At 30.1% G+C, this 288,358-nt stretch overlaps 8 protein-coding genes across 11 annotated transcripts; 5 read left to right on the forward strand and 3 right to left on the reverse strand.

Annotated features, from left to right (window-relative positions):
* Nucleotides 1–8,925: 8,925 nt before the first annotated feature.
* Nucleotides 8,926–88,184, reverse strand: LOC145843135 (MAM and LDL-receptor class A domain-containing protein 1-like). Its single transcript, XM_082950597.1, has 159 exons — nt 87,900–88,184; nt 87,466–87,668; nt 86,979–87,129; nt 86,544–86,730; nt 86,036–86,269; nt 85,499–85,572; nt 84,732–84,872; nt 84,278–84,397; nt 83,777–84,031; nt 83,221–83,443; nt 82,681–82,873; nt 82,186–82,311; nt 81,815–81,938; nt 81,131–81,297; nt 80,695–80,938; nt 80,258–80,396; nt 79,875–79,991; nt 79,468–79,631; nt 79,148–79,286; nt 78,606–78,847; nt 78,187–78,336; nt 77,915–77,998; nt 77,403–77,616; nt 76,815–76,962; nt 76,378–76,534; nt 76,008–76,098; nt 75,288–75,419; nt 74,973–75,090; nt 74,437–74,666; nt 73,909–74,001; nt 73,589–73,759; nt 73,140–73,240; nt 71,947–72,112; nt 71,473–71,617; nt 71,158–71,288; nt 70,762–70,867; nt 70,425–70,584; nt 70,077–70,178; nt 69,682–69,873; nt 69,118–69,316; nt 68,742–68,861; nt 68,423–68,571; nt 67,907–68,132; nt 67,446–67,573; nt 66,803–66,930; nt 66,418–66,601; nt 65,950–66,158; nt 65,293–65,455; nt 64,752–64,842; nt 64,336–64,479; nt 63,829–63,983; nt 63,409–63,530; nt 62,757–62,898; nt 62,393–62,598; nt 61,880–62,038; nt 61,423–61,537; nt 60,951–61,137; nt 60,392–60,573; nt 59,876–60,064; nt 59,464–59,594; nt 59,053–59,213; nt 58,725–58,851; nt 58,112–58,311; nt 57,596–57,752; nt 56,382–56,546; nt 55,887–56,126; nt 55,312–55,450; nt 54,529–54,649; nt 54,109–54,252; nt 53,545–53,731; nt 53,039–53,275; nt 51,895–52,083; nt 51,424–51,525; nt 51,104–51,243; nt 50,440–50,576; nt 49,855–49,993; nt 49,521–49,647; nt 49,234–49,356; nt 48,810–48,928; nt 48,237–48,437; nt 47,731–47,903; nt 47,240–47,447; nt 46,666–46,825; nt 46,309–46,421; nt 45,948–46,112; nt 45,441–45,644; nt 44,901–45,076; nt 44,421–44,580; nt 44,072–44,200; nt 43,553–43,734; nt 42,854–43,112; nt 42,370–42,542; nt 41,823–42,084; nt 41,332–41,538; nt 40,760–40,948; nt 39,983–40,097; nt 39,489–39,673; nt 39,052–39,217; nt 38,457–38,650; nt 37,855–38,003; nt 37,534–37,626; nt 37,143–37,278; nt 36,546–36,707; nt 36,059–36,183; nt 35,529–35,754; nt 35,109–35,227; nt 34,164–34,359; nt 33,570–33,759; nt 33,107–33,213; nt 32,672–32,844; nt 32,277–32,427; nt 31,780–31,941; nt 31,137–31,331; nt 30,563–30,792; nt 30,181–30,391; nt 29,693–29,869; nt 29,010–29,197; nt 28,463–28,580; nt 27,868–28,057; nt 27,412–27,577; nt 26,967–27,083; nt 26,568–26,660; nt 26,127–26,306; nt 25,663–25,855; nt 25,045–25,301; nt 24,648–24,778; nt 24,077–24,231; nt 23,505–23,670; nt 22,971–23,212; nt 22,539–22,715; nt 22,039–22,168; nt 21,579–21,717; nt 21,068–21,229; nt 20,604–20,820; nt 20,120–20,236; nt 19,789–19,928; nt 19,273–19,440; nt 18,879–18,969; nt 18,401–18,577; nt 18,154–18,211; nt 17,776–17,899; nt 17,308–17,523; nt 16,874–17,005; nt 16,517–16,611; nt 15,958–16,160; nt 15,355–15,564; nt 14,792–15,055; nt 14,367–14,496; nt 13,875–14,025; nt 13,507–13,634; nt 13,104–13,263; nt 12,664–12,817; nt 12,258–12,452; nt 11,719–11,964; nt 11,274–11,485; nt 10,572–10,766; nt 9,927–10,104; nt 9,421–9,508; nt 8,926–9,133 (listed from the first exon to the last, which is right to left on the reverse strand). The coding sequence occupies exons 2-159, from the start codon at nt 87,510–87,512 to the stop codon at nt 8,926–8,928; spliced, it is 25,545 nt and encodes an 8,514-aa protein (XP_082806723.1). The 5' UTR covers nt 87,513–87,668; nt 87,900–88,184.
* Nucleotides 88,185–88,461: 277 nt separating this feature from the next.
* On the reverse strand, nt 88,462–124,579 carry LOC145843136 (MAM and LDL-receptor class A domain-containing protein 2-like). Its single transcript, XM_082950598.1, has 57 exons — nt 124,564–124,579; nt 123,711–123,854; nt 123,254–123,382; nt 122,926–123,144; nt 122,508–122,648; nt 122,098–122,212; nt 121,485–121,653; nt 120,914–120,998; nt 120,518–120,644; nt 119,943–120,123; nt 119,498–119,642; nt 118,912–119,058; nt 118,528–118,624; nt 116,824–116,946; nt 116,293–116,468; nt 115,498–115,640; nt 114,994–115,110; nt 114,501–114,686; nt 113,984–114,128; nt 113,002–113,174; nt 112,537–112,675; nt 111,894–112,062; nt 111,404–111,525; nt 110,805–111,009; nt 110,234–110,325; nt 108,980–109,212; nt 108,521–108,608; nt 107,801–107,953; nt 107,269–107,426; nt 106,550–106,736; nt 106,149–106,277; nt 105,718–105,881; nt 105,177–105,272; nt 104,843–104,966; nt 103,990–104,208; nt 103,589–103,764; nt 103,090–103,333; nt 102,466–102,675; nt 101,913–102,139; nt 101,557–101,707; nt 101,105–101,271; nt 100,592–100,898; nt 99,914–100,146; nt 99,495–99,633; nt 99,035–99,184; nt 98,455–98,735; nt 97,871–98,108; nt 97,397–97,539; nt 97,017–97,130; nt 95,745–95,904; nt 91,817–91,960; nt 91,222–91,352; nt 90,662–90,842; nt 90,003–90,261; nt 89,551–89,758; nt 88,930–89,191; nt 88,462–88,613 (listed from the first exon to the last, which is right to left on the reverse strand). The coding sequence occupies exons 1-57, from the start codon at nt 124,577–124,579 to the stop codon at nt 88,462–88,464; spliced, it is 9,333 nt and encodes a 3,110-aa protein (XP_082806724.1).
* Nucleotides 124,580–136,393: 11,814 nt separating this feature from the next.
* On the forward strand, nt 136,394–151,285 carry LOC145842439 (uncharacterized). Of its 2 annotated transcripts, none has more exons than XM_082949887.1 (14): nt 136,394–136,555; nt 141,084–141,234; nt 141,564–141,711; nt 142,330–142,540; nt 144,252–144,382; nt 146,752–146,844; nt 147,231–147,422; nt 147,617–147,750; nt 148,031–148,276; nt 148,480–148,562; nt 148,819–148,958; nt 149,257–149,341; nt 150,146–150,532; nt 150,992–151,285. In XM_082949887.1, exons 1-14 carry the CDS (start codon nt 136,395–136,397, stop codon nt 151,203–151,205), a joined length of 2,376 nt encoding a protein of 791 aa, XP_082806013.1. In that variant the 5' UTR covers nt 136,394; the 3' UTR covers nt 151,206–151,285. The 2 variants fall into 2 exon arrangements, with proteins under 2 accessions (XP_082806013.1, XP_082806014.1); XM_082949888.1 differs by having other exon boundaries at nt 146,755–146,844.
* A 6,383-nt stretch (nt 151,286–157,668) lies between these two features.
* LOC145842213 (DNA polymerase alpha catalytic subunit-like) lies at nt 157,669–199,791 on the forward strand. Of its 2 annotated transcripts, none has more exons than XM_082949625.1 (32): nt 157,669–157,695; nt 158,028–158,081; nt 159,755–159,867; nt 160,568–160,873; nt 161,077–161,373; nt 161,524–161,751; nt 161,974–162,096; nt 162,293–162,571; nt 162,651–162,876; nt 162,990–163,147; nt 163,256–163,340; nt 165,543–165,673; nt 166,344–166,481; nt 168,994–169,169; nt 175,730–175,848; nt 176,444–176,545; nt 176,960–177,001; nt 179,097–179,281; nt 179,722–179,862; nt 180,396–180,518; nt 183,996–184,121; nt 186,813–186,925; nt 188,060–188,152; nt 188,516–188,648; nt 189,223–189,357; nt 189,761–189,832; nt 191,213–191,315; nt 191,710–191,912; nt 193,135–193,257; nt 198,504–198,620; nt 198,889–198,982; nt 199,545–199,791. In XM_082949625.1, exons 2-32 carry the CDS (start codon nt 158,033–158,035, stop codon nt 199,718–199,720), a joined length of 4,509 nt encoding a protein of 1,502 aa, XP_082805751.1. In that variant the 5' UTR covers nt 157,669–157,695; nt 158,028–158,032; the 3' UTR covers nt 199,721–199,791. The 2 variants fall into 2 exon arrangements, with proteins under 2 accessions (XP_082805751.1, XP_082805753.1); XM_082949627.1 differs by having other exon boundaries at nt 193,138–193,257.
* Nucleotides 199,792–208,867: 9,076 nt separating this feature from the next.
* On the forward strand, nt 208,868–211,317 carry LOC145842347 (uncharacterized). Its single transcript, XM_082949773.1, has 3 exons — nt 208,868–209,009; nt 209,401–210,130; nt 210,515–211,317. Exons 1-3 carry the CDS (start codon nt 208,883–208,885, stop codon nt 210,924–210,926), a joined length of 1,269 nt encoding a protein of 422 aa, XP_082805899.1. The 5' UTR covers nt 208,868–208,882; the 3' UTR covers nt 210,927–211,317.
* Nucleotides 211,318–224,384: 13,067 nt separating this feature from the next.
* Nucleotides 224,385–245,235, reverse strand: LOC145841886 (uncharacterized). Of its 2 annotated transcripts, XM_082949178.1 has the most exons (10): nt 245,131–245,235; nt 242,673–242,829; nt 242,276–242,421; nt 239,616–239,814; nt 239,071–239,252; nt 238,533–238,768; nt 234,911–235,082; nt 231,743–231,958; nt 225,608–225,686; nt 224,388–225,050 (listed from the first exon to the last, which is right to left on the reverse strand). In XM_082949178.1, the coding sequence occupies exons 1-10, from the start codon at nt 245,150–245,152 to the stop codon at nt 224,906–224,908; spliced, it is 1,554 nt and encodes a 517-aa protein (XP_082805304.1). In that variant the 5' UTR covers nt 245,153–245,235; the 3' UTR covers nt 224,388–224,905. The 2 variants fall into 2 exon arrangements, with proteins under 2 accessions (XP_082805305.1, XP_082805304.1); XM_082949179.1 differs by lacking the exons at nt 242,276–242,421; nt 242,673–242,829; nt 245,131–245,235 and adding an exon at nt 242,206–242,222 and having other exon boundaries at nt 224,385–225,050; nt 239,616–239,815.
* A 14,980-nt stretch (nt 245,236–260,215) lies between these two features.
* LOC145842199 (gephyrin-like) lies at nt 260,216–262,225 on the forward strand. Its single transcript, XM_082949603.1, has one exon. It carries the CDS (start codon nt 260,228–260,230, stop codon nt 262,103–262,105), a length of 1,878 nt encoding a protein of 625 aa, XP_082805729.1. The 5' UTR covers nt 260,216–260,227; the 3' UTR covers nt 262,106–262,225.
* Nucleotides 262,226–263,218: 993 nt separating this feature from the next.
* LOC145842568 (cytochrome c oxidase subunit 5B, mitochondrial-like) lies at nt 263,219–264,839 on the forward strand. Its single transcript, XM_082950030.1, has 3 exons — nt 263,219–263,363; nt 264,012–264,206; nt 264,638–264,839. Exons 1-3 carry the CDS (start codon nt 263,237–263,239, stop codon nt 264,763–264,765), a joined length of 450 nt encoding a protein of 149 aa, XP_082806156.1. The 5' UTR covers nt 263,219–263,236; the 3' UTR covers nt 264,766–264,839.
* The last annotated feature ends 23,519 nt before the right edge of the window (nt 264,840–288,358 follow it).

The raw sequence follows: 288,358 nt of genomic DNA on the forward strand, positions 1-288,358 counted from the left end.
AATTTTTAATAATTAAAAACTTGTTTACGGAAAATTTAAATAAAATAAGTATAAAGTTTATGTTTTTTTTAGCTAAATATATTTTCTACAGTTTTGTTGTTGTCATAAAACGTAAATCTAGAGTCTGTATAAATATTTAACCTTATTTATAGATCAAACTAAACATATGCGAAATTCAACAAAGTCAAAGCCTGGAGCTGGACTTGACTTTCTTACAAGCTCTAATACAAGCTCAAGTTTACACAAATTTTTGCTAATACCACTTTGATCATCAGACCACAAGCTCTCGGTAAACTAAAACCCGGGTTTCGTTTTTATTTAAACTCGTCGACAAAACTAAAAAGGAAACTTGTTCTCAATTCCCAGTCTACCGAGAGTTTGTGCTCTTATGATCCAAGTAAATCAATAACTTTAACTTGTATCACAGCATAAGATATTTTTTACAAATAATAACACATATATTTTAAATATAATTTTTTTACAGCTTTTACTTTACTGGAAACCAAACTATATAGTTTCTTATTTAAGTTTTTTTATAACATAAAAAACTTAAAACAAAAGTCTATAAAGAATTATATTTGTCACCGGTTCATACTATAAATTATATTTTTATAGTAATAAGTCTACTAACATGAGTTGAATACGAATTCAAAAACTATTTATATTAAAGCTTTTGACATTTTGTAATGTTGGAACTTTATTTATTGAAACTAAAATCTTTTGACTTCCAAATACCTTTGCTTGTCTAACCTTAAACTCAAGTAAGATAAACTAACTGCTCTACGTTGTACTTAAGAAAAAAAGTAATGGTGTTCGTTTTGAAAAAGTGTTTCGTATTTAAGTTAACTTATTTAATCGTATAAATATTCGTATTTAAGTATTTTAAGTCTAGTTTAGAATTAGAAAAAAAAGCTTTTAGCTATAGATTTTAGAAAAATGTAACGTTATATAGTAGTAGCTTACCTTTTAATATTAAAATTAATTAATCTTTCTACTATTAATGGTTTAGCATAATCTAAAAGTGCATTGGTATTCATATTTGATTATCAATATATTTTTCATCTATACAGTTTAGTCATATGATAGTTTTTTATAGAATCAAGCTTTTGTTAATCTTATAGATGATATAAGTGTATACTTTGTTAGTAATTATAATATAATTAGAAACATTTTGATTGTTATATCAATTTAAGTAGTAGTTAAATTCATCAATTTGTATTTATAAGACTTCAGTACAATCCAGTTCTTAGAAATTTTATCGTATAGTAAATTTAAAATACAAAATTTAGTATAAGTAATCGATTAACAATAAACTTATAAAACTTTATTTCTAAGTATCATTCTACTTTTATTACTATATAATAAAACTATAAAAAGAAAAAAAAGTTTTAAGTTCTCAAATTAATATGTTAAATTCGAAATTAAAACCAATTTTTAAAAACCTGGTTAATTTATTAATTAAAAAATTTAAGATCAACCTATTGAAACTTATTTTGCATGACTAAATGATTAAAAACTTTGTAACTAAAAAATTTTTTCAAGAAGACTAAATTAATATTATTGTATCTTTCTGTTATATGTGATACTTTCAACACGTCAAGACTTAACTTTTTAACTTTTAACATATAAAAAGAAAATAACATAAACCATTATAATAAGAGAACAATTTCGAAAAAATTTGAAAAGTAAATTTGCTATATGGAAGGGCATAGTTATGCACAAGCTGTTTGATAATTCAACCTCTTAATGATAAATCAGTTAAACTTAAACTTTTATATGTAGTGACTTATCTCGAACTTTCCAGCCATAATTTAAATTCTTATAAAGTCAAAAAACTACAAACAGATGTCATATTGTCTTTTTTAAATCAATTATTAAGTGATTAATTCTAAATTGAAAACTATTTAAATTATTTTCTAGCTTTATAAACTCACTTATCACAAGGTTATAAATTATATAAATCACAACTTAAAGATTTTAAATTTGAACTGGCTGAAGATTAGAGACAATCTTTTTTGTCTTTATGAAACATATGTTCCAGCATTTTTAAAATCGTCATTTCAATAAATTATTTAAAAGCCCTTCAAGTGGGCTCAGTAGAAGGTGTTCAAGTTTGAATATTAACCTTATTTCTTTTATATATATATATATATATATATAAGTTTTTATTTGTATTTCGTCTAATTGATAATTTACTAAAAGACAATTGAAGATTTTCTGCAAACTTTAAAAATATATTATGCTTGGTAAAAGCAATTTTTTAAACAGCCTGCTAGAATTATTTTATTAAAATTTAAACAGCTTTATAGAAAAAGCTTTGCAATTCTACATGTATAAAAAAAGAGTAATAAGAATAATAAAAACTTAATCACCTTTTAAAACTAACTGTGTGAAACATATTAAAAGTATACTAAGTCATACAAGGTAGTTTTTTTAAACGTATACCACCTTTAACGTATACTAAAAATGAACTTAAAGTTTTTTATCACCTCAAATATAACTTAGTTACTTTTATTATGATCGACTTTAAAAAATTTACTTTTTTCTCTCATTAACTTTATTATAAAATGTAGTACTGTGCAAGTTGTTCTACTTTTATATAGTACAACAGTTGTCGCAAACTAAGGATTTTTTGAAACTTATAAAAAGAACTATTATTAGTTTTAAGGTTTTGTATAAGTGGTTGTTGAAATTACTTTTATTGTCAATTGCGTACAAAAGTTTGCTTTTTTACGTAAATGTTTTTGGGTTCTTTTAGTTCGTTTAGAAATATCAGAAACTAACTACACAAAACACTTTAAATAGCAGTTATAATAAAAAGTAATTATTTTATTTAACCTAAACATGGAGGTTATTACATTTTTTTATGTTGTATACACGTTTTGTAAACTAACGTTATAATTAAAAGTTACACGGATTTAAAAATCTCATAATTTTAATGTGCTTATTCTATCAAAAAAAATTTTTTTTTGCTTAAGTCTTTAAACTTTTGTTTGTAAAGAAAGACTAAGAAAATTTTTATATTTGTAAATTGTTGAAAAAACGTAAATTACAGTAACCTCTCATATCTTTACGCACTCGTGACGTTACGCCATCTCGTTTAGTTAAGCATTTTAGAATTCTAAAAAAATTTAAAAACAGAAACTTTAAATCTTTTTAAATTGCACAAATTAGGCTTATTGTATATATTCAATTTAAAATGTGTTTTTAAATGCTAACTCACCTCTCTATATCTTTAGACTTTGTAAACCTATGTTCCTTGACTAATTGATAAACATTTAGTTATACCTCAGTATATCAGAAATTTTGTAAACAATAAGAGATTAAATTAAAATTCTGAAAGAAATATGACTGTGTTAAACAATGAAAGTATAATGAAAGAATGAGAGTTTATAACATAAACAAATAATACAGCACTATTGCCCTATATTTGAAAAAAACATCTAAAAAAGAAATCTAATGAAACACAAACAATTTTTATTAAACATTTATCCTATAATTTATATTTTTGTTCAAAAGAAGAACTCCATTACAGCACCAAATGCATATTTTTGTAAAATTCTATAGAAAATTTTTTATTATAGACACCACACCATTTCTTAATTGTAAACAAGTGCTTACTTATAAATTGAATTTGCTAAATAGAAAAGAATATAAATGTTGAGTATCAAATAAGTAACATATAAATAAAGATAAAATCTACTTATCATTGAAATTACTAAAACTTTTCTACAAGTATTATTATGTTATATATATTTAATTCTTTTTTTTTTTAATTTATGTATGGTTTTATGTTTAGTTTTTATATTTATGAATAAAGTAAACAAATTATTAAAAGTGGAAAGTCTCCAGTCTGCTTTTAACTAGAAGCAATATAAAAAAACAGCCATTATAGTAATTATATTTAATACCTCTCGTATCTTTACAATCTCTCGTATCTTTACGCATTTTTTCTGTGGACACAATGTGCGTAAATAAGCGAGAGGTTACTGTACTTAATTAACAGTTGGTTTGCTTTGCACAAACAGTTTTCCGCAAGTGTTAGCTTTTGGTTGAAATCTAAAAATAAATGCACTGAAGTAACTTATTTATTTTCTATTAAAAGTTTAAATTACTGTTTCAATAACAGCAAAACTAAGTTTTTAAAATACGAGAGACAATCCTACCAAATAAATTAGCTAAATATACTACAAAAAATCTAATTAAAATTTGCTATTTAGTTTGCAGCAATCATAGTTTGAATCTTTGTTAAAACCAGGGCGTGCTTTGCTGATTTCCTAAATCTAGGGCGACCTCTAAAAAAAATGAAATTCTTAATATTGCTTACTCGATCATAACATTGCATAATAAGATACTTTACATATTTTTTTTTAATTTTTGCTTAGTATTTTAATAATTAATATTAATAACACAATAAGTAGATATAAGCAGTCATTAGCTTAATATTCTGCTAGTGCTATACTAATAATCAGTTGTTTTTAATTTTAAATTAATTTGATAGTGAATTTATAGTTTTTGAGAGCCTCATACCATCAGGAAACTTTTACTATTATTCATAAAATTTTCTATTGAAAGTGCCTAGCCTAAGTAAATAAAGGAAGTTTATGTACTGTTTCTGAACTAGAAACTACTTTCTACTTTAAATAAGTTTAAATACATTTAATAACTTATATATGGAAAATTTGAATAAAGCATACTTTTATTATTTAACAATTAAAAGTTGGTTTATTTTAAAGAAAATTTCTTCTTAATATGAGATTTTGATATAAGTATGATGTTTTATACTTTCAGAGTTTTGATTCTTACAGTTCACAAAAAAATAGTTTCACTGATTAAGTCATTTGAATTACTAAACCACGAAATTAATATAGTAAAATTTCACTATTTTTTACAAAAATGATATTAAAATAGAAACATTTTATGTTACTTAATCTTTAAAAGATTAATTGAAATAAAGAAACTTTAATTATTAAGTGCCAAAATTATTGTTTTTTTATAGTGACATTTCAATCTTAATAAATGAAGTTAGTTAAAGTTTAATTTTTTCATTAAAAATAGGTATAAAATTATAAAGAATTTTAAACTCAAGTTTTTCAAACAAAAATTTTTAGTGGAATGTAACACAACTTTGTTTATGTACTGAAAAACGAAAATTAATTACAAATTATGAATCAGATCAATAGTTCAACTAAAAGGCTATAGAGTTAAATAAAACGAGTTTAATAACTTGTCTTTTAACAAAACCTATAGCTCTAGCAGAGGTATACCCATTTGTTAACAATAGTTTATTTAACAAACAAAAAGATGCTCAAAAAAAGTTTGGTCAGAAGACCTTGGTGCAGTGAAAAGCTTAAATGTTTAAATAAAAAAACTACTGTTATTGTAACTTATGTTAACTATGATGATAAATGCTAAAATTTCTAAACAGGTGTCAATTTATCACATCCAAAAGTTTATAAAGTAGTTTAAAGACTGTAAATAATTATTTTATTAAAATTTACTACTTATAATAAAGTAAGTATATCTAGTTTGCACTGTTAGTTGGTTTCTACTTCTTACACAGGTATTATTTTTATAATGGAAATTTTGTTTGTATAAAAGACTATAAAAGAACAAATTTTGTTTAAAACTATATAAGTAAGTTAACATAGAAAGTTAACATACTTTAAAATATATAATGCGTATGATGTATAAAAAAAAAACAGAGATCTCTACTTCAAAAGGAGGACCAATACAATTTATTCTTTCAAAATCTTAACCAGTAAACAAAGTTTCGCTCAATGAGCTTATAAGTACTTTCATTAAAATATTATTTAAACAGGTTTTTATTTATTCTATTCTATATAAGCTCATTGAGCGAAACTTTGTCTACTGGTTTAATTTTTGAAAGAATAAATTGCAAATTTAAAAAAATGGTTGACAATTAAAAAAAGTATTTTTTAAGTGTATATGAATTGTATAGTATTAAGTTAGAAAATAAATACTTTCATTCAGATTATAACAAACAAACGCTATAACACAACAAAGTACACATATATTAATTTTATATAGTAATTTATTAAAAGCTACTATAGAAAATACTTTATTATTGAAAAACTAAAACATATGTTACCCCACTTAAAAATTCCACTATTTAGTAGTAACATTTTAATAAAAACATTATATGTATAATAATTTAGGTTTTTAGATTAACATAAACACCTAAAAAAGCGCACACAAAGTTGAAGTAAATAGCTTTATCTTTAACTTGTATTATATTCTAGAAGTTGAGTTGTTTTAAAAATGTAAGTTGTTTTTACTTTTAGTACGATACAAAAGTGAAACTTCTTAACAATAACTAAATTTAATGTCTAATTTTACTACAACACTTTTTGAATAATTTGCAAGTTGTATAAGCATATAAAATTTTTGTGTAATGCTTAATTTGCTTTAAGTTCAAGCTTAAACATCATACTCAAGTTTTAATAATCATACTTCGACATTGTAATTTGTTGAAGCTGAATTTTAAAATTAATTTTTCTTGTCTGCTTAACAACATTTTTGCTAACATAACAAAACATTTTATTAGTAAAAACACTTTGCTAGAATTTATTAGTATACGAAAGAAGTAGTTGGTAAGGAACTTTACTTTAGGTAAAATCACAATACGGTCGAAAAAAGTCAAAGGCAAGTTTGGTACCATCTTTTAGTTTTTTGTATAACTCTTTGATCAAGATTTAAGTAACTTTTCACTATTTCGTTTTAATTGGTTGTTTTTTCAAAGCTTTGAAAAAAAAAATAAATAAATGAAAAGTTAAAAAAAGAGAGCATAGCTAAAATATTTTGAAGCGCTTTTTAAGTTTTCAGACATTTTAGTTATCGTTTATGGGTTTTTTAAGCTCTAGTTGTGAAATTTTCTTTGGTATACTGTAAAACAAAATAGAAGTTTTTGAGTGTGATAAAAAAATTAAAAGCTCTGAAGGAATCAGTGAAGTTGCATTTTAGAAAATACATTTATTTTTTGAATTCAGTGAAACTGGTTCAATGATTAATTATAAATAGTTACTTTTTCAATCTGAAATTAATTAAGTAAAAATAATGAAGGAATTACTTTTTATAATTCAAGAATACTTAGTCAAAAACAAAGTGTGTTAAAAAGTTGAAAAATAGCAAATCAAAAAGTTTAGTTATAATTCAATTAATTTAGGTTAAAATCTTAAATATAATGGGATCAAGTTGCAATAATTCTCAACGATTAATACTCTTACAGTTAGAAATGATACGTCTGATCCAATAAAAATATGATGTTTTTTTGCACTGTTTAGGTTTTAGAAAGTATTACAATAAACTAAACAGGTTTACTATCTACCAACAAACATGTATTAGTTTGGAGATAAAAAATAAAACACTGTAAATGCATGTAAAATAAGAGATTACTTCGTGGTCTGTTCTAATCTTAGATGACTTTAAAGTTAAACTATATAAGTTAGTTTAAGTTTGAAACAAAAAAAAGCTTAAACTTTAGATAAAGTTTAAGACTTATGTATTTATGATATACCATATAATTTATCAACCTAAAACCTAAATCATAAAAATAAACCTAAAACAAGAAAACTCACTTATGAAAGATAGAACAGTTTATGGTAAGTAAAATTTATCTTATAAAATTCTGATAACTAAACTTTCAGCAAAAATATTCTAGATTTTGCATTTTTTTTATTAGCATACTTAAAAGCTTTACAACGCTAAGCTGATAATTTTAGTTTATGAAAATGATTAAAAAAATAGGTCACGGGAACTCAAATTTAAAATAGTTCACGCTGGTGATTTCGACATAGATCTTCAAATTAAGTTTGAAGGTTAGCTACTTTTGGCTAATATACTTTAAGGTCAATCTGATTTGAATATTTGCTGAGTCATCGAAAAAAAACTGTTTTCATGTTGTTTTTAAACTTAATTATTGTTACTTTAATATTTAACTATTTAAATTCAGCAAATATAAAAATCAGACTGACCTTCTTGTATACTTTCCGCTATTTTTCACTTTCAATAATAAAGCATGTTTCCTGCACTAAAAATAAAAAGGTTTACGTAAATCATAAATAACATAAAAAGTTAACAGTATGTAAAAGGTCACAGAAATATTATAAGTTAAGTCATTTATTTAGACACGAATGAGACATTTACTTATGTAAGTTTGTCTCTTAAAACCGCACCGGTAAATAATACTGACTTACTTCTAATCGTTACCTTTATTACAACTAAAAAAAAGTTTATAAAACAAAAATAAATATACGAGTTGTTTTGATATAGATTAGATTGTTTACACGTTGAAATTTGTGATGATATTATTTTCTAAATTTATCTTGTTTAAAAATAAAATCTGAATTTCTAGAGGCTAATTGTTTGTTTCATCATTTATACAGTTCAATGGTTTGATATGTTATATCTTGAGCCCTTCCTAAAACTTCAATACATCGTTTATAAAAGTATACTTTATTTAAACTCTTTCTAATATTTTTATGAAAATTATCGAGGTTACTTTAGTAAGGGTTAAAAACATATTTTAGTGAATAATGTATTTGACATAATTAAAAATGTATATTTTTTGTTTTAATGTTGTTTTGTAATGCAACTAAGTTTAACGTTTACTTTACAACAGAAAAACTATTTTTTATTAAAATTTATTACACATTTTGATTGGCACATGAGGCGAAATAATTACAAATTACATAAAAAAAAAGTACAAATGACGTTAAAATGTAAAAAAGGAAAGGCCGGCGTGGCAATAAATAAAAAAGTTAAAACAAAGACTTTTAAATAAACAAAAACATTACAAATACAACTCAAAACTAAATAAAAACTGGTTTAATTTTTTTTTTGGAATTGTTAAAAAATTGAAATTTGTCTTATTTAAGATCAAACAAGATTAAAAATTAAAAGAAATTAAAAATTCTGAAAGTGTGATGATTGGCGGTTTTCGAAGTTGGGGTTGTCATGACCACCGTCTTCGAGGGGAAGTCCCTGGTCCTTTTTGGCGCGAACGGAAACAGACGTGGAAGCCATTTCCGTCGCTTCGTATTGTCCATCCCTGGTGCCTCCGACAGAGTTGTCAAATAGGGGGTTTCCGAAATTTCCCCGCGACTTTTTCGTGCTGCAGGAAGTAAGATTTTTTTTTTGTGTTTGTAAATAAATATATACTGCAGTAAGTAAAACAAATGAAAATTATTTCTTGTAAACTTTCATCAAGTGATAAAATTAGTATAACTTCATTTTAAAATCCTCAAACTCTTTATAAGTCTTTTTTTACAAAACAACTTTAATCTGGACTAAAAACTATATCAGTTGCATCGAACAACAGAATGCTAGTTTAATAAAAATGTTTTAAACAAATATAAAAGAATTAATAAACAAATATATATATATATATATATAACTCACTATACGGATCTGTCGTACAAGTACCAGAACAACAAAACGACGATGGCAAGACCGAGAATTGAACCAATTATTATCCCCGCCACTTGACCTTTAAATTATTATTTAAAAGTTTACATTTTATTTACTTAGTACGAAGTATTTTTTGCACGGTTTAAAAAAGATTTTCACTAAATAACGCTAAAAAAAGTTTTTAATATAAAATACTTATACGTAACAAAATACGTTTAAACATATAAACGTGTTAAGCCTGCTGGTATCAGATATTAACATTACTTTATAACAAACCATAACTTTTCATTTGTTTATTTTAAACAACTCCGATAAACTTATTAGTATCCTTAAATAAAGTACGCTTTAAAACCTGCTGAAGTTTGATTGTTTATCCTGATGTTTAATTTTACTTTAGAGTCAACAAAACGTTCTAAGAAATTTCAAGCACTTTCCATACAAAAATACAACTCAACAAAAACACGTATATTTTTGTTTGTGCATTTATCAAACCATACCTCCGTTGATTCCGTCGGTGTCCTTCTGTTCCACGGGATCCCTCTTCTTCTCGCACCTCACTCCCACGTACCCGTCATCACAGTTACAAGCGGGCCCCCCGTTGTTCACCAGGGAGCACTTCCCGTGGGACGAGCAGTAGTTGGGCGGGCACGCGGGTTGGCACAGGCTCTCGTCCGTCTGTTGGTATGTATGTGTATTATGTTCATGTATTTGATGCGAGTGTAAAACGGTTGAAAAGTTCCTTAAGATTTGTTAAACGCTGTTATTATGGTGTGTACTAGTATAGTTTAAAGCATAAAAAAATTGTTTAATTTCTTTTGGATTGATTTAAATTATGCATAGTTATTACTTGAATGCGGGTTGACACAGGCTCTCGTCTGTCTGTTTTGATAAGTGTGATTCTAACTAACAGCTCATATAATAAGTTTAGCAAAAAATATTAAAACATTTAAAGCCATAGTCTTTTGTTGGTTATATAGTAAGTACATGTGTGAGATGGTTGAAAAATTCTTTAAGGTTTTATTAAACAATTTACTTTATATACACTAACTTTAAGCTTGTTTTAGAATACAATGTTCTTAAGGTTTTGAATAACTTTTGTTACAAAACAACAGTTATATACTAAACACACGTGCAACACTTACCATGAAGTTCATGCAGTCGACTTTTCCGTTGCACAGCAGCGAAGCGTCCAGGCACTGCCCGCCGCCGTTGTAGCAGTAGAACTGGCCGGCCTTGCACTGGTTGCTGCATTGCGCCTCGTCCGCTGCATTGCTGCAATCTGCAACGCCGTCGCAAACGTACAATCCCGCCACGCACTCGTCGTCCTTGCATCGGAACTGTGAGTTGATTAAAAAAGTTGTTCAGAACCGCTTTGATTGTGAGTTTAATTTGAACAACTGCTCGTTTGAGGTGAGTTTTCTAAAATGTAATTTAATACACGGTTTCGACGCTCTTTTTAAATTTCCATAGACTAGCTGCGCCGGAAAAAAGTAATGATTTTTTTTATGTTCAATACTTCAAAAACACTACAAAGATTGTGCAACTCTTGAAAAAAAGCTTCATTCAAGTTAATAAGCGTAGAAAAGTGTAAACATATAACTCATTATGTTTTTGACTTCAACTATTTATCTGATTTTCTGAGCTAGTTTCTACTGCTACTCAATTTTACTTTACTCAATTTCTTCAGACTAAACATGTCTCGCTAATAGAAGAACAAAATATTTTTTGTTTAAAGCTTAAATTATAAAGAAACAAAAGTGGCATCAGAACAAAGCCCTTAGTAAAATTACAATGCTCAAGATGTACAAACCTTTTAATTTTTTTATTTAGTTTGAAAAACAAACCTGGTCGGGTCGACACTGCCCGGTGTTCTGGCTGGGCGTGGTCTGCTGCGGATGCGTCGACACTGGAGGGCAGCCGACCTCGTCGTAACCGTCGTCGCAGTCCGTCACCCCGTCGCATTTCCACCTAGTGGTCAAGCATTCGACGACTCCGTTTCTCGCGCACGAAAACTCGTCGGAGGAGCAGACTAAAGGCGGAGGGGTGGGAGAAGATCCTGTTGATTTTTATGACGTCATAATAACAAGTCTTAGTGATTTTAAACCGAATAATACTAAAATAAAGGTAAATATGCTTAATATTCATTTCAATGTTTGGTGATATTAGAAAAGTTTTTGCAAACTTTATGACTATTTTAGCATTTCGTAAAAACTTTGTAAATCACTTCAATGAACAATACTTTATGGATCTGTTTAAAAATAAGAATTTATTATCTATGACGTCACATACCTGTGGTGCACTCCTTGTTGAAGGTGACGTCGTCGATGGCAATAACTCCCCCGTACTGGGTATTCCCCGCGCCCGCCGCCCCTTCGAACTGCACGCGGAAGTCGTGGGTGGTTGCCAGGGGAACGTAGGCGTACTGCCACTGGGCGTCGTACAGCACCGAGTAGCCGACGAAAGTGGCCGCAAGCTGGCGCGATTTACCGTCCGCTGATTGGACGAACACCTTGAGGATGGTGGAAGTGTCCGAGCCTGTCATTGGTTGAAAGTTTGATTGTTGACAATTTAAGTGTAAAACAGTTATCCATCCTAGATTAAATACCAAACACCTTTATGTTTGAATCTGGTAGAATTTGGCGTCGAAGTTTCAAGACTCAAAGATAAACTCAACTAACTTTAAAGTACTACTTACAAATATAAATTTATCATTAAAAAAAATGGAGTCACCTAGTGCAATGCAAGACTCAATTAAAAAACAATCCTGCAAAAAAAACCTAGCCAAGTTACTTGTGGAAACTTTTCAAATGACTAAAACCTAAACAAACCGGTCATGTAGTAGAAGAACCTGACGGCGCAGAGGTCGTGGCTGGCCTTGAAAGCGTCCCCGGTGGTCAGCACCGCCGTGGCGCCCACGTCCCACGATTTCACGTCCACGTACACGAACTTGCCGTTCTGCGAGTCGGGAGTGTGGTCGGTGGGCGGCCCCGATGAGGTCGGGGTGGCTCTGGCGTTGGTGACCCCTTTGGAAAAACTTTGAATTGAACTTTTTGATACTTTTAGTGCTAAATACACACGAGCTAAAGTGGCCTCGGTGGCAAAAACTTTAAGAAAAAAAACCAAAAGTAAAATACTTATTAAAAAAACATTTAAGAACATAGTTGAAAGCGAACATTTACGAAAAATCAAAATAAGCAAAATAAGATAATTTTTAAAATCAGTTGAAACAAGTACCGGTGGAAATGATCCAGTCGTAGTTGTCGTCTTTGTTCTGGGTGTACCTGCAACCGTTTTCGAATATTTGCCCGTCGAATGTGCAGTCTCCGTTGGTGAACTTGCAGCCCACTTCGTCACTGCTGTCAGGACAGTCGTCGTGCAAATCACACACCTTAAAAGAAGTGTTGCGATTGTAAAGATGGTTTTAAAAAGTTTTTAGAAAAACGGTTTTACACTGTGCATAATAATTTTTTTTTGTCAATAAAGTTCTAAGAAAGTTTATTATCAAACAGTTTCGTACTGTTGTATAATTTTTTTTAAATGTGTATTTTTATTTTGTTCATGTTTTGTTCTTCAAGTTTTCACTGTTATACACACCTACCTTTACTAATAAAACCCTATACTTCTGGTTATCCCGTTTTATTTAAACCTTTTAAAAATTTGCATAGCAACCGTACCTGGTGACCAGGGACGCAGATGCCCATGTCGCACTGGAACAATCCGACTTGACAGTTGTGACCAGCCGATTGGTCGCCGCAACCCGCGAATATGACGTCATCAATCGCCACGTGACCCGCGTCCTTTCCGTTCTCAACTTCGAACATAATCTCGAAATCGCTGCGATTAAAAAATAGTTTATTTATTTTTTTTTAAACTTATTTTGTTTGTAAAGAGATCAAATAGTTTTGTATTAGGTGTCAAGTTTCGCTGCAATTTTTCTTAAAGTACAAACTTATTACAAAACAACAACATTAAATAAAATATAGTTAATGCTTTTATCCGCATAAAAGGAAAAACTTTATAATTTTTAATAGACTTTCACATGATTAAATATTTAACAAGTAGTTTCTAATGCCAAACCTTTTACTTCCGATCATAACTGTAGCTTGGGTCCACGCCGATCCCTGGCTTCCCTGAACATTGAGTAGGGTGAGGGGGGCCGCAGTTGAAAGTTTTATTATGACCTTCAATGATCCTATGTCCGTTTTCTGTAAGATTGAACTTGTTTTTAAGGTGTGTTTCTAACGGTAGAAATAAATATTTTCGTTGTTTTACAACGCCTTGCTTGTAGAGTTTAGAAAAGTGATATTAAAAGTAGAATTCGAACAACAAACAAATACCAAAGTACGAATTAAAAAATCACCAAAATTTGACCAAACTACTATATATTTATTAGAAATTAAAAAAATAAACAACAAAACATTAAGAACTACGCATACAAAACTCACACTGTCATCAAGGGACTTCATGGTGTAGTAGAAACTCATCTGGCAGGAGTCCTTGGACATTTTGTAAACGTCGCTGATCAGGTGGGATTTCGTGCCGACCGGGGCCACACTGGACCCGGTTGCTACGTACATGAAGCTACCCACCGACGATCTGATTGTTAGGGAGTTATTGTTGTGGTGTATGGTTGGAGACTTATGTTTTGTAATGAAACTTGTAAAAAATAAAGTGGTTAAAAACAAGTTTCGTAATAAGTTGATCTACGAAACAATTTAGCAATTTTCGAGCAAAAAAAGTAAGCATAAAGTGATAGTTGTGTCATGTTCTAAATAAAGTTCTACATAGTGTTGAAATGAGCAGTTTGTAAAACCTAATTGAGAATTTTTTTTGGTCATGTTTGAAAGTATGTTTCCTTGTGTGCATATCTCATACACTTAGTTTGTTGCAATAAAATAAATTTAAAATTCATTACACTGAACAAAATGTATACTTACCCAGTTGTGTGGTCGTTGCTGGGCACATTGGGGTCTGTGCTTCCTTTGGTGAACACCCAATCTGTTTCTGAACCCGCAGAAGGAGAATTTTTCCATCCACAGGTGTCGTATTCAAATGTACATTGTGCTCCTATTCAGTTTTGTATCGATTAAATAAAAAAATTAGAAATTTAACCTTAAATATGAAAAAGATGTAAAAGCTGATAGAATTTTTTGAGGAGTAAGAATTAAAATTGAATTTTAGTCAGTATATAGAAGATAAAAATTTTAGAAAGTGAACAAATTCCAATTAAAACTTAAATGTGTTACAGCATTAAGTTTTTCGGTTACTAAAATACTTTAAATCAAACGAAATATACTTCCACTTAACTTAGTTTGACTTGTTTTTTTTTAATTGAGAATTTTATCTTTAGACTCCAACCAACCGCAAGTGGCCTCGTCGCCAGGCAGTCCGTTGCCAAGGAAGTTCTTGCAGTAGTCAAGGAAGTCGCACCGCTGCTCGTCTCCGTAGCAACCTGTGCTGCCCTCACCGCACGAGTACAATCCCTCCCCGCACTCGGCACTAGGTGGCGGTTTCGTGGGGGAATTCCCGTGACTTCCCTCCGCATCGTATGTGCAGCCGTCCGTGAAACTGACGTCGTCCAATGAGATCGATTTCGTTCCGCCCCGGTGGTCAGACTCGAACACGACTGTTGATTGGATTGAATCATAAGAGTTTTATAACCAAGTTTTAGCTTCGTCGTAAAAGTATTTAAAGAACTATGTTAGTAATAACTTAACTAAGTTTGCTTATTTAAAGTTGAGCTAGGAAAACTATTTTTAAATTATATTATTAATATTAAATATTTCTCTGATTAAATCAGTTAAAGAATTTTTTAACTTAAATTCACCATAATACCATTATAAATACTAAGTTGTCTAAAAAATAAATTTTCTAATGCTTTTTTAGATATTTATTTAAATATGATGTTATCAAAATATTACTAACTTTGGAAGTTATCGTTCATCTTGGGCACTTTAACTTCCCTCCTCTGCCAGAAATCTCCGTAAGGACCGTCTGAAGTGTCCGTTAGGAGCTGGAAGTCCTTCTGGGTGGTTCCGATCCACGTCCTGGCGTAAACGTTCAATACGTCATCAGATGAAAGCTGGTGCACGTAGAACCTGACGTAACAGTTCGCAGATGTTGACAGGAACAATCCTGTGAAGATATCGTAAAAACTTTAGTTATAGTAGCCTGTGGTAATAAAGAATTAAGGATTAAATTATGATGTTTTATTGTCAAGAAAGTTACACTTGTAATAGAAAATAATATTAATTGAAGTTTTATAAGAAACTAGCTTAAACTTAAGTTTACATACATGTATATGTATAAGCTCAAAATAAAATTATTGTAATTCATGAGGTTAAATAAGTCGTTGTAACATTAAGTTAAACAATTAAAACAACCTAACTCAGTCCTAAAGTCTATAAAAGTTCTTTTAAGGTAAACAAGTTCTTACGAAATATTTTAAACCAATATTACACGTTTCTTAAGTTTTAAAACTTTATCCATTTTCAATTTTAAACACTACTAATTGTTTCATACTATTACCTGGAGTTGCGAATCTGGCCTTGCCGCTGTCGGCGCCCGAAAGCGAGTTGATATTAGCGTACATGAAATGTCCTTCAGGTAGTCCCAGGGTGTGGTCGCTAGTTGGCGCAACCCCGTTCTTCCCGTTCGCCCCATTTACCAGTTGCCACAAGTATTCTTGAGGTTCAACCTGGTAGTTACAAGTGTCCAACTCGAAGTCGCATCTGAAAGATTAAAAAAAGCTTCATAAAAAAGTAATTGAGATTTTGTTCTTAGATTATTTTTATGTTCAGATAATTAGATGATAGAATAGTACCTTTAACGTTTTAATAAACAATATTTTGTGGTTTAAATTTTAAAAGTTTAAAACTAACTCATGTTTGCGCAGTAAACTCAATAAAAATTAGTCAAACTTAACTTTAATAAAAGTTAAAGTGCTGCTACAAAAAATCATAAAACTTGTTTTATAATTTAACTTATAAGAAACACTTTGTTATGGCTAATCTTAGCTAACACTCTAAACGACTTATTATTCCAATACTTAGATAAAGCAAGTTTATTTTGAAATTTTATTATATACCTAGGTTTCTTGAGGTAGCAAATAGTTTCAAGCTCGTCTGTGTTATCTCCACAATCGTTTGCAAAATCACAAACTTGATCGGTCGGCACACAAACCTGCAGTACGTTAGTTTTTAAGGCTTAGAAAAACCTGTATTGCTTCAAAAAATAAATTTAATGCTAACGCCTTAGTGTAAAGATATTAAGTTTGAAGAAAAGAACAATTCAATTAAGCTAATTTCAACTAACAAATTCATTAGTTTAGTCATACAGTTCATTAGTTTATTTGTTGGTCAACAAAACTGCATCTTGAAAATATTACACCAGTAAACCTGAGACGTTTACGCATAAAAAAAGTAAATCAAGCAAAAAAACAAACGTCGTTGGCGCACTGAATCTCGTTGCTTTGACACGTGGCTTGAGGCATTGGGGGTTCACAGTTGACGAAAGTGACGTCATCAATGGCGATGCTGGTTGTCGCTGACGTCATTCCTAACGCTTGGATCAACACCTGAATATTTAATTCCAAGTTAGGGACTTTTTTAAAAGTTAAGTCAAAACGACTGGTAAAGTATTATAAAAACTTAAATTAACTTCCAATAAAGGAGATGATTTTTTTTTTATTTGGCGCAACTGAATTACGAGTAAATTTAAATAACTTAAATTATATTAAACTTATTTATACTGAAAGAGTTCAAAGTAAAAAAAAAACATATTTCAAAAAATTTATAAAAAAATAAAGAACTAAGATAAAAGGCTTTGGAATTTTAAGCATATATTTTTGACATTTTGACGCATCACTGTCTCATAAACCTCGAAATTTTTGCGCTGTCCAATCAGAGCTCTCGCCTTGATCCACCCGGTCTGCTCCAACCCGCTCCTCACCCACGCTGTCTGCTGGCTGTAATCCTCGCTCGACCCGATGTTCACCGACAAGCTGGAGGCCACGTCCGATTGGCTGTCTCCCATCCAATAGGAGAACTCCATGTAGCACTCGGGACCCGTCCTCGAAATTGTTCCGGAGGAAACCTGAGAAAAGTATTTTTTTGACAATACTCTAATAAAGTTTTGATTGGCGTGTTTTCGTAAGCAATGAAATGCTGCCTTAAATAGGGATCTGGTTTAAGTTGCAGGAAAGTTTGTGTATTGGATTTAGTTTTGCAACCTTATAATCTTCAGAATTCCTTTTTATCGTTTTCAATTAACTTAAAAGAGTTTGCAAACCAACAGTCGTTTCAAACAATAAAGAAAAGATTTTAAACAAAATCGAAAAACTCTCACCACAGCATTGGCACCGGTATTGATTCCTTTCGCGTACAAGTATTTTCCGCTACCAGAGGTGCTATCACTAGATGGCGTGCTTCCATCCCCACTCGGCCCTTGACCTACCGTCCAGCTCGCTTGACTGTAACAAATTTTAATTAAAATAAATGTTAGTAAAAAAAATGTATGTCATAGTTGTTAAGTTCGTAGTAGTCAACACTTTAGTTAGACCAAATATTTTATTTGTACACAGCTAATAAGTTTACATAGTTGAATATTTAAATTTATAAAATTATTAATATTTAAATTTGTAATAATCTGCAGAAATTTTATGATTTTATATGCTATCAGTTTTGCACGTTTTACAGAATTTTAAAAATCAATGTTCTAATTTACCTGCCAGCCATTGGTAACCAATTGCAAATTCCATTTTCGAAATTGCAAGTAATTCCAACTGTACAAAAAAATGTTTTTTTTCATTTTAATGAACTATTTTTTTTAATTTGCTGTTTCAAGTTTAAAATAAGCTTTTTTTTATTTGTTTTGTGACAAACACGTACTATAAATGAGATTTAGTTTATTTCAATTAAAAATGTATACATATTTAAAAATTCTCTCCCACATTTATTTTTTACCAACTCACCGCAGTTCTGTTCGTCCAGTCCCCCGGCACAGTCCTCCCTGAAGTCGCACTTCCTGCTGTTGGGAATGCAGTAAATTCCGCCGTTAGGGGCGCAATTGAGCTCCTTCTGGGAGTCGCACGTCGTTGGTATGGCAACCGACGGGGGTGGCTCGCTCGGCGACAATGTTGGAAGAACAGCTGTGTTTAAAATTATTATTATTTTTTTTTTTTTTATTATTATGTTAAATAAACATATTAAGCTGTTGTTTATTCACTTCGAAGGCAAATTTTACTCTTATATAAAAATATGGACAAATGTTACAACTTGTCACAACATTAGTTTGTTTTTGATTTGTACTATTTTGCAAAGTGATTCGTAATTTTGATAAAAAAGCTTTTTAACGTTGCTACAAGTTTTTATTTTATTTTCCTCGAATACAATTAATACTATATTTACATTCAGAACAAACATAACTCTTATTTTTCCAAAACAACTAACCACTGGAATAGGCGCATGATTGTGAGAACGAGATGTCGTCAATTGCAACGATTCCCGACTCGCCTCTGCCTACTGTAGCTATTATCACCACCTAGAAATAAAAAATAATGGTTGTTATTTCTTCCACTGATTTCCATCACAAAGTACTTCTAGATTACTTTCAATAGTACTTCCATTAAACATAATGAAAGACTGCATGTAAATTTGTTTACTTTGGAACTCGTTGTTCCACGGAGAAACGCTTAAAATTTTAAATTTTGTTATCTAATAAAAAATTTAGGAAAGTTTAATTGCACCGTTCTTCAAACAGCCCAACATACAGCGGAGAAAAATACATGCACTGCAGTAACTTACAGCGAAACTTTGAGTTTCGACCAATTAGAAAGCGACTTACGGCGAAGTTTTGGGTTTCGACCAATGGGACGACGGCTTGGTTCCACGTGCTCGACGTTTCCGGTTTGTCGATGCTCCTCTTCAGCTGCCATCCTCCGTTGGAGGCGGTCTTGGTGAAGATCTGCAGAGGAATGAGGTCCGCTCCCTCCATAAAGTACCACAACCTCAGCTGTTGGGTGAAAAATAAAAGTTGCTTTGCTATCACTTGAGGTAAGCCAGTGTTGTTGTTAATTAGTTTAAACGAACTGAACAAAACTGTTATAGATATGGAATTGTAACAAATCTTGATTCTCATAAAGTTTCAAAGCTTCAGTGTGGCTTTGGCTGCTCGGCATATAGTTTTTTATAACTTTGTTTTAAGAATTTGATTTAAAAAAATTGAAAAAATCCTTTAAAAGGTATATTTTAAAGATTTTATGAACAACTAGAAATACCATTAACACTGTGCATGAAACTTAAAAATTAATAAATTCAATTATACAGTTACTAAATAATTCTATTTAATAAAACCACCAACCATGCATCCTTGAGCGGATGGAGAGGCTTGTATGACCGGGGAGTTGTAGTAGGCCGTGTCCTCAGACTTCCTGGGTTGCCGGTAGTCCACGTACAGGTAGTGGCCCGAAGAAGTCTGCAGCGTATGGTCCCTGTACGGTCCTGTTTGGAGAAGAAAGCGTTTGTACAAGTAAAAGTGGTGAAAAAAAATGCAATCAAGCTGTTTAGTATGTTGGGTTCGGGTAAATTGTAACCATTGCAATGACGTACCAGCTAACAGACATTCAATCGAATAAAACAATACTTTCTTATCGTATTTAAGTAATACTTTTTCTACCAATGTTCACACAAACCTGGTAACTGAACAGGGGCTTTACCCTGCCAAACGGTCCAATCAAAATCGTCCATTCCAGTTTCCTGACTCCACAGTGTAATTTCGCGGTCTTCGAACGAGGTTATTTTTGCAGCATCTAGAAAAAAAAAACTTTTAGTCTTTACCGTTCGGCATTAAGTACTTAAACGAATTTATTTAAGGTTTTAAAACTCATTGATTTTAAACTTTACAATTGTATTCAAAGATTTTTTTAAAACTTATATAATGAACAAAGAACTCTTAAGTTTTGTTTAAAGTGTTGAACCAAGTAAAAGTTAATGAATATAATAGGAAAAATCAATTTTAATAAAAAGTAGCTAAGTTCTTTATTTCATAAAACATTTTTACCTGTTTGTTAACACTTATTACTTAAATCAGTACCCAATTTTTCAATTCAAACCCTTATTAAAAACCAAATAAAAAATTAAGTATTTATTAAAATATATTATTCAAAAACAACATACCACAGGCTTGCTCGTCGGTCAGGTCACCGCAGTCGTTCACGCCGTCGCAAACCCCGTACCCCGCGTTCACGCACGCCCCGCTGTTCTCACAAGTCACGCTCAACCCGGGCTCGCAACCAGTGTCGGGTGCGGTCGGCAGCTGGCACCCCACGAACGAGATGTCGTCGACGGCGGTGCGACCCGAGTAGTAGCCGCTGTCCTCCTTGTTGAACGTTATCTGCAAAAAAATCATTTTTATGCGGTTCGTGCACAAATTCGAAAGAGCTTTGTTATCTTAATAGTTTGAATTTTCTTTTTAAATAGACTTTAAAATTTATTGTTTTCGCTGCACATTTAGCATTTGGTTTTACAAATCAAAGAAAATTTAAAATGTAGATGTTGAAAATTTTACTTCCTCAATTTTTGATAAACACCCGTGCCCGTGGGCGTTTTAACAACTTGAAAAAATGAAATTTAAAACTGACTTGGAAACCGTTGGGCCTGTGCCCGATCTCCAGCACGATCTCTTTCCAAGTGGACCCGAAGTCTCCCTGGATCTCGGCCATCAGGGAGGACACTCCTTCTTCGAACATCACGACCTCCAGCGTGCCCGGCGAGGATCCGGTCTGGTAAATCCAGAAGTGAAGCTGTAAGTAAAAGTGTGTGAAAATGTTTTAATTGGGATTAGTTTTAAGCTTTCAAACGGGTTTAAGTTTATGCAAGACTGTTGAGCGCGTGCCCTCGTTTTATTTAAACTTTTCGTTTGTGGCTAAACCGGTTTAACTAAAGAGCGGAAGCTGTAAGTTTATGGATGTTTTTAACCAAACATAAGTTTTGTTTGCATATACACATAAGCTTAACATTATCGAATGTCAATTCTCATTTTATTCAAAGCTAATCCGTCATGATCAAAGCTAAAGCTTAAAAATGAATGCAACGTTTGTACATTTCAATGAAACAATGAATTTTTTTTTGTGAATTTAAGAAATTTGTTACCTGGCAGGTTGGATGTGCGTAGTTGAACATGGGGCTGTCCAGCCTTGCCGCTTGCTGCGCGTAAGACACGATCCCCTTGTTGATGTAGAAGTAGTGTCCCGAAGATCCGCTCGTCGTGTGGTCGGATGTTGGCGATAACCTGGTGTGTTTGTTTGTTTTAAATAGTGGATGAGTACTTGATAATTTGTATTAAGTTTTAAATTTAATGCAGTCTGAACATGTTGTTTTATTTCTAAAAATGTTCACAAACCGATATTTGCATTCTAAAGCTTATAAGTTTTTTAAAATATTTTTAGTACATTCTTTTAAATTATATTTCAAATCTTTGCATATTTTTTATTATTTTGATTTAAAACGTACCACGTCGTTATTAAGTTTGACTTTTTGTTTTAAACCATAAATTTGTTTATGTACAAAGTCGATTTATTAAAGAAAATATTTAAAACACAATCAAACCAACCCAGGATCGGCGTCTTTTCTGTCGGTGGCGACCCAATTAAAATCGTCGTTAGAGGTCGCTATTGACTCCTCCCATCCGCAGATTCCCCCGAATAAGTTCACAGGTTCGTCTTCCAAAGTGCAAGTTGCAGCTGTACAAAATGTTTGATAGTTTTGAATGTTTTGAAGTTTAAAACAATTATTGGTCGGGACTTTCAAATTTTCAAGTTATTTATTGTTTAGCTGTTAGGTAAAAGACATTAATGAAAAAACTTCTAGTATTCCAAAAAAATGAAGTTAAAATTTAAAATATTTAGCACATAAAACTATTTCCAAAATACTATTTTTTTCTCTTGTAAAAATTATATTAAAAATACTTTTTTGCTACACTTTAATACTAATAAAAGTGTAAATTAACTATACCATTGGAAAACCAGTGGGAAACAAATTCCGACCTTGACAAACATTAACAAATTAGTAAATTTTTACACTTAAAAGACAATTTAACATAGAAGTACTAACGGCATTCTGTTTCATCGGATTTATCCGCGCAATCGAAAGTGAAGTCGCACTTCTTGTTGATGTCTATGCACACACCCGAAGACGGGTCGAACCCACAATAAAAACTCTGGGGCCCGCAAGGGGGTTGCGTGGGGTTTCCTCCCGTTCCCGGGTCGACGTTCGCCGATTTTACGCAACCTGAAAAAAATTAGTAAACTTTCAAAAATTTACCACTTTCAATCAAACAGTGTTTGTAAAAGCTTTTTAAACAGTGTTATTGAGTTGTGTTACTGGTTTGCTTAGTGGTAGTCATTTGTAAACTCTATAACAAGCTGTATCTCAAGTTAATCGTTAAAAATCACTTGAAAAAAGTTTAGTCAGATATACAAAGCTACCCTTATACCCTTAAAACTTTGTAGCATCAACAACAAAACAAAGTTAGCTTTTTCTAACCTTCACTGAAGGAAACGTCGTCAATGGCAATCACCCCGAAATTTTCCCCTTGAACGAGACCCTTCACTGTGACCTGGTAGTCAGTGGTTACGCCAGAGGGATCAATCAGAACACTCTGCCGGGTCCACTTCTGGGTCTGGTCCGCCATGACGGTCGCCTTTACCTGTTTCTGGCCACCGTCGCTAGGCAACACCGAGACCCTGAGGTACTGAACCGAGGAACCTTCAACGTAGGTGTAGAACCTGTAGAGTTTAAAAATAATTTAGTTCAGCTTATTGTGATTACTTTGATCATATGGTTGTATAATGGAATAAAAGAGATTAAAAGTTTATTTTATTCTTAGAGCAAAAGTTTTTAGTAAATTTGTCAAGTTTAGTTATTGCATAAAAATGCAGTGTTTGTTTTTTTGTCAATTTTTTTTTTTTTTGATCTATTTTTATAGTTTGAAATAATAGCCAGTTCACTATACCAAAAACATTTATAGTGTTTATTTCATTGAATTACTTGAACTTTTTAAATCATCAATCTCCAAACCTCAAGTAGCAGTTGCTTGATGTAGAGTCGAACAAGGAGCTGACGAGAGTCGCCTCTCCAACTGAGTTTTTATCGAGGTAGGCGTAATTTCCATTCCTGTTTCCCATCGTATGATCGAAACTTGGCACATTTTCGCTGGCAATTCCCAATTTCCACTCGGATGTTGCTGTTAATGTTCATTATATTATTAAAATTAAGTATTAAAAGTACTCCAAGTTTCATAAAAATAGCAAGTAAGATATTAAATGTTTCTAAAATCATTGAATCAAGCTCAGCTCTGGTACTCAAATACGTTGTAAAATCAGTGTGTTTTTTTGCAAGTTAATAAATTTTATTTTAACTATTTTATAGTCTAGTGGTAGCTTTCTACAATATTCTTTTTTAATTAGGACTGTGTTTAACTGTACAAGTTAATGTCAAAAAAACTTTGAGTTATTATCAAGCGAAATCATGTATTTAATTTATTTTTATTTGATTCAACAAATATGTTTTTGCTATGCCATAAACGCACAACAATCTTTTAAAAATTATTAAAACACAAGATTGCAAGCGTTCTTAACAATTTCACACACCTGTGGTTTGTGGTTTCTTCCAATCGCAGAAGTCCCTCTCGAAGTTGCACCTGCTGTAGCTGGCGCAGGTGAAGGACTCCTCGTCGGTCTGATCGCAGCAGTCGTAGTTGAAGTCGCACCAGTTCTCGCCCGGCACGCAGTTGCCGTTTCCGCATCTGAGTGAAATAAAAAGATTTACGTGATAGTTACATGTATTATTGTGAATATAAAAAACGCCTAAATTAATGAAGTTCTCACTTGACACACAGTTGCCGTTTCCACATTTGAGTAAGAATGTTTTATTTACTGTATATACTGTATTACAATCATCGCAGTTTATTTCTTATTTTACCAAATTAACTGGTTGTTGTATTACTAAAACAAACACTAAAACTAAAAAAAATTGTATGTATTTTTTCATTCATTGAATTTCGTTAAAAAGAAAAAGAAACAGTCTTAATTGGTACTACAACATGGTATACATACAGTAACCCAGTTTGACATAAAAACACTTGTTTCTTAGTGTTTCTGGCAAGAAGGCTTCTCTTGTCTGTTTTTTGCAATTATGTTACATATTTTTTTTTCAACTTACTGTTTCTGGTTGGTAGGGCAGGTTTGAGGCGGGGTGTTCACCTGGGTATCGTCGGCACATGAAAGGAAGGCCACGTCGTCAATAGCAACCATACCAACCGCGTTGTTAGTTACCTCAACTTGGAAACTCAGCTGTAAATTAACAAAGAAATTTTTAGACTTATAAAAAAACAGAACTAGACAATATAAATGTTTGCTTAAAAAAATTAGAATAACTATAGAACAGTACTAGTTTTAAACAAAAATAAAGACATAAGTACTTAAAGTTTTATACTTAAAATTAATATAAACCTAAGCTGGCTGTTAATATTCAATTTTCTAACGCTAAACTGTTTTCAACTGTTTTTTATAAATTTCAATTACAAGATAAAATAATCTTTTATCAAAACGCAACCAACCGTGAAGTCCCTCAAACAGGTCTGCAGGTCAACTCTGGCGTATTTCCAATCCGCGCTCGCGCCCTGCACACTGGCCTGCCAGTACTCCCTTGTCATCGTGCCCGACTTGGTGACCAGGTACACCTGGCCAACTTCACCGTACACGGAGTAGTAGAACTCGAAGCTGCAGGTCAGTCCCGACTGTTTGTAGGTGGGAGATAATAAGCTGGATACTTTGCCGGTGGATCCCGAAGGGACTTGAAGGATCATGAAGGAACCTGAATATATATTTAAAAGTAAGTAAAAAATACTTATAGTTCCTAGTTTAAAATAATTGTTTGTAGTTAAGACAATTGGGATTTTAAGTCAAATGAAAACAAACGTAAGGTCTTTTTCAGTAGCTATGCTAGTGCATAAGCTATTTTCTGATGCCTAACATCTAGTGAAGTGTGTTGGCGTAAAATTTTATAAATCTACTACAAAAGTTTATTTTCAAATTGTTTAACCTTTAAAAGTTGTTGATTGGTATAAAAGTTATTTTCCGACCACTGGTATAACACTTTATGCGTTAAAACATAAATCAACTATGATACATATATTTTTTGTACTTTATAGGAATTTTAATTTTGTTGTTGTTACCTTGAGCACTTTGCAGTGTGTGGTCCGTCGAGGGTCCGCCCTGGCCAACCGGGTTGCTCTGCGCCCCCGTCTGCTGTTTCCACAGCAACATGCCGTTGTCAGGGTCGTTCTGCCACGCCTGAGTGCATCCGGCATCCTCGAAGAAGCATTCGGACGGACAAGAAATTTCGTCAGAACCGTCGCCGCAGTCGTTCTGGTGAAAGGTGAAAAAAAGGTTTAAATTTTGACTGGTGTTCTTTGAACAACTTTAAATGTTTTTGCACGTGAAACACACTTTTGTGGTTTTATATGTTACAAAAATAGTCAAAAAACTAAAAAGTAGTCAGACACAATTACTTTTAGGAGAATTTTTTACTTTATTTTATTTTTTATAAAAACTGAAGATGAAGTTATACAAAAGTTTATGTTTTTTGAAAAAAAAATTTATACTTAATTTATATTTTATATATTTATCAACAACTTACACTGAAATCGCAGAACTTGGAAGTGTCCAAGCAGTACCCGTTTGTGCACGCCTGCGTGTCTATGGGGCAGGGCAGTATCGCGTTGGGGTCCACGTGACAGCTTGGGGAGAGGCTGACGTCATCGATCGTAATAGTTGAGTAACTGTTAGTCATGCTCGATCGCGTGATTGCTATGACAACCTAAAATTATGGGTGGTTGGTCATAGAGTCTTTTAACGGTCAATTTATATTTGTTTCTATCAAAAAAAGTTTTTTTTAGTTTATTTTAAGAACTACTACTAAGACATTGAAAGTATTGTAGGTTAAAATCGGCCCCTGCTATTCTTTAAAATTAAAAAATTCAAGTTTGCTTTGTTTTGCTAATGAAAGTTTTAGAAGTTTTATATTTGATAAGCATATCGGTTAACTTTTCTACTTGACAACATAGTTTGTAAAATAAACTTGGAAGTATTGGCTGGATTGAAGAGGAACAGACTCGAAGTACCAATCGGGGTGATCAGAAGTTAATGTCTTTACAACCTTGTCTCCTCCCGTCTGTTAAACAGAATATATTTAAAGTAAGTAAATATTTTGTTTTGCTGCAAATTCTTTCATTTTTTTTTGATTATAGTAGTAAAAGTTTAACTTGCCCTTACAGTATAATGTGCTTTTTTTTAGTTCACATGTTTATTTTTTTGGCAATTTTTTTTTTTAAACCGGCAATTATTGTCTAATGTAAAATCTAAAAGTACAAACTTTAGTTTATAACCGGCGAGTCTGTTTTAATTTAAAAAGCAAAAAAACAAAATTGTGTTAGTTACTTATTGATCTAATTTTATTTAATCTCTTGTTTTATCTCACCGCAGTCCTGATGATGATCTGAACGGTACCGACGTCTTTAGCATTCATCGTCCTGTAAAACCTGATCTTGCAAGCGTCGTTTTTAACTGGAAGAATCACCGGTCCGTTGATGTAAGCCTAAGTTGCAAAAGTTTTTTAATTTAATGATCGTTAACTTGGGTTTATAATTTAATCTAGTTTACTACTATAGTTGTTTAAGTAAATTAGCTAGTTGCTAAAAATGTCTCGAGCAAGTTATTGCTCAATACTTTTATAGATTTTCTAACTTAATAAAAAGCAAAGTTATTTAACTTTAAAATTCAAAATTTCATAGCTATTTTCAACTTATTAAAACATGCTTGCTTCTAATAGTTCATAGAAAATTATTCTATTGACAAAAAATACAAAAAAAAACTTGTACACATAGCAAAATATATCACCGGAAGTTATAAAAACAAACACTAACCACGGTGTTAACATTGGATGGAGATGATTGCGCGTACAAGTAAGCTCCGTTCACATTATTGTTATGGTCGTTCATTGGTCCGTTCTGAGATATTCCCCTCTGTATTTGAAGTGTGTTGCTATCATCCAACGTCCACGAGCACAAACCCGTATTGAAGTTGCAAGCTCTGTAAGTTGTTTACTTTTTGTTTACAAGTATTTAAAAACATAACTGATTGTAGGTATTAAAACTAGTTTAAATAAGCTTTTTCAATCAGCCAACACTTAGAACAAACTACTATATTTTTGTTTTAAATTGTTTATTTTTTATTTTATGCTTAAACCATACTTTTTACTTCAAAATGTTTATTTTCTTTTAGTCAACACACTTTCAACTGACCTTAATCCTCGCTTTACAAGTAATACTGCAAATGTTTTGACAAGTATCTTATTAGTAAAAATATCAATTCACACTCACTGATAATCGGGACACATTTCGTCGCTGCCATCGCTGCAGTCTTCAACGAAATCGCACTGAGAATCCAGCGACACGCAGCTCCCATCGCTGACGCACTGCCATTGGTCGAAACCGCAGTTTCCGCCGCCGCCGCCCGAGGGCGTGCCGGAGTTGCAGTTAGTGAACGTGATATCGTCCACCGCGATGTTGGCTGCAAAATAGATTTTGCTTTTTTAAAAAAAATTTGCTTTGTATAGATTTATTGGTAGTTTCAAAGTCTAGGTTGTGCTTGACTTATTACAACTATAAAGAAGCTTTTATAATTTCGGCAAAAAATTAATATTTTTGACAGTTATTTAAAAGTTATGACTTTTAAGTTGTTTTGAATTAAACCTACTGCTAACTTTTCAAAAAAAAGACCTCTTTTAATTTTTACAAAGATTTAGCTTTGAAAAGCTTCTATAAGTTTGACAAAAAAAAATGAAAATAATTAAATCTTAAAGAAAAGTTTGAGACATTTTAAAACTTAATATGTCATAACTTCTTAATTTAACGAAAGTAAGTAAACGCTTCTGTTACAGTTCAAAACAGACACATTTTTATCAACAAAAAAAACCTCCAGAGTTTCCGTGGTAGGCTTCGAACACGAGTATCCACCCGAAGTCCTGGGATCCCACCTGAACTCCCGCGTTCGTCCACTGGTTGCCAGTCGGTTGCGTCATCTCCCACACTTTCTGTTGTTTGAAGATGCGTTTGTTTAATTCTCAATGTTAAAATATAAACTTATTGGTGAATTTTACAGTTTCGAAAATTTTTATGGATACATAAACTACGCAAAAATAAAAAAAATTTCTACTGTAATTTTTTTATTTAATACACCGAGTCAAGTTAGAAGATTGGAATCTGTAGAATTTGTTAGTGTTTAAAATACTATTAATTTTCCTTTAACTAGTTTGTGAAGTAAACTTAACAATTTCTTTCAGTAGCTAAATTCATATATAAAGTTTTTGTATTTTGGAACAAGTTTTACTAACTTAAGCAGAGTTGTTGGATTTTTCAAATATTCCATTAAAAAGGACTAATCAACCAAAGTGTTTAAAAACGTGTTTAGTTTTAAAAACATAAACAAAATTTTTATATGTTAAAAAAATATTAACACTAACAGACGAAGTGTCAGTTCCTGACAACAGCAGCGACAGTTTCGCGTCGAAACTTTGAGAACCGGAACTCTGGTACATGTAGTACCAGAACGACACCTGGCAGGACGTGGCAGCCCTGCCCAAAAGCGGGCTGGTCAGGTGGGCGTAGTTCATGAAGTCCCCTTGGCCCGGGTCGACGAACATGTAGTAGCCTGTGGTGTGGACAGTTAGTTTGTTGTTGTGTCAATGCTATGACGTGATACTATAATATATTTTGTTACGGCTTTATATGTTACGGCAATATATAATAATGCCGTAACAGTCGGCTTGTGAATAAATAAATATGGATAAATATACAAATTATGTATACTTCTTATACTCTTTAAAAAAACACGAAACGCTTCTTAATTTTATTGTTGTGTTGTTTTATTTTTTAAATATATATTTTTACAAATATTGAAAAGTTCAACGCTCGTTACAGTTCAAGGTGACAAAAATCATTCAGTTGATAAAAAACAGCATAAAAATGTTTCATTAACGAGTGATGATATAACTAAAGAACTATAAAACAAAAGTTTAACGTTTTAAATGATTATTTAAGTCTATAAATTTCATGTCTTTAGTAGAAAATTTTTTATGCACAGATAAACAGGAAGAATTTCCACAATCAGATTAGTAACTTAATCGTTATTTATTTTTTTACAAACCGCTTCCTGAAGTGTGGTCGCCGTTCGGTCCGCTCGTAGTAGGGGAACTCCCCACACCGGATATCCTGTCCCACATGTACAGCCCCGAGCTGTCGTCATGCCAACTGCAGGTCCCCAGCTCAAAATCGCACGCCCCGCAATCCACCTCGTCCGCGCCGTTCACACAGTCCTGGAATCCTAAAAATTAAAAAAAATCTTCAACATTCAGCTTTGCACTGAGGAGTATGAATGTTTCGTACCAGCAATAAACAATTGAGCGAAACACTACCCGTGTAATATGAACCATGTAGTGAAGTTGATTGGGTGTTAGTAAAACAAAAACTCAAAACTTATTCAGGTATAAACTGTGATAAAAACCTAGTTGTTATAAAGTAATAAACTTTAACTATTGGCACCAATGTATTACCAGATTTTAAAACGAAAACGCTAAAGTTAAATTTATGATCTCGCAAGCAATTGTTCCAAATATATATTTTTTCAAAACGAACCGTCGCATCTTCGGTCGTTGCTGACGCACGCCCCGTCTCCGCAGTGGAACTGGGAATCCCCGCCTGGGCACGGGGACTGCGTCGTCGTGGCAACCGTGGTGCCGGGCGGCAACTGGGTCTGGGTGGACAGCCTGCACCCGTCCGTGAGCGAGATGTCGTCGATGGCCAGGTCGCCCAAGTTCGAGTTGGGGGTTTTCCCTTCGATTCTCAGCTGTAAAGTTGTTTGTTTAGTAAATAAGTTACTAACAATTACTAAAGCACTTTTAAAATTCGTGTTATTTGTTTGAATTAAAACGATCTAAAATTCAAACGTAGTTTTCAGCCATTCTAACAACAGGACACATAAAAACTTTTGACAAAACATTCAAATCGGGGAAATCACCTGCCACGGCCTGCCGACTTCGGCGTTCACTTTGAACCTGGCGGTCCCCCACGCCGATCCCTTGTCGCCCGACTTGGTCCACAGCTTGGTCCACGGGCCGCCGTTCTCGTACCTGAGGTAGACCTTGAGGGACTTGACGTCCTCGCCGTACATGTGGTAGTTCATCAGCAGCTTGCACGTTTCCACGTTGACGGTTTCCAGCAGCGGGCTCAACAGGCTGGCCAGCTCGTCTTTGTAAATAAAAATGCAACAGTTAAAATAAACGTTTGTTGCATAATTTGTTTAGAACATATTTTGTTTTATTGTTTACGGTTTTTATAGAAAAAAATTATTTAATAATACAAATACTGTTGATTTTAAGTCTGCAAAAAGCTTGCTTCAATTGGCGCAAACAAACTACTTAACTTTACAAAGACAAAGGAAAAGTTTCGCATTACTAAAATACACCACATGAGTTACTAAAAGTATTTTATCCCCCGCTTAAAGCTCAAACTTTTAGTTTAATAAAAACAACTTACCCGTACCATACGCAGCTTTTGCGTATTTTAAAGTAAATATAAAAAAAAACACTGACTGCTCTTCTGATTTCCCGAATCGAGGAACATGAAGTGGCCGTCCCTGGTGAAGGTGGTGTGGTCCACGCACGGTCCCGTGTCGGGCCTGCACCTCAGCCCCGACGACCTCGTCCAATCGAACTCGTCCTCGGTCGATTGCGACCAATCGCAGGCTTCTATTTCGAAGTCGCACCTGGCCGGGTACGCGTCGCAAGCTGTTGGGGAATTTATATAATGTTAGTTACGTCATAATGCTGGAATTTTACAACTCATAATGTTCGTTGCAAGTGAGGTTTTGTGCAAAATTTGAAGTATTTTTGATTCTATGTTTAAATTTCAAAATTGCTTACAAACAAAGTAGAAAAACTCATTTAAGCAATGTCCAAATTTGTGGTTGCATTATGCAAAATCATGAAAAATCTTAGGTAGGTAGTTCTAAACAATCATATTAAACTTGATTTTACATACCTTTTTAAATAACAAGCATTAAAAAGTGCGACAAATAAGTAGGGCCAACAAAACTGTAATTAATAAGCTTACTGACTTCGTTTAAAGTTTCAGAACTAGATTTATAACTAAAGCAAGTTGTAAAAAAACTTCAGAGATAAATAAAAAATTACATGTATGTTACATCCTAGTGAATTAAAACTGATGACAAATTACATTTTTCGTCGGAAAAGTCGCCGCAGTCGTCAATAAAGTCGCACTTTCTATTTTTCTCGATACATGCTCCGTTGTCGCAAGTAAATTTGTCGTTAGGGCAGGTCGTTTTTATTAGCGGTTTTCCGCAGTCGTTGAAAGAGATGTCGTCAATTGCAATGTCACCTAAGAAAATAAAAAATTGATGAGTTTTGATAAATTTAATCTTAATCTAAAGATTAAAAAACATTTTTTTTTAAGTCCACTAGGAACAAAAGACTGAGTAGAACATAGCTAAGAGTAACAAAAATTCAAATTTTAATTTTTGAAAACTTAAAAACAATGAGCTACGAAAGTTTGTAGCAAAAATAACAACTCGCTAAGAAAACAATCGAGTTCACGAAGAATCACTTTTTTAGATTTATCAAATAAACTGATACATTTACAATACAAAAGTTAATCATGTGGGTATAAATATTTTTTTGTGATATAAAAATAAATAAAAAATTACAAGTGATTACCTAGCACGTCGTAGCTCCTGATGGCGGAAATGTCGATTTGGAACGGTTTCTCGTTCACGCCGATCGGCACTATCGCCTGCAGCCACTCGTCGGCCTGGTTTCCGACCAATGAGAACACGATGTTGTCGATCCCGCCAATCAGCTTGCTCACCTGTGCGAAGGAAAAATTTAAAACATACCCGTAAACAAATTATAGAAGATTTTTAATTAATGGTGATTTATAACGTATTTAAAGACAAAGAGTTAAATTCAAACCACTTTCACTTAAACATTTAAGTTTTTAAACCAAAACTTTAAATATCAAATATTTATCAATAAGTTCTCTGCCGAGCTTGTTCGGAACAAAACTTCAAACGAAACAAAGTTCCATCAAAAAACTTTGCACGGTGACGAACCTGCAGGGAGCCGATGTGGTCACCCGACATGTGGTAGTAGAAGGTGACCTCGCATTTGCTTCCGCTAGACGGTATCAGAGGGCTGATGTACCTGGCCCTGCTGCCCGACACGCCGTCGTCCGCATCCACGTACAAGTATTTGCCGGTACCAGTGGTGTGGTCCGATGTCGGTCCTGTCGGAAGTGTGATGAAAATTATAATGTTTGTTTCAGACTTGTTGCCACTCGTTCTTTGTGTATTTAATCTTTTCATATGAAAATTGTTGATGTTGGAATTTATCTTGAACTCATACAAAGAACTTGGCTTTTCAATTCTGTTTTTATTTGAAAACAGGCAGAATTTTAGTGTTAATCAAAATGTTTTATTTCTAGTTCTAGTTTGATCGGTGAAAAAAAATTAAGTAATATTAGTTGTAAACAAAACTAAATTAAAAACCAGTGTTTCCAGTGGAAGTCTGTCCTGACCCGATCACCCATCTGAACAAACCGTCAGAAGAATCGTCGCTCCAGCTGCACGGGTACGAATCGAAATCGCACTCGTATCTGTGATAAGTTTGAAAGTTGCACGATATGAAGTTACAAGTTTTATGTTTTCAAATACACAGCTAAAACATGAACAACATTTTTTTTAAATGTATCTCAAGTGTGATTTTATTTCAATTTAACGCGACTTTAAAGAAACTTAATTGTATGAAATTAGAAAAAAGTTGTTTGCTATGTTTTTGTATCTTTAGTAAAGTTAGGACTACAACTAATTTAGTTTTGTTTCAGATTCAACCTAATTACAACGAGTTTGACTCAAATAAACTGCGTAAACTGTTGTTTTGAACAATTTGTATTTTAAAACCAGTAAAATATTTTTTTTAATAAAGTGTCCCAACTATGACGTCACAACGAACCCGCAATCTTGTTCGTCGACGTCACCGTTGTCGGGACAGTCCACGGTGAAGTCGCACACCTGGGACTTGCTGATGCACTTTGAAGTTTCCGGGTTGCTTGGGTCGCAGTAGAAGTTGCATGGGGACGGGGTGGAGGGGACGTAACCACAGTAACCGTCCGTTACCATGATGTCGTCCAATCCTATGTCGGCTGTTTGAATTCATGGTGTGATTAAACAAAGTAAGTTTCTAAAATTGATTGATAATACCAGTCTTTAACAGTAGTAATTTAAAATGTGTTTTTAGTACGTACAACTTCCCACATTACAAAATCAACCGAATATATAATCATAGCAAGCGGTAGTAAAATTTTAAAACAACCTAAATGTTTTTTAATTAAATTTATCTTTTTAACTTTGAACAAAAAGCTAAAATGAAAATAAAACTTGAACCGCAATGTAGAGTTCTGGCGTTCTAAACCAAGTTAATCAGTATTTGTCGATAAGCGTCTTTTAAAATTCATTTTTTTTTACCATAATTTTTTTAACTCAGGTAAACTAATAGAACTAAGCTGTTAAAAATATTTTCAAATCAAAAACAAAAATTCCCCCAAACCGTAATGCGAGGTTCCGACGTATCCCTGGATCCTGATGACGTACTCCTCGTTGTCGGTGACGTTGTTGGGGAGATCAACCAAGGCTTCCACCCAAATGTCCCCGTACGTGTCCCTCTCCTCCCACAATAAATAATTTTGATCTGAAGACCAGTACTGGTACACCTCCAGTCCGCCCACTTCTTCCGGCTTGTTTGTCTGGTTTTTTATATGAAACATGAGTATTTTGTATGAAACATGAGTATTTTGTATGAAACATGAGTATTTTGTATGAAAAATGAGTATTTATATGAAACATGAGTATTTTATATGAAACTTGAGTATTTTATATGAAATATGAACATTCTGCATCACTAAATCGATCTCCTTTACTTTAACTTTTTAACTCCGTACAGAGCACATTAAGGTGCAGTAAACCTGTTTAAAAGAGCAAAACTTGGCCAAGTTAATTTAAATACTTATAGTATTTTTTAACCATTTGTTTCAAACCAAGTTGGCTTAATATTCTTTGAATAAAAACTTTGTCAGTGAGATTTTGTTTTTGTTTACAGGCAAATAGTTCAGTATAAGCAAACTCATTTTTGTATGGAAACTTAGTTTTAAAAATGAGAAATGTTCAAATGCATCACACTCAACATCTGATTGCCTTTTTAACTCAGTTCTGACCATAATAATGTAGGATGATTAAATTTAACTTGTTTGTCTGTTTGTTATGAGAATATGAGTGACTAAAGGTATTGTTTTTCGATCGTCTCCTCTATTTGTTCATCTTAGTATAAAAGGAAGTGCTGCGGAGTGAAGCGATTGCAAAAATTAAATGATAATTTAAAAAGTTTTTATACTGGATTTCATTTCACTTTGATCACTTGACTTTAATTGGCCGTAAGGCGAATTGACTTATGAGTCTTTAGATAAACAAGCTTATTTTAAATTCAAACAAAACTAACATATATGTTGTAGAAGAACTGTAGACATCTTGGCGTGGACCCATCAAATCTTACTGAGAACAATCTCGTCATGTCTCCATAGTTTTGCGGATCGGACGCTTCCAAAAGTAAGTATGTTCCTGTAAGTATTAATAAAAGCTTAAAAACTATTTTTTACACATCAAGTTTTTATTAAGGGACAAAATCAAACTTTACAGCGCTTGTTTTCTTATAAAAATTAAAAACTTTAAAGAATTTTTTTGTTTTTATAAAGCTATCTCAAAATTAGGCTGTTAACAATAGAGTAACTAAAACACTGGTGATAAAACCGGTTGACAAAATGAATAAAAATTTTATTAAAATTTTTATCCACGACTGGTTATAACTAAAGTATAGAAGACAGTTAATATTGTTCGGTAACCCCCCTAAACAACAACTTACCGTAGGGGGTGCCGAAGGTGTGGTCAGTCGAGGGTCCGGTGTTAGAGGACATGGTCTCGCCTTGAGCCAGCAGCCAATCAAAATCGTCCGTTTCCTCCGAGTTCTGCCACGTGCACAGGCCGTTCTCGAAATCGCAGCTTCCCAACGGCGGGCATTTCCCCGGAACGATGGTGACGTCGTCGAGGGCAATGTGGTAGTCCGAACCAATCGCGGCTTCGAACACGACCTGTGAAGGGAGGTTGTTCGATCGTCAAACAAGTTTAGTAAGTTGTTAAAATGATTAGTTTAAATTGAAAGTTGAAAGATGCTTGCAAGCCAATGGGCATCACCCGTGTGATAGATGAATTCCCATCTAGATTTTGCAACGAAGTTTTATGAAAAAAAAACAAGGTTTTTACTTGAGAAACTTAATTTTTGAGGTTACAAAGTATAGTTAGTAAATGCATATAATAAGTACTACGTTTCGTGTACTCTGTGAAATTTAGACAACTTCTTCAAAAATTTAAACAGAGTTTTGTGTTTCAACCAACCTTGAAAGAAGTGAACGTGCTGATTGAAACTTGCATGGGTCTCCAGTGATTCTGCTGGCTCGACGAAGTTGTCCACAGCAGTATTGGGTAAGCGCTGTCTTCCACAACGTACACGTTGAACGCTCCTTCAAGTGTATACAACATATGTTTAATGTTTTAAGTTACAAAAATGTGTGCCATTCGCGCAGTATGTGTAAAAAATATAGAACATTAGATAAAAAAATTTAATATGTGATAAGTTTTCAAATGTTCGTAAAGTCATCTAAGTTTGTTTACCCTAAAAATATCAAAAAAAATATTTTAGTATATCAGCGTAAAAAGCTTCGCACAACCTGCAAACTTTAAATTTAGTAACAAAGTTTGTTGAAACTTGTTTAAAACTACAAGCTAAAGCGTTTTTTATGCAGTAGTTTCTAAAGTAACTTTACCATTTATCTCTTCAACAAACTAAAACTTTTAAAATTTTACACGAATAGTTGTTTCTCACCGATGTCTTTCCCATTTATGTTGGTGTAGAAGCTCATGCAGTGGTCGGCCCCGAACTCGTAGGTCTTGGACTCCAGCCTGGCCTTCTCTCCCACTTTCCTGCCCTCCGGCACATACATGTAGTGACCTTCGGTGGTCCCGTACGTGTGGTCGAAGTCAATAGCTGTTTTGCGAAAACGTTTAATGGTAAGGGTGGTTTTAGCGTGCAATGCAAAAGTCAGTTTTGTGAGTGTTACAGTTTGCAACTGATGTAAAAGGAATGGCACAGTGTGGTAAAAGTTTAAACTAAGCTTCGGTGGTTTATGGATGTACTTTATGTGAGAAAACGATAAATGGACATATTTTTAAAGCTATTTTAGAAATGGCCTTTTTTAGTGTCGATGATAAATATTACAAAAAAAAATAAGATTAAGTCTCAGTAACTTACCGAAGTGCTTTGCATAAAATAACGGTAATGCGAAAAAACCTTCTACAGTTGTTTTGATTTAAATGTATGATAAACTTGCAATTATAAAGCGCAAAACTTCTGATGGTGCCAATTAATTTTTCAACTTTGTTCGCAAGTATGCACGTTACAAATAAACATTTGTCTACAAACTTGGCGCGTTTTCCCCATCAATTCCGCCGCCTCTCCTCCAGAAGAAGTTTGCCGTGTCGTCGTTGGTGTATCCGCACAGGGAATCCCCGTCTTCGAAACCGCAATCCAACGTTGCAGGGCAGTATCCGTACTCGAACTGATACATAAAACGAAAGAATTTAGTAGGTTTTAAAATAAACTTTATTTTATTTTTGATTGAAATTAATATCTTAAAACTAATCAAAAGTCGTTGAAAACAGTTTAAAAAGAATTTTTTGAAGTAGGTTACAAATTTTAATGTATTTCATGTTGAAGTAATTAAGACCTTTGTAAACAGCTTGGAAAATATATAAAATATGTGAAAAGAGTTTTATTTTCACATATTCATTTTAATTGTTTAAACTTCACCAACGTGAACGTCATCAATGGCGATGTCTCCGGCCCAGGACACTCCTTTCGTTGCTTCAATGACTATTTGTATCGGCTGTTGTCTGTCTATGTGGGCCTGAACAAAAGTAAAAGTTATAAAGTGATTAACGACTTCTACAAACTTTGCTCTGGTAGTTTTATTGATTCATAGGCGTTTTTTAACCTTTTAAAATTATTTCTAATGTTTTTGATAACAAGAACATCAAGATGATTTCAGATCTACTTTTTTTTATAACTGAAAGAAACGTGTAATATTATATACCTTTATTTATAAATAAATATATAAACATATATCATTTAGTACCTGTCCGTAGATCCATCTGGGTCCTTTGGTCCCCTTCCTCGTCCAGACGAGGTCCTGTTCTCCTCCGTTCGTCTTCCAGTAGACGTTCAACCGATCTATGTCCCTGCCGTACATAAAGTAGTAGAACTCAATGCAAACTCCGGTGTCGTCTGTTTGAAAGTTGTTTTTGTTTTTCATACATTTATGTTTTTGTTATGAACAGTTATAAAAAATTTTAAACGTTGAAAAGTTTAACTCTTTAGATGAAACAGTTGGAAGATAAAATCTTACAAAACTGCTGTCTTGTTTAACCTACTTAGATATTAAGTTTAAAATGAAAACTAAACAGCAATACGTAACAAAGTTTGGAATTCTAAGCACAGTTAATAAAACATTTGGCTTGTGCTTTGCAAAATAAACAAAAAACAAAAGTTGTTACGCTAAAAAATTAACGCTTTAAGTAACGCTAAAAAAGTACTTTCATTTTACAATATAACAACACAAACTGGGTTGTGTTACGTTGCTACCTACTTTTCACATGCACAGCTTTTAAGGTTTTTGAGAACTACTTATATTAACGATATGTTTACAAAAATAAAAACAGTAACAATAATATTACAAACTGGGTTGCAGGACATTGCTGATCAGCCTCGCGGCGTCTCCCTGGTCACCATCGCTGGCCTCTATGTACGCGTAACTGCCCAGGGACGTCCCCAGGGTGTGGTCGTACTGGGGCCCGGTGGACGTGGACACGGTGCCGCCCGTCCCGCGCTTCCACTGCATCTCGTCCGTGTCGTCCTGGATCCAGTAGCAGTAGCTGTTGAGGTTGAAATTTTATTTAATCGGTTTTTAGTCATTACGAATTGTAAAAGTAGCCAGGTTTGAAAACGCGTTGAATAAAATTTTTCTTAAAATTTTTGTTTCAATCTCTTTTTTTTGATGAAGTTTTTGCAAAAAAACATCAAAAGTTAATAAAATGCTATTAGTTAGTTAGTTTTAGCTTATGTTGAAATTTTAAAAATACTCGAAACCACAGAGTCAGATAATATATATCGTTGATACTTTGCAATGGTCATCTTTTGAAATACAAGCAAAGTAATTCAGAAAATAGTTTTTTTTTTGAATTTTTAGAAACATAGTTTTGAAAGCTTAAACTAACCGACGACTGTTTTACCTCCCAACTAATCAATATACATAAAAATATAACAACAAAAATACCCGTTTTCAAAATCGCAGTCGCTCTTGGTGGGCTTCTGGTCCTTGTGCGTCTGCCAGGGTACAGTCGTGGTGGGTGGGCCGGATGTTGGGCAAGCGGTTGGAACGACCACGATGTCGTCCAAGGCTATGTGGCCGGTGCCCTGCTGTCCACTGGATGCTGTTTGCGCTGTACAAACAATTGATGAGCTTAATGATAATTCATTTTTCATAGAAGTTTTTGTGTAAAATTGTTTTTTATAATTTTTTTGTTTATCTTTTGTTGAAAAAATTTGTTTATAAAGCAAATAGCGCTCAAATCAATAAAAAAACGTTGTAAGACTACTTAGAACTTTGCAAAAACTTTGTGTGACCGTAAACTTTTATAAACTTTCAACTGGTTGGCAATCTACAGCTTCTCAGTTAAAGAATAAACAAAACAAACAGTTCCACCAACAAACCTTCAAAAATGATCCAGAAACTTTCCGCTTGGCTGAACTGCAGCTGCTGCATCTTCCACACGTTGCCCTGACTACCGATCTTCTGCCACTGGGAGGCTGAGGGGTTGGGGCTGGACTGCGTTGCCACTGACAACTTGAGAGTGCCTACCCCTTCGCCGTACATGTGGTAGTAGAATGTTATGCACCTGAAACGAGGGTTAAGTTTAAAAACTAGAAAAATATCTTGCAAGCTTGATGCGTCGCAGCAAACATTTTGCGGGATTAAAACAAAGTTTATAGTATGGCAACGTTGAGTGAAAACAAAATAAAAGTTTTATTTTTTAAAGTTGGGATGAAACTATTTTAAGGTAATAATCTTATATATGAGTTCAACAACGTAATTTTATTAGTTAAATGTAAGAAGCTTTCAACTCAAAGACAGTTGCATTTAAAACTAGGTTTAAAAAATTAAATTAAAACCTTCTGCTAGAATTACTAATTATATGGTATAATACCTGTCAGTGATACCGGTGGTTGTGTCAACGGTGAAAACTTCAGACAACAACTTGGATTTACTTCCGCTCGGTCCTGAGCTCATGTCCGCAAAAACCGAGTGACCCTGGCTCGTGTCTGGGTGTTATTTTATTTTACCTTTTAAATGCTTTTGATTCGTGTGAAAAAGTATCAAAGTTTAAGTAAAAAAACTGACATTAGTTTCCATTAAAATTTTAAGCTAAGTTTTTGGTTTTCTGTTCGATCGCAAAATAATGGAAACCAAAAATGATAAACCTCTATAGGTTTGGAGCATGCAGCTTTAGCATGCAAAAGTCAAGTTAGTCAACATTCTGTTTAGAAGTAACTCAACATGGCTGAAGTTTAATGTAAAACATAAAAAAGACTATGTTTGTGTTTGATATAAAAATAAACTAACTTAAAATATTTTAAGTGAGTTTTATTGAAATCTCATATTATTACAAAATGTTATAATATTATTTTAATTTATATTCGATATTAGATATATTAGATAAAAGCACTTAGAAGATAAAAATTCACTAAATTGCTGTCTTGTTTAGCCCACCTAAATGTTAAGTTATCTAAAATGGTTATTAAAAACCTTATATTATACTATATTAAGTAATTAAGTAATTATATTATAAGTTATACATGTTTTTTTTATTAAATTGTCACAAGCTCACCATTGATGTGGTCGAATTTTAATTAATAGCAAAAATATATTATTATATGTAACTTCATTTGAAGAAACTCAAGTTAATCTTGTTCAAAAAGCTCACCGGTGGTGTGGTCAAACTGGGGGGCGACCTGCGAGTTGGCCCTGCTGTCCCACAGCCAGTCGAAATCGTCCCCTTTCGCGTTGAAGTAGGTGCAGAGGCCGGCCTCGAAGTCGCAGGTTCCCGGTTTGGGGCAGCTGCTGTCCAGCATCAGCACGTCGTCTATCGCCACCGAGCCCTGCGTGCTGTCACCTGCCGGAAGAAAAAAAATTGGTAACATGCGGCACTGAAAAAATAAAGTTGATGGTTTTAGTTGCGCATTGGCATTGTAGTTGTGAGATGTCAGTCACGCTAGATTTTGTTTTATGTGCATGATTAAAAATTTTATCTGTAACAAGTAAGCTTTTCTTATCTTCGTAGGTTACAGTTGGAAAATATGGTCGAGTATTCAAGTAAAGACTTTATAAGTTATCATACACCTTGTACTAAATGAAATTGCATCAATTACAAACTACGCTATTTAGACTTGAAAAAAGCTATTAAGAAGCCACATGGTCACCTTTGTGAGCTTCGAAGGCCACTTACGACGTTGGGTACATTTCGGCTAACAAAACAAATTTAAATTGTTTACAAACCTCTGTAAGCTTCGAACACAGCGTTGTATTTGTACGCTGAAGGGTACATCTCGGCGTACCCCAGCACCCAGGTGTCATCCGAGTTGCTCCCCTGCCTCACGAACGTCACCTGGTTGTGGTCGGTTCCCTGGTCCCTGACCTGCTGCTGAACCTTCAGCGTTCCCGCGTCGCCGCTCATAGAGTACCAGAACGTCAGGCAGTTGCCGCCTGATAATTTGTAAATAAAGTTAAATAAGTCAATATATTTTAACATTGATGGTGATAACGTAATAAAGAAGATAATTTAATTTATTTTGAATAATTTATTAAACCTTTAGTAGGAATGATTTTGAGCATTTAATTGGCTAGTTTTTTTGTACATGCTAGTTGACTTTTTCAAAAAACCTAATTAATCAACTATTAATCAACCATTATAGACATACTTTGATAGATGAGTAACTTAAAAAAGACATAAAGTGTAAAAAAATAAATACAAAACAATGAAATCTCACCGAGACAGTTGCCCCAGTATCCGACGTACTCCGACGTCGTGGAGCACCAGGGCCTGTCATGGTCCTCGTATATGCACGTCCAGTGCTGTACCCCGTTGTAAGTGAAGGGGAAGGCGCATGGTAGGGAATTTCCCGTGCCCCCGGTGGTGTACACAATACCGCGCGCACCGCACTGGAGCCAATCACCGTCGTATATCGGGTCCACGGAGCACCACGGCTCGCCGTTGTTGTTCACCGTCGTGCACTCGTAGTACGTCACGTTCTGTGTGAAAAAGGAGATTTTTTTTTGTTGAACTCGTTTTTAGTCGATTGTTGTTTTGAAACAAATGTTGAAAGGATTTATACTAACTTGATTGTAGGATGGCTATTTATTACACTTTAACAATTTTAAAATCAATTTCTTGAGATTTTGTTAGTTCTTTTACCTAATCTTCGAAACACACACAAAGGTTTAAAGCTGATTTGTAGACAAACCGCATGAATTATTTATTTTTATGACCACCAAATCGAGGAAATTTAAATATATAGAAAAATTAAAGTTCCATACCTGGTAAACAAACGGGAATGAGCAGGAAGCTTCCTGGGCGGTAATGTACTCACGTGACTTCAAAGCGGCTTTTCCGCCAGATGGCGCCTCGTTGGGGTCGGCGAATGCGAACTGGCCTAAAGAGGCTCCTGTCGTGTGGTCGGTGGTCGGACCCGTTCCGTAGTTGGGGCTTCCTGTGATACAGTGTTTGCTTAAAAATAATTTAACAGCAAAAAAAACAAGAAAAAACAAAAATTTTTCAAAGATATATTGCAGATATTATTTAGTAAAAATGCACATAAATATGATTACAAATCTATTTTGCCATTTTATTTGAAGCAACGACGTAACATTCAAGTTACCAGTTTAAACTAGTTTAAACCACATTAACAACAATAATTTTCTAAAAGTAACACGCGTCTGAAAATTAAACCACTTGCTAAGGCACACACAAGTATGCATTTATGTAAAGCATCTAAAACAAATCTGAATAAATTTTCCCAACCTTGACTGCCGACCTTCCACTGGTAGTCGCCGACGTTGGCGAAGTTGCACAGCCCCTGCTCGAAATCGCACGCGTCCTTGTCTCCGGGATCCCCCTCGCAGTAGCCGTCGGAGAACGTGACGTCATCGACGCTCACGTCACCGTTCCAGCTTCCGGTCTTGGTGACGCGGAAGGCGAGTTTGTAGGCGGAAGTGGGGTTGGAGTAGTGGACGATGCCTGGCAGCCACAAGTCCTTCGAGCCGCTCGACGTTTTCGCGATCTGTGCGACGATTGATTTTTAAACTTGACGGGGTCGAGACTGCACTTGTATGAACTTTTCTTTTTAGTTTTGTTGAAAATTAAAAGTTGTGACGAAAATATAATTGTTTGTAATACAACAGTAGTACTTTTTAATATAAAGTAGTAGTAAAAACCGTGGTAAAAATAGGTAAAATAACAAATGTTAAAAGTAAGAAATGAAAATAAAGCAACAGAAAAGCTTCGTTAATATATAATAGATTATTCTAATACTTCTAGCTACCAACTCGCTTTTGTATTGTTTAAACCCTAGGCTACTTATCATATATTGATAAATACATTGTTATCCGTTTTTACAGCATCAATTTCTTTTAAGCTTTTAACATTTTTTTGAGTTAAGAAGTGATTCTAGTATACTAGAAAAAATATTTAATGTTCATATATCAAGCTTGAATAACTAACAACTAGCTCCTGCATTGAGTTCTCGTCAATCGCCACAACTTCGAACGTTCCGATGTTGGAGCCGTACAGGTGGTAGAAGAACCTCATGCAGAACCCCTGGGTTGTGGTTTGGGGAAAGTACCTGGAAGTGATCAAGCGTGACGTCGTTCCCGCGCTCAATCCGTCGAAGTGCATGTAGTATCCTGGAGGTTAAACGTAAAATGTTTTAAAGTATGTTGATAAATTAATTAACAATCGGACCTATATCTAGCAAGTTTTATTTTCTTTTAATTTTCGACTTTGTTATTTTTTCGCTTGACTAAATAAATTTTGAAAGTTGATAACGGTAAATTACAAAAAGGTTGATGTTTAGTAACGTTCAGTGTAAATAACTACTGATATTTCCATAAACATTAGCTAAAAAACTATTCTATTTAAAGTTTTGCGTATAGTAACATAAAAATGTCTTTAAACATTTACAATTATTTTAAATTGCTTTACCTTTCAAAATAATTCAACATTATTTTAAGACAAATTAACCTGTATCAATGGTGGCGACCAGTGACACTGGACCATTGTGCAGCGGCTTGTACTTGCAGTCGAACCACGTTGGAATTTCTGTCTGGTCCCTGACCTTCATCGTGACCATCGTCCAAGCGTCGCGCGCATCTGTGTTGTTTGATTGTTATTTGTTTTGTGGATTTTTTCAAACGTTTCAAAATTGGAAGAAAAAAAGTAAAAGTTGTTAGATAAAATTAGTTTAATGACTTTATACGTAGAATTTAAGTTTTTGTCTGGATTATTTTGAAACTATCTCCTTACAAACAGCCTTTTCTTTCAATAAATTTAAACAAGTTAACATAAAATTTAAAAAAATAAGAAAACAAACTGATCCTGATGGGGCAGTCGTCACCGCCTGCTCCCAGGCTCTCCATGAAAGCCACGTCCGAATCAGTGAAGTACAACCCCTCGGCAGCGTCCTGGACGGCCATTATTATGATTGACTCATACTCCACCTCTTCGTCCAAAAACTTGATCATTGCTTCCACCTAACGAATAAAAATATTTGAAATTATCCATATCAGCAAAGATAAATTTTCATTTTTTCAAACAAAAAAAGCTGTATTTTTTGTATGATATGGTGTGTGTTTAAAATTTGATTCAACAAGTACATGTTGTCAAAAAATAAATATTACACGGTTAATTTCTGGTACCTTGGTCAACCGAACAATACTAAACTAACTAGCTCTTTTTTTGAGGATTTTGTATGTTATTGCGTGCTTTCGAAATTAAATGAAAATAAAATTTAAAGCTAAACATCAACAACCAAAACAAAAAAAATCTTATTTCAAACCCCAGCAGAAGTGACGTAATCATCTGTCTGCCAGGTATCGAAAGCCTTCGAGACGATGGTGTCTTTTACGGGATTGATCACCACAATATTATGCCCCCTAGTGTTCTTGCACAGGTCGTTTCCGTTCACCTCGATTATACAGTAGTTTCCGTCCTCGTATCCGGCCGATTCCGATTTTACGTGCCACGTGTCTGGATAATATATTGGAGTTAGTTTAAATTCAACTGTCTCAAAATCTTGTGTTGGTAGTGTTACTTGTTTCTTAAACATTGTAATATCTGTGTCTTATTCTACTTACTTAAGTTGTTGATTTTTAAGTATTTTAGAAATTTTATTAAATTTGAAAATAATATTTATAATTGATGAGTTTTATCTACTGTTGATGCTTCTTGTATATGCTTGCTTTTGTTTTTGACATACAAAACAACACTTTTCAGCTATTAAAACATGCTCTGTTATAAGTTTTCTTTATTTAATTTGATCGTGTTTCTAAGACTTTTTACATTACTTGCAAAAATAAACAACAAATCACAGTCTAAAAAAGCTTTTTCTAACCTGCACCGTTAGTGGTGTGGTCCAGGGAAACCCCCTGATTACTGTCCACGCCGTCGGCGGAAGTTCCAGTCTGCCTCACCCAATCACCGTCGTTCTCGCTCGTCCAATCGCAAGTGCCGGTTTCGAATGTGCAGTTGCCAGGCAGCACGTTGTATGTGGGAGTGGGTTGCGTGGTTGCTGGGGACTCCGTTGTCAGGACGTTACCTGTTTAAAGGTTTTTGTTGAAGGTATTTTTATGTAAGTTTTGAAAGTCTAAAGCTGGCATTCAGAAATTTAATAGTCACGGTTCATGTTGTTGGCAATGAGCTTTCAAAGAAACTAAGACTAAGATTTTTAATTCAAACAATTCAATAATACTTGATTTAAATCAACCAAAAAAAACTTTTGTATAAGAAAAAAAATTAAACATATGCGTAAACATGATTTAAAAAGAATCTTATTACATTTTTTAAAGTTTATTCGATTCTGAGCAACAACATTTAATGTTTATTAAATTACAGAACTGACCGTCGCAATCGGATCCGAGCGCTATTGTGACGTCGTCAATGGCGATGTCCGACGCGTTCAGCAGCTCGTCGCCCTTGACAACCTCGAATATGACGTAATAGGGGATGTTTACTTTCACGTTCATCTTCCTCTGCACCCAGTTGTTACCCTGGTCTCCCGTTTTGCCTTGGAAAGTAAAAATATTATGTTGCACTTATGATTAAAAAAAGAGTTTTTTTGCTCTAATTTAAGATTATTGATGTTCAAAGTTAAAGAAACTTGTTTTAATGTTATTATTGAAACAATAAATTCATAGGCATTTCTACAGTTGATATTTTTACTTAACAAAGTTTTTTATACAATTTATGTTTTTCTAACTAACTAAACAAAAGGTTCTGTCCGTATTCGGTGTCAGTGTAGACGTTGAGCGTTCCAGTTGCAGGTCCTTTCATGTGGTAGAAGAACTTGAGGCAGTCTCCAGGGGAACCTGGTATCCTGAATAAAAAAATTAAGTTAAAGTTTTTTTTTAAGTTTTAGCTTAAAGTGCCAAAGCATTCGATTTCGATGTGAACAAGGAGGGTTATAACTTTCATGAACAAGAGTTCTAAGTTGATTTTTTGTTGACTTTGTTCATAATTAATCGAAACGAAACAGCAGACTTTTAAGACTTATTGGCCAACTTAACATTTTATGCTAAACAGATAAAAAAATTCGTTGAAAACCTCAAAATGCAACTTACTGTTCTGAGACGAGCCATGCCTTCTTGCCCAGCAAGTTGAGCTTGGTGGACTCGACGTAGGCGAAATGACCCGACTTGTTCTTGAACGTGTGGTCGTAGTTCGGCCCCGTGTAGTAGCTGGGAGTGCCCCCGCTGCCTATTATCCAATCGAAATCGTCTCCTGCGTTAAAAGGTTGTTAAACATTAGTTTTTGTTCATACGGAGTTGTTTTTGGTTATTAAGTTTTTATTTACGCTCGAATTAAATGTTGTAAAAAATATTACGTAAAACATTTTTTAATTCGGAAAATAAAAACACTTTTTTAAAGTATGAATAGAATTTTTTACAAAAAACAGCCAGCCAATACAAAATCGCACAAAAACTGCTAAAAAAATAATAAGTGATTATGAAATGAATATTTTGACGAAACAGTCAAACTAAAGATCTCATTGTTTGAAAATATATAAACACAATGTACAAAAAGTTATAAAAGGAAGAGTTTACATTTTTTAATTTAATCAACCTCTATTATGATATAAACGCACTACAAAAACTTATCCATTAACATTATTCAAATTTTTTAAATTCCACCAACCTTCGTCTTTGCTGTTTCTGTATCCGCACAAACCACCGTCTTCGAAGTCGCAGCTTCCGGGGGAGTAGCAGGCGCCCGGGCGTATTATGACGTCATCGAGGCATATGGACTTGGACTTGGTTTCTCCGTTTGTAATCGTTTCGAATATTATTTGGAAGGGACGGTCCGTGGCCTGGATGGTGGCGGTACCCCTCAACCATTCGTTTCCCTGAAAAAAAATTAATTTTTTTTTTTCTTAGTTTGCATTTAACTTTTTTTATTTTGTTTTAAGCAAGTTGCTTAAGTATAGAAACAAACACTTTGTATGCGTCTGAAAATTGTAAATCTAGAAAACTTTTTTAGAAATAAAAAGATATACCGTATTTTTTAAATACAACCAAATAAACATTTCCGTTTTCGTCTGCAGCACTGAACAAAACATATTACCGTAGAGTGTTAAATTCAACTTAAATTCGATAATCAATTTTAAATTTTATCAAACTCATACGTACTTGATTTCCTGTTTTGCTCCACAGAAGATCGGGCGCGAACTTGTCTTCGAATTGGCGGTAAATGTTCAGCGTGCCCGGTGATGCGTAACCTTTTCCGAACATCCAGTAGTAGAACTCCAGGCAGTCGGTGTTGGAAGTTGCGAAAGAGGGAGTTTTCAGCCTCGCGGTTAATCCTGGGTGCAATTGTTATGTTTGAAAAACAATTTTTTTGGTAAATTGAAATTAAAATGAAACAAATTTAAAACTCTTTGATTTTGTTTTTACTATTTTCACAACGCTTAAGTGTGCTTTTACAAATATAAACAGGGAATAAAAGCAGAGGGTAAGCAAAAAAACTTATTTAAAGTTACATTTTCTCAATAATCATTACTTAAAAAAGAGGTAAAAGTATTATCCGTGAGGTAACGATAAGTAAAAAACATTGAAGAGTATATCATGTAAAAATAAAACGTAAAAAATCATTAAAACAGAAACATTATGTACTCATAACAACCAATCGAACAAACCGGCGTTGCCAAGGTGATCGTACGCATTGTTATGCACGTAAAACCCGTCCCCTGACATGGTGGTGTGGTCGGTGTCCACCCTGTAGTCTCCAGCGTTGCCGGCGGGTGACCTGGACATCTTGTAATCAGCCGTGTCGTCGTCTATCCATCCGCAACGGTCTCCTTCGAAGTTGCACTCTGTTGCTGGTTCGGGACATTCCCCTTTAAAGAACGAAATATTTAGTTTAAGAAGTTTTTTTTGTTTAAATTATCATAAAGGTTTTTTTTCTAACAGCGTTGTTCGTTAAAGAAATTGTCTGTCTGAAAGTAAATTTTTTCTGTGCAAACTTTTATATACAAACTTAAAAGTTCAGTCCAATTTCACTTTTTTTATTAGAAAATAAGTTAAAATGTTAGTTTAGACATCAAAAAATAAATACTAGAAAAAATATAAAAAACCATCAGACAACACAATAAATAAACATAATTAAAAAAAATTATCAAAAACCTAGAGGGTAAATATTTTCATATAACAACTGAAGCAAAATGGGTAGCTTTTATATTTTTTTATAAAAGGTGAAAAAGAAATCTAACCAGGAGTTATAACAACATCATCGATGGCGATGTCCCCATCGAAACCTCCTCTGATAGCTTCGAATCTCAACCTCCAGTTGTAGTAGGACGACCATTGGTGCACTGATGCTTTCAGCCATCTGTTGAAATTTTAACTTTTAAAATGTAGCACCTTGTAAATTTGTTTGTTTTGCCACAAAAGTATAATCAGATAGCAAAGAAAACTGAAATAAAATTTTCTTTGAGCAGTAATGGTTTTAAGAATCAAAACTTTTGCCTCCAATAATCTAATAGTTGAAACAAAAGTTATATTTTAGTTTCACTTGCAACCTTAATAGCTTCGATCATAAAAGTATAGACAAAGTCAATCATGTTTTTTCAGGACTATAAAATACATTAAAATCTTCAATCTAATATCAAAATAGCATGTTGTTTAATTTCAAACTTGTTCTGCTGGGTTCCGGTTCTGGACCAGATCCTGAGCCAATCATCGACTCCTGAATCTGATTTTCCGTATTTGATAATGTACAAGTTCAATGTACCTATGCTAGGTCCAAACATGTGATACCTAAAACAAAATAAGATATTTTTCGAAATGTCATATAAATAGCTTATTAAGAGTTATTATAACACTGATCTTTAACGTTAAAAGATTAACCGCTAAAATTCTCAAACTCACTACTATAATTCTAAGAAGCATGCAAAATCTAACAAAACAACAAAAATTTTTACCAGAAAGTGATGCAAGACCCTTGCGGTACCATGGCAGTTTGGTTGTAGGTGGTCAGGTACGCCTTGCTTTGCGGGTTGAACTTGTCGCCTGCGTCCACCAACAGGTAGTGGCCCTTTCCGCCTTGACCTGTGGTTATTCGGTTGAGTGAGGATGGTAGTAGTGACAATTTTTTAAACAAAATAAAAATTAACAGCAAAAGTTTTTCCAAAAAAAGTATTGAGTCGCAAAGTTCACGGTTTTTCTTTAAACAGTAAAAAAATCAATATTGAATTATATTGTTTACATTTAAATTTTTGCTAACACTGCAGTTTGCATTTAATTTTTGCAACTAACCTTTGGTGTGGTCGAAAGTCGGCCCCGAGTTGGTCAGGTTGAATCGGTCTTGGGACTTACCCACCTTCCTCACCCAGTTGAAATTGTCGCCTGCCTCGTTGAACCAACCGCACATGTCCGCCTCGAAGTCGCAAGTGAGCTGTAAACAATATTAATTAAAGCAAAATTAATAATTGAAATTATGAAAAAATTACAACTATATTTGTATATAATACTAAAACTGTAAACAACACTAAATGTAATGTCTGTAAGCAACTTTAACAATGATATTAGTAAGCAATATATATATAAGTATCATCTTGAACAATATTAATAACTATATTTGTAACTAATTTTAATAATACTAATACTTTAGAGCAATACTATATTGAAATTTAATTTTTTATCATTGAAACAAGCAGGCAAAATATTTAATTGTTTCAAAAATAGACAAGCTTAGAAGTTCTATATTTACTTTTTTCTTAAAACTGCAATTAGACTTAAGTGTTTTTAACGACTTTAGTTTATTGCATTTAAAAAATCGAATGATTTGCACAACTTGTTATCTACAAGCTTCTTAATCTTGTTATTTTTCAAACAACCCACTTGACTCGAACTATCAGGCAACTGTCCAGGCACGCAGTTTTGGAACTTGACTGAGTCGATGGCGTGGTCGTTGCAGTCGTATCCCTTCAAACAAGGAAGCGATATTATCTTGATCCTCCAGCCTGGCTCCCTTGCTCCTGTTTGTTACAAAGTGTTTACAGTTAAGCGTTGTATAGCTATTAAACTACTTTTAGTTTAAAAATTTTTTATTTAATTAATTTTTTATCTAAAATTTCATTAAACATTACGCCAAGTTCATATTCAAGACAAAAAATAGCATACATAGCTATAGTAATTATAAACTGAAATTTTCAAGTCATAAAGTGGTTTTTGTTATCCTTGTTATTTAAAATAAGGCGGAATGCTGTTTCGTTTTTACTTGGAGCATTTACTAAAATTTTTATAAAACTCAAAGGCTTTAAATCGAATACAATATAATATTATTAACTTCTGTTAGTTGGTGTATCGATAAAAAATCATAAAAAATACTTTGAAAAGCACATCAGGACTGAAGTACAACTTGTATAAGAAAACACAACACGTTTTTTATCCAAAAACTAGTACAGTAGAAACTCAATTTTTAAAATCAAATTGACCTATGACCAAAAAAACTAACTGGTCATACCAATCATCACGTATTAAAAGAATAATTTATTTTACCGACCAATAGCGACGTTAGCGGTGACCCAGTCGTTCTTCTGGTCCGATATCCTTCTCCACCCCACTTCGTAATCCCTCTTTCCTCTGAAGTTGCCGACCAGGACCATGGTGATGCCGGACTGCTTGCTCCCTCCCATGTAGTACCTTTGATTTTGTGATGAAAGTTTTGTTTTAGTTTTGTTGGTGATCAACGGACAAACTTTATTTTAAGTTTTGTGACTAAAGGTAAAAACACATCGTTTGGCTGGTGTAAAAGTAAAAGTAATTATTGTTTTGGTAAAGTCATACCACTTCAAACATATAACTGTTACTTAAAACAAATACCTGAAACTCATCGTGCATCCGATGTCTGTCTTGCCCAGTTTGGGGCTGAAAAGGTCTGCGATTCCGAGGTACTGACTTCTGGTTGCGTCAACGTGCATGAAGCTGTTGTGAGTTAACACGAGTTACCAAACTTATGACGTCACAAAGCTTTAGCTAAATTTGTTTTTTTAATCTATTATTTTACTCTATGTTGCTGCGTAGTTTTAAAAGCAAACTTAAGCATTTAATTTTAACCTTCCTTTTTAAACGGAAAGCTTTTCGATTTTTTTAAACAAGTAAACAAAAAACATTGCTGAAAACTCTAAGTAAGTCTTTTTTCGAGAAACATCAAGTCTTCTTTGTAAACTAACTATCCATATGGGCATACATCATTTGTCAAAAAATAAATCCAGCACTCGATTTTTAGTTCGCCGTAAAACTTGTTAAACCGACATTGATAGAAAATAAAACTCTAGATAAATAAAAACTCACTATCCGTCGGGGTTGTTGCTGCCGTCCACTTGGGGCGCAATGGGGTCGGTGAAGATGGTGACGTTCTCCCTCGCCCACCGCCACTTGTCGTCGCTGACGTCCACCCAGCCGCACTGGTCGTTGTCGAAGTAGCACTTGGCGCAGTACCGCTCGTCCCTGCCGTCGGCGCAGTCCTCCTTGAAGTCGCAGCTGTGCGAAAGTGTTGTTTGCAATTGACAAATACTTGAAACTTTTGTTAAGCACCTGTCCGGTTGCCTAATCAAAATTATATATTTTAGCTCCATGGTTTTTTTTGGCATATAAAAGTTTAATAGCATCTAGAAAAGTCGCCTCAAGCAACTTTTATTTTTATTCATACGTGGCATAAAGGACGGCTTTCGTTATTTGTGCAAAAGTCCGAGAGCAAGAATTCCTCCGATAGGAGGAATTCGCAGCGGAAGGACTTAAAAACAAATAACGAAAGCTGTCCGCCACCACTTTAACTCAAAACCGAACTACACTTGAAGCTCAGTACCACACTTTTATGCGGTTTGGCGGTCAGGCTTACTACCTGAACTTCAAGCGTAATTAGGTTTTTAAGAAAAAATGGTTGGGAGTAAAAGTGAAAATTTTTAGTAAAAAGATACTACGTCCATTGGCCAACTTTTCTAGTCGATAGATTACAAGATTAATTCTTTCACGAGCCACATGATTTTGAAAAATTTTACTTTCAAAACTTTATAAATTGCATAATATTTCAATCAATTAAATATCTCTACTAAAATTTAAATTAATGTCACATTTAAAATTATTTCTTATTAAAATAGTTCTTTTTTGCTTTGAACAAAATATTTTTAGTTAAAAGAAAAGTCGGCGCAGTCCTCCTTGAAGTCGCAGCTGCGAAAGTGTTGTTTGCAATTGACAAATACTTGAAACGTTTGTTAAGCACCTGTCCGGTTGCCTGATCAAAATTATAGATTGTAGCTCCATGGTTTTTTTTTTGTATATAAAAGTTTAATAGCATCTAGAAAAGTCGTCTCAAGCAGCTTTTCGAAGTATTTTTATTCTTTTTAATCACAAGTTACGCGTTTGCACTTGTTCGTTAAACACTTTATCTTAAGCACCCCAACTACAAATTTATACTTGTCTTTATTATCAAACTAACACAAGCGCCTGGTCGACGCAAGTTTTGTCGCCGCACACGAACTGGCCGTCGGGGCAGGGACTGGGTGTGGGGGCGGGAGTGGTTCCCGGCGGCAACGCTTGGTCGCTGCTCACGTGGCAACCGTCCCTGAACACCAGGTCGTCGAGGGTGATGTCCCCGCGCTCCTGTCCGCCAACCACCGCTTCGACGATGATACGCCACCTCGTGGTCACCACGTTCGTCATGGAAACGTCGAACCTGAGCGTTAAACAAGATTAGTTTGGACAAAAAGTCAGAAAAAATGTTTTGTTAAAAAAATTTTTAAACCTAACTAAAAAACTATTTCTAAAGCAAAATAACATTTTTACACTAAAATAAAAAGTGGTCAGCATGGTAAAACTGTTCTAGTAATTTTTTTTTTGTTGTTAAGAAAACGTTGTTATACAATTTGATAGTATGTTGGTAATTAAACTACACATAAAATTACAAAGCATTCAACCGTAACTTCATCAAGCGAACAAACGTACCTGCTGAAGAAGTCGTGGGTGTTGGCGGTCCTCGTCCACAGCAAGCTCAGCGGTCCGCCGTCCTCGGTCTGGTAGTAAACGTTCACCCCCCCGCCCTGCGTCTGCTCCGTCATGTGCAGGTAGAAGATGAAGTTGCAGTTGGACGTGGCAGGGTCGAACACCGGGCTGAACAGCTGCGCTCTGTCGCCTGTTAGCGGATGAAAATATTGTGTTCAAAAATTTTCAGAAAAATCGCTGCATCGTCCTTTGTAAGCGGGTTAAAATCATAAGCTCTTTGTGAAACTTTGAATAATTTTTTACTAGTAAAAGTTTTATCGTTTTTTTTTTGATGTTTTTTTTAATTGAAACAGCTCGTTCATTGGTTATAGATATAACTAGAAATTTAATTACAATCGTTGTAATTTTCTTTAATAGAACTTATAATTTTCCTGTGTATAATATGGTTTTTACGTCGAACTTGCAACTACAATAATATACATATATACATTTTTTAACGCTAATATCTAATACAAATGATCTAAAGACGCTTTCACAAAAATTTGCATCTTTCACAAATCATTTAACCTCTGAAGTTGGGCAGCTTGGTGGATATTGTGATGTAGCTTCCGGAGTTGGTGTTGGTGGTATGATCCCTGTTGGGCGTGGTCTCGCCGGGTACCAGGTTGTTGTTGGCCAGAGCCGGCTGGATCTTCCAGTCCACGTCGTTGTCTGGTGCCTGAAAATATTAAACGTTTGAGGCTGAAAGAAATTAAAATTTTAAAACTTTGGTTTTAAGGTTGACGCCAATACTGGTGGTAGGAATACATACCGGCGGTTTTTCGAGTTTTAGCTTTTTATAAACTGTACTGCTTTTGAAACACGTTTGCGTATCAAACAAGTCTTTCAACATGCTAACTTTAGTCACTTTGTATCTTTGAAGGTGTAAACACTTTTACAACCACAAACACACTAAACTGTACTTGTATTATTTATCGAGAAAAACACTAATTGTTTCAAATACCTGCGTAAAGTCGCACAGGTCACCGCGTTCGAAGTCGCATCTGACATACTCGCTGCAGCTCGTTTCATCAGTAAGATCCCCGCAATCATCCGTGAAATCACATTTCTGTTGGGTAATTACATTTAATTTTTAAATTTAATTCATATATTTGAAACACATATTTTAAGTTTTTCGAATCTCAAAAAAAGGCGTACAAAAATCCTAAAAACAATCAAACTGCAATCAGTTGAAAGTAAGAATTAAGTTTTCATTTTACCAAGTAGAGCTTGATAAAATACCAGTTGTTTCTTAGTCAGACGAAATTTAAAACACTGAGATTTAAAAAGCGTATCAAAAGTTTTGAAATTCTTTTAAATCCTAATAGTTACTAACAGGTTATTAATTTACTTCTTTTTCTATAGTTTATCATATTTAAATCAATATGTTTGATAAATATATAAATCAACATGTTAAATCAATAATACAACAGTATGAACAAACATGTAAAAGTGATGGCTTATACGAGGACAGATACAAAATGTACATAAAAAATTATCATTTTGTTACACTTATTCAATTTTTTATTTATTCACTAGCCACCGACCCTGTACGGGTTGACGCAGATCAAACGTTTTTTAATAAGTAGATGTAAAAGTTCACAGGCTTAATAAAAACATAAAGTGACTGTTTTCGTAAAGGTTGACGCAAAGTACACACTTGAAAAAATAGTTAACATTTCTGTGCAGCTATATTGTATTGTTCACTATGATATATATAAGTATACCGACCCTGTACGGGTTTATGCAGAGCCCATTGTCGCACCTGAGGTGGTACAGGTCGCATTCCTCGGGTTTGTCTAGCTTGGGTATCCCGCAGTTGTTGAACCTGATATCGTCCACAGCTATCGAGCCCGGTATGTCGAACGACCTGTTTGAAATTTTCACAGCTTTGTTCGACTGCATGATAAATCTCAATAAGGATGATTTGTGTTTAAAAAATTTCTTACATGTAGAGTTCGTTTTTAAATTAGCGTTAATATCAAAAACAAAATACGCGTTTTTTAAAAAAGTTAGGAGCATTTTTCGTGACGTAAAACAAAACTTAGTTGTGTAATAAGCAAAGTTGAAATCAATTCATAAATCAAACTTTGGTTCTTAAATACTGTAATTTTCCTTCAGTGAAGAACGCCTAAAAAGTTTCGTTTAAGTCAAAAAGTTTTTCCAAACAACAGTTTTTTACTGCGTCAACGACGTTTATGAACGTGTTGAATCACTGAACTTGACTATTTCGCAAAATAAGCTTTTCAACTCGAGTTTTGTCGTTACGATCACTTTTTTGACTACCAACAAAATTTAAGTAAAACCTGGTGGCGGACACGATAACTTCGAACGCCCCGTTTATCCTTCCCAGGTGCAGGTTCTGGTAGTTCCACCTGTTGGGGATGTCCCTCTCGGCGATCGCCCACACCACGGTCTCCTGCAGCCCCTGTCGCACGCTCACCACCAGTTCGCCCACCTCGTGGTTTTCCGCGAAAAGGGAACTCCCCTTTGTCGAGTTGTCGATTCTCACTCGGTTGCCGCTCCTTGCCACATCCAAGTGTTCGCTTCCTGGAAAAGTTTTTTCTTTGCAAGTTTTGTTTTATGTATGTGTCAGGTTTTTTATTTACTAAAATATTTGCATTATTAGAAATTTTCTTGCATAAAATTTAATTTTTAACGAAATTTTTCTTCTTAAGCTTCTTTTATTTTTTGAACGAGCGTTAACAAACAAAAGTCGTTAAACTTATTACAATTACTAATCTCAGTAAACGATAGCTTTCGACAAAAAGTTTTTCGACTCACTGGCGCCATCCAGGTACGTGTCAGGTTTGCAGGGACCGCTGCACGGGAAGCAGGCCAGCTGGTAGTTGTCGAAGCAGCAGCCCACCTTCTGGCCGTTGCAGACGCCGTCGGCGCAGTTGAGGTTAGCGGCGAGGCCCGGGCAGTTGTAGCTGACGGTCTGCTCGTCCATGTGGAAGTAGAAACTGTTTGAAAGTTGTTTTATTTTTATTTCTTTTTTTATTAACTAAAAAGTTTAAATATAAGTCACTCATTTAAAAAAGGTTTATTAGTTAATTTCGTTTAGCTCATCATCAGAATAAACTTGCTAAAAACTGATGATATTATAGTGTAAATTTAGTTATAAACAGTAATTTTGAAATACGTAGCTAAAAATTGTTACGTCATAAAGCATAAAAGTCTGTTTAAAATGTTATTTTATTACATTCTAATTCAAACATTGCAGTTACAATAAAGTAAACAAGTGTACTTTTTTTGTTTGATTTTTTAACTAATGAAAATTGTATCTTTACATACGTGAGTACTTGTACCCAAATCATTTTAAAACTTTAAATTAGTTCAACATGTGGAAGTAGAAACTGCTTGAAGGTGATTTTATAATTATCTTTTATAAATTTTGTTTTGTGATGAAGTTAATGTTTTAAAAGTTAAAAAATGTTCTCAGCTCGTTTAATTTTATTTGTGTAAAAGTTCTTTTTACTACGAGTACACTCGTAGTGGAGCAAAAATTAATTTATTTGACAGTTTTAAGGTTTGTAGAAGTTTAAGGTTTTAAAGATTGTTTTCAAGTTAGTTGTATTTTTATGTTTAAAAGTTAAAAAAGAAAATGTCATAAATAATCGTTTTCCATAATTTACTTAAATTAAACATGAAACAAACTTTATTTTTAACAGTTTGAGACATGAAATTTATAAATTAAACAATTAAGCAAAAACCAAAACACTGAATACACAATATGTATAAACAATGAAACATTAATTAAACAATTTCAAGTTGAGAGTTTTAATTCTACACAGTGTTTCATGCAAACGCGATGATCACGATTTAAAAATTCATTTTTTAAGAGTTTTTCAACCGTGATCATCGCGTTTGCATAAAACGCTGTGTAGAATAAAAACTCTCAATTTGAAATTGTCTGGCTAATGTTCATTTGCTCTTTTTCAGTTGAGCTCTTTATTGCGGAATGACAACTCACCATATTGTTAATACGTACAAACAATGAAACCGAGCTCACCTCAGTTCGCAAGACTTTGAAGCTTCTCTCAGTACGCTGGTGACCAGCCTGGCGGGCGAGTTGATGGTCCCGTAGAACGGTTCCACCGCGAAGTAGCTTCCCAGTCCGCTCTGGGTCGAGTGGTCGGTGTCCGGTCCGTTCGACCCCGCTTGGTCAGCTGTGGTGGAAAGCATGCTTGTAAAACGTTTCGAGTTTTTTTAAATATTGCTGCAATAACGCGACAGCATAGCCTTGTTAGAGAGCTATACAAAAGCTTTCATTAAAAAAAGAGATTATTGCTGTTGTATAAATTGCGGTCATTAATAGCTGTTAGTAAAACATGCCACCGAATGTTACTGAAATTAAGATCTGTATATAGATCGCTCGACATAATAGTTAATAAATTTATAAACTTGTTAAAAAAATAAACTTAATCCCTGACTTATAAATTTTATTTTAATCTCATTTTAGAGTTATACTTAAGCCTCCATTACTTTTATTTAGTAAATATATTAAACAAACGAAACTTCAACCGACCTCTGGTCTGCACCCACTCGTACTGCCCGCTGCTCTGGTCCTGCCACCCGCAGCTGCCAGACTCGAAGTCGCAGGTGCCGCACCTTCCCTCGTCGCTGCCGTCCCCGCAGTCCTCCACGAAGTCGCACTCGAACTTGCCGTCGATTTGTGAGAAGTCGTCCAAGCAGTCGAAAGGCGGGAGCGGGGAGGGATCTTGGCAGCTGGAGATAATTAATTAAAATATTTGCTTTTAAATTTTAAGGTTTTTGGAAACTGGATTAATTTTGTTTAATACTATCATAATTACTTTTTTGACGTTGACAACTTTTAATTTTAAGTTTATAAATTGATAATTAGAAATATACGACTTAGACTTTGTTTATACTTTTCCTTTTGACAAGCAGCTTTAGAAGCTAACTTAGATTTTCTATAAACTAATTAAACGGGAGGAAGTATCAATTTTTTATTTTAAGACTCTTTAGCCTAAGACAAACAATTTTTTTAATTAAAAAAGGTATCAGTAACATTGTTGCTCAACTGTAGATAGTTTTATACGGGTAACAACAGTTGTCTTTTTGTCCTATACAACAAACAGATTTATGAGATAACTATTTAAAATGAGCTAGTAACTTACGGTCCTTCAAGTGCGACGAGGTCGTCAATAGCGACAAAACCAGGATTTCCACCGGAAGTCGCTTCTATTACGATGGCAAATGACGCTGATGACGTCACATCAACTTGCACGAACGTCCATTCCGTTGCTAAGCAATAATTAGAAATTAATTTTTGCAATAACTCGAATCAATAATTTTTGTTTAGGCCGAATACGAGATATTTCATAAACAAGTTTATAAACTTTTTTTTTAAGCTTCCGACAAAGCAGTTTTATAACGAACGTAGTTATTGAATGTTATGTGCTGACAAAGTTACAAATTCAGTAAAATGTTCTGTTGCGAACTAACTGTCTTGGCTGGGTGATGTCCACACGAGTTGTTCACCGAAATCCGAGTTTTCATCGTACATTTTGAGCTGGTTGCCCTGCCCTTTCAGCTGGTAGAACAGCACCATGCAGTACTTGTACGGAGCGTCCAAAAAGCTCTCCGCCACTTGCTCGGACAGAAGCCTGTCAGAATAAAACTGTTGAACATTTTGGACTTTTTTAACTTGCGGTGTAATAAAAGTTTTAAATAATTGCTTGTAAGGTTAAATAGCTTGAATAAATGAATACGTAAAAACAATATTTGTTTAGTGTTGTGAGTTTATTTTTTTATATTTCAGATCTAACAAGCTTATACTAAATAATATTTTCATCATTTTCTTAAGGCAGTATTTTAATTAATTATTACATTTAAATAAAGAGCACTCATTATCACCTCGCTTTGCTACCAGCAGGCTGATTGTCAGTGACAAACTCCATGAAGTGTCCCTTTCCGTTGGTGTGATCCGGCATAATTTCAGAAGATCTTCTTATCCAATCAGCATCGTCCGCGTCCTGATAGTCGATCTGGGTAAATTTAAATAGTAGATTTTTTGTTGTATATCATAGAGATCTTACATTATTACACCCTCTCTTTTGGTTTTTGATTTAGTTTTTACTAGAGTTAATGCCCGAAAAACCCAGTTGAACACTTTTTATAGACCTCCAATGTACACTTAGTACAAATTTATTATCTTTTATAATATTTTAACATTATTGTGTAAATTAATTTTTTTTATTTCTATAACATCCATAAACACACTATTTTATTATTTGATAGTTATTTTCTGATATTTCAATCAATAAACCTGACTCCAACCGCAAATTCCAACTTCGAAGTCGCAGTCGCCGATCGGCAAGCAGCCACCAAGTGACTCTGTGATGTCGTCAACAGCTTTATCGCCGTTGTTGTAAGCTCCTTCCTCAGCCTCGAACACGAGCCGGTACGGGAGTGGAGAGTTCACTCCGAACTGCGACCTCCTCCAGTTGAACCCAATCTGTGAAAGTTTTTTTGTAAAAAGAGTTAAAAAATATTAAAAAGAGATTAAAAAGAACTGAAATACTTCGTACAAACTGTCTTAAATGAGGCTTTTTTTTTATTGATTCTAATAATTCCTTAAAACTTAATTTTCATTGTAATATGTAAAAATAAAACCCTAACAAAGCTTGTTATTTTTTTGACTAAAGTTGTGATCCAATAAATTTTTCAGAAAATTTCAATAAAAATTCAAACTATAAAACAGCTTGGTACATAACATTTTGTTTGCTCTAAAAATGCCATGTAAACATGCTGTTCAAAACCTCACTCGTTTTCTCAAACTCACAGATTTGGATATGCTCCACACTTTCTTCTCCTCCACCTCGGTCTTGTAGTACACGTTCAGCTTGCCGAACTTGCTGCTCGACCCGTACAACACGAACCAGAACTTGAAGCACATGAGCGACGTCTCCGGGTAGACGGGACTTATCAGCCTCGCTACGCTGCCTTCCACCACGTTAGGACTCTCTGAGTTGGTAAATTTTTTTTTTAGATTTAATGTGTTTTCACATGTTATATTATTTGATAAATTCAACCACAGTTTCACTTTTTTAGCTGGCAACCAATCAAGGTCTTTTTACTAATTTTGTTTTGGTTTCTAAAATCTAACGTTTGAAAAAATTAACTAAACGTAAGTAAAGCATTTATGTTTAATACAAAGTTTTTCTACCACCAATCGAGGTATACTTTTACGTTTTTAGAGAGTATTTTTTTAACGACTCTTTTTTTGAATATATTAAATTCAGCTAGTTTACTAAGTTTTTCTTAAGCTTTTTATGTAACTCTTTTATTTACTTTTTTTTTCAATATAATATAAAGTAATTACTTTATATTTTTTTACCAACTTGCGAGCATGTAATGTCCAGTTTCAGTATTGGTCGTGTGGTCACCTGTCTGGGGTCCCTTGTTGCTGCTTGGGGAACTTCCCTGGGTCCACACCCACTGGTAATCCCCGTTGTCGTCCAAAGTGTACCCGCATAAATTCTTGTCTTCGAACTGGCACGTGTTCGCGTTCACCACGCACTCTCCCATCTGTATGAGTATTTGAATTTGATCGCAAAATATTTGTTTTACTTTGTACGTTTTCCTCCAACTTTAATACGTATTTACAAAAGTATCAACCGTCAATAAAAAATGTTACATTAATCATTTTTATACATTGGTCAGTTGTTAATTAAAAGTTTAGGATAAAATTGTTTTTTTTTTTGAGCTCAAGTTATTGTGATAAGATGATGCATACACTTTTCGGTAATGACAAAAAATATATGTATAATGTTATCTATGTGTCCTAACACAAGATCACTTTATCAAACTAACAGTGAATTTGATATCGTCGATAGCAATGTCACCATAAACACCTTCCCCTCTTATTGCTTCAAATACAACATTGTATGTTCCTTGATCCTTTATAGTGTATTTTGCGCTCCTCCATCTTTTATTCAAATTTATTTGTTGTAAGTTGTATTTATAAAGTAGAATTACAGCAAAAACACAAACTTTAAGCAATAAATGAAGATATGAACCAAAAGATATGAACGCACACGTGCAAGTTATTAAGTAGTTGAATATTGATTAGGTAGCAATTAAAAACTTCTTAATTGATATTTTTTACTAAAAAAATTCAACCAGTTTTGAGTATAAGGCAAATGCTAATTAATTCTAAGTTGTTATTTTATTAAAGGTAAATCTCTTAAAAAAAATGACTACTTTTTTCAAACAACCCTAAATTAAAACATCTGCTAAATTTTATTTCAAAACCAATCAAACTACTCACAGATCGCCTCTATCTCCTGCCTTCTGCCACACAACGGTCTCGCTGCTTCCCTGCTTCGTGACGTACAACTTCAGCTGCTGCACGTTCTCACCGAACATGAAGTAGTAGAAGTTCAAGCACCTGCCCGTCACCCCCACGCTGATCGAACTTACGCTGAACCTGTGTGAAAAATTTTGATGTTGAGTAAGTGTGTAAGTTTCAGCGTTTGGATAGCAATTTTTGTTATGCAAAATTAAAACATGTGAATTCTGTAGGTTGTCTTTATCTTTTTAAGCTTATAAATTACTTATAAAGTTTCAGTAAGAAATATGGTTTGATTGGTTAGTTCGAAGCAGTAGTATATATCAATTTAGGACTTAATAATCGTTAAGTTAGTATAAACTTTTGTTTGAGATAAGTAAACATTTAGCAAGATAGTTAGAGAATATCAACTTTAATGGAATAGATCTCTACAAACTTAGCATTGCCTATTATATTTTAAAAAAATTCTAAACAATTTAATTTTTTTTAAACCTGGCAGTACCGAGGTTTTCAACGCCGTCAGCTTCAAAGTACAGGTAAGTACCCAGATGGGATTTCAGGCTGTGGTCGCTAGGAGGCCCAGTGTTGTCTGTTGGGGTCGATCCCTGGTTGGTTGCCCACTTACCTTTGAGGTTTGGTACTACTTGCCATCCGCACAAATCACCAGACTCGAAGTCGCAGTCCCATGGGCTCGGTGGCTGAAATTATTGGAATTGATATAAGTTTTAACGAGTAAAACTTTATTTTTTGAACTTAATCTTGTCATTTACATTTGCAGGTAGAATATTAAATAAATGCATATTAATAACACTTCTAATGGAAAGCAACATGTGTTTAGTATCTAAGCAACACCAACTTGTGCTGGGGTGGTTGTTTTTATGGGGGCTGGGGTGGTGACGTCAACACCCGCACAAGTTTGGTGAAGTACCAGGTTGAGGTCGTCAATAGCAACCGCCCCATCGTCGAACGTTGTGGGTTTGATCGCTTCTATCACTATTCTGTTGGTAATTCAATAATTAATAAGTATCTGTTTTTGCACTTGGTTTTTTATTAATTTGTTTTCACTTTAGCTAACTTCTTAATTTTATAATAGCAATATTACTAATTAGTTTTGTCTGAAAGTTTTATAGCTTTTGTAAAACTAATATTACACAGACAACATAAAATACAAATTGTATAGTAATCACACAAACAATGAAACAAATTAAAAAATATTTACATAAAAACCATTGTTGTAGTAAAACTTTACAATAAACCAATATGAGCTGGACATAGAAAACATTTAAGTTAAAGTAAATTAAAAACTGTTACACAACTAAACTAAAAATTAAAAACTGTAGTTAAAAAACAGTGGAGATGTAGTGATTTAAAACTAGTGAAAATTAATTTTGAGATTATTTAGAACTTAAATACGTTTATAAAGTTTATTTTTTACTTCTAGATAGCACAAACTTTTATAATTTTCGAGCTCTAAACAGTGTTTAATCAATCAAGTTAATATTTCAAACCTCCATTCAGTGTTGGATTGTATGTTCACTTCACCAAACTGCCAACTGTCCTTGATATTATTAGACTGCTGCCATACTTTACCGATTCCCGTCAGCACGTCTGTTACCGATGTGTTGGCATCCTGGAAACAAAAAATTGATGTTGTAGTATGATCATTTTAACTTGGTTCGTTTAATTAGTCACGGTAGTCATAGTTATACGGTAAAGAAGACCTACATTGTTATAACTGAAATGTTGGACTCTTGGCTTTATGAGTGTAGTCTAAACATATTCAAATTAAGTTTTATTGTCAGGAAAAATAAAGTTTACCAAATGTGGTAAACCTTAAAATCTATAAATGAAAAAAAAAACAGAGTCTCGTTGCAAAATATGATGCTATTGTCTTCGTTAGGTATGTCTATACAGCACCAAACACTCACCTGCGCGTATATGGAAAGCGTACTGATGCTCTCTCCCATGAGGAAGTAGTTCCACTGGAAGCAGGCGGCACCAGTGGCAGGGTACGTCTCGCTGACGTACCAAGCCCTCAGCGGGTCGTCGGTGCTCCCACTCGCCTCCATGTACACGAAGTGACCTGTGAGAATGTAATAACTAAGTACACGAAGTGACCTGTGAAAATATGTGTATTTGGTTAAATATAAGATAAACCTTAGAAAACCAAGATGGTTTATCTTCATGCGCCCGGATTAATTAAGTTGGTAGCTAGCATTTATACAGATAATTTGTTATAAAAAGTTACATTAGTTTACTAACATTTATATGGCAATTATTTACAAAACAAGTTTTGCTTTACATAACATTTTTGAAGTCAAATTGAAAACTTATGGTTAGAATTGAAGCTAAGAAGTAATTAAGTTATTGCGCTCAACAGGAAAAATTTTTTTAAATGTATTTTGCCTTCAACATTTTATTCCTCTCCAGCTCACCTTCGGAAGTGCCAGTGGTGTGGTCCACCACCGGTCCGTGGTACCTCGTGGGGACGTCCCCCGTTGACCACATCCAATCGAGACCGTCGTCCTGTTTCTTGTAGTTGTTCCAACCGCAGTTGTCCACTTCAAAGTCGCACGTACCTGTTGTTTTGTCATTAGTTGTAAAAATTTGTTGAAATTACAACACGAGATTTAAAATAAGTTAAAATTAAGGCAAGACTACGGGTGCTTGAATCTTTGCAAAACTTTAACGTAACATCATCTGAAGCAAAAAAATTTTATCTCATTTTCTCGAATAATTTCATTGGTAACTTTAAATTTTTTAAAGACTTGGAAAAAACACAAACACTGCCATTTGGTGGATAAAAAATACTACATCTATATAAATGTATATAAAGTTGTGTTAACATCACCTGGTGGCGGACACTCCCCTTCTTTTATCTTGAAATCGTCGATTGCGATGTCGCTTGCCGGCGCGTTTCCTCTCACTGCCTCGAATGATATCTGAAGAGTAAGTTAAATTAAATGTATATGCTATAAAGTACATAGTTGGATGTGTGGAAAGCATTTGGTTCAAACAAAACTCAAGTAAAATTTTACATACAATGAAACAATTGATGTCATACAAACTTAGTAAAGTATTTTTGTGTAAGCCGTTTAAAATAGTTTGTTATGCAGCTTTTTAACGAGTGATCGAGTGATAAAAAGTTTACGGTTTGTTAAACCAGCTCTCTCAATCTAAAAAAACTAAAACAAGACTTAATATTTTACTTCGTCGTTAGTTAAACTATGAAGGTAAGTTTCCCATAAACCAAAATTACACAACTTTTTACACTTATTGTATTTTAAACTTTTTAAGTCTTTATTTCAACAGCTAAGATAAAGCTAGCACGGTAAAATAAACTGAGAAACTAAAAATTTAAAACCGAGCATTTATTAAAAAAAATCTCAAACCTGGAAGTTGTAAGAAGTGGGCTGCAGGGTGGCGCGCGCGAGTCGCCACTGGGGGCCGCTGTTTCCGAACCTCGACCACAAGAGGTCCTTGTTCTGGTCGAACTCTCCGTACGGGTGGGTGTACACGTTCAGCGTGCCCTGCCCGCTCCCGTACATGTGGTACCTTTTGTTTACCAAATTATAAAAATTCAGTTTTGGTGGTCAGATACTCGATGTTTTGTTGGTTTTTTATTAAAATTAATGAGGGGTTTTAGAAATGTATAGAGATGTTATCTTTAGGGAGTTTAAGCAGTTTTGTTAAAATTAAAAGCTTTCGTTTCAAAGTAAGCAATAACGAGTAAAACTTGAAAAATAAATTAAACAAAATTGATAAGACTTTTATAACCACTTAAGCAAAGCTTGTTTAGTTGAAAAAACAAATTAATCAAAAAAAAATAACACCATTTGAATAAAACTTGTTTAGTTGAAAAAACAAATTAATCAAAAAAAATAACACCACTTGAGTAAAACTTGTTTAGTTGAAAAAACAAATTAATCAAAAAAAATAACACCACTTGAGTAAAACTTGTTTAGTTGAAAAAACAAATTAATCAAAAAAAATAACACCACTTGAGTAAAACTTGTTTAGTGAAAAAAACAAATTAATCAAAAACTCACCAGAAGTAAATGCACTGCGGGTAGGTGGTCTTGGGGTGATTCTGGCTTGCCACCCGCGCCCTCGCCCCGATCGGCTGGTCGTACAGCGAGGCCAGGTAATAGAACCCGTTCTCCGTCTGCAGCGTGTGATCTTCGGTGGGCCCTGTGACGTCATAATGAGGGGACTTGCCTTTCGCGCGCGCCCAACCCGCGTCGTCTCCGGTGTTGACCTTTGGTTTGTTTAAATATTAAGCATTTATCTTTATAATGTCATAAGTGCAGTATACACCATTTAACTTGTATTAGTTTCAAAAAATCTGTCCAGGCTTGAATATGCTGTGTAATTTATTAACTATTTTTTAAGTTTAAATGTTTAGATTAAAGTCAGAAGTTATTAATTAACTAATACTTTTATAATATTATTTTTACCATTCAAAAAAAAAATTTTTGGATGTTTTTACTTAGACTTAAATAAAGTTCTCAACAAACCCCGTTCAGATTACAGTTGGTCGACTCGAAGTCGCATTCCCTCTGCTTCTGCGGGCACTTCGTATACGTCACGTTGACGTCATCGATGGCGATGTCACCGTCGTAACTGTTCAGTCGTTCCGCTTGGAAGAACAGCGAGTAGTGCAAGTTCTCCGCGTTGAACTCGAAGTACGCGTAGTTCCATCTGAGGGGGTTTTATTGTTTTGCATTGCTTGATGACGTGAGCGTGCATGTTATAGTTAAAGTGAAAGCTTGTGTTGTTTAGCTTTTCTTGTGGTTAACTTTGAAATAAAACAGTGTAAACTAAAAATAGTGATAACTTTCACCTAAACCCTATAATTTAGCATTAAGCAAAAAAAAAACGTGCAACAAAGAGGAAACTGACTGGTTTCCTTGTGAACCCTCCCTGGACCATATGTTCCAGTAAGTGTCGTCTTTGTCGTGATTTATCCTGGTCAGCTTCAACTTGCCGACACTCGGTCCGAACATGTAGTAGTTGAACTGCACGCATACCTGAGGTATTAAGTTTGTTTTTAATTGTTACTTCTACTACTAGTTGTATTAAGTTTAATGGGTCAATTTTTCCATATAGAAACTCAAGTTTAAGCTGTACACACACCAAGTATAGCTCAAGTTTTAAATTAAATGCTTTATTCTAGCTATTGACCACAATTGGAAATACTATTTATTAGTTTAAAGTATAACTTTAACGGTTTCAAGCTGTATAAATGTCAAGAGAGGAAATAGCTCACTTAAAAACCTACAGTTTTAATTGTGGTAATTTTAAAAACTCTGATGTACATTTACTTAACTAAACTTAGGCTTTTGGTAAATTTAACTTTGGCTTGTGAAAAATTTAACAGAGTTAAAACTTTTAACTAGCGTGCCCGAAAAATCTAACTGTGGCTCACACATAAAACTTTTTATTTAAAGTATAATTGCTTAAGTTTGTTTTACCACCTTGTCTAAATCTTTTTCAACTGATATCTTATAAAAAACAAAAGTAAAAACTGTTTTGTGTGACAAACCTTGGGATCGGCAGAAGTGGCGGGAGGTTGGGGATACGTCACAATCCTCGCTTTCGTGTTAAGTTGATCCCTATTGGTCGAGCTCACGTACATCATGTGACCTCCTTCTCCGATGGTGTTGTCGTAGTCTGAAAGTTTTATGCAGAGTTTAGTAGGAAAAAATGTTATCTGAAAACATCATGCTGCAACAATTGTTGCCATTGTATCCGGTATAACCTGAACACTGCAGCCTTCTCTAAAAACTAGAGTAAAACTTAATGCACTGTTGCACTTTTTATAAGATATAACTTTAAAAGCATTTTATTAATTTTTCAGTTCCTCAAGTTAGTAAGTTAGGAAAGGCCTATTTTGTAAAGTTGAAATGTTTTTTCGCTTTTGAAATTATTTCTAAAAGTTTTTGAAATCATACTTAAAGCCTAAATTTTATTAGATTTAGAAAAATATTCAAATCAAATAAATACCAGGTCCGGTAATGTTGAGGGCGTCCACATCACTAGCCACTCCTAGCGTCCAATCAAAATCGTCCTTGGTCTTTTCCTGGTACCACCCGCACGTCCCGCTCTCGAAGTTGCACGTGGGGTCGACGTTGGGTGGCGTGTACGTTGCCTGGCAATTGACGAAAGTGACGTCATCCACCCAGAACTCCGTGACACCGTTCGCTTGTGTTGGCATGGCGATCAGCATCAGCTGGTGTTTGTTTTTTTTTTCATTCTTACAGTTAGTATTTTTATATAAAACTAATATCAACCTTGATCAAACTGATCGTTTGTATAAGGTTTTGACAAATACATTTATTATATGATTAAACTTATTATATTTTTTTGATATCCTTTTAAACTTTACTTTGATTATTTATTATGATACAGAACTAGAATACTTAAAATATAACATTTAAACAAATTTTATACTCAGTAGCTGTTTTTTTTTATTTCAATAAAGCATTTTCTACCTTAAAATAAACATTCAAAACGAAATACCTTGAAACCTCCTTTTTGTTGACCGATATCGACTGTTTTCTTGGTCCATTTATAAAGATCAGTGGGTCCGTCCAAAGCCCAAATGTCAACGTGTTTGTTGTTATTTGTTGCTTTCGGGTACAACCTCACAAAAAGTGAACCTGGGTCGCCTACAACAAGTTTAAGTTTCTTAATTGTAAATCAATTAAAACTGTTGTGAAAATTTTTAGGTGTTTTTATCAAGACCAGTTTTAACTTTTAGAAAAGTAGCAATAACATTTTTACTTGATAATTGTCTAGTATCCATAGTTTATAAATACACTTTAAAACAAGTTTATACCTCCGATAAACATGTTAAATTGCATCTGGCAAGCGAGACTGGTGTTGCCAAGGGTAACCGTTTCTATGGTGGCGTTTGCAGAAACTTGAGAAGGTCTCGTGTCAACGTACAAGATGTTTCCTATATATTTGTATGCAAGTATTTTTTAAAAGTTTCTAACTTTCTGATTTATTTGTAATTCATTAATTTGAAACATACTATTTGTTGCTTTTAATGTTATAACAGTTAATAGTTTATTACCATTTTTAATTACAAATTTGTAGTAATGATTTTAAAGGTTTTTTAGATTTACGAAGTTACGTTATATGAAGAAGTTTTTCTGTCTCCAACGAACTAGTTTTTTTCCAAACCAACAAAATTTGTCATGGCAACGAACCTCTCGAACCCGCTGTAGTGACGTCACCGGTGGGCAACCCGGTCACGGTTGACTGAACATCCTGGACCTGATCCCTGTACCACACAAGTCCTCCCACCGAAGTGTCCGTCCAACCGCATTTGCCGGTTTCGAAGTCGCACGAGGCGCAAGAGAGCTCGTCATATCCGGTACCAGGGCAGTCAGACACGAAGTCGCAGATCTGAAGAAAAAAGATGTTTGTGAAAACTTTTCACTGCAGTGAGGTTGAGTTTTATTTTGAAGCAAAAGCATTGTAATTTTTTTTTCTAAACTTGTTAAACAATGAGTAATGATTAATATTTTTAAAATCTTTAGTTTGAAACCTCTACAAGTTTAAAAGTTATCAAGAAAGACTATTAATAAATAGCTCTTTGTAAAATTTAACTTAGCTAAAAAAGCATTCTTTTAAATACTATCAGGAGATTTTATGATGTAAAAAAACAGTAGTACTGTAAAGAACTAGTACTCTTAACTTAAACATCAGTTAGTTTAAATTATTTTCTTTTTTCTTTTAATAAACTTTTAGAATTATAAACTAATTCTTACCTTTTCGTTCTTGATGCAAGTGTACCCGTCCGAGCAAACAGACTCGCCTGGTTGGCATGGAGACGGGGGCGGAGGGGTGGTGGTGCCTGGAGGGAGGTTCCCTGACGTAAAAGTGCACCCAGGCGTGAAAGTGACGTCATCGACAGCCGTGTCCCCCAAGTGGCCGCTACCCACGACCGCTTCTATCAAAATCTGTAAGGATTGTTTTTTTCATTAAAAACTTTACAGTTGACTAGTTTTTTTTTGTATACTGTGGCAACTTGAGTAATAGTTATAACAGTTAGTAAACTTTTTCTTTAAAATCTTCAGACAGTTTTCTATAAATATGTATGCGTTGATTTTTCTAAATACTTTTGTCTACTGCAACATAAAATGAACACATTGAAAAATCTAACTTGATAGTTTCTTGTTTCAGAGAGCTTTATGTCCTGCCTCACGAACAAATCCTGCTGGAGAGAGTCCTGCCTGCTCCAGAGCAAAGTCCAGTCTCCGCCGTACTGAAAATTCAAAACTAGTTTTAAACAAAAACAGAAAGTTTTAAATCGTTTGTCACCAAATAAACGTAAAGTTTGACTTTTCTGCCACAAAGACCTTAATTATCAAACGATTGGAAGTGTTATTTAAATTTATAGAATCACTATTATGGTTACCTAAAAAAACATTCATACAAAGTTTTTAACACAAATTACCATAAATATTACTGTTTAATTCAATAGCTAGTATTTATTATCCTAAATTTTTACCTCATATCTTTTGTAGACGTTCAGCGACCCGACGTGGATGCCGACCATGTGGTAGTAAAACCTCATGGTGCAGTCGCTAGAGGGCGCAATAACGGGGAACGCGAACACCGCGTTGTCACCTTCAATACGGGGGTAAGCCGAACTCGCGTATATGAAGTGTCTGTAAATAAATTACACACATATAATAGAGCTTTTGTTGCGGTTCTGAAATTGACACTACAACACTTTTTGTTCAAATGTTTTTGTTTTCCGTACAATTAACTAATTCGTTTTAAAAAACTATAACAATGATAAATTTTTTCACTGAGTTTATAACTTGTTCAGCAATTTTTCTTACCCGGATGGTAAATTGACTGTGTGATCCCTCGTAGGAGTAGGTTGTCCGACAAGGTCCAACGGGGATTGAAGCTGCCAGTCGAAAGTTCCAAGTCCCGCGTTGAATCCTAAATATGGAAACAAATTTAGTTAAAATTGCTTTTAATACCTTTCTGCTTTTTAAGTAATTTTGACTCGAAATTTACTGACTAAGCCAAGTGTCTTTTTAAGTCAGGATAATAAGTTTGTATAGCATAGATAATAGTGCACAACTTTAAATCTCTTTTTGGTTTGCTTTACTAAAAATTTTAGCGTAACCAAGTTTAGTTTTAAAACTGCATTAAAACATCAAATGTACAACCAAACAAGTTGGTCGCATACAAACAAAAAAAAATTACAGGAAAACAATCCGGCTTACCATTGCAAAAGTTTCCGTTCTCGTAGTCGCAGGTGGTGTACGACTGACAGTTCGCTTCGTCACTGCCGTCCCCACAATCGTCCGAAAGATCGCATTGGAACTCTTTGCTGATGCAAGCCCCGTTCGTACATCTGGAGTATATTTTTGGTTTATCTTGATCATTTTATATAAATACAATCAAAAATGAATTTTAATAAGTTTGAAAGTTTAAGTCAACCTCTTGATTAGAAAACAAAAAAAAAGCTATGGGTAAAAGCTCATTAAACAATGATAGAAAAGTTTTTGTTTTAACATCTGCACAAAACCATCACCAACGTGAACTGGTCGGACGTGCAAGGGGCGGTTTGGGGTTGGGGAAGTCCGCAATTGACGAATGTGACGTCATCAATAGCAAGGTCGCCCACTCCGCTGTAACTCTGCGTCGCCTGGAAGGTGATCGTGAACCTCTCGCGCACTCGACCTTAAACGGTTGAATAGTTTTGAAAAATCATGTTTTTAACGTAATACTTAACAGTTTTGTGTATTTTTTTTTACAATTTTTACTAATATTTCTGATGCTATAAACTTATTTCTAAGAGTAAACTGAAACGTTGTTCTCAGCTAACCGCATATAACGTTAATAATCTCAAAAATCTACTAATAAATTAAACCTTTTAAACTTTTTAGTTCTTGATAAACCAAAAACAAACACTGCTGTCAAAACAAGTTTTATATTTTCTCACCGACACTCAAACTGGTGAATACAGACATTACTCGGGTTAAAAAACCAACTACAAAACAAAAACTCACCGATGTAAACGGTGACGGGTACCCACTGGTCGCCGTTGTCGGTGTTGTGGAACCACACCTGCGTCTTCACGTTGGCCTGCCTCACGACCACCCTCAGTTCTCCGCTCGAGGGATTCCCCGAAGACGGCTTGAACCCGTCGCCGTACATGTGGTACCAGAACTGCATCTGATTGGGTGGAAAAATATTTTGTAAATTTTCCTTAAAACCATTTTCTTTAATATTTTTTTCTAATAATAAATAATAATAAACTAAATATTTTCTTTAATTAAAAATTAATTAGTTTTCATTTACTTCTAAGGTTTTTCAAGAAAAACTGAATCCTTCTTAGACTTAGACTTCTCTGCAGATTAAACAAAAAAAATGCGATGTTTTTTAACACTTTTAACTTAAAGTTCGTATGTTGATTGGAAAAAAAGCTTTATGTTTTTTTTAAGGATTGTTTTTTTTTTCATAGCAGTTTCACTACGGACTTACGTTAACTTTTTATCAAAACAACCAACGTTAAGAAAATAATTTACTGCATGGCTGGGACAAAATAGGTTACAGGAATTGATAACTATTTATAAAAAAAATTACTGTTTCAAAGAATTTATTTACAAAACAATGTTTTGCCCTGTGGGGATCTCAAGTTATAAGTAGATTTCAAAAACTAAAACACACATGTATGAAGACATTGCTACTCCTAAAACAAACCGACATTATTTATTGACTTGTATCTTAAATACTTTTCAAAAATCTTTAAAAGTTGTTTAACTATTACAGAAGTGAAACTTTTTTTATTTTTGCTTGAAATTTCAGTTATGTTTATAATTAATTAAGACTAGTTAAGTTTTTAACTTTTGATTGAATTATAATAAACTGAGTCTGCACCACTTTAAAACAAAATCAATTTTATGTATCTTCAAACTTCCAGTTGGATTGAAACTGCATTAGATATAAAATTTTAAAGTGCTTGTTTTTAATTTCTCAGTCGTTTATCTATGATGTCATATAAGCAAAAATCAACTGACACTTTTCACAGTATTTTTGCAGAAAAATGTTGTTGTTATCAAGTATGAGATTCCTATAACTTGTTCACTTTTGTAGCACACTTAGTTTTATATTAGGTTAATTGATGTAGTTTTAATGATTAAAATTGCTACTAAACATCTTAGCCTCTATCTTTAGTATTTGCCACAACAATTTAACAAACTTCACAAGTGGAGCTGGTTTCTCCTATCAGCGGTGATATCAACACGGCCTCAGTGGCAAACGGATCTGCACTCGGCTGCGCTTCCACAAGCATGTAGTAACCTGAATACATTTCAAACTAATTGAAATATTGTAAAGTGATTTTGAAATACATTAGAATTGTTTTCTACAAAGAAGAGTGTAATATATTAAAGTTTTTTTGATTAATGTTGTACACAATAACTTTTCGTAAAAAAAAATACAAAACTAATTGTCTGTTTTTTCTAACAAACTTTTTAATTTCATTTTAAACTCTAGCGTTGATTAAAATTTAAATATAAACATATTTCTTTTATGATTAAAAATTATCTTTTAAAATAACAATGCAATTACAAAACAACAAACACAGCAACTTTTTTGTTTCAATTCAAACCTAGTTTTCAAAACAAAAACTATCAACTAATTTCAAACCCTGTCCGGTGCCAAGCGTGTGGTCGGTGGACGGGCCGGTGTTTATGGTCGACGTTCCGTCCCTGTCCCGTTGCCACGTGAACGTGGAGGCTGACACGTCCGTCCAGCCGCACTGTCCGCTCTCGAAGGTGCACTGACCGCAGTTCTGTTCGTCCCACCCGTTCGGACAATCTGGTTTGGTTGTTATTAATACAAAGTTTAAAAAAAATAAAAGTATAAATAAGCCAAGATATATAGGGTTTTGTTAGAACGTTGTTTGTAAGACTGCACGAAAAAAAATCACAACGCAATCTGTTTGAGAATCTATTTAAACTGATTACCTTGTACAAAGTCGCAAATATTGTTTGTGTTCACAAGTTCGTCGCTCGATCCGCAGTTTACAGACGTAGAAGGGGGCGGTGTGACGCATTGTCCTGCAAAAGTAATAAAGTTTATATAAATATAGATTTTGTTAGTGTTTACTACTTCCGATGTTAAACTTCTAAATTTTAGTTGTATAAAAATATTTGACTGCCTTTCAAAGTCGCTGCTGTTCATTGAAGCGTTTATATAAAAAATCGTTTAAAAACTTTATTTATTTATTAAAAAGTTGTTTATAAAATCTTTAACTGAGGGAAGTCTCATACAAAGTTACGCAGTAATTTAAATGACAGTAACATGTAACTGTATTGGCTTAACACTTTACAACTCACCAAGGTAAGTGACCACGTCAAAAAGTTTTAGTCACGTCTTAAGAGACAATTCAAGAATAATAAACTTATATACTGTTTACGTAATTATTAACAAGTTATATTTTACGTGACACTACAATTTATTTGTTTTAGCTTAATACTTTATTTACAACTCACCCAGGTAAGTGACCACGTCGTCCACCGCGATGTCCCCGTTGAAGCTGGACCCGATGGTGCCCTGGAAAATCAGGTGGAACTGGTCGTTCGTGACCACGTTCACGGCCACGTAGATCCACTTGTCGCCGCGGTCCTGGTCGTCGCTCCATATCACTTGATCCACGTAGGGGAATTCACCGGATTGGAGAATCACTTCCAGGCTGCCCATCGACGACCCTTTCATGTGGTACCTGGGATGAAAAAAATTATGAATTACTTAATGTTTGATTTTATACATGCAAAGTTGTTTTGTGAAACAAGGTATGGTCACTTCAAGTTGATGCGGTTAAAATTTAAAGTCAACTTAAAAGTTGCGCTTTTGATTGTAAATTTACCAAACATTTTGATTAGTATATGTACATAGCAAAAAAGCTGCAATCAAAAACGAAAAGTAATCACTGTTCTGAACCTTTTACAAAATCAAATAACATTAAAGCGCTATAAAAATAAATCGAAAATACAAGAAAAACTATTATACTATGTTATGTAATAATTACCAGAAAGTGAGACAATGGTTGTTGTCGTTCAACCCGATTTTCGTGAAGACTTCAGATAAAATTCTGGCTTGATCGCCCTGCACTCTGGGAGAAGAAGCCTCGATGTAGATGTAAAAACCTGAAAAAAAATTGAGGCTCGTTTGAAAACTGTACTTGTAACAGTATTTATATACTTGAGGCTGTTAGCAAGTAAGCATAAAGAAAATCAAGCATTTCATTTTTTTTTATCTTTTTTTACTGGTTATACACATACATGCACTTTGGAAAAAAAATATATTTAAAAAACTCATTTTCGAAACCGATTTATTTTCTCACCGTTTCCTGAGGTGTGATCCCCGGAGGGACCGGTATCCACGGAGGACGTGGACCCCTTCTTTCTCACCCAATCAAAATCGTCCCCTCCCATGTTTATCCAACCACAATCGCTGTTGTCGAAGTTGCAGTTTGCTGCGATTGTAAACAAAGTTATTGATTTTTTTTTAGTAAAATTTCAAATATTTACCACAACGTGTATGTAACCAGAGTTATCATGTCTATTGTATATTAGCTAGTTGATTGTTAAGAAATGCTACTTTTTAGTTTTGTTAGAAAAATTATTTTTTTCAAAAACATACTTAATTTAAAATATTGTTTTATGGACTTTTTTAATCTTATTTTTTATCTAAAAGCTTATTTTTTGTTTATTTTTTTTATACTTAATTTTTTAATGCGCTTATTTAAAATTCAAAGTTGCTCAAAACCTAAAAACGGTTTTGTTTTAGTCATTTGTAAAAATTGTTCATGTTGTTCTGGAGAAAACAATAACTTTTCCCAACATTACTTACGCATCTTATTAAAAACTAATTCTAACTTACAGGTTTTAAGTAAGAGTGCAACAAACTAACATATATAATATATTACAATACTACCAAGGTTGTGATATGCTAACTGAATTTTCTTAAACGCAACTTTACACAAAAGTTACCTGATTAGTTCTAAATGTACAAGCAACGTTTTAAAAGTTTACAGGTTTCAACAACTTTATTGTAAGCTAACCTGGGGAGTAGCAGGACTCAGTTAGAATTTCGATGTCGTCGATCGCAATATTTCTCGTCCAATCCAATCCTTTCACTGCTTCGAACACAACCTAAAAAGTGCAATTTTTTACTTAAGTTTGAAGTTTTTATATAGACAAAGTTTTAGATACCTATAGAGTTTTATGATACCTATGTTTGCCTTTATAAAAAACACTGTAAAAATAAGACTAAGCATTAAATGTATCTTAAGTCTTTTTAAGTCTAAGCAATTCTATATATATGCAACAAAAACTAATCATAATTCAAAATTCTTAGACCATTTTGCTATTTTACCAAACTATTTAAATGTTTTTAATAACAAAGTTTTAAAGTCTTTTGTTAAGACTAACTTTAAAAGGCAAGGGAGCTTGTATGTTGAGCGATGCCCGTTTCCAGTAGTTTCCCTGGTTACCGTACAACACCCACACGGGGGCGTCGAAGCCCGCCCCGACGTCCTCCAAAACGTGCAACCTCAGTTCGCCCTGGTCCGTACCGTTCATGTTGTACCTGTCAGTTAAAAGAGTGGTTATTGTTTTTTGAATGTATTTTTTTCGGTTTACAATGTTTAATACGGTCGGCAAGTTTGTTTATAAATGTAGCGTTTATGACATAAAACAATATAAAAAATATGCTTGTTTATTAAATTATATTTTTTTTGTAGATTTATACTTTTAATTCTATATCGATACTATTCATTATACTACAACACTGTAAGAAACGATCAAAATCCATCATACTTGCAATAAAAGTCAAACGGTTTGTGTACAACTTGTTACTTTTTACCAACCAGAAAACGAGACATTGCGAGAGGGTGCCGGTCGGGTTGGTCAGAGTTATCAGTCTCGCCTTGCTGGACGGCGGGGTCCTGGTCGGGTCGCTGTCCGTCACCATGAAGTGACCGTTTCCCGACAAGTACGTGTGGTCCACGTTCGGGTCTGGAAAAAATTAGTTCACATTAGTAGTTTTTAAGTAACTACTTTCAAACCTATTAAAAAGTAGCTTTTAGTTTTGTAATTAGAAAGTATTTTTTATTCGGCGTAATGTTACAGGTTTGTAGTTGCTTTTTTTTTATTCAAAACAGATTTCAAACTTTAGAAGCGTACACCAGTTGTTAACCTTTCTTTTGTGTTTTTATCTCTACGACTTTAAGACATGTTGCTTAATTTACAGAAAACCACGGTTAAAACATTGTTACTAGTAAAGTAATTTTCAGAGATCATTCAACGGTAAAGTCTGTTTTACTTCACATAAAACAAAAATAGTTTAACTATCTGATATGTATTTGTAAATTTTAAAACAAACTGTAACTTTACTAGCCACATGAAATATGTATATAAAACAATTAATGTATATACATAAATATAATAAAACAAACCATCGACGTTGCTTGCTTGCTCGTACAGCCACATGAAATCGGCAGTCAGGTCGTTCTCCAGCCCGCAGTAATTTTCCTCAAACTCGCAGTAGGTGGGCGGAGGGCAACCACCCAAGTATACCCTGATGTCGTCAATGGCGATGTCGCCGTTGTAACTAGCGCCCCTGGCGGCTTCGAACACCACTGTCAGGTCGCCCGCTCTTTTTATTTGCACCTGTTTTTTGTAAGTTATTACAGTATTTTTAAGTTGCATTATAAAAAATTGTTTTACTTCAAGAAAATTACTAAGTATAAGAATATACAGTGTGTACTACACTTTAAAAAAAGTTGTTCAGCTAGTCAAAAGTACAACTATAGTTAAAGCCCTCTCGTCTTTATTCCCTGATCTAAACTCTATCAACCTTTTGAAATAAACAGTAAAAAATTGAAGATATTTTGTTTTGTACTTTTAGTATATGTAGCTTAGGATATCAAAATAGTGTAAAATAGTTATAACAAAAAGAAAATCTCACTTCTCCTTGGACCCAGAAAGGTCCCTGAGAGCTCTTCCTCTCCCACAAGTAGTCCGAGTACAAATCTCTTTGAACGTAGAAGACCTAAGAAACATTTTCACGTTAAAAGTTTAAACTTTTACAAAAGCTGCTTTGAAACTAGAAACTAGTTGTTTATTTCCTTTATACTTGTCAATATTAAACCAAAGTTAGACGTTAGTATAAAAGATTTTTTGAGACACTCAACCGCTTCGGTACAAACAAATATCAGAAATTTAATTTTGCAAACAAACCTTCAGAGTGTTGACGTCGCTGCCGTACATGTTGTACCAGAATCTGACGCAGATGCCGCTGGAGTCCTGAGAAGTTATCAACGGGGACTTGTACCTGGCCACCTCGCCCTGAGTCGTTCCAAGGTCCATCTCCACGTACATATAGTGGCCCTGTTTGTTATTTAGTTTAATAACTACTGTCTAATTTTTTTAAAACATATTTCTTTGATAGTTTTAATAACAAAATAACACTTTCTGTAAGCCAAGATTAAGAAGTATGTTTGTGGTAGTTATACAAAAAAAAAGTTCCTAGCTATTTTTTATAAAACTACTCAAGAAAGTAAATCTAACCATTCGTTAAACTTTAATCTTAAACAGTTACAAACAATCATATAAGTTGTTGTAAAATTTATTTTTTTTAATCAAAACATATTTTCCACCTTGTCGTTCAAAGTGGTGTGGTCCGTGGTGGGGCCGGTCTGTGTGGACGGCGTGTCGCCTTGATTAATTTGCCATGACAACGATTGCACGGGGTCGGTGGACCACCCGCACTCCCCACTTTCGAAGTCGCAGTCCCAGGGGCTGGGCAGGGGCGTGGGGCCGGGGGTGGGCTGGACGTTGGGTCCGTCCTGCTCCCCACACAAGTTCTCGAATATGCCGATGTCGTCCAGTGATATGTCGCCTTTGAAAAACAAGAGTGTTTATAATTAAGTTAAAGTGTTTATAAGTATACAATTAGTACAAGTGTCTGTTAGTAGTTCACGATATTAACCAATATTTGATAGATCATTTCTTAATTACTATTATTTTGTGTTTTAGTTTAGCATATAGTTATAGAAAAATACTTTTATTTGTTTGATAAGCGTTAGTGTTTTCTTTTTTTTTTTTTTTTGAGTATCATATGACGTTTTATGCTTTAAACAACTTCATACGAGTAAGTCATATTTGAAAAGTTTTCGCTATGCATTAAAGTTTTACTAACCAAGGTAGCTGTCACCTCTGACACCCTCAATAACGATGAAGAACCTGGTTGGGGAGGTGATGTTTACCGCCCCTAGCAACCAAACGTCTCCTTGGTCCCCTGACAACGACCAAACTGGACTGCCCGTTGTTATAGTTTTCTATAAGACAATTTAAATTTGTTTAAAGCAAGAATTTTATCATTAAAAAAAAACCTCGCTTAAGCATTTTTGTAATTTTTAGTAAATTAGCCAAATGTATTGTTAGTCTCAGATTGAAATTAAATTAGTAAACATATTAAAAAACTACTACATTTTTCTTTAATATTATACTCTCTCTCACCCCGTTATCTTCAACGACGTAGATGTTCAATGTTCCGATGTTGGGTCCGAACATGTGGTACCAGAACGTCATGCAGTACCCGTCGACCGTTTGTGACGTAGTCGTCGCGTCATAAGAAGCGGAAACCAGCCACGCGGTAGATCCCTGTGATATCGAGCTCGCCTCTGTGTGAAGATAATAGTTTGTGAATTTAAAAACACACTTATTCTTTGAAAATTTCCATACTTGGTTTGTTTGATTGTACTCAGTAAGAAAATGTTTTTTAGTACCTTATTTACACTAATAACCTTGCTTTGATACTTAAAAAGATTAAAGCAAAAAAAAAAGCTATTTAAAACAGATCATACAAAGTTGTATTACATCTCTTATAACAACTTGAGTTTAATTGACCACACAAAATTTCTCACCGAAATAAACGTAGAATCCCCTGTCGGTTCCTGTAGTGTGGTCAGTAAGAGGTCCTGTACTCGTTGATGGGGAACTACCAAAATTTCTCGCCCAATCATAATTGTCCGTCGAACTCGCTTTTAAGGGGAATATTATTTTTAGATATTTTTTTAAAGTATTTGTTGTTTTTTTTTCAATAGGCTAAACTAGTATGTAAATTTATACTTTATATAAGATGAATAATTTTAGAAAAAGAAAATTAAAATATTTTATTTATTTATTTATTTTATAATAGTTACATCTTATCGAGGTATAAATGGAATTAACAAATATTCTAGTTGTTTTAACAAGTTTGTTAACGAATATTCTAGTTGTTTTAACAAGTTTATAAAAGAACATTTACCTCCAACATTGACCCATTCACAAAAGTCTGTTTCAAAGTTGCAAACTTGGGTGGAAAAGCAGTCCCCTGTTGTCATAGTGACGTCGTCAATAGCAATGTCACCCGCGAAACTGCTTCCCACCGTAGCTTCAATAATCACCTGGTGATATAATATGGTTTTGGTTAGTGAATACAAAAACCAACAACTCATTTACGTCCTACCCTTATTATTTTTATAACAAAACGATTACAAACAAGTAATTATTTATGTTATAAGGTTTAATTTATTGTCATGCTGAAATTACACAATTATATGTAAACAAATTTTAAATTATATATTTTCAATACTGTTTTTTTTTTACATTTTAATAACAAAAGAGAGCTTTTTTGACTTTCTGAGAACAGACACTAAAGCTAAACTGTTCTACAATAATTTGATTTTCCACAAATTTTTTTACCTGGAAATCGTCCTGCACGGACGTCACTGACGTCTGCGCCTTCCGCCAAATTTCGCCCTGGTTTCCCGTTTCCTGCCACACCACTTGCGAGCTGCTCAACGGGGTATTCACCGGTTTCACGTACACCTTCAAGTTTCCGATGTTGTTGCCGTACATGTGGTAGAACATGCTGAAGCAGTACCTGCCACCTAGCGGAAGCGTTTGCTTGTAGAACAACCTCGCGCTGTCAGAAGGCACTCGCGGGCTGTGGGGAGTGATAAATTACCGTTAATGGGCAGTACTGAATGAAAGATAAGTATTAAATTAGATTTTTTTTGTTAGACCATCAATGCTTAGTACTTGTTTTGTAAACAAGCTTGATCATTCAATAACTTTTTTTTTGAAAACAAAATACAGATAAAGTGTAAACTTTGTACTTAATTTATACTTTAAATACCTTGACGATTCAATGAAGGCGTATATTCCGAGGTCGGTACCGATAGAGTGGTCGTTTGACGGACCGGTTCCCTGGGAAGAAGTGCCGTTGTTGCCTCGCGACCAATCAAAATCGTCGTCCGTAGCTTGCTCCCAGTTGCAGAAACCCGCCTCAAAGTTACAAACACCCTGTTAAAAAAATTGTTAAAGTTTTTGTTAATCCAGCTAACTACAATCGAGCTTTAAAAAACTCATTAGTTATTTTTTGAGATTTAAATTCGGCTGCAAAATTCAAGTTTTCTTTGTTTTGAAGCTTGATACTTTTTAACTTTTATTCCACTGCCTTCGAAGCTGAGCTTCAAATTAAATTAGCAGGTAGAGATAAAACTACTTTTAAGTACAAACAAAGCTCATGTTTTCCATTGAGAAAAAATCAATCAATTTTTTTTACTTTCTAAAAGTTTAAAAAGCTATATTGTATACAAATGTGGAAAACGTGATCATCGCAAGGAGCACCAGGTCTTATGTAGCAATCTTGTTTTACTACGCATGAAAATAAGTGAGTTTACAGAAACAAAGTTACTATACTAAAGAAAAATGTTCTAGTATAGTTTCGAGAAAATATCAATATAAAACATTAGCAAAGTACTACCAATCAGACTTTTACGTAGCTAAAATTGAAATACTCATTTTTAATAAAACTGACGTGGTCATCGCAGGGGGCACCAGGCCTTATGTACACGTCATCGATCGCGATGTCGCCCGTGTACCCGGTTCCGACGACGCCCTCTATCCACAACCTCACCGGTGTCAGCGTGTACAGGGAGTATCTGGATGAAAAAGCTGATTGAGTTTCAGTTTGTCTTAAGTAACTTGTGTGTTATTTACGGATCTTATCAACGAGATACATTTTTTACACTATGTTGCCATCCAACTTAATTTAATCAATTAATACAATTTAAAACTATAATTTTAAATTTTTCAAGCTAATAAACTTAATAGTCCTTTAATAAAGCTTTAACGTGAAACTATTAATTTACATCAAACAATTAAAACAAGTATTCTAATATTTTTCACCTTCCGTGAAGCCACTGATCTGACTGCTCGTCGTTTGGTTTTATTATTAATATTTTTTCTCCGCTTGGTGTCTCAATGTAAACGTTCAATTCACCGACTCCCGCTCCCAACATGTGGTACCAGAAACTATAATAATATTTTTACAAATTTTCAAAACTAAGCAAATTTTTCTGGCCTAAGCTTCAATGAAAAATGTCTGAAGTTAAAGTAAATCATATCTTTACAAATTTATAAAACCAAACAGTTATGCTTTGGTTCAATCTAGAATATAAAAAAAGTTTAAATAAATTTATTAAAACTCGGAAATTTCAAAAAGGTAAAAAGAACTCACTGTAAAACAAAACAGTGTAGAAGTTTTATTTACTTTCTATAATACCTCTTTTTAAAGTTGTTGGTTAAAATTGTTTTTCTACATTTATATAAACTTTTACAGTTATAAATGATTTCAGGTTTACTGTTTATTTTATCCCTGGTCAATCGATTAATTCAGTTTACCCGAAGCACGCGCCCCCAGCGGACGGAGGCACCCAGTCGGTCCTTATCAACGCGTTGTCGCCCTGCACCCGGGGAGAGCTGGTTTCTATGTAGACGTAGTAGCCCTTGCCCGTGGTGTGGTCGGTCACCGGTCCGGTGTTCACGGAAGAAGTGCCGCCTGCGTCCCTCGTCCAATCAAAAACGTCCTTGAAACCTGGTGCGAAAAAACGTCCAATCAAAAAACTGTTTTTGGCTTGCACTTCGCAAATGCCTTTTGTATTTATTTAAATACTTTTTTAAAGTGGTTTACCACGTAAAACCTTGAAATTTAAAAAAAAACAAACAAAAATAACAACATGTTTAAGTCAAAATGAGCTTTTTCATCAATAGCTATTTAAAAATAGATTAAAGCCACTATAAAAAATTAGGTTTTCCTACTACAACCGAATGCATTTTTAAACTAATCCTCACAGAACAAAATAAATGTTTCCCGATAAACTTTAAATACACCCAAACAAGTTTTCAACCAATCAAAACATTTCTTTTTTTTCAAAAACTAACTCCCGCAGTCGCCGTCTACGCACTGGTGCCAGTTGCAAATATCATTTTCAAAATTGCAATCGACCATTTTCGTGTAATTTTTGTTTTCTGCAATTGGCGGGGTTATCTCGCACAAGCTGCCGTCCACCAGTATGAGGTCGTCTATAGCGATCTGGCTCTGGATGGTCTTGCCCACCACAGCTTCGATTATGACGTGATAGTCGAGTTCCATCGTTACTGGTATCTGTTTTTGTTGTTGTGTTTAGTTTTGTTTGCGTCGTTAGTATCGTAATGATGATTTTATTTATATTATCAAAACCGTTTGTTTTTCTTTAGCATAAAATACAAATGTTAGTTATAAGCTGTTTTGTTGTTACGTACAGCTGAGATCATTTTACCACCATACAATTAGTACTAGTTTATATGGCACGAATATGGTCACCACTTAACATGGCTGTTGGTCGCGTAGACAAATACTTAATCAAATAATCAGGTAAAGATTTAAAAACTTCTGATTTGTCTAACAATCAGAGCTTAAATAAATGTACCAATTATTATTTTTTGCTTTTTCACCGACCTGAGCATACTTCCATCCCTGGCCCTGGTCTCCTTTCAGCGACCAGACCAAAAACTCTGCCGCGTCCGAATCCACCTGAGCGTCTCCTCCCTCGTAGTACCTCAACCTGACGTTCAGTTCGTCCACGTCCGTACCGTACATTGTGTACCAGAACTGGAAGCAGGACTTGCCGCTGTCTGACAACCTCTCGGATTTCAGCAAAGCTCTCTGGCCTTGGACGGGGTTGTCCGATGTGTCTATGTACAAGTAACTTCCCTGGAAATCGTTTAAATTGTATTAATTCTAAAATGCACAAGTTTTGATGTAGGAAGTGAACTTTTTTTTTTCTGGTATTTAAGATTTAATTTACGTTTTATTTATTCTATACATTTTATCTAATAGTATTAACCGTCAACTAAAACATTGAATAAAAAGCACATTAACAAACTAAGATATTCAATTGTTCAGCATTTTAAACAACAAGTAAACATAGATAGGTAACTTTTAACACTTGTATCATACCTGTGACTTTCCTGTAGTGTGGTCATTATCGGGACCGGTACCTCCCACTGAAGTAGGCCCCTGGTTGACTATCCAATCAAAATCGTCTCTTTGCTCGTTCACGTAGTTACAAGTGTCTTTCTGTATAAGATAAATCGATTTTAGTTATTTTTTGATACAGCTTTTTTAATGGTTTATTGCAGTTTTAGTAATTCAACATAAGAACAACTTAGAAAGTTTGGTTTAAAATTAAAAACCATATACAACAGAAATATTTTTTTTGAATAATGTTAATTCAATGTACTTACTACAAAGAAATTATATACTATTAATTACTAAAAGCTTTATAAGTACCTTTTAATTACTAGTTTGCTTCGAAAGTAATTTTGTAAATACAATTATTTCTTCAATTTTATTTTAGTAGGTTGCTTCAACAAGTATTTGAGTTGAAGCATCTATTTTAGTTAAAACAAACATTATCAAAGTTGCACCCTCCGTAAGGCTGGCACTTTCCGGGCTCTATTATGACGTCATCAATGGCCATGTCACCGGTGAACCCGGGCCCTACTGTTCCCTCGAATATCAGCTGGTACGTCTTGTCGTTGTACAAGCTCACCTGTGGAAAATTTTAGTCAGTCTCGTATGGTTGCAATGCTTAAAAAGTTTGTAGTTGTGCTGTAGTTGTTTCTTCTGGTTATCAGAGATAAATAGATGTACCACGTGTCATGAACTTCAAGTAAAATAGTAATATATATCTGCTTTTAATGTTGTTATTGTACAAACTCATCTGATGAATATATGTTTATTTAAATTAATATTTACGTAATTCAATATAAAGTTAAAAATTATGTAATTCAATATGAAAATAAAAAATGTGTCTTAAAAAACTTTTTTAGCTCTAAAAAATTGTTCACGAACGTTTTGTTCTTCATTTTGTTGATGTTTCGTTACTTACGCAAGAGTATTTCTGTAGCAAGTTTTGAATTACACAAAAGAAAGGGACAAAATGTTTTTAAAACAGCTCGTACATTTTTTCATAAACTATGATGCATCAAAAAAGGCTTATGGTATTTTGCTAAGAGTTTTTAAAACTGTAGGAACCTGAGTAGCACGCTAAAGAAAAAACAGATAGCTAAAATTTACTAATGAGTTTTTAATTAAAATAAAGACACTACGTACATTGTACAGTAGATTTTGGAGTAATCTACAAATATGTCACAAACTTAAAATGTAAAAACAAACCGTGGCTCTTCGCCATCTGTTTCCTTGATTTCCAGATTTCGTGAAAACTTTCATTTGATCAGTGAGCATTGCACCTGGAATAAAACAAAATGAATAAAAATAACAAATTACTTTAAATAAGTTAGTTGAAGTGTTACAAAAAAAAGTTTTGTATAAGTACACCATATGCAAGACATGAGTATATTAATCTTAAAAACTAAAAAGCTTTTGAATATTTATAAAATTATTTACAACTTATCAATGCTGTTTTAACAACAAAAATAAAATCTCTGATAAAAAAAAAACAACAAGTAGTTTTAATTATATTAGGACTAATCAAAATTTCAAAATAACACAGAACCTGAAAAAGTTTGATTAGAGTGCTAACAAACCAACCTAATGTGTACTCAAATGTAGTACATTAAATACCATTGCTTATAATTATAGACAATTCATTTTGTTTTAACAAAACAGTGTTTTACCTTGCTGGTATGTGTACTTATATAACTTTATACAAAACATCAGTACTTATGTTTTCAATTTATTCAAAGCAATCACCTTGCGTATACTTTCCGTTGAACTGGTAAACGTTCAACGTGCCGGTGTCTTGCCCGTACATGTGGTAGTAGAACGTCACGCACTCGTCCCCTGCCATCTGCTGGTATTCCCCCGATACGAAACGGGCCACGTCCCCTGGTACCCGGGGCGAGCTGGTCTCGATGTACATGTACCTTCCGTACGACGTGCCGTAGGTGTGGTCGTACGTCGGTCCCGTGTCCACCGAAGCCGTTCCTGGGTTTATATATACAAGTGTTGAACAAAGCAACTACGAAGCACTTTATAAGTTAATACACATGGACTTACTGAAAACATCAAGTATAAATTGCAAATAAAATTTTTCAAGACACCTAAAGCCTTTATGAGTTGTACCCTCAAAATGCAACAAAACAGTATAAAAGTAAAACAAAAAGAACACTTGTAACGTGTCAATTGAAAAATTAATTTTTACAGGTTTTTTCAGTTAATGTTTTTCAACTGATGAACAGCATGTTACAACTGTTCAAACCTCCGGACGTCTGTATCCAGTTGAAGTCGTCGGACCCGTCCTGCGTGTACCCGCACGCCAGGTCGTCCTCGAACGTGCACAGGGTGTCCTGGGCCGGCGGCGGGGGACACAGGCCCGGGTCGAGCCTGACGTCGTCGATCGAGATGTCGTCGGTGTACGACGACACGACGGTTGCGTTGAACTTGATCTGTTGTTTGGACGTGATAGTTTTGAATTAATGTAAACTACTTGAGAAATATTAAAGAAGTCGTAAACATTTGGTATGAAGGCGAAGTATTTTTGCAGAAATATTGCTCAAAGAGTAAACTTGATTAAATCGATCATTAAAAAAATAATTCCGTTTACACGTAGTAAAAAATTACATTAAATAAACCTTACAACTTTTAAGAACTATTACAAATACTATTTTTGTTAGTTTTCCATATTACAACCGACCTGGAAAGTTTCGTCTACGATGATATCTAACGACGCGGGATACCAAACATCCCCTAAACCGTAAGTTTGCGACCAAATGACCACGTCTCCCATCGATCCTGTCTTTAGCACCACCGACAAAGTTCCGATGGCAGAACCATACATGTGGTACCTGGAAGATTGTGACGTCATATAAAACTTGTATAAGTATTGCGTTTAGTATTATTTATCGTGTTTTATCGTTTTTCTTTTAACACATGTTTTTTATAATATACAACCACACATTTTCAAACAGTTTAACACTTGTTAGTGAGACATGTGGTATCACATCGTCATTTAAAAAACAGACTTGAAAGTTAGTCTAACTCTTTTTTTCAACAAACATCCTTACAAACTGAACTAGAGCGAAATATTAATTATGGTGTTGAGTTATTTATTGCATAAGACTTAAAACATAAATCAAAATATATTCTAAAAACATAACACAAATCTCTCAATAAAAACTCACCAGAACTTCAAGCAAGATCCTCTCGTCGACGGTGATTTCCCTGACATGAGAACGGCGTAATCGCCCCCAATGTGTCCCGACGACTCGATGTAAGCGAAGTATCCCTTGCCTTGCACCCCCGTCGTGTGGTCGCTGTCCGGCCCCGTGCTGCTGGAGGGCGTGTTCGTGTTGAGGCGCGTCCAATCGAAAGTGTCCGTCGTGTCCTGAATATTTAAAAAAAATTAAAATACTGAACAATACTGATTTTTTTAGTGTTACTGAGAGCGTAAGTTTTTCAAATACTGCAAACATTTTTACTAAATGTTACAAAGAAGCTGTCAGGTTTTCTTTTACTGTTTTGTTTTTCAGAAGTTTGTTGGTTACTTTCAAAAAATGACTTGTTAATTTACTAATCGTGCCACATTATTTTCTTCAAGTGCAGTCAAGTAAGTTACCTGAGTAAAATCGCAAAACCCGGAATCGAAGTCGCAGTTGATGGGACCCGCGGGTATGGGGCCCTGGGTCGGGGCCTGAGTGGGGTTTGACGCTCCGGGGTCTGCCGCTAATGGCGCTAATGAGCAGTCAAGACCGTAAAACTCGATGTCGTCCACGGCGATGTTGCCTTGGTCCCCGTCCTCGGGCACGGCTTCGTACACGACGGTGTAGGGGGCGGTGTACCCCTTGAGAGGAATGGTCGCCTCGCCCCAGATACCCTGCTGTTGCCCTGACAACGACCACTTGAGGTCGCTCTGGTACACTCCGTTTGTGGTCTGCCCGAAGAATATGTTGAGCGTGCCTGATGGGTGGAAAAATTGTTGTAAATACTAATTGTAGTATGAAAACCTTGTTAAATAAACTTTTTCATAACAAATGTTATAAAACAAGCTTTTTCAAAAATTTTGGTTGTACATATTATATTGGTAATTTTTTTCTTTAGGTTATCAATATACTGTATAAAGTCTCAAAATGCAACAAGTCATACAGATTGAACTTTAATATTCACGAATTTAATGACGCTCAACAGTTTTTTAACCAACCAGCGCTCTTGCCACTCATGGTGTAGTAGAACCTCAAGCAGCTGGCCTGGTTCGTGTAAATCGTTTCTGAAAAAATCCTGGCGTTTTGCGTTCCGTCGTGGTTGTAAACGTTGTCCACAAACATGAAGCGTCCTTCGTAAAAATAATATGTAAGTACTTATTTGTGAACAGAATCTATAGTACTTGATTAGATTTAAAAAAACAGTTTTTAACAACTTCATTTTTTAATCTGCAATGTATGCAATAAATACAAAGATATTTTTTTTTAATGATGAATTTTTTTTTTTACTCCTCTGGAGCTTTAAATTAGTCAGTTATATTGACAACTCAATTAACCTTCACATACATTTCTCAAAAACAATGTAGTTGTAAGAAGTAGCTTGTTCTACTTTATTTCATCTACACAACTTTTTATTTACTTATAATTAAAAAAACATTTTTTTCTCACCTGTGGGAGTGCCGTAAGTGTGGTCGACGGCGGGCGAGTTCTGGGGCACACTGTCCAGCCCGTTACCCACCAACCACTGCAGTTCGGAGGGTGTTCCCCCCACCTGTCCCAGGTCGTTGTTCAGCCACGTGCAGGCGCCGTTCTCGAAATCGCAACTCCCCGCCGAGGGACACCCCCCGTTTCGAACGACGATGTCGTCCAATGAGAAGGCGAACTCGTAGTTGGAGCCGGAAGTGAACGAAGACGTCGCCTCTATCACGATCTGGCGGGTGAGAAATTTTAAAATAAATTCTCTTATTAAGTTTTAGTTAGTACCTAGTTTATTTTTTTTTGTATATATACAGTCGGTAAAATACTGATTAAGTACTGTTATACTGAAAAGACAAAACAGTTAACAGTTTAGATTAAAACGCTGAAGTGCTTCTTTTTGACTTTTTGTAATCATTTAATTTTTCTTTTAAAACAAGCCAAGCAAATATATAAAAAGTCTGTATTTAAAAGTCATTTATGTTAACTAGCTATGAAAAAAGTCAATTTCGTGGAGTTCGGCATACTCTTAAATAGTGTACCGAAAAAAAACATTTAAAAACATTAGTTCTACTTTACATCTAACTTCCAAACCTCGTAGTAATCGTTGGGCGATGCAACGTAAACGTGAGCCATCTTCCAACCGCTAGACGGCCCTGTCGTAGACCAAAGAGGAAATCCCGTGTTCGAGTTCTGCCTGATGTATGCGGACAAGGAGGAGTCGCCGCTGCCCACCCCTCCCATATTGAACCAGAACTCCGCGCACGACGCCGCGGTCGGAGGGAAGGTTGCCGTGGTCAGCCTGGAAAAATTGTTCGTTTTGTGATTTGTTTTAAAAATGTAACAATACGGTAAAAGTCTGTTCTTGCTACTACTATCATCTATTACGTTTTATAAGCTTATAAAAAGCTTGTACAAGTTATACTAGGCATTACCTTTAAAAAGGGCATAAAAGTATCAAATTTTTATGTATTAAATATTTTTTTCAATAACCTACATTTTAGTACCACATGTAAAAAACAATAGTATTTGAAAAATAAACAAACTGGGTGGAAGTGCCGTCGGGTTTCTTGGAAACTGCCGCCACGAACTTGCCCTGGCTCGTTCCGGTCGAGTGATCGCTGGCGGGTCCTTGTGACGTCACAGTTGCCAACTTCGTCGCGTCGGTCTGCTCGAACCTGAACTCTGACGATTGCGAAGTTATTATGACGTCACAGTTGTCGGGATCTTCAAAGTCGCACACGCCGATTTCGGAGTATCTGCACGGTTGCTGCGACAACCTGACGTCATCAATGGCTATGTCACCTGAAAAGCGTGTTCGTTGTTTAGTATTTGTTTTTAAATAATTTCTTTTCTTATGTAGCTTTACTAAAATAAATCTTTTCACTGACTCTTAGTTGTTTCAAGTGCTAAGTAGAAACTTGTATACTTTTTTAGGACATCAGTTGAGGTTTTTTATTTGAGTTCAAAGAGATAAATGCAAATTTTTTTTTTTGTTTAATTTATGTTTTTCTATTTAGGACTCTTCAGTTATAACGTAAAATTTCAATTAAAAGTCTTTTTTAAGCACAAAAGTTATTTAAAAACTATAAAGAACGTTTAACTTAAAGCGTCGATTGTAATTTATCTCAAACTGTTTCAAGATATTTTCGAGAACAAATGCTTAGTTTCTTGCTAAACAATACAAAACAAAAAGAAAAGTTACCTGCACTCGCGGACATCACAGTAGCTTGCACAACGATCCTCTGCTGTGCTGAGCTCTGCTTAATAGTTGCTTCGGCCTTGTACCACGTTTCGTACACGCTGATGGACTTGCTGATCAGTAGAGTGGACTGGCTGGTCACAGTAGTGCCGTCTCCCACGAACACCTTCAACTCGCCGATGCTCTGAAAATGAATTGTCAATGTTTTGGTGGGAAGTTTGAACAGTTTGTTTGTTCAATTTGCTTTAGATATGTAATTTGATCTTTTTGATCTGAAATCGTACATTTTGTACAGTTTGTTTGCTATGTTTACATACACTTTTAATTTATGTGTTTAATGAATTTAAATACACTAAGTAGTTATTGTAAAAATTTCTTAAGTTATTAGCTTTAAAACAAATACAGGAAAAATACTTGTTATAAACAAATCAAGTTTGCAAACGGTGTTTTACATTCTTATATCAAAAGCCTAACAGTCATATAATAGAAACTAAGTTTTATACTTAATCCATACGTAATAAAATAGTAAATAAGCTATAATTTTTTAATAAATCACTACCAACCGGTCCATACATGTGGTACCACATTTGAAAGCACCTGTCCCCTGAACTCGTAGAAATTAAATCGCTGTACAGCTCCGCAGCGCTACCGACATTGTGCGCGGCCGTACTAATGTAAGCGTAGTAGCCGGATCCTGACATAAAAATAATTTTAAAATCATGTTGTTGAAGAAAAAAGTATGTTTCTATACTTATGTTGTAAAAAGAAAACAGTTTTATTTTTTCAAAAACAGGTTAAAGTTTTGAAATAATGATATACTTTTAGAAATTAAACATCAAGTAAAGTTTTAAAAATAACAGGCTAAACATTTGATAGTAAACATGTAGTTTAGTGAACTAACAAGTTATTGTACTAAAATGTAAATGTATTTTATGAAGTTAATAAAAAGAAAGTTTCAATAGTTTTAAATTCGTTTTTTTATCTAGACAGTTTAAGAACTATTAATACTGGTTTTAATTTTATAAAATTTTATCTTCCCCTAACAACTCTACTTGGCCAAAATTCTTCAATACTAAATACGTTGCAATGCGACCTCTACCGGATAAATATTTCAGTAGATTTTAATTTCTCTGCCACCAAATCAAACAGTTAACAAACCCGTGTTGAGCGTGTGGTCGGTGGACGGGCCCGAGGTCCCGTACTGTCCGGTTTGGACGACCCAGTTAAACTGGTCCAACGTGCTCTGCGTCCACCCTGGGCACAACTGTCCTTTCTCGAAATCGCAGTCTATTGGTCCGGGAGCTGCAAGAAAAAAAAATGCGTTTAGTGATAACTTGGTCAAAAATGAGAGTCTTTTTTTTAGTGTGAAACTTGTTGAATACTTTTTATTTACAGTTTTTATTAGAAAAAAAAATTATGGCATAAAATATTGATGGCTTAAACTTAAAACCAAACAGCAAAAACAAATATTTTTATTACTTTTCATATTTTAAACTTCTAAGTTTTTAGTAAAGTTTAATTTTTATCGAGTTTAAATGTTTCAGCTACACGTTTTTGAAAATGATGTTTAAATATGATTATCATTAATATTTTTAATGTTGTTCTCGAAAACCTTAATACACTTTTACGACAAACTTTTTAACACCTATCTTAATTATTTCAAACAGTTTTAGCATTTAGTATGGCCTGCTTTGAAACAATTTAAATTACGATAAACAAATAAGTGAAGTTATTTTTTTAAACAAAAGTTAATAATTATGAGAGCCGTCGCTGAATGTTTGATTAAAAATAACATGTGCAAGAAGAACAAATAAATTTTACTGTATTCATAAAACAAACAAAACGAATTACAAAAACCTTAAATTACGAGAACTAAAAAGTGTTAATTTATATAATTTTAATTTACATTTTAATTATTACTTTCATACTTTTAAAACAAGAGATAAAATGTTAACCATTTTGATTTTAATACAGTCAAGTGCATACTTTTTTAAATAATTTACAGTAAACGAAACTGTATTTGTACTTTGAACTTATTTTAAACTAATCAAACACAATTTACTCTAAACAAAAAAATTATTGAATTCAATATACAAAAATATATTTTATCAATAGAAAACTGTTACGTCAGTTATATAGGTGATTAATTTTTATATAATACAATTAAATACTAGTTTAGATGTTAAAAAATGTATTTAACCTGAGTATGGTTCATTAAAAATGTTAACTTTAAATACTTTTTGAGAAGCTTTGCTAAGCTGTGTAAACTTTAATTATAGTTTAAAAAAATAAGATTTTATAAGTCTCATAAAGCTGTTTACTTATTTTAGATCCAAAGTGTATTTTGTTAAACATAGCTTTATTTATAAAAAGTTGTATTAGTTACGTTAAAAATTTACGAACGTCATCTAACCTTGTATTTAATTCAAAAAAACATGTAACATTCTAGTTTAAACAAGAAAGTATTTAAAAACTTTTTGAGACTTTTTCATACTTTTAACTAAATAGTTAAAATCAAATCTTATAACTAAACGCAATTTTTTTTATCAAAATAACTAATTTAAAAACTAGCAATATAATAGATTAAAAATTTATAAGTAGTTTGTTACAATAAAAATATATAAAACCGAAGCTATAGGAAATTAATAAAACTTCAAGTTAAATTTTTTTAATAACAAAACTAACAAACAAAGCACACTTTTATTAACATACTTTGAAAACTTTTATTTTTAATTAATTTTGTGCTTAATTGCAACTAAGTTTCAGATAATCGATATTAGTTTCAGTTAACATTTAAAAAAAAATTTATACTTTATCTAATAAACAAAACAAAACATTTACCTGCTAAAGACAGACTTTTAAATATAAAAATTGCAAATAAAATTGCATACTTTCTTATTATCATCGTGTCATTTAAAAACTGAACAAAATTTACTTTTCTATTAAAATTACTCCTGTCAACATATATTAGTACATTAAAAAACAACATATTTTTACTGCGTTTTGCAGCTAATTTCAACCTATTTATGCTCATAAATTACTAAAATCGATTTTTACCAAATGTTATTCTTTCTACTTCCGTTAAACTAGGTAGTACTTTGAAGTTAATTTTTTTCAGATATATTAGCATGTTCTTTTAGTTTTTAAAGCATAAAAGCTTTATAACTTGTTTGAACATTTTAATACTGGTTAAGTTGTCACTATGGAAATTTTACTACGCTATAACTCATTAGTAAAACAACTAATTCTTTATATGTTTTATTATCGATTTTTTGAAAACGTTACTTATAAAGATGGTAATAGATTTTCTAGCTAACAACTGAATAGTATATATAACAAAATTTTACTCTTTGTTTTTTCTATGAAACCTAAAAATAAGTAAGAACTTTCTATAACTTTAAAAGTTAAATGCTTTTATCGATCTTACGTTTTAATTAAATCACAACAAAATCTAAATATCATTTAGCTAATTTTGAAACTTATTTTTACTGCTGTAAAAATGTTATTGATGCAATTAATTATATTTCTGGTTAGTATAAAATAGTAGATTCTTTTGAACAAAACTAATGCTACTACCACCTTTATATTTTTCATGTGGTAGTATTTTAAATGACTGTGTGCTTTTGTATCAGTTTTGTTTCAATTTTGATTGAAATTGAATACTGACCAGTATATTATGCAGTATCATTCTATTTGATTAAGTAATCAGTAATGTTTATGTTCCAACATTGATCTACAGCAAATATTAGTCTTATCAGCTATCTCTTTTTGTGGTCAATATTGCAACTTTTTAGTTTAAGTGGATAAAAACAATTTTTTCTTTAGTACAATAATTGAAACTACACAATGCCAAGGCCAATTTATATAGAAAATTAAAAAAAAAAAAAGAATTTAATTTAAAAGTAGACAGAGAAATGTTTTGCTCAATAATAAAAAACACTCTTTTATTTTTGTTACCATAACTTATATTTTAATAGAAAAAATATTTTAAAGACTGACTATATAGCATTAAAACTGCATCTTACAATGTATAAAACACCTTTGAAATATAGTAAGTAAAGTTAAACTTTCAAAAAGTATAAAACTTGAAAGAACTTTTAATTTTAGCAAAATACTAAAAATTTTACTTTATCCTATTTTAAACCAAACATAAATTTTATCTAAAAACTTAGACAAAAATATGTTTATAAATTCAATAGAAACCAAAAAAACAGTTATTAACTTTTAAAAACAATAGTTTAATATAGTTTTTATAGTTTGTTTAGGAAAATTCGATTTGAGCTAAGCAATAATGACCAATTGTAAATATACCATAGAATAATCAAAATAAGTTATTAGATAAAAACTTATAAAAATATTTACGTTTTTTGCATATCAACATTAACTAATTTAGAGATTTTTTTCTAAAAATAAGCACATTGACAAAGGTACGAAATTGACGAAATAGTAGTAAACATTGTTACTGATACATTTTATTTTAATAAACTTTATTGATTTTTTAATGAAACACAAAAATAAACAGTAAGTTATTATTTATATACAATTAAACTTTTATATACGTTTTACATGAGGTTTCAAAACCTTAGCTACATATATGTTTATGACCTTTAGAAACTCTTTAAAACAGTATTTGAAATATTCTCTTATATAATTAGTTTTTTTTTTTTCTATTGAAATAAAATCCATCACAAAATTTTAGCGAGCATTTGAGTATTTTTTATTCACACTTTTTTTTTGTGTTTTTGAGGAAATCTGCACAATTTATTGTGTTTCTTCACTTTACAACATTACATAATTTTCAGTTTAGTCCTACCTAATTTTTAATGCAAGCTTGTTCACCTTAAGTTTCAAAAACATTCAATATCTATTTTATATTTTTTATTTCATCCTAATGTTGTTTTTATAAAGCACGAAGTAAAAACGTTAACTTTGATCTAAAATTTCCAAAGCATTTAATAATTATTTTTGGGATTGAGGTAAAATTCAAAAGATAACATTTATTGCGGTAATAACATATTTCATATACTTGAAACTTTTAAATTTTGTTTGTACTTTGATTTTATTCAAATAACAAAACAAAACTTACGTCCACTAGGGGCGGTAGTCGTTGGGGGCAACGTGGGTTGGGTTGGCATGGAAACACCAGCCCCAGGTGGATACGAAGTACATCCGGTTGCTATGAAGTCTATGTCATCAATTGCGAAGTCGCTTTGTGACGTCGCACCCACTTCCGCTTCTATTATTATCTGGAACAAAATTTAAATCATGTATATTTATATATAATATTTAGTTACACAAAAAATATTACGTAAATAAAATTACAAAAAGCTATATATTACGTAATAACAGATTACCATGTAATAATATATATATATGTATTTGTTAGAAAGGGGTCAAATATTCACGAACACATTTTTGCACGAAGGGTCTAATATGCACGAAGGGACGTTTTGCACGAAGGGTCACTTTTGCACAAAGGTATATTTTCACGAGAGTAAAATAAAAAGTTTAAAAAAAAAGTAAAAAGATAAAAAGATAAATTAATGAAAATAAACAACAACAAAAAGTTACCGACCGAGGGTAAGGGTTAGGGATAACAGTGATAGTAAAAACAAAAAAATAATAATAAATAAGAATAAAAAATATTTTAAAAAACTAGCAAAAAATAATAGATAAACTAATAAAAAAACAAAAAGTTACTTACCGAGGGTAAGGGTTAGGGGTAATAGTGATAGAAAAAATAACAAATGTAAATTAAAAATAAAACAAGAAAATAGAAAAATCAATTAAAAAAAGAAGAAAAAATATTACCGACCGATGGAAGGGTTAGGGGTAATAGTGTTAGAAAAAAAAAAATAAATTAATAATTAAAAAAGAAAACTTTAATTTTTCAACTCGTGCAAAAGTGACCACTCGTGCAAAATTTACGCCGTGCAAAAATATCCCTTCGTGCAAAAGCGTCTTCGTGCATATTTGACCCTTTGTGCAAAAGTGTCCCTTCGTGCATTTTCGACTCCTACCAGTATTTGTTAATTTTATTATTATCTTGTGTTTTTCAACTTCAAACGTTTTTCAAATCAAGTGTTTTCATTTACTCAATTTTTAACTACTTTCTCAGAGAAAAGTTTCTTTTTTTTTGTTTTCTTAATTACAATATAAAAAAAAAAAAATTAATGGCTCACTTGGTAAAAGCTTCAAAAAGTTAAGTTGGTAACAAAATAGAGAAAATAAAGCATTTTAAAAAATTCTCGATTTATTATTCTGTATTTCAAATTTATAATGCATATTTTTAGTTATTATAAAAATGCTAAGAACAACTTACAATTTTGTTTTAACAGAACATAGATTTAAAACTCACTCTGTAACTCCCACTAGCGGTTATTTGTGCGACTCCTTCGTTCCACTGGTCGCCTTGATCGCCAGTCAGCGCCCAGATTAAAGTCAGTTCGCCGTTCGGATCCGTCAGTGACTCCTGTTACGTCATAACAATGATGCTTTATAATAGGTGAAAAACTAAACTTATTTGTTAGTGAAAGTCTTTTAAATTTTTTAAATACAGTGACAATACACTTTTTTGAACTTTATGTTTTATGTAATTCCTTTATAGGTTTTAAAAATTTTAGATTCAAACTGTTTTATGACACCACACGCAGCAAGGTTTAAAAAGCTTTTTTCCTTAAATTAATATTGTAGCATATCTAGGAAAAAAAAAAAAAAATTTCAATTAATTAATCCTACCTGTTGCTGGTACACTGCCAGTGCGCCGGGTCCGTGCATGTGGTAGTAGAACCTGACGCAGGATCCGCCCTTCAGGAACCCGGATGCGATGGCTGCGTTGTCACCTGGGCTCGCGTACGAAGATGGCACGTACATGTATGTGCCTGTTGGGTGTTTTAATGGGCGTAAAAAAAAGTTAGTTTAGTTTTACAACTTTTTTTGGAACTTTTAAAATATCTGTTTTTACTCACAAAGTTTGACTGAAAAATCTGTGCTAGCATACGGTCTTAAAAGTGTCCACTTACTTTTAAATTTTAGCCGTGAAAGATTACATTAATGCTATTTTGAGCTAAATTAGCTAAATAAACCGACTCATAAAAACTGTGCCAGTTGTAACAGTTTGAGCCTGAAACAACGAGCTATCGCCAACAGTACCTTGAGTCAGTATGCTTTACTTACAGATCATCAGACCAGTTTTATCAAAATACACTTCACCTGCGCTCGACCCCGTGGTGTGGTCCGCTTTCGGCCCGGTCACGCCATTGTTGTTGGTCGGTCCCCGTCCGCTGACCCAGTGAACGTTCTGCTTGATCGCCGCCGTGTTCTGCCACGAGCAGTCACGTGACTCGAAGTCGCACGAGCCCGCCGTTCCGCACGGCTGGTCACTGTACACGAAATCGTCCATCGATATCTCGCTTGCTGGGTTGCCGCTGCTAACCGCTTGGAACACCACCTGGCGGATTAAAATATTTGATTGACTTAATTTTAATTTTTCTGCTGCGTTGTTTTTTGGTTGAAGATTTTCATTGCGTTTTTGAAACTTTTTTGTTGGGTCAAGCTTTAAATGAAAAAAAGCGTTTACAAATTAACTATTTGAACTTTATGAGTTGTACTCAAACATATCTATTTTATATCCTAAATTTACGAAATCAGTTTCAACTCTAGAGTCTAAAAATAAAGCAGATGAAAGTAATCTTTAAAATTTTAATTCTACCAAAAAACAACTATCCAAACACCACTTTTACATCTTTACACAATTTTTTCCTATCATTTAATTACTCAAAATCACTAAAACTAACCTCAAATGGTTTCTGCATCTGGGAGTTGGGAACCTGGACCCTGGCCCGATGCCACTCGTTGCCTCGGGAACCTGTCATCTCCCACAGCGGGGTCTGAACGCTCTGGCTGCCCGAGGGTCTGACGAACACCTGCAGCGAGCCGGTCTTGACGTCGGGTCCGTACAGCCGGTAGTAAAAGGAGACGCAGGAGTCGAGGGTGGTCGTCTGGGAGGGGAAGGTTGGGGAGAGGAGGCGGGAGATGTCGCCCGCCGTGCTGCTGTAACCCGCGTATGCGTACAACCCTGTCAACAGTCAAATTTTATTAAATAGAATAACTGTTAGATTTTTAGTCCTGTGTAAATTTTTTTTTTTACAAATTAGTTGCTAGATGTACATTAAAAACATGTCTTTCTTACATAATACTACATAACAAATTTTACAGTACAATTGTAATTTTGTTACGAAAAATATTCAGACTTTTAGCATATTTCGCAACACAAACTAGTTTCTACGTTGTTCATATATTTTTGTCTTTTGTAAATGTTAAAAGTGAATAAATTCTTATTCTATTAAAACGCTATTAAAACTTTATGTTTCTCACCGTGTTGCGACTGGTATGTTACGTCATAATCAGGTCCGTATTTCTTATTATTTCCCGCCTGAAACGTCCAATCAAAATCGGCAGAGGTGTCCTGGTGGAATCCGCAGTGTTTGGCTCCCTCCATCGGGCAAACTTCGCCGACTCCTACGACTGAAATTTATTAAAAATTTGATTTTCATTTCATAAAACACTGCTTTTTTAATTGTTTGCAGTTGTAAAAGTAATTAAAACAGCTTAATAAATTTAGTAAGAACTTTACTGAAAAATATTTTTAGTCTTTCTCTTGTTTAATAATATGATAATGGTGATTCAATCTTATTTTTGAACTTTATCATTTTTACTTCTAACAACCACATTTACATATGGTTAGAGGCTTTTAAATAGACACAACATTTTTGTATTAAATAGTTTAGTGGTCACGAAATTTCTCAACAAAACGCAATTAACAAAAAGTTTTTACCTTTAACATCGCACGTTTTATCTGTCATTGTGACGTCATCAATAGCGATTCCAGAAGCGTCATCGCTTCCCCTCACCGCCAAAAATTCCACAAATCTCAAATCGATTGACAACGTTGAAGTTGGTACGTTCAGTACGGCCTGTAAAGTAAATGGTTTAAATATGCAAAACTTTTACGCAGAATACGACTTAAAAGCCGTTTGAAAAAAACGTAAAGACAGATTCAAAATTGACGTTTAAAAAATAAAGTTAAACTTAATGGTGAAAGCTCCATTGCAAAATTGTACATTGTCTAATTTCAATTTTTTTTACTTATTGACTAAATGTTTTAATTAATTAAAATATCATATGTTATAAAAGTTGTTAAACAAATGTTTAATTTTATACAAAGCTTTTCGAATCATTCTAACAAAAACCCACCAGGTTCCAATCGGGTCCCTGGTCCCGGCTCCTGGACCACACGGTCGTCTCTACGTCCGAGTTCTGCCCCACAACGTTCACGTACAGGGACTGGATGTTGGGGCCGTGCATCAGGTAGTAGAAGGACAGGCACCTCTCGCCCTGTCCCTGCGTCGTTATGATGGGGCTGAACACGCGGGTGTACGACTGCGCGTCCTCGCCCGTGCCCACCGACCACAAGTACTGGCCAGTGCCTTTGAAATTATTTTTGTTTTAATGTTTAAGTAGTTGTAAAGCAGACATTGTTCGGTATACTGATTTGAATTAGATTTTTCGAGGAGAAATACAAGATGCAAAGCTCCTTTATTTGAATGCTAAGTGCCAATATTGAGCTTAACATAAGTTTGTTTGTTACTTTAACAAACCATTAACGCTTGTTTATATTTTTTTTCATTGGTCTGTATTTGTTTTTCAGTTTTTATTTTGTTTCAAAAGAGCTGTTTTTCAGCGAAAAGTCGTTATACAATTAAAGTAAAACAAAAAAGCTTGTGTAAAGAAATTTTGACAGATAGTTCTCTTTTTATTTCTTTAGCTTAAATTTAACTGTTAATTAGCAACTTCAGTTGTCAACAAAGCTAATTTAACCATTTTTCACCTCAATCATCTGAAGTTTTTTTTTTCAAGTGTAATTTCACTCACCCGAAGTGTGATCGCCGTCAGGTCCAGCGTTGACTTCCGTCGTTCCGCCCGACTGCACAGCCCAATTGAAATCGTCGCCCGCAACGTCGTTGTACCACGAGCAGATGCCCTTGTCGAAATCGCAGTTGAAACCCGCGGGAACGGGCGTCGACGGGGGCACGGGGGTGGGAGGTTGCGATGGGGGCGGGGGCGTGGCGTCGGTGGGGTACAGGGGCCCCATTGAACATTTGGTTGCCATGGTGAATTTGACGTCGTCAATGCTGACGTCACTCATGTACCCGCTGCCGTGCACCGCCGCGATCCGTATCTTGATTTAATTGGTTTGTTGCATTATCTTAAAATACTTTTATTAAGTGTAGTTTTGATTTGTTTTTGCAAACCTGATTTTTATGACAACATTTACAACTGTTAGTTTTTGTAGTTACTCGACTAAACTTATTTTTAAACTTTTCTTTTAATTAATACTCGTCTTATAAATCTTATAACATATTATATAATCAACTAGTATAAAACCTTGTAGGGCTGTTTGGAGCTGATCTGAACTTGCGCCTGTTTCCAGCTGTTTCCCTTGTCGCCCGAAAGCTTCCACACGGGCGTGTCGACAGTACCAACCCTCGTGTACACTATCAGGTCTCCCATCTGAGAACCGTACATGTGGTAGTAGAAATCCAAGCAGTCCCCTGTGAAGTTAACAAGTTGCTCACTAATGAGGCAAACTGTTTCGTTTAAGTTACCATCCATGTAATAACATAGTTGTGTAAAATTTATGAACCAATATTTTACAAAATTCGTAGAACTACAAACAAACTACATTGAATCTGTTAAGTGCCTTCAAATTCGATAAATAGTTTTAAGACGGTATAGGAATAACTTGAGTTAACACCCGTAAAAAATCTAATAAACAAAAGTGTTTGATTATTTTGTAAAAACTATCTTGAAAATAATTTTGTTTGAAAAAAACCAACCGGTGCCGGTGGAGGTGGGTTTCTGGTCGCTTTCCAAAACGGCAACGTCGCCAGGGTTCCCACCCGAGGTTTCCAGGAACAAAAACGTTCCGCTGTCAGAATTCGGGGTGTGATCGTCGCTCGGCCCCGTGCTTGTAGACGGCGTCGTTTTCTGTTAGTTCACAATTTTTTTCAACTGACTCTACGAAACTTTGTTTCAAGCAGAAAAAAAAAGTTAAAGAGTTATTATCAACGGTGCTTTTGAAAAAAAAACTTTCATTTTGAAGCATTTTTGATCAAAGTTTAATTTTTCAATTCCACGCAAAGTTGGTTCTGTTAAAAAAAAAACACAAAAAAGCATCACCACGGCAACGAACCACGCCGTAGCTCCAGTTGGCGTCGTCGTCGTACACCTGGTGCCACGAGCACAGCCCGTTCTCGAAGTTGCACGCCCCCTGCTGGCACAGCCCGTCGTATACCTGCAGGTCGTCAATGGCGACGTCGGACTGCGCCGACGCGCCCCTGACGGATGTTATGGAGACCTGGAACACCGCCGTGCTCCCCGCCGTCTGCATGTCCGCGCTCATCAGCTTCCACTGGTTTCCTGTAAATTTAATTTTGCGTTTGTTTTCTGTTTCAAAGTAAGTGGGCGCAATGTAAAAAGCTTGCTATATTGGATTACCGTGTTTTATTGATTTCCTAAGTTATTACTTTCCTGTTATAAAACAATGCATCCTTTTATTTTGTAATCTCAACACTTTGAAAAATGTATTGTTGTTGAATTGCTTCTAAACTTAATTTCAAGGATTTTATAAGTTAAAATTAACCGAATAAATTTCCATGATTAGTTTGACATTTTTCAAAGCATTTTTGCGTAACTACTTCAGTTTAAACTTTTATCACTAAAACATTTAAGAAATTAAAACAAACCTTGATCTCCTGATTCCTTCCAAACGTTCTGCACGAAATTTCCGTTGCTGTCCAGCAGACTGACCTGCAAGGAGCCCACGTCGGATCCCCGCATGAAGTAGTAGAACTCCACGCACGTCTTGTCGCTCAATGTCGAGTACAGAATCGTGTTGACCGTCGCTTCGTCGTTTGCCTGGGAAGCGTCAGATCCCTCGGCCAACAAGTAGTTTCCTGTGTGAAATTGAAAAAATTATAATGTAATTTAAAGACTTTCAAATGTTTTTTTTTAGTTTGTTTCAGGTTAATTACAGATTTTACTTTAAAAGTTTAGCGCAACTGTGAATAAAATATATTTTAAAACTTGGTTTTTGAAGGTTTTCAAAAACTGTAAAGTCATACGTTTTTGCAACTGTTCTACTTCGCCTAAAATAAAAATCAAATTGTAGGTCGAAACCACCGAGTAGTAACTCAGAGTAAGTATTTTTTGTAAATAAATAACTTTTTTTTTTAGGTGATCAACTAAAACTAAGTTATACTTTCTTAATTTTTTTAGTTTTTCTAAATTCAAATAAAGATATACAACAAAAAATAGCAATCCGCAGCCAATAAACATGGTCTGAACCACAAACTCAAGTAGAAACTGACCGACAGAAGTGCCGAGGGTGTGGTCTACAGACGGACCGGTCGCCTGGTTGGTCGTGGGACCCCTCTGAACTTTCCAGAAGTAATCAGAAGTCAGGTCGAACTCCAGCTGGCAGTTTGAACTCGCTTCGAAGTCGCACAAGCTCCCGTCCACGTTCGTGGGAGGGCATTCCCCCTGGTACATACTGACCTCGTCGATTGCCATGTCGCTGTAGTAAGAATCGCCGATGACGCCTTCTATCTCGATCTGTGGGAATTTTTGCGTTAAATCTCAAAGGGAGCTAAAGTTTTTTCAAAACGATGAAAAGAAACATTTTTGAAACGAAACTGGAATGGGTTTTGATCGTTTTTTATTTATAATTTTCGTTTGTTTGAGCTCAACCTGATGTTATCATTCGTTTTTGTTTTTTTTTGTTGTACTTGCTGAGCATAATTTTACGAACAAAAATTTTGTTAAAAGTTTAAAACACAAGTTTAATTTTATTTATGTAAACACACTGACCCTGAAATCAGTGGTTTTTTCAATTTCAACGTTCTGCTGCATCCACTTGTCGCCCACATTACCGGTCATGGACCACGCGGGCTTGGGCAGGTAACCGGACTGGTCCACGACGTACACGTTCAGCGTACCCATGGTCTGCCCGAACATGTGGTAGTTGAACACGAAACAGTGCTTTCCTTTAGAAAAAAATCAAATTATTTACTGTACATGAACGCCTACTAAAGTATTTTTTAATAGAGCGTTTTTAACAAAATTTTCTAAACAAAATCTTCTGGTTGGATTTTTTCTTAAGTATGATACAGATATTAAAACCTATGAAATTTAAAAACGTTAATAAATGTATTTTCAGAAGATAACATTTAATAAGTTAGAAAAAGTAATGTGTTCTATGACGTCACAACCTGCGTTCTGGGTGGGGCTGATCAGCCTGGCCGTGGTCCCCTTGGGCTCCCCGGAAGCTTCCGTGTACGCGTAGTAACCGCCCCCGGTGACGTCGTCGCTAGGGCCGGTGTTCACGCTGCTCGTCCCCAAAGAGTCTCTGGTCCAGTCCAAGCCGTCGTCCTGGGCCTGCGTCCACCCGCAGAAGTCCGTGTCGAAGTTGCACTGGATCGCGGACGGTGCTGGGGAACAAGAGTTTTTATTTGTACAGTTTTTTTTTTTTTTATAGTGAGTTTTAGGTAGGACAACAAAAGTTTTGTTGAGTTGGAGTGTCTATTCGTTTGCACTGTTTCTTTTTGGAACGCAAAGTCAGGTTTGTGGGTTGGAACTTTGACTAAGTTTTTCTGCACTTGTTTTCAAATTAATTTCTAAATAATACTTGGTCAGTAAGAAGTTTACCGACGTGGTTTAAAAAATTAGTAATTTTAATATTCAAAAAAATACATCTTTGTTTTTGCTCTTTTTCCAACAAGCTAATTAAACCGCCGATGGTGCTGGAATTAAAAAGTTTTTTTTTTCAATATTTTTTTATTGCTGCTATTAACTATTTTATGAACAGTAAATGTGACGAGATAGTTTCATTAAGTTGCGAATCGAGTTTAAACTGATCGCATTAAGAATAAATAGCATTGTTTGTTTTTGGACTGTAGAGTAAATTAGCTTACGGATTGAAACCTCGACAAAAGTTTCTGGTAATTGTTTCAAAGTTAGTACCAAAGTCGTATTTGGTCACACAAGTTTGAAATCGACATTTTTTCATTATTCAAAAAATTTTAGTTACTTCTGTTGTTTTTTTAATTAGAAATTACAACTCACGCGCAAGCGTGGGCGGTGGCACCGTGGCGTCAGGTGGCAACAGAGTGCATTGCGTCATCGTCATGGAGACGTCGTCGATAGCAACGAACCCGCCTGAGCTCTGCACCACTGCTTGGAAGATTATCTGTTGGAAAATACAATTATTCAACAGTCAATTTTGATTTGATTGTTCTAAAATTGATCAACATTTTTTTATAACTTTTATCTAGGTGTTTTTTTTTATATTGTAATTTGAACAACAAACTCGTACTTTTTTTTTATCTTATCTTAAACTTTATAAAAAATTTTTTTTTTAATCTTAGCAACTGTACTATTATTAAACTGACGAAACTACCTTGAAGCTTTTTTCTCCTTTAAACGAAAACCTTCCGTTCGCCCATGCTGATTGCGTGAGTTTCTCGTTGTACCAAATAGTTTCATTTTTATCAGCCTGAATTATAGAAATGTATTTACTTAAGTTGGTTGTCAATATGTTAAATCTGTATAGTACTCTCAAAGCGCTTTATCAGTGGCTGTTTGTAACGTACAAACTTGTGAACGATAATAATAAAAAATAGAGCAACTTAACAAAATTTTTTTACGACACTTTTTAGAACCTTGCCATAGAATTATGTAAACTAATGTGATGTCTTTATTACAAAACGTTTACTAAAGTGACCTGTAAAAGCTTGTTGTAAAAATCAAAAGTAGTCAACTTTTGATTTATTTAATGTTAGTATTTTTAATTGATTGTTGTGTTTTTTTCAATGCGTAAAACTGTACAGGTTCGAACAGATTTATTTATAATCATTTTCAAAATTATTTTGCCTCAACTAGAGTTATTCAATCCGCTTAACTTTAATAAACAAGTTATTCATGAGTTTTACAAAACTCACCGAGAGAGACTTGAGAACCGCTATGCTGGCAGCTCCGTCCTGCGATATGTAGTACCAGAAGTCCACGCACAAGTCTTGGCTGCTGTCGGACACGATGGTCGGGCTCGTTATGATCGCCGTCTCGCCTCGCTGCATCTGGCTCGTTTCGAACACCATGTAGTACCCTGCGTTCAAGTTGAAAGTTCAAGTTGATAGTGTTTGTATCAAGCAGTGTCGAATTGTATGAGTTATACGCACAAAGACGTAATACGTGTTTTGTTTAATTGAACTAAAAACTTGAGTAGTATTTTACACGGTTGAGCTCAAAGAGTTTTGAAGTTTCTTCAAACGCTAAAAATCAAATGTTTTTAAATTAAATATCAACAATCGTTGACAAAACTGTTAATAATTAAAATAACACAGAGATTTAAAAACTTAAAAACTGTAACTACCTGAGCTTCCAGTTCCGTGGTCAGTACTGGGATCGTTGCTGTTAGCAGCGGAAGCTCTGACCCAATCGTAATCGTCTCTCAACGTTGTGTGCGACCAAAAACACATGTCGTTCTCAAAATCGCAGGAAACTGTTTTTAATGTTAAATGCGTCAGCATCACAAAATCTATCTATAGTATTAATTTGCACTTTATTGTTTTGTTTTATCAAAAACACTTCAACGGTAAGCGCTTTTATAAACTATAAAAGTTTTTTTTTACAACTTTAACTATCAAAGCTGTAGCTGAAAAAAGTTATACCTAGTAAATACTCTTGTGCAGGACACAACTGCCTTGGAGCCAACCGACGTTTTTTTGAGCTTTTTTGAAACAAACTTAAAAAAATTCTCCTCAGCAAACTCACGCAGGTCTTTGCACGTGGCGTTGAGAATCGTCACGTCGTCGATGGCGATGTCCGAGTAGTAGGACGAGCCGACGGTGGCCTCGAACAGGACCGTGTACTTGTCCGCCCCTCCCAAGTTCACCGCCCCGAACTGCCACTCGTTGCCCTGGTCGCCGCTCAGCTCCCACTGATCGTACGTTACACTTCCCTGTTTGTTGAAAATTATTTATTAAAAATTTAATTTGTACTATAAAGTGTTAGTTGGTCACATCTAAAATCCCACTGATTGTATGTTACACTTCCCTGTATGTTAGAAATTTTTATAAAAATTACATTAATGCTATAATTAATGGTCGCCGCTCAACTCCCACTGGTCGTATGTTACACTTCACTATTGTATACTATTTTGTTTATGAAAAGTTGTTGATTGCAAAAAAATTATTTGTAGTATTTTACTTATGTTTTTTACTCAAACATGATTTAGCCCTTTTTTACTTTCAGTCAAAATTCTTTTTCTAGTTTCTACGTATGAGAGACTACATAGAATTAAATATTATATAATCTACTTGGTAAATATTTTTATTTATACACGAAAGTCAAACACTAGCTTCAACAATTTGTTTAGAGTAATTATATGAACCACTTGACTTAACGTTGTTTTGAAAATTATATAGAAATTTTGATAAAAGCTGATAATAACTTTTATTTATGTGTACTCTTCACAAACATAAACTTCTTACATCTTTTTGCTGAACTTTAAGGGACCCGGTAGTACTACCGTACATGTGAAAATGGAATGTGAGGCAACTGTCCTTTTGTATGTCCCCTGTGATGGGAGGGGATTCCAATATTGCTCTCTCCCCGTAGTTGCTAGATGCCTCAACAAACACGTAGTAACCTGTGAAATAAAAGTAACAAAAAATTAAAAGATTATGTTTAGTTATGCCTTAACATGTGTAGTAAGGTTAGAAAATTTCAAAAAACTACTAACTTTGCAAGGTATTAAGTATTTTCGTTTTAAAAGTGAATTTTTTTTTTTTTTTTTTTCATTTCATTGTGAAAGGTTTACAAATTTATCCTTAGAACTTGGTAAATTCAAAAAACCGAAAAAATAAAGTTGTTTAGCTAAAAGATTACTAAAAAATTATATGTAAATAGTATAGTCTAAAATACAGTAGAAAATAAAAAAGTTTTTATTTGTAATTTGAAATAATAATTTTTTTAGTTATACAATACTATTTCAAAGAAAAAACTTTTGTTATAATCAAATACCTCTGGGAGTTTGATATGTGTGATCCGCGTAGGGACCCGTGTTCACTGAAGAGGTAAGTCCCTGCTGTCTCGTCCAATCAGTATCGTCGCTGAACACTTGCTGTTGCCATCCACACATACGGGGTAGTTCGAAATCACAGTTGTGGATGTCCTCTGTTGTTTAAAAGGTATGAAGCTTCAGATAGTTTGTTATATATATATATATATATATATATATATATATATAAATATAACTGGTTTACTAAGTCACGTTATTGTATGTTGTCTACTTGTTTATAAGACTTATAAAATAGTTTTTTTATTACCGTTAAAGGCTGTATTATATAGTTTATTGAACGACAAAAAATATGCTCAAAATATTTGTTTCTAGGACCTGGTGCACAAAAAACCTTTTGGTTATTGAGTCGCACACCACGGATACCTTTTAACGTCTTGTCCAGGACAATATTATATTAAGTCTTTATGTACCATTAAAGTGTAAAGTAAGATTTTCGAAACCTTATAAACTTATGTACATCTTTTTGACGTATCTTAATCTAAAATTAACTGAAATCAAAATTGATCACTTTTTTTAAATATCACAACGTAATACATTTATTTACAACTTGTCTTTTTGAACCGTCAGAAGCGAAAACTTTAAAGTTTTAGATGGGTGTTGTCTTCTTGCACTAAAGACAAACTATAAAACTGTTTTTTTTTGTATTATTTTTAACAACTTACCGGGCGGACAAACTCCATCAGTAAGTGTGATGTCGTCGATAGCAAAATCGCTTTGACCCTTTTTTCCTGGTGATGCGACAAAAGATATCTGTAAAAAAATAATTTGTTTCTATACACATCTTTTTTTTTTTAAACATTTACAGATAATTTTAAACTGAAAAAGCTTGGCAGATACTAAAACGGTAAAGTTTTTTTAAGGCTGAAATTTAGAAGGTATATATAGTTTATTGAATGACAAAAAAGTTCTCAGATTTGTTTGCTCCTAGGATCTGGTGAACAAAGAAGCTTTCGGTTATCGAAATAAGGTAGTGCTTAAAAAGGAAAATTAAAAATAAAATAAAACCACTAGATTTTAACCTAGCTTACTTTCTAACTGTCAGTCAGACCTTATAACCTTATTAAAACTTCGTTACACAAGCGTCTAACAACCGACAGATACCAAAACTGCCCGAAACCCACCTGATAATCCACGCTCGACGAAATGTCCACCACTGCCTTCTGCCACCCGCCCGACTGGCTGCCCCTGCGGTCCCACTGCGGGTCCACAAAGTCCGGCCTGGTCCGCACGTAGACCTCCAGCTTGCCCTGGCTGAAACCGGTCATGTAGTACCAGAAGGTCAGGCACCTGTCTGAAGATTTTCCGTCCAGCGGAGTCGGAACTACCGGACCGAGCAGCACAGCCTGGTCCCCGTCTGTATATTGTGTTTATTTTTCTTTAAATTTCAAATTATAATTTTTTTTTTAATTTTACGAAAGTAGTAGTTTTATGTTCTTGGTATAGATTTTGTTTTATCCACTTGTGTATGTTTTTGTCAATACTTTTATATGCTGTACTTTTATTAAAACATTTTATATTTTTGCATGTTTTCTCCGACTGTATAAAAGATTTAAGTTTTATTTAGAGTTGCAAATGTTGTTTAAACCTCTGTATTTTTAATTTCAATAAGTTTGTTTTTAATTACATAATTTACAGGCATCTTGGAGCGGAGTGTTCATAGATTATATAAGTGTACTCTGTTTCTCGACCACCCATATATTTAAAACTTTCTAAAAACTTTTGTACTAACAAAGCCCTAATTAAGGTAAAGCCTCTTTCAACTGTAATCCTTTTTAGAAATGGTTCATTGACTAGACTTTTATCCTAAAACGTGTAAAATGCTTAAGATTTTTTGTTTTACTAAAAGCACTTAACCAAACTAGTTTGATTTTACCAGCACAGATTGGTTTGCTTAAAAAAATTATCTGCTAGGTGTCAACAAAGAGCCTGTACGTTAAACAACTCTCGATTATTTGTTATTTGTTTGCTTTAGTTATTGTTCCGCTGCATCATTGTGTTTGTGATTACTTTATTTCTATATGCTCTGTCCATAACTGATTTTCAAACACAATACATACACATGTATAAACACAACACGATTCTGGCTGATACTGTTAGGCCTGTTGCTTATATGTTGAATATAAGCAGACAAATACTAAAACTTGTTTCGGTTTTTGCCCCACAAAACAGTATTTTTTATCTTTCTTTATACTTTAACATCATTTATAACAATCAAGTTGAGTTTTAGAGTCTGTGTTATATTCTAATTTTTTTACAAACAACGCAAAACTCACCGTTGCGCTGAAGAAAGTCGAAGTTTTACACTGTTCACAAAGTCGGAAAAAATAATTATAATATTAAGAGTTTTAGTTAAACACAAGCAATACGAAACCAACCGTTGTACTGAAGGGAGTCGACGTAGGCGAAGCTTCCCGATCCAGAAGTGTGATCCCTGTCTGGTCCCGTGTTCACGTTGGAAGTCTGACTCCTGTAAAAAAAAGATCAGTTTTATTCATGTTGATGTGTTGAGAAGACTTTTTATATACTGCTTGTTTGTTTTATGTATGCCTACAGTTCTTCTTAATTCCACTTGACATTTACCAGTTCTTTAATCAATTTTTTTTTTGTTACAACGAAGAATGGTTGTTTCGTTAGTTTGTTATATTTCTACAATTTTGTTTTTTACTTCAAACTTTTATCTTATAATTTTTTATTCATAAACTTCTTACAGCTTTTAACGTCTCACTTTTCTCTTACCGGGTTTTCAAAAAACAAACATACATAATACTTTTTTCAAACAAAGATCTAAATCTACTCTTTAAGTTTTGAAAATTTCAACAAAAAGTTACATATTTGGTAAATATCACTTTTCATTTAGAACTCTATTGAATAAAATTTGTTTTTAATATTTCTAAAACAATGAATCATAGAATTTTCAATAAGCTAATACAAAAATAAAAAACGAACTTGGTCCAGGACATGGGGTAGGATGGGTCGTTGTACCAGTTGCAAAGGTCCCCGTCGAAACTGCAATCGGAAGTCCCGGTTGTTATGGGCGGAATGGGTTTGTCTGGGGCCGCGGTCGTCATAGGCTGGTTGCTAGGTTGCGCGTTTTGCGGGTTCACTTTGCAGTATGACGTCACAAAACCGATGTCGTCGAGTGCCAGCATTGCTGAAAGTTTTGAAAAATTGCACTTTAAAAAACAGAGTGTAAAGCAAGTGAGCTTGCATAACTTCGTGCTAACAAAATTAAATAGGACACTGGAAGCATTAAACAATGAAGTTTAAAGTTCCTAGTTGTAAAAAATAACCTGTTTTTTAAGCTTCAGCATCTGCTGCTTAAATATTTTTACTAAACTAAAGCGCTAAGTACTAAATGGTGCATATTCCAGCTTTATTTGTTTTAAGTGATACATTTAAAACAAACATTGTTTAATTTAATGCTAAACCAAACTGATATCATAAACTGTATATCACTAATTCGGTAACACTAGTACTCGAAAAAAAGGTTTACTAGTATTTACTTTTAGCAGTTATTTTGAATATTTTCACTAATTACAACTCACTACTGCCACTAGTGCCCGCCACAGCCTCGAATATAATGGTCCTGGTGTAAGAGCTCTGAATAGGGGCTGTACCTTCAACCCAGTTCGAACCCTGGTCCCCACTCAACGTCCATATCAAGTACCTGTGCATTGTTTAAATGATAGTTTTCATATGATTTACTTTTACTTTGCACTAAAAGTGGTTTTTAAAAAAAAAAACTTTTTACAGTTTGATAAAAGGCAAAACAACTTGTATTTAAAAGTTTAAAAAAAACTAAAAACTATTTTAGTTTTTAACAAAAAGTTATATACGAGCAAGTGGAAACTATTATTTACAAACAACCCTAAGTTTAGTTGTTTTGTAATTAATTCACTACGGTTTTATCGAGAGTTTGAAAAACAAACATTCTTAAAATCTCAATGCACTGACGCAAGACTAAACAGTCAACCGACAAATTTTAACATTCAAAACGTTTAATTTTTCTTAGTTTTAGTTTCATCAACAACTAACTTGTCCCCGTACAAATTGTCCATCAGCCACACGTTCAAGGTGGCGTCCCCGGTCAAGTAGTACTTGAAAGCCACGCACGAGGGACTGGGGGTGGGCGGAATGGTCTCGCTGGTCCACAGCGCGCTGTCCCCATACAACCTTCCAACCATATTGGCATTCAAGTATGAACCTGGTGTTTATTTCATAGTTCAAATTAGTACAACTTTGAGTTGCTTGGTTTGCATTGACAAAGTTTTCTTGTAAAACTAAAAAGAAACACGGACGTAAAATAAAACTTATCTTGTAAGGTAACTACGTTTAGACACAGCCATTTGCTCAACTTAAAAGTTTTTGTTTCATATTGTTTGATTATAAAATTAGAATAAGTATACAACTTAAAGTTTAAATCAAAAGCTTAAAGAAGTAGAGTATGTGTAACTGTTTTTTTTTACATTCGAAACAAAAAGGTATGCATAGACAGTTATAGAAACTTTTTTTGTGAAGCAACTTAAGAAGTTTAACGTCAGGTATCTTACAAATAAAAGCAAAGCTTCATATAAACAAACTCCTTTATGCTTCATTTAATTTAAAATATTTAAGATTATTTTACATAAAAAAACGTAGAGACTACAAAACATATTGTGACGTCACAATCCGTATTTACCTTGACTGGTTCCCGAAGTACCGTCCACTGGAGGACCGTTGACCTCATTGGCGTACTTGGCTTGCTGTTCCGACCAATCAAAATCGTCGCTGACCAAGTTTCCCCACACACATGGCTCCGCGTGCTCGAAGTCGCAAAGCTGCGATAACAATTGATAACGAATTGATAATTGAAGTGAAAATGCTTTGAATATCATAAAATTCTAGGTTTTGTTACGACTGTAAAGTTGGTGCTTTGTTAGTTTGTTTTTAAAGTCTTACGTTCACTTAATTAGTAACATATCAATAGAGTATGATTTTTTTATAAATGAAAAGCATGTTTTGTTAAACAATGACAGCTTTAAAATTAATATTTATTTTTATTTTGAACTGTCAAAAATTTCGAAAACAAGGTATAATTCTAAAATTTAAAAGTCAAGTTAGCTTTTGATAAATTAAAAAAGTTTTTGGTGCTGGTGTTTTTTACCTCATTGCACGGTCCGTTGAGCAGGGTGAGGTCGTCGATGGCAATGTCTCCATAGTAGCTGGAACCCTTAGTCGCCTCGATGGACAGCTGGTAGTTGGTGTTGGTCGAAATGGTCGCCTGTCCGAGCATCCATTTATTGCCCTGGTTCCCACTTCGCGTCCAAATCGTCTGACCTTTTAAGTGTTATGAATTTTGATTTATACGATCTATCTGTTGCACCTTTTGTTTTATAATATTTAAAGTTTATTGCCTCGCAAACAACCTGGCCTTCAAACTAATTTGTACGTTATTACGAAAATTACAGTTGCTTGAGTGTAGTTGTGGCTACATGCGTTTTCAAATGTAATTATCAAAAGCTTTATATACAAGAATGCTAATTTATAAATTATTTTAAATAGTTTTATATGTCTATTATTGGAATAACTAGCAGAAAGTTTAATAAAAACTGAAAAAAAAAATATTTTTAATCAATAAACAAGGTAAAAGCTATGAAACCTGTTATTCAGTGTCGAGTGTCATTGCTTTTGTACCAATGATAAAGTTTTCGTTAGTAATAAACTGTCAATTAGGGGCTGCACATTTTTTTATCAACTAAAACCCTCAACAGTTTTTAATAAGACTTTGTTGCAGTATGTCCAAAATAAAATCAAAATGAAACAATTAATTCATTTAATCATTAACTTGTGATAACTGGCAGTGGGGTTTTAATAGTTTGAATTATCATTTTAGTTTTAACTAACTTAATACATGCTTAACTTTTCTATTTACGAATTTTGTAATCAACTGCAAACACTTTAATAACAACTTGCATTGAAACAGCGTGAAACATGAGAAAACAGCGCTAACTTACATAAAGTTTACAATGTTTCAACTTTTTTGAAATCATCAAAATACTTAAAAATAAAACTAGATACAGCTTACCATTAAAAGTTGAGAAAAATATAGTCCAAACTTAAAACAAGTACTTCGGATAACGACTTACTGATGGTGGGGCCGCTGTTGAGAACGACCCTCAAAGTTCCAACGGTGCTTCCGTACATGTGGTACCAAAACTGGAAACATTGGGACTTTCCGTTCCCTGTCGCATTGAACTTCGGTGATGTTAACGCTGCAACGTCGTTTACAGCCTGGAAAAAGATATTTTGCTGTGAAATTATTGGACTAATAGACTTGCGTGGTTTTATAAACACTCTTAAGCCAACACGTTTTATAACTGATACCAGCTAAAGCTTTGTTTGTGATGTGCGTTTTTTGGGTAAAGTGAAAAATATCAAAAGATTTTTAACAATTTGTAAGACTGTTTTTGAAGCAAATAAAACAGCTAGGAAATATAAAGCACAAGCTTTCACGGTACAGAACCAAGCATACTATTGTTTTGGATTTTGTGTTTTTCTATCAAATGTCTAAACTTTTGAAGTCAGTGTTCAAAACACGCCAGAATTTAGGTTTTAAAAAGTTATAAAAACCTTGTATTAAATAATAGTATAAGAAATACCAACATTCTGGCTGGTCTCGATGTACAAGTAGTGTCCGAGCTCGGTCTGGTAGGTGTGGTCGTTGGGGGGACCGGTATTCGTTGACGACGAGTCCCCGTAGTTACGCTCCCAGTCGAAGTCGTCGCTAGGGGACGCTACCTGCTCCCATCCGCACAACCCCAAGTCCTCAAAGGTGCAGCGGTGCGGGCCCTGGAAAAATTTGGGTGAAATTTCTCGAGAAACTTCATAAGTTACTAAACTGTGTTTTTGCGAGAACACTACCCCGTTTTGGATGGCAGCAATAAATTTTTACTGCTGTTTTGCACACGCAAACGCCATTAAAGGTTTTCAATCAACTTTGGCACAATCTAAATGTTGTTAATGTATTGAAAGTATACATAAAGTTTAAACTTGCAGCAAAAAAACTTGTATTGATTAATTTTTTAGCGCATGCATAAAGTTTAAAGTACATTTTTCAACCTTTTAGAAATATAGTTACAGTGCACTTTAAACTCACCGACGCGCAAGCTCCTTTCGTCATGGAAACGTCGTCAATGGCGACGTCGCCCTGGTCGCCCACGTTGTATACTGCTTCTATGCCGATCCTGAACGGGGCCACTGCCGCAACGTCAATCTGTGTTCGTGTGGTTCAGTGTTTAAATGTGCAGTTTACTGTTTACTATTGCTTGTTGAACGACAAAAAAGCGAGCAAACTATTTGGTCTGGTCATTTGATAAATTTTATAGATTTTTGCTCAGTTCAACAACGCTTTGGCTTTTATCCAGTGTAAGAAAGTTGTCAAGCAGTTAATTGCAGCTAAACTTAACAAGTTTACAAACTTGGTACTGGAAAATAAACACGGCAGAACTGAAACTTTTCAAGTTATTTTGAAAGCTTCAAAAAACGTACATCTGCCAGTTACAACTTTAAAGTCACTGAGTTAACAATTTGTAAGTAAACTTTTTTTAAAGCTTAATTCAAGTTTCAAAAACTACAATGTTTTTAAGATTTACAACCAAACCTCTGCCAGCTGCCAGAACCGGGACTGGGTGCCGAACCTGGACCACTGGGCCTGGAGCATGGTGTAGGTCGGCGAGCTGTACACGTTCAGGGAATCGATGTTGGAGCCCAGCATGTGGTACCAGAACCTCAGGCACTGAGGCGCTGTTGAGAGGAAAAGTAAATAAGTAGGTGAAGTTGTTAAGAAAACGTGTGAGACTTGTTGATCAAACCCGGACGTGATTTTGGGTTTAAGTCGGTATTTTCATTTTTGTTTGATGCTTTTTAACCTCGCTATACTTAAACACATTTTAAATTTGAAATGTAATAACTAGTCCTAGATTTTAGTTTTTTTTTATGTCAGACTAGAGTTTTTTTTTTTTACAAGACTTTTTTTATGATATATATAGTTCTTTGATTTAGAAATTCCAATGAACTAAGTAAAAGTTTTATAGTTTTCTTACATTCAGTAACGATTTAAAATCATTTCAGTGTTATTTATTTAACCAACAAAGCAAAACAATTCAAAACCTAACAAATAGTCTTACTTAAAATTTTCACTAAATCAACACAATACGTCATAACTTTTTCAAACCAATACTAAATGTCTACATTACAACCATAATATATAAAATCAGAAATTCATAACAATTTTAAAAACTTTTAATTAAAGCGCGTTCAAAATGTTCTTCTAATCTTTTCAGACCCCACCGACAAATCGATTCAGTTCGAAACCAAAAGCGCCTTAAACTTACGTCATCAGACTGAAAATGCGTCATAACTTTTGTGACGCATCAAAACAATCGAAACAACCAACTTGGTATCTCGTTGTCGTCGAGGAAGGGGCTGACGGGCGGGCTCCAAATGACGGAGTTGCTGCCGTCCTCGTACGCCTGCGACCCGCTGACGTAAGCGTAGTTGCCGCCGGTGCAGTTGACGCGGAACCCCGAATTGTGCTCCGCCTCCGGAACCTCCACGTTATAAGCGTCGGTCCTGAATTGTTAGTAAAATATTCAAATAAAGAGCGTTACGTTTGGTGGAACACAAGCTTCTTAGGCTGCACAGTTGTTTTTATTGCTAAATACAGACTGTGTGTTGGCGAAAGGTGCGTGGAGCGTTTTACTTCAGTTTTAGGGGTTTGATTGTACAAATTTTTGAGGACGTTTTAAAAGAAAGGAGGTTCATTGTTTTTTTAATGATAAAGGTTCTTTTTTACAAACTAAAGATCAACTAACAGCTTTTAGAAGCTTTACGTCAAATATTCAATTGCACAGCCTTTTTTTTACTGTTTTCTTTATTTTTACATCGTTCAAACATTAGCATTCAATTTGTTAAAACGTTCAAACACCTTCCGATGCAAGCTCCCGCGTACGGTCCGTTCGAAGGGTCCATCGTGTGGTAGGTGTAAGCGGCGCAGTTCGGTTGTAGGGCGCATTCCAGCTCGCATTTGTACTCCTCCGACTCGTCGAACCTGATCAAGTTTAAAAGTAAGTTGTTTGTATGTTGATACTAATTTGCTAAGTTTTTAAAAGAGTTCTCAACTTATACAAGCAGCAGGATTTTGCTTTCAAGTACTTTTCAACTTTGACAAGGTTTTAAATGAAAAAGTGCTTGTAAACTTATGTTACTTTTTTATCATTGTTAACATGAATGTTTAATTTTGGGTTGAAAATTAATTCAAGTTTGTATGCAACAGAAAACATTTAATTAAGTAGCACAAATTTATGAAAAATAAAATTTCTTCGGGTATTTAGTAAATATTTAAACACAGCTCAAAGAAAAAATGTTCAAGTTTATCCAAATTAATATTGTTTTTTTTTCAATTTTTTTTTTTAATGTAGTTAGCCCGTTAAACGAGGCTTGTTGTAAAATTAAATGATATGAGTTTAAAGTTTAGAAAATAAACAGTTTTGTTTTTGAATCTTATAACTTTTTATCGCGCACTTGTATAATGTTTTCTGTCAGAGCTAAAATTGAGCAGAACTACTTTTGTATACAAAATTAATTTTTAAACTAAATATTATGTCATAATAATGTTTTATGTAACATTTGTAAAGACTTTTTATTTTTTAGAAAATTGTACAGTTTACCGTAAAACAAATACACATTCACATGAGTAAACAGTACTAAAAAAATAAACCAAAGCTTTTTGGTATTTCATTAGTGGTAATTTTATTTTTTTGGTTATTTAAATCAGTACAAAGGTACAAATTTACACAAGTACAATTTACATGGTAGTAATCATGCAGGTTATTAATTAAACAGGGTTTTTGTTTGAACGTCTATTAGCAGTGTAAACAAACAAATTTGATTTCAAATCGTGCGCTGATATTTGCTATGAACTTGAAATATTAATCATTCAGGAATTTTGCTATTTGTTTTCAAATTTAATTCAAAGCAATAATTTTGTACTTTTCTTTTATTTTTAGAACTAATTGTTGGTTATTAAATTAAAACGTTTTCATGAAATTTAATACAAAACAAGGGCTAAGTTGTAAATTATTTGCACTTGATTTTGAAAGTTTCAATATGAAAAAAAACCCTAAATGATTAGCAGCAAATAAGCTTATCCCAAAATTAAAAGCTTACTACATTTAAATCGATTAAACTTAAAAGTAAAATGTAATCACTATCGATCGAAAGAGTCTTAAAATTATAAAACAGTTTTATAAAGTCTAATTTAGTCAAAACACACTTTTAAAAGGCCTGAACAAACATGAGTTTTGAATTTTGATAAAACAACTGTAGCACAAAAACTTACATCACAATTTTTAAACATGAAAAGTTTTAAACTAATGCTGTGGAAATCTACTGTCACAAAACAAACTCACTAGCGACAAACTTACTACTTATAAACAAAAAAAACAAAACCCATTTCAAACCACAAATGACAAACTTGATGTCTTATACTAAACTAGTAAACCTTGCTGCTTACAGCCAAATTAGCGACAAAGATACTGCTCAAAAAAAGACTAACGACAAACTTACTGCTTACAAACCAACCAGCCACAAACCCAACGTCTTGTTTTAAACAAACTAACGACAAACTTACGTTCCGAACAAAAACAGGTCGGGGTCCGTGTCGTCCGTGGGAGAGGTGGGCAACCCCCAAACTGCGTTCATATCTGGCACACGATCGAAGCATGCGTCTGGTTTTAAAATAGTTTGTTTAGCTTTGTTTTTTAAGTTGAAAAAGGCTACTACATATCTGTTGATTCGTATAAAACTTTAGCACTAATCGAAAGCAAGCTTATTTGCATACTCGAGTTAAGTGATAATTTAAAATGATACTTTTTTACAATTTTATTTCAATTTTTCAATTGTTTTTATTCTTGTTTTTTAAGTTTGGAAGGTAAATCGAAATCTTCTGAAGATTTTTAATTTACTTTGCGACATTACATCGCACATAAAGTTATATTGAACAATTTCAACTTACTGCCGTTGGTGTGATCGTTCTCGGGACCGGTATGTTCTGCCTGAGTGCTTCCAGAGTTCAACGACCAATCAAAAACGTCGTTCTTCTCGGTATTCGCCCATCCGCACAACCCGTCCTCAAAGTCACAGTCGAACGGACCAAGGTTATCTGGAGTAGTAAAATAAATTGTTTTACGATACTTTAGTTATTTGTATTTTAACTTGGCTTTATAATTTTTCAAAAAATAACGTCTAAGTACATTTAGTTTAAGCGTTAGCACGTTTTTTCTTACCTTCGAAACATTTTTAAAACAGGTCTGTGTGAATTTACTTGAAGTTTTTTTTTTCTTTTATTTTGTTTTAATTTTAGCCTGGTTTTTTTTATCTATTTATCGCTTTTCATGTTAAAAAGCTAATTCTACAGAACTTGTTTTCACCTGTTTTCTTTTTATTCTTGTGTGTTCCAATTTTAATAAGTAAGTGTTTTATTAATCAAAAACGAGAAATTGCTCAAAATTTTTCGGTTCAAAGACCTAGATACGCAAAAATACCTCTCGGTCTTTGATAAAAGGTTGTACATGCAGCTAAAAAGCCTAAAAGTCAATAACATTCGAAGAACTCACTGCTCTCCTTGAAGAAGCTGGCGTCCTTCTTGAATACGTCAGTGCCGTCGTCCTGGTCAATTCTCAGCCTGTAGTTCATGTGCCTGATGAAGTGTCCCGGATAATTTGAAGACTCGTACGCGGTGTAGTCCTGTTTGATGAACAATAGTGTTTGAAAAAAAAATTGTTTTGTTTAAAAACAATCAAAGTTTTAAAATATTCATAAGATTAATTTGTATCTAGACCTAACTTTGTACCAAAATACTTTTGTAAAATTAAAGTACACATGGTAAATGTGAATTAAACTAAACATTAAACTGCATTTTTGCACAAAAACATGCTAAATTTCAAAAACATGAACGATAAAAAAGTTTGTTTTCTGTTCAAAATCTTGAAACTTAAACGTTTTTTCTCAAGCAGTATCCACTGAAACTTTATCTTATTAACCAACCGGGTAGTACTTGTCCTCTCTTAGGTAGTAGCTGGCATCCTTCTTGTACAAATCACTCTCCTCCAACGGGTCCAAATACAGCAAGTAGTTGTAGTGGCGCGCGAAAAAGCCCGGGAAAGTTTCGGACTCGAACGAGACGGTGCCTTCCTCACCGCTGATACCAGGTGTTAACAGGAGGAATCTTGAGAAATAAAAAAAGGTTAGATATAGTAGTATTAACTTTATTAGTTGTTATAGTATGGTTCTTAGTGCTAAGAAGAATAAAGTTAATGCTTAAATCTTGCGATTCATATAACAATAAAAACAATTATTAACTAGAAGAGTCTAGATAAAGTGTGTTTCGATTTTATAGTTAGTAAAAATAAAACTAGTTGACTATACTTTTATCAGTAAATTGCTTACTTTCGTGTTCTATCTAGTAATACTACCATTTATCTAAGCTAAAACTTTTTGCCAGCTATATTTTTTAACAGTCACAAGTCATACGCTAAAGATATTTTGCTAAAAAAGTACTAAAAACTTTTATTTTTTAGTACAAACAATTTTGCTTGATACACTTGAAACCAAATGAAAACCTGTGGGGGTTCTGGTCGACTAGGACCATGTCCGAGTTGTTGACGATCCCGAAGGAGTAAGTCGGAAGGTTGTACGACTGGAATATGTGGGGTCCGGTTCTCTCTACAATGGCGTAGATGGGCGATCCTGTTTGCAATTAAATATGCTGAAACATGTTCTTAATTTAGAACATAAATGTTAAAGATCTTAGTAGCACTTAAAGGTCTTCGTAATCAGATACAGTAGTTTTACTTAAATTAAGCATTTTTTGTCTACTTTTTATTCTTAAGCGATAAACTTAAAATGTAAATCTTGGATCAAGTGTTTATTAAGTTTTTGTTTTACATAATTTGGTAATTAAACGTATCAATTGTTAAATTACTACATGTCAAGGTACAATATGTTTTTTGGCGCACCTATACAAAACTTCTTTTCAAAAACTATGTCGTCCAAAGCAATCGAACCGAGGATTCCCCTTTCCATGGAAATAGCGATCTCAATCTGTAAAAACATTTAATTTCTACTTTGTTTCTTAGTTAATATGTGTTATTTAGGTCATAAATGTTACGTACTTGAACTCTTTTTTTTTCACTTAAAAGATTTTCTTATATTGCAAAAAAATATATAATTAATGTAAGATAAAAATAAAGTGTAAAGTAGGAAAATTATAGACCTGCTAAGAAAAATACTTGAAGTTGTCTGTAGCAAAATATATTCAAAGCTCAACTTTTTTAAGAAAATTTTAAGTTAGACAAAACAAAATATTTCCTACAAAATATCACTCACCATAAAATATTTTAAGTTTAAAAAATTAAAATGAAAATACTTCCGAATTTGTATACATACCACTTACCCTGAACTTTTCAGCGATAGGATTAAAAAACGAAGTATTTTATTAACTAAGCTTTATCCTAGGTCTACATATACCTCATTTTTAGGTTTGAAAAAACAAACAACATATTCTACAATCAACATTATACGACTCACCCTGAAACTGGAGTTGCTGCTGATGCTGACGGCTCCTGGGAACCACTGATCCCCGTAGTTCTTTCTGAGCGACCACAGTTCCAAGGGTCTTCCCCTTCCCCCGTCGAAGTCGTCCATCGACCAATAGTAAACCGTCAAGCTTCCGATGTCCACTCCGCTCATGTACCACCTGGCGGTTAAAAATTATTTGTATAAATTTATTTTATAAAAGTACAGCGTGTACTTAACTTTAAATGAGATACTTGTTTGTCTTACGTAAATTATGTGCTAAAAAAACAGTGTGTCTAAAACTAGGTAAGCTTTTTTGTTTTAAATATGTTTTTTTTTTGGTTTTTAAACGCATTTGAGGTCTTCAACTTGTAAGAGCTTTTTTTTCTTAAAATTAGCAAGCTTAACGTTTTTGGAACCAAAAATATTTATAAATGTTAGTTACACGCTGTACAGACCAAAGTTAATCAAATGACAAAAAGTATTCTTACCTCCGGGTAAAATGTAATTATGTTTTTAAATGTTTAAAATATAGGCAAATCTAAACTTTCCATACTTTGCATTAAATCATAGTTATTTTATAATTAAAAAGTTCCTACGTATTTTACAATTTAATTTTACTCACCAGAAACTCAAACAGTAATCCTCGTTAACCCCGGAGTCGATGTAAACAATTGATGACGTCAGTCTGGATACGTCATCGGGATCTGTGAAGTCTGGAGAGGCTAGCAGAAATTTTCCTGAAAATTATATATATTTAATAGTCATTCGTTATAAGTTATGGTAAAGTCTTATACTAATTTGTATATTTCAAAGAATTCTTACATTTACATCTTCAATGCTTTCAAAATTTTTTAGTAGAGGCTCACAAACATTTTCAACTTGTACGCTTTCTACTATTGTGCACATTTTATATTTAATAAAAAACGTAGTTGATTTTGTTTACAATTTTTCAAGTTTTTTTACAGAATTTCTAAATATTCAACTGCACGTTGTAATTTTTATATAAATTTTACATGTTCTGCGAAATTCAACCTGTAGTCGTTTTGTTGTGATCGTAGGCAGGTCCCTGTGTGGAGTTCATCTTGATGAAATCTGCATTAACCCACCACAAGTCGAAATCAGAACCCATCCCGCCTTTCCAATCACAATAGTCCGTCTCGAAGTCACAGGTGGCTGTTGTACATAACAATTTTTTTTATTAGACGCTTGGTAAATTAAAGCTTCTTTTATCTAAGCCGTAAATAAATTCTTTTTTATGCGGCTGACCTTACTGTCTGAAATTTTCGAGCTTGAAATTAAGTTATGTTCAACTTATTTTTATCATGAGTTAAAGACGATGACTTTCTCAACAAAGTTACTTTTTAAAGCAAAACACGCTTGACAAGCAAAATTCATATTTACGAATTTCAAAACCAGAAATACTTTAAACTTTAAATAACTTTAAACTTACCTTGCTGACAGCCTCCCTGGGACAGGATGACGTCATCGATGGCGATGTTGCCTTTCTGGCCCTTCACCCCCTCTATTATGACGTCATAACTGCCGGACTGCATCGCGGGAACGTTTATTTTGGCGGGATACCAGTAGTCCCCCTGGTCCTTTGCGAGCCTCCACACGGGAGTCGAGGGAAGAGGGGATCCGGTTGATCTCACGTACACGTTCAGTTCTCCTGTTACGTAGGAAATAATATTGAAAAGTTTATATGCAGTAAGCCAAGTATTGATAAAAACACAAAGGTCATATTTATTGGTTCAATTTCTTGTTACGACGTCACAAACCGAGGCTTATGCCGGTGGCGTAGTACCAGAAGGTGGCGCAATTCTCCCCACTTCCCGCCGGTGAGGAGAAAGTGATCCGCGCTCTGTCGCCCTCTGAAACCACGCTCCCCTCCGTGTACAGGTAGTTTCCTGCGATGATATGTAATAAATTTTAATGAATATATTTAAATTAATAGATTTTCAAATAGGTTTTATTACCAATATTTTCAATTTGCTTATAAAATAGTTTCTAATTCACGATTAAAACTTTTTTTAAACATTTTTCAACTTCGCTGCTAATAGTTCTACTTTGTTTTTAAAAACAGCCGTTTTTGTTTTTGCATTAATTTTTTCCATTCACTACGCAAATTTTATAAACACGCCTGAGGTCAGCATATTAAACGTGTTAAGTTAAATTTCGTCAAAGCAACAACGTTTAAACAAACGATATCTTAATTTAAGCAATACAAATACTAACCGCTAGTGTCACCCTTCGTGTGGTCAAAGGTCGGACCGCTGCTGGAGGTACCGGCCGCCCCTGAAGTTCTCAACCAATCAAAGTCGTCCGAAGGGTCCTGAGTGTTGCAGCCGGTGGTCTGGTCCTCGAAGGTGCATTTCAGTGCTGAATAAATTATCAAGTTTTAAAAGTGGTTTTGAAAAACAAAAACTAATGACAAATGGGTTTAAATATTTCGTTTCTTAATTAAACGTTTTAGTGCGTTTGTTAAATCAATAGTTTAAAGCTCTAGTTGTACTATAATACTAAAGGTTACAAATATGATATAAAGATGATTTAACAACAAATGTTAGTCGTTTACGCAAAAGCGTCTTAAATATATTTAAGTTTTTTTGAATGACTTTGAATTAAAGTGCTATATAAACTAAATTAAGTAAGCTTTGAATTTTTTATTAGCTTTTTTATTTAACTTAGTTTTAAAGGCTTTCATACTATTTAAGAAGAGATAACGTTCCTGACGATAACGATGGTTAAAAGGTTTAAAATACTTATTTTAATAAAACACTAGTAATACAACTTTCAGTTATATTTTACATTTTTACACTTACTGTATTGTGAGAATGCATGAGGAGTTATTAATAAAACTATACAAGTGAACTTAAAAGTCCACATTTTAATTGACTTTTCAACTTCTTTGTTTATTGATATTTCACTAAACAAGAAAAGTTTTCTTTGTCCTTTAATTTAAATCTGTAAAAACAAAGCAATCTTGAGTATCAAGTTTTTTAATTATATGAACTTTGTCTATAATTATAACTTTAGTATGTAGTTATAAAAGGTAAACTACTAAAGTTTGTTTATTAGAATAACTTACTAGAAATACTTCCCATGATCTTTAAGCAATCAATATAATAAAAGCGGTCGTAAAATAATAACTCCTTTAACTGCATTTTAAAAACCTTATTTAGTTAATTATCATAACTTTAGTTCTCCTATAATTAACAAGCTTTAACTTCTAAACTATTGTTTTAATGAGTAAGTTTTTTTCACTTTTAATTTTAACAAAAAAAAAGATTAACACAGTCTTATATTATTTATTATGAGTTTGATTAAAAAATGTCGAAATTAACTTAAATTAGTTTGTGAAGTTTACAATTCAATGCACTATAAGTGCGATATTTACTTTATTTTTATTAAGCACTTGTAGCTTTCTTCATTATGCAAAAAGTTAAACTTTTTAGCAAAATAGGTTAAACAGACTGTTAGAATTTGTTACTAAATTTATAAGCTGTAAACACCATAAATTTTTATAAAACAATATTCTAAATTCTCATTTTTAACTGTTTTTCATATATTGTTTACTGAAGGACAAAAGATACGCTCAAAAGGTTTGGTCCAAGGACCTGGTGTACAAAAAACCTTTCAGTTATCGAGTCATACACCAGAACAGTTTAACGTCATACCCAGGACAATACTGCTGTACTAAGTTGGAAACACATATACGTGTTTCACTGGAAAAAAAAGAAACTGTTAACAAATAACTCGATACGACATGAAAGACTATATTATAGAGCTTTTTTATTTTGTAAACTTTTTTGTTTTTTTTTTTGTGTAATATTTGCAGCTTTTTTTTTGCGAAATATAAGCTTTATCATCAATAGTTGTTTTTATCTAAATACAAATTTTAATTTTTTTTTAGCTGATTTTTTAAAGTATGCTTTTCTTGGCTAAAAAACTTTAATCAAAAGTAGTAAAAAAAGTAAAACTTTAAAGAAAAACTTTTCTGTAGAAAAAAAAAGTACGTAAACACAAAAGCATAAGTTGTTTCGAAATGAATTTTATACCGACTTTATTTACGTAGCACGTTTGTTAAACGTATTATTAGATTGAAATCTAAACTACACCTATCTTAATACAAACACTTTTCTGATCAAAACTTCTATAATCTTCTACAAAAATTCCAAAAAAACATCAGTTTTAATTCGCACTCAAAACACTAGTCGCGTTTCAAACAAAAATAATCAAAATTTGAATATCATTGTTGATATATGTGCATGTTTGTTTGCCATTGTCCTTGCATTTTTTAATTAGTAATTAGCCAGATTATTTTTTAACTTTTTGTTTACGTAACTTAGTTGAATGTTTGATCACCAAATAGTCATGTATCTTTTGTTCAAATAAACATGTGTACAATGGCAAAATATCAAAACTGATTACTTTCATGTAGGTAATACTTTGTTTTTTTATTGTTTTATGTCAATCATTGCGTTTGGATTCGGAAATCAGAGAAACAGTACTTTTGAAATTAAATTAAAATTTGAGTGAAAAATCGGAATATTTTGTATAGAGTAAAAATATTATTCTTTATACCAGAAATCGAATTTAAATAACCTCAAACCGAATTATAAACAATGTTATCAAGAATATTTGTTTATGTTTTTACATAAATTATTTAATATAAAACAAATAGTATTTAGCTCAATCATTTTTAACATACACTGTTTTTTTTTCGTAAACTTTTTAAAATACTTTTGTGAGTCTATATCCTTTAAAAACTGAAATTTTATCAGGTAAAGTTTCATCAGAACGTTTTAAAACTGCCATCAAAATAACTGTATCAAATAAAGTTTTTTCAGCTGATGTAAACGTTCTATTATTAAGTGTTTTCGTAATTTATATTTTTTTTTTGTAGTTATTACGACTATATATATATAAACTTTACCTTCACTGAAGAGTATATAGGACGTTATATCTCATAAAGGAAACGGTCGTCTAAACCTATTTGTTTATTATATAATTTAATAAATGTTTAGCTTTATTTATTAAATTGGTTTAAAATCAAAAGTGTTTTTTTATTTTAAATTGAACTGACTGGTAATTAAAGCACTTAGCTTTATGAAACATATGTACCAGTATTTTTAAAATCATACTTTTCAATATATATATGTATATATATATTCATACTGCTGTGAAACTTTTTTTAACTAAATACCCTAACAACCTATTCAAAATGTCTTATTTTTGAGTTGAAAATACTTAATACTGTTAAAATGAGTAACTGAAATAAATCAATACAGTTGCAGTTAGTTTTACAGTTTTTTTTATAAACCATGATAAAAAACTATAACAATTCATTTAAATATAAAAACAAAAAGCTTCTAGTTTCTTACGCACTTCTAAACTTACTTTTGGCTTTAAATCGAACAATTACAGTTCTTAGTTAAAGTTTTAAAGGATATACATGTATAAAAACAATTTTACTTGATGTTTTTATTAGAAAAATTTTCACTTAACAGGGTTGTCAGTTCTAAAATAATTATTGTACAAATATAATTCTAATGTAAATGTTATTTTACATAATATAAATCTTGTGTATTACTAATATATAAAACTTTTGTTTTTGATCACAGAATTATAAAGAACTTATTTTGTACGTAAGTGTTAAAAAAAACTTCTGTTTTATTGTAATATTTAACTAGCTAGTGTTTATATTTAGGTTGTTTTTTAAATTTCAAATTATTGATAAAGTTATGATAAAAAATGATTATAAAACCATAATATTTCACCAATTAAACACAAATATGTAGATATTCCTATGGTCATTTTCAGAAAATTGCGGTAGGTTATAGTAATTTTTGAATATATCTATGAAATATTTCAAAAAAAATTCATTGTTACTAAAAACCATTTTCCTTGATTAGTAAATATTTGTTTTAGCAAGCCTGGTATTACGTGTAAATTTGAAAGTATCTTTGTGTAATCGACTGTAGTGGTAAAACTGTTTTTGTTTTACATAACACAAAAAGCTTATCAAAAGACTTTAGCTCAGTCTTCTTTATTAAACGGAACTGTTCGGACATTTAAAAAACTATTCAAACAAATTTATTCTAAAAACTATTTCGAAAACAAACAGTAAATATAATTTTAAAATTAAAAAAAAAATTCTAAATTTAATAATTTTTTTATTTACTTATGACTATTTTTTAAGTTTTTACAAACTTTTAAATAACTATGGTGTAAGAAAAAAAAAATTCTCGTTTACTTTTGTTTAAAGTCTCTCTAATTATAACTTTTTATAAGCTATTGTTTTGGTTTTTTTCGTATTTTTTAGTGTTTCATACACCAACTACGTGTACTTTAAAATTAGATAATTAAACAGTTTAAATTTACTTTTAGCTATAAAAAATGGGTAGGAGTCAAATATGAACGAAGACGCTTTTGCACGGCTTAAATTTTGCACGAATGGTCAATTTTGCACCAAGACGCTTTTGCACGAAGGCGCTTTTGCACGGGTTGCATAGTTTTTTTATTTTTATTTATTTTTTACTTTAATTTTACATCAGTTTCTTTTTACTATCACTATTACCTCTAACCTAGGGATGGGCAACTTTTTTCAATCAACGGGCCGGATCCGGAAACATTTAGTCTTTTGCGGGCCGGAGCATTTCGAACTAGTAATTTACCTGATCCAGTATCCGTATCCAGCCGAATAATGACTCAGGTTCTAATTTAAATAAAAGTTTTGGAACCGGCCGGAATCTAATTTTATGGAAACAGTTGATCGCTTTTTTGAATCTTTCAACTTCAAAAAATTTCTCAAGTCTGAGAACTTTAGATGAAGATTGAGGCATGTCAGATGTTTAAATAATGTCTACAAAATAGAATTGACATTGTAATTGTCAAAGGTACGTATGTAAAATATCGTCCTTAATAAAACACTTTGCTTAGGGTATTTTAACAAAAAGATATTCCAGCTATATCAACGCGGGCCGGTCATTTTCACTCTGCAGGCCGGATCCGGCCCCGCGGGCCGTACTTTGCCCACCTCTACTCTAACCCTTACCCTCGGTAAGTTTTTGTCTTATTTTTTCTTAAAAAAAATTTTTTTTTGTTTTTTGTTTGATTAAAAATTTTTATTAGGTTTATTTTTTAAAATTTTTATCTATCACTTTAACATTAAAATTATGTAATTGAGAAGCTATTCACTTTCAAATCTTAACAACAAGTATGAATACCTTTAAATAAGTTTTAAATTATCAGATATGTCACATAAACAAAGAAAATATGAAAACATGATGTTTTAGTATTGTTGCAATGAAGGCACAACTAAAACTATTTGGAACTTATTTTTATTGTTATAACTATAATTAAATGTTTAATCATCTCTTCTAGTTTTTCTCGACTAAATTTAGTTTGACTAACAAGTTTTATTTATTACTACACAACATTCATTTTAAAAGCTGTTTAGTTTTCTAAAATATTATTAGTACATGTATATTATATAACAGTTTAATTGATATTTATCAGCGTTAGAGATTTTTCTTTATTCCAGATGTAATTCAACTTAAATTTGCTTTTTTTAAATGGATTATAAAATAAATTATTTTATTTCATTTTTAATCTATAACTTTAAACTACTTAGTATTACAGTCGTATTTAAAAAGAATTACAATAGCATTAATAAAACATAGTGAACTAAAATCGGACAAAAGTTCACTAAAGTTAAAATTGACATTATAAAAATTCTCTAAACACTATTAGAAGTCAGTTAGGAGTAATTAAAACCTTATTTGGGCAAAAAATTAATATAAAAACAATTTTCAACAAGTGCTAAGTTCAGTTTCTATGTCAAATAGTATTATATACATACATTAAAAGTCAAAATTTAGGTAATGTAGTTTAGGTTAATCTAAATCAGCGGTTCTTAACCTTTTTTCATGTTTTACTCCTTTTTGGAGGTTATTTCCAAGTTTTTCCCCAATATACAAAATAGTGTTTAATTTTGAGGAAAAAAAAACATATTTTTTAAACTTTAACTTAATAAATTTAAAAAAGTCGTAAAACTTAAAGTGTTTTTTTAACCTTTTTTTTAAATACAGTAAAATACTGACTTATGGATTGAAAACAGAATTAATAAACATTAATTTACATAACTTGTGATAAACAAAATTTATATCCTTTAACAATGGAAAATATCCCCGGAGCAAACTTACCCCATGATAATCGCTGATCTAACTGTTTCGTCTAAATACTGAAAAATGAATTTTACGACAATTATCGTTATGTACAACGTGACAAAATAACGTTCTTATTATTCACATAATAAAGTAAGTCCTAGAACAATCACATTAAATTTAGAACAAGTAAATTATTTCTACTCAATTTGACGTGGTAGTTCTATTCTAAAGTAAATATAAAAAGTAGCTACTGGAAATGGTGCGTAAAATTTTTAAGAGTTAAGAAAAACTTTTCAGTTTCTACAATGTTTTGATTCATGATTCAAGGTTGTATGCAAATGACGTAAGACTTAGTATGACGTGTGGTCAAATAATTTTTGTTAAGTTTTTGTGACATACGTTTAATACATGCTAAACTATAATCTGTTGGTTTTGCATACTTTTAGCTGTAGAACGGAAACAAGTAAGAAAGTTGATAGCAAGCGTTGTGACCTTGATATTATGTGAATACAGAAACCGAGTTTAATTAGTATGAAAATTAAAAACAAACAGTTTGACCTTCATAATACGGAAGCTGAGTTGAAAGTAACTATTTTAATTCTATCAAATAAGTAGCTTAACTTGATTTAGAATTTGATAAACTTACACGTGTTTTTATTGTTGCACAAACCTTATTAATACAGTTTTGTCTTATAGTAGGCTTAGACTTTTTCGCAGAAACAGTTATTAATAACGAGAAGTATATTAACAACGAGAAGGTGTATATAAAAAAAAGCTATGTTTCATAAAAGCTAATTAGTTTTTAAAGGTCATCTTACATTTAAAATCTAAAATACGTTTAGTTAATTACAACTTATTAATCAAAAGTATTTGAACTTCTAAAACTGTTACAATTTTTTTGATGTTTAGAAACAGTTAGAAAAATTTTCAACAACCTATATACTATTTTCAGTAAAAAAAACTATTTTTTTAAAACTGTATAATAAATTAATGCATAAACCTTTTTTTCCAGATTTACCAAAAATATTCTTAAAAAGTATGTTTTAATGTGTTTGATAAAAACACAACCATGCTAACAATGTTATTTAAAAGAGCGTTTTAGTTCACATTTTAAAATTAAATTACTCAAAGTTTAATATCAAGGTAGTGTTTTCAAATAGCCTACTTCTCACAATGCATGATATTTTCGACGTCACTAATCAATTTTGTCAAGTGGCACTTCACGATCGACAATCGTGACGTAATAATCGAAATAATATATATCCACGTAACGGCGCTTGCGTGCAACTAGAATTAGTTGCATTAGAAGCTTTAGTATAACAATTGTTAAATAAACAAAAGGAATAAATAGATGAAAGGTTTTGTATTCAGCTTTTTCAAGTGTTGATTGTATTAGTATATTAAGACCTGATATATTTAGATATCAAATAGTCTTAACAAAAACGTTTTTATTAGTATAAAGTCAATTAGTTTTAAATAACATCTTAGTATCTTAACTTAGTTTTTCAGTTATCGAAGTTTTATTTTCATTTTTGCTAGAAGTTTAAAGTACTAAAAGACACTTTTTAACAGTTAAACTATTCTAAAACATTAGTTTTACCAAACCTTTCAAGTATTATTTAAAAAAAACTATATAGAGTTTAGTACATATGCAAATATTTTTGACAAAAGTATTATACTTTACGATTTTTAATTTGTCAACATTAGTAAATAATTTTTTTAACATAGTTATAAACATAAACAAAAACAGAAATTGAATTAGATAAATACATTCAAAGTGGACTTTATTTTACTTAAGTGTATTGTCTGTATTGGAGATTAGTTTTTGTTTAAGGTATACAAAAAAAGCAATTATTAGTAAAAAATTTAAAATTCCACCACAGTGGCATGAGTAAATATTTCGAGTTACTCATTTAGCTACGAACACGATAATCTATTCACACAGATTGTTATACGTTTTATTAGTTTTTTTTTTAATTAGTTTTAAGAAGAGTTTTTGTTACAAACTCACAACTATTAAAGGAAGAACTGAGAATGTAGAAATGTTCTCTTACTTACCGGAACAAAAAAACAATGCTCAAAGTCAAAACTTTACAGTTTCTTATAATCATAAAATTTTGTTTCAACTTAGATGTTGATTTAAATATAAGATGTTTGAACGTTTGATGTTATCTTTACATCAATGCCCCTTGTATTTCACTGTCGCTCACAAAAACTTAAAGTGAAGAAGTTTACATACAACTTGCTACCTTTCAGCTTGCGTAAATCAATACACACGTATCAACGGCATCGCTAACAGAAGAAACAAATCCTTTAAAACAACTCGCTTTTGGTTTGTTTTATTGTCGCAAAAGCCAGAACGCCGTAACCTCAACGAGTTATGCGGTCGAATATAATCGAATATCTGGCCCGAGCCGTTCCAAAATCGCGCTTACAAATTTAAAATTTAAAATTTTCAGTTAAAACCTGGTAGCTACCAAACTTCTAGAACTGTTTCAGTAAGATTGTTAACCTTTTAAAAATTGAATTTTAATAGCTTAACTTTGTTAGTGTGCACAGAAAGCTTGGTAGCTAAACATTATTTTTGTATTAAGAAAAAGCTAAGTTAGCATAAATTAACAGTTAGTTAGACATTATTAATGTTTTATGACACTAAAAAAATCTAATAATAATTATGTTTTTTTGTTTTCCAGTGTGCACAGAAATTATTTTTCAATAGTTTAATCTACAGAGCTTTTGAAAAGCTTGAAGACAAGTGGCTTAAATTACCATAAAAATAGCTTGAAATATTAAACACAAAATCTTTAAAAATTATGATAAACTTCAACTATTCTTTTTTTACAAAAAAAAACTGGGAATTTTGATTAAAAACTGTGCTTAAAAATTTTCAAACAAAACTAAATAGTAACTAAAGCAGTTAAAGTTTCCGGTATGCATGAGAAAACAAAACTTTTCAATTACGAAGTTCAAATAAAATTCATTAAAAGTTGACACTGTCTGGGCGTTCATTAGATAAGTCAAGTGTATTTTTACGAAGGTAAAGTTCAGTTCGTTCTTAAAGTTGAAAGTTGCTACTAAATTCATTAGTTTTACGACGCGAAAAATATTTACTTGGTATATGGAACAAACTATGCCTAACTACGCGTGAAATTTAAAAGTTGTTTTCGTTAGCAATGTAATATTTTGATTTAAAACTATTGCCACCTTTGTGTAAAAAGAAAAACCCAAGTTTTGCGATTTTAAAACTATCAGTTTTTTGTTGAAATTTGTTTTATGTCGCCGGATATTTGAACGCTACTTGGCATTCATCTATTAACGGCAGATCGATCTTTTCTTTTCTACAACTTTTATCGATTTTCATACACGCTTGCTGCAAATTGAAAGGTAAACACCGTCCTAACAGCTTTTTTTTTTGTATGAAATGTATACTCACGCACACCAATGCACATTGTTTGAAAAACACTTTCAAGTTTTTGCTATGATGAATGTAAAATTTTAAAAAAGTATGCACTCTTGTACTGCTGTACGTAAATTTATTTTCAAAAGTTGTTCAACACTATTGGTTTCAATGAATTTTTAAAAGTGTGCACAAGTTTTTAAGAAATTTTCCACTGAAAAAAGATCGTCTCAACTTTTATCGATCAACGATTGAAAGCTCGTAGTAGTAGACGGTGGCAATTTGCAAAAAGGCTGCTTGAAACTCCTTCCGCTGGTGACTGTGACGTCATAGTATGTGCGTGGTAGTGAACTTGAAAATATTGCATAATTCACTTAGGCAGAGCGTGGCTTGATGCTTTGATGACTTGATTTTTAGTGTTTGGAAAAATTGATATAAAGTCATTTTATGTTAGTGATTCTCAACTATTTACAGTAACATACTTGATAGTGACAAACTAAACGTGTTGACAGGAGTATAGTACCATACAAAACAACATAATTAAAAACAGTAATACATGCTTAGCAAGCCAGACAAAATTAAAACTAAAAATTCAAGTAGAAGTTTAAAGCTACTATGCAAATTTATTATGTTCATTGTAGCAAGGAATAAATTTTTTTTTCAGAAATTTAAAAATATATAAATAAACTTTTCTAAGGTTATTTTTTCTTACTGATAGAGCACTACCCTGAAAACAAACCTGCAATAAAATTCTGAAAAATATTGATAATAAGTATCAAAATTTGTCTAAAATATTTTTTAAAACATGTTTTCAAAAACAAGCTAAAGTCATATTTTCGATAAAAAGGTCATGCCCTTGACTTTATTAAATTGCTATTTTTAAATCAATACTTCGAATTTGAGCAACTGTTTGTTGTGTTTTGTTCCTGCTGGCTTATGTGAGTAAAATAACATTTTGCACAAAAATCAAACTAGCATGCTTTTTTTTTATTTCTTTATTCTTTGTTTCTACACCTAAGTGTTATAAACAAAATATTTAATTTGTATATTAGTTTCAGTTTTTGGCTTGTGACTTCGTTTAACCAAGACTGTGGCTTTCTAACTTCTTTTGTTTAGTGTTTGGTAATTAAAGCTGTCTTTTGTTGAAATTAAAATTGAAACAAAAAGCGCTTCGTAATGATTTTTTTGTCGCGACAAAGTCCAAAAATAAATCAAAAGATTTTCGCGTCAGCGGTTTATTGCGGTTTCTTAATTAACTATTTTTTGTAATCTGAGTTTTTTTTACGCGATAAAATAATAAAGATTGTGTGTTTGTTTTGTTGTTTACCCCTTTCTTTAGTTTTTAAGGCAAAAAAACATTTTAGTTGCGTAACATGAATAAATTCAAATCGTTCGAATAAAAGGTTTTTTTGAAGTATTGATTTATTGTTTTTAAAGTTTGCCAAGCAATTAGTACGTTTAAGGTGTAAAAACAAATGTTTCATTGAAACAAGTGATTGTTCATTCATAAGCCTTTGTTATTTTTCATCAAACAATATTTTTCCATGTAGCTTTGTTTGCATACAAGTTCAATAATAGTTTTTATTTGCTACCCTACAATATTTCTACAACAAACTTAACAAGTTAGACTTGGTTATTATGCAAGTATAGTTTATACGTTATACTTATTTTTAGTTTTGCTAAAATCTTATTTTAATTTATTTTCATGACTTTTTTTATTGGTTAAGTTCAAAAACTTTCACTGAACCTTTTTAGATTTTTTTAATGAGTTCTAAAAGCAAAAAAAAAAAGTTTGAATGCATATTTTAAATGTATACAAACTTACCATTCACATCTTTTAGCATAACTAGAATATAAAGCTAGGCTTAATTACTTTTACTTTCTTTGATGTAAATGAGCTGTATATCTTATATCAAACATTTTGATTTTCATGTTAAAAAATTTTATTATTCAAAACTTATGAAAAGCCTGATAAAAACTTCGCACACGACTAACTTGTATTAAATTAGTTTAAATGTTTAGTATTTATTTGTAAAAGCTGTTTAGATCAGTTGTTTCTACACAGGCGTTTTGTGTTCAAAATTTTTTACAGGCTGAATGTTTAACATAGTTTTAGTTAAAAAAAATACTTTAGGCTTTTAAAAGTCTCTATCACTACAAAGTATACTGGTACATATTTAGAAAAAACAAAATAACAGTTTAAAATAATATAATAAAGTGTATATAATTAGTTTTTTTTTCAATAAAAGGTTTTTTTATTTTATAAAATTATGAGCAATGTAAACACAGACTTTTTTAAATTTTTAGTTGAATGACAAAAATTCTAAAAAGGTTTTTTTTAAGTATTATTTTATCCATTCAAAATATAGTATAAATCAAAATCTTAAGAACCAAAATATGTTTAAAGGTATCACAAAACTGCTTTAGCTCAAACTTGTCCGTCTATTTTTAACTTTAGATCTCAAGTTTTTAAAGCATCTTTTAGAAAGGGATTAAACTTGAGAATAAACAAAGCTACAAGATTTAGAAAGAGGGCTTAAGTCAAGCAAAAAGGCATCAATCAGCCGAAGCAGCAAACAAATTAAAAATTCAAACCAAAATAGACTTATGCAGCTTTAAACCTTCTAAGATGACTTAAATATTGCAGCTGACCTTTAGCGAGAAAAACTGAAGTGTTTTGAACGGTGAATCTTGGAAAGTTTCAAATCAAAAATGTCGAAGTACAAACTGAAGAGAAATATATTTACTTTTTGAAACAAATCGAAAGCGACAAGTGCAATGTTCTAGCGCGTCTTTGCGTGGCGTGACGCGAAACAATCAAAATTTATTTGATCGACTCCGTTTCATTTCAGCCTTATGTAATGCAGCGTTTTTTTTTTTTGTATATTTTTTATTAATCCAACGCGACTTTTGGTACGTGTGGCTCACAAGTCACGAGAGAGCTGCTTATAAAAGCGCAGGTTTATGCTGAAAAATTTTGAATAAAATTCAGTGGCTTTTTGTTCCAAGCAAGTTTTTAGAAAGCTCGAGTCTAATTTGATTTGCGTTCCTTTTGTCCGGTAAAACGCAAAAAGTTGGTTCTAATTTCGTTGCGACATACGCGATGTGTGTAAATAAAACACGCAACAGGAAAAGATTTGTTCTTTGAGTTCTCAAAGATAAAAAAAACAAAAAAATATTGCTTGATTTTTTTTCAATTTAAAAACCAAGACCTAATCTAATTTTTTTCGGAACGAAACGCGTTTCTCTAACGCAATAAAAAAATTACAAGCACGAGCTTAATTTAATAACAAAAAAGACTAAACGTTGTAAAAAAGAAAAAAAATCCAGGTAAATAAATAAAAACGAAAAATGACCGAGTACCCGGGAATGTGCAGGGACGAAATGCTGACGTACGCCAGGAACAAGACCAACATCCACTCGGACGCCCACGGCAACCAGGACTACAACGTTGAGATGCGGACCAAGGACCACTACGTGTTCACCAACGGCTTCGCCAGGGTCCACGTGCAGTTAGTTGTTGTTTGAATGTTGATAAATTAATAAATAATAAATTTATTTTTTCTTTTAGTTTTACAGGGTTTTTTTGATTTTGTTATATGCTAATTACTTTTTTGTAACTGTTTTCAGTTTTTATTCTAGTTGCTACAAACTCCACAGACTTGCGGTATGTTGTTGATTTTGTTTTTTAAATTATAAAGAACAGAGTTATTAAGAATTATTTTGTTACAAAGTTTTATAATCTGTCCAAAATTAACTTGTCTGTCTGACAAGACGTTAAAAGGTATCCGTGGTGTGCAACTCGATAACTGAAAGATTCTTCGTGCACCAGGTCCTAAGACCAAACATTTCAAGCGTATTTTTGTCGTTTAATAAACTATAACTTTATACAATTATTAATGGATTTGTCAGTGTAACTATTAATGTGGAATATATTATTATTTTTATTTCTACAATCCCGTTCAAAATTAGTCAACTATCAAAAACAATATTTGTTTATTGAACGACAAAAAAGATGCTCAAAATTATTGGTCTTAGGACCTAGTGCACGAAGAACCTTATAGTTAGGTTACAGTATCTCAAGTATTAATGACTTTTTATGTGAACAATACATTGATGGGTTTGCTACAACAAACATTTTGATAAGACACAGCTGATAAAAGTTTGAGCGTTTTTTTTCTGATACTTTGCTGTGTGTTTGTAACAAGTATTTGTACATGTTACGTATTCACTTACAGATTTACTATAGTCCTTTTTTTCTTTTAATTGTTTGTTAAATCTTTTAGTCTAACCTTTTACATAAATTGCTGTGTTTCAATATAAATAAATAAGTTTTATTTTAAATATGTACAACTTTAGTTAATATTCACAATGTGTTTAATTTTCACTGAAATATTTGGAAGGTCTTTTAAACTATTTCTTCAATATTATCTGTTTAGCTAAAGCTAATTTTAAGTTTTATCATTTTTAAAATTGGTATGACAATATTCAAAATTTTTGATGTAAATATTTATTAAATCAAAAGATGTTCTATGTTAAGAAGCTGTATTTGTTTAAGATTAATCATTGAACAGCTAAAAGTTAATTATATATTTGAATTTTTTTTTTATTAAAACCATTAAATAAGTTTGAAACTTTGTATAAACACTATTAAATTGTGTATCAATACTCGAAAAATTTAAGTAGTAAATGATAAATTTACAATTTTAACATATTCCTTTATTGTTATAATGTTTTTGTTTACCTGTAGATGTTTTAAAAACTTATTAGCTTTAAAGCAGTTTGTGTCTTTATAGTAAATGCTGTGAGTCAGCAGACTTATTTATTTTAAATATTAATAGTTTTTATTTAATTAGGGTGGACAGCATTTGACTTATACACGTTATTCTACTTAACTTAACTAAAACAAAGTTCAAAGTTATCTAAATGAAGTAGTAAAAATAATCAGTAGTATAGTAATATTTGAATTTAGCTCATATTTTTTAAGCTAAAAGCATTTTAAGTTTTCTTAATCAAACTATGTTAGTAAAGCTTGAAAAGTTTTGTAGAAGTGAAAATTAAAAACGAGCATAAAGTTATTGTTATAGGAAAATTTATTAATTTTTCAAAAAACATAAAACTTTAATGTCAATTATTTTCCTTATCTTAAAAGCTATCTAAAATTTTTTTTTTTATTTTAGAGAACGCACCTTTGCCTTTAATTAAAAAAAAAAATTATTTAATTTGGGGTTGGAATTATTTCATGGGGTCCCTCCAAAAATAAAGGTTTTTTTTTCGTTTTTTTTCATCAAATGGTATTAGAACCAAAAATAAATATTTTTTTTTAATTTTTTTTTTTTTATTTCCCTTAGTTTGCATGTTATAAAAACTCTTAAATAGTTATTTTAAAAATAATGTTAATATCTTTTACGATTTGGCCCAAAATCAAAATGTAGTATATTACACTATCATTTGCCTTGGCCATTTCCTAGATAAAAAATTGATAAAAGGAAAAAAAAAGTTAATAAGAATGTGAATATACAACAAATTTAATTAAACTATTTTATTTTAATTTAGTTTGATGTAATTCACATTCTTATTAACTTTTTTTTTCCTTTTATCAATTTTTTATCTAGGAAATGGCCAAGGCAAATGATAGTGTAATATACTACATTTTGATTTTGGGCCAAATCTTAAAAGATATTAACATTATTTATAAAATAACTATTTAAGAGTTTTTATAACATGCAAACTAAGGGAAATCAAAAAAAAAAAATTAAAAAAAAATATTTATTTTTGGTTCCAATACCATTTGATGAAAAAAAACGAAAAAAAAACCTTTATTTTTGGAGGGACCTCATGAAATAATTCCAACCCCAAATTAAATAATTTTTTTTTTTAATTAAAGGCAAAGGTGCGTTCTCTAAAATAAAAAAAAAAAAATTTAGATAGCTTTTAAGATAAGGAAAATAATTGACATTAAAGTTTTATGTTTTTTGAAAAATTAATAAATTTTCCTATAACAATAACTTTATGCTCGTAAATTAAAAATGAATTTAAGAACAAAATCATGTTTGTTTTTCTTTTCTTTGTTGAACAAACAGAAACATTTTTAACAAGGCTTAATTATATTAACCAAAACTTATAAAACTTTACACTAAAAAGTTTTACTATCGATAATAGTTCTACTATCATCGTTTATCAATAGTTTTATGATAATAGAATATGAGAAAAAACTTAAATTTAATAAAAAAAGGTCATTTAATTTTTGCCGGAAAAAAAGTAATACTTAGTACAAGCTTGGCTTGAAAGTTTATCTTTAAATTGTTAGCAAGCTAAACTTCAAAAGTAAACTTCCGTTAAGTTGTAAAGAGGTCATTGATTTTTTGCTTAAACTCTGTTTATGTTTTATTGATTGCTGCTACATTTTTACTACAAAATCTAGTGAAACATGTGCAAAGAGAAAAAAATGTTTCAAAAAGCTTTCTTAACTAAAAAATACGTACAGCAATGTTACTTACCTTTTTTAATATGAAACAACATTATAAAACCTTTAAAAAAATATTAAAGTAATACAACTCATAAGTATTTTTAAAAGTATAAAGCTACTCTATCGTTTTATCTTTGGTTAATTTAAGCTAGTTAGTAGCATAAAAAAAAATTGAACTTTTAACAACACTTTAAGTGTTACGGAAATTAAAATATAGTCTGTTTATAATTAGGTGGTTTCAAACTTTAAAGCAACTATTATGTTGTCATTTGAGTTTAAGTATCGTGTATCTATTAGAATATTAAGCAATTAGTTTTAAAGTCGGACTCTTCCTTTAATTGATTTTCAAAAGTAGTTTTTAAACTAATATGAACCTAAAACTTTTTTAAAGTCTAAAAATGATTCTATTTGTAATTACTATATCATTTTGATGAATACTTACTATACCAAAGTTTAGTTCGAAAATGCTGTAAATAACTCTTTAAAAATAATAAATCTTAAAAACACCAACAAGTTTTTATGTAATGTTATTATTTTTTTAAACTTGTTTTACCTACTATTTATTTTCATTAAGACACATGCACAAAATCTATCATTTTAGAAACACTTTACTCCGACTTTTAGTTGAAACATAAACTCTCTTCCACTACTATATTAATACAATTGCATCAATAGAACACTTACTACCCTGACAAAAGTAACGATACACAAGTTTAACAATATTACAAAAAACTATTACTTTTTATCACCCTTTTTAAGAGCTGTATTTTTTTCTAAGATTCTTTAAAACTTAGCTACAGATTTGATGCAACTTTAACAAATTTTGTGTTGCAAATTAGAACGTGTAACTTTTATGTAATTGATCAAATTGTACAAGCCAAAATAACAGTTTTAAATCAAAAAAAATAATAGTTGGTTTACTAAAACAACTGTCAATTAACTTTTTATTATTTCAGACAAAAGCTTTCAATACTGTTTAGTTTAAAACAGCTGACTAAACTTACAACTTCAAGTTCCAAAATAGCACAAAACAAAATTAATTCTTACTTAATTTCTTGTCAAGTTGATCACTTAAAGCGTTTAGCTCGGGCAAATTTAATTACTAGGTAGACAGAAGATTTTAGATTTATCAATTTAAATGTAAAGTTTTCTGTAAACCAATGAGGCGGTTAAAAAGAGCAGTTTACAAAAAAGTACGTTTTAAGCACTTTAAAATACTTAGATGACTTTAGTGATCAATTAAAAATACTTTTTTTGACCAAGCAAAAAACATACTACAGCTTTTTTTTTATCTTTTTTAATAATGTTTAGATAACACCAAAATATTAAATTGTATAATTTAACACTTTTAAATGTCGGGTGTTGAAAAAAAATATATACTAGCATATCATAAACAATTTAACGAAGTTTTTTAAATTATCTCAGCTTTCTTCGTTAGATTCTTTTTAAACCTAAAATCCGATCACAACACAGATATGTTTATGGTGAGTAAGTTCAAACCAACGACAAGCCTCTTTAGTATTATTTAAACCAATCAGTAACCGGAAAAAAACTAATTGAACCAATAACAGGGTGTGCGACGCGCCACCTGACGGTGGAAAATCTTGCGGTGACGATGAGGAGCCGGTGGACGCGATCATCAGGCTTTCCAGCTACATGCTGGCCGTGTTGATAGTGGTCGTCACTTTCGTCGTCAAGTTGTCCACCGTCATGGTCCAGCAGGTTTGTTTGTTTGATTGTTTTGTCGGCGAAAAAGCAAGCTTAGGGGTTTTGTTTGTTAAACAAGGGAATTAAGTGTTTCTTTAAAAGGTCTAAACGCAAAAAATACTTTTTCAAATCCTGATTTAAACTCAAAATAAGTTCACACTCTATTATTAAACTAAGATATTTTTTTTTTTTTTAATTTATCTGTTCACATAAAAAGGCTGGGATACAAAACTAATGAATAGACTACAAAAAAATATAATATCTAGTGCAAAATTTTCAACAATTCGTAACAGAATTATTCTGTATAATTTACTACAAAACACTGATATTCGTTATTCAAACAGTTCGACGTGAACTCCACCAACAAGCTGCTATTGTTTTTATATGTGACGTCATCGGTATGGACTACGTACTGCCTGATACCTGGGACTTACAAGAAACAACTGCTGACGTTTTCCAAAACCAACAAGTCAACTAATATATGGCTTAATTGTCAGTGAGAAATTGTTTATGACTTCTCTGATTATTAAAGCTATTAAACAAAATAAAAACAGTTTTAAGTTTTCCATAACCTGTCTATTTGAGAACATGGTCTTTTTTTTTTTTTTTGAGATAATTTTTACCAATAAACTTTAGTATTATTTCAAACTCAGTTATTTTTTGATTTATATATCTAAGGCTTAATTTAACTATGTCGCGAAGTAAGCCTTGCAAAGATTCTTTAAAAACAACACTTCAGTATTTAATTACAGCTCATTTAAATAACATGAGTTTAATTCAAATTTAACTTCAAGGTAAACATACATGATATTGGCTATAAAAAGACTAGTTGATAAGACTGTAAATAGCTGAAAAATAATAATAACATTACCCAAACAGGCGTGATAACAGTGTTCGGGAGCCATACTGGTAAATTGTATGACTATAAATGTACTAAAAATTCAACTTTTATAAACATTCCGACAGCAGTACAACCAATTTAAAGTTAACCTTAGCATAAACAACAAGATAAAAGGACAAAACGCAGCTGTAAACGTCACACTTAAACACAACATTAAATAAACATAACATTATTGACCAAACAATTCAATAACAACATCACCCAAACAGGCGTGATCACGGTGTTCGGGATCACCATCTTCGTGCACGACGGCCTGCAGGTCTTCTCGGCCATCTTCGTCCGGGACATGGGCGGCTGCTACCCGCAGCAGCTGAAGATCTCCCTGTCCGTGTTCCACACCACTTTTGTATTGAGCCAGATCGCGTACATACTCAAGTACCTGAAGGTGTACATCCAGTGCTACTCGCACGAGTACTGCAGGTTTGCTGTTTTGATTGTTTATTAAGCACTTTTGAACTTTATGTTAATTTAACAGACTTGTTTTATTTAATCAGTTTTTACTGGAATCTAATTAGTACTGATTGTAAGCACTTGATAATAGTATATATAGCTTTGTCAGTCTTGCTTTATGGAGATTCTAGTTTAGTTTTTTATGATCATTGTATTACGCATGTAACACTGTGTAGAATAAAAACTCTCAATTTTTAATTGTCTAACTAATGTTTATTGTTTTATTTAAATTTCTTAGTAGTTTAGTAGTTTTTCGCTTTCAAGCAAAAAACTCTACTTTTGTGGATTGATTTTCAAGTCGAGTAAAAATTTCCACTCTCATACTTACTGAAAATTTCATTGACTACAGCTTAAAGCTTTGTTTTATTTCACAGCGTAGTAGTATTTAATTTTTTTTCTATCACTTTTTTTTTTGCTGAAGGGACTATTTAATGAAGATTAGTTTTCTAAATAAATAGAAACTTTTAACTTTTACTACTAATGTAGGTTTTTTCAATTATGTTTTAATTTTTTTTTTGGTGACTTCTTTAAATTAAACTTTAAAGAGTTTTTATTCAAATATTTTTGACATTTTTAAACGCATTTTTATTTCTTTTTTTTACTTAATGGTTAAGTAGCTTTGTTTGTTTTTTAACTACTTACGTTTTTGCTTTTTCTTTTATAGGATACTACAGGTTTCAATTATTTTCAAGCTTTTATAGCCTTTAGAGAATTTTTTCCTATTTTTTTACATTTTATTTCAATTCAAAAAAATAATTGGTTTTGAAATGTTCGTGTTGATTTAAAGTTTTGTTAAAAGTCATAATTGTAATAAATTATATTTGTTTTTAACAACAAGTAAAACTAACATACATTAGATTGTTTTAAGAATCTTGTAAAATTCTATAAACAGTTACTCTTAAGTAAAAAAAGCTAAATATTTGTTAAACTAACTTAATATTCATTCATTTTTATTAAATATTTTTCAAAGCTTTTTTAAATCAAGTAATTTTAGTAATCTTACTATTTAAGTAAGATTTTTTACTAACTTTTACTTTTTACCTTTAAAATAAGTTTTAATATCTTTTTAATTGTAAAAACATTTATTAAGATAAGCTTTTTAAAGTGGCTATGTAGGATTTATCTAATATTAATACTTCAAATAGTTTGTAACTACGTAAGATGTAATTCTTTCTAATGTTTCAAAAAGTTTTTAGTTTATATTTAAAGTATAAAACTTCATTCACAAAAATTTATTTTTGACATCGTTTAGATTTATTTGTTACAATTTGAATACATAAAATGATAAAAAGAAAGATAGTATTGTTTTGATTTTTATTGGTTGAAAAAATTGATTTCTTTAGACAAAACCTTACATAAAAATGTTATACAAAAATCAATACAATTTTTGTAATGTTTTCATAAAAAAAAATTAAATAATTTAACTCGACACTTCAAGAAAATAAGTTTTGTAAATCAAGCTAATCTAGAAATAATTTATTACTTTTTGCTTTTGATACCTTTTAATACTTATTACACCACAAAATTTACCTTTTTAAATTCGATTTTTAAGAAAGACAAAAATAACAAACGTAGAAACTCAAACAGATTTTTTCTACTCTAAAAACTTTAAAAACTTTTAAAACACATTTTGTAATGTTCGTCCAAATCACTTCACATATTTACTCATTCGCTCATTCAGAGTGGGCCTGATGTTCCTCATCGGAACGAACCTATCCAACTGGCTGTGCTTGATAGTGCAAGAGGCCGAGATCGCGCTGAACGAGCACACGAGCAGCAAGAACCACACGACACACGCGACCCAACTTACAGGTGAGAGCAATGAAACTTTGTAAAAATAGATGTGCTTATTTTCTCAGGTGTGTGAACCTGCAAAAGTGTTTTTTGAAGATTACTTTCTCAATTTAGTATGTTTTTATAAGCTTTAAATTTAACGATTACTAATATATAAAAGGCTTACTTTAAAAATAGATGTCATTTGGCTACAAATTTGCAGTCAAGTGTACACTTGTTTTGAAAACAGACGCGTTATAAAAGAAGCTTGCTAAAATTTTACAGTTTTTGCAACTAATTTGTCTAAAATGCATACCGGTCTAAGTATAAGAAAATGTAGCATTACGTCAACGAAGTTTACGTAAACTCAAGTTGTGGCATTTATACATTCTTTTTTTTTTTTTTGCTTACATAAATACCAGCGGCTTAAGCTAATCTTCTAACGCATGCTCTACTGTTGTCTAACCTGGTTATTTTTATATTACACAACTGTTTTTGACATGCATGCTTTTTTATACAAGTACAAAATCTAATTAACCTTTTTAAGTGGCAGTCGTGCTAGTTTTAATTTCCAAATTAATAGTTAGTTTTGACAGTTAAACTAATTTGGTAAAACTAAACTGATAACTGAGAGCATATAAATGTCTTGAAATATGTTATAAAGTTTTGTTTGTAGATAAATGTTAGTTTTTTAAGTTACAGTTTTGCTCAAAAAATTTTACTAGTAAGTTACTTTATTTAAGTAAGAACTTAAACTTTTAATTTTATTTAAGCACCAAGGTTGAAATACTTTAGTACTTAGTTTTTACAAAAGGAATTTTGTCATTTTTTATTTTGGCATAAACCTTAAAAAAACTTTTTCTAAATTACAACCACAAACTTGGGTTTTTAAACTTTATAGTTTACTTAAACCCAAAAATTTAAATTTAATTAATTTCTTGTTTTTAACTGGTTGAATCAATTTAAGGTTAGAATGCATAGTAGTGACATACAAAAGCTAAACATTAATTAAATTAGTTTTTTCTAACTTAAATGCTAAACAATTTAACTGAAATCTGTGTTTCAAAAAATCAATACTTTAAACATCTGACTTTTAATTTTTTTATTGAATTTTGTTTAAACCTACACAAAACTGCTTTTAGTTTTTGTTTTATGATAGTTTAAAATTTATCTTAAAATTCATCACGTCAATCCAGAGTTTCAATAATTCTTTGTTTTAAATGTAAATTGCCTCTTAAAATTTCGTGGTTTTTCCTGCGATTAATAGTTAGTTTTTTATTATATTTACGTTTTTTTTAACAGCCAATTGACGTTTTTCACAAATTTTATTTTTTGTATTGGCGTTAATTATTATTTAGCATATCAAAAAATTATTTCTTAAATTTACAGAACAACATTTTTTTTTTAAATACGTTGGCAAGTATCTTTTAATCTTAAGATTTTTACTTTTTTATGCTTTCCTTATATTTATAGCAAACGATTTAAACAAATGTATAAAGTGTATTAAACGAAACTAGTTGATTTAATTTGCTTCTTATTTATTTTTTTTTATTGATTTTAGACTTAATGTGTTCAAATTCAAAAACATTCTAGTCTAAGTTGAAGTCTCTAAACTTAAATTTATATTAAATTTAAATACTATTTTTTAATACATTTTTACTTAAAACTTTAAAGTAAATATGGGTTGTGACTTAAAGCATTTAAATAAAAATGAAATGCGACTATTTGCAAGCTCTTTTTACCTGAAACACAAACAATGGTATAAAGGTTTTTACAAAAGATACTTTTACAATTTTCAAAAAACGCACGTCTGTGCGTAATATATCTATTTGATGGGTAGTTATAAAATTTGCACGAGAGGAAAAAGTTGCACGAGTGCACAAAATTGCGCGAAGATACTTTTGCACGAGGGGACGAAATTGCACGAGAACATTTCTGCACGAAGGTTCACTTTTGCACGAAAACAATTTTGTACGGAGACATTTTTACACGAGTTCAGTTTTTTTTTTTTAATTCTTTATTAATTTTTTTTTTATCCCTGACCCTTACCCTCGATCGGTAACTTTTTTTTTATTTTTTTACTATCACTGTTACCCCTTACCCTTACCCTCTATTGGTAGTTTTTTTTTAATTAACTTATTTTTATCTATTCTTTTTTGTTTTTAATAAGAGTTTTTATTAGTTATCTTTTTATTTTTACTATCACTTTAACCCATACCCCTTACCCTCGGTCAGTGTTTTTTTTTTCTTTTAGTTTTTTATTATTTTTTTTCTGTTGTGTTTTACTTTAGTGCAAAAATTACCCTCGTGCAAAAAAGTCTTTGGTTAACATTGGTAAAAATTTTCACAAACATAAACTTAACAAACTTACATCAAAACAAGTATAATTATTGATAACAACTTTCAAGCAGTCACAGCAACACCTGATGACCATGGTGATGATCACCACCGGAAGATCAGGTCGGTATCCAGGGACGCATCGGACCATTACATGTCCGGAGGTGAGTTATCATGGATTTTTATTTTCGAGCGCAAACATTATAATGTTAAGGGTTTATAAAACAAAGCCAAAGTAGAAAAGTACCAAAAGTAACAAAGTAAACAAATGAGTCGCATCAGCTAAACAACACTATATGCATAGTTTAAAAAATATACACAATCCGTGAAACAAATAAATGTTTAAGTGTTATTTTTATAATATTAGTTTTTAGATTACCGATCTGCAAACAAAATTTCTCTTATTTGTATATCTTTAAAGTTTTCAAAGGAGGCAAAGCTACAATAAAAAAGCTATAAAGCTGGAAAGAGCTATCGATCGGTGCTAGAAGACTCTTCTGAATTAAAATTTTACTGCTTCAAATGAACCTTAAAACTTTTATTCTTTCAGACGCTTGTTCGTGCGACCACCCTTTCTGCGAAGCGGCTCACACCGCAGAGAGGTTCATATTCCCCTTCATAATAGAGTTCTGCCTGGTGGCTTCGTCCCTGCTGTTCCTGATCGCCAGGAACATCGACAGGCAGCCTTCGCCGTTCGAACACGTGGTCAAGCCCTCCTACAGATTCTTCAACTCGATACTGGGTTCGTAATACACTTGTTTGTAGTCTGCTGAACATTAGAAAATTGAAAATTTTTACACGATATTAAGCTGCGTGCTGTGAGTTAACATCGATCATTTTTATATACAATTTAATACAATTGTTTATTTTTTAGATTTCAAGACTTTTATGCAGTCGTAAACCCTCGACAGATAAAACTAACAATCCACGTGACAGGTATATCGTGCGGGTGCGTGGGACTGATAGTGACGACCATCGTAATCAGCTACCTGGCTTGCAGCAGAGCGACCAACCATCACCTCAACTACCTGGAAGGTTTCAACGTGCTCATAGTGCACAACTACTACCTGGTGCGTTTGACATTTGGTGTTTTTCTTTGGTAATGGTGGTGGAAAATTGTTTTAACAAAAAGGTTTTTTGGTAACTTGAAAGAAAGAATGTAGCCTTTAAATTTGTACCTTTTTGTACTGTCGGAAAAGTTTGTTTATTTTTAGAAGACGATTGAAACTAATTTTTTTAAATGCTGTCGGCGTAGTTCAAAAACCTGATTTAATATACATGTTTTGTCTATAGCGGTTTACATTAAATTCAAACATGCCAAAAAATACCTACAACCCAAAAAACCAACAGGTCACCTTCCAACTGTCCATGGTCGTGGCCACCGCCATGGGATTCTACTACTTTACCACCATACAGCGCCCCCTGGAGTCGCCCATGATGCTGGACGTGGTCCTCCTGTCCGTCTGCATCGTCGGTCCCGTCATCCTGGACACTTTCGCGGTGATTTCGGTGGTCAGCGGCAGCGACAACAAGGTCGAGGGCTGGTTCGTCACGCTGGTACTGCCCATAGTGGACATCTGCCAGTGCGTCAGTCAGGTAAAAACTGAGAATACTCTTGAGTATGGTAATAGATTTTATTAGTTGAAAAGTTCAAACTTTTGATACGTTTAATGTATTTTAGTAACTAATGAAGGAATCAAATGTTCAATGTGAAAATAGTACTTTTGTAAGTAGTTCCTTTTATATTTACGTAAATAACTTTTCTCGGAATTACCAAAATCCGAACTTATTTTTTTTAGTTCACTTTTATTGTGTACGGACTGAAACGCGAGCCGAAACCGTCAGATATCGTACAACAGGCAGCAGATAATTTGCAGAAAAAGTAAGAATTGTTTGTGTGCTTTTTAAATAAATTTAGCTACATAAGTTCAAATGTACAACAACTAATTTTAAGCTCTTTTTTATCAAAGCTATTATTTTATTCATTTTTTAACTGAAGAGCCCTACGCAAAATATATTGTCTTGTATTTTTGATTAAATTAGTTTTTAAACACTTATTACCAAATTTAGATTCTAAAATTTATTTTAGCAATGTTTTTTCATTAAAACTTATTTTTTGTACCAAAAATAATTCTCAGCGTGGTGAACGAACTGAAAAGACATGACATCATGTGCGTGACGTCATCCACTGAAGTCCTGCATCGTGACGTCACAATGACGTTCACCCCGTCGGAGAACGACAAGACCGATGACGCCATCATGACTGAACAGTTTGTGGGTCGGTAGTTGTTTGATAAAACCGAATTTAAAACTCACCCAGCTGCATAAATCTGAATAATAAAGATTTTAACTTTTTTTTAAACCTTTTTTAAACTTTAATTGGATGTTTGAAAATTTTTAAGTAGAATTTATGTTTCTATTGTGTACCTATTATTTTTCAATAATTTTTTAAAAGATGAAAAGGTACCCTTTAGCAGAGGTTGTTCTTAGCTTTAAGCAAAACTTTCAACTGTATGTAAACATCTTCATAGATATAATAAAAACTACTAATCCTAATGGATTTTTTTTTAATTCAGGTAACGACAGCAACCTTTTGGACCTGAGAAGTCCTTATGGCAATAGATTGCACAGAAAAACTTCGCATTACAGAAGGCATGACAGGTGATAAATTATCAAGATGTTTCATTTACCACCTTTTTAAATCTTATACAGCATAATAGCAAGCGTGTCTCAAAAAAAAGTTTAACCAACAAACAAGTTAACTTTCTCAATGAGGTAAGAGAGAGTCTAATATGCATGAAGGGTCACTTTTGCACGAAAGGACATTTTTTACACGAAGACACTTTTGCACGGTTTAAAAATTTTTGTTCATTTTTTAGTTAAACTTTTTTTTTTACTATAACTATTACCCCTAACCCTTATTATCGGTCGGTAACTTTTTCTTTTTTTTTGTTTTTTCATAATCAATTTTAATTATAATTTTTTGTTTAATAAGTTTTAATTTTTCTTTTTTGTTTAATATATTTTTTTTTAGTTACTGTTACCCCTAACCCTTACCCTTGGTCGGTAAGTTTTTTTTTTTGTAGTTTATTATATATCTATTTTTTCTCTTTTTTCTACTTTTTTTTGTTAGTTTTAATTATTTATTTTACTATCACTGTCACCTCTAACCCTTACCCTTGGCCGGAAACTTTTTTTTCTTGTTTTTACTTTTGTGCAAAAATGACCCTTTGTGCAAAAGTGACCCTCCGTGCAAAAGTGTATTCGTGCAAAAACTTCCCTTCGTGCAAAAGTGTCTCTTCGTGCATATTTGACCCTTTGTGCAAAAGTGTCTTCGTGCAATTTTGACCTGTTCCCGTCTCAATGAGCTATTTACTTGCAGTTAGGTAATTTAATTTTACCGTTTTAGAGTTTTGACCTCTAAACAACAAATTTAAGTATTTTAAAACCGAGTTTTTTTTTCAGGACTTCGGTGGTGTCCGCCATGGTGTCCATCGCCAGCCCCATCGCCAACATGACGACCACCAACCTGCACAGCAGCCATGGCAACCAGCAGCGCCACCACGCGCCCAAAACCCGGCGGGAGTTGAGGAGGGGCATACGTCACAGCGTGTGCGCCATGACGACCCAGGACCTCATGTCACGCGACACGTTGGGAGAAATGGTCTGTGACGTCACGCTGAAGAACGGGGGGTTGCCCATCGACACGCCGCCGACGACCGACGAGGCGGACGACGTCACTCACTCTTCCAACTGTGACGTCACGACGAGTAACAATGGGAAGCACGAGGAGTCGGTGCTGAAGTTTGTGAAGGAAACGCAGATTGCGAGACCTATGGGCCAGAGAACCAAGTTTGTTTTTATTTAGTACTTTTGATTACATGTTTTAATGATAATAGAAAAGAATTTAACTAGATCTTTTTAGTTACTTAATGTGTCATCTGAGTCTATTTTTTTTACTTTATATTCAAGTACGTTATTAGAATTTTTTAAACTGTTTCAATCTTTTTTTTTCTAAATACTTTATATGTTATTTGAAGTTTCTGAAAGTTAGCACTCTATTTTACGCTGCTCACATTTTTTACACAGTATGAAAAGCGATAGTCGTTAGTCTAAAAACTTAAAAAGCTTAACCTACAAACTTTGCAACTATTTTTGCTAATACATTTAATGATATAAGCACAAAAGTTATACAATTAAAAAAAAATAAAAGAATAAAAAGTTTAAAGCCGTGAAAACCAATAAACTAAAGAGTAACTAATCCTCAACAGTTTTACAAAAACTTATCAAATCAATTTCAACAATTTTCAGGCTTCGCAACTTCGTTATGTACCTGTTGGTTAGCAACGCATGCTTGTGGATATTTCAATCGCTGGAGGGCACCGCGTTCGACGTGCACCCCTACCCCATGTTCTTCTACGGGGCCGAGGCTTGGACCACCGTTGTCATGGTGTGCCGCCCCCTCACAATTTTCTTCAGGATGCACTCGGCAGGGTGCCTGTTCGAAATATGGTCGTACGCTTGATTTTGATTGGTTGGTTGCGGTACCACAAATATGGGAACTTCAAAACCTGATGGGTTTTTTGATACGCAGAGCAAAAATTTCCTGAAAAAAATACAAAAATTGACGTTTATACAAGAAAAATTTGCAATTTCGACCAATTATGGTTCATCTCATTCAAATTCAATTGTGGTTGTCGGCACTACCAGGTAGTAGAAGATCTGAGATCAGATTTTTCGAAAGCAAGTTATAAGTCTATCGACCCTGAAAATAAACTGATTATTGAGTACGCAAAGAAAAAGTTTGTAAAAAAATTACAAAAACTGACATTTTAATATAAATAACAAATAACAAAAAGAAACGACTTTTGCTCGGTGTAGTGTAACTTTGACTGACTGTACTTGGTGTGTGATTGGAATAAGTTCATCAGTAACTTTGAGAAGGTGATCAATTAATTTGTTTTTTACTCCTTTAATACTAATATTATAAAATATGTAGCAATTGGTATCAAACTTGTTTGGTAGAATAGCTTAAAGTTTAATTGGTAATCTTCTATGTATTTTTTAGTTAAAAACTTTTTGTCAGGTTTTTCTAAGTTGCTAGCAAAACTATTAAAGAAAGTATTAGTTTTGGTAAAACTTTGTATAGATCTTTTAATTAATGCAATTTTTTTTTCTAAAACTTGAAAAAATTAATTTTTTTGTCGATTGGTGCTCAAACTTTTCAGTTATATAATTATTCTTTAAAAATTTTCATTATATTTTTGATGCACTTATAAGGTTTTCCCCTATAAACTTTAACTAATTTCTTCAACTGAAGTATACAGTCTTAGACTTAAGTATTTTAAACAGTTTAATATCTTTTTGGCTTAGAAAAAACCATACAATTTTATTTGTTGATTTGTAGTAAAAAAAAATTTTATTATAAAATTAATAATTAGAAACACGATGTTTTCAGATATCAAAAAAAAAATTGCATGTGTCATTTATTTAGTCTTCTATAATTTTTATGATTATATAAAAATTTCGTAGCCGTTTTTAGACATACTTAAAAACGTTATCTTGTTCAAAGAAATTTTATAGCTTAAGTTAAGTTTATCAAAACCTATTAACAAACTGTTTTTTATAAAAACTCCTTTTATATTTTTAACATTTTTCTGTAGGATTTATTTCATTTAGATGTATAACTTGTTCTTTTTCTAAATTTTTAAGCATCTAAAAACTGCTGTTTTATTGATATCCCTTAGTACGAAAGTTTTTGCATGCATTTTTTAAGTTTACTTGAAATTTTGTTCGTTTTACTTCAACATCAGTGATATTGCAATTTAATTTTTCAGTTTACCTTTAGGAATTGACTTAGCTTTGCGTACAACAAATAACTAGCACAAAAGTTTTAATTCATCTACAAGCAATCTGTGTTTCAAATTGTTACTCTTTTTATCTTTTTGTAAAACCATTCTTATCAGTAACAACTATTCCTGAGTATTTTAACAAAAACTTAAAATAAATTTGGTAAAAACTTTTTCTCTTTTTTATTGCTAATTTAGTTTTAAAAATATAATAGCTTTAATTTACAACAAAATAAATACACAACTATTTTTATCTACTACTTGAAAACAGAAGTGGTGTTATTTTAATATCTGTTAAAGACTAGAAAAAATATAGATAAAATAATTTCAGTAAGTAATTTTAATCAAAAAATATAAAACTTTATTGGTTCAATTGAGTTTTTTATAACAGACTCTTATTATATAATCGGTGTAAATGCATAAAAAATTTAATTTCAGTTTACATTAAGTATTGCTTTTCTAAAACTTTTAATTAATTTTTACAGTCTGACAATCCATTAAACAATACTGATTTTATATAATCTTCGTGAAGTTGTTTAAGTTTCTGAGTTTTAAAAGCATCTCATTTTTTAATTAGACAGTTGTAAAATTAAAGCTAATATTTTTTTTTTTTTGTATTTGAAACTACTTTCAAATTTCATTAAACATTTTATCTACTTTTTTTACCGAACAGTTACAAAATTTCTAGAGTCGAACAAAAAACAAAACTTAATTAACCTATCAGTAAGCTTAGCAAACTACAAAAACTTAAAACGTAAACTCAATATGCAAAACTTAAATTACAAACATATGTTTTCGGTCAGGTTCGTTCAGCAAAAGTCTACTTTTGAACAGTTCAAACTAGACTGTGAAAGACGTTTTAATCTAGTTATAAACTTAGACTGAGTAATTTTACAACTATTTAAAACTTAAGGTCCATGTAAACAGCTTTAATCAGAAAAGCAAAACTTTCCAGTTCAATTTTGTATTGTTTTAAGTTTAAATAAGTTGAAACTGAAATTTTTAGATTACATAAATTTTAAAAACGAAACTCAGTTCAACTTTTATATTACAAGCAATTGAGTTGCGACAGTTTAAAAAAAATCTACTTACTTAACTAAAAGCATTTGCTGCGGTCAAGTTTTAGTAAAAACACTAATTGTTTTGCCCCAGTTTTTCTTGTTCAATTTGTTTTTATCTATTGTTTACCAGAAAAGTAAAAAAAAAAAGTTTTTCGAAACTTGTGAGCTACATTTTGCTTAATTGATAAATTTTTATTATTAGTTTTTATCGCAGTTGACGGAATAAAATTGTTTTTTACGTAAGCTTGTTGTTGTTTTTTTTTGTCTAAGTTAAAAAATTGTTTTAGTTATAAAAACTTAAGTAGGAAAAAAGTACGAAGGTTCAGAGATGTGTTCTTTCAATAAAACACATTTTGTAGTGAATAAAGCTTTTCTTTTGCAAAACTAAATAATTCCAAACTGATTTTTATAACTTAATTTTTAAAAATCAGCAAATTTTAAGTGAACCTTTTTATTTGGTACGACTTAATAAAACATTCGGTTAAAAGGAAAACTTTAATAACTTAATATTTTTTGCAGAAAAAAAATTAAAAGTAAAAAGCTGCAAACTTGTAAAAACTTTGCTTATCACAAGTGTAATTTTTGGAATAAGTTAAAATTTAGTTTTCAAACAACTTTAAATACAATATACATTAAAGTTTAAGCATTTTTAAATCTTATATATAAAAAATAGTTAAAATTACATTGGTAGAAAATAAACATGTACTGTTTTTGTAAAGAAATATACTTCCAATATGTTTGAACAATTGCTTTGTTTTTGATGTACATTTGTTTTATTTAAAAAAAGCCTTTTTAAATAATCTACTGCAAGCTTTGTTCAGTTTATTTTGAAATTCTAATGACTTTTTTTATTAAATGATGCAAACTACTTAAAAATAAATTTCATAAATGTTAATCATTTCTTTTTCATTGAAAATATGAACTAATGCACTAAACATGATATGTTGGTTAAAAAAATAAAGCAAATAATTTATAATTACAGTAACCTCTCGCATCTTTACGCCTCGTGACGTTACGCACTCTCGTTTAGTTACGCATTTTAGAATTCTAAAAAATTCAAAATTTTTTATTTTTACTACTGCACAAACTAAGTTTAACGTATTTTTTACATTGAAATATGTTTTTAAATGCTAAGTCACCTCTCTATATCTTTAGACATTGTAAACTTATGTTTCTTGATTAATTGATAAACATTTAGTTATACCTCAGTACATCAGAAATTTCGTTAACAATAAGAGATTAAATTAAAATTATGAAACAAATATGACTGTGTCAAACAATGAAAATATAATGAAATAATGAGAGTTTAAAATACAAATAAATAATACACCACTGTATATAGACATCACATCATTTTTTAATTGTAAACAAATGCTTAATTATGAATTGAATTTGCTAAGTAGAATAGAATATAAATGTTAAGTATCAAATAAGTAACATATAAATAAAGATAAACATAAAATCTACTTATTATTAAAGTTAGTAAAATTAATCTACAAGTATTGTTATTTTATGTAAATTTAAATCCTTTTTTAATAAATGTATAGTTTTATCTTTAGTTTTCATATTTAAAAAAAAAGTAAATAAATTTTTTAAAGTGGGAAAGTCCCCAGTCTGCTTTTAACCAGAAGCAATATCAAAAACAGCCATTATAGTAAGTATATTTGGTACCTCTCGTATCTTTACGATCTCTCGTATCTTTACGCACTTTTTCTGTGGACACAATGTGCGTAAATAAGCGAGAGGTTACTGTACTAGCAAAATTTTTAACAAATTGCGTTTATTAAGTTTATACCAATTCAGTGGTATATAAAACACATTTTTAACAATTAGAGCTAATTTTTATAAAGTTCATAGCTTTAATAATATTTGTTTACGCTTACCAAGTTGATTTTAAAATGTTTTGGCAAAAATAGTTAGTTCTCTAATCAGTTATATGACTAAATAAAAACAAAGCTTGTTTTATATTAGCTTTTTTTAAATTATTAAAATTTTATCAAACTATTGACTTAAGATACAAGATTTTACAAAACAAAAAATCAAGCTTATAAACAAATTAATTATTAATGTTTATATAAAAGAGACACAGTTTGTTTTTTAAGATATAAAACTAGTGTATACTAGTCTAAAGTTTGAATAAAAGTATTATTTAATTACTCGAATTGATTCTCAAATTTTGATGTTTAACTTATAACTGTGTCTTAATTTACTACTTAGATAGTATAAAAGTATTTAGCTGTTTTCTTAAAACTAAATTTCACAAAAAATAGCTTTTATTTTAAAAAGTTTATTACAGTTTATAGTCTAAACTTTATTAAGAATAATATACTTATTATTAAACGAATTAAAATTTGATTTAGATATAGTCTAACTCACTTTTCATTGCTAAACTATTTTTAAATACAAAAACAAAAAAGTCAACATTAAGACAAAAATTTTATGTTTTTTTCGAAGCTAACTTTGTAATTTTCTGAAAAATTACTTAGTAGATAAAGGTATTGTTGTTGTGCATTTTATCAAGCAAACCTTACAAGCTATCTAGCTGAAAGTTTACAACTGCAAAATTCGATGCAAATTTTATTATATTTTCAGCTTAGCTATTTACTGGCTAAAAGTATAGGTTTTGTGTAAAAATACCACTACCTATAACAAAAACATTTACTCTTGGTATCATGAGCTAAATTTTAAACTTAAGCTCGGTAATATAACAAAAAATAAGTAGGTAAACTTATAAGAACATTACAATATTAAGTATGTACTAATAAAACTTTTTTGGTGATCAATAAACTGTTTCAATACTAAATATAGTTGAAAAATTTATTTCAACCAAACTAAGTCAACTATACAAAACCATCTTTATAATGCTAAAACTTCTTTTTAATATATAACAAGGTAAAATTTTGTTTTTTTACAAACTTTTTGTTCATCATCCAAAGTTTTAAATAACTTTACTACTTAAAATAGTTCACTTTTATTTTATTGTTGAATATTTTTTGTCAACATTTATTCTAAACACAAAAAAAGAGTGTTTTTTAAATCTAGCAATGCATTTGATACTATACTTAAATGTATTCTTTGAAAAAAATCTTAGTTTAAAGTTTCATTTGCTCTGCTTAATATTTTTTGAAAACACTTCTTAATATTTATTAAATTTTGCAGTCGTTAGAAGTTTAGAAAGTATTAACTTCAAAAACTAATTTATTTGATTCCAATATTTTTTTTGATCTTAATAAAAGATAGTTTATTAAGTTTGGATAAATTATGTAAAAATTTTCTAAAAAAACATTAATCTCTTTAATGAATCATCCAAAATAAATTAAAGCAACTTTTTTACATATTATATTACGTTAAAAAACTAACTTACCAAAATCTTTTGTCTTTATGGTATTTTATTAGTAAGCTGAAGTTTCGCAAATATTTACAATTAGATAAGTAAATGAAAATGATGACTTAAAAAATGAACATTAAAAAAATGTCGTTGTTGAACTTTGACAAACAAAATAAAAAAAAAAATTTAAGCATTCAGTTTTTATATTTGTTAGAAACCAATACTGTTTTTATCGTTTATGTACTCTTTTTTAGCTGTATGACGATAGTTTTCAAAACTTTTAACAGTTGTGTTATTAAATAGTTAGTTAAAAGATGGTTAGTTTTTATAAAATCTGAAGTTATTTTGAAAACAATCAGGTTGATTATTCTTTATTTATAAATCTAGTGGTATTTTACGACAAAAAAAATTTATAATTTAATTTTTAGTAGTTATGCTTCAACCTAAAAGTTTCAATTAGAACTAATTAGAAACTTTATTGCTACAAATTAGAACAGTGGTAATATTAGTTTAAATCAAAAAATACATAAACAATGGCCAAAAAGTTATTTAAAAAATAAGATGGTGAGTTAAAACTATTTTTTAGTGTTATTTTAGCAGCTTATACAATTTTCAATATAAACTGTATTATACATCTTTTTGTTTGCAATAGCTGTCCCTGCTGTGAAATCAAAAAAAGTACTTTTATCAACCTAAGCGTTATAATCTAAATTCGCGCGCTATGATATCAAAAAATACATTAATTGTGAGTTCCATTTGAATTTGGAAGCTAAGCAAGTAAGTTCCTATTATAATCTACACATTAAACAAAAAGCTCAATAATTTTCTAACTTATCACAAACGTTGGTTTTATATAAAATGATAAATTCTATTTAAATGTCTAGAAGCTAGTTACATTTTAAGTTTTCACTTTAAAGTAAATTACACACTAATGTAAGTTGTTAAATCTTTCTAGATATTTAGGATTACTTTTGATAATATTTTAAAATTACCTTATAGGATATATTATACTTCGTTAAGACTATTATTTGTGAAAAACAATATTTTCTTCATTCCGATATCACACTGTTTTATGTAAAGTTTATGCAAATACCACCTATTTTTTTCAGAAATCATGTCCTCAGATGAGGGAACCCCTTCTAAATCTCAAAATGAAACTAACAGTAAGTCTTTAATTTATTTTGTTCAGATTGATTTTGACAATATATACCAAAGTAAACAGTTATTAGGCTATTCATAAAAAATTATCCATATAATTCTTTTAATCAAATAAAGAGTAGAAATTAATTTATCTGATATTTAACTATGATTTCATTAATTAATAAGTTAATGTCATTTAGTAGAAATTCTAAATAATAGCATTAATTAAATTAAGAGTTTGAATACAGTAATTCTAAATCATGTTGTAATTTTGGTGCATGGCTGTTTACAAAGAACATATTACCATCACTACACAACTAGAGTCTATCTATATCTCATAGGACTAATTATAACATAAAATACTGATACCAAATTGTAAAATGTTTCAGTACATATATCATTTGTGTATGTTTTCCAAATCGATTTTCAATTTGTCATTTTTCTTAATGTGCATGCATGTAAGCTTTAAGTAGTGTATTTAATCAATATCAGATGTCAACTAAAACAAAGTAACTTATTGTTGCTCTCTGCATCTTAAACTAAGAAGTGTTCATGTATGAAATTGTTATTTCAATTTAACAAATTCTGTTACTTATTGAAAGAATGAGATGTCTAAATGTAGTACCTAAGCTAATGATAAATTTTCTATTTCAAAATGTAAGATATAGCCTAAGTTTAATTTATTTGTTTATTTTTTTTTTAATTTGTAAGAGACACCAGTACATAAATTTGTGCAAATATTACAAACAGTATCTGTTCAAGACATGTTAATGTATCCAAGTTTTTATTCATCTCGAATTGTGTAGAAAAATTCTCCCATTGGTGCCTCTCTTAAACATCTAAAACCTTTAACCATTAGTTATAGCAAACCCACAGCATGTATTTCTTCAGCTCTGCAGAATTTTTAAGCTTTTCCTAATAACTTGGTCATCCACAAACATAGAATTGATAATTTGAAATAAAAATGCATATGTTAAATGTTAACTTAAGTATACATATCAGGTAAAAATTAGACATAATTATATAAAGAGTATTGAGTTTTTTTTCACAGATTAGCATTATAATGTTAAAACCATAGTGAAGTTCATTAAGGGGGTCTGATACATAACAAATGTTTACAGATATTAGAACAAGTTTTCACTCATTTAATAGAATATTTAGATTTGAAAACATTAAGTTTATTAATCACATAATTAATTTTGTTGAGTATTCATTATAAAAGAAATTAGTATTAACCTATTTCTGCAAATAGTACTAGTTGTGCCAATTGTAATATTTTTTTATAGTAAATGAAATTTATTGAAAGATATATGTTAAAATTTACAAACATCATATTAATTTAAAAAATAAAAAACATATTGTTCTCTCAGTACTGCAATACACTTTGTACTTAAAGGTAGACTATTAAAAAAAATAAAACTTGGAATCTTAAATAAACTAACACTACTTGGACCAAGTGATCAAAAATTTTAAGCCACCTCAATATTAGTGAATGACATTTAAATCATAACTAACACATTGTGTATATTAAATAATTGTTGAATTATCATAAAATGTTAAAAAATTAATCATCATGGTAACTTATGTATAGAATGCTATACAATATGTGTTGCAAACTTGATAGATGTAAGCCAGCAATTAAGTATAGCAAAATAATGACATAACATAAATGTTCTGATCAACAAACAATTCACAGCACATGCATCTGGCAGGGCAAGGAGGCAAAAGTCTGCCAGGTACAACAAGAGGCAGGCAGCCCTGGAAAAACTTCAGCAGTCCAAGTTGACTGGGAGCAGAGCCAACCCTGATGTTAGTTGAATTGATAGTTTCACCAAAATGTTTTTTAAATAAAAAATCAATGTTTCATGTTTGAGCTACAACTGCAGTGAATTTGTTTGAATTGAGTTTTATATTAATATTTGTAAGATAGTCAAAACCTGTCAGAAAAGATTTTTTATTAGTTATAATAGCTAGCCCAAGCTGGGAATATTTTTACTCTTAAAAAGTGCTAAAGTTTGAGCCTGATGGAAAAACTGGGCAATTTTAATGAATTTTATAATGACAACATCAGTAATTTAAAAAGATGTACTTGTATAGTTAATTTTAAATTTTTTTTAAACATCCATATAAGTTGATAAATCTTTGAGGAATAAATGAATTGTATATATATATATATAATATATAACTATATATATATATATGATTGAAGCTTATATTAATGTATGCCTAAGAAATAATGAAACAGTAAAGAACACTAATGTATTTTGATACTTGATTTAAACCTAGCTGTTAGCTTTCTATTAAGTATAAAGAAGAACAGCTTTTTTGAACATGGTTTTGAACACCCCTAATGCCTAGAAAAGCTAAAGTTTTAACAATTTGCATGTATAATAATTAACCCAAAAACACAAGAGATGTAAGTAGATCAGTTGTACCCTCTTATGGTGTTTTTTGAAATAATAAGTCCATTCTACCTCTAAAATTTTTAATAATTTACTTTTAACCACAGGAAGAGCAAATAGATGACTTGTATGAGACTGTTGATGAGGAGGAATACTCAAGGAGGGTGGAGGAAAGATTAGAGGATGACTGGATTGAAGATGATGGCACTGGGGACTACATTGATGACGGCAGGGAGATATTTGATGATGAAACGGCTGAGAACCGGGCACACAACAGGAGGGAGCAGCAGAAGAAGCAGGCTGTAGATGCTGAGAAGGCAGCGAGGAAGGCTGCAAAGAAGAAGACAATCAGCAAAATGGTCAAGAGTGGTGATATTCAGAAGATGCTGTCTGCTGCTAAGAGGACCCATACAGTGAGTTTTAATCTTATTTATGTAGTATGTGGTGCTCAAAAAGGGATAAGTTAGATGAGAGTATCAAGTTTTAAATTTTAAATATAGCTTAAGTTTGTATTAATTGACTACTGCTGAAGCTAAAAATTTTGAAATTATCAATGAATCAAAACTAAATTCAAAATTGGAAGACATAATTAAATAAATTTTTAATCAATTTTCAGACAACAAAAAAAGAGGCATTCAAGAAAGATGACATGCTTGATGACATCATGGGAGAACTGGGTGGCTCTGATGATGTCATAGAAGAACCTAAAATATACACCCACCACAGGAAGCCGGTTGCTAGGAAACAGACCCCCTCAACCAGCAGCCAGTGGAGGAAGCCCCAGCTTAAGAAGAGGGTGTCAACAAGCTTAATGAAGCAGAACAGACCTCAGCAGGTGAAAATGTCTCCTGCCAAGCCACCTACACCTCCACCATTGATCAGGAAACCAATTGATGAACCTGTTGAAATAAATGTAAGTATTGAAAGTTAAATATAATGTTTATAAATTCTAATAAATTGAAACTGTTTTTACAATATGCTGTTTTTTAAAGTTAAATGAAAAAATATCTAAAAGTTTGATTCTACATGTTGGCAGAAATTTTTATAGACATTTTGCTTTCAGGAGGAATTTGAAGCAGAAATGATGGAAATGCCAGATGATTTTGACTCTGTTGAGCCCATGGTACATGACAACTCTCCACCAGAGAAGAAAATTAAACTGGAAGCTGAGCAACCTGCTGCAAGTGAGTCTCACCATCATGATTTTGATGATGATGATTTCGCCGACATTGATTTCGATGATGACATCCTGGAAATTGATGCTCCTGTGCCTAAGAAGGAAATCAAAATTGTTAGTTATTTTTGCAATAATCTTATACTCAAGAAAGTGTTTTAAACTTACAGAATTTTCTAGAATTTATCAGATATTCATAGATAAGTTTTCATTATCAAGTTTTAACAGCTTATAAATATCGGAGGTAATAAAAAAGTTATATGATGGAGTGTAATACTAAAAAATAGTTTTAGCCACAAGTCTGCAAATGAAGCTTTAAATTCAATCTGAACTTTTTAGGAGCCCAAACAGCCCAAACATGAGTGGGATGGAAAGTTGAAGTTTCAAAACGTCCAGCAGCAAACCAATAACATACCAGTTCAGCATGGAAAGTTACCAGTAAAAACTGAGAATGGTGAACAAGTTAGTTTTGGCATTATAAAATTAACTCGGTCTTTAATAATGTTTTTATAAGTAAGAATTAATAGCTATTGAAAAAAGTAAAAAAAAACTCTTGTTCTTGTCGTTCTTAAGAAGAATAAAACATAAAATTGTGAGTAATTTGGTAGTATAAGGCAGTTATACTCCACCAGAAAAATAAACTTGATTTCATTGACAGGTACTGAAGTTCTTCTGGTTGGACGCCTACGAAGACCAGTACAAGCAGCCTGGCTGCGTCTATCTGTTTGGCAAGGTCCACTGCGACAAGTCTGACAGGTACCTCAGCTGCACGGTGGTTGTCAAGAACATCGACAGGATGTTGTACCTGCTGCCTAAAGAAAAGGGAGACGGTGAAAGGTATGAGATATCTGAAGTTTACCAGGAAGTCAATGAGGATATTGAGAGCAAATATGGCCTTAAAGTCAGCTCCAGGGACGATTTCACATACAGGACAAAGGTAAATTCTTTAGAAATATAGTTGATAACAATTGACTAGTTAATAAAAATAGATTGGAATTAAAATTATTAATCTACAGATGCCTGAGATGAGAAATGTGTTTGCTGCAAATGATGTGCCCAGGGACAAGACTCAATACCTGCAGATTTCCTACCCAGCAAAGTATGGTCGTTTCCATGAAAACGTGAGGGGCAAGACTTTCTCCCACGTCTTTGGCAACAATTCCTCAGCCCTTGAACTTTTGCTGCTTGAGAGGAAGATTAGGGGACCAAGCTGGCTAACCATCACCAAGTTTGTGTCAAAAGGTGAGTTGTGTGCTGAATTGATTGCTTGAAAACAAACTTTGGTATAAATAGGACCAAGTTAAAGGTATTTTATAAAACAATTTATATCAGTAACATCTTTTATGTTTCTACAGCCCATTTAGGATCGTTTATGAGCCACAGCAAGTTTGAGTTGGAAGTGAATTCTCCAAAAAGCGTCACAGTGGACACCAAACTGACTTCAGTCCCGCCCCTCTCCGTTCTCACCATCAATCTGGTCACGGTTCCCAACCACAACACTAATCAGAACGAGGTTTGTTATGGATTATAAATATTTAAGGAGTGTTTTTTAAATAAATGACTGTTGAAATAACCTTAGTGTTTTTATACTAAAAAAAAAAATTGCATACTTAATCAACAGATTGTTGGAATTGCAGGACTGATACACAATGCGTTTCCAGTGGACAAGCCAGCTCCAAAACCAGCATTCAACAGCACCTTCTTTGGTGAGTTTCACATTTATAAATAACACATTGACAGATAAGCACATAAAACAGTTCAGTACAGTGTGAAGCTCAGTGCAGTCTTGTCATTAGTAGTTAGCAGTAGTTAGTTGTAAAACTGAAGTTAAATCAGGATAAAAAGGGGGCAGGATAATCAGGCGTAAACATTTGTAGCACCATTTACAGGCGAATCGCATCCTTGTCACTGTTAGTCATTTTCTTGTGCATCGGTTGTCATGGTAACTATTGCACAAGTGAATGACCCCCTGTGACAGAGGACCACACTTCACAAAGAAAATCTTGAAGAAGACTTCAACATTGTGTAAGTGATGTTTCTTGTTTAATTAAAATAAGTAAATAACATAACTATTATATATCTGTTACTATTGGGCTTATAAATGAGCAATTTTCTGCGAGGAAACTCATTGGGCAACCCAAAACATTGAAAATATTTTGTATTGCACAATTAGTTTCCCCGTGGACTGTTTGCACAAACTTCTTCAAGGTTTCATCCACAGTTGGGAAAAATTTTACTACTACCTAGGCAGACAATTTGAAGTGACGTTCCACCAAGAGGCTCACCTCTCGAGGGGGCTGTGGGTAGGATTTCTCTTGTGCTATAGCTCGAATTTTGGCGGCTATTGCATAAGAGATTCCCGACCACGGCTGCCCGCTTAAAGAGGTGAAACGAAGACGTATGTATTAAATGGCAGTCGGATGGAGGCGGGAGTTCGTGTAAGACATCTTTTGCGTGTTTTGTGACGTCACAACAGCTGGTGTATTGCACGGAAATTCCGCCCGCATCAGGCTGACCATAAACCCTACCAAGCAGAAAGAAGATGGTTGAAAAATGTTGGTTTACAATAAACTCTAGTATTATATTAATATATTTTAACCATCTAGTTACTGTAACTTAATTAGTCAAATTTAATTACTGAATTTTAATAGCTGAAAAGGTTGAATATTTAGTACATTCTGAGCGGTTGGGCCTGGTGTGGGTTAGTGCAAGGCAACAGGTGACGAAGTTTCACCCAACTTGTATTGCACTAATACACGCCAGGGCCCCACTGCATCACCATGACAACACGCCCCAACCACCACCATGGCAGCAAGAAACGCAGAAAACAAGGAGGTCTACATTCGGCAAGAACTCGCGCAACTACTTACCTCTGTGACGTATTAATACCGATCTCATTGTGTCGTAATTGCACGAGGTCTTGCCCGATTTATTCCTGCCACTGACTCGTCTGTAAATGGTGCTATTAAAAGTTTTTGAAATTACTAAATGGTTTGAATTTTAGATTTGTTAGATACTATAGAGATTTCAAGTAAGCTTGTTTTTTAGATTTATTGTCAGAAATATGAATTAATTTGTCCGCAAATTTCAGTGAAGGTTTACCTTAGAATATAGTTTTATCAATTAATTATTGTTTCCGTAAAGACGAAGGTTGGTTAAAAGCTAGGTTTGTAAGTAAACAGCGCCAGAGTGTATTTTTATGAAACAAATATATAAAGGAGTATTTATGTTTATGTTAGCTGAATTTAAACATTTTCTGAATAATTTTAGTAAGCTTAATTAAATTGTTGCAAACAGAAATATTTATTGTTTAGACACAAATAAAAGATAAGTTAACAGAAAAAGTTGAATATTTCCAGTTTGATGGTTAAAAACTTGAACATGATTTAAAAAAATATCAATTTTCAGATAGTTAGTCTGATATGAAAATAAGTTATACATAGTAGTAAGGAGAATATAGATTGCTAAGAATAGAAAATAACATTGTAAAAAATAAAATTAATAATACATGGTGTAAATGCATACACAACTTATAAAACTGTATACAAATGTAGATAGGATTTTTTTCTTATAGACAGCATCAGACAGCATATTTTATGAAAACTTTATGCAAGTGAAACAGTTAAAGTTTTGTTTAAAATGTTTTAATATGTAAAAGTTTTGAGTTTCATACAAGCACAAGTATTGATAATCAAAATATTTTGTACCATCATTTTTTGTTTAAACTTATTGTAAGTTATATGTTGCATGTATAATTGAGTTGTGAGCTTAATAATTTACAACTATTCTAAAACAAATTTTAAAATTAAGGTTAACCAAGATTTTACTTAATATTTAATGTTGCTTTAATGTGATCGTGTGATTGTTGGTTGCGTGATAAATTTCTGAAAACTTTGTAATTTTCTCAGCGCTGACCAAACCAAAGAACTGTCTGATACCGTTCGACTTCAAAGACGAGGCCAAGAAAAAGAACTATGACGTATCAATATCGATGAATGAAAAAGATCTGCTCAAGTTTTTCCTGGCCAAGCTCGCACAGGTTTGCTTGTTAAACATTTATATATTTTTACTATCAATATTGTATTTGTATTAAAGAGAATAACAAAAATAGCTGCTTCATGAACAGTTATACTGGAATATTCAGTTTTTTAAATCTGAATATAATTGTTTGTTACACAATTAAGACAAGATAAGTATTGGTTAAAATCACTTAGTACTATTACAGTTTCATATAATAAAATGGTTTGTTTACGTATTATACAAGGTTACTATGGAATAAAATGTTAATATTTTGTCTTCAGTATAAGTATGCTAATGACACAAAGTTAGAAAAAATGTTCATTTGTTTTTACTTAAACTTTAAAGGTGGTTAAAACTAATTGCAAAAATCTGGAAATTAGTTAAAATGTGTTTTTTTCTGCACCATTAGTCAAGTTTGTAAAATGCTAATTGTCAATCTTTTCATCAAAACAAAAATAGTACTACCTAAAATGCACAAAAAATTTTTTTAGAAAACAGTAGAACAGTAAATAACTTATTATATATTTTAATAAACAAAATTAAATTTAAGATAAATGGTGCTTAAAAAGCTTTTTTATCACTGTAAAAAGATTTTCTATTATTAAAAAAAAAAAACGATATTTTAGTGAAACTTTTTTTTCATTAAATTGAAACAAATGTTTAAAATTTTTTGAATTTTTTTTTCACAGATAGACCCGGATGTGATTATGGGTCACGATCTGGTGGACTTTACATTGGACGTCCTTTTAACCAGAATGTCAAAGCACAACGTGGACAACTGGTCCAGATTGGGCAGGCTCAAAAGAAAGTTCATGCCCAAGTTGAAGGTTTGTAATTTGTTAACTTTTCTGATGCTGGTATTTTCCGCACGTAACCGAAGTACTTATAAAAATCTCCAGCTTTTTACAATGGAACTAGAACAGATTGGTGTGAAAATAGTGGCACCGCTCTGTTTTAGTTCCACTGTAAAACACTGAAAAATCTGCAAAAGGTACTTTCGCGCTCTCTGTTTGAGGAAACTGAAAAGGCGTTTGAATCTGTATGTAAGTTTGTTAGACTAAACATAATTTGAATATGAATATCATTATTTTATTTGATCTTTAAAAAAATAAAATTCTAAAAATAGAAAAGTGCACATACTTTTTGTTATAAATATGGCTGATGATGAGATTTATAGTAAATTATGACAAACTTTTTATTTGAATTTACTGAAAAAGTTTACAACTCCGCTATTAACATATTGGAATTTTATTGGTGAAACTGTAAGTTCAGTAGCAGAAAGGGGAGTTACTATTTAAAAACCAATAAAATCTAGTTGTTGTGAAGGATTACAAACTGATAACATCTTTTGTCGAGCTTAAGTTGTAAACATGTCAAAATAATTTGTGATTTTGTACGGCTTAAAATGACCTTAACCTTAGTTTGAAGATAGTTCTGAAGTAAAAGCTTTTGTATAAATAAAGTAAAGCAGTTCCAAAAATCTAAAAAAGTAAAATTACACCAGAATGTTTTTTTTGTTTCATAATTATAAACTTACAACTCAAAAACAAATTAGCTTAATGTTTTATATTGATCTTGTTATTTAATTAACAAGTTAAATCATTTTAAATACTATGAAACAAAACTGAGTAAAATTTCTCTTTAATAATTTTTTGTAAGTTTAAGTCAAATTAAACATTTACTTGGATACAACATTTTTTAAAGTATTTAATATTTAATTCTTTGTAGTTGTTGTTACTGTTCTAAAGTTTTACCAATGTGTTTAAATTGTTATTAGTATTAGTGTATACCATTTTTCAGTTTTTAAAACAACCTGTATCTCATTCTAAACTTAATGGAACTGATTACAATACCTTTTCAAACTCTTAAAAAAATTACAACTAATATTTAGCATTTATACCTAGAGCTTAATTAAAAGAGGTTCAATATCAAGAGTTAATTATTGTAGAATTCATAATTTGATAAACATTTAATAAATAATTTAATGACTAAAACAACAATAACCATAAATATCCATGACTTCAAAACCCCATTATGTGTTTTTATATATAAAATTTAAAAAAATATATAATGATTAGTATTAAAATACATCCAGGTATAAAGAAGTGAGCCAAAATTAAGTTTAAATGTTTAAAAATAGTAAAGTTTGACTATATTTAAACACTTGATATAAATAATTGACAAAAATAAATTGTATTCTTAGTTAGAAAAAACCTGTATCTCATTCTAAACTTAATGGAACTGATTACAATACCTTTTCAAACTCTTAAAAAAATTACAACTAATATTTAGCTTTTATACCTAGAGCTTAATTAAAAGAGGTTCAATATCAAGAGTTAATTATTGTAGAATTCATAATTTGATAAACATTTAATAAATAATTTAATGACTAAAACAACAATAACCATCAATATCCATGACTTCAAAACCCCATTATGTGTTTTTATATATAAAATTTAAAAAAATATATAATGATTAGTATTAAAATACATCCAGGTATAAAGAAGTGAGCCAAAATTAAGTTTAAATGTTTAAAAATAGTAAAGTTTGACTATATTTAAACACTTGATATAAATAATTGACAAAAATAAATTGTATTCTTAGTTAGAATTGAATATAAAAGAGTATATTAGAAATACATGTATTTAAAAGACCTAAAATATATTTTTTAACATATAACCAGACTTTAAAATAAATGATGTTTTGAATATTACTTAATACAACACTTAAAGTTATACAATTATTTTCAACTACATATATGCATGGTAGGAAACAAGATTTAAAAATTTATTGCAAAATAATCTGAGCATAATTTCTAATCAAAATAAAGGTTAAATGGCTTAAATTAAAAGGAGTTCTTATCAAATTGGAACACTAGAATTTTTAGTAATACATTTTAATAATAAATAAACTAAGGCCACATTGGCTGGCAAGCGAATCAAGCTAGGTGTTATACTTACTTATTTACTACAGGATTTCTTCTATTGAAAACTGTGTTTGATTTTTTAATGTTTGAATTATTTTATTAAAAAACACTATATCTCGAAATTATTAAGACATTTATTTTTTTATTGTAAACAATTGCTTTTTTCTACTTGAATTCAAAGGTGCTTTCAGAGAAATGCAAAGTTTTTAAGGGACACGCAGCTCAAGTTTCCAACTAGAACCCTTTTTTTTCAACCTAAAATTACAAAAAATATTCTGACTGATGTCACATTAATTTAAAAAAAAAATAGACTCTTACAGTTATGAGTTTTTTAAACTACTTATTTTAATTTTTGGTAATCAAAATATACATTCAACAACATATCTTATTTGAGAATAGTTGTAAACATGCAGGGCTTCACCAAGATGGTTGATCGCCTGGTTACATCCGGGCGTGTGTTGTGCGATCTGAAGATTTCCGCCAAGGAGCTGATAAGGTGCAAGAGCTACGACCTGACCACTCTGGCGCAACATGTTCTCAACCAGGGACGCATGGAGCTGAAACCGGAACTCGTGCCGTCCATGTACAAGTTTGTGTGGTTTTTGTTTATTGAAAATGAACTTTCAAACTAAATAAATATTTTTTATGTTGTTTGTACAAGTTTGTGTGTTTTTTTTTGAAACTTAACTCTAAGGTTGTTTATATGTTTGGTTGTATGATCTTCCTGTGTTCGGGCTTTTGTCTGTGTAGTTTTCTGGATACAATTTAATTATCAGAAAATGTTTAGCTGCATGTAAAATAAAATGAGTATAAAATGCTTAAATTTAAGTTAAGATGTACAAAAAGTTTTTTAAATAAATATAATTATCTTAAAAAAGGAATTTGATATCTAAAGTAAACTTAAATATGTCTTTGCAACTATGAATTATTTTTTAGACCTTTGAGTTTCACTAGTTTAATCTTAAAGACTGTAATTAAAAGGTTTTTGTTTTATGTTTATACTGTAGTATGCAATTGTAAGATAATTAAAGAAAAGTCAGTAAAAAATGTAAAATTTTGTTTTTACCAATAAAGTTGATGACATATTATGGACCACAAAATAAAAACATCATAAGTACAATAAAAGTAACAAAATACAATAAAAAATCTCATTTGAAAGTGAATAAATTAAATTATACAAAACTGACTGAAGAGCAAAGTTCTTTATGGATAAATTAAAATTTAAACTGAAAAGACAACAGTTGAAATATTTTATAACAAATTAAAACTTACTGTTTCATTATTTTATTGTCAAATAAAAGTATCTTGTGATATGATTTTTAAGCCAAAATATGTAAACTTTAAAGATTGCTGATCAAATAAAAAAACTCAAGCATATTATGCCAAAACAATATTTTATCATGATAAATCCAAGCCAGTATAGTGTCTGTTATTGAAATTAATTTTACAGTTTTGACAAAGGCTTGTTAAAGAAAAGTTTTATTTTAAGATATGAAGTTGCTTAAGTAATAAATCATCAGGTTTAAACCACAATGCAATCAGTCAACAGTATATGTAGTTTGAACAAACTTTTTAAACTAAATAAATAATGAAAAAATCTCAATGGTAAAACATTGTTCACTAAAAAAATATATATAAAAATAGTTTAAAGTGAATACTTGATAAATATTCTTTAATGTAAATCTCAATAAACTGAATAAAATTTAAATGAAAACAGTTTATATATCTATGAAGTTAAAGTAAAATCATTTGATTAAAGTACTTATAAACTTGAAAGAATTAAGTTACTGAAAATATTTTTGTTTGAAATTTTTAGCAAATCAATGTATCATGAAATTTAAAGTGGTTCATTCATGAAGATAACTGTTATAAGCTGTTGGCAATGAAAATTTTTTTTTTTGAAATAGCAGCACAAAGAAAAAAAAATTCTAAGATAATTTTTTAAAGTCTATTAAAACTTACATGATACAGATTAAATCGGTTTTTTGGTGTGAATTTTTAATAAATTAACAAAAAAAAAGCACTTGAGCCACTTTAAAGTGTAAAGATGGCTCACTATTGAAAATTTAGGAAGCCTGTAATTGTTTTCAAGTTGGCCAAACTTGTAAATTAAATTGATTTTCAAGTATAAGTTGCTAGTGCGTAAATTGCTGTGATTTATAACTCTTTAGATTTTTATTTGAAACAGCAGCGCAAAGATTAATTAGTACAAGTTAAAATCACACAACAAACTTGTGAACTATAATAAATTATTTTTTCATTTTTTATCTTGAATGTAATAGTTTAGCTTTAACATTTTAATGTCAGCATTTTGAAACAGTATAAAATCATACTTTAGGTGTTAAGCTTTAAAAAAATAGTAGATTACAACATTAGAACAATTATTTTTTTGTCAATTCCTCTTTAAACAGAAATGATGTTCTTGTGGTATTCACAATCTCAGGGTGGTTATTCGAAAATCCTGCGAATTTGTATTACACATTTATATACAGCGGACAAATTTTATTTAATTGGGAATTAAAAAAAAATATGTATTGTTATGTAAAGAGTAAAACAATACGTCTAAAATAATACTTAACTAGAGAGTTTAGAACAAATAAATAAGACACAGTAATCTATCCACTAATAGGAGATTGATAATTAATAATTTATTATTTTTGAGAATAAACAATTACTCAGTTTCACCGCAGAGCGGATTTTCAAATTGTAAATCTGTAGTAAAATAATAATATTAAAAATGACAAATATTTAGAAATTGGTTTGAGTTAAGCTTATATAAAAAAAAATTTAAAAAAAATAAATAAAAATTAAGAATAATATTAATGTAAGACAACCTTTAATTTTAAAACTATCAAATTATAGTCTACAAACAATACAATTAAACCATAGTATACTGTGGGGTATTGATATCTAATGGATTTAAAGAGATAAAAACTTTTACAGAGTTAGAAGTTATGGAGTAGTATATACATATTATTAAGCACACAGTTCTAATAATAAATTAATAATGTTCAAAATAAAACCAGGGAGTAAGCATTAAAAAATTTTATGAAAGCATTGTTGTTGTTATTGTTAACACAGATGTATTATGATGACAAAGTATAAAATGGCTTTTTGTGAAAAATTTTAGATAAGCAACAAATAGAATGAAGGTTAGATTTCAGATGCTAAATTTAAAAAATAAGATAAACATTGAATATATTTAGTTGAGAGATAATCAAAGAGAGTATAAACTACTAATAATTCAACTCAAGAAAAAAAAAAAAATAAATTATAATATATGTACTAATTCTCCAATAATTATGATTTACAACTGGGAATGGGTATATTATAATGTATGCACAATTTATCTTATATCTTAATAGAATATATTTAACTAATCAACAGACTTGAAAAAATAAAAATAAAATAGTTTTAACAGTTTAAGACTGAGGATGGGAATAGTATTATAATACATGCACAAATAATAAAATATTTTAATATAATTGATACCTATGTGAGTTATAAATTATAAATATTCATTTAAGTAATGTGGGCATTGGGTTATCAGTTCGTTTCTCTTGTTTAAGGCTTTTCTTTTGTCTGCTAGGGCTATATGGAGTCTTTCTAGGTTACATAAAGTGCACATGTTAGTATGGTTTGAGTTAGATTTTACTGATTCTACTATTTTCCATTCAATTGAGTATTTTATTTGGTTACTGTATAGATCCCATAGATGATTTGCAAGTTGGGTACAATTTTTGGGTTTGCTTTTAAAAGGTTTTGGGAAAGAGGTTTTGTGTTCATTATATCTGGACTTGAATGTTCTTTTGGTTGAACCAATATAAATTTTATGGTCATTTACGGATGTGGAGACTTTAGCTTGATATATTACATTACTTAGGCAACACTTGTTATCAACGGGGCAGTTTGTTTTTATTCTACAATTACAAAGTTTTTCGTTTTTATCTGATTTTTTCGTGAGTTTTTTGTTGTGGGAATTTATAAGGGCCATAATATTTGGTGTGCAGCAGTATGATATTTTTATAGAATTTCTGTTGATTATTTTATGATAGATGGTGTCTTTTTTAAAATGTTTATCTACTAAATCCAGGAAAATTTTGCCAATTTTAGTCTTTACAGATTTACAGAAGGGGGGATTGTAATAAATGCAATTTCTTTTTCTAATTTTGTTAATGTTTGTACTATTAAATTGTTTGTAGGTTAAATTATATTTAAAATTACTTTTATTTAATGCGTTTTGGTATAAGCCCTTGATGTTATTAAAAACTTCTTCATTTTTAGATAGTTTGCATAATCTTTTTTCAATCATTTTTGGTATATTGTTACGTATATTTTTAGGGTGGTTGGAATTGTTGTTGATGTAGCTAGTTTTGGAATTAGGTTTACGGTAGGGACTGTAGGTGTTTAGGGATAGGTCCAGGGAGACGTCAAGAAATTCTGTGCTAGTGTTGCCAATATCTATTGTAATTTCGAAACCTATTGAAGACATTTTTTTATAAGGGACTTTTTAATTTTTTCAAGTGTGGTTCCAGAGGATTGTTTTATGATTGCAAGACCATCATCTCTATATAAGCCTATATTTGATGGGCCTGTGATTGGGGATATTTCGCTTAGGATGTATAAGCCTATTAAATCGCAGACCTCGGCGCCCTGGAATGAACCCATAGCTATATCAAAGTTATTGTTATTTGTTTTTTTGGTCCAGATTCTGTTGTCATAAAATATAATGGTTTGGCAAGTGTGCATAAGGGTGTCTATTTCTTGTTTGTTGAAGGTTGTGTATTTTTCTGCAAATTTAATAGCTTTGGTGAGGTGTTCTTTTTTTATTGAAGGATAAAAATTTTTTATATCAAAATTAATGAAGCATTTATGGGATTTATCATTGAAATTATTGAACCACTTTATAACTTCTTCAGAATTTAACCATTGGGTAAGATTTGATTTTGATCTTATTTTGTCAATGTGGGTTTGTAAATTTATTTTAGCAATTTTACCAAGAAAAGATTTTGATGGGTTGATTGTTCTGCAACTAATGTTATGGGGGAAATTAGGTTTGTGGTCCTTGACAGTTATGAATGCTTCAGCTTTGAGGAACTTGGGAATCTTTCTATTTTTTGTATTTTTTGTATTATAGTTGGATAATATTTTGGTAGCTTCTTCATTAATTTTAATTGTTGGATCATTAGGTTTTATTGAATATTCACTTGTTAAATTATTAATAAGTAGTTTATACTCTCTTTGATTATCTCTCAACTAAATATATTCAATGTTTATCTTATTTTTTAAATTTAGCATCTGAAATCTAACCTTCATTCTATTTGTTGCTTATCTAAAATTTTTCACAAAAAGCCATTTTATACTTTGTCATCATAATACATCTGTGTTAACAATAACAACAACAATGCTTTCATAAAATTTTTTAATGCTTACTCCCTGGTTTTATTTTGAACATTATTAATTTATTATTAGAACTGTGTGCTTAATAATATGTATATACTACTCCATAACTTCTAACTCTGTAAAAGTTTTTATCTCTTTAAATCCATTAGATATCAATACCCCACAGTATACTATGGTTTAATTGTATTGTTTGTAGACTATAATTTGATAGTTTTAAAATTAAAGGTTGTCTTACATTAATATTATTCTTAATTTTTATTTATTTTTTTTAAATTTTTTTTTATATAAGCTTAACTCAAACCAATTTCTAAATATTTGTCATTTTTAATATTATTATTTTACTACAGATTTACAATTTGAAAATCCGCTCTGCGGTGAAACTGAGTAATTGTTTATTCTCAAAAATAATAAATTATTAAAATAATACTTACTAAATCCAACACTTGAAATGGAAAAAGTTATAAATATAGTTTTACAAAATTTTCAGATGTTTCAAACCTTTTTCTCCTCGTGTTTATCCCGTGCGCTTCTTTTAAAATTCCAACACATAAACCCGTCCAATCTTATTCAATTGGCGGACCACACGCGTTTGCGGAATGATACACACTTGAAATTAAACACGTTTACATAAATTTGCAAAATTATCACAGGGTTGCCACTTTACCTGCAAACCTGGAAAATCCTGGAGTTTGACAATTTACGCAAAAAAAAACCTGGAATTTTAACAATTTTCACATGTTCAGTAGTAAAATTACCATTTGAATCAAAAAATCTATCATATAAATAAAAAAAATTTGTCATCAAAAAATTTTTTTTTATTAAAAAATATATTTTAAATAACTTTACAGTATCTTTTCAATGTTTTTATACTATTTAACACAGTTTCTTACCTTAAACTTAACTTTAAACTAAAAATAGACCCAAAAATGTGTACTGTTAAAAACCTGGAAGAAATTAGGAAAGCCTGGAAAGTTTTTAAAAAACGAGTGGCAACCCTTTTATCATTAAATTAATTTTTTTTAAACTAAATTGTTTCTCAGAAACCTGAACAGTCTCAAACAGTTGGTGGACAACATGTTTTACACACTGTTATTAACTTTTATTCCGCAGAAACCTAAACAGTCTGATACAGTTGGTGGACCACATATTTTACACACTATTTTATTAACTTTTATTCCGCAGAAACCTAAACAGTCTGATACAGTTGGTGGACCACATATTTTACACACTATTTTATTAATTTTTATTCCTCAGAAACCTGAACAGTCTGATACAGTTGGTGGACCACATATTTTACACACTATCATTAATTTTTATTCCGCAGAAACCTGAACAGTCTGATACAGTTGGTGGACCACATATTTTACACACTATTATTAATTTTTATTCCGCAGAAACCTGAACAGCCTCATACAGTCAGTGTACCATAGTATTTTACACACTATTATTAATTTTTATTCCACAGAAACCTGAACAGTCTGATACAGTTGGTGGACCACATATTTTACACACTATCATTAATTTTTATTCCGCAGAAACCTGAACAGTCTGATACAGTTGGTGGACCACATATTTTACACACTATTATTAATTTTTATTCCGCAGAAACCTGAACAGCCTCATACAGTCAGTGTACCATAGTATTTTACACACTATTATTAATTTTTATTCCACAGAAACCTTAACAGCCTGATACAGTTGGCGGACCACATATTTTACACACTATTATTAATTTTTATTCCGCAGAAACCTGAACAGTCTCATACAGTTGGTGGACCACACTTTGGTGGACGCCAAGCTCGCGTTGGACCTCACGTGCGAGCTTCAAGCCCTGCCACTCGCCCTGCAGATAACCAGCATTGCCGGTAAGCATGTGTATATATTAGATTTTAATAAATTAGTTGTGGAAAAATTAGGAGTAATGTTTTTGAAAATAATTTAATATTCCTGCCACTTGCTCTGCAGATAACCAGCATGTTGTTTAGGTTGTTGAAATTTCAATATGCTTTCTAATTAAAACGAGCAGTAGTGCATATTACAGTTTAGTTTATAAACTTGCGGAAGTAACAGAGTTCTTTAAAGGTAAAAAACAAGTCCAGAGGTAGTTTGAAAAGCTACATGTTTAAGATCCAAACAAATATTTTATGAAAACTTTACAGACTGTTTACCACGTTTTATATGAGGTTGTAACAATCAAATAAAATATTCTTTAAGAATAAAGTGTATAAAATTGTTTAAATACCGTTGTTTATAAATAGTATATTTCTTTAAAATAGCAATAAAGTTAAAAAATACTTCGACGATTTTATTGGCTTTACGAAAGGCAATTAATGCTTAATATTCTACGTTCAAGTCTGTTTGATACAAACCTTGTATTCGTGTGTGCAACTACATTAGCTTAAATGGAATATAAATGCATTATTTAATTATTAGCTTAATTAAACTACATTGGATCAACAGGGAACGTGTTGTCGCGTACCCTGATGGGAGGCAGAGCCGAAAGAAACGAGTTTTTATTACTCCACGCCTTCCACGAACTTAGCTACATTGCGCCAGAAAAAAGTAAGATGTTTTGTTCAGTTTCGTTTAATGTTTGAATAATTTATTTTGTTTATTGTCACCCTAATAAAAGATGTTTGTCATTTTTTCAAGAGAATTTAAAATATTAAGTCATTTAAAATATTATCACTTTTTAAAGAAGGATTTTCGATTTATTAAAATTAAAGAAAATTGTTTAATTGTGAATTTTTTCCTTAAACTAATAAATAAGTATATATATATGAAAATAACATAGTATAAGTGTTTTGAAAACATTTTTAGATGTTAGTAGTTAAACAAATTAATTTAATATTGCTTTGCAAAATAGTTAGGTCTTTAAAGGTAAAGTTAAAAATTTCTTTGTTAAACTGAATAAGTAGTGAGTAAATGTGCATTAATTAGATTATGAAAATTAGTTTTCTTTATTTCATTCAACAGTTTTTAAGAAGAAAGAAACGAAACAAGACACAACGAAAGCAGGTAAAAATTTACACAAAATATATATTTAAAATATAGAAACACCTGGTAAAAATTTTTGTAAAGTTTTTCAAGTAAAGTTTGACAGCGTAATTAATAATAAAATATTATACAGCGAAATAAGTAAATTAAAACCGCAGAAAAGTTTTACAAAATGTTCAATTATGTTCAAAATCGTGAAAAAGTTTACGTGAGCTGTTTATTACAAATAATTTAAGTGAATAAAATACGGTAGAATTTTATAAAAACTAAAAATAAAAACTTTAAGTTTACAAGAAACACAGAAAAGTTTTAAATGTCTAGAGTTTTTTTGTTCAAATTACGTCAATTTTAGAAATTTCTATGCGCTTTAAATAGATTGATTTTTCAAACCTTGAGAAGACATCAAGGATAAAAAAATCTTTGAGCCTGTTCATAAATCGAGGGAAAGTAAATTCTAAACAAAGTTATTAAAGCTATTTTGTAAGTTTTATTTCGGCAAATATTGCCAAGTAAATCTTAAAATAAGCAAAAGTTTGTTGAAAATGTCAACAAAAAAATAAATACAAACTTCAACATTATTGAAAATTATTCAGGTGATTTACGCCAAAAAGTTTGCTTAAACTCTCAGCGAAATTATTCAAAGGGGGATAAAAAAAAATTCAGTTTTTTTTTCAATGACGAATCGCGGAATTTCCATTTTAAACTCTGTGACTCACGCAGAAATTTTCCACTTTTTTTTTCTTCGAAGGATTTAAAAACGCTTTTTGCGTCAAAACTGGAATTTTTATTAATTTTCTTGAATGTGGGTTTGTTTACCCGACTTGTAGAGTAACTGAATCGAACTCTGAAAATGCTAGTTGTATCCAAATTATGTTGTGATTTAGTTAATCGGTTTAGAGCTGAATATATATTTATTTCTGTATATAACTATCGGTAAAACGTTATCTGAAAAGTTTAAACTGAAACTGTTTGATTGTTCATCTTTTTAAATACAAGATTAAATAATTATAAGCAATGAATGTAAAATTTAATGTTTTGTGTTTTAGTGTTTTATTATCCAATTTAGCTAACTTTTGGCCTAATATACACTATAATATTTTATTTTAGTAGTTTATCATTGAAAAGCTTTTGTAATTGCTTTATAAAATACTGAAAAATGTATGTATGTATCTTAGAAATTAAATATATAAGTATTAAATATTTACTTGCTAATTTTTAAAGTAATTAGTTTTATAGCTTGTTGAAAATTAGAACATAACATAACCTAGACAGACACATTTGAAAATAATTTTTTTTAAAAGTAAGTTATATAAACTTTTAGGTAATTTAGTTTTATTTATAAATTTAAAACAACTTTTGCAATAGTCGCGGAAATGTCATGTTATTGAAAAAATGTTTTTATGAGCTGACAGCTGACTTAAGAATATTCAATTGTAAAAAAGCTTGAATAAACTTCCATAAATAATATTTTAAAAAACAATTAAAAATCTGTTAAAACTTTTTGTTTGTGGTTTTATAAAAAAAGGTTTTAATTTTGTAAATTAAGAAATTGTTGAATATAATACAAGTGTTAAAAAATTAAAAGTAGGTTGAAAAATGTAATACTTATGATTTATATAAAGCTCAAAAATGAGTTATTTCTATATTTTGAATTAAAAAAACTGACTAGATTTCAAAAGTCATTTTAGTCTATAATAGTATGTTGTAGTTTATGCTTTAATCTTTAATTTTTTTTGTGAATCCCCTATGACCTTCAAAAGTTAAGTATAAAAAAATATTTTTCTCAAGAAACAGGTAATGCTTAAAAAAAACCCGTTTTTACCATATGAAAATGACCTTAAACAATAAACTTTAAAATCAAGCTGTGTATTTTACATAAAATAAAAAGTAATTTTTTATAAAATTTAAGTACCTAAATTTTTATGAATCCCCTATGACCCTAAAAAGTTTAGTATAAAAAAAAATTTTACAAGAAACAAAGCTTTAAAAATAAAATTACCAATCAAATAATATTTTTACCTTAAATGAAAATGGCCTTAAACAACGAGCTGAACATTTTACATAAAAAAAAAAGAAAAAAGAAATATTTTTTTATTTCAAGTATTTTCACCCGCAGGAAACGCGGGCAAGCCGAAGAAGAAGGCGGCGTACGAGGGGGGTTTGGTGCTGGCCCCCAAGAAGGGTTTCTACGACAAGTACATCTTGCTGCTGGACTTCAACTCCCTGTACCCGTCCATCATCCAGGAGTACAACATCTGCTTCACCACGCTGGAAACCAACCCGCCCGAGGGGCACCCCGAGGTTGGTAGGGAGTTGGTTGTTGTTGGGGAAGTTTGGGTGTTGTGAAGCGGGTATGGTACTTTTGTGTCGGGGAGTTGATAGACTTTGAAGCAAAAATAAATTTTGGTTAAAAAATCATAAAATGAAATGAAATTAATACTATTAATTTAATTTTAAATGCAATATTAGTCTGCAACTTATGTTTGTTGGAATGTGAAAAATAGAAAGTTCTAGTTATGATGATTCAAAAACTAAAAGTACAGTAGATAATTTATAAAAAAAAAGTCTAATAAAAAATATCATGTTATATAACAATATATGCTTATTACTTGATGTATTTGATTAGATTGTATTGTTTTTAGGTAATTAGTAAAGTAAGAATTTATTTTTTGAGAGATATTGTATAACAAAGTAGTACATATTCAAATAAACAAAAAAAGCATTACTTAATTTTAACATAGGACGAGTTGTACATCCCAGAGGTTCCGGAGCAGGGTCTCGACGCTGGAGTTCTTCCGACTGAGATCAGGAAGCTGGTTGAAAGAAGAAGGGCAGTCAAGCAGATGATGAAGGGACAGATCAGCAAGGAACAGTATACTCAGGTGATTAGAAAAAAATAAAATAAAATTAGTAAGCAAGTGATGCACAACATTAAAGGGTAATAATAAAAGCAATAATTTTGTTGGAAGTTTACAAGTATTTGTATAAGATAATAGATAATAAAACAAACTAAAAGTTGAGTTAGGTATATGCTTACTGTAAAAATAAATTTAAAACCATTTTGTTTTACTCGGTCGTTAATTTCACTATCATCATTGTTCATTTCATAATTTTTTGTGAAATGGTTAATTTATTTATATTCATATCCACAGTACAAAACCCGTCATAAAGTGTTGAAATTTTCCTTCAGACTTGAGTCTTATTATCATAATTTTAAAATTCCAGTTCTTCATGATTTTCCTGAAGTATTTTACTTATTACAATACATTTCCACAGTGTATTGTGATAAGTTGAGTCAGACGGGTGTCTAATGTAAAAATAAATTCAAAACCGTTTTGTTTTATTAAGTCGTTAATTTTTAATTTTAAATAAAATTTTAATAAAATTTAATTTTTAATTTGATTCATGTCCACAGTACGACATCCGCCAGAAAGCGCTGAAGCTGACCGCCAACTCGATGTACGGCTGCCTCGGCTTCCAAAACTCCAGGTTCTACGCGAAACCCCTCGCGGCCCTGGTCACCAGGAGGGGTAGGGAGGTGAGAATTGCTGTAAAATATTTGGTTTTTATAAAAAAAAACTGGTGGAACAGTTTAAAAATGTTCTAAATAAGTCTATAAGGTACTTGTGTATTATGCTGAATATACATTTAAAACATTTTCGTAGTTTTGTCAGTTTCAAGATAAATAAAAGTGTTTAACAAGAAGTAAATTGAGTGATAAGAAGCAGTTTTACTTGTACTTAAACTTATTTGCAATTTTTGTATAACTCAAAAGGTCTTATGGTAGTGAAAGTGCTTATATATACTTTAATCTCTACAGTTGCAATAAAAAATGCCACACAAATGGTACACAAAACATAAATTGCTTTTGAAATCGAGCATATTTCAGACTTCCTATATGGAAGCATAACTTTTTGTTTTCCAAGTGTTAAATAAGTTAATTTAAGTTCAATTAATTCTCAAATAAATTGTTACCCAATATAAAAACGTGATGAGTAAATTGAGCTTCCTTTTTCAATCACGATCAACTTTGCTAATTTCAATCTAAAATGTTGGAAAATTAATGTTGCAATCAAATATCACCTCGGGATGTATTCAGCTTGTGTATAGTGACTTTTATTATAAAAAGTTGATGAATAATCAACGTTTTAGCAAGATTAAAAATTGTAATTGCGATGAAAACCTAGTTGAAAAAGTTTATTGATAATGTTGATTAGTATAAAAACATAACGGTATTTACATTGGTCTAAACTTGCTGAAAATATTATTAAAACTAAGTTTTAATTAATTCATAACTCGAAGTTTAAATACTATTCATTACCTAGAAAAACTTTTTTATACTTTAATTTAAATAAAAATATTTAAAAGATTGCAATTATAGAATTGTATTGATTATAGAAACAATTTTTGAAAAGTTTTATTTGATCTTTTATAACAACGAAATTATTAATTTTGTAACTAACATTAAATTGATTTATAAAGTAGTGTAAGATTTTTCAATCTTTCTAAACAGCAAGTGGTATTTACTCAATTTTAAAACTGAGCGATTGAAAGCAAAAGAGCATGGAAAAAGTGCAATTACGAGCAATAACACTTGAAACTTATTTTCACAAAGTTGAAAATATTTGGCGCTTAAAAATGACTTTTAAGTGTTTCTAGAAATTTCCATTAGTAATGCAGTTATGTTTCACACTATAAAGAAGCTAAGCTACACTCGTTTAAAGCTTAAATAATTAAAGCTTAAATAATAAATTTAAGGACTCAAAGTAGTTTAGTTCAGTTGATTTCATTTCTTTAAGCCATATGTTTGAAAACAAAATGAAAACTATTCCAAATGAAAGTAAAATAGTTAACAGAATTTATTTTATTTATTACAAAGTTGATAAAATAACTAAAAATGAAATAAAACCTTACAAGTTTTACAATGCTTGCGTATAAATTATGCTTGTTTTGTATAGTAAAAACGGTTTGTTTACTTCTTTTTGCCGCTAAAAATTAGTTCCAAATCAACAGTATGTAGAGTTTTACAGTAGTAATAGAAACTAATTTACTGGAAACTATAGAAATAGTTAAACAGAATATGTACTAATCTCAAGTTTAAAAATAGAAACTAGAATTAAAACACAAAAAATATAAAAAAACTTTTGCATATAAAAACAAAAGGCAATAAACAAAAGTTTAAAACTTTTAGCCCTTTTGTTTAAAAAGTATTTTTGAGTGGTGCTATAAATTTGTATAATGTAAAATATTTTTTTTGAATCATTTATATATAAAGAAAAATTAACAAGCATAAAGTAAAGTATCTAAGTAACAAGTAGTCAAATTAAAATGAGTTCACTTCGAAAAGCGCGTTTAAGCTTTGAGCGCCTTCAAACGTGATTTTCAAGTTTCAAGTGTTCTAGAATTTCCATCAGCAGATGTGAATTATTTCGCTACCGACGACCTTTTGAGTGTCTCGTTGTTAAATTGAATTTTATCCACGTTGACAACTTGTTTGATAATATTTTCGCTTCCCAGTCATAACTGTTTATTTTTCATTTTGAGTTTTTCTGAATGAGTTTGTTTTGAAGGCGTAAAAACTATTTATGTTTGATTTTTTCAATTTTTTTTTTCAATGTTGAAATATTTTGTACCATTCGTCTCAACAAAATAGAAATTGTATGGTCGAATACTTTTTTTAACTGCTTAAGTATGCAAATAAAAAGTTAATGTGAAATATTTCAGAAGTATAACGCAATAAAAGTGGTGTATACAAAAGTTTAATTTATCTTAAAGTTTGTTTCACTTTTAATCAGTTAAAATTGAAAAATAAATGATTAAATGAAAAACCATCAAGAAAGCTGATAAAACAACAGTTTAATCAATTAATTTTTTAATGCTTAAAAACTACACATCTGTTAAAAAATGTCATTTAAGTTTTTTAAATTTATCTTTATTGTCATACTCCTTTTTTATTTTCAGTCTAAAATTATTTAATTTCAATTAAACTAAATGTTATTCTAAAACATTTCTTAACATTAATTTTAACCAGGTAAGAAAAAGGTTATGATAAGTTTATATAAAAGAATTTTTGAAACTGTAAAATCAAACAACTGATAATATAGATAGATCATCGATTCTTAATAAGGGGCAAATTACCTTGTTTTAAGGAGTAAATGTTTTTATTAGAATTTATGTAAATTAATGTTTAATAATTGTCCTTTTAATTTATAAGGTAGTAACGGTATTTTTTTAAAGTTTAATAAATTCTTTTAGTTTTACCATTTTTATATTTTATTCAAAAAATATAATTTTTTTGCTCAAAATTAAACACTACTTTGTACATGGGGGGTAAACTTGGTATTAAACCTTCCAAAAAGGGGTAAAACATGAACAAGGTTAAGAACCGCTGATATATACTATTTGTTAGTAGTGTTAGTTTTTGTGATGTCTTACTTATTTTTACAACAGTTTTTAATATATTTTTGAAAACATGTGCATTAAAAAAAAAATCTATAAGATACTGACGAATACAAACTGTAAGATAGTTGTCCCATTCACACATACACAGTAAATTTATTTAATATTAATTTTATTCTAAAATATGACCAAAATATTGATGAAAACAAGGTATGTGTGTTAAATTTTTACCCCTTGATATTTAATTTACTCCCCTTCAATGATATGTACTTGTACAAGCATTAATGAATACAAAATAAAAAACAAAATATAGTCACAATAATTAAATATACATTTAATCGCTTATGTACAATTTCTATGTCATATCTAAACAAATTTATTTAGACGTTGACATTAATATATTATTAATGGTGCTATCTAAAAAACATGATTAAAATAACCTTAAAAGTACTCAATCTATTAAAATTAACGACATTTTTCTATATTAAATTAATTCAACAAAGTTTTCGGACAGTTACCTTCGTATTGCACCAGCACTTTTTTTATTTATAGATTTATAATAATAATAAATATATGTTATTTTTATTATGTAAATTCAACTGTTTTAATCGTTCAGATTCTGATGAACACGAAGGAGCTGGCGCAGAAGATGGGGTTGGAGGTGATATACGGGGACACCGACTCGATCATGATCAACACCAACAGCACTGATATGGACAACGCTTTCCGGCTCGGTAACCAGGTACGTTTGAAAATAATATTGAATTTTTTATTTAATGTCTAATTTAATTAAATACAAAATACTAACCAGTTACTGGTTTGCATTTGAAGAAAATACTGTTTACTATTCTTGCTTTCTAAATAAGGGTATAAAGTCAATGCTGAAATAACTTGAAAAAAATCTCAAGAATGAGTAGTTTTTCTTTTATGATTATGGTATTTTAACGGTTCATAAAAAGCTAAGAACAGTAAACATATTAAGTAGTGTATTTTTGGGTAACAAAATGTAACTTATTTTGATAATTAATCTAAGTTACATGTATGTAAACTTTAATTTATAGCTATATATGTTAGTAGTCACAAAAATATTCAAAAGTAAATTTAATAAATTGATTATAATTAAATTTATTTTCAGCAGCTGTGAGTTATAATATTTATTAAAGTCGAGCTATAAAACTTTTTAAAAGAAAATTAACTTTTTTATATGTAACTTTTTAACGTAGTTTTACTAGAAATGTTTAAATACTTAAAAAAAATATTTTTCATGTAAAGTTTATTTACTTTAAAACAAATCTATATTTAGATTTTTAAGTTATAATCAGTGAAATGTTTTATGTAAAAAAAAGAATTTAATGTTTTAAACCATAACGAAAAGCACCACTAAATTTAAAGTATGAATAACGGTTATGATATTGGTAAAACTGATTTTAAAGCTACTCTTATGTAAAGAGTTAAAACAGCGATGCGTTCCAATACACCGTGAAAATTGTTTTTGGAGCCAAAACGTTTCAAAGTACGTTGCTCGCGATTCAAAAAACGTCCCCAAAACTTTCCGCTGCCAATTACACAATGTATACGCCGGGGCGAAAAAGTTTAATCGAGTTTGCTGATGCAAGACTCCACTGGCCAACACAGCGAGTGAGATCGTTCTGTGTGGCTCTTCATTGAAAATATCTCAAAAATATCGCCACTCGACATCGTACGTTTGGCGCGCAGCGAGTTGCGAGCATAGAAGAGAACAAGCGAGAGAATTGATGTATTTCCCGCGCACGTTACGCTCGGATGAGCACGCTCTCTCGCTCGGAAAAATCTCGAACGACGTAGAAGTTTCGCACGGATGTCGAGCGGATTGGCGAACAATGGCGCTTCTTTGTTGTCAAATATTGGCTTTTGATTATAAAATAATCAAAAAAAAAACTTTAAAGTTGAAACAGAGTTGATGCGCTGCTGTGTGGTGTAGTACTTTTAAACTATATTCCTTTAAGTATATATATATATATATATATATTATAAAAATGTGCATTTGAATATTATGTGTATTCAATAAAGCTGAAATGAACTTTAATAAAAACATATTGTTTTTTTTATGAGCAGTTTTAAATTTACAATAAAAAACTTAAAGTTTTTAACAAAAGTCATTAATATTGTTTTGGTATACAAAAATTTAAGTTAACTTTTATATTAAACGTATTTTTCAATGTATTGTTTATTAACATGCCGTAAAAATGGGGATGCTACTGTAAAGTTTGTAGTTGCTTAAAAATAAAAAGTGTATGACTTATACAACCAATGCTTTTATGTTTTTATAAATGATCAAAAAAGAAATAATTAGATAAAACAAACTAATTTTATTACAATTTTGTTTAAAGTTGTAAGGAAAAGTTCTCTAAAATAATAATTCAAAGCAAAATTTAAAATACATAAACAGTTTTGAAAAAAGTATTTTAGCATTAATTAAAAACATCTTACTTGTAGTTTTATCATAAATTCGTTTCTGAATTATCAAAGTTTAAAATTCTTACACAACAAAACTTTTTTTTGAATTACAAACATGCTTTGTTTTGTAAAAATATATCTAACACACTCGCCATGGTCACTTATGGTGAGCTTTTCCGTTTTATCTTAAAAGTTTTACTTACTCAAAGCAAATCGATATATAAAAACTACTTTTATTCATAAAATGCATATGTAAGACAAAACTGATACTATTCAAAAACATTTAAGCTTTTCGTACTCACAAAGAGTTACTAACTTAAGTTACAATCTTTGCACATATCAAGTTTTTTGTTTTAAATAAAAACTAAGATTTTTAACGGTTTAAATCAGGGGTTATGTTAAACTCAACACTTCCAAAGTATTTTAGAGTGCTTGGCGCTTTGTATTCAAATTTATTTAAATTTATCATTGTCTGCCAGCAGCGTAATTCTGACGCATATAAAATTTACAAGCTCATAGTAAAATTGAATACATAGTAGTAAATTTGTTTTTCATAGAGAGTAAATACTCTTTTCCTTTATTTTTGTTATTTCTGTAAGTATGAATGGGTAGCTAATATTGGGCAATAATTTACTCAATAAAGTGTTATATTGGTATGACCTCATAAAGAACTGAGAAATAATTATACAATATTAAGCGTTATCAATACCGTAAAGGTTTTTAAATGAAAACTAACTAAAATAATAATAAAAAGCTTAATGTTGTTCAAAAAGGCTGTTTGTAGCTATTTATTTACACAATAACTGAGCAAAATTATAAATAAAAAGTTTGCAAGTTATCAGGTTTATCATACAAAAAATGTTGAAGTGCATTGGAAAAATTTCAAATAAAATAAAACATACCTGATTTCGTTGAAATCATTTTTACAAAAAACTACTTTACTCGTTCGCGCACACAAACTTTATACAAAACTACCAATGTTAACAAACACTTTCAGGTGAAAGCAGAAGTGAACAAGCTGTACAGGCTGTTGGAAATTGACATCGACGGTGTGTACAAGTCGCTGCTTTTGCTCAAAAAGAAGAAGTATGCAGCTCTCAGCGTTCAAAAGTTTGTATTTAAGTTAAATTTTTACCTGTGTTTAGTACTTTTATTGGTTTAAGGTTCAAAAAACTTTTTTTTATTATAGATTTCAACGTCAATACGTTTGTAGTTTAGTCTTTAGATCAGGGTTTCCTAAACTTTTTTTTCATATTGCCCCCTTCAACAAGATTACTCAAAAAACTACCAATTAAAACACTTAAGACCTTTTTTTGCTCTTCATCAACACCTTCAGAATATCTAGTATAAGTTTCAAATTATGGCCTGTGGCCCCCTGAATATCTGTCATGGACCACAAGGGGGTCACTTGGCCCACTTTAGGAAACCCTGCTATAGATGGTGTAAAAAGTTTAACGCAAATGATAAGTAATCATAAAAAAACAACTTCAGTTTAAAATTTAACGGTATATAAATTTGTCTTTAATATTTTCAGACTTTGGAATAATTAATTTTAAACTGAGAATTGTTTATACTTTTATACTGCTGTCAATGATATTATTACCTGAAATAAAAATACGAAAAATCATTAGAAAGCATAAATTTTTTGGCCACTTTATTGCTAGTGTAAGCATTTTTATTTTCTTTGAAGTTTTATTCTATAAATAGAAATGTTTGCTAAGCATAAAAGATGTAAAAGTTATATTTTTTGAATTCCTTTTATTGAAAAAATAAACATAAAAAAACCATAAAAAAGTACTTTAGGCATAGATGCATATGAATTGTTAAAGTTATTGTTTGTATTTACAGTACGTTGAATAAGAAAAGCTTATTTTGATAGTAAATTTTTAAGGTTTGTGTCATAAAAGAAACAGTTAATTTGAAAATTTAAGCAATTGAAAGCAAACCTTATCTTTAAAAAATGTTCAATAGATACAAGCTTTCTTCATAAATAATAAAAGATTAATAAAATATGATTTAAAACTATATAAAAAGATAGTTACTACTACTAGTACAGGGACTTTTTAAAATTATTTGATAAATAATTATTCAAAATCATTTTAATAAACATTAGTTTTTTCAATTTTTTCAATATTATTTCTTCAAGTTATACTCACATTGAAAACAAAGAGTTAAATATTTTAACTTTTAAAAGCTGCTCAATCTTACTTATTTAAATTTTATTACTAATAAATTCTTCTCCAGGTCACCAAACGGAACATTTGAAACGAAGAAGGAACTGAAAGGACTGGACATCGTCAGGAGAGACTGGTGCGACCTTGCCAAGGACGCCGGAAAGTTTGTGCGAAAATAATATGTGTTTAGAATTATAATTTACTATGCTTATATCTTAAATGATAAAAAAAAGTGAAGTTTCTGTTGAATAAAATTCTGAATGAAGGCAAGCTTTGTTTTTTAGATTGCTACTCAGTTAAGCTAGCTTGATTAACGCTTTTTAAAAGTCACTATTTAAATTCAGTGTATTTAATATATATTTAATGATAAATACCAATTAAGCACACAATATTATTTTGAAATATTTCTTAGAAATTAAAAAGTCTAATTAACCCTCAGTCATATCATTCTGATAGTAGTTATAAAATAGCACCTTTGCTAAACTTAAACAACTTTTAAATATTAAAATAAACAAACAATTTACAGTTTCGCGGTGGACCAGATATTGTCCAATCAGCAGCGCGAAACGATCGTTGAGAAAATTCACGAAATGTTGAATGAAGTGGGCACCAAAGTCAAAGAGGGAACTTTCTCATTAGACAAATACGTCATCAGAAAAGTTTGTAACAAGTTCAAATGTTGAAATTATCCGTAAAAATGTAAATAAAAAACTTATAAAGTATTTAGATTCATTACGGGTATACCAAAGACGTTTCGTTAAACTTAAAGTTTAAAAAGTATGTTTGATCCAAGTAATCTAAGTAGAGATATATGCAACTTAGATTTTTATTATAAACTTTATTAAATCGACCCATTCCGCAGTTGTAACGATTCTGCAGCTCACTTATTCACTTATCTTTTATTTTTTTTCATATTTATCATTCAATAACTGCTTTTTAAATTAATAATTTTTTTTTTAAATGTTGTAGTTTTTATATGTGTTGTTGATACTTTCTTTAAATCAATTACCATGACTTTAAAAATATTTTCCATAATATTAAGTTCACATTTAAAACATAATTGTTCTTTCTTAAAACCATTCACAACGTATAGAAGTAAAAATAAAACTCAATTTACCCATTACCAATTTACCTCTGTTTAATTCTTTCACACAAATGGGTTGCCCAAGAAATCCAAAACGAAACTTTAAACTTAAACAACTAAAAAATCCTTTAAAATAAATTCGCTTTAAGGAGCTGACGAGAGACCCGGAGATGTACCCCGGGAAGGACAACCTCCCGCACGTGAGAGTTGCAATGAGGGCAAACAAGGTGACGGGTCAGAGGAAGATGAGGAGCGGTGACGTGGTCGCTTACGTCATTTGTCAGGTTGGTTGAAAAATTAATTTTCATCGGGAAAAAGTTTAGCAGTTAAAATCTTAAAGAGTAGGTAACAAATGTTAGAACAGTCTTCATTTTGAGAAAGCTGGTTGGTCAGATAAAAATTTTATCAGGCATTGAAAAGAGTATGGTAAACTATCAGTGTATGGAGTGTAAGTTTTATAATGTGAGTTTTTTGTTCGACCAAGAGCAGTTGTCTAAAAAAGAAGCTATAATTTATTCTAAGATGAAGAGATGAAAATAAAATTATCTTTAGTAATATTTTTAAATACTTTTGACGTTAACTGCTCGATTGACGATTTTAAGTTAAATTATGACAATCACAAGGAAAATTTTTAGATGAAAAAAGATAAATTAAACTTACAACTAATTGAATATTAAATTCAAACAGGATGGTACGGAAAACACAGCAACGCAAAGAAGTTACACTTTGGAGGAACTTAACAATCAGGATAATTTGAAGGTAATTGTTTCGTCATAATAGTAATTGACAAACTTGATAAGAGTTAATTTTAATTTAATTATTTGCTTATAAAGCGTTTAACATACTTCTCGGAAAGTCAGGTTGGTGAGGAGTGTTCTGGTTAAGTTTAAAAAAAAATTATAATAAATATTTCTTATATAAAACACATGTTTATATGTTTTATTGAGAAAATAGAGTAATTATATTACGTTGTGTTAAGTTGAATGTACAAATTGATGTAGTTTATTAGGCTTTCATTTAAATAAACTTCGTCCAAAACTGGTTTATAAAATATAACAAACTTTAGTGTTGTTTTTTTGTTGTTCGTTTTAAAAGTACAAACAACCCTAATTATAAAGATTATAAGAGCGTCCAAAAGTGAAAGTGATTTTCTAAAGCTTTTACTCGCTTCTATTGTAACAAACAATACTGTTTAAACATTATAATAGGCATACTTATTTGCCATCTGTAAAAACTGTTGTTATACTTAAGTTTTGTGCAATTTTTTAAGTGTGTTTTGAAACTTTTTAATTTTCAAAAGTTTACGTAAAAACCAACCGGCATTATGAGTCATGGTAAACAGCAGTTACTAAATAAATAAGAAATAAATTATTTCTCCAAAATTTCAAAGTTAAGTATTAAATGTCGTCTTATCCGGCCGGTAATAAATATCAAGTTTCTTTTCCTGTTAAATAAAAAGTTAAAAAAATGCTTTGCAAAATTCATAGTTGCATAATCTTGTTATTACTTGCTGTGCAAAATAAAATTTACTACTTTTTATTTGATAAAATAAAGCAATGAAAAAATATTTAATTTCAGTTTCTTTTGCTCTAACATGAGCTAAAGTTAAATATCTTACTGCTCGAAAATTTTAAAATTTTGTCAATTGTAAACAAAATTAAAAATTTTTCTTTCTTACTAAACTATTTTGACAACTTGATAATAAAATTGTTACGGTTCTGCATCTCTTTTAAAGTTACATCTGTAGGAAACATTAAAAAATATGTGTATAAAAACTATTTAGAAAAACACATTTTCTAAAGTACCAAGTGAATTTTTATTTCATATGCGATTACTACCAGATTATTTATTTATCCTAATATTTATACTACATAATATTGTTTTTATTAAAAAATGCGTATACCTTTAATAAGTTTCAAAACATAGAATTTTTTGAGTTTTATATGTTTATATAAACTTTCTGATAATTTTATTTGAAACGTCACAATGTGTTTTTTGTGTGATTCTTTAGAAATTTTGTTTTGTTCTTTATTTCGTTCTGAATATATGCCCAAAGCATTGAAACTAAGTAAACGATTCGAAAATTAGTTGTTTTTTTATGTTGCAAATTTTCTGATATATATGTGTACATACCAACAGATAGACTGCGAGTACTACCTGGCCAACCAGGTCCACCCGGTCGTGTCCAGGCTTTGCGACCCCATCCAGGAAACCGACCCCGCCATGATCGCCCAGTGCCTCGGTATGATAATGTTTGTACTTGCTGTTGATGTATTACTGTTTGTATAATTGTTTGAATAAGATATTAATGATGTTGAGTACAACGCAACAGAATTTGTGATAAAATACACCAAGATCAAGTATTCTAATGTTCCAAGCATAAGATTGCGTATATTTTATTTGTAGAATATAGTGTAGAGTATTTTTATCTTGCGCAACCGTCAACAGTATTATTAATTGTATAAATATATCATTTTATATTTATGATATATATTTAATACAATACAAGTATAACTTTTTTTTCTTGATATTAGATTAAACATTCAATTAAGTGAAAACAGTGGGAAGAAGTTGATTTAACATGTTGCTGTAAAACTAGAGCAAACAAAAAATCACCGTTGTGACGTCACAATCAGGTTTGGACGCGAGCGGGTTCAAGCAGCGGATGAGAAGGGAGTTGGGAGAAGACGACGAGGACGATCACGTGACTTTTCAGACGGAGGAGGAGAGGTACTCGGGTTGCCATGGGTTCGTGTACCGTCACCATGGCGACGTTGGGGCGGGCGGCGATGGAAACGTTAAGGAGTTTGAGTTCAGCAAGGGGCTCTTTGTTGACCTGGTTAGTTTCTATTAATAACAAAACATTTAATAATTATTATTTTAATAAAGCTAACAGCTTTTTTGTGTATACTAAGTAATAAAAGTAACCAGGAATAATTTACCTTTCTATAATTAATTCAAAATAGGTTTGTGTAGCTTATTAAAACAATGTAACTATGACAAGCATCAAAAAAGTGTCCGCAAGAGTGTGTGCAGGAACATCACAGATGAATGGTAAAAATTAAGGTCGTGGTTAAATATTTTGATATAAAGTTTCCGCTGGGGAGCAATAAAGATTAAAATTTCACCGGTAGTTATAAAGTTTGAAATAAATTCGAAAATTCTTATAATTTTAAAACGTATGACTTCTCAAATTATAGTTTCTCTTGTACAAATATTTTTACACAGAGTAAAGTTTAAACAATTACGAGTTATTCAAATTTGGGGTCGGCAGGCATTTGGTGGTTGCGGGCAAAGTTTCCAAAATAAAAACATTTGTGGGTCGCAGTTGTAGTTTCGACTCGTAACGGACCGGAAATATCTAGTATAAATTTCGAATTACGCGTAAGTTTTACCCAAGACTTTTTTGCTGTTCATTTCAACGCTCAAAATATCCAGTGCACGTTTCGAATTTCCTGTGAAAGGTATGTAAGTGCCTTTTATGCTTTTGAATGCAAACCACAGAATACCTGTGGTTTGCAGGCCCAGTTTTACCTTTAAATGGGCTGCATTCCATTTAAGATAAAAATATGCCCATGGTAAACAGTTTGCCGACCTCCAATTTAAGCACTTTGTACTTGCAAAAAGAAAATTTTTACTGATCATAATTTGTCAATAAGTTTTAAAATAGTCATATGAAAGCAATCTATTCATTAATAGATACACAAATATCACATTTTTTGCATAGTTTTTCTTAAAAAATCTAACTTTCACTGATTCCGTATAATTAAAAGTATAGCAGAAGCTCTGTTAAATCAATATAATATGAAAATAGTTGTCTTAAGATTAAAAATTTAACATTTTATTGCTATATTTATTAATAAGTTGATAATAAACTTATTTACTCATAAGATATTAAATACAAAAACAAAGAAAAAATTAGTCTTTCCAGAAATAAAAAAACGCGCTTGTCCTCATTTTGATGTGAGATTTAATTTTAATAAAAAGTCAATTAATTCTAATATTCAGTTTTATTGTTAAATGTATGTAATTTCGAATTATGATTTGAACACTTTACAAAGGAGCCGAGCTGGCAGTGCACTCTGGCACAACCGTGCGGTGAAAAATTACTGAGCGATTGCTTGGTGCAAATAATGAACCAGTTGACCATGGCAATTAGGAAAGACATCAACAAGTACTATCAGGTTCGTGTTTGAATATTGTTTTTTATTTAATATGCGTTTTATTTACTTTCTGATCGTTTTCAAAACAAATGCATTGGTGATTGGCAGTAATTAGAATTTGAAAAAGTTTTTGCACAGTTGATTGCTGTAAAGAAAAACCAGCAAAATGTTATGAACAACAATTTATTAAATGTTAAATTGCATTACGCAGCAGTTTTAGCTAAAATTGTTATTAACTATATCAAAATGTTTAGTTTACATGTTAATGTTAGTTTGCTCACTTGAAAATATTTGGCCTTTGTTGATTTTATTTTTGAAATCACGGGCAACCACCTCAGAATACCTATAACTTGCGTTAAGAGAAGAAAAACAAAAAAAAAGATTTTTATGCTTCAAAGTTAGGTAAAAATAATTAAGGAGTTTTTTTAAACACAAATTAAAGCACCATGTAGAACTTGTACCAACAGGAAACGAATAAGTGTATAATTTTAACACGTACAACTTTGACACACTTGTCCAGTAGAGTAAAAATTGAACGAGAATCAAGGCGTACGACTATTGATTTGTATTTGATTGTTTGATAGAATTACACAATAAGCATGGGTGAAAAATTTTAAGACTATGAAATTAGAGTTTTGTCTTGGGTAAATTTTAGCATCCGCTCCAATGTTTGTTAACAAAAGTTTCCATTTACGTTATGTACTGTTTATTTTTATCAAAAAAACAAATTATACAAGTGTGAAAGCATCTTTCAAAACACAAAGCATTATAAATATAACGTCTAACGAAAATAAAAATAACAGACTCTGATCTTTGTAATGAATTTTCACTTTGATATCAAGCTTGATTAGATTTCATTAAAAGCTCGACAATGTGACTTGCAGTTTGATGCCTTTGCGTTTTTTGTGCTAAATTTTATAAAAAATGTTTTTATTTATTAAATTCTAAATCACGTATTCAAACACTTCATCCGGGTCAAAAATTATAATGAAAAAAATTAATTAGAATTTCGTACTAAATTGACCGCGACGACGGCCACCAACGAATTTTCTTTGATGTGCGATTAGCGGTTGTTGTGACGTCATAAATATTTGCGACGTGACTCCGAAGTGACGACGAAAAATTATTGGGGGGTCCCCTTGAAATGGGGGCAGATAGATTTATTTAATTTTTGGAGATGAGAAAGTTTTTAGTCGAATTGAATTGACTGCCACTTGAATTTAATCCGAAATAATTCGCTAAATTCTTTCGCCTTTCATCTTTTTAATGTTCTCATGAATTGAATTTTCTTTGTAACTTTTTTTTTGGCTCGGTGAATTTTATTGAATTCAAAATGTTCGCAATAAATCTAAAAAAAAAATTAACATTTTGATAGTTTGCTGTGTCCAAAAGCTCTTCTTGCATCTTTGAAAATCTAGTATAAAAAGTAGTTCATGTTTTGTTTGTTTAATTTTTGAGTTATAATTATATTTAATTTGAAGTTGCTATCTTAAGTTAGTTTTAAAATATGTAAATTGCTATTATGTATAAAAATATCAATATACATATCAAAAAATTATAAAGTTTAGGTTCAATAATAGTAACGAAGTTGTAAACTTTACAAACTAACAATTATAGATACATAAATTTTTAATATTTTTATTGTGAAATATTAATTTTAATATTTTAATTTAATAAAATAAATCACGATTGTTTTTTTGTAAAAAGAAGGCATTAAGAAAACGCAAAAACAAATACAACTTCACTGGGATCATTTTTTATTTTCTCCATTTTCAAATTAAACATCGTTATTGAAATTGGGTTTTCTTATAAAAAAATTGTCAAAAAGTCGAAGCATACTTGAAGTTTCTTTACAAACGAAGATGATATCAATAATAAGTACTGGCAATAAAAAGTCATTACCGCCTACAAAAGAACGTTAAAAGTGGAAAATTAAAAATAAAAACATGTACAAAAGAAATAAAGAAGAAAAGAACTGAACTTATATTTACCCAGGCATCGTTATTACTCGGCGGTACAAAAATATAATTGATGAGAAACTTTATTGAAAACAAACAAGGAAAATTGAAAATGTCTTGAGATTTAGCACGAGGGCTTTCGAGTGTTTTTCATTACTTTGTATTACAAGTTTAATGACGACACTGTGTTCTTTGAAGTTTGGTTTTATTTGTAAATTGAAATTAAAAAAGTCTGTGAACTGGTGTCTGTAACAAAAAAAAAATTAAACTCGAAAAAAAAAACAGTAAACGAAGACTCGTGAAGTTTGTAACTTGTAGTTGTGAAGTATAAATGCGCATAATGAGCTGATTAAAAGTAAAAATGGTATTAGTAAAATTATAAGTTCTTAAACGCTTGTAAACTCTTTTCAGTTGCGTTTAAGTTTGACAAACAACAATTTAAGTTAATAAAACTTTGTCTAGATAATACTTAAATAGTCTTACTCTTAATTAGTTGTAACTGTTTCATATGGTCAGAATAGTTTAAAATTAGACATATATCAAAATATTCAAAAGTAAAACTATATTGCTCTTTAATTACCTTTGTATTTGTTTTTATATAGCATTATTTTAGGTATTTTTATTCTTCGTTTTTTTTATTAAAAAATCACAGAAGAATTTAGATAGTTATGTTCAAGCGGAAGTGTACACTTCAGTGTACAACATTAAAAAATCAGAGACTTTGACAACCCACTTTTAAAGTCCCTATTATGGTATTTTTATAAAAGGAACACTTGCTTTCAAAACACTCAAGAAAGCTAGTTTATAACGAATAAATATGATAAAAATTTAAACAAAAACACTAAAAGTTTCCTTGTTATCACTTTGATAACCCTTGACAAACCCCTAAACTTGATAACCCCCTTTATTTTGGATTTTTTTATTTCTTTTTACCAAGTTTTATTTCTTGTAAGTGTCTTTATTTGCACTTTAGCCGTCATTATTTGGCGATTATTCGATATTGTGTTTGTTAAAAGGCACTTCTTAAGAACTTCAAACAATAAAAACGGATATTCTTGACCATTGTTGTTAATTTTTACTTTGTGAGTTTTTTCGATATTAAAAATGCGACTTTAGCTGTCTTTTTTTTTAAAGATTTATGATTCTTTTTATTGTTTTCAATTGCCTTTTTATTGTAATGATGCTTGTTGAAAAGTTTGATGTTTACTAGTCAATAAGGGAACCGGATATGAACCAAGTTGTTGTTGAGGTTGTTTTATGAGTATTGATATTGAAAGTATACATTTATCTGATCAATATTGAATAGACTATTAAACTATGTACCTTCATTAATTTTTCTGTTTATCATTTTATACTAAATATAGTTAGTTTCAAAGTGTTTTTATACAATAAGTTCGGTGATCAAAACTTTTGAAAGTGTTATTACTTATCACTATATGTATTGATTGTACATTGTAAAACTGAACTACTCCACAAACTGATTTTCTAGCTAAACTAAAGCAATTTAATGTTATCATATTGCAAACATAAAATCACTTATGCAGGTGAAATAAATTAATTTCATCTTAAATTACTTGTAAGTATGTATGTAAAAAATTATCTCTGTAAAGTGCAAAGTGCAAGAATTTCTTAGGCAGGTGAAACTCGTTACTTAAAATCTCAACGAGCCCGAAATATTTCGAGGTTCGACGTTCACACGAGAACCTACTTGTTGCCCTCACCTTTGCATCATGTTTAATTATTACGTCACAGCGTCTTTATCATGTCAAGGAGGGTAATTTACAAGTGTATTTTTCATTAGTTGCCACTTAAGTTTTATGAACATTGTGACGGATCACGTCAGGTATTTTCTTCAAAAAAAAGTCATTGAATTTTTTTGTGGAATTTTTTTTTAACCCATTTCTAGCTACTCGCAGTCATGTTTTAATTTGGAAATAATCATGGGAATTTTTCACAATCTGAAGTTATTGATTTTTTGATTGAATTATTATTTAATCTAAAGTTTTTGCTGTTGAAAAGAGTGACAACTAAGACAGTTATAAAGCACGTAAAAGTATTATTTATAAAAATTCAGGTGCTGGTTTGCAGCGTATTTAGATTGTTTGAAATTATATGTTTAAAGTATACAAAAAAAAATTAAGCATTAAATGAAATTAAGTTTTAACATATTGGCATAAATTTGATACTGAAAAATATAGCTCAGTAAGTTTTTATTAGCACTTTAAAAAAGTGCATTACTTAAGTATTTTGAAAACTTTTTAAGTCAAGATTTATTCGTTATAAATATTGAGTTTACAATATTAAAAATATTTTCAAATTAAAAACGAAATGAATAACATTTATTTCATTACTTTTGAAAAGTGGTTAAAATTTACCCTCATTTAATCAACAATGGACACTGCTCATCAAAAGCCCTTGAAAAGAAAACAGGGTTGTTTGAAAATAATAAAAAATCAATACAACAGATACGTGTAAACAATAAACTTTCACCGAAAACAGACAATAGACGGTAATCTGCGCGATAACGAACGGTCATAATCACTTTTATGACGTCGAGTGTTTCACCATTATCACGTCATAATGGAATCAACGAGATAATTACTCGAAACGAGCTTGTTTTTGGTGAAAGTTGAAATTTTAAGTGGATTTGCGCGATTGAATTTTTTATTACCATTTTCAAAAGTGGCCACTTGTGAGCTGTTTGTTCAACGTGTTACTTCGCGTTTGATTTGTGATTATGCGCGGTAATTTTGTGTGTTTGAAAAGTTGAAAGTTGCTAATCAATAAAACTTGTAAAGCACCCCTCGACATAAGTGAATGTTTGAAATGTAGAATTTTATTTGTCGTGTAATTTCAAAAAACGCTCGTTGTTTCCAAGTTTAGGTACGATCAGTCGTCTGTGCCCTGAATTCCGCGTAAAAAATGATGCTTTTGTTTCAACAGTTTTCAAACTCAGTTTTAAAAAGAAATACTATTTAGAATGATTGCAACTTTAGTGTATCATATGCATTTTTAGTTGAACATTTTTCAACTTCCCGAGAATGAAAATGCTTTTTGGTCTTTATAAGTACAAAAAAAATCTGTTTAAACGCAAATTGTTTTGTTTTGTAGTTTATATATTTTTTTTAAACATATTAGACAACTTTTTCTATATTTTAACGTTTAAAATAACTACAACACAGAAATAAGTTGCAATTTTGAAATGTTTGTTATTATCCATAAAATTGTTTTAACATATTAATAAACTTAAAAAAAAAACTAAATCTTAATTGAAATATTTATCTAAACTAACGTATTGTTACGTCACAGGGTTGGACGGTTTGCGACGATCCTGCTTGTGGTCACCGAACCAGATCGGCCCCGAATCTCCATGACAACAGGGGTCTGGTGTGCACCGTCTGTTACGGGGGAATCCTCAAGAGCGAGGTACGTCGTAGCATTGTTACGTCATAGTTTTTTTTTGTTAGAGAAAAGTTTGTGACGTCAACTGTGGACGCTTTTTGAAGTTATTTTCTTAGTTGTTACGATGCTACGAAACTTAAAAAATGTATTTTGATAAGCTGTAAAAGTTATTATTAAAACTGTCTTCATTACGTTTTTTTTTCAAATATTTTATTTTTAAATAACTTTAAAAGACTCAAAAACTCCTTAAGAACTTTTCAGTATTTTTCGAAATTCATATTTGTATTTTCAGTATTCGTACCGGGATTTGTACCAGCAGTTGTGCTTCTACAGACTCCAGTTTGACGTGGATTATGCGTTGAGAAAGTACAAGAAAAACAATATAAGTTTGTTTTTTGTACATAATAGACTAATACACATAAGATATAGTATACAAATTTTATATTTTTATGTTGCTTTTTTTTTAATTTTACACAAGTTTAAAGCATCTTTTTAGAAGTAAATGATAGCAGTTTTCCTCACACTCGTTAAGCAAATTTTAAAACTTCAACTCTAACTATGTTATGGAATATGTTTCTCAAAATCATTTTGATAGCTGCCCCCTTGGCAGAAAGTTATAAAATCCCTTTTTAGATATTGACCTTTTACTAGTAAATCACCCATTACTTTTTCGTGCGCTTATAATTGTATGCATCCCTGATCACCAAAATTGCCCACAAGGGCACGACACGCCCACTTTGGGAAACCCCGCCTTTGAATATTCAGTTGTTTTACACCATAACTGTTCATAATATAAATTTAAGTGTTTGTTAACAAAATATAGTCTTTCCATTCATAACCCCGTTGAAATGTGTTAAACCGTTAACACACAGAAACATATGTTGGTACGATAAAGGAAGATTACTGTATAATTTGTTTTTATTTTATGATATCTACTCGTTCTCACAGACTCGAACGCGAACGTGAAGGTGCAAAAGTACAAGGTGCAGTACAGGAAGCTGACAGACGTCGTCGACGCCTTCCTGCAGATGAACGGCTACAACAACGTGTCGCTGGCCTCGCTTTTCAGCTGGATGTCGGTTAATCGAAGCAGCAAGGTTGTCAAGACGGAACGCGTGAACTGACGAATGGAATGCAATACGCGTGTGTATATGAGTTTTTAGTGTTTTTGTTTTCGTTCGCTTTTTTACAATAAACTTGTGGTTTGAAATGATTGGTTGTTTGATTTTGGGAATTAGTTTAAGTTGTAGGCGAAAAAAAAATATTTTTGTGACTAAATGGTTGGAATTGGACGCCAATATATTTTCTATACCCAACGTAATATAAAGTGTATTCAATGAATATAACAACAGAGGTTGCAAGCAGTTTTCTGTCTTGGTTAAACATCTACGATTGTTTAAAAGAAGATGGTTTGTTTGTTTTCTGGGATGAAAGTAGGGTAAGCGGTGTTTTTTAACAATATGGTCGAAGTTTAAATGAAAAATATGTTTAATACAAAACCAGGCAGTTACCAAGTTTTACCACTGATCGGCTTTTTAACTGCGATTCTTATTATTAGAAGTAACCAAGTTGGTACATGTCTGACGTGAAAACTGTATGTGTAATTAACAAGTACTAAAAACGTAAACTAAAAGATGGAAATGCGCATAAACAGGTGCCGATAAATTAACATTGTACAAGTAAAAATCTCCTGACAAAATTATAAATTTAAGTATATGAAGTCTGTACATATTTGCATTTACTCGGTAGAAATTTGTATGCGAACATCTAAATATGCGTCCTTTTTAACAGCAAAAATGTTAAGTATTTTTAATAAAAACAGTTTGAAAGTACTCAATTTGTTATAACGCACGTTTCTCTGTGTTTTACTTGTTAACGTTTTATGTGCGTCAGCTTTCAATAAACTGAGTGTTTTTCAAATTGTTGCATGTTCAAACGAAATTGTTTCGTTTAGATCTCGGTTAGACCAGAAGTTGTTAGCAGTAAACAGGGTTGCCAAATTAAAATTAACAACAAAGCTGAAAAAACCTGGAATTTGAGAAATATTGAAGAAACCTGGAATTTTGAACAAAAGTCACTAAAAACTCTGGAATTTTTAGCAACTTTTACATAAAAGCTTATAATTTTTAGATTTAATACGAAAAATCAATTATACAAAAATCAATTTTATTTTTTTTATTGAAAAACACGTATAAAGTAGCTTTAAAGCAGCTATTCTTAACCTTGGGTAAATTTACCTCTGGGGGTGAATTCCCTTGTTTTAGGAGATATATTTTCTTTATTACAATTTATGCAAGTTAGTGTTTATCAATTGTTGTTTTAGTTTATAAGTTAGTGTTAAAATTAAATATTTTTTTAGGTGTTATGATTAATAAGCTTAAAGTTCAAAAAATCAAGTTTTTTTTCCTTAAAACTAAACACTATATTGTTAATTTAGGGTAAATTTGGTAATAAGCTTCCAATAAGGGGTAAAAAACTAAAAAAGGTTAAGAACTCCTCCTTAAAAGTATCTCTTCAATGTTGTTAAACTATTTAAGACCGTCTTTTACCTTAAATTTAGTTTTGTACCAAAATGGGTCAAATTTTTTTTATTCCTAATCTGGAAGAAGTTTAGAAAACCAAGAAAAAAACTTCAAAAAACCTTTGGCAACCCTGAAAAATTAAACATCAAAATATATTTTTGAGCTTTTTCAGCTAGGCATTAACAGTAACATAGGGGTACAAACGATGTCACGAAAAATCTGATGGTTGGACATTGTAAGATCAAAACCCACTAGTCGACATAGCAGCAAAATCTGCAAGTAACAAGAAATGTTTAACATAACTTGAAACCCTCTGTTGTATGTATTAGACTTGAAAAGAATAAGTTTCAAGTCTGACATAGTAAAGCTAAGCATTAATTAAATTCAAATGACTATCAATTTTGCTTGCACTTGTTTACTAATAACGTACAAAAACAATTAAAACTACTAACAATTAAGTTTGTTGTGTAAGCAAAAAAAGGTTTATTAATTAATTGATTTGCAAAAAAAAGTCATCTTGCCATCTTTGAAGTTTGACAATGAGTTTTTTGTTGTTAGAGAAAAAATGTATAATTCAACACCTTATATCATTTTATAAAAAAATAATAGACGAATTAGCTTGCTTTTACTGTTTTATTAAGACAATGGGTTAAATAATATACCAAAAGGCACAAAACTTGCTAACTAAAACTATACTGAAACTCAGAAAATGTATTTTTACGTATAAATATCTCAGGTTGTAAAACTTTGATAACATAGTTACTTATGTGGTTATATAATTACAAACAAGATTTTTTTTTAACAGCTTTTGTATAAGATATTTCAAACACACTAATTGTAAGAATTTCTGTTAGTTTACCTGCTAAAACATTTAACACAGCTAGTATTAATTAGCATATTTTTTACCTTGAGCTGTTATATTTTCGAATAACAATTTTCAACGATGCTAAAGCATTTTGATATAGAGTTGAAACTAGTATCTTTAAAACAAAAAGGAAATCATAAACAAATCAAGAACAACTCACTTTTGAGTTAAAAAGAGTAAATTAATTTTTATTAGGATTGCTTGTAGAGTTTTAAATAAGAATTTGTGTTCTTCAAAGTTCTTCAAAGTTAAAAAATAAATGAAATAAATTTCAACAAATTTAAAAGGATTCATGACTAGAATTTAGACTTTAAAAACGAACTTTATTAGTCAGCTTAAAAAGTTTTCTTGAATTTTTTTTACCAACTAGTAAGAAGCCAACACTTATTCTATTAGAAAACACATTGCAACACACAGCGAAATCAAAACAACCTAATGTAAATAAAAAATTGAAAAACTAAACGATTATTGATTTTTTATTCGTAAGCTTATCGGTTAAATCGCGTCGCTTTGATTATAGATAATTTAGTAAAACAATTCTACGAAACCAAAAACATGTGATTATTGTTACAAGTAATATTAATGTTAAATAAACAATTGTATAATGATAAAAAAATCCAAGCACAGTATAACTTCCTTTTACGTATTTGATTAATCAGTGTTCTTCTTATTATTAATTGAAACCAAACAGTTGTCTTAACCGATTTGATTAAAATTAAAAGCTTTTCTAAAAAGAACACATAAAAGCCGAGATCTCTCAAAAGCTGTTTTAATGCTTTGCTACCTGATTTTGATAAAGCAGAACTTTTAAAGTTCTTTTTGAAAAACTAGTTTTCAACCCTGAGCTTAGTTTCAAAAAGTAACAGACAAATTAAAAGTACGAGCTTAGTTATTAGGCTATAAATTCTTGTTTTATTTTGTAGCAAAGGTATGTTTTGTTTACTTTAGAATACGTTTAAGTGAGTGAAAACATTAAACTTAACTTAATAACTTGATAGGAAGATTTGCAATGAGAGCCTTTGCATTCTAAGAAGTACAAAAATAACAAAGTTTATTACGCTACTGTCATAAAATAAGTAAACAAAATTACAAGAGTTTAAATTTATGTTTGCGCAAAATTTATTATCAGAAAAAAAAACAATGATTCATTCCAAGTCATTATCAAATTATCTTAAATGCTATATTTTGAGCTCTGTTTGACTTATATACTTCTGAAACTAGATCGATATTTATAGTTTAAATGCATAATATTGCTGAATTAATTCGATCGCTTTTTTCAAGCTCTATTTAAAATCTGAATAAATTTGACATGACCATTGAATTTAAAACATCTCAAGCTAGTAGTTTGCTAAAGCCTGATGATTGTACTAGTTTATTATACTATACTGACGAAAAAAAAAACATGTTTCTAATTCAAGACTATAAAAACGTCAATTAATTTTGTATGTTTAGTTTAACAGTGATTGAAAAGTATAAGAAAATACGGAGGTTTTTTGTTTTATTGCTATGAATGATTTTATTAGAATTAGAACTATGACAAACGCGAATAAAAAAAGAATGCGTACGGTCTACGGGAAATTTCAACTTATAGTAAAACACAAGTAAAAGTTAATTTTTCTAAATTTAGTCAGTCAAATTCGAAGAATTGATATAATCGCTTTTATTAATATTGATTTTGTTTTTATATGAATATATATATATAGTACAAAACGCTGCAACGCAAGCTTCATTCCCATTGCAAGAGGTAAAGGTAGTACGCTTTTTTTGTTTAAATAAACAAGCTCAAAAAAGGACTGCTGTAAATTAAAAACCGGTGAGTCTGTAAAAAGTTTTTTTTTTTGTTAAATAGTCCTACTTGAGTATTTAAGTGTTCGGTACGAAATTAGAAAACTTTTTTTCAGCTTGTCAATATAACGATGTTTTGTAAAAATTTAAAATTACGATATTTTGAGCTGCGCTGCTGAAGTGAAGCAGTCGTGTGATAATTAAAAGCTTTTGCATTCAAATGAACTACCGCTCAAGTAAGAAGCAGGGCTAGCCTGATCACAACTCAAATTTTGTTAAATGCAAACATCGTGTTGCAACATGTGTGCAGCAATTTCAAACAAATGCAATTTTAATATAGAGTGTATTTTTGGAATCTGTCTGTCAGTATTAGTTATAGTGAAAATAGTAATTTATTTCCAACTAAACGACCTTTGAACTCATCTTTTTAAAATATCAAAAAAAATTTCGTTCTTTTTTACCAGGTGTAAATATTTAAAACTAATATTAAACAGTTAATAACGACCATTTTAATTGAAAACAAGTTAAAATGATCTTATATTAACTTACATACCTCACTTTTTGATGCGCTATTTTTGACCTTAATCTATTTATTTAGTTAAAACAGATCGTGATCAGTTTAAAAAGTATAAACAATGGTTTATTTGTATACTGTTTGAAACATTTAGAAACAGAGCGTTCGTTTCAAATATTCGACGAAATGTATTCAAATCATTGGCTGTCGTTAGGCTTATCTTAACGGATACACTGTTTGTTGAAACTTTGATACAGGCTTCCATGCTTGTAGAAGTCAAAGTAAAACGTAGAAGTAGCATTCTAAAAATTAGAAAAAAAATTTAACTGGATTAAATATTTGGTTAAAACTTTTTTTTTATCAGCTGAAATTTTTAAAATTGTTTTTTAAGCAAACTATAGAGAAAGTAAAAAACATTTTGTACTTTTAAAAATTTGTAACAGACTAACCAATAAAGATCTTGTTTTAGGCAACTGAAAAAAGAAAGGATAAAGTCCATTGGTAACACACTTGTGTTAAAACCCTGATCAGTTATTTTGATAACTCAATTACTTCATGCAACATTTAAAGCACTTGTGAAAAAGAACCCTTGTAATTCACGCGAATGGCATTCATAACTTTCTCTTTCTACACGAAATATGAAAAAAGCCCTTTCAAGTACCTGTGATCTCGTGAAAAGCGAAAACTCATCATTTTCACTTATCTGAGTGCTCAAAGTTGCCGTGATAAACTTGTACGTTGATCATTTTTGAAAATGTTTTGCTTAATAAAGACATCACTATGCAAAAGCATAACAAATGTAATTATTTAGTTTTTTTTTAAGGCTACAATTTATAATAAAATATGTGATACTTTAGTACGACTTTTGTGTGTTTTTTATTATGCAAAAATAAATCAAATTAATTTGTTGTATCTACATGATATTGTTAACAGACGGTTAAAATTCGAAATTGTTGATAAGGAAGCATACGTGTTCAAAAATGTTATGTTGTAATTAGCATTTACAAAGAAATTGTACTCAAAAAATTAGTTTTGACAAGTTACGATGACTTTTTACTAGGTAAGAAAATATCTCGCGGGTTTAAAAGATCTGTACAATATTTCAATTTGTTTTTTTAAATCTACCAAGTTGCTAGTTTTACTTTACTTCAGTCCATAACTCCATGAATCTTAGTCTACAATCTATTTGAAAAATTTTTAAAAGGTTTAAAACTTTTACTAAATTGCAGCGGTTATAGAACTAAGAATTCTGCAAATTCAGTAGATGTTTATTAAAATGTTTAAAAATGTGTTGAGAACTTAAAACCAGCTTAGAAAACAAATAAAACATGCATTAATTAGATTTTTGTTTAAAGAAAACTTGACTTTGGTACTTACTAATTAGCATTCATAAGACTTGTTTTTCAATTAAAACTTAAAATTAGTATTTGAACAGTAAATATTGGTTGATTACTTATTAACAGTTCAAAACTTTGTCTAAACAGTTTGTCTTAATAAAGCTATGAAGCTTGGAAAAATCAGTTTGTGTTAACTTTTTTACGGTACAAAGTCTATGATAAGTAGAAACGTTCTAGTTAGTGAAATCAAGTTTGAGCTTTACAGTTTTTTAATTTTTAACAGACACTTAAACTATCTCTAAGAATAACTGCGTTGAATGAGTTTTAAGTAAATTCATCTAAATAAGAAAAAAAAAAGCTTAAACGTATAGAATGACAGTTTTATGATTAAAGTAAGAAAGAATACAGTGTGGTTTTGTTTTTTAATTTCCTTTTCCGAGAAAAACACAATCCAAAAAGACTTTCAACTTTTCCAGTAATAGTGTGTTTTAACAAGACAAAGACTTTTTGGATAGACTTACCGAGAAAATATATCTTAAAACCCGAGCTTTTTAAACCTGTTTAAACCCTGGGACGCGTGGAAAAAGTGGTTTTTAATGTGAGTTTGCATAATGGTTTCAATTTACACCGTTTTGATCGAAGCGTACAACCAAGTCTCATTTGAAACTCGTGACGAGATTTGTATGCGAGGAAATGTACGTTGTCAAGTTTACTGTCCGAGCCCATAGTGATTTTGATAAATCGTTTTAATTCGCGCAAATTACACCGATCGAACCAGCATTGTTTTGTTGTACGCGTGGGTGTTGTAATTGGCTACAAGTTTTCTTATAAGAAGATGCTAGTACTTGTTAGATCGCATAACAATTACGTTCGATTGAGAAGTGTAACAAAATGACCTGGTATAACACATACGTAGTCTTTAAGCTTTATATATATACTGTTTTGTGTGATGTTTTTGCTTAGCTTTGTTTAATTAATACTAAAAAAATTGTAAACAAAAGTTTCAAAGCTTTAATTATTATATTGATTTCAAATCTGAGATACAGCGTTTGTGTGAGATTATATATTAATACATATTTATTTTGAATATATTTTTTAATGAGGTAAAACCATATTGGAATTGCTTACGGTCGTTTAACAGCTTGTCAGAACGAAAAATGAACTACTAAAAAAAAATTGTTAGATAAATTTTTATGGCAGTGACTAATATAAAATAAAACTTTGTAAGTAAAACCTAATAATTTGTTTGAAAGTATTTACTATATGCAAATTAATGTTTTTTTAAATATGCGTTTTTGCTATAGCCTTTTATTGTCTTTTAATTATGTTTCTAATTTCTCCAAGCTCCAGAGTTCTACCGAGTATTTTTCATTCTAAGTTTTAGTTTGTGTCTTACAAAAAGATCTAGCTCAGAATAATTATTAGTGTTTGTTTAAATAGAATTACTTTTTGTCTTCCGTTGAAGCTTGTTTTATAATTTAGGCATCCATCCTTGAATGGTGTACTAGTTGAGTGTAATAATTTTATTTCTCGTACAATTAATTAAAAAAGACCAGCCTGTATTTACAAATTTTTGTTTTACCTACAAAACGATGACAACATTTATATCTGTTTATACTCAGTCTATAAACTATTTTTTTGTTTTAATTAGCCGAGAAAATATTGAAGCGATAGTTAAAACATAGTTAAATTTTATTAAAACTAAACATTTAACTACTGGAATAGCACAATTATATAGAAGTACTATGAACTCAACCATTAATAAAAACAATTCATAATCTATTTATACATTTAGTTATAATGACGCAAATAAAAATAAAGTGATACTAACATCTTAGTTTGAATATAGTGTTTATTGAATGATGGTAAAAAAAAAAAAACAAGTTTAGCTTAATTTACGAATAAATAGATTAACCAATTAAGTTATCAATAAAGGTTATATGCCTGTTGCATTTATATATATTGAAAACATACTTTAAACTTACTGAGTTAATTGCGTTTGTTAGTTGAGTAAAGTCGAGTAAGAACCATCTTACTAATTAGTTCAACTCTGACACATACTTGTTATTATTATTATTGAGAAACATTCAGCTCAAACTGATGCATCAGCAAGCATAAATTTTACGTAATTAGAATTAATTGTCACCAACGTAACAGAGTTTAATTATAACTGTTGTTTTTGTTTTGCAAGCGCTATGATTAACACTTCTGCTGGTTTATTTGCAACGAAATAAAAAATAACTTTATTTTTAGCTTAAGTTTGAGCTTTAGGTACAGACAGTAAAAATAGTATAGTGTTAGTTAAAAAACTTGAAATTTCAAGTAATGATTGTTTTTAAAATTCTTTATACAAAAGTATTGCTGTGTACAAATAAGAAAACAGGTTAAGTAGGTTTGAAAAAAAATTGTTCGGTGAAAGTTCATAAACTGTTAAAAAATTAAGTTTTTAATAAAAGAGTTTTAAATAAAGAATGCTAAAAAAACGATGCTAAAGAAGTAATAGAACGTCAATTGTAATAAAAAAATCTTTAACAAGAAATAAAACTTCAATTTTGCTGCGCATGTAGTTTTACAGTAACCGGTTAAAAGTTAAAACAATTAGTTCGTTAGGAAGTTAAGACCTGCGTGATTAAGACTGAAATAGAAAAAAATTATATTGTTATAACACGAAACAAACGGTCAAATGGTTTTCTTTAGCAAATAACACAGCTTGTTGATAAATTGATCAATACAAACAGCAAATTGAGAGAATTTTTGCTCAGCGCGTGAATCATTGCAAATTAAATGAGGAAACCGTATAATATTGTAGCTGCTTGTTATGGTTATTTTATTGATAGTTGTTCAGCGCAATTAATGGTATTAATTAGTTTTCTTTCTCACATTGTGCTTAGTTGCTAGACTGGTACTTGCTACGAAGAGCAGTTCCAGTAAACTTTTGTTTGTGCGTAGAGTTGTGTTGATTTTTTGTTAATTAAAAAGGTTGCAATAATGTTTGCAACAAAAAAGGTAGTTTTTGTTTAAAACTAGTTTGGACTTTTTTAAAGTTTATTAATTTGTCAGTTGAGTTTTATTCGTATAATTATAAATATTCCGATAATTTTTTCAAGCGTAAGAAAAAATTAGAATAAAAAAATTTTAAATTTTCAATCAGAAGCCTTTTTTTTTTGAAAAATTGTAAAAGTTTTATGCTTAGTTATATACCAGTTTTAACAAGGATTTTATTTCTGCCTTAATATTCCAGGGAAAATAATTTTCACTGTAAAATGTCAAATTTCGGAATCGACAACATTTTGAACCAATCACGTCAGAGAATGATGAATTTTGGACCAACCAGAGATCGGGGAGATCATATGAACAACATGATGGCTTACAGAGGGGGATTTGTTCAAGGTATATAAAAAAAGAAACAGTTATTGATATATTAATGTATAATAAAAAACTTTTGTATGACATTTTAAAGTTTTTATTTCAAAATAGGTTTAAGTTCGTATTAAAGTAAAACAGCTCCGTTTTACAAAAACAAAATAGGAAGTTGTTTGCATGTCTAATGAACTACAATAAGCAGTTTAGAGCTTAAGTAAAAGTTTTTTTTTAACTAAAAGTTTAAGTTTATTTAGAGTTTGCTTTAGTTATAATATAACTAGCTGTCCCTAAGTCGGTAAGTATATTAATTTTAATTTTTATTAAACTTTAAATTAATTCGGCAAACTTTTACATTTAGAACATACATTTATAACTCCTTTATTTCGCACAAAACAAACTAAAAAAACAAATCCCGCAGCTTTCCAACGGGACCAGAACGTCGTGAGGCCCTCGAAGCCGAAAGAAGAGCAACCGGCTCACAACAGCAAACCTCTGTACTTGAAGGAGGAACCGACGAACTGCAAAAAGTTCGACAGCAAACACCTCAACGAGGAAATTGTCAGAATCAGGGAGGCGCTGTTCAAGCGCAACCACCGGGACGCCCCCAACCTGATACCGAGCAATCGTCAGCGCCCGGAAGAAGCCGAAATCGATTTGAAGCCGGGCTTTCGCTTCGACGCCGAAAAAAGAGCGAAAAGTTTGATTTTCGGGCAGAAAATAAGCGGTGTCAGGCCGGCAGCGACGGCGGAGCACAAAAGCCATCAGCAGGAAAAAACATGGCCGCACGCCGCTAAAGACGATTTTCGCCGGAGGCCGGAACAGAAGACGCCGCCGAGGCTGTTGTTCGACTGCAAAAAGGAACTTTCTCCGCAAAACTCCTCCACCGCAAACCAAGAGCTCCTCCACCTGAGCCTGCAGAACCTGTACGCCAAGAACAAGGAGAAACCCGAAATGTTCCCTCCTTCCTTTCGCCAGTCTCCAAAAAGTTTCGCCAGAGGTGCTTCCCCGGACGGTTATGGCGGGAGATTGGAGGACCTGCAAACTCCTCCGAAGAAGAACCGCAGGTACAGGACCACTTTCACCTCCATGCAGCTCAACGACTTGGAGGGGGAGTTTCAGAGGGGCCAGTACCCTGACATTAACAGGAGGTTGGTTGCACCTACTACATAGTAATTTTTTTATGTGAAACGTTAATTTTTGAATCCAAGTACTTTAGTGAGCAACCGCTATACTCATAAATTGCTAAAGTTAATTTAAAGCGGCATAAGCAGTAAAAGCTACCTAAAAGCTATATTTTTCAAAACTTAAAGCGTTTACACAATTTTTTCATAAACTCGAATACAATAAACATTTTAAAAATCTTCGTTCAACCAATAAATAAAAACTAAATAAAAATGTAGATTTGTCTAAATTACAAAAATGCAACGTTGTTTTTAGAACAGTGTTATTTTACTATGTAAATAATTTTTAAAGTAATCAATCCAAGCAAACGCAATTATTACAATGATAATTAAAATAAGTGATTTCTTCAGAGAGGAGTTGGCCAGGAAAACAGGTCTGACGGAATCCAGGGTTCAGGTGTGGTTCCAAAACCGCCGCGCCAAGGAGCGCAAAACCGTCAAACAAACTCGGATGTTTCACGGGGGATTTCCCCTATTCGCAACCACCCCCTTCTACCAGCAGCAGATTGCCAGGGCGACGGCGAGTTACGGGGTCCAGCCGCAGTTCGCCCCCACTCCCTACCAGCACTACCTGGGGGCCCTGTGCGCGTTGCTAAGGAGCCACGTGAATCCCCTTCAGATGATGGCCTCGCAGAATTTCGGTTTCCACGGCAACCAGGCGAGGGTAAGCCCCCAAATGTTGCAGCAGATGGGGCTGCAGAGACCCACCTCAGATTTGAAGGAAATGGTTCAAGAAGTTGTCAGGAGTAAAGAGGATAACTGAATAAACAACTAATTTGCTTTTTTAATTTATTGCTTATTAATTTTTTGTGGTTGTATTAAAGTACCTGTGCCTTTATAAGCTGTTGAATTTTTTTTTTTTTTTAATTTATTATATAATACTTGCTATATCTGTCCTGATATTATGTACACTTGTAAAAACATATATGCGTTATTTTCATAATGATATTGTGCTTTTCATCATGATTATACTGTAATGTTATTCTTTTCAAAAAAAAGACTAAAAACAAACATATCGAAATAAAACTTTCAAATTACCAATAGGTTTTAAAAGCTGTTATAAAAACAAAACTTTTACTTTGTTTGATGAGGTATACGAGAGGTGCACTGTTAAAAAAAATTATAAAATAAACATTTTTGTAATTGTTTTCATTTTCGTTTTCGTTTTTTAATTTTTTTTATTTTTTATGTTCTATTGCTTATGTTGTGTATTTATCATTTCTCCGTAAAATTTTGACTAATAATTTTTTTTTGTGTATTTAAATAAAAGGTTTATATAAAAATAAAGCTGTTTTGATAGAGAAGTTTTTAATTATATTAATAGAAACTATTTTTACACAGTTAAAATTTAAATTGTAAACAAAAAAATTTGTATAGGTTAAGGTATTTTAAATAAATAACAAGATGTTTTCTTAGAAAATAAGCATTTTAAGTCAAAAAAATGATTAACAGATTTTTGTAAGTAATCAATAAAATTGAGTAATTAAGTTAAATAAAATAAAGAATCTGAAAAACTTAAAAGTATTTTAAATAGAAATTAAATTAAACTTGAGCAAACAATGTAACAGTGGATAGAAACAGAAAGTACATACAGTTATGTTTTTCACAAACATTTGAAAAAAAAAACTTAAAGCACTGTAGTTATTGCAATAATTTTTTATTTTATGTTAAGAGTATGTAGTTAGTTTTAGAGAGTTCTTTTTATGACTTTAACATTTACAACAGTTACGTGTTTTTCTTGAAACAAGTAAAATAGTACAAATCTAATTGAAATTTTAGCGTTTTCGAAAAGGGTTTATTAAAGTGCAATTAAACTTCATCACTCAAAACTCTAAAGTAAACTTTTTTTTAAAGTAGGTAGTGTTCTTAAGTTTCTTCCTTAAACTGTCGTAAATGATTTTTTGGTACAGTGACTGCAGCCTGGTATTAAATGCAGTAATTCAAATCATAAAAGTAAGTTTAAAAGTTAGCAGTATTGAATGTCCTAAACGTCTTGTGTGTAGTAAAAACAGTAGTACATAATTCAAAAGTACATAACTGTTATAAAAAACTCCGAACGACGATACGAAAAATGTTAATTTTTTTTTAGTTGTCAAGTAGAATTAAAAGTTAATCAAGTAAGTTTCAAGCGTTTGCGTAAAACAATGAGAAAAATAACACAATTTAGTTTCAGTGGGCTCAAATTAAAATTAACTTGTAAAAAACAGGAAAAAACTGTCAGTAGGTTTTTCCTGTAAAAATAAAGTAAATTCAGTTACGTTATTTTATTTTAATTGTTTGTTAATTGAAAGGGAAAAAAGTCGAAACTGCACTTACTGTAAAACAATGCCTTATAACAGCAAATGACAGCTAAAGTTTTGCCAGCTTTTTTAAAATTTTATAATTTTATATGCTGATCAATTTTATAAAAACAAATAACTGTTTGCTTTTAGGCAAGCATTGTAATTCGTTTGTAATTTGAAACAATCTTTATCCTTGTTTTATTAAGCTAACTAAAGTTGACCAAAAAGCAAAACTGGCAGTTTAGAGTAAAAAAACTAAAAAGTAAACTTTAGACAAAAAGTTTTACAACAATATACTTAAATTTATATGATTTTAAGCTTAGCTGAAATAAGTTATCAATTTTCTTAAAAGTTCTTAGTATTTAAAAAAGTTAAAAAAGTGATTTTATAACTTTTTAAGGCATCACCTATTGTACTTCAAATATAAATTCTGTGCCTATTGTTTTATGAAAGTTACTATTTTGCACTTATTTAAACTTTTATAGAGAATTTTTAACTCTTTGTAGTTGGCATATTTAAGTGTAAAAAATATTAAAAAATAAAGTTATATGTTGTTTTAAAATATTAGAAATAATTTTTTTTTTAATTAGATGAAATAAAAGTAATATAAGTAACAACATCGTGTTTTAAACTTATTAACATTTCAGTTAAAATGTTGTGCTCTTAAATAAGTTACTATTAAAAAAGAAAACAGAAAAACTAAGAATAAGCTGCTGTTTATTGTGTTATGACTTTAAAAAACCTTGATTTAAAAAACATTAGATAATTGTTAGGTAGTTTGTACTGCAAATTTTGAACAGCTTTTAAAATTAAACTTAACTCAATAAATTGTTCTGTCTTTTGCTTTATACTAGTAGCTGTTTGTTCAAAGTAATTGCTAAAAATTAATTTTTTATTTAGATTAAACAACACAAACTGAATTTTATTTATTTTTATTTTAAGAAAGTAGCAATACTTTCGTTTCTAGAGAAAATAGATCATAACTCAATTGGCAAGAATTACGTTTTAAGTTAATTTAAAACTAATGCAAATTGAATGGCAAATACTCAAATTTTACTAATGTTTATGATATATTATTTCATTTCTTACAAGCAAATTAGTTTTAATCGAAAATAAGAAACCATAAAATCAGCTAAAGTTTCAGCTCCTTGCAAACACTTAAAGCATTTTTTTGTACTTGCCTTTGAAAGAAATTCATACTCTCAGAACACAATGTACTAAAAAGTGTACACAGTTAGTCAAAATTGTTGAGGTTTTTGTTTCGAAGATATACGGCAGGTCCAAACTCAGGTGTTGATGTTAAACCCAAACTTTATTTAAAAAGTGCAAACTTATATGTGTGTTAAATTGTTTGGTAGTTTACTTCACTTAAAGTTGGCAAGTAAGACTTTGTAGAAGTGTTTTAGAGTAATGTGTGCATTGTTTCATACAGATAAAATTTTAATATTAAAAAAACCAGTGCCGTTTTCTTTAAAGTTATTAGTTATTATGTTCTATAGTTTTGCCATGAGTGATATATTATTTCGTGGCAAAGTGTCCACTGTTTTTTAATAGAAGGTAAAAAATATAATTTGTAGAGAGGTGCACTTTAAAGGGGAACCGCTCAATTCCAACCCGCGATAAATTTCTATCCACGCATAATTACAACCCGTATAATTGCCACGCGATCAAATCTGAGAATCGCTTACCGACCAAGGGTAAGGGTTAGGCGTAACAGTGATAGTAAAAAACAAATTAAAAAAATTTACATAAAACCAAAAAAAAAAAAAAATTTTGGGTGGGAATTGTAAGTATACACCACTTTTAAGAAGCCAATAAATAAACTAGTAAGTATCCATTGTCACTTATTAGTTCATTTTCTTGTGATCATCGTGCAAATGTGAAATAGTTCTAAAGAAATAAACTCAGTAAAAACATTTTGTTTTTATTTATACTTTAACAGCATTTTCCATAGGTAAAGTTTTAATATGAGAAAACCGTAGTCTTTACAGTTGCTAGTTATTATAGTCTATAACAGTCTATGCTTCTACTTGTGATAGTTACAATATGTTATTTTATTAAATTTAATTTGAAAGTTTGTAGATAGCTTTTTATGTCCACAACAATTTACGTAATGTTAAAATGTTGTTGAGTTCTACAAAGTTTTATTGAGTAAGGTACTATACAAAAGTTGTTTAAAATGTTTTTTTTTAAATTTTTTGTATAATACAAACTGCTGTAAACGTTAAAAAAAAATCTTTTTTTTATGAAACGTAGAAAATTTAAACAATACAGCTTAATTTAAATCAAATTTAAGAAAAACTTGTAAAACACAGGAAGAAGCTGTCAGTAGGGTTTCGTGTAAAAACAAAGTAAACTAGTTTTGTAATTTAATTTTTATTGTTGGTAAATTGAAACGGAAAAGAAAATCAAAATTTCCCTTACAATAAAGTTTTGTAGCAGTTAATGAGATTTTAAATTTTAAAAGGTTTATGCAACTTTTAAACTATTGTTGTTTTCATATTAATTGTAATAAAACAAGTAAAGTTTTTACTTTTAGTATTTATTGATTAACTTGTGTATTCATTTTGTAATAAAACAATAACTTTTGTATTCAGTTTAAAAAGTTTTCTATATAAAAACTTTGTATATAGTGTTTCTCTTTATTTTAAAATATTTCAAAACTAAGTTATTATTAAAGTAATATAAGTTTGTTGGTAAAACATTAAAACTCAAAAAAAAAAAGTTAAGGAAATTAATTTTTTCAGATAGTTGAAAGGATGTAATATAAAATGCAGCAGAAAAAATTGGACAAAACTGTAGCACAATGATAATAAAAAACAACAAAATATTAGTTCAAATAACCAGGTTATATAAAAGTATGAGTCAAAAAATAACTTTAGTAAAATAACCTATAAGTTATGTTATAAGTTCTAAATTTATCAAGTTTATATGCACCATAAAAATAAATTGTCTTCGATAAGTACATCTTCTAATTTCCTTTTAATCACAAAAATTCACAATTTTGTTGTAGAATTTTTGATAGTACTTAAATAAAACGTATGCCAAGTCCGAAAAACATGATCAATATAAAAAAAATAAAAATGTTTCAAGAAACAAAAAACGTTTGCTTTAAATTGAACAAAAAAAGTTATAAGTATTCAGCCTAATATTATCATAATTAAGCTAAAGTGCAAAAATCTAATATGTTGAAGATAAGAAAATAAGAAATTTATACTGCAGTAGCTAGTGTAGTTATTTTCAAATATCAAAGTTTTGTATAAATATATATATATAAATATATATATATTATAGAATACTTTTAAAAATGTTTATATTAGTTAAAACAGTACCTATTAGTTTATCGATGACTAAAAAGATTGTTTAAACTGTTTTACAGTCACTGTTGTGTTAGAAATTGCGAAGTCATAAATTAATAGTTAAAAAAGAGTATTTTAGCTTATAACACAAATTTTTTTCAATATCTAGGTTTTTAGGTTAAAATTAAAATGTATTTATATACTGTGTAAAACAAATATTTTGTGATTTTTTGTAAACTATATCTACTTTTTTATCAAGTGCTTACCTATTTTTAGTGGAATTCAGTAAAAAATACAAATAAAATTGTTATAAGTTTTAGTTTTTGAATTCAAGTTAATTTTTTAATTAGTTTTTTTTTAGTTGTCTGTATTTATTATAGAAACTATAAAACCTATAAACGTTATATGTAAACATTAAGCTTCAAAGGTTTTTTAGTCTTAGCAAATATGTGTTACTAATTTTTAAAACTATAAAACTTTAAGTTTTATAACCAGCTTATTTTTACAGAAACATCGGTCGGTATTACTATCCTTTTTACAAATGGCTAAAACTAAATAATTGCTGTTGTTAAAAACTAGTTTAAAATTGCACTTTATTAGAGAATTTAAAGAAAAACCAGCAGATCATCAATTAAAATTTGCACATTTACAAAGGTAAACTGTATCATTAAGAAAATTAATAAAAAAAATTCAAGTTCTTAAAATTAAATAAGCGATTTAGAAAGTGGTACAACTAAGCGTTTGATTGGAAATTATATTTAAAATAAAATTTGTGCTGTATGGTTTAGTTATGTAATTTTCCAGTAATCGCGAAGTTGCGAGATTTATTGAAAGCTTCGGATTTAATTTCAATTAAAATCACAACAAACGGTAAAATATAAGTCAAGCGTCCATAGCAAGTGAAGTATAGCATTTAGATTATTTAGATTATTAAAATTCTTATTTTTTTGTTTTTGAGATATTAAAACATGACTTGAAAAGATTGAAATAGTTTGATTGCTAATAAAATTAAAAGTCTAGCTTGAAAATTGTATTTCATTGAATATCAGCAACTAAAAAAATTAACATAGTTTAATTTACATTAAGTGAGTTATTTTATTTATTCTATCATACTGTGTAAATCTAAGCTTTTAATAATTGCTTTAAAAGTTAATTTTTCTAAGGTTGTAATGACAACTAATTTGAACAGCTTTTAAAATTTGTTGAGTAAGCAAAGGTAATAAATAATTAAAAATAACTTAATGGGTAAAAGCGAGCAAAAAATAAATTGAATGGCAGTAGTTTAATCATAAACTAAAAAAAAAATCATCATCGTGTAGTAATATCACATAAGCTTATGTACGACATCTATAAAAAAAATCAATATAAACTTGTCATAAGATGCTAAAATGGTTTGAAATTACCGAAACTTAACTATGTTGCAAACAAAAAAATATGCGAAAAGCGCAAGAAATAAGTTCTATTTTTAACAAAAGTTAGTGAGAAGGTTTTACCTTATCTGTAGGAAGAAGCTTTTGGTACATTTTTCCTGTAAAAAAGAAATAAAGTTCAAGTTGATTCGATTGTTTTTTGTTGAAGTTATTTGTAACATGAAATAACATAAAGATGAAATTTATACTTACAATTTATTAAAACTTTTAAACAAAAAACTAAAAAAACAGTTAGTGACGTATCTACTTTTGACAGTTTAGTTGTGAAAATTTGAAAACTTTGAAACACAAACTCTTTCTATTGAGGTTTAAATTTTTTTTTTTTAATATTAAAATACAATAGGAAACAGTATTGTTTAATGTTCGATTAAAATTAGGTATTTTGTAAAAACCATTGTATTTTATTAGCTCTTTTACAGTACTTACTTATACTCAAAAGTAGTGTTTAAAAAAGTTGAAAGTACTGTAAAAGTTAAAAAGTTGCAATAAAAATATTAAAAACCTTGTATTTTTTTAAACAAATCAATTTTTTTTTACAGTTCTAATATTAAAAATAAATTTATTAATGTTTTACTTGAAACTTTTATAATTGTTATCATGCTTAGTTTTTGACTACTGCAAACTTAATATGGAATCTTTTAATTTATTTTGTATTGAAGTTTTAGTTTTAGCTTTTTTTTGTTTGGTTAGCCTACAATCTTTTTAAAATTTTGTTTAAACAAAGTTGAAGCATCACCGTATTTCACAAAAAAAAACTGGAAACAGCACTAATGTGATTAAGCTAGAACGATGTTTATATTATCATTATGCTAATTTATAAAATTTAAATTAAACAAAGCATACGAAAATTTTCAAAAAACTTTATTTTAACTTTATTTAATAAGTCATTTTTTAGTTTCAAATAAAAAAAAAACAGAATAAAAACAAAAAAAACTGTTTTTATACTAAATTAGATTTTTAAAAACAGAACAAAACTAAACTCAACTTGTTTTAGCTTTTTGTACAAACTTAAAAGTAAAAATTTTCAGCTAGCAGTTAAAAACTTTTATTCAGATAACTCCTAAACTTAAGTAACCATTTTCTATAAAAAAACTAAGATCTATTTTTAAATTGAAATTATCATAGGCAGTTTGAATTCCAAACAACATTTGATACCCGTTTGTAAACTTTGAATGCTTTGTATAGAAATAAACCGATATTGTTAGAATACCTCGTGAAAAGTATCATCTACAAATTTTGGTTTTAAATTTATTAAAAATATAACTTTATTTCACAATATTTTTAAACTCCAGAATTTAAGTCAATTAATGTTTTTGCAGAAATGAATAATTAAACTTAAAGAAACTATATATACCTGCTTTAACTTTCTTAACATATATTTATCTGCAGTATGTAAAAAACTAGTTATGTCTTGTTAAATTAAATTTTTTAACAAAACTAAGTCAATCTTTGTTTTATGTAATTGTTTTGTTACTTTTGTATTCAAACTGTGCTTAAAAGCATCTAAATCTTTCCTTTAAAAAACTGGCTAATACTCGAAGAGATTATTATAAAGTATTTAGCTTAACATAGAATGTCAAAATTAGAATACTTATTTTAAAGTTTTTTAAAATGGTGTAGGTTTAAAGTCAAATAAACTAATTTGATAAAATTGTAGCATCATATAAAAAAATTAAGTTGTTAAACACTTTTAGATGGAATCCAGTATTATAACATAGTTTTTTTGAACACGTTTATATATTATTTTCAAGTAAAGTTGTTAGAGTTTGAAAGACAAAATGTTATGTTAATAAAGTTTAAACTGTTTTTGCACAGTAAAGTTTCTAGCTTTATATTGAACATTTTGATTCACATCAATATAAATCTTATAAACATAGCAATATCAAAGTTTTAGAGTTGACATAAACTTGCTTTATTTTTGTACAGACCGAATCGATCGGTAAAGTGGCGTTTTAAGCACGTAAAAAAAGTGACAGTTTTAGACATGCAAATATTATTTTGTTTCCATTTCGTAGTTAAAATTAATTTTTACTAACTGTAAACATTTCAAGTATCTAGTACGTCAATTTAAAAGACAGTTCGCTTAAATTCAAATTTTAGTTTTTGTTTTTAATTGTAATAGAATTGCGCAAATGAAAGCTGACGCTTAAATTTTATTTATATGTAGGAAGAGCTATTAACTTTCGTCTCAGGAAAAATCAATTAAGTTTCAAAATTTTTGGACTTGAGGAAATAAGTCTTAAGATAACAAAATTTATTCAATAATATTCTTCCTTCTGCACTAAAAGTTCACTTAATAAATTAATATAAAGTTGAGAGGAAATAACTAATATGTAAAATGCGGCTTCGTAAGCATAAGCTCTCTGTGCACACTTAATTTTCTTTATAATAAAAAACTACAACTTTTTAGAGAAGGTGTCCTTGTTTTAGATTTTACAAAATCTACGTATTTGTTGTTTTAAACACGATTAACTGGCTAAAGTACATGTGAATGATTCAGTCAGCTAAATTAGATTAACGAATCATGTGCAAAATTTAAATAGTTTAAATAAATACGTTTCTGTGAACTTCAACACCGCTAAAACATTTGTGTTGTTTTTCGTTTTCAATTGAATAAGGCCACGTAAAAATTACTAACGCGTGGTTTTTACATGTAGTTGATCTGATCGAGTTGAGCAAAGTTGCTTTAAATAATTTTAGTAGATAAAAAGCAGTCAGATAAAATATATTTTTCTTTGTATAAAACATATCTACTCAATAACTACGTAACTCGTTTTGTAGAACGTTGAACTAAAAAGTATAGTTGAACTAAAGTACGAAAATCAAAACTTCCCTTTAATCGTGTTTTATCAAAATTAAAAACTGCTAGTGCACTCTAGTGCACTCAGAGGTGAAAATAGTTCAACCAATCAGAAGACAACTGCATCTACTTCCTGCCAAACGCTTACGTCATAGGTGTAAGTTGAAAAAGTTGCAGTGTGTATTCAGTGGTAAAAACCTAAGGGGAGACTGTTGCTTCTACTCAAAAAAACACGTTTTAAACATAAAAATTAAACAAGAAAAAAAAAAGTCCAACGCATAAGTTGTTTTTGATACTAATAAAACAAAATTGTTATAAAATGATTTTATCGTGCTGTATTGCGTACATCAGTTGGCAAGTAATGAAAAAAAGGATTTAAAAAGTATTGTGTTTTCGAAACAAATATACAAAAATGTTGTAGGATATTCACACTTAGTGGTAAAAACCTAGCAGAAGACTGTTGTTTCTACTTTGAGCAAAATGAAATTATAGCAAGTTAAGTAATCTAACACGTACACAGTTTAGACACTTTTTGAACAAATTTTCCGTGAAGTCTTCTATCATGTGATACTCTGGTTGCATTATGTATCTGAATTAGGTAGTAATGTAAAAATTGTTGAAAAATTTGAATAATTTTCAATAAAAGAAACACAAAACCAGAGTGTGTAATGCTAACAAAAAATATTCTGAAGTGAAATTTAAAGTTTAGCAGTTATATAGTATTTTTGTTTCAAAAAGCTTTTCTTTATAAATTATAATTTGTCCTTGTGAAAGCATTAAACTGTACCCGTGGTGTTTGATTTAATAGATAAAAGATTGTTTCGTTTACTAGGTCCTTAGACTAAACTTTTCTAGCGCTTTTTTCTTTGTCCTTCAATGATAAACTTGTAATATCTTGTTAGAAAAAGTGTGTAATTTAGTATCTAAAAACATTTATAGAAAATGCAAATTATATGGTACTAGCTAAACTTTAAAAAATGGTTTTAAAATCTTTTTGTTATCGACACAGCACAAAAGATATTAATCTAAAACAAATAAACTGCAAATAATAAACTTATGTATTAAAAAATTAAAATAGAAAAGAGGTTTTAGCTTTTTTTTCTAAACTAATTCAAGAATGTAACATACAAATTTAAAGCCACTTATTTATGAATTCAATGATAAAAGTTGTTTATTGTTCAACAATGTCCGAACAGGTTTCAAAAAATAACTTATTGATATTACTTTTCAAAAAAGATGAAAATAGTTGTAAGTATCTATAAAAAATATAGTTCAGCTCACCAAGTTTTAAATGTACTATGTAAAATTTTCAATCAATTTTTTTGTATACTTAGAACAAGATTATAAAGCTGCTTAATCAATCATACCTGGCAGTTTATTACTTGCTATTTATGAAAAACACCATTTTAAGATCAAATCAAACAATTAAAAGATTTAAAGCCACTTGACATTTTAATTTATAGCATCTTTGTTGACTTTTGGGTTGAAATGTAATTGTTGTACGTTTGAAGTTTAAGAAGTAGAAAAATCTACTACTTAAAGAAATCTGATATTAAGTAATCTTATAGGTGATGTTAATGTTTAATTTACTTGTCATTTTGAAGAGGCGGTTGCATTTTTCAAGTCTAACATTTACTCTGCTAGATGTAGTGAATTACTTGAAGTAACTTTAAGTTTCAAAAAAATTAGTTATTTTAAACAAAGTTTGAGGATATATAAAATTCAATAATAACATAAATCTTATATAGTTTAAGTTTCAAATTCAAAATTCTCAAACATATAAATACTCTAGAAGTTAAAAATTCAAGCAAGAAGAAAACTTAAAAATTGCTTAACATCTTAAGTAAAGTATGAAAGTATATATATATATATATATATACTTATTTAATTATATAAAAACTATAATTTAAACAGCTGTTTCACACATTGAAATGTAAAATTTCATGTGATCGTCAGTAAGTTACAGTTTATTATAATAGTGAACAGAAATTTCGATTTTAGAATTTTTATAATAATTATGACGTAGTAATGGTACAGTTTATTGTACGATTAGCTGAATTTGAAATACGCTGTGAATGTTATTCTATGCTTTTTAGGAAAGTTTAAAAAGGTTATTTTGGTAAAATGTTTTAAGCTATTAGAAAAAAAAATTAGGCTGTTGGGAAAAATGTTATAAAATGCTATAAAATACTCGTGTTTGCCGCTTCGATTTTATTTTGTTTTAATATTTAGTTTGTTTTAATTTTGTTAAAAAAGTATTTTTGATAATGGATGCATATGTTTTGTCTTTCGCTTTTCTTGTTTAGTGTTACGTTCTTATCTGATTTTTCGATTTCTATTTTTTCTAAGTTACAAAGTTTGCAGCCGAATTTAGTATTGAATTTTAATTTTATCCTGTTCAATATTTCCCATTTAATTTTGTAGTCTGTATTGTTATCTTTTAAGTTCCATATGTAATTCGCTAGTTCTGTTGTGTGTCTTTTGTTAATATTGTTGAAAATCATCATTCAATAATAAAAGGTAAAATTCCCAAACTTTCTCAACAACAATGTTACATTACTTTAAAAGATCATAAACCAAACTTCCCAAATAAACTAAGTTGTAGAATAATTAATCCGGCAAAAACTTTTATTGGCAAACCTGCAAAAACTAATTTAGATAGAATCAACAATTTTATAAGATCAAAAAGTAATTTAATACAATGGAAAAACACTTACGAGGTATTGAACTGGTTCAATAGCTTAAGCAATAAACCAACTTCAAGGTTTATCAAATTTGATATAGTGAGCTTTTATCCTGCCATCTCAGCAACAATTTTGGAAAACTCCTTCAATTTTGCTGCAGGCCTAACTAAAATCACGGAAAATGAAAAAGAGCTAATCAGACATTGCTGTAAATCAATACTGTTCCACGAGGGTGAACCATGGTCAAAAAAGCATAACAAGAACAGCTTTGATATACCAATGGGAAGCTTTCATGGCGCAGAAATTTGCGAACTGGTTGGCCTATACATTTTAGATAAATTGAAGAAGGAAAAGATCTTTAGAGATGGTAATTTTGGTATATACCGTGACGATGGTTTAGCAGTGGTGGACATCCTACCGGGACCAGATATGTAGAGAAAAGTCAAACATCTAAGAAAAGTCTTTAAAAACATTGGTTTTGATGTCACCATCGAAGCTAATCTGTTTGTAACAGACTTCTTAGATGTAACATTAGATCTTCAAAATGAAAGCCATAAGCCGTATAGAAAACCAAATGCGCATACGGTTTATGTGAATAGCAAGTCAAACCATCCAGAGCATGTGTTAAAACACATACCGGTTGCAGTGAACAACCGCCTCCAGAAGATTTCTAGCAGTCAAAGCATTTTTAAGGAAACAACCCAACAATACCAGGAAGCTATAAGAGAAAGTGGATACGATCACGAGTTAGCCTATAGCTACAAAAACGAGAAGGGTAACAACAAGAAAAGAAGGAGAAGAAATATTTTATATTTCAACGCTCCATTCTGCAAAAGTGTGGCAACACGGGTTGGGAAGCGCTTCCTAGAGATTGTGGACAATAACTTTACTGTAAACCATCCATATTGTAAAGTTTTTAACAGGAAGACACTAAAAGTGTCCTACTCCTGCATGCCAAACATGAAACAACTTATAATGGCACACAATCGAAAGATCTTAGACACGCAGTACAAAGAGAGGCGAATGTGTGACTGCAAAAAACAAGAATGCCCGGTAAATGGAAGTTGCCTGATGGAAAATGTTATATATAAAGCGACAGTCATAACTGATAACCAGACCAAGTTTTATGTAGGCTCGACTGGACTATCGTTCAAGAATCGCTACACAAAGCACAAGTACAGCTTCAAACACGAAAAACATAAAAATACGACAACTTTGTCGCAGTACATTTGGAAACTAAAAAATAACGAAGTTAATTTTAAAATTCAGTGGGAAATATTAACAAGAACGAAAAATAAATACAGTTTAAAAAACGGATGTAAATTGTGCAATGCGGAAAAAATCGAAATTTTAAAAGTTAAGAAATCGGAATCTCTAAACAAAAGAAACGAATTACAAACTGGCTGCATACATTATAGAAAGCAATTTATCTAAAAACTCTGTTAATAATTTTGTCTAAAATCAACTATCTATTATTACGTAATACCTAATTTTGTATAATTTTATTGCTGTACTTACAAGTTTGCTTTTCATTGAATAAAACTTGGCTGAGGACGCGTATTAAACGCAGAAACAGCTGTACCAAGCAAAAGTTTATTTTGTGTATGTTATTTATATATATATATACATATACAAAATAATTATAAATTACACTATGTACTTAGTTTACGGTTGTAAATAAATATATACTTGCACAAATACAAAAAAAAAGAGAGTTAATAATTTGTAAATAAAAATTTCAAGCAAGTAAAACATTTATTTTATAAGACAACAAGATAAACATAGGACGATAAATAATGCTTAAAATGTTTGTAATAGAAATTTAAGAATATATTGTTCATGTTTTTACTTATGTAAATCTTTTTACTCGATATCTATTTTTTTTACATACAATATTTTCTTAATGGAATCTAAAAAAACACTCTAGAAAAGCTGCAGTTAAAAGTGGAACATTTTAAACCTTATACTGACAAAGACTATGAAGTGCATATTTGAAACTTTTGCAAAAACATAATATAAAAAATTAACAATTTGTTTCATGTTTAAGAACATCTTAATTTTTTTTTTTGTGACGAAATAATAAAATATAAAAATACAGTATTCTACATAAAACTTCAGATGAAAACTATTTACATTCAACTGGAACAAAAGTACTTTAGCTCGGAACGTAAAATTGCACGACAACAGATAATACAAAGCAGAAAAACACGCACCAATTAAAACTGTTTATAGTAAATTATAAACCAATCAGCATCTAGTGTTGTCAGCCTGGCATATGAAAGGGTTCAACTTGTTGCAATGCTCGTCGTTCCATATGAACTCGTCACGGGTTTTCCCCTCTTCGAAGCAATCCTCCGTTTTGTACTGCTTGTCTGGCTTGCCAATTACGAACCTTTGTTTTTGGAGATATTTTATTTAAGATGTTATTTTAGTAGAACTTTTTATAGATAACTAATTTAGAAGAAAATAAAATTTAGTAGAAAAAAAAAAGTTTTAACTTACATAAAGGTGATGTTTGTATAAGGTAAATTTTAAAAATACTTATTTTTGTTTTGAACAAAAATTTTAAATTAACAAACCTGTTGTTTTTTAAACCATACATTTGTAACTAATGCAGTCCCAAAGTAATTTAATGTAGTTTCTTTTTTTAAATGTAATAGCTTTGTTGCTTGTTACTATCATTATCTATGATACTTAAAACTGTGATTAGGCTAAGAGATTCGACTTTAACTTACATCTTAAAAAGACTTTTGTTTAATTGGTTTGGTTTAGTTGTTACAAATTCTCCAAAAATAGAGTTTTGATTTATGAAAGCTCACTTGAACTCCTAGCTAATTGATGTAAATTATTTTATTAAAAACAAAACAACTTGAAAAGTTTATCTTTAACCACTTAAAAGATCGACCTATGAATAGTACTTTTATAAAATTATCTTTGTACGTATCAAACCTGTGGTAGTCTGTCCTCCACATAAAGTCAGTACCGTCCGACCACTTGTACTTGTTTTCTTCGTGCTGGTCTGTCAGTCCTGAAAACAAAAGTTGACATAAATAGTTGCTCGATAATGAGCCGGTGTCCGGTTATTGTGCAAAGTTACTAACTACAAACTTGCTATTGCAATTACGTAACTAAATATTGGATAAAAATCTCCTTAAAGACATTTAAGTCGAGAACTTTAAATTGTTTAGTTTAAAACAAGTTACAATATCAAAATAGATATTATGTAAATTAGTTTTTAAGTCTGGATTGTAGGTGTAAAAGCTACAAGTAAGATGTTTTTAGTTTTGTACAAAGTAAATTAAAATTAAGTCGTAAAGAATAGTATGAATTAAGTAAATTATAAAGGGTTTAAACAAATTTCTCACCCCAATTGGTACATTAAAGTTATTTTTTAATAAGTTTTAAAAAACGGTTTAAACAAATTAGAAATTCAGAGTGTAGTTAATTTTATTAAAGGCTTACAATGACCATAACCTAAATAAAACATGTGTCAAAACCAAAGTTGTACAATAGTATGTAGTTATTAAAATTGAGTAACAAAGCATTGATGGAATTTAAGGGGAAGCCGCGAAGATCTAAAAAGTTCTAAACTTTAAATTTGTAATTATTTTTGTCTCTGCGTGTGATCAAATAAATGACTTAGTCGTGGCAAACATATATAATATTTTTAAGCGCTTTATTGCTTTAGGTAAAAAAAAGAACACAATCAAAGGGCTTTTAAGTGTTTGCAGTATGAAACTAGCAAAAAAAATTTAAACTTGCTTTTTTTTTAAATTTTTTACTTATAAAAGTATTTTTAACTTTGTAAAAACAATGCATACATAATGTTAGAAATAAGTAAAAAGATAATATATATATATAAAATAAAAAATTACCAAAATTTGTAAACAACAGTTACAATGGACGTAAAAAACGTTTTATGTTATGGGTTGTTTTTTAAGTAACTGTTTAACATTGAACGATAAATATCGCTGTATCATTTATTAAACCTCTATAAGATTTAAACTGCTCAAGTAAACTAATTTATACAACTTTTGTTCAAAACTCAAAATAATTTAATGGCTACTTCGTTCATTTAAAGTTTGCGTTGTTTAATACAAACAGATATTGCATAGATAACTTAACGAAACTAATAAAAATTGAACTTTTTTACATATGAGTAAGTTTATTTTTTGTGGTATTCAGTTTAATATAATTTGCTTTAGCCAAACCTAAATAACATTTTTACAGATCTGTTAAAATATGTGTTTTAAATCAATTCGATTTGGGTACGTTTATGACGAAATAAAGTCGATGTGACGTAATAAAACGAGGTTTATACGTGTTCTACATTATTATTAGCACTAAAAAATGTATGATATAATATCTTTTGATCAAAACACTTCAAAAAGTTATTTTAATTTAGCTTATGTACACGTTTGAAAATATTATTGCCTATAATGATTTCGAATTAAAATGAAACTGTTGATGTCTTCAATTTAATAAAAATTCCACCTTTATAGTACCGTTTAACTTAAATAAATTGCACTTAATTGAGTCAATTTCGTTGTAAAATTTATTTTTGTTTGAAAACAAAATAAAGCATTAATAGTGTGACAAAATTTGTACAGGCTTATTTTTTTCTACAGTTTAGAAAGTTAGTACGTATTTATAATTGACTTTTAAAAACAAAATTCAACGTAAAATTTATACTCACTAATAAAACTTTATTTTATATTACTTAAAAAAAAATAACATACAACTGAAACTGTTGTATTTTTTTCAATTGAATAAAAATTCCGCCTTTCATTTAAGCTTTCACGTACACTTTGGCTACATTAAATTAGACTTAATTAAGTCCAATTACAGTTGTAAGAAAAAATTGAATGTAAATTATAAGCAGAATTTGTCACAGTACATTCTTTGAAACATTATAAAAGAAAAATATCGATTGCTGTATTAATTTTTAATAAAAGTAACAATGTGATCTAGATACGTACTTTGTAGTTAAATCAAATTGCATTGATTGAGAAAATTACTTTAAAATTACAAAGAAAAACAAAATTTAATGAAATTCTCGCTTTGGAAAGGTTTCACATACGTAAAAGTCTTTGATTTAATTATATTATACCCACAGAAAAACTGTCGTCACGTAAAAGGCGGTGAAAATTAATTGCAAAGATAAATTAATAAAAAGTTAAAAACAAAAGCGTTTTTTGACCTTTAAACACGTCTTAAATAACCAACAGAATATTTTTGTTTTTTTTTAGCGGTAAAAAATTAAATTCGCATTAAAATTTTAGCACGTACGCTTCGACAAATTTGCAGTAATTGAGTAATTTGTAGTCTACAAAACAGCATGTAAAAATTTTGCGTGCCAGACACAACATTTAATTAAAACAGTGTCCCCAGTACAAAAAACTTAATTAGAATTTTGTCATCACTGCACCACCTTTAATTGAAATTTGTCGCGTCACAAACCGCTGTTGGGTGTTAGGCTTATTTAAAATAGTTTTGGTTTCAATGAGTGATTCATTTAAGCAGTTGATTTGAATTTAATTACTTTCAATATATTTAAACGTTATTTTGAAAACATTTCATGATTTTTATGTAACTACCCTTTTAAAATTCCAATGTTGAAAATGCACAAAGTTGCATTTTAAGTTCACAAAAATACTTTTAAGATCAATCATCATGTCACAGGTTGATGTTAAAATTGCATTTTTTTTCTTCTATGCAAAACTAAATAGTTTTGTATAATCATGTTAAGCCTGATATTAAGATCTTTTATTTTTTTTGATTTTTAATAAAAAATATCATTCATTTTGATTTTTATGGAAATTGCTAGAACAGCTCAAAATTTATTATGATTTTTTATAATATCGTTTTTACGTTCAAATTGTTCAAAAGATTAAATTATACGGTTTGCTATAAAAACTTAGATTAAATTGTTAGAATATCAATTTAACGTGTTATGAAATAAAACCTTTGAAAGCAACTAAAACAGTTGGTAGTTTAACATATTACTTAGTTCTCAAATATGAAATAATTTAGTTTTATCTTAATTAAAAAATAATAATAATACACATTAAAAAACTATTACATGTTTTAAATGTAATTTACCATGTAAAGAGTTCCATAGTGTGCAGAAAAGTTTTAATATAGCTGTAAATTTAGGTAGTATATTTCTCATGTATATTTGCTTGTCATATTTAAATATTAAACTTCCAAATATTAATTACATGTTTTCTTTCAAAAAATACTATTTTAACTACATTAAACCTCATACATTGGTTAAATTAATATATAAGCTTCAAATAGTATATTTATTACGTTATAGTACATATATAATTTTAAAAATGCTTAACAAACGATTAAGTAACTCGATAACATCGTTATCCTCTAAAGTTTTATAAACTTTTATACAAATAAGAAATGAAAAATGAAACGGAACGGTATTATTTAAAACTTAAAGTAATATAAAGTACAAACATTATATAAGCTTATTAGTTACATAGACCGTAGTTTTTAAATAACCTGAAAAAATTGTCAAGGTTTAATATGCAGCTTTGTAATTTGTTTGGTATCAACTATAACGTGCTCATAAATTTCATAGTAATTTTTTTTATATTTATCATACATTTTTCTACTATTAGCAAAGATTTGTTGTTTTAGTTTGAAAGACTTTATAATCAGTCGAAGTAAACTACTGAGTTTCGTACAGCAAATACTCGGAACAGTTTAAAAACTGTTTGATAAATTTTATGGCAGTAGAAATGTAGTTTGTCTAAACAAACTTATGTCTTGTTTAATTTAACTATAAGAGCGGATATGAAGTTACTGAATATTTTGTTGTATAAAAGCTTTTTTTTTTGTTTTAAAACAATCAGTTCAGAAATTTTTTGTTTTAAAACAACTTTTATTGAACTATATTGCTGTAAAAACTATACACAACACAGTATAAAAAGCCCGTTTTTGTTTTTAAAGTAATAAAATAATATATGTGCTCAAAAAATACTATCCTACTTATTATAGAATTTACTTTTTTCAACCGGGTATATTTAAATCTATTACAGACAGTACAAAGTTTTATTTGATATTTTATATAACTTAAAGGTTTTTCATTTTTGAAATAATTCAATTGATAAACTAATAAATCAATTGATAAATCATAAAATTGAATACGTGTATTATCTAAAAATTTAAATTTTACTTTAGCAAACTTCTGTGCATTGCACATTAAACATCGGTTCATAATAAAAAAGCAAAAAACTAATGAGAAATTCTACCAATGGCAAGCAAATTAGAATTTGACCCTGGTGATACTAAAAAAAAAAAGTAATTGTGTATACGCACGTAATTTTATAAGCAAATAAAGTATTTTGAAATTTAAAGTCCTAATTTAAATCAGTTCTATTAGTTAAAAAAAGGTGTAAAAGTCAAATAAGTTGCAAACACAAGCTGTCAGACAGTTTAAATTAGTTTTATTTCGTTTGATATGTATTAAAACTTTTACAAAGTTTCGTATTGGTACATAACATAAATTGATAGGTGTTGTCAAATATGTTGCTTGAAACAAAAATTGATATATTTTGTTAAATAGATGTTTCCTATATTAGATTTGTTCAAACTATCTCTTTGATCTTTGTTTTTTTAATTAAATACACATTATTGAAAACTGTTACATGTTATGAATGTAATTTACCATGTAAAAATTTTCATAGATTTAAAACAAGTTCATGTAAAAATTAGTTTTAAACAGTGTAGTAGCGATGTGTTTAAGCATGTCATACTTAGACATTAAGTTTTGAAATGTTAATTGCATTTTTCTATGTAAAAACACTGCTTTTATGTTCATATTAAACCTAAAACTTTGATAATTTTGAAAAAAAAACATATTAAAAACATTTTTTAGGTTTTACTGTCTGACAAAAGTATTTGAATTACTCAGAAAATTAAGCTATTAGATAAAATCGTTAACCTCAAGACTTACAAATAGATAGTACGGTGTAATACGAAAACTAAATATCAAGCAGAACTTTTATACATTTAAAAAAGGTAGAGTGTAGAATAGAAAAACTTAAAATTATATGTTTTTTTACGGAATTAGTTAGATACATAAACTTTAGTAAATGTTTTAAAAATGTCTGTAGAGTTTTATCTTAAAAGAATTATTTATATTAAAAAGAAAAAAAATAAGTGTGTTAACAAAAGTATAAAACAGTAAAAACGTTGTTTAAAAAGGAAGCAAATAACTTTGATTTTTCTTATAGTTGGGTTTTTACCAATAATACAAGTGTATCAGTGCTTAAAGAATATTTTATATATTAAATAAAATAAAAATTTCAATTGATCACTTTAGTTTTAAAGCTATATTGTTGTCAATTTTGATTAGGTTTTTAGAAAATTGATTTTGTTTACAGTTAAAATTTACTAACATAAACTTGATGTTTACAAATATCTTTAAACTGTGAAAAATTTGTTGAAGTATACCTGATGTAATTTTGATTTAATCTTTTATATACTTAAGACATATTTAACCTCGTAAGAATATGCATAAAATGAATATTCTATAATGCGCATGTATTTAAATATTAGTTTCATTACTAAACAAACTTCTGTGTTCAGTGAAATTGTGTTCAAAATAAATAAACAATGCTTTTTTTGTATATTTCATCAGTAGTATATTGTTTAATTTTTACTCTAGTATTAAAAAAAATACAAATGTATCGATGCAACCTGTTCAACTTACTTACGGAATTTCACCATTAAAAATCTCACCAATTTTTTTAGTAACAAACATTTTCTTACAAACCTAATTTTCTATGCTCACTAAAGAATGCATACATATATGTGAAATCTAGTTTTTACTTATTTATTTAAGCGTTGAAATATTGAAAAATCTAGGTTTAATTTAATAAAATTCATCTATTTTTTTCTACTAATTAAGAAAGTTCCACTTATCGATGAAGACTTTAAAACCTACTTTAAGTTTAATAACGTTAACACATAAATATATAACAAACAAAACAACTTTTTCGTCCTACAAGTTTAGATTTCAATTAAAAGTTTAACACAAAAAGTAAACAAAAAAACCCAACTAACCGATCCAGAAAGTCTTGCTTCTGTACTTCTGCATCATAACTTCCAGGAAGGTCTGGGTCTTGTCGTCCTTGGGCATAGCCAGTGTGCCACCTAGCGACTGGCAAGTTGCCATGGCGTCTTCGAACGAGGCCAAGTGGTTGACAACCTTGTAGCAGGTGCACCCTAAACTTTTGAACCCCTTCCTGCATCCCTTGTCCTGCTTGGTGGTGTCCTTGTCTGGTAACGAGAAATGGTTACTTTAACTTGAGCTTGTTTTTTTGTTTTCTAGTTTTTATTTAAAAGAACTATGAATGAAAGAGTTTTTAAGGTAAAAAAATATTAACTGAATGACTTTCTCAAAAATTATAACTTAATAAAAATATAGTTATCTTACCGTTTTTATTTATTTTCGTTTAGCTACCTTAGATTTTTTCATGAAAATTTTTCTACATGGAATAGCAAGGAACGTGACAAACTGCTATTAACTTGTTTTGGAGGAGCATTGCTTTGAACCTTAACTACTTAAGCCTTACTTTTAATTAAAACTTTCACTTTGAAAATAGTTTTGTTGCTGTAACAGTCTATATTGTCAATAACTGGTGGTATAAAAGTTTGTAAATAATTTGGCAGGTGCTATTTTCCCCCAGGCAGCTTTAAAAGCGATTTAAATGATTAGAAAAAAATTAATTTGGTGTTGTTACTACTTCGAAAATTTTAGAAGTATGCTGAGTTAACTAAAGGAAAGTTTGATTTTGAATCATTTATAGTTTTTTATTGATTCGAAGATTTTTCAAACCTTTGTTTACCCAAAAGTATTTGTTTGTTAAATAAAAAAATATTAAAATATTACGTTTAAAATAATTAATTACGATATGCAGTTAAGTTTTTCAAAATACTTTTTAGTTTAAACTTTAAAGCTTATAAAATAGTAATATGAACTTATTCATTCTTGATAAAGCAAAAAATAAAGTTGTTCAAAACAACTTGCATTAGAAATTCTTTAAATAAAAGGTATTGAAATTACATGTGTATTTACAGCTTTAAGACTTTTTACATGTTTTTTGTTACTTAACTTGGCAGAATACATGACATTTTAACACACGTTCACAATACCTCAAAACTTAAAGAAATATTTAGTTTTACCGCTAATACCGTATGCCTTTTCTTTTACATCAAAAATAAATGAGTTTTCCAAGACAACTTAATTCACAACTTTTATTTATTTTAATGTGCTATAAAAATAAAAATTTAAAAATAAAAGCTCCGACCAAGCGTTATTTCAAAAGAACATAAGTTATAAAAAGTAATTGAAAATTTAAAATTTGAAGTACTTAAAAGTTTTTTTTTACTTAAAATTAATCTTTTAAAAAGTGGTTTGATCGTTTATAAAGTACTTAATTTGTTATCTAAGAAACTAGTAGCTTTTGCAGTTAGCTCAACACAAATCTTAAAGGCCTAAAAATTTATAATCCAGTACAGTTACTTTTATTTTAAGAACACATTAATATGCAACAGACTTTTTATAATTTGAACAAATCGACACGTGTAATTACTTGTAAATACGTTTAATCAGTATTAGGATTTACTCATATCTTTTTGTTCTAGATAAAACCTATTTTTGGACAAACTTAAAAGAAGAGACGCCCGAATGTTTGAACTTGCGGCCGTGATGAAACGTTGTGGTTTAGTGATGAAGTGACCATAATTACCCAGAACCATTCACCAGCTTGAAAGAACTTGAAACCAACCAAAACACAACGCGCCTTTGTACGAGATGCATCGGTTCGCCAAGCCTTTCACAAACATGAATAAAAACGAGACTTGTTGCATTTTTCACACTTTGCCTGTAATCCTGTTGATTTTCAGGTCTGGCGAGGTTTTTCAATGATGAAATTTTGTCTTAAGAGTTTTATTAGTTGTTCTTGGTAGTCTGAGTAATTTTTTTTTTGATTGTTACTCAATTAGTAGTTGTTTTACCTATCTTCAGCAAAACTGAGACTTTTTTACGCTATCGTTCAATTAAGTTGTGAAGCAGTCTAGTGCTTATTGATTACTTCTTAGAAAGCTATGGTTTGTCAAGATTTTTATACTTTAATAAAGCTTAAAAGTCCTAAAAATGGTAAAAGGATGTAGAATGTCAAATTGTGGGCTTTTAGGTATGAAGAATAACTTTTTAAAAAATGTTGCAATTACACTAAGTATTCAGACCCTTAATTACTTTTTTTATTTTATGACCTATCTTCTAACAAAACAAAATCTAGTTGAAGGCTCTGGTAGTATGTAAAATAACTTTTATAAATTTTATTGGTGCTTTTCCTTAATTTGCTTTTTGGTTTTAATAACCAAGACCAAAACTTTCGCAAGAATCAGAATAGTGATAAACGCAAGAATTTGCGGTATCCGCGCCTTTAATTGCCCTTTTGTGATATATATGACAAATTGCTTAAACTAATTACTTATAGATTGTAATCTCAACCTACGTAGTTATTAGGGTACATTTCATGGTTTATGAAAGTTTGAGTTAGTCATAAAACTTCTCATCTTTTTGCGTTCTTTAAAACTTTTTTTTCTTTTTTTTTTACTAAACTTAACGTTACGTGCAATGCGTACCTTACAGTTTCGATAAAATTCCTTTTTTTGTCAAAACAATGCTCATATCTACTTGTTTTTGATAAAGTTATAGCCTATTGTAGTTTGTTTTAGAGTTAAAACACTTAAAACAAAAATTGTGTTATAATTTTTTGTATTAATCATACTAAAATAACGTTTTGGTTCATTTAACTTCATTTGGATGATAAAATACATAACATGAAAGTTTTGTTTGTCGAATATTTTTTGATCGAATTTGTTTCCGAAGTTTAGTGCTTACCTCCTAAAGTAACAAGTACCTTATCAATTTCCCTACTGAATTATTTGAAAAATTAACAATATTAAGCAATACTAATTACGTCAAAACAACTTTCTTTTCATGTATTAATAAATACTAAATGTCATTGATAATTATTAAAAAACCAACTGAGTTACTCGAGAACGTTCTTAGTGTGTTAACTTATGTTGAACTGAACGCTATTAAAACTAAAAAAATGTTTCAAACATTTGAACCAATCGAGTTAAATTCGTAGCTTTTTTGAGTTTTTTGCTGAGTTTTTAGTAAATAAAAAAACATTTCAAATGACAACAAAAACCAACTGAGCTTCTTCAGGACGTTTTTGGCGTGAATCCTCATCTGCCTCATGGTCAGCGTCTGGTGCCAAATGGAGAACTGGCTGATGTCCCCGAAGAACTGGTGGCTGTACCGTTTCCACTCGGGCTGCGGCACGTTGTAGTCCTTCCTGAAAGTCATCGGGTCACCGTTCTCGTCCTGAAGACAAGAAATAGTTTGTAACAAAATAACGACCCGACCAAATGTTTCAGTTTTTATAAAACCTGGTTAATAATAGTTTATTTACTTGGTAAAATATTGATTTAAGCACTTTAAAAAAACTAGTTGTTATATACATATAAATTGAAACAATACTAATAACAAAGAAATTAACTTGAACTATAAAACATAAAAGTTTTAACTTGAACATCTGTTTTTGTGGTTATCACGCTTTTTATGCACTTTTGTTTGTTCAGCGAGATTTTTTTTTGCTGAAGAGTATTGATAGAATGTAGGTTTAAAGTTGTACCATAACATACTATTAAGTGAAAAACTTATTTGTATTATAGACGTTTCAACTTGAATATCTGTTTATCCGTTTGTCTCACGTCCTCAGCTAAGTTTTTTTTTAATAAAGGTAAGTTTTAGAAGTAGGTTAGAAGTTATAAAAAAATTGGTCGTTATATAACAATATAAGCATAAATGTAAATGAAAGGAAAGTATGTAGATTTGAAACAGAAAGTAAAGTGATAAAGTTTTACTCTTTTAAATGGTAAAATCGATCGTTTTGTAAAATTGTTTTGTAGTCATTGATTAATATTTTTAAATTCAAATTGCGGAATTAATGAGAATGTTCAAATAAAAAAAAGTTGTTGTTACTTATGTGTTTTGTAAATTCTAAAGTTAAAATTCTTCAAAAACTATTTTGTGGCAAAGTCTGATTCAAAACTTATATAACGCTTTATTGGTTAAGTTCAACATTTTTTAGTAAGCTGTAAGTATAACGTTTACTTTAAAAAAGTTTTTAGGTTTATAAAATGTGAAAAATAGTCAAAAACCTTATAACTAATTTCGAATAAAATTTAGAAATAAGTGAGCATAAATTAGTCAAAGAAAGTATTGTATCAATAGTAAAATTACAGTTTTAGTTTTTATTAGTTTAGGGGTTTACCAGTTTGCAAATCGTTAAGTAAAGTTTATTAATAACCACAGAAAATACTTCATATTGAAAATTTTATTAACAGTATAGGCTAGGTTCACCACATGCTTACAAAATAGTTATACCAAAACTAAATGTTAAAAGGGTTCATAAAGCAGTAGTGTTAAATAAAGTTAAGTTAAACATAGTAAAATTAAAATTTTTAAATGAGCTGAGTTTGTCATGGTAAAAAAAAACTGCGCTAATAGAAATAAAACCTTTTTTGAAATTATAAATTGTTTTTCACATCTGTTTTTTAGCAGCCATCAAACTGTAGTTTTGTAAACACTAATTACAAAATATACATCTGTTTCAAACAAAAAACAGCTATTGACAAGTTTTCTTTAACTTAGTTGTCATAAAGTATAAACCATGTCTAAACAAATGATATGAGTTTTTTGAAAAACAGCATTTTTTTTTAAACATGCTAAAAGTAAAAACAAAGTTTAATTAAAAAAGTATGAGATACTGTTTCATTAATACAGACACAAGACATTTAGAAAATATTTACTAATATCAGCGAACCCTTTCGGAGCTTTTTTTCCAATTTACGAACTTAGTTTTAAGTAAAACAACCTTTTTAAGTTTTCTCAATTAAATTGAGTGAAGACAAAAATGTTAAGCAGCTAAATTTGTTTAAAAAGTTGCATTTAAGTTTTACTCCTAGATCAGAAATATACTGTTGAAAAAACTTTAAAACGCTTTGTGTTAGTTTATAGCTGTTAGTTTTATAAAATTTTTTATTTTCTACAAAAAAATTACCAACGCTCTATACCAAAAAAAAGTATTTAAATATGGTTTTAGAGAAAAGTTTACTAATTAATTTTTAAATAAAGAATTTTATTTAAAAATCATAAGCTACACAACATTTATGAAAAAAAAACACATTTATCAAACAAGGTTTCAAAAACTTTAAGCCTTTACATTATACTTACATTTGTGTTTATCTAGCCTCAAATCTCAAATAAAAAAGGTTTAGTACATCCGTTTTGCAATGTTTTAACTAAGACTTAGTCTAAATTATAATTTAATTGGTTTAATAGGAAATGTTCCTAAAACTATGCTGTTTAATTTTTCATTCGGTTAAATACTTTCAAAAAAAAATATTTTTGTGGTTTTTCCTCAGCCGCGGTAATAAAAGGATTAATTTTGATTTAGTATGATATAGAAAGGTTTTAGGTTGCATTGAAACTGTTAAGAAAAACACAACATTTTTTTACTTAAGTTTGACTTACTTCTAAAGAAAACTTTAAAGTTTTTTTTTCTAAGTTGCTTGCATTAATTAAAAAAGAATCTAAAAAAATTTGTATATACTCAAAGTTAATAGTAATATAAAACTTTTTTTAATTGTTTTGACATAAAAAAACAGATAACTATTAAAGTCTAACTACTTAAGGAAAACAACAAAATTTATCAATTAGCATACAAGGTTTTGAAATGTTTTTTTAATGTTACGTTAATAAGGTTTTAATCATTAAATTAGTCACAAATTTTGTTTAAAGTTTTATAGCATGTATTGTTTAGAGACATTACGTAACCAAAATTCTAGTTAGTTATAGCTTAAAAAAAGTTGAAAAAGTATATTATTTTTGTAAAAATCGTATTGAATAAGTTTTACTTAATGAAAAGAATATAACTTTTCATTTACCAAAGCTTCTTGAATATCATACATCAATTTGTTTAAAAATACTGAAAATGTTACTATCATTAAATCTAAACTGTTTAAGAACTTATGTTGAATAAGTATGTAAGTTTTATAAACACATAAAAAAATAAACTAGTTATAACGATGTAGCCTATAGTATGAACAAATTACTAATTTCCATTTAAAATTAACATTAAACAGGCCTAAATTTAACTAAGTTATTAAAAAATTATAAAAAGTTTTAGTGTTTTATGTAATACAATTATTTGTACGTACACGTATTAGTTGCGTTTTTTACCATTAATTCTATTTAAAAATTTCTTAAGAAAATATAGTACAATAAAAATACTCTATATTTATTTTGTAATGTAAAAATCGTTTAATGTTACGCTTTTTGCGAAAAAAGTAGTTGAAGGTTGTTTTGAATTGTTTACAAAACATTTTTAAAGTTTTAAACATTCTGGTAGTAACTTTTTTTTTACCAAAAGCTTGCGTTTTTTTTCTAAACTTGGTCCACCAATAATTAGTACTAGTAGCTACAAAAACGAAGACACTTGATTTATGATAAAGTATTTTATTCAAAACTTTATAAATCTAATTCAGTTGTTATTTACTCTGCTTATTATGATGACTTTATGACGTCACTGAGCTTATTAAAGGTTTCCGTTTTGTCAAGTGCACACAAGCTTGGTGAACTTAAAAAAAATTTTTGCTTGCCTTTTATTCAATTTATATTTAATTTTTTAAATTCCAACAAAACAAAATTTTTATTTGACTTTAATACAATATTTATCAAAACATTTTTTTACAACCAAATGAAACCAACCCTTCCGAAGCCGACGGTCAAGTTAGCCACGCCCTGCAGTCTGGCCCCCTTGAAATTAATGAGGGTCGGGTCGCCGTCCCTGACCCCGTTCATGTAGGTGGTCACCTTGACGATGTTGCCCGGGTAGGTGTCCCTGTCCACCACGATGCCCACTACCGTCCACTCCTCCCCGCTGACGTACGCCTGCCCGTAGTCCAGGTGGCCGGGCTGGTCCGACGCGAAGAAGGATATTTGTTCTGAAAGGAGAAATTATTACTTTTTGTCACCGTTGTGGTTTTCATGAGTTTTATTTTAAGTACGTGGGGCAAGCAAACGAAAGGGACAGGAACTTTTTTAAATATCGCCAAAATTATTTTTAGAATCGGTTATTAAAAAAATCTACTCTCATAGACAAGCATATTTTATAAACAATCATTTAAAACTAAACTTTTGGTTTGAAACTGCATAAAAAAGGTTTAACGAAAACCTAAAGAGTTTTGTCAAAATCTTAACAAGTAATTTCATTTTTTTGCTATCCCAAAGTAACCAGGCAACGAACTTCCGTAGTAACTGGGCACCACGAACTCCCACCCGTCGTTGTTGGAGTCCCTCATGGACAGGACCCTTGACCCCCTCTGCAGGTTCCCGTCCCCGCGCAGCCTGATGGCGGCGGTGACCGTGAACGAGTTGCGGCCCACGCTGAAGTCGGGACCCAGGTCGATGAAGTCGTGGATGTCCGAGCTGTGAAAAAGTTGTTGCATTGGGGATACTTTGTTGACGGAAATTTGCAAAACTATGATTTAGTATGCTACTCCTTAAAGTAGTTCGTTTTTACATAAGAAAAATCTAGGACTTAAGAAAAATAAACTTGAAAATGTTAAAAAATTGACAATCGTGTAAAAGTCAGTAATACTAAAAGAATTGGTGATCTCTACAAAATCACACAGTGCTTTTTATATTGTGGATTGATAAACATTTTGAAAAAAAATTGTTGAATTATTCTAAAAGAAATACATAGTTTTTGCAACTAAACGATTTAAAGTATATACAATACTTTTTCTAAAACTATAAAACTGGGTCCCACATAAAATAAAATTTACTAACTTGTAACCGACAACTTTGTGGTATACGGGGTCTGGGACCTGCTTGTCCGCGTCCTTCACCAGCGACCTGATGTAGGTGCCGTCGGTGATCATGCGGACCGTCCTGTATATGAAGCTGTGGTAGTCCATGTTGACCGGCACCTTGTTGTGCTTGGACTTGAGGATGAGGGGCAGACAGACTCTCTGGCCCGGCAGTGGTTCTATGAAAATTTTTTTAGCAACAATAAAAAATATTTTTCTTTTAAGCTTGAAGGTAGATTATTTTCAATACTTGTATTTAATATGCATGTTTATTGTTAGGTTGTAAAATTTTTTTAAAGAGTTTAGATCTAGCAATTGAATTATGAACAACGATTGCTAATTTAATATAGCTTCTTTTAATACATTTAGCAAATATTATTTTTGCTATATTAGGATTTAAAAGTTTTATTAGATAATTTCTATACTTAATTTTTTTTTTTTTTTTGCAAATTTGTATTTATTAGCATTTACATAACTGCTTATTATCTCAATTTATTTTTCAATTTAGAACATTTATTATCTTATCATTACCTTTTTTAAACACTTTAAGTGTAAATAGTAGTAACTATATAAGTAAAATCTTGTGGACTAAAATTACAAAAAATATTATTTAAAATCCAAATATTTTGTCACGTTATAGCTTTGCAAAATTCCCTTGTAGTTTTGAGCTACTGTATTCTTTAACTCGTAACAACTATTAAAATTTATTAGTAGAAATTGGGACAAAAAAAAACTATTCTAATAAATCAAAAAATTTTTTTAAGTACGTTAGGCATTTAAAAGCCAAAGAGTATTTTAGGAAAGTAATAATTTTCTTCACATTAGCTTAACACAGTATTTTATGCTTTGCACTACTTTTTAACGTAAAACAGTTTAAAGTTATTGAGTACTTGTTATTTTTTTTGTAGCAGTTGATCTTAGAAAATTCGAACTGAGACTTGAAAGGTTCAGTATAAAGTTTAATGTAAAGTTGTTTTAAAGACTGCAAAAGTTCTTTAGCCTTTAAAAAAAAAAAAAAAGATACTTTAGTTGATGAAGACGGATATTTCATTAGTTCAGCGTTTACTGAAAAACATTACTACAAAAATCAAGGTGTTATTAATGTATATTAATGTAAACAGATTTCTAATATTTTTAATCCTAATATTTTCTATGCACAAAAAATACTGTAAAACTATTAGTAACATGTAAATAAATATTTTTTTATTTTTTCTGTTCTTAAAAAGGAAGAACAACATAAAATTATTATAAAGTTTTTTAAAGTTTTCACCGTAAATTTAGTATCTATTCAAAAGACAGTTAATGCTTTTACTTAGCTTGAAATGTATGTGTAAAAGTAACATAAATATTCGATCCCTTTTTATGCATTTTTTAAAACTTGTTTATAGCTGTAAACTTTTACTTGCTTTCCTTAAAAACTTGTTTATATAAAAGTATAGATTTCTTCAGTAAACATATTTTTTAAGTAAACTAAATAAAACTTTTTTCTGTTGGATTTCAATTTAGAGTTGTTTCACGTATCGAAGCAACAAACATGTGACTTTGGTTCAGTTATACTCACTTTTACATCTACATTTACATTTACCCGTACTTCCTACATATTTTAAGTTTAAAAACGCGATTAGCATTTTTGACCATTAAATCATTTTCTCGTGACTTATTAACCATGTGACCCACTTAAAGCTTATTTTTTATTTTTTTTTATAAAAAACTGATTTTTTACGATTCATGATAGGTTCGGCTAATTGCTTTTTCTAAAAATTGCTAATACATTGCTTTTTGTATAAGTTTGTTTAAAAGAACTTGCGTTTTGTTTTAAATGAATTACAAAAAAACCAAAACTTAAATGAGTTCACAGAAAAGTGCTGGTTTGTATTTTAGACCAACTCACACAATTAAGCGTATTATACGTTATATCATGTACAGTCTACATTACCACATAAATTAAATTTAAATTGGATAATATTTGTTTAATGTGAAAATATTAAAACGTGCTTACATTGTTGAAAAATAAGGTTACGCAATAAAGTTCCATGTAAAAATAACTTTGCAAAAAACCAAAAATGAATGCAGCTTATTTTGAAATACTAAGTAGCTTATTTTTATAGATTTAAAAACAAATTGAAACTGAAATATAATTGTGTTTAACAACGCGCTTATAAAAAATGTTTTTTTTCCAAGTTTTAAAAACAATGCACAGAATTGAGAAAAGCGTAACGTCTAAAATACTCTGTTGAATACCAGTTGTAGAAATTTGTTTAAAGTTAGCTAAATTGCAGTGATAAAAATAAAAAGATGTTAAAATACTCACAAGTTTTTTTATATGTAGACATTTTAAGTTTGAATCCAAATAACTTGTTTTGTTATGAATACCTAAGTTTTTAAATGAATACCTTTTTAAATGTAAATTTCTAAATAAATAGTTTAACGCTTTGATCTTTGGAATGACGTAATCAAACGTTCAGCTGGTAGTTATAACATAATGACGTCATAACTAACCTATATTGTCGTTGAAGTTGATGTAACCGAGCATGTACTAATATAAAATTATCATGACGTCACAACTAAAACATATTGTCGTTGAAGTTGATCTAATCTATTATCTACTTATAATAAAGTTATTATGACGTCACAACTAACCCATATTGTCGTTGAAGTTGATCTGATCCAGCATGTACTGGTTGAACTCGTTTTGCATCTGATCTTTCTTGCTTCTGAACTCATTCAAGGTCATCTCTGAGAGGTTCCTCTTCGCGTAGGGGTTCAAGTAAAAGTTGTCCACGTTTCTAAAATAAACAATTTCAAAACAAAACAAATTCAATTTTCTTTTTTTATCAAAGCTGAGTGCTTGTATCCAAAAAAAGACAATGATTTTAAAAGTAGTTGGAGAGTTTGGCATTTGAAAAATCGTAAAAAATCAATAACGCTGAGAACTATTTATGAAAACTAATATTTTCTGTATTATATCAAATACTCTTTTCAATACTTTAAACACTACTACTACTGTATCTAGCTTTTGATATTTCTAAAAACCAACGGGTTAACAGCGTCCGGATCCGACATGGCTTCTATTTCAACCTCTGCCTCGCTGATTCCTCCCGATCCTGATTCAACCTGAACGTGGTTGTCCTCCTGATTTTGGTGGTCCTCGTCGGAGGATGCGAGAGAGGAAGCCACCAGTAAAAACAGGATTGCTGAAAGTTTGAGAAAACATTGATGTTTTTAATGAAGAAAGCTTCAAACAATTTATAAGCAATGACAGAGTAAAATGTTATAGTTTTATAAGTTTTAAAACATTAACTTTAAGGGTTGAATCAAAAGAGTAGGTACAGAAAATATTTTAGTTGATTTTTATTAAGTAAATATATTAAAAATTAAATAAAACTAAAAGTTACGACTAAAATTTAATATGCAAGATATACTTTAAAAACTTGTATAAGATTTTTTATAAGATAAATCTAGTTAGATATAAAAGTTTTATATAATATGAATGTATCATATATTGGAGACAGATTCTAATAAATTTTTTTAGAAATTTATCAACAAAAATAAAAATTAAATATTTTAGAACAAACTTTAAACTTTAAATATACATTTAAGAACATTAATATAAAATTACTTAATTTTTTTTTGTATTAATATGATTAATTCATCAGTGTCAAAACTAATTAGCTCTAGCTCAAACAAATTGATTGTTTCCAAAGTAAGCGACATTATAATGGACTTTAATGTAAATAGAGTTAAACTGCCATAATATATTCAAAAAATATATATTTAGTATGTCGAGAAAAAATAACTTATTTCAATTAAAGTCATAAACTCTTGACATGCTTTCACAGAAGAGAGCGGTCGGCAAGTATTTGAGTGGTTACGATATTTAGATAGATAAGTGATCACCAGTGACCATAATTTCTACACTTTCACGGTTTTAACACTTACAAAGCGTGGTTAAGGCGTGATAGACCAAATGCTGAATTAAAAAAGTGACTGATAAGCTTTTTAAACCTTAAACGGTGATTTTTGAGAATTTTCAGATGAAGCGGTTCTAAATTATTGCACATTGAAAAGTTAACATTATTAATCATACTGTTTCATTAAGAAGTATCAAATAAACAGTGATTAATATCTTAATAAAAATGGTTAATGATGATTAAAGTAAGGTACTATATATTTAATTTTCATCTACTTTGTTGCTTAATACATTTTCTACTGCGGTTAAACGTTTTAGTAAAGTAAACAACCGTGTAAAAAGCGTATTGTTTTGAACTTTAGTTAAACTGGTTTATTATATAAAATAAACTTTGAGTTTCCCCATGTAAACTTATATGAACTTATACAAGGTTAATGCTGTTTAATGTCTATAAGCTGTGACAAATCAACTTGAAAGTTTATATGTATGTTGTTTTGTACGTGCTTGCTAAAATTATTTTAAAAATCCGTTTCAATAAATAATTACAAGTGTAATATAAGTTTTAGTTTAACTTAAAAACAATAACAAAATATTTTGAGAATTTTATGAGCGGTATATACTTTTCATACATTACAAGTAGTCATATTTATTAATTTTGATATAACTTCTAATAAATAATAACAATTACATCAATAGGTGTCTTGAAATTAGTCAAACTATGTTAATTTATAGAATTAATTTGTTAAATATTTATCATACCATTTTTTTAGTGTGAGTTAATTTGAAAAATAAACATGCTTTTTTGTTTAAAAAGGTTATTTTAACAAAAAAACAGTTAACATTATTTAAGCTTATTTATAATTTTTAGATTTTTGAATTTACTATATTTTTTTTATAAGAACTACTTTTAAGTTTTACTTTTAAGTTTATGAATATTATAATTTAAAGTAATGAACTTCTATTATGATAGTTTAAAAGTTATACATTATAATAAAGTATTTCTTAATTTTATGAAAATGTTTTTTGCTATTTAAATATACTTAATTTAAAGTATTTATATCTAAACTTTTACGTTTAATTTTAGCTTAAAAGCTTGCTAATCTGTAAAACTGTATAAATATAAAAAAACGCCATATATAATACAGTAATTGACAAAATATTTTTATTAAGATTTTTAATAGCTTATTGCAATTATCCAGTTCGGCAAAGTTTTAATTACAAATTATGGCTTAACATTTTAAAATAGAAGTAAACACAACAAATATATAAAAGTCATAAAAATTTTTTTAATCAGTTTTGTTTACGAACCGCTTAAATTAAAACCCTTAATCTGCCGGTAGATGTAAACAAAACACTAATGTTTTGTTTTAAATAAGTGTTAGAATTAAAACTTTATTTTGATTAATTGCTTAGCATAAAATGTGTAATCTGGTTACGCTTAGTTTGAAGATTTTTTACTACAACTAAAGCACTAAAAACTATATTTGCTAAGGTATCTTTAATATTTAATTTAAAATTTTTATTTTAATAAAAACTTGTCACAAATTAAGAAATACCGAAATTAAAAATAAAAACAATTAACTACCTTTGATCAATCCGCTCTTCATCGTATGCAAAGAAGTTTGTGTGAGATACGGAAAATAATTTGGAATTTATACTAGGCGATTAAACATTTGGAAAAAATCGAAAGTAGCAACTACACATGCCCTATGGGTACTACTTCGAAATCACGTTGGTTGTTACGTCACAGCAAGGAAACGGTCACGTGATTTTTAGTCACGTGACTTGAGGAGATTATGGATGCTTGGTCAGATATATCTTTTTGTTGCAGAAAAACTTGTATAACTGGATTTGAGCTTAATTGGCTTCTGACCTGAAGGTTTGTTTAAGGTTAAAAATTAAAAGATTTTAAGGTGGAACTTAAATAAAAGTAAAATGTAAAATAATTGTAAAAATAAAAAGTATAAAACTAAATGTTGTTTTAAAGTGTTTTCGATATTGCATTTGGTTTTTTTTTTGCGCACGAAACTTAATATACACCAAATATATAGTCTTAAAAATAATTTTGTTTTAAATAAGTTAAGAAGTTTTAAGTTGAAGAAAGTTGTTGTTTAGAGGTGATGTATTTTGTTATTTGAGAAAAGCTAAGTAAAATGTATATTAAGATAGTTACCAACTAAAAATATTTATGTATCGACAACTTTTTTTGATCAAAAAAAGATTTGATATGTAATTAAGATGTATGTAAGACGGAATATCGTACCAAAGTTCACAATTCTTTATAGTCTAGTTTAAATTGTTCGTTCCTTTGAACTCAACAAACTTTTTTAGCATTTGGTATACTTAATGGCTGTTTTTATTTTTATACTTAAACTTTTATAAAACTCAAACGCATAGAACGATTAGAAGTTATTCACCGATGCGGTTTTTAGAGACAAATTTACGTAAATAAATGTCTTGTTCGTCTTTAAATAAACGACTTCAACTTTGTTCTAATTTCAGTGCAAAAACATGTTTACGAGGAATATGTTTGAGTAACCTTTTACATACTGTTATGTACTATTAAACGCCAGGTGTTAATTAAGTAGCCCTTACTTTTTCCTGTTTTAGGAGGTAAATTTTGAAAATTGTATATTGTTTTTTGTATAAGTGCTCTAATGGTAACCTTAATGACCTTAACTAGCTTAATTTAGTTGTAAAAATATAAAGATTGCTTCACTTCTACTTATTTGAATTAAAGAAGTGTATAAAAAATGTTGACATATAGAAATTAAAAATCTTTTTTAGACAATAAAAACTGCTTACATAAAAATTTTCTTACATAAACAAACAGTGTAAAAACTAAAAAAACAATAATATAATTATTCTGTTACATTGTAGGAAATTTTTTATTTTAATACGCATAAAATTATATTGTAGAAAACAGCCAATGAGTTAATTTTAAAGGGAGTGCGAAAATATTAGAACGTTTTCAAGAATGTATGTGTTCTCAAAGTTCTAAAACTTAACGAACGCTTGATTTTTGCTTTTGTAGTGTTTTAATTTTGAAGAAAAACACAGTGCATTACCATAGAAATAAAAGACTAATTTTCATAACTGCTTAAATACAAGTAGTAGTATAAACATAAAATTTGTCTTTATTTTTATAACTAACTATTCTTATTTACTTTTTGACCAGTTAGTCTAAAATTAGTTTGTTTTTGATTTTTATACAATTTTATGTAAACGTATAGAACATAACAATAGCTAGAGCTTTGGTAGTTGACGAAGTTTTTTATACTTTTTGTACTTAATCAAAGACTGGTAATGAAATTAAAATACATGCTGTGTTTTATATAAATGTTGTTCTATTACAATGACTTTAAAAATTGCGTTATCATTTGTGCTTTCAAACTGCTATTAATATAATAATGTTGAAAGTTAATAAAGGAAAGCATACATTCTTATAAAAGTATAATCCAACTTTTTGAAAGCAAATACTTAACATGCAAATGGAATTCACCAATTTATAAAAGTTAGTTTTTGGTTAAAATGACCTAACTCTTTAATTATTGTTTAAACTAAAACTACTAGTTTGCCATTATTAGGTTATGAGTAAGCTAAAAAATATTTTGAACTTTTTTGTTAAATAAAATAAGAAGGTGAAAAATATTGATGAGTAGAATTATTAAACTGCTTATTACGCAACATTATACTTGATTAAAAATAATATATAAACTTTAAGCATATTGAGCAAGTTAAAATATTTAGGCAGTTTTTTATTTGTTGTTTGCTTTGGCAGGGTTATTTTTACACGTTCTCTTGAAACAGCAGTTATCGAAATTGTACACAATGATGTACAACTTAAATGCACAAGCTTTTAAAATAAAAAGATTACTTACTATATGCTGTTGTATATTATACACGTAAATTGTTTATTTTGACTTTGTTTTTATTGTTAAAGTTTGTTTGAAAAAGCCATATCGTTTTGTACATCGTAAAGATCTCAAGACTTCAAGTTTTCAAACATAAAAGTAAGTACTTTATGTTTTGATTTTAATTGGAATTTATTTCAATTAGAATTATCTAACCTTGAAAATTTTATGACTTTTAAAATATTTACAGAGAAAAAATTCCAATCGAAACTAATCTATATTTTTTTGTAATTGTTAAAACTTATTTTGTTTAACTTTGTATTTATTCTATTAATTAAGAAGTGTAGAAATAAAATAAAGTTTTCGATCACGTTTATCAATTTTAATAACATATGTGTAAATTTTAAGAGTTAGTGTAACAATATCTAAATTTACTTGAGTAAATTTTAACCTAAATAATTTAAATTTTACCAATATTTTTCACATACATGTTTCTAATTTTTTACACACTTTGTTTTCGATCAATTAGTTTAAGACTTGTAAGTTATTCTTTAATTTATGATAAATATATATTTTTAGATTTAGCTTTTTTTAGTTCATCAAAAACAGCTGCACAGCAACAATAGTTATGAACATAATTTTAGCGAATTCTAAATAATCTCAAAATATTATCTAAAAACAGTTTACTACTAATATCTACAATTTTATATCTTTTTCTCAAATTTAAACAGACTCTGTTCCTTTTATTACTAAATAAAATTTTGTAGTTAAAGCCTTGAAAAAATTAACAAATGACAACTGATTTTTTTTTCAAATAAAAAAACTCTAATAAATATTTTCGTACGTTAGAAAATTCAATAACTTAGTTGTGTTTTCTTTTATTTTATCACTATGTTTACTTTATAACTTATATCGTACATACTAATCATAAGTAAATACTTAACTTCTCAGATTTATAAATAAAATTTGAAATTTACAAAATTTATAGTAACTTAATCGAAAACAAGTGTGAATATTGGTCGGTAGTTTATGTTCATTTTTACAACTACGACACTCAATTCTAAATGTTTGTAGTGTTAGGTAATAAAATCTATTTTATATGAAATATGCACATAACTATAAAAATCTCGTCTACCAAAGTTGAAAGTTTAACTTTTCCAGCTAATTGTAAAAAACCTCTTTTAGCAACAGTGTTTAATTCTTAAAGTTTAACTAGATTTTTCTTTTTTTTAACTTCAAGCGTACTTACAAGTTTTACTTATAAATTTTTCAAAAATTAATACATCATGAAAAACTGAGGAAATTAAATAATTGTTTAGCCTTAAGTAATGATTGATAGAAATGCACTTTTTTTTTCTAGATTAAACTTTAAAATTCTTAATTCTATACAAACATATAAGTTGTTTTTAATTATAGGCTTTATAAACGCTATATGGGTAAAAAACATAAATTAGCGGTTGTTGGGATAAAAATCAGCATTTAATCTAATTGAATTTATATTTCATGAAGCCAAAATCTTACATAAATAAGAAAATATTTAATTCCATAATTATACCTTGTTATGGTTTTAAAAGTTGGATAACAAATAAACTCAGTTTTATATCAAGATTTTATGTGCTTGTATATTCGCATTTAATAAAGTTGTTTTGTATACAGTGCTTTTAAAGTTTGTTTTTGATTAGTAGAATTTAGTTTTCTACCAAACTTAAACAACAACAACGAAAAATATCTGACCATTAAACTTGTAAATGTTTCAACTTATAAAATCTTTACATAAACTAAAAACAATGATATCTATCTAAAATGTGTGCGCCTCTTTTAGAGGTGTTATTACAACATAAAAAGTATCTTGCTGCAAGCTATAACAACTAAAGAAGCAAAGAGTAAATTCAAAGCCCGATAAAATTAAGTTTGAAATGCTTTAATTGAAGTTGGAGTTTATATTTTATATTTTAATATTTTTTTTTTACTAAATACGATTATGTTTGTTAGACAGCGTTTTTATTATTTTTTAAATTAAGGTTTGATAAACAATTTTTTAAGCAGTTAAAATCATTAATTATTTTATTAAATTCTTATACATTGTTTAAACTGTTATGCTAACACCTACAGTTTTGAAAGTACATCTTTCACAGTGAAGTTTTACATATTAATTCAATACACAAAGTTTTATTCATTTCTACTTTTCTAAATATACATTCAAACTAACTTGAGTCTTAATTAAGTTGTGTGAATTTTTAAGCTAAAACAAAATATAAAAACAAAGTTATAACTTTTGAACTTACTATGTAAACACATGAGTTGTGTTTAAAGGTTAAGAAGAAAATATGCAGTCTAAATTGTTTATTCGCGAGTTTGCTTACTAATAAATTGCGTTGCTAAATAGCAAGCGTGTAAAATAATCTTAAATACATATATATATATATATACACAAGTTACAATAAAGTCAACCTGCAAGAACCTATCAGTGAACACTGATTAAAAAAACAAAGAACTTGTCAAAAGTTATACTTAGTATTGAAAAAAACTAATGCCCTGTTTAGGTAATTTTCAGAATAAGTTTATCTAAAAAGGGCATTTGATTTTTTTTTAAACACAGTTCAAAAATTTTCAGTTGTATACAATACAGAGTATACAATACAGTTAGTGGTAATTGAAAATTAGCTTTTACCAAGTCTATCATTTTATTAAAAAAAAGAAAAATAAAAAATAATACATTTTTTTAAAGAATTTATTGAACTTTTCGTAAATAAGATTGTTTTAAGAAAGAACAATTTTTAGAATAAGTTAATTCTTTCTTAAAACAATCTTATTTACGAAAAGTTCAAAAAATTCTTAGAAAAAATATATTAGTTTTTATTCTTCTTTTCTTTTAAATAAAATGATAGACTTGGTTAAAGCTAATTTTAAATTAAAACTAACAAATTAAAATACCACTAATTGTACTGTATACTCTGTTGTACACTAAATGTTTTTGTTATTGAAAAAAAGCAATCGCACAATAATAAAAACGATATAATGATTCAGAGCTTTAAAGTTTTATAATAATCTTACTAGTAGTTTAGAAATCTTCGAAAAACGGTTTTAAAGAGAAAAAATTATCATTAACTTATTGTGAACCATTTTTACTCAGTAGTAGGATATAAGAATACAAATAGTAAATCTTATTAACATAAGTTTGCCATACTACTTATTGATACTCGCGTAAACCAAAGTTAAAATACTTACCAAAAACTGTAAATATGATAGTTGAGCAATTTTTAGTTGAATTTTCTTAACAACAAAAATGTTAAATCTAAAAGTTATTTTTTGTGAAGGTAAAAATGGATACAGCATTTATAAAATAGTTGATGAATTTTTTTATTATAAAAGTTTTGTTCAACATTTAGTTGGTTGCATTTATATTTTTGGTATCAACGCGATTTCAATCATGTATGCAAGAACAGCTCGTTTGAACTTACACATTTTGATTCTTAAATTACTCTGTATGAAAAACAGCTATTTATACTAAAAAAATGGTCAAAGTCGTCATAATTAAGGTCAAGTATGAAAACAGTTTCAGCCGAATTTGTATTTAAGTCAAACTGCTAGTGGCAACGCATTTGACTGCTTTACATACAAGCTTTTTTGTAAGAGTTAAGGTAAGAGTATTTGTTTAAATAACGATTAAAATATAGTGTACAAAAAACACAAAAACAATGAAATACATAAACTAACTTGCGTAAGCGTCTATGTTACAAATGCACGAATAGCTACAAGTTTGAATAAAACTTTGAAGTCTCCCAAGTATGGTGTAAATCTTGTCGTAACGATTTTAAATGCTTTATTTTTCCAACTTAGATTGTCAAGCGTGTTGTCTTGACGAGTTAAGATTTAAAAAAAGTTTAAAACAACCTGATATAAATTCATTTTCAACGGTTTTGATTTCAAAAAAGCTTCAGGAGAAAGTTATAGATCAAATTTAAAAATTGGTAAGTGTTATAACGGTTTTGTTCTGCTTATCAGTATATAATTAAGAAAAGCAAAACTCATAAGTATTCTAAGTCTAACTATCTGAAATAAAATTTGAGCAAACTTCATTACCTATGATCCAGCAACAAAACTAACTTGTATTGTTTTTGAGTAATAATTGTAGTATAAAAAGTAACAAAGTTTACTAGTATAGTTTGTTTTAATTATTTTAAGTTTAACTACATCTTCCAACAGCAGTTGTGAATAGTTGTGTACATAGATGTTAAATTTAAAATACTTTTTGAACTAATAAAATTAAATGGTTTTTGAACTATAATGCATACTAATTGTTTTATTAGAGCTGTTCTGAACAAAACATAAAACTGTATCCGTTGTGTATGAATCGATAACTTATAGATTTTTCCTTACACCAGGATTTTAAACAAAACTTTTTGAGCGCATTTTTATTTTTGTTGTTCAATAAACAGTATTAATTTAAAAAAGTAAAAAGTCAGGGTAGAATTAACAACTTTTTGTTTATTTTAGTAACTATTTCTAAACTTTTTAAGTGTGAAACTAAAGATTTAACAACACTTTTTATTCGCGCATTTCTAGAGCAAAATTTTAATTCCTAAAGTATTTTTAAAAGGTCCTGTTAAAGAAATAAAAGAAGCTATGCCCCCTCTGACAAGAATTATAACAAATCTACCATAAAAAACGTCTAAGACGTTTTTTTTGCTTTTCATTATCAACTCCAGAATATATAGGGTAAGTTTCAAATTATGGCCTAGTGGCCACCCCTTTTACAGCTTATGGCCTCATAAATTTCCTGAAATTTTTCCATAATATTTTGTATAAAGTTCAAAGTTACAATTAAAACGCCTAAGACCTTTTTTTTGCATTTCATCATGAACTCCAAAATCACTAGTGTAAGTTTCAAATTATGATCTCATTGCCCCAAAGGAGCCACTTGGCCCGCTTTGGAAAATCCTGGTCTAAATAATCTTCAACGATTAAACTATACTAAAAGCAAACTTTACAAAAACTTAAGTATACTTTTTATAAATTATGTGAAAATTCTATAATTTACTTTTTATCTTTTTTAGATCAAAATTTGTCTTTGATAACAAAATACGTTTAAGTTCTCTTCATATATGAGTATCATTTAAAAACTAAATAAAATCTATCGTATTGAAATAATACTTTTAGTATTTATATCACCTTTTTTTAAACTATTAAACTAAATAATGAATGTGTCCCTTAAAATATTTTACTATAAATAAAATTATAGAACTTAAATAAAAATGTTAAACCTAAAAACATTTTTTTACGAGTTTTGTCATATAATTCTACAATGTTTACCTTCTTTTTATTTAAAAACAAGACTTCGAAGAGTCTATTTTAAAGTTTTTCGTAACGTTATCACTTGTTATATGCAGCAACTTATAACTTTTAAACAAAAAAAGTCATAAAAATTTAAGTTATATTTTAAAAGATGCATCTTAATCATATTAATATAAACTGTTTAGAAATAATTAAATTTTTACTAAAGTAACTCTTATTTGTATTATACGTGTTCATCATATTTCATATACAATATAAAATGTTTCTCTTTAATAGTAAGAACATATAAGTATTAAAGTCTTTTAAAATGAACTATCATTAAAATTTTACAACTAATAATTTTTTTTAATGATAATTTAACAGCAATAAAAGTAATAAAAAGCTGTTTATAAAAAAATTTTCTATTAATATTTTGTTAAACATCGAATACAGATTAAAGTTAAGGTTTTTACAAAAATAAATAAAAGCTATTAAGCATAAAACTTAAAACAAAATCAGAATTCTTTTTCATTTTGATAAATTGTTTCAGTTCCAGTTGTAATACCTACTTGTTTTTATGTGCTTTCTTGCTTGTTTAAGTTTTTGCTGTGGTGGTTACTCGTGTATATAAAATTTGAAAAAGTGCTTATTTGTTTGACATTGCTGAATTTTGCAAGAAATTACATCAAGTAACAACAAACAATGCAAAATAACTAAAAAAATCAATTAGATTTACTTGGACTTTTAAAACAATTATTATTTATCACTAAAATACTTATAATTTTAGTTTTTTATATAAAATAAGCATGAAGTATTTAGTAAATTGTAAGTTTTTTTCAATTATATGTGGCCTGATGGCATAGGGTTGCTAAAGCTCCTCTCTGAGATGAGCTTTGTGAGATTGCAACCCAGTATTATCAGATACACAAAAAATTACTTAATTTAAGTATTTTCTACATCAAGTCCTTTGCTTATGATAATAACTATAGCCTCATTTTTTATTCTTATGCTAATTATTTTTAAATTATTCAAATATCCTTTTAAGTTTTGACTATTTTAAAAAACAATTTTTTTTATTTTATAAATCTTGAAAGTAATTTTAGACAAAAATAATGGTTAATAGCTTGTATAAGCTCAAAGATATTTACCTTACTTTAGAAAAAAAAATTTTGTACTTGTGTACAATTTAATACTTACAAAACTGAAACAAAGTTTAAAAAACTAGTTAAATACTAGCTTAATACTAGTTATATATTTATATTGTATCATTATTTATCATGTTTTGTCAATATAAAGTCTGCTTATTAATTTGATAAATTTTAATAAAGAATAAAAGAGTTGCCACACCTTCAGGCTTCTCAGCAAACTTTGGCAAGTTTGAACATTTTTTGAAAAACTCAAGTTTGTTAGATATATGTTTTTGATATTTCTACTAAATCTCAAGTAAGTTTTTATGGCCTTAAATATCATAAAGTTTTAAAAACTGTTTTTTCTTCTTTTGGTAATTAAGCTTGATAAACAAAAATGATATTTTTTCTCAATTTTTTCATAAACTCCTGCCAACTCAAGCTATCTTTATGTAACTCAGGCTGCTTTTATTTTCTTAATAAGTGGCAACCCTGGTTTATATTCTCACAAGGTGCTCTTCACTCATTATTTTTTAAGGTTTTTTAAGAACTCTGGCTAGTTCGTGCTTTAAGTAGTTTTTTAAACCTAGGTCAAAATTTATGAGATTTGATTTTATAATTTTCTTACTTTTTGTTTGAATTTAAGGGCATAGGGGGTCCAATATTTTTTTACTCAAAATAGTATAAGATCTTATATGAAAGTTATAAGTACAAACTACAAGCCAGTTTTTATAAAATACAAAAATATTATTTAACTTTTGAGTTATTCTAATTTTTCTAAATAGTTTCTGATACAAACATATAAACCTCAAATTTTTTGGGGTCAGTTTTCTCGGAAGTTGAAAAAAAAAGTCACTAAAATTCTAATATCTTCTTTGTTTTTTGAGCTAAAGACCTTAAACTTTCAGGAAATGTTCCTTTTATAGTTTGAAAGACTCTGAATGTTATGATTTTAAAAATATTAAAAATTAAATTTTTTAGATAATTAAAAGGTGGTTTTTTAAATAAATATTTTATTTTTAAAATTATAAAAATTCCTTCATGTAATCTTCTTAAAGTTTAATGATAGATATTCTGTGAAAATTTGAAGAAAATTGCTTGAAAAAATGAAGGTGGAGATAGATTTTTAATAAAATGTTTTTTTTTTACTTTTTTAGTTTGTGCCTTCCATTAGAAACCGATTAAGGTCACCAACTTTGATCGCTCATAGCTCAAAAATTACTTTGAATTTTTTCAAGCAGTTAAAAATGTCTGACAGCTAAGATAAAACTCTATAAAATAAGAACTTGTAAAAATAAAGGTGGACCCCCTATGCCCTTACTTTTCTTAAATTTTACAGCTTTGATAAAAATTGTCAAATAAAAATTAAAACCTCTGCTAGCTTTTCTTAAAAAAAAAAGCATTTGTTTGAGTCCTCCCTATCAACTTGATAAATTGTTCCTGAACATCATTTATGATAAATTTGGATTAAAATTATTTTTTAAACTATTATTTTTTCAAAAATCTTTATGCTGTAAATAGCAATAGAGTGGAAGGTGTACTTTTTTTATAAAAAATACTTTAATTTTCTTGAATTTGTAAAGTTCTACAAATTTTGTTTTACTTTTCAATAATTAATTCACTTTAAATTTCCTTGAAGTGTTACTTATAAAATTAAATATAATTTCTAAAACAAAATTTTTACATAAATTAAAAATTCTTAAAAAATAAAAAATATATTTAAATAAAATGTTCAATTTTGTTATTTATTGAAGATGTTTAAGTTAGACTATTTGATAAAAAGCTAAATCTGTTTATGTAGTTAGCACATAAGTTATAAAATTTAAATATTGATAAATTTACATTAAACTACAAAATTTAAATTAACTTTAAGTAAGATAACTATTTAATAAAAAAAAAGGTAAAATACAGTGCTTTATACAGGGGTAGGGAGTTCTTGGGTGATGTTTGCAGGACTTATAGTTAATATGATTTGGATGTGTTTTTGTTTCATTAAGAAGAATCTAAAAAAAAAAAGTATGCTTGCAGCCCAAAAAACTAATTTCAACCCAACAAAATCACATGCCTTTTAATAACAGTTATAAAATCACTTATACATGTCCTAGACTTATAATTAAGGGCATAGGGGGGGGGGGTAAACACCCTTTTTTGGTTTTTGATCTTATTTTATATAGTTCTTACTAAGCTACAAGATGCTTTTTACAGATTTAAAAAATTCAAAATAATTTTTGAGATATAGCCGGTCAAAGTCAGAGGCAACAATAGGATCCTTATGGGAGGCGCAAACTAAAACAGCAAAAATAGACTATTTTACTAAAAATCTATCTTCTCCTACGTTTTTTGAGATAACTACCTCAAACTTTCAGGAAATGTTCCTTGATATATTTAGAAAATTCTGTCGGAAGGAATTTTGAAAAAAATAAAAAATAAAAATTTTATATAAAAAATAAACAAAAAAAACAGTTTTTTTTTTGTTTTTTTGTTATAAAATTTTTATTTTTTAATTTTTTTAAATTCTGTTCCGACAGAATTTTCTAAATACTGCAAGGAACATTTCCTGAAAGTTTGAGGTAGTTATCTCAAAAAACGTAGGAGGAGATTGATTTTTAGTGATTTCTAGTTATTTGCCGTTTTAGTTTGCGCCTCCCATAAGGATCCTATTGTTGCCTCCGACTTTGACCGGCTATATCTCAAAAAATATTTTGAATTTTTTAAATCTGTAAAAAGCATCTTGTAGCTTAGTAAAAACTATATAAAATAAGATCAAAAACCAAAAAAGGGTGTTTACCCCCCCCCCTATGCCCTTAATGTCAAATGAAAGCTTATACTTATTGACATATATTTAAAAACATTAATTGCTTTTGATAATGTCATAATAAAAGCACGTAATATGTCTTTAAATATATGTCAATAAGTATAAGCTTTCATTAAAGACATTAATTATAAGTCTAGGACATGTATAAATTGATTTATTACAGGTAAGTCAAAAAATCAAAAAGTATATGATTTTTGGGGTTGAAAATAGTTTTTGGACTGTAAGCATACTTTTTTTTTGATTTTTTTTTTTCAGACTCTTCTTAATGAAGCAAAAGCACATCCAAATCATATGGACTTAAATGAATATTACAATATGACCAAAGAAATGTGCTGTATTCCCTACACCTACTTTATACTACAGTAGTATAGTAGTAGTTTAAACTAATTATACTCTACTTGATGTTTAATATATTTACTCAGGCAAGACCACACAGTTAGACTACTCAGAATAATCAACTGTTTTGAAATTTAAAAAAAAACCCAGGCTGAACAAGGCTGGTAGGTTATTTTATTGTAAAACTAAAAGGCTATTATGGATATTTTTCCTAAATCTAAGGCTAGAATGATAGTACCTTTTTGAGTTTTTGGCTTATATTAATTATTTGCTTCATAAACTCTGGCAAAATCTGGCTAGTTTTTGATCACTCCGGCTGTCTTTTTTTGCCTCAAATAAAGGCAACTTTGTTTACTGATACATTTGAAGTACTTGACAAGTAGTAATTAAATTTTACTAAAACATATTTAATTAAACTAAAATTTTTACCTTTTTTATTCACTGACTTGAGTAGAATCTGTAATTTAAGTTAAACTTAGTTGAAGGTGTATTTAAAGATATGTTCTTTAAGAAAACTATTTTGAAAGCTAAATTGCTTTTTAAATTTACCAATTTTAATTACTGATAACAGAATGTTCTTCAATCCATAAGAATTAATTAACTTTTTTTTAAAATTATTTTATTTTTCTTTAAATGATAATATATCATTTACTTTCAACCACATTTTAAGTTTGAGAATCAACTTCATATGTAATTCATATTCATTCATAAGTTAAAAAATTCATTTAGTTTTTTTTATTAATCATTAAATAAGACAATTTTATTATAATATATCTTGTACAGTTTCAAGGTGTATGTTTTTAAACTTTCCTTGTCTATTTTTTAATAATAAACAATTAGTAATTTGATTGCAAAAACTTTTCAGTTATAAATACTTTTCTTTTAATTACTAAAAATATAAGATATTTTTGATCATAAAATTTTATTTTTAAAAGGATTTTTAAGATTTTATTGAGTTTACCATTTTATTTTACTTGAAAAGGTTGCAATTTTTTTGTTGCCAAAACCTGGTTGTAAATAAAGTATTTAATTTGAACATCTTTATTTAAGATATTATTCATTAAATTTCAAGTAATCTTTCTCTAAAATTTGATCTAATTTACTTTGAAAATGTAGGAAGAGATAAATTTTTATAGAAGTTTTTAAAATTCTTAAAAAGTCAGCGATGAGAAGTTTCTTCTACTTTTGTATCAAAAACTTTTAAAAAAACTGAAAATATCATATGTTTTGGTCTTAAGAAAACAAATAGAGAGGTTTCAACTACTGGAGGAGAAATAATGAATTTATTCTTTCAAGAATTTATTTTCAAACTAAGTTTTGATCCTCAGACCTCGTCAGTGCTTAAATAAATCTAAAATAGATATGTGACAGTCATGGAAAATAACATTCAAACAATTAAATTAAGATAAAACCAAATTTTTACTCAAAATTTTTACTTATGAAACTAAACAAATCAAATCTTAGTTATAAGACTGAGTTTAAGGTAAATTTTAAATTTTAATTAAGTTTTAAAATCAATATTACAATAATAATAATAATAGCTGTATGTAGCTTTCTTTTTCTTCTAGTTGATTTACAAAGTAAACATTGCTTAAGCAAAAATGTAATTAAAAAAGTGAACTTGAAATTGAGTTGAATTTAATGTAGCTTATTTTAATTGTGACGTAACTATTGAAAATTTAAACAATCTTGTGCTTGTAATTGCTATGATAAATTTTAAATCTCGTTCAAATGCTGTATATAAAAACTTATTGTTAAAACAAATTTTTACCTAGAACTGAAAACTGAAAACATCTTAAAAATGTGTTGAATTTTTCATATCCAATTGAAAATATTTTTTAAATATTAATCATTTTAAAAAGAAGTTTTGAACCCCTGTGGCTAAATAGTTTTTAATAGTTTTTTATTTATATAATCTAAGTAAATTTTTTCTTTAAGAAATTTTAAATAAATTTACACTCAAAATAAATATTTTAAATTTAATGTTACAAAAACTTAGCATATACTTTTTGAACAAAAATTAACATTAGTTACTAAATATTAGCTTAATACAAGCTCAATTTTTGTAGAATAAACAAGTTATTTATTTTAAAATATAATGAATTTTGTCAAAGTTTTGGTACTTACAAGTTTCTAAGGAGTATGATGTTTAAAACATAGTTAAATGTTCTGATACATACCTATGTACAGCAATTTTTTAAATAGTAATTTTCTTAGATATGTTTGTAATAAAATTTATTGTTTTTTTTTAGCTAGAGCTCAAAAGTTAAGTTCTTTAAAACTAATTTTAAAGTTTAAACATTCTGTTGTTATATAATAGCTAATGCTAATTTATAAAAAAAATGCTCCCTTATGCCTTATAACCCACATATAATTTGTATCTCCTTTTTAACCCATAATAAATAATAACATTTACCTAACTAATACTGATATTTAATAATACTTAGGGCTACTCTATATAAAACTAGCCATGAAAATGAATGAACATATTGTAGAACCATTGCATAAACTAACAAGTATAAAGAACCATGTATATTAAAAAAAAACTTTATGCTTTAAAATTATTTTGATTGTTATTTAAACCTTTAAACACAATCTAAATCTCAAATAATTATACGTTCAAATTAGAATGAGAATTAACTGCTTAAAATTAAGACTATAAAAATACTTATGGGAAAAACATTTTTAAATAAAAATTCATCAAACAATATAAATGTCTATTCTTGAATTACAAGTTTATTGCAGCAATCCCTGTGGCTGTTTTAAATAGCAATGTTCTTAACTTTATTCAACATCACATCAGGAATTTCTTTTCTGCTCTTTATTTTTTCCTTATCTTTACTGTATAAAAATTTATAAATATTTTCATGTGTTTCTTTCTGGGATTTCTCCTTAACACCAAATGTTTCAAACACAAATTGATGTACAGTTACAGCCTTATATATATGTGCAATGAGTTTGAATCTACGTTTAGTAAATTTTTGATTACAACTTTCAGTGACCTAACTTGAGCAGGCTGGTGTCTCTTACACTGAAATAAAGTTAATAAGAAAGTTAATGTTATAGAAATATAAGTTTGAATGTTTGAATATTAAAATAGTAGAGTTTAAAGTAGTATATGTGGTAAAGCCTTTTAACTGTGTTGCCATAGATGTTACAAAGTTTATAGTTGTAATTTGTATAGTCTATTTTTGAGTTACCAGTTTTACTTTTAATCTAAAATAAAAAAATATCACAAAATATTACTTTAAGTCCCAGATATTATAAGTACAACAAATGGAAAACACTCTGAACGTTGGTGTCTTGACAGCCAGCGACAGATGCTCTAGGGGCGAGCAAGAAGATAAGAGCGGTCCCAAAGTTGAAGAAATCATCTCCACTTTAAAAGGCTTCAATGTAGTGATAAAAAGGCGCATTGTTCCAGACAACCTGGAAGACATTAAGAACATTTTGCTAAAATGGTGTGATGAGGACAAGCTAAACCTGGTGCTGACTACTGGAGGGACGGGTTTCTCCCACAGGGACAACACCCCGGAAGCAACCAAAATGGTGCTGGAAAAAGAAGCACCAGGGCTTCAGATTGGCATGTTTGTTGCCGGGCTCAAGTCCACCCCATTTTCAATGCTGTCAAGGGCCAGGTGTGGTTCCAGAAAGTCAACTTTAATAGTGAACTTGCCCGGCAGTGTGAAAGGAGTCAAGGAGTGCTTGGAAGCGGTTCTTCCTGTTCTCCCACACGCTGTTTCCCTGCTCAGTGACAACGGCAAGACCGTAGGTTGTTTGAAGTCTGAACCTCAGAAGAGCACCCATCAGTGTGGCTGCTACAGGGCAGAAGATGAAACGTCCAATCAAGCCACACCTAATGATCCTGAAAAAGTAGCTCTGAGGCACAGAAAGTCTCCTTACAAAATGATGCAGATGAAAGAAGCTGTAGAGCTGGTTTTGCAGATGTCAACCAAACTGCCAGCAACAAAGTTACCTTTTAACAAAACACTTGGCAGCGTGTTAGATGAAGACATTGTTTCAAGAGAAAGCATACCTCCCTTCAACGCCTCTATTATGGACGGATACGCTGTTGTTTCTTCCAACACGCCAGGAAATCTATCTGTGTCATCAGCATCTGTGTGTGGAGACTCTCCAACTCAAAAGAGCAGTGATGCCCTGAAACAAGCGGTCAGGATCACCACTGGAGCCCCTGTACCTGAAGGTTTTGACTGTGTGATACCTGTGGAAGACACTGAGCTGCTAAAGTCAAGTGAAGACAACAAAACTGAGCTTGAGATCAAAGCGCTGGTGGGGGTCAACAAAGGTCAGCACATCAGACCAATGGGCTGTGATATCAATGTTGGTCAGCAGCTGATAAAAAAAGGCCATCTGATGACCGCTTCTGACGTTGGAGTGTGCGCCAGTGTTGGCAAGACGGTATTGCAAGTTGTGAGGAAGCCCACTGTGTGCGTGTTTTCAACTGGAGATGAGCTCATCAATGCTGATGAGCCCACCAGGCCAGGCTGCATCAGAGACTCCAACAGGATCACCATGATTTTGACCTTGGAAAGTGCTGGTTTTAAAATTGTTGACATGGGGATAGTCAGAGACAACCCTGAGGATCTTTTGAAGGCCTTTGAAGAGGCCAGCAGCAAAGCAGACGTTGTGGTGACCTCAGGCGGGGTGTCCATGGGTGAGAAGGACTACATGAAAGGGGTTCTGACCAAACTGGGAGCAACAATTCACTTTGGCAGGGTGTTCATGAAGCCGGGCAAGCCAACCACATTTGCAACGTTGGACAAAAATAACAAGAGGACTCTGTTCTTTGCCTTGCCTGGAAACCCTGTTTCCTCCATTGTAACCTGCAACTTGTTTGTGCTTCCTTCGCTGAGAAAAATGAGCGGCCACGAAAACCCCAAGGTTTCTATAGTGCAGGCAAGAACAACAGAGGATATCAAGCTGGACCCGAGGCCAGAGTACAAGAGGGTCAAGTTGGAATGGGTTGCAAGCAGCAGGGAGTTTGAATGCAGAATACTGGGTGGGCAAATGAGCTCGCGACTGATGAGCATGAATCAGTGCAACGGCTTGCTCGTGTTACCACCCAGCACTGAGAATGTGAGGAAAGTTGAGAAAGGCCAGTTTGTTGATTGCATGGTGATTGGATCCATTTAAAAGAAAACATTTATAAAAAATTTATTAATAAAACTTTTTTAGATTCTTTGTTCTGTAACTTTCATATAAATTTAAGAATTTAATCTGTAATTTTGTCATGTTTTAAAAGTTAACCACAAATAGCAATATATACTCTAGTTTGTCATGTTTCTTAAGATTTTGAAAATAATTTAGTTTTTGAAATATAATCTTTTTGTAATATTAAAATACATTTTTAAGACTGCAAAAGTTTCAAGTACTATAAATAGTGGCATGTTTATTACTTGATTTAATTATTACTTACTTAATTATTTACTTGATACCATTGAAAAACGACTACTATAGTTTATTAAAAGTTGTTGCTACTTTAATTTCTTTTTCTTCTTTTTTATTTATATTTAAGAATGCATTTGATCATAAATATTAAAGTTTTCTGAAAATTTTAAGTAGTTATAATTTTCTTTTCCTTATACTTTTGTCCTTTTAAAAAATTAATACATTGAAATTTTTGATATTATACATGACCGCAGATAGTTTCTGCTAGTGTTTAATTAGATGTTTTCAATTTATTTATACATATATATCTTTATGTATGCACTTTAGAAAATTAATCATGCATTTTAAGCAATTGACTACTAGTCATAAAATTTTTATTATTTATTCTGGCTAAGATCTTTTTTTAAAGATATAACTTAATTGATCATGTAATAATACTGTATTTATCATAATGTAAATAATTACAGCTAGTATAACTTCCACGGCATATACTAAGTTGCCTGTATATGGCAACAATACTATATTAAAGTAAACTTTGTTAAAATCTAATTTGTACTATTCATTATATTTAATCATAAATATTTTTAGTGAAAGTTCTTTTAGATAATCAATTAGTTTTTATCATTAGATATTTATTTCAATTTGGAGTTTATTTGTTTTCCATTTTGGCAGTATTAATCAAAGTTTGACTATTAATTATTCATATTTAAAAAAATTCAGCGGAAGTTAGTTCTCATTATATCGTAAAACACATAACTTTAATTAGTTTTAATAAATATTGATATTTAAGTTTATTTATTACAGTTAAAAGTTATAAATTTCAAATATTAACTTTTCACCAAACTATAACACAGCAGAATCATATAAAAGTAAATAATGTTGGCTTCTTCACTCCGCAAAACTGGTGGCATGCTGGCCAATCAGATGGTGAGAAAATCAAACTTCAGCACCACCACCGCCAACAAGTTCATCTTCGGCGGACTCATGGAAAAGCTCATTCCCAGTTAGTTGATTGTTGGATAAAATCAATAAAAAGAATTGCTAATAAGTTTTATCAGTTTTATGAAGTATAAAATGAGAGTTTGTGGAGAAACTAATTCCGGTTAATTGTTGATTAACTTTATTAGTTTACTAGGAACTCAGCATAAAAGTATCTCAAATTTATTATTTAGATAATTAAAATAAAGTTTGGAAAAAGCAAACTATACTATTGAAAACAAATTAAATATTGTTTTTGTATTCTTAGTTTTAAAACATTTACGTTAAAAAAGTGTTTTTTTCATACGTTTGATCATACATCTAAACCAGGGTTTCCCAAACTCTTTTCCATAATGCCCCCTATAAAGAAATAAACAAAGCTATATCCCCTTCCCACAACATTTCCCAAAGAACTAACATTACACCTAAGACTTGTATTTTTATGTTTTTAAAGTTATGGCTTCACGGCCCCCTGTGGCCCCTTTGCTGCTAATGGTCCCTTAAATTTCAGTAAAGGCCTTGTTTTGGAAACCTTGTTTTGTACTGTCAAAAAAAAAAACAAACAACAATTTTTATTGCTTGTAAGTTTGACAATGATAATCAAAAACCTTTTTCTGTGCTCACAACATTTAAAATTTAAATCCGTTTACGAAAATCCCCTTACTCGAAACAGACAAGCCACTGTTGAGCGACGCAGCGTTGGCGGTGGGATTGGAGAAGCATGAGAACAAGTACATGTCGTACCCGGGAGATCCCCTGAACACGAAACACATCAACGAGACCTACAAGCCTCAGGGGAAGGGGACCAAGCAGGACCCCTTCATCATACCCTCGCACGAGAAATCCAGATTGTGCAAAGTCGATCTCGGTTCGTTTTATTTTGTCCGAGTATATTTTAACTTGAAAAAGAGCTGTTACTTTTTGTAAATTTTGATAAATAAATGATAGAGTTTGTTAAATTGGTACATGATATGTATGTTTCCTATTTAATCATATTTGAACGAGCTAATATACTTATTAAGAAATATTTGGAGCAGTATGTTTTGAAAAATTAATTAACATTGTTTAAATCCTCTTTATTTTAAACTTGTGTGCCAGTAGCGACTATATTTTAACAGTTTAAACCAAAGTAAAGTTAGAAACTTTATTGTGGCATATAATTAAAAAAAAAAAACAGAACTTAAGATGTTGAATTAAGAAAAAAGAGTTATTAACTTGAAAAGTATTTTTTAGTTTAGTATAAAATGTTACGAAAAGTATTCAATTATGACGTCACTAACAACTATGTACGTCACACAGGCGACGAGGACTTCGACCTGCCTGAGTTCACTGTGACGTTGGAGAAGGGAGGAAGGTGCCCGGTAACCGGGGCCCACTACAAATTGGACTACCACCCCGAGTGGGCGATCGTTGAAACCCACGTTTAATTAGTTGTCATGATAACTGCAAATTTCCATTCTGTGTTGTCAGTTTAATGTAAAAAATAAAAAAACAAATATTTTGTTAATCTATTTTTTCATAAAAAAGCAAAGTTTGTTTTGGAGTAATTTTTATTTAATTGTTGATCTTATACACTATACTGATTAAATTTCATTTAGAAAAAAATCTTGTTTTTATATGAGTATAGAGGCATTGCAAATAAATTACGTTGACTAAATTTAGGGACATTTAGCAATTGTCATAAACTTTTTGAACAAAATGTTTGATAATCAGAGTTAATCTTTTATAAAACTAATCATTTTACTAGAGTTAAAGAAATGCTTTAATTTTATAAAGTTTCATTAAGATAGCCTACAGTAATTATTTAAATTATTTAAAGATAGTTTTAAAGTAAAAATTAAGTAGTTGATTTGTAACATGGAATATCTATTAAAAGTTTATCATTGTGTAAGAGTTTTTAAATTAAATGAAAATTGATATTGTCTTTAAAGTAACAATAACAATGTTATTTAAAATTTATTTTTAGAGCACCAAGGTTAGATTGATGAAACTAGTTCATATCAACTCCGCAAAGTAGTAAAATTACAGCTATACTAAGTTATGATGAATTATTGAGCAGTCTTTGTTGAAAAATAAGCTTATCTAATGTTTAATTTCATTTCTCAACAATTTTTTTTTCTTACTAGACTTTCAAAATACTACTGTAGATCGTTGCTACTATATGAGTTTAATTTCTTTCTCTGGGTTTAAAGCTTTGACAGAGTGTTTGAGTTTCATTTCAAACAAACTTTACAAAAAAGTCGGTTAAATTTGCTGTTTATAACCAAAATTTTTTTTATTAAAATTTTATGATGTTAACAACAGCAAGTTATAGGCTTGAGAAGTTTAACATAATGATTTTTCTATAAAAAGCTATTCAAGTATGTTGTCTTTACATGGAAAATTTCCATAGATAGACTTTAAAAAATTAGCATAACTTATTATTTTGTCTACAAAAAGTTTTTTAAGTGTTAAACTTTTACATAGGAAAGTATCATTCTAAAAACGTAACAAATAATGTATCCGTGACTAACTTTGATCTATAATAAAAAAAGGTTTATTTTGAATAATGCTTCAACTACTTTTTTTAAAACAAAAATAAATCAGTCTTGAGTTAATTAAATGTGTGGTCACGTATTTTACCAAAAATTAAATTTCAACAAAATCGATGTCAAATAGACTGTGTTGTCTTCAGTTAGTAGTAATATTTTTCAAATTCATGACTATTTCCATTGGAAGCTTAATCTAGAAAAATCAAACTGGTGATCTACGGATCCGGCTGTTTTTTGCTCTTCTCCAGAATTAGAAAATAGATCGGGATCCAGTTTATTGGATAACAAAGACTTAACTTTCCGCGATCTGCTTCTTTCAAATTTTTACTTAGACTATTTTGTTTTTGCTTTTTTTAATAGAAATCTTCAACGTCTTTTAAGTTTCTAAGTATTCAATTAAGATTGTTGTTTTCGACAGTTTCAGAATAAGTTATTTATAAGCATTTATTTTAATGAAAAATGCATGTATAAAATCATATTTCAAACATTTGTGTAATTAAAAAAAGAGCGTATGTTATTAATAATATAATTAAATTAAGAATTGAAAGTATTACTAAGTGATTAAAGTTTTTGAAAGTTAAAGTTTTATCATTAGTTTGTTTTACAAATAAAGATTAAATAATCGTATTTCTTAATAATTATGTTTTTTTTTGTAAAAGTTTGTAATTACTGGTTAATAACAGTTTATGTTAAAAACAAAATTTAAGTAGATAAATTAAAATTGAATTCATCTGAAATTAAAAGAAAAAGTCCAGTACTACGTGGTTTACAAAAAACTTTTATTCCAGTTATACTGTTAAAGTTGAAGAATCCCGACTTTTTAGCCACATTATTGAAATGCTTAAACCTTTTTACTTGACGCAGCAGTGTAGTAGAAAAAATACAGCTGCGAAGTGTATTGTTGTAAAAGCACTGATCTCTGTTAGTTTTAAAGAAAAATGTCAACCGGGTCAAAGTAATCCTACAATCTTGGCAGAAAGTATAGAAGGTCAAAAATAAAGGTTGTGTACTACAAATGAAAGGTCACACCTAAACTTTCATGATAACAGCTTGTTGTTAGTTACAACAGCTGTTGACCTACGGTATCGACACTATTTTCTTTCTATTCTCAAACAGGAGCTTGAAAGGTTGTTAAAATTAGAAGTAAAAAAAGCATAGTTGTCGTTGACTTTTCAAAGGAGTCGCTTTCCTCTAGTACCGTCTTATAATCCTCAACTATCTTTAAATGATGTTCTAATATTTTTTCTTCGTTTTACTCCATGTTTGAAATATAAACAACTACAGCCACTCACGAAAGCGAGCAACAAAATTTAGTTGATCAAGAAATTGAGGCATAAACTAAGTTTTTTTTTGCTGAAAAAATTTACTTAAACGAAATAAAGAAGCTGAAGTCTTATCTTTATAGAAGTCAAACAAAAAAATAAACCCACACCAAGGTTTGCAAAAAGTGTCTTTCGGCACCTCCATCACCTGTTTATTTGAAAGGTTAATTTTTGATATTTGTAAATTGTACGACCAAAAGTAAAATCGACTGCTTTCAAAGACCGACGAAAAATTTTTACTTCTTCACCTACATTCTACCTAGAGTAGGTTTCTTTTAGCTTAATAGCGTAGACGTGAGTAAATGTATTTTTTCTACGTACTTTATATTATATGTCTAAACATTTGCTAAGAAGTTAATCTTCATCTTGATTTCAAACTTTATTTTTTTTTTACATCATATAATGAACAAAATTCAAGTTCAGTTACGTATAAGTAGCCTGAAATCATATCTGAAAATTTATGATAATAGTGATTTATTGAACAAAACGAAAAACTGCTCAAAACTTTTTGGTTCAAGGACCTGGAAACGCAAATAGACCTCTCGGTCATCGAGTTGCATACCCAACTTTATCAAAATTATAATGAGCTACAAATGAAACAAAAAGTAAAAAACTTTACATTCAAAATTAAAACTCTATAACGAAAAACTCTATGAAAAGTGAAACTATTAAAGTTTACAACATTAAATATTTTTCTAAAAAAAAATATCAAACAAATAAAATGGTTTTCTACACACATACACCTAACATTATATACACATAAAATATACACTAAACTCTACGTCAAATGGTAAAGTTTCTATCTGAAATGTTTTTAATTTTAAAATTTATCAATAGTTTTAGCAAATAATTTAACCTTTTATATGAGTTAAAAAATAGAAAAAAAATTTAAAGTTTTTTTTTAAAGTATTTTTAAGAACTTAGGCTCTACTGTCAACTTATTTCAATTTATTAAAAATAAACAAAAATAAATTAAAGCTATAACATAAAAAAATCAATAAACATATAAAATTTATTAGCTGCAATATTAAAAAAAAAAGTAAAATAAAGCTGTATCCATAAAAATAAAAATAAAAAAGCTAAACAAGATAAAAAGTATAAAAAAAATATGTCTTTTTAATTAAAACTATCAGTTTTTACAACTTTTAATAGATGCCTTAATATATAAATTTAAATATGCTAAAACAATAATGTATAAAACCACAAAAAAAAGCACTTAAATAGTATATAAGTCTTTTCTTTGAAAAAAAAGGAAAATAATATTAATAACAAAGTTAAAAAGATAAAAAAACACTAATAATCATAAAATAAGTCAACCTATTACTAGTTTTAAATTTTTTAAGTGATTTCAGATCATGATTTTAATATTTAAGTTTCTTTGTTTTCTGGCAACAATATATCTAGAGACTAATAATTTTATTTACACAGATAACATGTAGACTATGAAATTGTTTACTGATACACCAACAAACTACAAAGAGAAGATTTTGTATTGACAGGATTTTTTGTCTTGTTTGTACGACGTTAAATAACTTTTTTACTATTTAAAATAACATAGTTTAACGATAACATTGTTTTTTTTTTTAATAAACTAAAAAAACATTTCATAGTAATTTAGTGGTAAAATAAGAGTAAATTTTTTCTAGTTTGTTCTTTATTAACACTACATAAAACTTAAAGTGCTAAGGATCCTAATTTTCAATAAAATAACCGGATCAGATCGAATCTTTATATTAAAAAAATTAGATCCTAGTTAGTAGATCTGATAGATCACTGAAAAAAATCAAAACAATTGTTTCAATTTACACAGTTTATAGCTCAAATACACTTAATATATTTTGTGTAGTAACAAATAACAAATATACGTTTAATATTATAACATGAAAATATATCCTTTTCTACATAAAACTAACGAGCTTTACTTTTTATTTGCAAATCATTCGTAGCTAGAACCTTTTAAAAAATTTTAAACAACGGAATGCTGCAATTTTTTTTCAAAAAAACTTTATAATCGCATTTAAAATAATGTATGACTTTTGTAAACTTACACTTTATAAATTGATTAAGAAGTTTGTAGTAAATTCAAAAGGTTATGTTAAAAAAAATCAACGTTCAAATTTAATAAAAGAAAAACGCTCTAAATTACTAAACTAATTTTTATGAGCTAGAGTAAATTATTCTAAATAAAGTTTTTGCTAAGTGTTTATAACTATTGTAAATTAGAGTTTTATCATTAGTTTCTTTTGTTTAATTTTCTTAAATAATCATGTTTTTTTATCAAAAAAGTTCTTTAAATCAATAAACATTAAGTAATGAATCAAAAATATCAATAAAATTATATTTAATGTTGTTGTTCATTTTATAAATAGTAAAGGCAAAAGTAAATTAAAATAGTTTTATAACTTTGTTATTTTGGTTGAACTAGTAACAAAATATAAATTGATTTTTATGATAAAAGAAAAACTTTTTAATCATAATGTATATTAGATCGTTTATAAAAAAGAAAAAAGCACAATGTTAAACTAAAAGAAAACTCTAAAATTTGATAAATTTATGATTACAAATTCGTTTGCAAATGTTTTTGATTATGTGTTTCCATATAAAACAGCTAAATTGAAATGTTAACTTTACTTACAAATGCGTTGATAGTAGAAAGCTCTATGATACCATTTATAAAGCTTAATGACATTTATAACTTAATATTTAAACTGTTATATATTTAGCAGTCTTTTAAAATGTATAATTTTTATAATAAAAACTAAATTAGTTTAATATTGTGATTATAAAAGCTAATAAAAGAACAAAGTTACTTACTTGAATTTATTTACAATGTAACTTTATCTTAAACTTTACATAAAGAATATTTTCAAACAAATTATTTTATAAGTCTTCTATAAAAAAAAAAAAAACACAACTTAAAACTAAAACCAAACTATAAAGTTTAACAAAGCAATGACTACTAACTCATTTGAAAATAGCTATGATTACGTGTTTTTCAAAATAAAACAGCTAATTCAAAAAGTACTTAGTTTGAATTTTGAGTATATTGATAGTTACAAAGTATTGTTTGAAAGAAATAAAGTTTTTGTATTGCAAGTTTTTTCTGCAACTGCAGCAAGCAAGAGATTGAGTTGAGTAGATACTTAAAAATACAAGGTAGCTGTTGAGTTGAAAGTTTTTATTTCAGACTTAATTATGTTTAACTTTGTATGTCTAGTAAAATTTATTTTAGCCTTCAAATATATAACTTTTTCAATTAAAAAAAGCTTTAATTTATATGTAATAGTTTTAATTAAAAAGACTAGTCATTAATAATCAAAAATAAATAATAATTTATTTAAAATTAAAAATTTTAGTGGAGATAATTTTAAGTAACCATCAAAATAACATAGCTCCTTTTTATTACACAAAAAAATTTATAGGTATAATCTAGTTATCAGTAAAATGTCGTTTACACCGTCCAAAGTGCATGAGCTTACTGAAACCCAACTTTCCATTTCTTCTTCTAAACCAATCAAGCAGAAGAACAATGTAGCGGGGTTCGTTGATGATCGCGGATCTCAACACAAGCAAATGACTTTGGTGTTTCGCGACCTCACAGTCGCTGATGTCCCGTTGGCTGGAAGCAGCTTTGTTCCTGCCAGCCAAGTTCCTGAAAGTCTTATGGATCTCTTTGGACCGCAAGTTGAAGCTCCGCTGAAGTTACCCGTGCGCCAACCTACTGCTAAGAGGTATCCTCAACCCGAGCAAGCCCCGGTCTCTGTTCCAACCACCGAGAAGCTTCCTCCAACTGTCCAGAAGTGTCCTCAACCAGACGCAAGCTTTGCTCCGACCACCAAGCGGGCGACCCGCAAAAAGCCGCTCAGCGACAAGCAGGTCGCAGTCAACAGGCTGAAGAAGGAGTTCGTGGAATGCCAGACGTACCCGCGACCGGGGTGCAAGGTCGACTTGAAGGGCGATAGCATGCTGGAGTGGGTGTGCACGATCGAAGGCCCGCCGGACAGTCCTTTCGAGGGGGGCAAGTTCCTGCTGAGCTTCGTCTTCCCCGACCGGTACCCGTTCCAGCCGCCGAAAGTGACGTTCCTGACCAGGGTGTACCACTGCAACGTGGACGGCGAGGGCCGCATCAGCCTGGACATCCTCACCGCCAACTGGGTTTCCAGCTACACCGTCGCCACCCTGCTCCTCTCCATCCAGTCCTTCCTCACCGACTGCAACCCCGCCCTGCCCCTGGTGCCCGCCATCGCGCACCAGTTCGTCAACGACCGCGAGAAGCACGATGAGGTCTGCAGGGAGTGGACCAGGAAGTACGCGTCCTGATTGTTACGTCATACCGTGAGTTTGCGAAGATTGTCTCGTCATAATGTGTGTTTTTGAAAATATTGTTGTTTCTTTTGTTGCACAATGATACTATATAAGTTGTTTTCTAAACAATTCTTAGTTTTGTTCTTTCATTCAACTTATTTCTAAAGTGTTTCTGTGTTCGGTTTTGTCATGTAACGTAATAAATTCTAGCTATCAAAGATGGTTTATTATTGTTTATTTAAGTTATACATAAGGTTATAAAGAATGTTTAAAATTCTAACTTCAATGTATAAAGACCAGTACTATGTTACTATGCTAGTACTCCAGAATAAATGAAAATTGGAATTTGAAGCTGCAAATGTTTTACGAATAATAATTGAAGTTCATGGTTTACTAGCTAGTTTTTATAACTAGTTATACACATTTACATGAACTTTAAATTCTGGTTTTTAAGTGATCTTATTTAATATAGGTGTTAAATAATTTTAATATACTTACTAGATATTTAAGCTGTAAGTTCTGTAGCTTCAAGCAGTTATACATCATTAGAAATGAAATCGTATCCAAACTTTATAGTTATATTTTTTGACTAACTTAGTTCGTTTCAAGACATTACAAAATTTACAAAATAAAATGTATACATATGAAAATATTTAATAACTTAAAATATGTAAGTAAAAAATATATGTAAAAATTATCTGGGATTACAGAAGACAATAATCTGTTAATTTTGATTGTTTATATGTTAATAAATTTTTGTTAATGAGCTACCTAAAAAACTAAATTTAATAAAATTAAAAGTAAAAAGTTATCTTGTACAATAACAGTTGCTGTTAATTTCTAACTGGTATTGCTTGAATGAAGCTTTTGTACTTTATCTCTATTAAAAGTAATACACAACCTTAAAGAAATTTTAATTGAAAAACCGACATCTTTACGATAGAACTTCCAGCTTAAAATTTTATTAATATATTTATAAGTGTGTGCTTTAAAAAAATATCAAGTTAAAAGATTAAACTTAAGGTTTAATATTTGAAATCTGAAAACTACGTGTTTTTTACATTGTTAAACTATACTTTACGAGCGGTAACTTAGTTGGAATAGAAATTTTTTAAACTTACTTTTACATTTATAGAAGTCAAAAATAAGATACTTTTCGAAAACTTGAAATAAATGTTTTGACCTTAACAATTAAATAAGTATTTAATTTTTTTTTTGTTTCAAATTATACTTACATTTATACGTGTTCATATAAGTTGTGTTGTTGTTTTCAAATCTGTTTTATTTATAAAATATGCCAAATATAAAAAAATATAATTATTTTCAAAATCTTAAATTGTAAATATCATTAAAAAACATAAACAGAAAAAACAATAGAATACATTAAAAAACATACAAATAAAAGTATAAAAAAAATTAATAATAGATAATTAGTTAACAATTATAGCGATCAGAATTAAACATGCGAGAAAATTAAAAAATTTTAAACGGGCCTTGCATCAATAGTTAAACTCCAATTCCATTAAAATTCTTGTCAAAGGTAGGCAAAGAAACATTCTTTCGAATAAAAAAATCCTAGTTGCTTTAAAGTCAAGGAAAATAATAAGCTTTAAAGTTTACAGAGTCTAAAAAAGTTTTGAACATGGCTAAGTTGACGATCGTAAACACTTTATCAAATTGTTTTTTTTTGCTTTTGTTTGAAAACAAAGAAAAGTGTTTATGAAATATTAAACTTTTATTTAATTTCTATAAAACAAATCTTACCTTGTGTTTTTTAATCCTTTGAACTATATAAATATATATAGTGTAAAACAAAAATTTTCAATAGGTTAAAACAGAACGATAGGTGATAAAACCGTTATAATTTAAATTTATAAAAATAATACTTTATAAAAAATATTTCCATACAGTTTTTACTAAGCAATTTTAGTTATTAAGTACATTATTTATTTTAAACAAAGCAACTATAATCACTGCGAAAAACTTTTCAACTTCAATGTTTAAAGTTGTTGTTGAGTTTGTAAAATTTTGTTTATTTAAGCTTATGATATGACTTTTTGCACTTTGATTTACTAAATAAACGTATGACTTGAGATAACGCTAATAATGTATCATTTTGTTAGTTTGTCCCTTTTGAATTAAATTTGTTCTGCTAAAGCCAGAGCTAAAAAAATAAAGTCAATACTAGTATAACTTATAACCTATAAAATATTAAACTGGTTTGCAAAAATATTATTTAAAAAGTATTTCTTAATCAGAATGTCAATAAACTTAAATTAAAATTCCGTTGCTCTACAAATTTTAGAGCTAGTCACAAAAGTATGATTTCATGCTTTTACAAAATTTATTAACAATTATTACGACGTGATTTATTTAACAAAAACCGAACTAGCTGTTCATAAAAAAAAAACAGTTTTCTAGCGTACTTTTATTCTTTTTGATTTTAGCATCGAAGTTAATAAAATCATAAGAACTGTCTGTGTATTGTTTTGATAAAACAAAACTTAAGTTGGTATCAATAAGATTTGAACAAAACTAATGTTACTATAAAGATTTTTTTTTTCAATATGTAGAAATTAAAAACCTATCAAAAAAGAAATTTTTGTTTATAAGAAGGTGTTTATTAAGGTCTAACAAAAGATTCATAGTTTTTGAGTGAAAAGTAAATTAAAAAATTTTCATTTAAACTAAAAAAATCACATAATATATTTAAGATTACTTTGTCACACTAAGTTTTCTTTGAAAAAAATGTGATGAAAAAGTAACTTTCTTTTTGTTTATGTTCATTACATATTTTATTTGAAAATATTTTTTTAGGATAAATAAAACTAGAAAAGAAGAATTTTTACTGTTTACAGAAATAATCAGTTAACCGTTTTTAAAAGTTTACAAAATTTTTCATAGTAAACTAATGGCGTGATTTGAAAGAAAAAATTAGTTCAATACTGTAGATATTATTGTATCGTTATAACAAAAGGCTTACAAACAATAAAAACTTCCAAATAAAACAATTTAACTTGTATACAAAAGCTACAAGGTTAATGTTAATATGTTGTTCATCTTGGCTTTCGAAACAAAGCTTTAAGGGCTGAACGAAATTTTTTGTTTATGATATTGTATACTAAAATGTTCCAAATTGAGTTTTTTGACAAAAAATATAATGAAATATATGTATTAAATTCTTGCGCCTTGGCATTTTACGAGATTTAATTTCAATACATAAAAACGAATGTGGTTATACAAAGTCATCGATAAACTAAAAGTAAAAGCAACAACAATAAAATCAAAACTAATTACATTTGTTTTTCTGCTTTAAATTTGTTTCTAACTACACGATTTAGTTTTAAGGATCTTTTATAGCTTTTGCAAAGACTCTTAAGGGTTAACAATGTAAATATCAACAATAATCCAAATAGTACAAACAACAAAGTACAAATTTACTTGAAAATGTCCAATATAATCACTAAAGCTTTTTTTTACTTAGTTTATTGTATATAATAATGTTGTGTGAAGCTTTTGTTTTATGTTGTTATATAATAATGTTGTGTTTGTACTTAAACATTTATAGTTTTTGTTTATGTGTCAACTGACTGGGTTTAAACCTTAAAAAGTTCAATTCAGAGAGTTTTCAAAATCATCTTTAGGCAACTACACCAACTGGCAATTTATTCTTTTATCATTTAATGGTACTTTAATATTTTTGTTTAAGTTGTTTTATTTTTGTATATCTGTTGGCCACAAAGTTGATTCTTGATTTTTTGAAATTTTCAACTCAAAGAGATTTCAAAACCATTATTAAAACCTTTGCACCATCAGGCAAATATTTAGATAAAATTTAAAGATATTTTCATTTAATTGTTTAAGTCTAAACATTTGTTTTAGTGAAATTTTAGTTTCTATAGATTAAGATTCTTGAAAATTTTTTATTATTATAAATAGGTATATAAATGTAAAGAGTTTAAAATTTGTAAGAACTCCATCTATACTAACATTTAAATAAAAGTTGAATTTTTTTTATATAAATTTATTATAGTTTTAATTATTTTATAATAGTGTTTCCTGATATAAAGGTTAATTTTTTGTAGAGTATTTTAGTTATGTCTGTAATATTTTTGTTTTAAATAACAGATTTGAATTTTAATATACAATTTGTAAGTTCATAACTTTTTTCTGGTTCTTTTAGTTTTTCTATCCAATTTTAGTACAGTATAATAAATAAAAAAGTATAGTACTTTTTTATTACTACTTATATGTTTTTTTATTTCTAAGCAGAAAAAAAACATTTTAAACACAGAGTTTTTCGGCTAAATATTGCGTACTTAAGTGGCAGTGCATACTTAAGAAATGCGTACTTAAGCGGCAAATTAAGAACAAAAAAATTGTGATCTCTTTTTGTAAAAAGTCTAGACACGCCCCTGCTTTGAACATTACTACTTTAGTAATTTATTTAGTGTTTTGTAAAAAACAATCTTTCTTTGATTTTTATCTTTTTCAGCAACAGATAAATAAACTACTAACCAAAGTATAATATTATTAAAAATTGACAAAAAACTGTGCTTACCTATTACTCAAAACTGCAAACTTAGTGTTTTTTTAATAGAAGTGTATGTCCTCTGTTGTAATTGTATTACTGAACACATTAAAATGGTATAAGTTTTTTGTAATTGTCTTTTTGTTTTTGACTACACCATCTTTTTCATTTGTACTATCTTTTATGCAAAAACCCAAGTTTCCAAGTAAAATAAAAACTATTATGATTTTGTTATTTTGCATTTATTTTATTTAGTTTAATTATGCTGAACAAAACAATTTAAACTTTAATACTTTACTATATGTTTTTACTTTTATTTGCTATTTTCAAAAAACTTTTTAAACTTTGCTAAGTAATATTTAGTTAGTACTTAAGTTATTTTTACTCAAAGTTTTACTTATAACTACGAGAACACTTTTTTCAAAGCTTAATACTCGTGATCTTAACTTTAAACTGCTGTTTAATCATAAAATTTTTATTTCGCAAAAGTTAAATAAATAATTGGTCTTTTAAGACTAAAAATGTTGTAAAGAATTTTTAAAAGTTTAAAAACAAAAATGTTAAGTCCGTCTAAGAAGACATTTATAACGTTATAAACGACTTTTAATTGGCATAATTACAGTGGTACAGAAAAAAAAGACTAAATTTATATTTTATAAATTACTATATTTGTAAGTAACTATTCAAAATTTAAAGTTAATCGTTTGCAAGTAGACATCTTAGCAAAACAGTTTCACTTGAATATATAACAACAAATTTACAATGTTTTTTTTTAGTAAACTAACACATGTTTCTGTCTGTTAACTTGTTAACACATTTGTAAGTAGTAATAAAAGCTATTTAAGCTTTGCAAACACAACTTGTTTAAAAAAAAGTTAACTAAATAAAAAAAAGTTGTTTTTAAAAACGATTCTATTCTACTGACTACAAAGCAGTACTTAAGTTGTGTAAAAAAAAAAACTTTAAATTACTTAACAAAATTACAGTAAACTTTCAACTAATACAATTAACTTTTTATTACTTTTGAGTGATAAAACTTGAAAAAAACTAATAAAATTTAATGATAAAGTTTCATTTTTACAATAAACTTTAACACTAAATTTTCAATTTACTCTAAATATAATGAATTGGTGCTCCGAGTATTCTAAGTACAATCTTACTATATTTAAAAAACAAAAAGAGCTGGTAAAGATGTATTTTTTTAAAGTTAAAGCGCTTTTAGTATTCGTTTAAGTGTTAAATAAAAATATACGTAATTTAGGTAAATATCAAAAGAACAATCTCAAAAAATTACATTTACACTTATCCACAAAGAAGAAATGTACTTATACCAGAAAAATTTGTATTTAAAAAAATGAGTTAGTTTTTTTTGAATAAAACAACACTCTTAGATAATGTACTTGAATATAAGAAACATTAAATAAGATTTTGTAAAAATAAAGTTTACTATTTAGTTTGTAAACAATATTAAGTTATGCATGTTATTTCTTATAGTTTAATTGATAACATATATATAACATTGTACAGTGTTATTCTAACAAATAAAAATTTACTACATAAGAAAAGTGTTTACTTGTGATTACATTTCAAGACTTTTTTTGTTAAGTTAAGTTATAAAAACCATTAAATATTTTTCAAAACTTTGCGAATTTACAGAATAATTGACCCTAACTGTTTTTTTGCTTGGAAACATTTTAAATTAAAGAGCTTCTAAAGGTTTTTATTTTATAAAACTAAAAAACTGTTGACTTGTACAAAAACAGAAGTTTTGACTTTCTGACTAGCTTTACTTGATTAAATTTTTAAGCTTTAACGCTTTGTTACAGTTTCTCTAACAAAATTAATCTATGAATTTAAATAAGTTTTGAAATTTAAAATTTTATATTTTTGCGCGAAAACTTACAGCTTATGTTTTTAATGTAATAAAAAGTATGTGTTTCATAAAGCTTTGTTAGTTTAAAAGATTAAACTTAGTGTTTAACATTTAAAAAATAAAAACTACGTATATTCTAAGTTTTTTTTTTATAAGTCATAGCAATGTTTTTATGTTCGATTTTAAGCTTATCAAACTCGCATTAGATAAGATTTATTTTGTAAATATTAATCCTTCAAAATTCTATGTTTTTAAATAATGTAAAACATACTTTTTGAAATCAGCTAAACTTTGAAATGAAAGGATAGTTTTTAAGATTAACAATTTTCTACAGTATAACATTTTCATAAGATTTCTGTACAATTTTTACTTAGTATTCGTAGTTAGAGTAGTAATCATCATAAACAAACGTTAATTACATACAAAGTTAAGTACACAAATCTAATCAAAACACAAATTATTAGAGCTAATTATATTAGAATCACGTTATATTAGATTTGACACCTGAAGGCAAAAACCAGATACCCACATTTGATAAAAGCATGGTTATATACCAATTCAAATGCTGTTTCGACTTGGAGAGATTTAAGATAGTTAAAAGTTATTGTAACGTGTTTGACTTCGTCAAATGGAAGCTATATTTATTTTAAATAGAAAACCTGCCGTTTGTAGGCAAAAAGAATTTGACTATAGTCTTGCTTTATTTACTTGCTGCTCTTTTTGGTGTGTATATGCTTGTATTTAATCAGCTCTAATAATTAGTATGTTTAGTTTGATAACAGAAATTTCTAAATATTTTTAATTTCGTATTTATTTACAACTAAGTTTGTAAAGCTTTTTATGTTTTAACATACTAAGCACAAATTTAATTCTAAATTCAGTAGATAAATGTATGAATTGCAATAAACTTAAAGTATATTGAGTAATAAAGGTACAGACTCATCAATAAAACTTCAACTAATGAATATTTTTAATACATAAAAGCTATAAGTAGATAAATAAAAATAAAGCTAGTCATTTTAAAATGTAGAAAAAATTTATAGTTGTTTTTAAAGTGCATAAGTACATTAAGGTGCATTTAAAAATCTATTTTAAAACTTCGGTATCAATTTTTGTATAACTATTACCTAGTTTTCTTTATAAATTAATAGGTTTTATAAATTAAATATGTATACTTATTTAAAAAATTTGTAACAAAAATTGTTTATCATATATACTACTAAAAGTATACTAATTATAAACTACAGATTTTTAAGTCACAATTGGCTGGAACTTTTCAAATTACTCTATAAAGATACATCGATATTTTGAACTAAAACAACCAGTTAGATACAAAATTAAAATTAAAATTAATACAGTTTTAATCGTAATTCACAACCATTAGACTTCTACTTGTAAAAAACATCAGATATTTATTTTTTCTACAGTTTAGCAGTTGTAATAGACATTCAGTAAAAATGACTTAAATACAAATTTATTGATAGTTATGGTTTTAAAATTATTTGCTCACTAACTACTTAAATAGTAAGAAAGTACATTAAGTGCTTCAAATATATTTTAGAACTTTTATCTAGATATAACAAGCTTAATCTATCTGAAACTTATGTTTATGTAACAGAAAAATTTTAGCATAAATAATAAGGTTGTTATATGAAAATATATAAAGTTTTGTAAGATATAGGTATTAAACTTACAGTTTTAAAGATTAGAGTGAAAAAATACGTGATTCTTGGCTTATTAAGTAGATATTTTGTATTCATAAAAGTCATTTACGTGTATTTTTATCAAGTTTACTTGAAGTAAGCAAAGTTTTATTATACTATTCTAACTTATTTTTTATAAAATTTCGAAAGTTATGAAATATTAACATTTTAAAACTGTTGGTTTTTCTTTAAAAAAAGTTTTTGATTTTTCTAAATTGTTATTTTAAACTAGTTGTTGAGAAAAAATACATAGCAAATCACTCATACTAGCTCATCATTTATACTTATACCTTTAGTTTGATAGTACATTTTTGACTACAAGTTCCATTAGAAAAAAACATTTTTTCTTTAAAATTTATAATGTAAACATTTAGATGTTTACTGATAAGTTAGGTTTTAACACTTTGTTTGTAATATTACTTAAATACGTTGAAAAAAATAAATTCAAGTATATATATAATATTTTCTTCATCAAAATGCTAATAAAAGTGAACTAAATTCAAAGAATTCAAATATTGTAAAGAGCGTTTAAAATTTTAATAGTTTATGTTGTAATTTTGAGAACTTTACATTATAGTTAGTAAAAACAACAAAATTCAAAACAACTAAAAAATGACGTAAAAGTACATCTGTATTTTATCATGAAATCTTCATATTCATTTTTTTTGCAGTTTTATTTTTTATCAATGGGTTTTAAACTATTGAAAAGGCTTTGAATTTTTTTTCTGGATATTTCCAAGCAAAAATAGAGTAAGGTTAGATATATATGAACTTGAAAAAGTATTTAGGAGATAATATCAGTTTGAATTAGTTTTTAAAAAACGTTACTCAAACTATCGATGACTAAAAAAAAATTTTTAACAAGGATTAGAAAATTGCTCCTATTACATAAAATCTAATACACTTTAAGTAAAATAATATTATATAACTTTAAGTTAAAACATTATGACGTTAAATTTTTTTTGTTATAAGTTGAATAAGAAATATACGAATCAAAATTATGATACTAAAACATAATATTTACATTCACGTCAAAATTAGTTTATCTTTTAACAAGTAGAATTGTAGTTTTAAAATAGATGAATTTAATCTAACAAAAAAACAAAACGATGTCTAAATAAATTTAAGAACAATTTAAAAAGGAGTTATGAAATAACTTTTTGTTTAGTTTTTTTTTAAGGTTTTGAAAGTTATACAAATAAATATGGTCACAACACTAGCTATGATATTTCAGTAATCGAATAAGGTAAAATTGAAAAGCAGCTAAGTATCTCAGCCGGTCTCTATACTCTTAGTTCTACTTATTCAAATATTATGTTTCTTGCTTAGTTGTACCTATCTTTCTATATTCGTGTATTAGTTTTTGTTTATCAGCTACCTTAATGGTTTTAATTAAATATACTTTAACTTGCATGTTATTGTTTAAAATTTTTAAATTAAAAACGTCTTAAAATTAAAAATAATAAAGGTAATCTACAATAAAAGTTAAACTAAAAAAATGTACAGGTAGAATATTCCGAATAAAGTCAGAATATATTTGCTACAGTTTATTTTATAGTAATAATAAGTTGAATGAAAACACAACGCATTTTAGTCACAAAAACTGTATTTTCTATTATAAAAAGATGACTTATTTACAAATAAAACAGTACGATGTAATTGTAAGCTCATTTGTTAAGAATTTAAATTATAATAAAACTCAACAAGTTGAAGTTAAAACACTCAAACAAAAAAGCTCGTTATGACTTATTAACAAAGTTTAACAGAGTTTATGTTTTAAGCATAAATATTTCTACAAATAACAAAATCTTACTTTGTTATCAAAAATTAAAGTTAGATAGAAAATAGTTTTTAAGTTTTTAACATTCAAATTAAATGACTGAGTATAAAAAAATTTACACTCCCTAAAAATTTACAAAGAAACAGAGCTTTTTTAGTTTTATGTAGAAAATAAAGCGTAAATAGTTTGTTAATTTGATCAAACAAAGCTATAAAAGCTAATTGAGTTATTTGTTTGAAAATTTTTTAAACTAAAAATTACGAACGGGAGTTGTTAATCAAACATAGTTTTTCAAATATTAAAAATACTGTTTTTTTAATTTAATTTTTTGTAAGATTTAGATACACATAAACAAATATACCTAATGATAATAGCTTTTTGTTTACTGTAAAATAAAAATAAAAGTCTTCAAAAAAAGAAATTAAAGACTAGTTGGTTTTTTTGAACAAAGCTTTTAAAGCTGTACGGAACTTTTTGTTTAAAACATTATAAACTAAAATATTCCAAACTGGGTTTGTTAACAGAAACAAAAAAGAAATGCGTGGATCTACCATTATTGTACAATATTATTGTACAAAGTCGGTGATAAACTAAAAGTAAAAGCAATAACCATAAAAATCAAAACTAACGACATTTGTTTTTCCAATGAAATCTTTTTTCTAGTGCTTCGATTAAGTTTTAAAGATCTTTTGTAAGTTTTGTAAAGACTCACCAGAGTTAAGAGTGTAAGTAGCCATAACAGTGAAAACAAAACAAATACTAAAACACTTACAAAAATTTGATTGGGGTTATCAATATAGTTAAATGTATCTGTTTCAAAAACAAGAGGTTGTAACAAATAAGTAATGCTTTTATTTTTTATGAAGTTGTATAAAAATGTAATTAAATTTAAAAATGTAATTAAAATCCATATAACTGTTGAACTCCTTTTAGCTAATTTAATTGTGCTTGTACCTCTGTATCTAAAAGGAAACGCTAATGCAAAATATCTGTCAGCAGCAGCAAATATTAACAAAACTAAAGAAACTTTAAGTGATACTTCTAGCAAAGACCAGCTTAGTATACGTAATACTTTAAAAATCACGAATAAAAAAGATGACACAAAACTATGGTCTACCTGTTTATATGAATATTCACAGTAAACATCTCTATATACTGTAAAGTTATTTTTTATAACCAAAGCATTACTTAAATTAGAAATTTGACATGTATAAAAAGTGTTTCCAGAACTGTAAACAAAATTAACAACAATAATACAAAAACTTAAAGTCCAAATAATGTCAGAAATAGCTATAGACTTTTTGTAAAAAAAATGGCTATGTGTAAATTCTTTAGTCTTTTTAATAACTACTACTATTAATATGTTTCCAATGATTGAAAGCAGCATAACTGTAGAAAAAAATACCGAAAGTACGATGAAAGAGGCTTTATTTCTGAAAATAAAACAGTTTGAAATAACTTAATTGTTTAATTATTATATACAATATTATTTATAATAAAATTCGTTAACTTTGTAATTAAAAATAAATACTAAAAAAGTATAATAAATAACTTTAAGTAAGCAAGTTATGTAGTTTAAAAAAATAATTAAACAATTAGCTCTGAAAGCAACTTTTTACATTAAGTTTTACTATATAGACAGATATTACGTGATCAAAATAAAAATTGAATAAGCATTTTAATTTCTCTTTTTATCTTATTGTTTATTTTATGATGTCAAGTTAAAAAATGTCTTGTAATTTTCTGTTATAAACATTTTTACTTCTAATATTTATATGCATAAAATCAAATTTTTACCAATTCCACACTTTTTACGAAAAAAGGACAAATAAAAGAAAGTCATTAGAACAAAGTTAACACTTTTTACTTTAAAATTTTACTTACTCATAAAACATCTTTCCAAGCTCAGAAATGTTTTCATCAAAGTTGTTTTTTTCGAACGTTAGAGCATTGCCATAATTAGGCATATGATAAATGTATTTTGTGACGACCTTTTTGTTATCTCCTTCAGCTACTGTTTCATTTTGAGTTTTGCTAAGCAGATATAACAACAACACAAGAAGTTTTAGTTGCATTTTGTTCTCTGTTTGTAATAATGTATTCCAATGTAAATGTCTCAAACTGGACAAACATTAATAGTGTTTAAAAACAAACGCTAAGCGGTAACAACAATATTGGTATTCAGTTATGCTTATTTGATACAACTAAGATTCACTTCTAAGCATATGTTCAGATACAAATAAGATATTTAATTTGTGTCTGAAGATCTGCTTAGTAGTGAACTTATTTGTACTAAATAAACATAACTGAACACTAAAAGTGCTAACAACAATTTAATAAAAAGAGTTTAGTTTAAAGTAAAAAAAACTTATAAAAGTTACATAGATTAGTTTTTTAATGTTTATCACCTTATTTTTTGTTACTTCAAACAACTGAAAAAAAAAGTTTATCTTTTAAGTTAAAAAAAAACTATAGAGATATACTAAACAGATTTTATAAATCTTAAGATTATATAAAACTTATAAGTTATACTTACTTCTTATAATATCTATGTATATTATTTATTGAATGACAAAAAAACCACTAATAAAGTTTTGTCTAAGAACATTGTGTACGAAGAAACCTTTCGGTTATCGAGTCGTACACCACATGCTTTTACAATCTATTACTGTAGACTTAATTATTATAAAGCTTTGTAAAAGTAGAACTTTATATAAAAATATTTAGCTGAACATATTTACATAATTTTGTATATTGATTCAGAAATTTAGTCTTTTTAGACAAAAATAGTTCAAAACTTGTACATATGTAACGTTTATGTAATTCTGCATAAAAATATGATGAAGTGTTTCGGTAATTAGAGTTTTTAGATATATAGTTTTACATGAAGTTTTACTTTATCACCAAAAACATTTGTATATTGTATATATACATTGTATATGCATTTACAGGTGATACTTAAAAGAAGCATAAAGTAAATATTTTAATCAAAAATGCAAAACAAAAACTGCACTCACTGAATTAGCATATTGAATTAAATTTTTATTTTACATAAATGGACTTTAAATTAAAAAATATAGAATATATACAAAACAAAACTAACAATAAAATATTTACTTACATTTAACCTCGTAAACCTTGTTGCTAAAGAAATAAAACAAACTAATGAAGCTAAAAAAAAACAATTAACTATTGTTTATAAATAATCTTTAGGTAATATTATCTATAAATACAAATTAACACATTTTAAGCACTACCTTAAAGCAATTGGTTATTTTTATTTAAACAAAACATATAAAGCTTTGATTTACATAAAATTTTATTACCCATTCAACTCAACTAAATAATGAAAAACATAACTTACGTACAAACTTTTTAAATTAAAAGCGCACCTTTTTTAAACTTTTACAAGCTAAAGTTCACTACTCTAAAAAATTTGGTTATATTTTATTTAAAATAAACTTACGAAATTTAAATATTAAAAAAAAACTTTACTATTCAAAAGTATTTATTACCTTTAAAGTTTAGATTTTTAAAAGTTAAATCAGTAATATAGTGTGCCTTTTGAAATATCAAGAGCAAAATCTTTAAAGCAAGTTGTCTATAATTTTATATTTAATTGAAATATTTTACATGAGATATTTATCAAAAAAAACATGTTAGTCAAAATTGAATACAATTAAAAAAAATTTATGGAGGCACTTCTTAGTATTGAGTAAAAAAAACTGGAAGTTCAACTAAACTTATAAAAAGTGATAAAAACCACATAAATTCATAAAAGTTTTTTTTTTAAGTAGTACCGTAAAAAAAGTGGTAAATGTATTTTGTAACTTGTTTATTTTCATTTTCAGCGGTTACATCATTCTTGATGAATCCAAGCAAAATAAGCCATGGCATAAAAAGTTCTAGTTGCATTAATAGTTATAAATGTACATTAAGATTAAAATCTTTAAAAATCCAACTTTGTGCGCGACTATTTTGATGTTTGCATTAAAGTGTAAAATAGGGGTCGTCAAGCTGTGGCCTGCCAAGTAAGTTTATTTCGCCCACGTTATATTTTATAACTAAAAAAAACTAATGCAGTAAAACCAAGTTTAAGTTTTTTTAAATAAAAGTTTACGAATACGTTCTTTTGTAGTTCTTAGCAAACTATGGTGCCTCCTCTATATTAAAAAAAAAATGTTCTTTGAATAAATTTTTTACTGTAAAATACTTTTTTTACATGAAAAAAATAAGTTTTTTCTTTAAATGTGGTTAGTTTCTTATGATAGTCTGCCGACCCCTAATTCATAAGTTACAACTTTTCTAAAATTTTACTTTAAATATCAAAAATAGCTTTTTAAAATTAAAAGTTGAAGACATATAATGAAGAAAAAAGTATATATTATACTGTTAAAAAAAACTTCTAAATGTTATATTTTTTTGTGTAAATCATACTTTATTTAAAGTTTAATTTAATTTAACTGTTTGTTATTAATGTTTAAAGACTTTGGTTCTAAGTAAATAAAAAAACAGTAAATTAAAACTGACATGCTTGCTTTCCGTTTTGACTTTAAAGTTTTTAAGTTACTGATATAAAAATAGAAAAACTTAATAAACGAGTTTCTTTAGACAAAAAGTCATAACCTACGTTTTAGTATAACTTTTTTGTTTATACACTGTTTAGTTTAGACTTAAACATAAGCACCTGAAAGCTTGAAAAACATTAATTTTTGGTTTAATTCCTTTTTTACCATTAAAACAACTTTACTAAATTTTTAAGTACGCTAAAAAATAACTAGTTTAGCAGCGTACACCTAAAACAATTGTTAAAACTACTTTCAATTTTTTTAGTAAGAAAACATTAAACAAAGTTTATCCAAAAGCTAAATGAAAAGCAGTTGAATTTGATCAAGCAAATCACTCTTATCAAAAATTTAAGCACTACATTTCTGGCAGTTGCTAATGGTTTCACTTGTTTGAAAACAAAATATAGTAAAACTATTAACATTAACTTTAATTAACTATACAGCTAACAATTAGTCAAGTAAAGATTGAAACTAAATGTATTTTTAGAGGCCTTTAAAAACTAAAGTTTGGACTTTTTAAACATTTAACTAAAACTTTCAGAAGATTAGCGAAAATATAAAAAGTTAGTAAAACTTTAATTTTTTAAAAGCGTTACATTAATCTCTTTATAAGATAAACGAAAATAAATACGAGGTTTTTGTAAACATTAGTAGCATAATCCTTAAGTCTGTATCCATAAATATTTACAAGAAAGTGTTTTTTATTAAGCTAGAAAATGTTTTGGTTAAAAAATACTAATTTTTTTTGTAAGTTAAGGAAAACTATTGTTTTTCTAATTAAATATAAGGAAAAAAAATAAAGTTGTTAAAAAATAAAAATTAAAACTCAGCATTAAGTTAAGTATAATACCTTTGAAAGTTTAATTTTTAAACGTACTCAAAACATTTTACTTTTAATTTAATTTTTTTTTCAAAAATTTTAAAACTAATGTTGTAATTACTGCATTTTGTTTTAAAACGAATAAGTCCACTAATAAAGTTCGGTAAAAAGTTTAGAAGTCAATATTGAATTCTGTTAAAACATCACAAGTAGTTTTTTGCTAATATTGTATATTATAAAAACTGATTCAACAAATGTAAGCCATTTGAAACCCAGTAATTTACTGTGTTATGCAGAAGAATAATTTCCAGATATTCCATTAAAGCGGAACCCTTTGAACGTAATTAAAAAAAAAAAAATCATAATAAAATTTCAGACCTCATTTTGAAAATTAGACACAAATATCTTGTGATGTTAGTTTAATTTTAAGTAAAATTAATCAGTTTGTGCTACACATGTAGTTTTACATGATATATCTGACTTGTGCAACATTAATATAAAAACTTAAATTATAAACGTCAAAAGTTATTCCAAGTGATTTACGATTTGATAACCGAAAGGCTCCTTCGCACACCAGGTCCTAGGACCAGTTATATTTGCGTTTTATTTTGCCGTTCAATAAACAATAGCACTAAATGTAATGTTTAAGATAACATTTAGTAGAATAAGACCATCTAGTACAGGGTTGACCAAACTCATTTACTAAATTGCCCCCTTTTCAGAAACTTGAAAAATAATCGGCCCCACGATTTTACAAAGTAGTATTTCTCTTGAGTACAAACTTTTGAGCCAAAAAAGTTGTGCTTGAAATGTAATTTAGTCTGGTATTTCTTATGCGAGCATTTTTGTTGCTGTTTTCAAAGTAGTTTACAGGGCTTGAGAAAATAAGTTACAGTTGTTTTCTTATACGCCCAGTAAAGTGTATTAAAATACTTTATTATTAAAAAGCCTTGTGTAATCTGTAATTAATCCTGTTTAAATATGAATTGTTTTGAAACTAATGAGACTTTTAGGGTAGTGGTGGACAACTTTTGTAATAAGCAAATAATATTTACTAAAAAATCTTTTCTAGTTTCAACTCATTAAAAAAATTTAATTGCGGGCTGCATAATTTAATAAAATAACATATAAGAAAATCAAACAACTCGATCAAAATTGTAACAAAATGATTTAGTATTATTGTGATCTATGATTACTATTGTGAACTGAAAACCAAATTAAAAGTGTACTTTAAAATATTAGGTATCAAATTTTTTTTTTGTTGTGCACAAGTAGTTTTCAAGTTATTTAGCGGGTCGAAATTTGACTGGATCTTAACCGTACGCTACCGATCTGAAATATTAACTGAAACCTGACATTTTAATAATCTCTCATATAAAGAATTTCGGACATTTAGAAGTTATTACTAAGTAACTTAATTAAGCCGTTAGTTATTAGCCTATAATAATTTACCAGAAGTAGTGAAAAACTAAAAGCTAGTGTTGAACTATTTAAATAAACAACACAATCTAATTGTTAATATATTAGAAAATAAGATAAAACAAAAAACAGTTGTATTAATAGTTTAAAATTCCTTAATATATAGAT

Source organism: Thalia democratica, chromosome 8 (genome assembly GCF_965202585.1).
Source record: "Thalia democratica chromosome 8, ktThaDemo2.hap1.1, whole genome shotgun sequence".
Taxonomy (NCBI): Eukaryota; Metazoa; Chordata; class Thaliacea; order Salpida; family Salpidae; genus Thalia; species Thalia democratica.

Excerpts from the sequence above, each read along its gene's own strand:
- LOC145842213 (XM_082949625.1), top strand. The coding sequence starts at position 158,033 with ATGTCCTCAGATGAGGGAACCCCTTCTAAATCTCAAAATGAAACTAAC. Across the intron at positions 159,868-160,567 it reads GGAGCAGAGCCAACCCTGAT|GAAGAGCAAATAGATGACTT; the intron begins GTTAGTTGAATT and ends TTTTAACCACAG. Across the intron at positions 186,926-188,059 it reads GCAGCTCTCAGCGTTCAAAA|GTCACCAAACGGAACATTTG; the intron begins GTTTGTATTTAA and ends ATTCTTCTCCAG.
- LOC145841886 (XM_082949178.1), bottom strand. The coding sequence starts at position 245,152 with ATGAAGAGCGGATTGATCAAAG. Across the intron at positions 242,830-245,130 it reads GAAGAGCGGATTGATCAAAG|CAATCCTGTTTTTACTGGTG; the intron begins GTAGTTAATTGT and ends TCAAACTTTCAG. Across the intron at positions 225,051-225,607 it reads TGGAGGACAGACTACCACAG|GTTCGTAATTGGCAAGCCAG; the intron begins GTTTGATACGTA and ends CCAAAAACAAAG.
- LOC145843135 (XM_082950597.1), bottom strand. The coding sequence starts at position 87,512 with ATGTCAGGGAAATCACCGTCGACGAGAGGATCTTGCTTGAAGTTCTG. Across the intron at positions 73,241-73,588 it reads CACGCTTGGCACCGGACAGG|GTTACTACATGCTTGTGGAA; the intron begins GTTTGAAATTAG and ends AAATGTATTCAG. Across the intron at positions 69,317-69,681 it reads CTTGCATCAAGAACGAAAAG|ATCTGCGACTTCGTGTCTGA; the intron begins GTAAGAATTAGT and ends TTTTTTCTTCAG.
- LOC145842568 (XM_082950030.1), top strand. The coding sequence starts at position 263,237 with ATGTTGGCTTCTTCACTCCGCAAAACTGGTGGCATGCTGGCCAATCAG. Across the intron at positions 263,364-264,011 it reads CATGGAAAAGCTCATTCCCA|ACAAGCCACTGTTGAGCGAC; the intron begins GTTAGTTGATTG and ends TACTCGAAACAG. Across the intron at positions 264,207-264,637 it reads ATTGTGCAAAGTCGATCTCG|GCGACGAGGACTTCGACCTG; the intron begins GTTCGTTTTATT and ends TACGTCACACAG.
- LOC145842439 (XM_082949887.1), top strand. The coding sequence starts at position 136,395 with ATGACCGAGTACCCGGGAATGTGCAGGGACGAAATGCTGACGTACGCC. Across the intron at positions 136,556-141,083 it reads TTCGCCAGGGTCCACGTGCA|GGTGTGCGACGCGCCACCTG; the intron begins GTTAGTTGTTGT and ends AACCAATAACAG. Across the intron at positions 147,423-147,616 it reads ATTCTTCAACTCGATACTGG|GTATATCGTGCGGGTGCGTG; the intron begins GTTCGTAATACA and ends TCCACGTGACAG.
- LOC145842347 (XM_082949773.1), top strand. The coding sequence starts at position 208,883 with ATGTCAAATTTCGGAATCGACAACATTTTGAACCAATCACGTCAGAGA. Across the intron at positions 209,010-209,400 it reads CAGAGGGGGATTTGTTCAAG|CTTTCCAACGGGACCAGAAC; the intron begins GTATATAAAAAA and ends CAAATCCCGCAG. Across the intron at positions 210,131-210,514 it reads TACCCTGACATTAACAGGAG|AGAGGAGTTGGCCAGGAAAA; the intron begins GTTGGTTGCACC and ends TGATTTCTTCAG.
- LOC145842199 (XM_082949603.1), top strand. The coding sequence starts at position 260,228 with ATGGAAAACACTCTGAACGTTGGTGTCTTGACAGCCAGCGACAGATGC.
- LOC145843136 (XM_082950598.1), bottom strand. Across the intron at positions 118,625-118,911 it reads GAACGATCACACCAACGGCA|ACGCATGCTTCGATCGTGTG; the intron begins GTAAGTTGAAAT and ends TTTTAAAACCAG. Across the intron at positions 104,209-104,842 it reads GCCACCGCCCACGCTTGCGC|CACCGTCCGCGATCCAGTGC; the intron begins GTGAGTTGTAAT and ends CTTGTTCCCCAG.